General features: G+C 40.3%; 1 protein-coding gene across 7 annotated transcripts; it reads left to right on the forward strand.

The window, feature by feature from the left end:
• Nucleotides 1-75,767: 75,767 nt before the first annotated feature.
• EYA1 (EYA transcriptional coactivator and phosphatase 1) lies at nucleotides 75,768-230,841 on the forward strand (the record flags this gene model as incomplete). Of its 7 annotated transcripts, XM_082324384.1 has the most annotated exons (19): nucleotides 75,768-75,800; nucleotides 144,932-144,981; nucleotides 146,403-146,530; nucleotides 148,312-148,374; nucleotides 159,156-159,236; nucleotides 161,144-161,213; nucleotides 161,595-161,740; nucleotides 165,888-166,029; nucleotides 172,544-172,622; nucleotides 173,043-173,229; nucleotides 185,118-185,257; nucleotides 186,417-186,500; nucleotides 192,577-192,666; nucleotides 219,228-219,286; nucleotides 219,484-219,644; nucleotides 219,854-219,968; nucleotides 220,249-220,370; nucleotides 222,365-222,465; nucleotides 230,761-230,841. In XM_082324384.1, 19 exons carry the CDS (start codon nucleotides 75,768-75,770, stop codon nucleotides 230,839-230,841), a joined length of 1,932 nt encoding a protein of 643 aa, XP_082180510.1. The 7 variants fall into 7 exon arrangements, with proteins under 7 accessions (XP_082180510.1, XP_082180511.1, XP_082180512.1 ...); XM_082324385.1 differs by lacking the exon at nucleotides 148,312-148,374 and having other exon boundaries at nucleotides 185,115-185,257; XM_082324386.1 differs by lacking the exon at nucleotides 148,312-148,374.
• Between the last annotated feature and the right edge of the window lie 57,517 nt (nucleotides 230,842-288,358).

Here is a 288,358-nt window from a genome sequence, read left to right on the forward strand (position 1 = left end):
ACATTATTTTAAGAACAATTATCAGAAAAAAATGTACTCTTTCTGCATGAAACTGGCTTTGTTATTTTGGTGGAAAGCAGAGCACCGCTATGATCTTAAAACAATAACTACATATTTTCAGAAGGAAAAAAAAATGCAACAAATCAAAGGACTACAAGCTTCCGTAATTTCTTTCAGGAAGAAACATGCACAACGTTTGCCTCATCAGTCAGTCCCTGTGTGAAACAAATAGGAGTATTGTTCCACATAGAAATTCTTCAAGCACTAAATCCATCAGACTTAGAGCTTATTATTCACAGGTTCAGATTTAACATGTCATGAATCTCGTTATACTTCCTAACATTCTTGTTTCTGATCTCCTGTGATCAGTGCTGCTTATTAACATGGCCTGTGGTGCACCACAGACACCATTACAAACCTGCTGTTAAATCAATCACTGGGTGGCACCCAAGAGCCAGCTAAGAGATGTATTGAATTGCAGACACTCTCTAATACACATATTTTAACAATTTCCTCCGTCTTCAGTGAAATTATGCTAATATTTTAGTTGAGTTTCCTTAAGTCTGGAACTCAAATTAAGTCTGTCTGTTTCGTTTTTATGATAGTGCTTGAAATCACTTGCAGACAAGGGGTTGTTGGACCATGAGATTTATAGTGGCAATGCCACAAAGGTGAAACACATCCTGAGGAAGAGGAAAGCAATCTGTATAGCCAGTGTTTTCACTGCAGTAAAGTTTATAGCAGTATTAAGGGAATAGTTACAAATCAGTTTGATGGTGTTGATTTCATTGAGAATAAGTATATTTACACTTGCAACCTTTCTCTTAATAATTTTCAGTATGTTTTACACAATGGGGTTAGTGAAGGTTGAATCTGAGCATATTTCGGGAGTGACAAAATATGTTTTTCTTTATCCCACCCATCCTTCTACTTTACTTCACAAAAATGGTTTTATAACAACTCCTAAGGGGCTGAGTCAAGGTTCAGCTATTTTACTGAGGCTCACTGATGTTTCTGAAGATGCTGCAGAATCTTTTATGTTCAGATGCTTTTGGCTATGATGTAGACGTGTGTGGGAAGTAAAATACTCACAGTGTATGAGTACCAAAAGCCATCTACTTCCTCCACTGGCTCCATACCACCAATTAATTACCTGGAAGGCTGGAGTTAGAGTATATGATTTCCAAATATAAAGCTTTATAAACCATGCAGGTTATAATAATTTTTCTTCCCTGCTGGCAATTGAACTGTTCACACCTCATTGTGCCTCGGTAGTATGTGAACTTGTCACCTGCAGAATATCTCACAATTCAGTGACTTTGGGGTGGGGGGGAACCTTAAAACATAAATATGTAACAGATACACAAGTGTACTTGGGGACAATTATATTAGGTAAGGACAATAAACCAGCTGTCTTCTTCAGATAATGTTCCAGTTGAGAAATTATATTTCTTGAAGAACACTTGGGTCTGAAAACCCTTTCCGGAATGAATAGAGGGCTAGCAGCAGCAAAACCAGAGCCAGAGAGAAAAAGAAGAAAAGATAGACTCTTGGAGGGTTTTTAATGGCTATTCCCAGCAATAGCAAGAGAAGGGTATGTAATGGTGAATTATGCAACAGCAGCTGCGTCCAGCGCAAAGGGGCAGCAGAAGAGTACCCATTACAGGGGCCGGGATGCTGGTCAGCAGGCAGAGAAAAGGCAGCGGGGAAGGTCTATCAGATACCCGTTTCAAAGGTATGTTGTCTAAAAATGCAACAGAGGGTGGGAGCTTGTGTGGCCTGAACCGTGATGAACATAAGCCCATTCTTTCTCCTTCTTCCCTCTTCAAATCTATCCAGAACTGTTCTGCAGCCAAGCATTTCACACTGTCAGCCCTTCAAAAAGTTGGCTAAATGTTGTTGTTGCGTTGTCCTAACACGTTATATTCAAAGTCTGCCCTTACCGCAGCCCTGAACAGCACAGACATTACACTCAGCGCTTCCCACTAACCTGCCTACCCCCACTGGCTTTTCCCTTCGCTCTTCCTTCTACTTCCTTCACATACACCCGATTTTTGTGTCTTTCTAACTAAAACAGGCTTCCAATTAATGTTTGCCTTTAGGATGGCATATCCTCCTCAGTGTGGAGCAAGGCAGGGTCATGGACCTCACTTCCTTCCTTCAACTAAGTAAGTGCAATTGTATGGGCCACACAAAGAGGACTGTCCTTGTTCCTCCCCGCCTTTGTTCATCCGTGCAAAAGACTCCTACAATCCAGCCCTAAAGTACTAAGGCAAACCCTAGCTATACAGCTGAAATTATGACAAACTCATCTTTGACACTTGTGAGACCTCTGCTATAAGATATAGCCATCATGTGCGTAACTTCTGTCCCCAAATAATGTATAATAAAAAGTTAACATGCCTGCTTGTACATGTCCATTCTTTGGAGTATATGAAATAGAGCACCAATAGCTTGAGAAATGAGAATTCTCTAGAGATAAAAAGGTTAAGTCTTTTCATATAACAAATTAAGCTGCTATAAAATTCTTAAGCTTTTTTTTATTTCAAGGGGTAGGCAAATGGTCTAGTTTTGTCAATTAAAATACTTAAGTTAAATCCTTGCAGTGATTTTCTTTATAATGAAAAAAATATTTTACTTTTAGAGAGAGCAATGAATACATATGATAATTACTTTTTTCTCTCATTTTAAAGAACAATAGGTCTATTCAAGAAATATGTTTTTGTTCTTTTTATTGAGTACTTTAAATTTTCTAGTTTCCAGTTTCCTTAGTATAATGTTTGCTCATTCCTTGGAATAGGAAATTAATATAAATCACTTATTCCAATGCCACAATTTGGGGTATTTTTTTCCTCAGATAATCTTTTAACAGCAGTGCAATCATAATATAATGTCTTTATATTGAAGAGATCTCTTCCTGTCCCAGTTGTTACAAAAATATAATTCATAATAGTGTGAAATATAATGTCAGCCTCTACAATTTCCATGCCTCTGTGCAATGCACACCAGAGGCTGATTTTCTATTGGCAACACTGGACTGCAACAAGAAAAACCTGTGGTTGTTAGTTCATTTCTAGAAAACATGTTTATACTGCAAGGACATTGATGTCAAGGTGCATGCCTGGGTCAGGAAAAGTAACCTTGCTCTTATCCCTGTAAAACTGTGTATTCCTGGGTTTGGGTTTATTTCTGATTTATACCCTCATGAGTGAGACCAGAGCTGGTGCAAGTGAGTGACTTCAGAAGTGAACTGGAATAGGGATAGCAGAGCTTCATTATACCCCATCGGTTCTCCATCACGCATGTGCTGTGTGACAAGGTGTGGTTGTGCTGGTGTGCAGGTCACCTCTTCCCTCTCGTTCAAATCATGAATGCATCCACGTCTGCATTCCCAACTAAACACCAGCTAATGGATCTTCTTTCACCAAAATTGTTCTCAGTAGTCCACGTAGCTATACAAAACGTCCTCTTGTAGTTTTTCATGTTGGCATATTGCAAACAATTCCTTTTTAGATTAGTGATATTTCAGTGTAAAACTGTAATTTGAGATTAATCTGATGGACTACACAGTCTTGAAGGCCAATTAACATCAGAGATTCAGAAATATGAGGACTCATTGTCCTTCAAATGCTTAACTTGGGTACGTAAATGTCACTTATCAAGGTGTGATAATACCTGATTTGCTCATATGTGGACTTTCCAGATATGAGTTAAATACAAATACATTTTTGTACATCATTAACTTCAAATCCAACCCTTGTCTGAGTACAAGAGTCTGTACTTCTGGATCACAGTAGGAATGTATCCTTAATTCAAGTGTCCTAATGTAACAGTTTTCTGCAGCTGGGAAACTGGCCTATTTCCCCCAAATACACACTTGCAATATGACAGTGAGTGAGTGTTGAATAACCTGTAAATGACATAAAAGGGTGTTCTTAATATTGTATTGTTTTAATTAAACTTAAATTATCCATTGCCCAAAAGCTACCATTGTTTCTAAGTTCTTCACTTGAAATGACTGCTGTGATACCTTAAAAAGAGGGAAGTCAAATGGACAAAATGCAAGGATTATTGTCTTGAAAACTTACAAGAACATTAGAACCTGGCCTTAATGCAGTATAAAAAATACTGAAAGCAATAGCTTTTATATTTTTCTTGGACTACAAGCTTTTAAGGACCTCACTTTCTTCCTTTGCTTGCTGTTGAGGAGCCACATGACCAAGATGAGCTCTGTGTGGAGTCAGAGCACGCTGTACCTCAACGAACAGCAGAACAGGACATCTGTCTGGAGAGGGCTCCTTCCTTAACACAACAGCTGCTTCTGTCCAGTGTGTTAGTTCAAATTCAGCCAGGGCTAGTCATTTAAGAGGTTGCATCTTACTCTGGTAACTGAGGTCCAAGGACATACTCAAATTCCTCTCCGAAAACTATTTGATCTTGAGTGAAATCATTCGTTATCTCTATGTAACACATCCTCTTCGACCTAATGACTTTCAGTCTACTCATTTCTCCACTGCTCCCCCATCTTTATTCTCCTTGTCCTCTTCCCTATCTTCTACTAATATACCTGAAGAATCTTTTCATCCATCACTTTTCTCCATCAATAACTGACTCATTTCTCCAATGAAGAAATCAAACCTGACCCATCTCTAACATGTACTAATTCCCACTCTACTCTGCACTGGTGCAGCCTCATCTTGAGTACTGTGTGCCGTTTTGGGCGCCACAGTACAAAAAGCATACGAAGCTACTAGAGAGTGTCGAGAGGAGAGCCATGAGGATGATGAAGTGTTTAGAGGGGAAGCTGTATGAGGAGTGGCTGAAGTCACTTGGTCTGTTCAGCCTGGAGAAGAGGAGACTGAGGGGAGGCCTCATCGCAGTCTACAGCTTCCTCACAAGGGGAAGAGGAGGGGCAGGTGCTGATCTCTTCTCCCTGACGACCAATGATAGGACCTGAGGGAATGGCAGGAAGATATGCCAGGGGAGGTTTAGGTTGGACATTAGGAAAAGGTTGTTCACCCAGAGGGTGGTGGAGCACTGGAACAGGCTCTCCCAGGAGGTAGTCATGGCGCCAAGCCTGACAATATTCAAGAAGCATTTGGACAACGCCCTCAGGCATACGATGTGAATTTTGGGGTTGTCCTATGCAGGGACAGCAGTTGGACTCGATGATCCTTGTGGGTCCCTTCCAACTCAGGACATTCTATGATTCTGTGATTCTATGATCTACTTCTCTTATTTTTCTTACAGATGTCCTGCAGAGCAAGCAGATTTCCCAATGACAAAAACAAACTGCAACCACATCTATAGTTCCAGCTGCCTTTTCACCACATTTAACTGAACTCTCAGACCTTCTCTTCTTTCAACCTCTGCTTTCATTCTGCACTAGATATAGCATTAGCTTTGGTCTTTTTCTCTTTTAGGTAGGTGGACATTTTTCTTACCTCATTTCTGTCTATTTGAGCAGTCTGGCAGGAGCATAGGAGTCTTTTCTCCCTTAGGAAGCCTAATCCATAAACTCACCAGCTATCTCCACGCTGAGAAGTCACATATCCTACACCTTTAGTCTAAATTGAAGCTGTAGTCACTCTACCATCTGCTAGCATATACATATCTAGCTCTAGGCCAGTTATACGGAGAAGTTCCAAGGCTACCACAATAGTTCAAATATCAGATTGCAAAATAACTTTTTTCCTACTAAGCCAAAATAAGAGACCGATAGTACCCAGTTAGTAGCAATCAAAAAAAATGTTGTCCCTCTTCTAACTGAGCAGTGCAGCACACTTGTCCTGCTCTGAAAGTTCACCTTTCACCTCAGAGCTGCTTTTACCTCAGTCCCCCTGTCTAGGCTGGAAGGGTTTTAAACCTCTGCTCCCAAGCATCAGAATTCATTTTTGCTGATTTACATTACCTGCATATACCTTGGCAAGTTAGTTTTTTCTGGGACTTTAAAAAGGACCACATGCTTCATTTTATCTGCCAGTCACATTCAATAAAGTTAAGGGAAATAGTGCAATACCATTTGATTGCTGTAGAGGCTACTGCTCTTTGTTTTAAGTTGCAGTTTCTATTGGAGACTCTCTCTCAAGCTCATATTTAATCTTACTGCCTTATTTGTATGGAGGTTCTGATGGCCTTTTGAATTTAGCCAGACAGCCAAAAAATCATTCAAGCTCTCTCTTCTGTTGCTACAATTTTCCTCTCTCTAGCCTTGACAAATAACCCTTAGTACCATCATAACTTTTGGAGATACCTTGTCTTGATAATCTGCTTAGTTTATCCCTTTGAGTGCATAAGCTCCTCTATGAAGTCCCTCACTTCTGTTTTATATATCAAATAAAAAATGCTTGCCTTCACTTTCAAGGCCATCATACCCTATTTCCAGCCTACTTATACTGCTTCTTCACCACTAAATTGTGTCCCTGAGCAGTATGCAATTGCAATCATCTCATCTGTTGGGGATATTTTGAAACAAATAATTCTATGCTTTCTCACAGGAACAGCAAAGTTTGCTCTCCTGCTCCCATAAAGATATCTCAGAGTCTTTCCTCAAAGCCCTCCTTTGCTAGGAAGGCTCCAGCAGTGAGATGCGTGGCTGGACCTCAATGTTGTCTTGCAGTTGGACTGTGAGCTCCTTGGGGCACAGGCTGTACTTCAGGGGCAGGGAGAAAGGTGATGACTCTTCACATAGTGCAGTCATAGTTAGTCATTGTTCCTAATTGCTTTGATAACACAAATAATTATTCATAATAACAGCTGCAGGAGAAATAGTTACAGCTGTCTAATTTACCTAACAGATTAAAGACAAGGAGTTTTCAGTAAGGCTTTTCCAGTTGTGGAATTTATCATTAGTCATCACATCATGAGTCTTTGGCTGGTCTGATCACACAACAAAACTACTTGATCTGCTGGGTTTTAGAAAGCCAGACGTGTTGATAGGTTGGCTTTATACTCAAGTTGTTTGACAGGTTATGGAAAATCAGTCTCATTTGCATATTTTAATCTCAAATGTTTGAAACATTCATAAATGTCTCAACCTTGACTAGATCAGTCATATTGCACTTAAAAGGAAAACAGAAATTATTGAAAAGGAAATAAACCCTTTTTTTTCATTAAGATGCAATGAATGCTATATATGATACCTCAGACATTTCAGGAAAACGCAAATGGAAATCTTACAAAGTTTAAAAAATGTACACTGAAGAATAAACGGGCTAAATATAAAGCCATACCAGTTTTGGATGCTGGCATTCAATCTGTATTACTAGTTTTCCATTGCTAGTATAGACATTTCCATAATGAGTTTTACATAAGAACATGAAAAGTTTCTACAATGAAATACTAAATTATTATATAATATAGAAATTTGAAGTTCACTTTGCATCTCTTCTTACAGTGTAGATACAATTTAATGTTCTTTCCCCATCACTGGAGCTTTTCATTTTACATTAAAACAAAAATCTAAGGGGCTTTTTTTCCAATATTCTTGAAATGCAATGTGTTTGATGTGTCCTTAATGTTCATATAACCTGCTGGGAAAAAAAAATTCAGCGAAGTAGTACAACATCAGCTGGAACTTTTAGGGACCTAGTAGCTCTCTCTTTCTCTTCTCTGACTGCTCATTCTTCTTTTTCATCTTGTAAGAGAGCTCAGACCTATCGATGTAAGATCTTACCCCATGGTGGACACTGCAGATGAAGGTGGTGCTAAAGTCCCACATCTGTCTTGGAAGCCATCACCTGCCTCACCTATCTCTCCCACAGGATCCACAGATCCTCACTGACTCTGCATGTGAGAATGACTGGAAGCAGCGCTTTCCCACTATTTCATTTGTGGAAGAAATTAAGAAAAAAATCCAAGATGTGAGCTCTGATTTTTTCAATAAAGATGGACTAAAGCCACAAGCTTGGTAAGTCTATAAGCTACCACCCTGACTGCAACCCAGAATACCTTCAAACCTACCGCTCTTTCCAACTCCAAGGAAAGAGTGTTGCTCCCTAAAAATGAATTCTTCTTTGCTCAAAGCTAATATGTCACCTGCTCCCTACATCCTCCAGGGACTTGCCATGCAACAAGCTCAGGAAAGCAACTGTGACTGGTGTTCACACAGGCTAAGCAGACTGATTTAGCCTCCTTCTCACAGTTGCATCTGTTGTTGTGAACAAGAGTATCTGTCACGGTCTGTTTGGGTCTCTTAAATTTACTGGACAACGTATTCTGTGAATATGAATACTGAATATATACATTGTGAACAAATAGTTTCTTATCTTTTAGGCAGAAGACTGCTGCCTGACAGTAATTTGAGTCAGTAAGTTACATTTTACATTGCATTTCTGCTCATTTTGGCAAACTAAGCAGCACTCGGAAAAGCAACAATTAAAGCAACAACATGATGAAAAACATTATCCACTTTAGATCTACTTAAACTTGTCACATTCAGTAAACATAGTATAGAAAGAAGAGCTAGGAAATGTAAATGGCTCTGCAGTAAATTTATATTAGTCCAAACAGCTATTTCAAAAGAGGTCAGTAGGGTGCATTTTCCATTTAAGAGAGTCATCCAGACTTAACAGAAGGTATTATACACATACTGGATCCTTCAAGGAAGAACAAAACATAGCTGGCAGGCAATTTAAACAAATACTAGGTTGTCAGTTAATCCTTATAACAGCATGGTAGATATTTATTGTAAAGTAGGGATCACTCTAGTTCACATTGTTTATACCTGATTTGATATTAGTGTTTTTAATATCCAAGTAGCACTGGAACACAGACTGCAGGGTATATGTAGTACATATCTATATCAGCATCTGTGTCAATTTTTGGGCTAGGAAATATGCCACCACTTCAATTCTGCTGTGAACAGTGGGTGGTCAAACAAAAGGCTTGGTGGTATTAATGCGTTTAAAATTAAACTGTGACTAACAATCTCTAATTAATGTGCAAAGTCAAGATACTCACCCTTGCACTGGTGTAAATTTGGAATAGCTCCACTGGTTGAAGTGCATGGCTCAAACTTACACCACTAGAAAGGGAAGCTGAATGCAGTCCTGGTCTTATCGTAAGTACATGAAGAATCTGTTATGTACCTTCTCCTTACCACAAAGCATTCCCAGATTATACCTCCTGGGCTCTTAAAAAAAGAAAATTTAAGATGTCTACTCTCCTCTCATAGCTGGACTATACGCTGTCACTGCCCCCCAGTGAAAATATCTTTATTAAGCAATGCAAAGCAGAACAAAAAAATGGAGAAGCAGGCAGAGGTGATCACCTCTGATGTGGCAGAGTAGAAGAACAGGAGCCAAAGCAGGTATTCAGGAAGAAGAAACGCACTGTTTGGAAGCAGGGACGTGTGTTCTTCCTCTCTGTCTAATCCCACACGTGCCGTGTGTGTGTGGTGAGGGGAGAAGTTAGGATGAAGAGTGCTGCCAGGGCACAGGGCTGCAGGGGAGGATGGGGAACAATGAGGCCATGTCCTGGGATTGGATGCTGGAGTTTCCAGCCTCTGGACACCCAAAGAATATCTCGCAGTGCAGGAATTTAAAAGTAATGAAGTTTAGCCTGTACAGCTCAGTAGTTCAGGGAGACACTTTCACAAGTTGTCCTCTGGGGCTCTGCAGATCGTCTCTCTGTAGGGGCAGCTGCAAACCAACTGCTGCCTCTTCTCCATCTTCCTACAGCCTCCACTGAGTGCCTTTATATTTGAAGAGTTGTCTAACCGTGTTTAATCCCATCTTGCATTAAACAGAGGAGTGAAAGTGATGTGAATTGTGTTTCCACGGGAATTCCCACAGTGAAGGAGTGATCTTTGCTGCATAGCTGTCTTTTCATGTTTTGTTAACAGATATTTATATTCCATAAATACCATCTCATACTCTGCCCCTTTCCTACAATGCCAGCACTTTACTGGGAAACCTAAAGTCCCATCAGTCCTTTAACTCCCTTTTTACTCTGAATCCAAAGCAAATAGCATTGCATTGAGAAAGATCGTTTGAAAGAATAGGTTACTCAATTAGAGGGATTTATTATACCTTACCATCTTTCTTATAAACATTTTCATTTGAATTCTCAAGGACAAGAGTCCATTCTCATAACAGGTGTGGGCCAAGCTCCTCATGCCATCTGACATTTCTTTATGTGACTTGTCTTAATCACAATTGAAAGCTTCTTTTGTCAAGTCAAGTCTTAGCATTAGCATGGATGTAGGCCATCATGGAAAGCTTGGAAAACCTAGGTCTCTGTCAACATGTTTAGACATCAGCTGGGGCTCCACTAATGACATGATCTACATAAATGGAAAGAGCAGACGCTGCTACCATCCAGCAAGATAATAGATAAATATTGCTACTCAGAGGCTAAGATACAAATATTATCTGGAGAACAGTGACACAAACATCACAAGGTCACCTACTAAATTTCTTCCTGGGAGATGGCCATCATGCCCTGGAAACAACAGTGTTCAAAGCTCAAGATAGCTCTGGCCTACACAGTATTGTGCATCCAGAGCTCCCTACGCTAGTTAAGACTCCTAATGGTGTGAGGAGGGGTTCCTTTATAGGTGTCATAGATTTATAGATTTCAAGGTCAAAAGGAATCACTGTGGTGCTATCATCTGACTTCCTGTGTAACGTGGGCTACCCACCTCCCCTGAACTAATTAACTGCAGTAAGTGGCAGTAACAGAATCTCTGTTTGCATAGTTAGCACTCAATAAATAATAAAATGCAATACCTACAGTGGATAATGAGGAGCGAGAATCTCGTGGCTGACACAGGGGTGCAGGAGCCAGCAAACCTGATCTCTATCCCACTCCTCACTGCTGCAACCTTCCTACAGGGCCACTACGTGCAGTCGGGACCTTCATTTCTCTCTGCTGCAAGTTGCTAAGGTGCTTCCCCCTACCATGGGACTCTTGTGCTCTTGCAAAGTGCATTTCAGACTTCAGAAAGAAGATGCCAGGGAGGCACAGAACACTCGTTTTCAGATGCTGTGCCTTTCAGCATAAACTAACCTTGTTCAACCAGCTTCCAGTTGGAGATCTGAAACCTCAGAAAGAAACAATGTGTTCTGATTTAAACGATGACACTTTCTAGTCACTTGCATATTACTGAGATGTAAAGTATCTAGTCATAGTAAAGGGTATTTTTCCCATTCAAATAAGGATTGTGTGTTCAGATTTGCTTTTAACTTTTTTTTCCCTGATTCCTTTACTTTAACCTAATAGCACTAATCCACTGACCTTTATTTTTGACAGTGTACATCATATCGAGCGAGCTGGCCATTGGAAAAGACTGAGTAATATTTTACGGAGCAGTGCCAAAGTATTTGCGAAGGTGTCAGTGTAATTTTTTAGTGTGAAATGTGCTCTGCTTTGCCCAGAAGTTTCCACCCTCATAAGAATTAGCTACAGAAGAGGCTTTATGAAAAATACAGGTATTCTATTATTGTGTGACAAAAGGACTGAATAGATCCAAGCAGGGAAATATCTTGAATAACCACTTTTTTTCTGCAATTTGCTAACAAGAGTGGCAAGAACCAGCAGGAGTACTGTGTGTCCCAGGGTCCTGACTAATCCAGAGGTCTGAAACTGCATGGATTTGTTATGGTGCATCTGGGAAAGAAAAGACAGAGAAAGAGATCGAAGAGACAGGCAAGGAGAAATGGAAAGTAAAAGAAAATCCTTTTGCATTGCCAACCAGCCCAATAGTTAAACAAAGCTTGCCTTTGCATCCCAAAAAAGCCCCAACACTTTCTGTTTTGTCAATCAAGTAAATAACACTATTTGAGTTCACCCTTGGCTGGTGTTGATATCATACTGCTGCTCCAGTAATAACTACCCTGGAGCTGCTAATAAGAAATATTTTTGAGATTTTGGTCAGAAAGGTTTGTCATAGATTTCTTAGCCACTGAGTGTTGCATAATGGCCATCTATGTGTGAGATGCATGCACTTTACTCAACTTTGAAAGAGAAACCAGTGGACATCATATCAACGCAGCACAGAAAAAAGATGCATGGCTCCCAAGGGAGCACTCACATGCTTAAAGCATGTGTATAATGCTTGCATAGTCAGAAGCTTACAGAGGGAAAACAATTATTTTAGAGTTAAGATAGGTCACCCATTCAAGGTTAAGTTTACCTGTCACAGGGGAAAGACAATTTTGCATGCTATTTTTGGGATAGCACAGTTCTCCATGATAGCATGTCCATTTTTGCTTATTCACAAAAACTGCTTTCTAAAAATTGCAGTTGGTTTTGCATTTTCTGTTGATGACCTGTTTCATAAGTTCATTCTTGTACCCCACCTCCCACTCAGAAACAGAAGACTTTCTGTATTTTTTGTACCAAAAGTCCACTTAGCCCAGTATAGAGTCTTTAATGGTGCTGATTGCAATGGGGAAGAGTATATAATACAAGTAACAGGAAGCAATCCATCCCTTAGCACATTTTCATAGTTTACAGAAAGTAACAATTTAGGGGTTTCCTGAGTCTGTGGTTAAATATGAACAATTGTATTGATGGACCTGTCCTCTAGGAACTTGTCTGATCCCTTTGTGAGCCAGTTCAGGTCTTTGGCCTTCTCAACATCTTATCCCAATGAGTTCCATAATTTAACTATGTGCTAGGTCAAAACATTCATCCTTTGATTTGCTTTAAACCCAAATCCTAATAATATAATTGAGTGCATTGTTATTATAGAAAATAACCATTCTCTGTTTACCTTCTTAACACCATTTGTTAATCTTACAGACCTCTATCAGACTATCCTATCATATTTTATGGGAATTCAGAGACAACTGTTTTCCCAGGAGAAGAATCCTACCCTACTTTGCCTCTCACTACATGGCAGTTGGTGTATGACTCTACCCACCCTTGTCTAGTTCAATGGGGTGCGAGGATGCAGAGAGTGTTCAAAAGATGGGAGCATCAAGATTTAGCATAATTGTGTTTTCTGTTTCCAATTCTTTCTCCACAATTGCTAACGTTATATGGCATTAAGGCCAGTCCTGGGCACTAAGCTGGTCTATTCATCTAGCAAACAATGACTCCCAAACTTCGCTCTTGACTGGTCAAACCAAATTTAGAGCTTTTGTATGGACCATTCGAGTTGTCTGTTTGGATACAGACAGCCTTTGCAATGCTGTTTTTATCAGCTTTGCTACCAGGTGTAAGACCATGATTAAGGACTGAGGTCTTATCACTGTAGGAACTGGAACCACAACTCAAGGAGGGAAGACAGGAAACATCCTTTGACTCAGTCAGAGAAGCTATATGATAGTTACCTAGCTGATCCGCTGTTTCTGAGACCTAAGATGAAACATCATTTTGAAGACATTTTAAGATATCAGAATGGGTCTAAATGACATGTCTGTCCCAGTCACTCTGACATGCCATACTATTGGGACTTTTTTCCTGCAACAACTGCATTCTTGGGCCTGCATAGTCAAAATCTGTTGATCTTTGGGACACACTACAAGCCTACTTTCTTCCTTGGTCATTTGTGGCTTTCTGGGAAGCTGAGAGCAGTTTGAATGGTAGGAATGAAGAGTATTAGTGTGTTGCCTGCTGTATGTTGTTATGTGGATCTTGGTTACTTCAATCTGGATTTGTGTTATTTTTTGCTGTTCGTAGGGGGTGATAATTGAAAATGTCTAAATTACTTGGAACTTCACAGAGACAACTCTTTCAGGCTAAAAGAGTAGGAATAAATAAATAAAGAGAATCTAGCCTGCTGTTTGCCTCCCTTCTTTGACACCTGCGGTTGGAGTCAGCGGGCACTACGCCAAGTGTCTGGCCGTGCTGACCACCCTGCTGCCACCAGAGCCAGCACGCTCCTTCAGGACGTGCGCCAGCAGAACTGGCATCAGGCACCATTTACTGTCTCTGCTCTGCCGCGTCCCCGAGGGGCTCCTGACAGAGTCCAAAAGTACAGTACTTTAGAAATACATTGGCTTGGCGATGAATGTAAAGTCTTTCTTTACTTGAACACTTAATCTATTATCTAAAAGCTCCATGTTAAAAAGAAATATTTGTCTTGAAGGAAAAACATTTTACTGTTCCTCATCTGTTTTTACAAATCCGCACTTACTCTGGCAAAGATATCCACTGTCATTTTAAATGAAAACTGACTGAATGTTACATCAGTTTAAAATTAACTCATACTGCAGTTAGAATTTATTGTAAGGCAGCTGGTTTTTATTCCTATTTTTTGAAGAGAACATATGGATTATGACAGAACCTATTAAATATCTCTGGAGTGTATCTGGGAAGCTGTGTCGCTTTACTCTGAGCTCCATCATTGAATTTCTGTCTGAACATCTTAGTCTCCTGTAGGCTCCCATCAAGTTACAAGAAGATAGAAACCAGAAAAGCCTGTCTTAAGCATGCTTGAAAATATAGCTGCGTGAATGGCAGAGTTTCCTTGCTAATTCTTTGTCTTACTTGCATAAGTGACATTTGAAATTAGTCCAGGCTGTTCTTTTTCTTGCCCCGGTTAATACAGATGAAATGTGCATGCTTCAATGTGTGAACTGGGGATCATCAACTTTTCACCTCACCTCTGCGTTATCTGGTACAACGGATAACCTACTACACAGCAGTATCTTTTGTAGAGATTAACGGCCTGGTTTACAAATGCTTTTATTAGATAACTTGCTATTCCTAAAGTTTATGGCAAATATATTTCTGTCACTTTGTTCATTTTATTGTGTTATGGTAGCAGTGTTTTCATATTCAGCAAAGCGAGAGAGCATTAAGACAGAACACAGCTGTCAGCCCGCGCCTGCAATACCCTCCAGCAGTTTCAGTAAGAGGGTGAGTGAAAATAGCTTACTCGTTGGAAGCTGGATGGGTGATTTCTAGGCAGGCTGAGTGCAATTACCTGGCTGGGAATTTGTGGAGGGGACTGTGGTTAGTGCCCCTCCTCTCCTGAAAAGGGCATGGGATCTGTATAACCACATCGGTCAAGATTCCAGGGTTTAGTTTAATTACTGGGAGATGCTCTCTACCTTTTACACAGAGGGGAAAGGAGAAGTGGAGTTTGGAGCGTAAAGAGAGTGTGTATGTGTTTTAAATGCCATTTGATAGCCTTTAAAAGCTCTATGCTGGAGCAGCTCAGATGCTTTCTTGTTTAGAAAACTTATGAAGCAGAAATTCTGTTGAAAGAAACTTCACTGGAATACATTAAGATCTTTCATTTGTTGGCAGCTGACATTATGAATGTTACTGGTCTTTACAAAGAAGAAAATGTAATATTTCATTTTATTAAATTGCAGAATTAGTCTTACTTGTTGCACTGTTGCAAGCTTCTCAAGTGTTTAACTCTGTTTTGATTTATAGTATACTTTTTGTTACTACCTGGTAATTAAGGCACTGATTCTGTAAACACTGTGCCTGTGAGTTGTCACTGCACTCCTTGCCTGTGCATTTTAAATACAATATCTGCTGACACTAACTGCAAGTATTCATTGTTATGAACTGTGTCATTTTTTTACTTGTAACAGTTTATAGAATCCTTAGCATAGGAGAGAACAAAGCACAGTTTGGTTGTTATGTTCCAAGTTATTTGCAAAACTGGCAGTAAAAACGTTTTCAGACTTAACGACATGAGCACTTTTATTCTGTGTGTTTCCGACAATAAATACACCTTTTTTGAAGGAAAAAAGCAGTTTTCTATCTTTGACTTTGAGGATGCCAATAGTAGAACAAATCATCAGTTTGTCTTAAAAAAAGAGATGATTAGAGAAGTAATGATGAAGCAGTCAGAAAGAAATTAGACAATTTGAATACATGAAGCTTCTCTGAAGGTGAAGAATTAGTGAAAGATTTCATCACACTGACCTATCAACCACCACTTTAAGCACTGATTGCATGTTTGTGACTTGAACTGGAGACATGAATCAGACTACTGATGACAAACCCAATTAATTTTTTGATCACAGAAAAGCAGCATGCCTTTCTGGCACAACTTGTGCTTGCAAACAGGAAGGCAGAGAATCACCATGTCTGGAAACTTACTTTTGTAAATGTAGCAACATGCTTCTGAAGACCTACAAAGTGGAAATAATTCTTAAATTTGCATGAAGAATAGCTGTAGAGAAATCTTTCCAAGGAAAAAATAAAACCATCATAGGAATGATAGTCTAGGAAACTGGTGTGCTAAAAAGGCATAAGGGTCCAGTGTACTAACCTATAGTCAGTTAGCGGAACTTCTGCAGTGGGATGAAGTCTCTAAATTGCACTATTCAGTTTTAAGGTAATATGGTTCAGACTACTGTTCATATTGTTTCAGTATTTAACTGTGGTGAAAATAACTTTTTTTTGTTATGTCTGCATAGGAAGCTCATTTTCCGCAGAGATTCCAAAAGTTGGTTTTATATTAAAATGTTTCCTATTGTGCATCTTTTTTCTCAGATGTCAGTGATCCAGCGGTTTGAATGAAAGCCCAACAGACCAAGTTTCACCATGAATACAGCAGTTGGTGATCCCCTCCCCACATGATCAGGTGATGGAAAAGCATCAAAACATCTATAATTATAAATCTCATGGCCTCTTTGGAGAGGCAAGAGGACCACTGCATGAGATACAGAAGGATAAATGGGGTGCTCCACTTTGCATTTTGCAGTATTGCAAATACATTGTGTTGTTCAGAGTAGAACATCTGCTCTCCCACCTTCTTCAATACCAGACCACCTTCCTCTCAAATTAGTCCAGCTGTAGTGGAAAGACAACACTGTATTCAAAGAAGTAACAGGTTTCTGGAGTTTTGTTTTTAATAAATCCAGAAGAGCTAAAATATTTTAGTAGAACACCACCAAGTAATTCAGCCACCAAATACATCTCCAATCCAAGATCGCTCAGGCTTTTTGCAGTCACAGCTCGCTGTGTTCCCTCTTCCATGAGCAGAGCATTCTCCACTGAGTGAGGGTGAAGGCAACTTCATACACACAGAGGAAAAAAACCATATCACTGCTCTCTTGAGCTGCCTTCGGACCAGTGAGAAATGGGGGGTTTCAAAACCTCCTTTGCTTCATCCAGAATCACATATGACCAGTCATAGTCTTGTCCATTCTTTGCAACTTCGATCCCATAAGTCTTGTCTTTTCGTTTATAAGAATGTAAAGACAGGAATAGAACAAGATTGGATGGAGGGATCTGTTAGGATATGGATGAAGGAGCATTTTCTTTCCTCAATAAAAGTAAATTAATTCTCATTAAATTACTCTTCAAATTGCTTTAACTCATCACATTGCACTGCAGTTTTGGGGCAATTGGTATTGGTGTACAGACATATTTTAATTTTTTTTTTGTTTGACAGCTCTGAATGAGATATGATTGACACATACATGAGACTATCAATTTTTGCTTTTAATCTTCTCCCTAATAAAACATTTTCTGAGAAAGATACTGCATGAAATCCAGCCTTGGTGTGGCAACTGGAATTACCCCAATGCCAAAATGAGCAACCGAAGTTGTAGATCTTAATTCCATTCTAGCTGTTCTCTGGGTGGCTTTCCGTACCGCAATGGATGAGCGAGCAACACAGTTAAAAAGGAATAGCAAATCCTACTCCCTCCTCACTAATAGCATGAATTTCTGTTGTTCTCTTTGTGGGTCCCTACATGTCTCCTGAATTTCATGGTCCCTTCCCCACTGCAGCTTTAGGGCTATAGTTGAGTATTTTCCTAATTGAACGGTGTGATTATTAGATGCAGTCCGTCTCCCAAACTGTCTTCCCTACATGTAGGTTATTGTGGATCTCAGGAACTGCTCTGAATAGTGGCTGTGGATGGGGAAAACAGACATTTTGCTTGCAGGCTAAGTTACACAAATTCTTCTCTTTTTTAAGCACAGTGGATGTTTAAAAACTGTATCAATAGGCCTCTTAGGAGTTTTTGTCTCAATCCAATGTTAAGCCTAGCTGTTGTACTTGCTAATTCTCAGGGCAAAATCTCATTTGTTCCACAAGACTCTTTTTCTTGTTTGACATGTGTTCTCCAGTGGGAATTCCATCACCCTTTGATTTAATTCTTCCAGATGTTTCATGCATCCTATTATGAGCCTCTTCAAAGAAAGAGTAGTCACTGGTCTAGAAAGCAGTTGCATTTTCATTGTTCCAGGGAAGGTAATAATTTTATGCTAGGAAACAGGAGCAAAAAAGTGTATGGGTAGTTGAACATATATGTGTCTATATGTATATATATAAATCAGTAATAAAGAACTCCCTAAAATCTTGTCAGTTAAACCCATGGAAATATACTACATTTAAGCAGTAAATACATACATAAAAAATACATTCTATCTGAAGGTAACAGTATCCTTGCGAATGGAAGATTTAGGGCTTTTAACTTCTCCCCTTTCCACATAATGATTTGCTTTGTGTTTATAAAGGGGTGTTGTTACAAAGAGGGGTAGTTTATTGCACCTGAAAGCCATAATGCCCTCATGAAAGACTGTAACCAAATAGACATTTGCAGAACAGATTTTAGATTTCGGCATTTAAAGCATTGTTACACTTCAAATAAGAAAAGTCAAAAGCATGGCTGAATCTTTGTGCTTACTCAGAACTTAAAGGTTGCTTCTATAGTAATTATTTTGTGAATGTTTCCATATTGGCTATTTGTATCATTTCCTCTCAGCAAATTCACTGCACATATCTTTCCTCCTAGCACAATGCTTTTTCGTCATTGCCGTACAACTATTATTTAAGGATCATTACCTTTTCCTAATTCATTCATGACTTCTAGGCTTGGGAGGAAGGGTTAATTAGCTACTTTTTCAAAGAATTTTTGACATCATGTTGTGCCTTTCCTGTTCTTTCAAATAGAAATCACAGCTTAATTTCTCCTCCTAAATGTTTATAGAGTACCTCCAGTTAATACCCCCTCATAATTCACTGACCTACACAAGCTCAAATCATTGGATTATTAATTAATTATTTTTCATGAGCCTTTTCAGTTCAAGCTACTCTTCCTCTTGGGAATCCTGGAAAGGTAAAAATGTTCTCAGCAAATACCAAAATTTCTGCCCAAATTATATGTCATGACAAACAGTCTGAAAATAACCTTATTCTTGTATTTTGTCTTAAAAAAAAAAAAAAAAAAACAAGCAAGGTAGATATTTGATATCGTAAGCTCTGTTACCAAGTCCTGTACCTTTCCAGTTTCAGCACTTTATCTCAAATAACATTGTCTCCAGACTGTATTAGGGCAGATTTTGCTGTCCTGGAATTTCACCAATAAATCAGGTGAAATTGTACTGATTGCATGAATTACAATTAGGCTTTGGTTCAGCATTCCTCATGACCTGACTACTCTAAAAGCAGAAAATGCTTCCTTCACTTATACGTGGTACTGAAAGGGACCTAACTTGTAATGAATGTAGAAAAGATATGCTGCAACAGCTGTGCTCAGCCTCCATGCTGCTATCTACAGGGCACCTAGATCCTGTCCTCTGGGGTACAAGGAGGACCCACCTTTCAATTAGCAATTTAAGAAGGGCAGAAGAGCTGAGATCCCCAAATATGAATATCCCACACTGGAAAAACCACCCTCAATCCCAAAACATAGGTGGAAGCACACTGATTAGGCCCACACAAACTTTGTCACTTCAGTGCCACAAATGTTTCGAAAATTGAACTTGATAGTTTTTGCTCAAAGTGGTTTAAATTACATTTACCGGTATTTCTGTGAGCTTCATGTTATGAATATTGATCTTTCTGAAATGCAATGTATATGCCAGGCATATATTTGTCCCTGTAGAAATATAGTAGAAAGAACTATTTGAATTTAACTAACTTGAAAGAGCCTTCTAAAAACAGCAGCCGGACGCAGCATCTTCAGACAGCCACATATAAAATAATGTGCCCAGGTTCTCACAGCAACTCCAGCAGCAACTAACCCTACAAGTCTCAGCATTTTTTTCACCTGTAAAGGTCTTAGTCGCTGAAAGTAAGACTTGAAGTTTCTTTGTCTGTACAAACTATTTTGTAGCAGACAAAAGTGGAAACCTTTTAGAAAACCTGAGTGAGTCCACACTGTGCCCCAGCAATAAGTCAAGGTTTTGGTTTGACAATTATTGACTTCGGTATAGGAGGAGATGACTGAAACCTTCCATGTGTAACTGGCAGTCAGGTTGTTATGGATTATTAGGCTCACAAAAACAAGATCACAATCTGTAATTACTTACACGTGGCAATAGGGACCTCTTTGGTCTCCAAAACTAGAACATAATGCAATCCAATGGCTACAGGTGGGACTAAAATTACTTTTTAAGTGTGTAATTGCTCCCTGAAGCAAAATAATTCCTTATGGTCTTTGTCACTTGAAGCCTTTCAGCTGAACATCTTTCTTCTTCAGTCACAAGTTACTGAGTTTGATAATGTTCACTAATTTGGGTGCTGATCTGATCACTGTGAATAAGGGTGATGCAAAGGAGAGCAATTCTTTAACAGAAAAGAATGAAATCCTGTGATCTGGAGGGAGCTGCCAATTACGCTGGGTCAACATGTTAGTCCCTCCTGAATGTGAAATTTGTGGATGCAACTCATATTCCCATTGACTTATCTGAAGCAAAGTTTACCCCCCGAGTCTTTTAAAATATATCTTATGTTCACTGTATATGTGTGTTTGTATGAGTGTGTTTATATCCTCATGTTTAGAGAGGAGTAAGATACTGCATTAGAGTAAGTAATGTCACTTCTGATGTTCTGATGTTTTTATCTCTGTTCCAAAATAGGAATATTGATATATTAGTGATTAGTGGTCGTGTAATTGTGATAATGCAAGTGTATTATGGGGGTGCAATCTGTAATTAATTCTCCTCGCTAACCTTGCTTCACGTTCACCCTTCACGTCTTGCCACTAATGATGCTGTTGTTATTTAGCTCTTAGGAAATTAATGTGATACACCTTGAAGTGATGCTTCGGTTTGATATTGAGTACCACATATTTCTTTTTCTGGCAATATCCGCTTGTTTCCTTTGTCCTGATTTCCCTTTGTTTTGAAGGAATAAGCACTTTTCCCAGAACCCAAACATCTCTGAATGATTTGAAATACTATTACCTACAGCTTGGCAATACTATTACTTACAGCTTAGTAATGTCCTAAGGGCTAATGGAACCTAAGGGGTTCCATTTTACCAGAATAGAAATTTTTTTAAAGAGGGGTGGTAGGCTAAATATTGAGTGAGTGTAACACACACTGGTAGGGTAAGGGGAGAGGGAAGAACACCTAGGAGGAGAATGTTCCTAGATGGAAAAGAAGAAAATTGTATCTGTTGCATGAATGGATGGTTTCTTTCTTGAGAAGGATGAGCAGATCAGTAGCAGTGGTCCCAAGTCATCACCTGCCCCATATGTACTGAAGCCAGTGACTCCTGCTTGCTCCTTCTGTGTTAGCTGAGGTTTTACTCTGGCTCAGAAAGAAGCGGGATGACCCAGTGTGAGCTGAGTAGGGGGTAAAATGAGTGACAGAAGGATTCAGCAGTAATTCTGCATTTCCTTGATTTTGTCAGTTTAAAGTTGACCTCTTAACATTAATGTAGATTTTGTCATTTATTTTTTATGCCTGGTGTACCTACCTTAATACAGGGACAACAGTTCATGCTGAGTGTTTTATACATAATTTATATCCAATACTAAAACCCTTTGTACTGCTTTAAGGGGTTATAAATTCACTGCAGCCTAGCGGATACATTAATGCAAAACTCCTGGCCTGCACATTTTACTTGATGTGAATTGCCTATGATTTTCCACCGTAGACATTTTGCCAGCAATATATAAAAAAAGAGTTACAGAATGTATCCATGAGCAATAATAAAAGCTGCCTTCCTGGGAATATTCACATCTCTAATAATAATTATCCACCAAAGTTTGGATCAGATATTCATTGTTCACATTATTTTATTATCCACAAAGCAATGCTATTTCCAAGACTTGTACAACATCCAAAGTTGTGGTTGTAGAGAAGTGTAACAACACTATATCCAATTTTATTGCACTCCGTCATATCAAGTTAACAACATACTGAGAGTTCTGTTATATTTTGTCTTGTTTATTTACACTTTGGCTAAGATGAGATAAACCTGCTATTATGATACATAAAAGTCATCCTAAGGGTATTCCATTGTGTTCTGTGAAATTAATGCTATAAAATACATGCACTTCATCCTCACTACCCTATTTATTATTGGCCTTCCTATCTTTGCACAATGACATTAGTGGTTAAGATGCTTTCTAGATGTAACAAGCATAGTCCTTTCCCACAAGAACTTGCACTTTTGGGGCACTATTCTACAGATTGTGCCTTTTATACACTTTGGTTTTCAGCAGCTTGCATTAAACATTAAATTATGATGTGATGTAATGAAATAGAAAAAGAAAAGAAGAAAAAACCACATGCAGAGCCAAGACAGAGCAATGTGCACTACCTAATGGAGTTGTATTTGCATTTTTAGAGTTCTAGAGTGGGTGTTGGGACTCATCAACCTGCATGTATTGAAAATACCATTTCTGTCATGGGATCGATATTAAAAAGAAGAGGCTGGATGTTTGTTTGGAGCCCACTGGTATTGCACTACTTTATATGTGTGCAAACATGGTCCCTCCATCACCTAGATGGTGCTTTCTTTTCATACAGTCTCCATTCTTTGGGTCTCTAAAATGGAGCCTCTTCATGGAGAACTTTCCAGGTGGAGACAGTCATGTTGCAGACCTGGTGTGGAAGTAGAGAGGCGAAGTGACAGATCTCAACAGTAGGCTGGGGTAGGAGCAAGGAAAGGTGTGGGAAACGAAGCTGTGTTGCATGTAGCCATTTTGGTTACATTAAGACTCTCCTTTTGTAGCAGGAACTGGAGGAGACCTCCTGCTGCTCTAGCTCCTGCTGTGGCTAGACAGATGAGGATCAGAGTGCTGTTATTAAATCTCTGGGTCTACCAGTGTCCCTTTCCTCCAAGAGCTGCTCAATGCTGCATAGGATCATGGCTTCTCTGGGTCCCCAGGGGTGGCTTGCTCCCCACCAAAAACCCAGGGGCATCCATTCTGTACCACAGAGCCAGCTTTCATCTCCTGGAGAGGGAAAAATAATGAATCCAAGAAAACTGAAAGGGAAATTCAGGAAGCCAGACCATCATTATTGATGTTATAGTTTCTTATGAAAGGCTGCAAGGGATCTTTAAGGTTTAAAGTAAGCTTTCAGAGCTTCGGTTTTACGTTCAAATAAAATAAAACAAAAATGAAATGAAAAAGGGATTTCCTTATGGACACAGCTTCTCCCGAAACCACACGGGAGCTTTGATCAAACACAGAGCCTTGAGAAACTGTATTGTATTATGTACAACATTTCCAACGGGCCCCAAACTTCCCTTGGCAGCCTCTCATCCAGGTGCTTACCAAACCAAACACACCTTTATTTCATTCAGTCTCGTAGGCTCTCAGTCCATCATGTTAAGGGTACAAGCCCTTAAGAAATACATAAATCTACTCTGTAAGTGGTATGGAAACATGTCCAATGTGCTAGGTACTGTGTCTCGTAGTAATATGTACACAGAAAAGCTGTCATCCGGTGTAGGGTTAAAATAATACTGCCTTGTTTGCCAGGGAAATTGTTTGTTTGTTTTTCTGAAGGGGAGCACAATTGTTCAGGCTGCTGTAAACTGAGTCAAAATAGATTTCAGCAAAGAGTTACGTTTCATTGAATTATTTGTGATGGCTTTGATTAATCGCAGATGTGCTAATCAGATTTTTTTCAATTTCTTATTAACTACAGTACCTTTTTTTTCAGGACCTGATTTTTCTTCTTTGCTGGCGATAATGTAAACCTGACCCAAAGGCTGGCTTCGGTCCAGCCTTGGCAGCTTGCAGTCACTGTGCAAAGGAACAGGTAGCCTCTGGCTCTTTGTTTGTTTTAAAGTTTCTGTGATGATTGCGATCTGGCAGTAAGAAGACAGACCCAGGTCTTGTTTTATACAATTGTTATAACAGGGAAATTTTGTAAAATCCCTTGAAGCCAGCGATGAAACAGGATGACGTTCCTCTGTCATTACACCCCACCAAACGCCAAAGAAGATCAGAATCTGTCCTGTGTGTTTAGGAAGAACTCCTCCTGAAAATTAATTAAGACCTAGGGTTTTAAAATGTCACCAAAATATATATATTTAAGAGATAAAAGGAAAAAATGACTTTGAGGTTACAGTCAACACTTAAGTTAATTTAAGTCAATTCTGTTTATTTTACTTACAGGCAGTGAGAGGTATCAGATTTCAACACATCACACACCTGCATCTTCAGGGTTTGTTTGCTTTCCATCCCCTGACTGCATTCAGTAGACAATAGTAACAGTCAGTAAGAGCACAAATTTTCTAAGCTAAAATGAATGAAAATCCACATCTCAGTTTCTAGAGTTTAAGTAAACATTAGAGACCATGAGGGAAATTTGGGATATTGCAAACAGCCCATAGTTATGCCCTCAGGTTGCAGAGAAACCGCATTAGTTAACGCCGAGGAATGATCAGTAAGTGCTGATGTTCGTCATTGGGCTACTGCTGCTGAAACTCAAGTTGTCACCTTTAGGTTTGCGTACTCCTACTTTAACATGGAATTAATGGAAAATTCAAAATTTTTTTCAGAGCACAAAAAAATGTCAGCAAGTACCACTAGGTTTTTGTTTCTCTTTCCTCAATTTGATTATATATGAGGCTTGACCTCCTGAAGTCAGTAAAAGGACTTTGTTTTTATGAAGCTTCGAATCTGGCCGTTGAGTGCACAAGGGCTTTTAAATAAGAGGGCAGAGCACAAAGGTTCACACGTGTGGACATCTCCACAACCATGTGTGTGTGTGTGAGTGTGTACATGCAGGGGGCTGGGGGGGAGCATGCAGAAATGTTCTTGGCTTTTGTTTTGTTTTGTTTTTTCTTCAAGGAGAGGGAGCTCTGCACTTCAGTCTGAATGTAATTCCTCAGTTCAGCTTTAAGAAAAGTTACATAAAGAATAATGAATCTTGGGATAAAAACCGTAAGTTTTTCAATGCATCTTCTGACTATTTTTAAGTAATTGAGGTCTTTTGGGAGGAGACTTTCCTCTATTTGTCTTTCTTTTTTAACTTGAGGTTAAGAACCTAATAAATCTCTCCAAGTAGTCTCCTTTCACCTCATGGAGATCTTGAGCAGTACCACTGAGGTTCTGTGGCATGCAACTAGCAACTACCACCCGTTACAGCTGCTTAATAAAATTACCTGAATGCTGTCTTTCTGCTTTTACTGTTTTCCCATACATTAGTAGAAAAATTTAAAAAACAGCTAAAAATAGAAAGAGACAGTTCTGTAAAAATGCTGGCTATAAGACTGTAAGGAGCTGGCTATAAGACTGGAAAGAGTTTCCAGAAATGCATACGAAGCTTCCTCTGTTGGGATTTTTTTTTTTTTTTTAATTTCTTTAAGCTGGGGATTTTATGAGTGTCTCCTTAGGAGGGGAAGGTTTGTTTTCCTGGCAGGAAGGGCAGGAGAGCAAGTCCTCTAACACCCATGAAGTTCAGGGATCAGTAGGGCAAAGCAGCTCGAAACCTCCCCTGGCCTCCACATGAAAAGCTGCCTGACTCCCAACTCCCCTGACTGTTGGTATCATGGTTTTCCTTGGAGACATGCTGCCACCAGCAGCTAATGGCTTGGAATAGGAGCTGGTATTCCCATCAATTGTCTGAGAGATGCCGTTGGATTTTCCCGCTACTCCTGCTCTAAAATATTCCCTCCTCTCCCTACCTCAGGCTTTTTGCTTTGTGGAGCTGCTACAAGCATCTCGGAAGAGGGCGCATGTTCAAGAGCAATCTTTCCCACATCTCCTCCTGTGATGGGTGTTCAGAGCTTTCCTTTTCCTCCAACTATCATGTATTCATGAGTCCAAGACTATAAGGCCCAAAGAGAGAATACAATTATACAGAAGAGAACTTCAAAAGAAGAATTGTTAAACTATTTTTTTTCTATATGAACTTGTCATGACTTGTATGCAAGATATTTTCATTTCCCAAAATGAAGAACAAAGGAGACAAGAAGAACGGTTGCAGTGGAAACATGCAGTTCATTTTCTTACATTTTGGTTTAAAAACAGACCAGAAAGGAAATAGTTACCTCGGATACAGTAATTTCTCAGTCTTCTCACCATAGCCAAAGAGTATTGCATTGTTCTGAAATTTGGCACAGGGTTTGTTTTGTTTGTTTCCAGAGAGTAAGGATGTTTAGATTTGTAGGTTGATTAGAAAGACAGAGCTGTGACTACCTGTGTCTGGCTTTCTGTAAAACTAGAACATTTGGGAGACTGATATTCTCTGTCTCTCTTTTCCTCTCTCTCTCTTTGATTCTGTTTGTCTAAGTCTCTTTATTTTATTTTTTGCAATTTCATGGCTGGAATTCTTCTCCAGACAATCTTTCCTCTATCCAATAGCAAGCACACTTCCCCTTACCCTCTTTGTCATGATGGAACATCTTCTGCGAGCTCAGATCTGGCTCTTAATTGCTAACACCAACTGTTGTTACCAAGAAAACTAGAGACTTTCCAGGTAAGATGTGGCAGATTTCAACATTGTGTTTTAGATACTGAATCTAGTACAAGTTTTAGACCCTGATATTTTGTTGAAGATGCTCAAAATGGAAGGTTGAAGAGGACCATTTATCTAAACAAGAAATAATTGCAATATTCAAATGCAGGATTTGATTTTAGTCATTCCCACTCGAAAGCTTTGAGTTTTATGTTGGTAATGAAAAGAATCTGGTCCTTCTTTTATCCCTCTTCTTTAAGATTTTACCTATGGCAGAAAAGAAAAATAAACATTCTGAACTTTTTCTCACCTATTCCACAGTTACTTAAATTTCCCTTGTTGGAAGCTAGCTGCGTAGTCATGTGGGAAGATGTGAAAAAAAAAAAAAAAAAAAATAACCTGGATGATGCAGGATGCTAAAAATATTCAGATGTGTACAGAAAGGCAATTGTTCCTGTTGCCTCTAAAACTGCTTGATTACCACTTGATTATTAGTCTTTTATTTTTATTCCTAGATTACCTGAATGTTTTAGTACCATCAATGATGGATGATATTTTTCTGAATCTCTTTTACCTCTGCTATGCGGTGAAGTTCAGCCACTCTGTACAAAGGTTATACCCAGTTAAAACAGCCTGTTAATTATTTATGAGACAGCAAGAAGACCAATGGGACTTTCACTTGTCCTTCTGGAGAAATAATGAGACCATTACAGTCTATTTAACACCATGAAAAACAATATCCACAGGTGACCTTTCAGAATCATTGCCAAGTTGGATTTATGGCCATCATGTACTCTCATCAAGCAAGAATATCAAAGAGAGGCTTAAAGTTAAATCGGCACTTCAAATGGCAACAGTGTCCTGAGGTTTGATAATAATAAAATCTCTTCATTTTCCTTTATTTTATTTGAGTGAGTGAATGTCTCTCACAGACCAGATCTGATAGCTAGTGTTGGGTTTTTTTAAGTTCTGGGAGCCTACTGAATACTTTGGGTATGTTCTGTGATATGACATAACGATAATGGCTGAGATATTGCCGTGTCTGTTAAAATGGCCAAAACATCTGTACTTAGAGAAAACCTTCGGCACTCCATTCCTTCAGCCGCACAGTCCCTGAAACCAATGCTGGATATTGAAAGGCTGAAAGCTTTTTTTAGTAGTGCTTAGGACAATGGTATAAAAAGATTGAATACCACCATCACCTCCCAGGGATGCAAATTAACTTAAAAGTAAAAATACATAAAATTTTGGTTTTAATTAGTAACTAATTCAAAGGAGAAAATATGTTTTGCCTGTCCTTTATGGTAGCAGATTATACTGAGGTAGATACAATTTCAATCCTGATCCCTAGGTGGGTTTGAAAAGACATGTACATCTATCAGAATGGTGACTATAGGAAGAAATAATAACTTAATCTAAATGCTGTCACTGAACAAAACAGCAGCATGTAGGACACATGCAGCTGTGAAACTGCAGATGGAATAACAAGGAAACAGAAGCTAACTGCATATCTTGAAACAGATGTGAAGCAGAAGGGGCATGTTTCAAGCAGCTGATTTAGAAAAAATAAAAAAGAAAAGTTGCATTGAAATAATTATAGTTGATTGCTTACCTTTAAAAAATTACAATAATTGGTGATATACAGTTTCAAGAGGTAGACTCAGTCCTTGTCTAAATGGCTGCTCAACAGCATGCAACTTCTTCATGTGATAAAAGAGCATGACCCACAAGTACCAGTGACACAGGAACTGCCAGGGAAGCCAAACCTGGCATCCAAGGAAAGCTGAGTGCAGGCAGAAGGCAGAAAAGTAACAAGATGTTTAAACATCTTCTGTCATGAGCATCACATTCATATGCTTTTGTTGGCCAAAGGGGTAACATCTTCCACCTTCTGTCTTGTCTGTCCCTTCCTTCTCCACCAAAGCACTGATAGCAATTTTCTCCTCCCTTCAGCAGGGGAACAGCAAGGGAGAAGTTTTCTTCATTCTAAGCCTCTGGTTACAAGAATTATCTCTGCTTTGATGTCAGAAGCCATTTCTTCATGTTGTCTCAGACTTTGGATATGAGCAACACTGACTCTTGTGGACCTCGAGCCAAGCAGTCTCCTCTGCTGTGTTAAATAAGCCATCTACCCACACAGCTGCACACCTCCAGCTCTCATTGCTGCTGCTGGCCATTATGTTCCCAACTTGTCACCCTAACCCCCTCCTGCGTCACCACCTACCTCTGCCTCTGACCAGTCCCATTCAGCCCATCAGAAAGGGTTCTAAAACCTCACCATGTGTCTCCTCAATAGTGCCAGAGCCCTGACTGGCCCCACAAATTCCTGTTTGCGCTGCCTGATGCTGAAATAACAATGGATGTATTATCTATAAATGATACAAAATGTCCGAAGCTTAAGTAACTGCAGATGCAGCAGAAATTTTTGTGTCTCTTCTTCATATTGAGTAGTTTCAAGACTCTCACACCTTCTGGAAAGCAGGTGTTTATTGAACTCCTAGTCAGAAGGTGCTTCACAAGGAACACTCTGATCATAGAATTACTAGATTTTGCTTTAGGGCCACAGAACCTGTATTCCTGTTTGCCCTTCACAGTTCAGAAACTAGAACAACTGTATATCCTCCCATAACTCATTAGCAGTAAGGAAATTGTAGGATTAAGCATGGTATAATCTTCTCCTTCCTCTATTTACTTTTAAAATCCTTGAACTCTGTATTCTGGATTTCTTGTCCTTTTTTTTTTTTTTAAATCCCACAGTAAATGAACTGGAGACTATTCACAAATCGAATATTAAATGCTCTAATATCCAAGATCACCTAAATCCTGGGAACAATGTTGGCTGCTTTCCAACTCAACAGCCCATAATCTGTATATTTTTTTTCAGTTCACTTTCAGAGTACTATTAAATTCAGTGTAGTCTGGTGGTCTTCTACAATCCAGTATTTTAAGTAGTCATCAGGCATTCTTGAAAAAAACAACATGAAATAAAAAGATGCCTATTCGTTCTTTTGTCATGAGCAGTGTATTTGTGGTCTGCTCTTGAAGCCCTCCCACATTTATCCTCTCCTTTCCACCCCTCTGAAGAATTTGATACACCATGTCAAAAGCAGAGCCAATGTTTGAGGAATAGAATATCTGTCCAAATGGTTTCATCTGAGATTTCACTTTGGGTCTGTAGAGTACCTGCTGACAGGGAGCAGATTCCTCATTTCCTGCTGTTCAACATACAACTGGATCATAAATGAAGCTCTTGACATTGCCTCTGTTACTTAAATCTGGCTGCATCCTCCCATCAAGTGATCTCTTCCTCAAGTCCTCATTTATCACTTTCATATTCCACTTTGAAAGAAACCAAACTTCCAGGGAGCAAAGTACCAGAAGGGAACCATTAGGAGAGGATGTTTGGGGAGCAAATTATCCACACAGACCATCAAGTTTTGTCTATTCGTTTTTATAGGTTCAAGACAAACCTTGATCAAAGAGTGCTTCCTTCCTACCCCAACCCCCAAACTACAGCAGAAGCAATTTATAAGGAGAAACTGATTTTTGGAAGTTTCTGCTTGTTTATTTTAGAGGGACCACCACAACCTATAAGTTCTTCAGAGGCCACTCTTCTTCTTCAAGGCAAGTTTCTGCCTTGCGTATTCAAACCAATGTTCTCATCAAAATAAAACACTGTGTATTTTTGATCTGCCAGAGTTTGCATTCTAAAGAACAGGGAGCTGTTCTATCTGAGCAGGAGCAGCCACCCTTTCGTCCTGACTAGCAGATACATGCTTTTGGTAATTGAATGCAGCTGTTCTCCTTTCTGCCCCTTCTTAAGCTTTTGAAGGAAATCCTACTCAGAGAGATGCTAGTGCCTTCAACAGGGATCCAGAACGTGAGTGAAAGCTATTGGAAAGGCTACCTTTGTAAAGGACAGGTACTGCGTGACCCCATTCTCAAATCACTGCAGAGAATGTAGGTGTGATGTCACAGGAAAGTATAATTCCAACTACCTATATTTTAGAGTCTAAACAGATAGCTGGCATTTCTTTAAAAGAAGGTCTTCTACAAGTGAGATAGCCTTCTGGTGTCTTGGATAGAGATGTCAAATTCTTTTGACAGTGAGATAATGCATATGACAAAGACTTCTGTAGGCATCTATAGACACCTCATCTATTACCTGTCAGCATGGCTGCCCTCGTAGAGATGTCCAGGGAGTAGAAGTAGGGGAGTTCTCAATGACAGACCCTTAGGTCTACATGGCCTCTCCCATACTATCATGAAATTATTAATGCAGGTGAGCCACTGAATACAGCCATAAAAGGAAAGAACTAAAATGAACTTTAAAACTTACTGCTTGTTATCTTGTAATGTCACTGGTAAACATAATTTTATGTTTATACCTTCACATTTAGATGAGACTGTAATGTGGACCTTGGGCTTTCATATGTGAATATATATTTCAGCATTGCAAATTTTGGGAACATGCTTTTAGAACAAAAGATAGATTTCCTATAAATACAAATGAATATACTGTGACAGCTAATGGAAAGTGCAAAATTAATATCAGGAATTAAGTCTCAGGAGAGTTAATAATAACAAGAGCAAGACTTCAATAAATTAATAGTTGTACTCAAATTGTGCAATTCTTCAGAGATATGCCAATACAAGCATGAATGACAAGGGCAGTAGAAGTGCAGTAACTTCTTAAAATGGATCTTAAATTAAGCAGATGATAGTTTCATTCTCTCAGGCTGCAGACACAGGATCCGGTAGATAAAGCTCGAGGCATAAGCCCAGATCAAATCTCACTGCAGCAGCAGTATACAAAGGAGCAGAGAATAAGCAGTCAAAAGCATGCTGACCGTGCATTGAAGAGAAGGCACTTGAAAGCCCCTATTTACCCTTGTTTCAGCCAGGGGTACAGTTCTCAGTGTATGGGTGATGCAAAAATAACTCTTGAGGATTGTGTCAAGCATCCATCCACAGAATTTTAAATAAAGATGAGCTGATGTGCTAGAGATTAACTGCACTGTAAGCATGTCTGCAGTGCTCTGTGGAGTGAGGTGCAGTGTTTCCTGAGGCAGGAAAAAAAAAGTCATTACTCCCACAAAATGACACATCACCCAACCTAGTGAACCAGGATGCCCAGAATTTTGTAACACTGAGGTAGGTCTGGCTCAGGCACGTCTACGTCACGTCATATAGGCATTAGCTGCTGTACACATGCAACACGTGTCCATAGTCCTAAAGAAAAATTCTTCCACAGGTAGTTACTGATGGTTTTACTAGGTTAAAATCAGCCAGGGTGCCCCACATCACTGCTGGCAGAATTTTGCCCCCTGAATCTGGAAGCAAACTCTTCTGTAACTAGAAATCCAGGAAGAATTAGGGCAGCCTCTAAAGTATGAGGAGCTTTCACAGCAGCTGCCCTCACGCTTTTACGGACATCAGTAAGACTGCACAGCTCTAGGTGAGGATAGGTCACAGCTCCTGAATACTTATTTATGGGAAGAGAGGGAGAATCTGTGAATATAACAGCAGTGCTTGGCCTCCGCTAAAACAAATGTTCTCAGTGGATGAGAAGGATGCCAAATTGCAGAAGCCAGAATTTCTTGAGGGGTAATAAACATTTTTCCACTTTCTTTTTTTTTTCATTATATTTCTTAACAACCTGTGAGAATCTTTTGGCTGCAGCAGCAAAACTGTCTACAGGAAAAAAATAAGTTACTAATTCCTTCAGTTTATGATCTGGCATAAACTTTTTAAACCTTGACTGTCTTTATTACATTCTGAATTAAAGCATTTCTGCTGAATGTGGTGATTTATTTATATTTTTGTTGTTTCTGTTGGCATTTTATGTTCAGACATTTTTTTAAGTACTTAATATAAAATAAACTCACATGCAGATAACTTTGGAGCAATGCAGTACTTTAGAAACCACATGTTTACAATAAAACAGTGAGAGCTTTGAAATTGAAGTTAAGCTCAGGATGAAATTAGGAAAAAAGTTAGAAAGGTTTCTGTGCTCATGAGTTTGATTCTGCCCGAGTTGGGCCAAAAGTCTTTTCTCATCAAAAATTACTTAAATCTGGACTTTCCCCAGTAAGTCAGTGAAGATACTTCATGTGTGCTCCTCTCAAGAAAAGCAGAATCGGGGCCTCTGTTCCCACTTTTGGTTTAGGTAATGGAAAATCCCAAGAGCTGAAGAAATTGAGCCATGTGGATAAAGAGAGCCATCTAAGACTGAAGGTTTTCATCCATTGACTCAAGATGGATTTGCTACCTCCATTCTTAGTTTCTGTATGCTCCGACTTCATATTCTTTTGCAAGGGGTTTTGTAAGTGAGGGGAGACTTTAAATAAATGTATCTTACTGGCTGCATTAAAAATCTGAAAGACATGGTATCGTATCAACTCTGAGTTGATACGGAGCAGCATTTTTCCTCCTTACATTTTTGGCAGATTTGTATTGTGTTTTGGTGGTGGGAAAATGACCAATGGATGACCAATAAAGACAAAAACATTGTTCATCGGTAGCCAGATCTTTTCTGGAAAAATATAAATTAAGCTAGTGTTCTGTGAAGATTTCATCTTGCTTTAATTATACCTTAATTACATTTTAGCAACTTAGTTTGAGAAAAGTAAGAAAAAGCTAGGCAGGTATCAGCTTTAAAGAAGCCCCACATTTTTAAAACTCTAATTGAATAACTAAGAAAAGGCATATTTAGTGTGCAACTTGCCTTATTTTTAGTTACCGTTGCCTGGTTCATCCAATTCAGAGCTCAGTGACTGGAAGCTTGGCCTGTGTTTTCTGTTCTGGCCACTTGAGGGAATCAGTCTGTAGCTGTGGTCCATAATTTTTGTTTTTACACTAAGGAAGTAAGAAAAATTATATTTGTTTCAGAAAGTTTTCCAACTTTACTTCAACATGAAAGACATCACAAAGCACCGGCTCAGAAATAAATTACTCCCTACATACTAAATATCCAGGAAGGGAAAAAAAATGTTGATAAATGAGAGTCTTGGGAGTTGCTAAGTGAGGTCCCTGCACACAATTTATGATCATGCACTCTTGGACTTCAGAATGATTAATATGGCTAATTCTCAGTAGAATAAGAGCTGTTTTAGCCCAGGAGAGAACTGTACGCTATTGTTTATAGAAGCAGATAACATCAAAGTGGCCCACTGCTTGTGTTAAGCAAATAGAGAATTCTGGGTCAGTGCAAATTAATCCTAAAGGAGTAAGAAAAAGTTCCTAATGACTGTTAGATCAGTGTGTTATCACTTTTCATATGACCGAAAATGGTAGAACTGTTAATGAGAATTACAAATGGCCTCGCTCACTGCAGCATGCTGGCAGCTGTCTATTAGCATGGTCACCATTAAGTCCTCTGATGATCTGTACATATGACATTTGCTAATGAAGTGAAGAAGATTTAGGCAATTTTCAGAGATATTTGAGCCATTTCAAAATGGTCTTTTGCAACAAACATGCAGTGTGTTTTACGCTGCAATTAGCTGAGTGGACTGAGAGCCTTAAAACCATTATCTCTTATTCATATTGTAAAATCTGGTTTACAGAAATAAATGAATTGAATTTACACATGAAGTAACTGTGGGGGAAAAGAAAGTCTTGTTGGTTGTGCCTGTTAAGCTGTGTTTTCTAGTTCAAAGACAAGGAAAGCACACAGTTTAGCTTTGTTTAGAAGGAATAGGTTGCATTTCACAGGCTGACAGTACCACAAAGTTAACTACAAATTGCCTTAGAAACATTATTTGGTTCCTTTAAAGTACAACTTAACAGCTAGACCACAAGAAGGTCTAGAAAATAAACTTCCTTTATTTGTTTTTAGGAGGTGGTTCGGGTTTTATTGGTAATGATTTGTGCACCTCTGAACATACCCCAACACATTATAATTCTGTTCCAGTCCCTCTGATGTGATCTACGCACCACGTTATGGGATGGGGCAGGGCTGTTGACAGGAAAGGAGTGGGAATAGGCTGTAAGGGTACAGTGGCCTTGTAAGCTGCGGGCTCGTTAGCTGTGCTGGCGGAACGGAAGGGCAAAAGTCTCTCCAATCCCTGTTGGCAGGTCCGTGCCTGTTTACAAGTCATCATAAAATGGTATGAATGCACACTCTGTGGACAATTTAACTCTCCCAGTATAGTCACTGTACAATTATTTGCCTGCTAAATTTGTTTTAAAATAAATTGTCTTGTTTCATGCAGGATCATTACACCAAGAAACTATTTACATAATTATTAGGTCCTCTGATATATTGTTCTCTGGTACAGTTGTTGTCATTTAGCAAAGTTCATACATATATTTCAATGCTTCTCAGAATATTTGGCCATGAAAGCAAACACTTTTCAGTGTTACTTTGCAGTAACAGCAAAAATAGGTTTCCCCCCTTGACTTAAAGGGTGTTTATAAAAAAGAGGGGGAGAGACTCTTTATAAGGGCAGATAGCAATAGGACAAGGGGGAATGGTTTCATAATGAAAGAGGGGAGATTGAGATTAGACGTTGGGAAAAAATTCTTTATTCAGAGGGTGGTGAGGCACTGGAAGAGGTTGCCCAGAGAGGTTGTGGACGCCCCGGCCCTGGCAGTGTTCAAGGCCAGGTTGGACGGGGCCCTGAGCAACCTGGTCTAGTGGGTGGCATCCCTGCCCATGGCAGGGCAGCTGGAGTTAGATGATCTTTAAGGTCCCTTCCAGCCCAAGCCATTCTATGATTCTATGATTCTATGACTTCCAGCTTTCCTTTCTATCACTTCAAGTCTGGGATGCATCTTTACATATGGAGACATTTGCTGATGTAAGCCAAGGATGTGAAATACCCGTGTGTGTACACAGAGGGAAAATGTTTGTCCTGCACAGGACACCAGCTCTTTTTTTTCTTCACATTGGTACTCTTACATGGGAGAGTTCTTTGCTCAGTGGATAAAATAGGGTAAAGCTGTAGCAGTCTTGCTTTATTCTAGCATCAAACTTCCCTGAAGACCTCTGAGATCATTTTGTACCTATCTGGGTGGGGGGTAACCCAGATCCCTACATATGCTGTCTGGAGTAAATGAGCCAACTCTTTAGCAACACACAGAGGGGCTCCAGGCATTTGCAAAAAAAACTATGGTTGGTGGGAAAAGCTGCCGACTTCCGAAATCAATAGCCTCCCAAAGGAGAGTTTGTTAAGAAGGGAAAAAATCGACCCCCCAATGAAAACACATCTTCTCTTCCTCTCTTTAGCCCTTCTTGCTTAGCTTGTTTTGAGGAAGGTAAGCAGCTTTCCCTTTCACCCATGGTAAATCAGTTGCCTGACCAGGAGGGAGATTACCTGGAGTTGCAGATGTAAAAATGGCACAGCCTGTGGTCTTTGTCCTAGGGAAAATGTCCATAGGTGGCTGTCATGCCCACTGCCCCATCATTGCTTAACCAAACCATTTGTATTTAATTTTTTTTAATCTTCTCACAGGAGTCTGTCCCTCCTGCCCTTTAATCAGCCTTGATGTTTCTTTCTGAACTCCCTCCAGTATGTCTACGTTTTTTGCCGGTATGTATCTGGAACTAAACACAGTGTAATGAGTGCAGAACAGAGCTACAGTGTAATGGGCACACAGAAAAAAACCCTGTGTCTTTGGACAAACGTAACCACCGTCTAGCACACTTAATTTACAAAGTTTGTGTTTGAAAAGGCAAAATATGCTATTTTTCATTTGCAGATAAATTTCTGAAATCTTCCACCTCCACTTTAACTCCTAGAAAAGAGAGGAACAAAAGGAAACTACTGTGAGCGACTGCTTGTGTTTCAGCTCTGTCTGCCTCTCAAAAGACCATGCACAGACCCATTAAAACACTCTGCAGACTTTCTTGGTGCCTGGCTTGTCCAGTTCACCCTTTCTAGCATCATACGAGTAATATGCTGTGCAACTGGCCACTCTGACAGCTTTCATGATGCCGAAGTTTATGGCAACTGTAAATCTATTAAGCCACAATTTGCACTTAATAAAATGAAACAGCAAGTAGTTAAATGAAAGCTCAATCCTAAACTGGAGAACATTTTTCAGGAAAAGTCATTGAGCCTGCCGTTGCTACTGCTGCCTTCCTTTGAGAAATTCAATCGTGCTGATTGAGGAAACCTGGAGAGAGCCGGCTATTCCGTCCTTTGGTTCGTAATTGCCCCATAGACCATTTAATCATCTGTAGATGAAACAAAGCCTGTGCTGTGGAGTCCCGGAAGGGCAGGCATGCGCTTATCAAACGCTTCCTACCCACCGAGCGGAGCTGGGAGCTCATCCCGCTGCCTCCGAGCAGCCCTGCTGTCAAAGCAAGGAGCTGAGAGCAGACTGGCTCTTCCTGCTGTCACTACGCCGGCCTTCCTGCCTGCCTTGATTTTATTACAGTACAGTCTGAGCAAGCCAATTTTTCAGGAGCAGGGTTTGGAGCAGAGAATGAAGGTCTTTCTGCCAGAGAAGGCAGACAGGCACTGAGACACCTGCCAGGACAAGAGCTGCTTGATGCTGACCTGACCAGAAGAGATAAGCACTGAAAGTTAAATAAGAGGAGCGAGGATTTACTGGCTCCTGTAAAACACATTTCTGTGTCAGCTTTAAAATGTCATTCTTCATGCTCCTGGCTCTGTCAGTGCTCCATATTGGGGCATTTCTGGGTGACCAAGTGGATGGCCTTGTTTCACAGATGAATAGTATGGTCAGAAACCATATGCCCAGTTTCATTAAGTAGAAGAAAAAAAAGGCCTGGCCAGGGGAGGCACTGAGAGCTCGAAAACCTGATCCATCATACTAATTGGTTTGGAATATTAGCCTTTAGTTGAGATTTGAAATCCATTTCCTCCTGAATATAGGCAATTTGCGTAACAGCTCAGGCACTATACATAACCACGTAAAGCTTGACATGCTGCCCTCGACTCCTAGCTCGTATTTTCTGGAACACACTGAGAGACTGCAGCACTTACAAATAGAGCTACAAGCACTGGCTACTCCTGGGAGGGCACCTCTGGGCACGTATCTTCCCCCCTTCCGCAACTTTTGTCAGGAAGCATTCTTATGAGGATTTTTAATTCACAAGAAACGCTCAGTGCTGACTAATGCGTGCCAATTAAGTTCAGCCCATTGAATCAACAGTTTCCTGTTACCTGTCCCTTCAGGTAGAACAGCGGCTGATACCCCTGCCCTTTCCCAGGCTTCTGTGCAGGGACCTTTCCTGCCTGAAAACAGTGGGGACACCTGTTTTCCGAGCACGGAAGGCCAGCACCTGAAATCCTAGGAATGGGCCCGCTATTGAGAAAAGGGTGCTTGATAAGGCAGCCACTGTGATAGGCAGCGGAAATTTGATGATGAAAGGAGATGCCTAATAGATTAATCTGGTGTGATTTGCCAAAACACAGGGTTTTCTGGAAGATTATCCACACTCGCAATAGGAAGCCCTTTGTTTTGTAAAAGTCCCCACTTATCATGGTATTCTTTATCTCAACAAGAAACATAATGGTTTACTTGTTTACATGCATGGCAGATATATTCAGAGCTGGGCTTAGGAACTGTGAACTCCTTTTCATTTGAAATGTTTCCAGCAGGCAGGTTATTAGCTGAGGGGGAACAAGCAGTTGGACACACATAAAATTTAAATCTGCCTTGCTTAGATTGGCAAAAATGAATGTTATTTCATCCACTGGGAAAATGTTTTACTTCCTGCTCAAATACTTTTGGAAGAAAATCACAAGCTCATTCGTAGCCATCATATATGTATGTATATATTTTTTTAGAGTTAAGTGGTATGTCTACAGAAACGTATTTGTTACTGTATAGCAGTTATTTTCCACTAATATTAATTATTTTATTAGCTTGTCTTTACTTCTTCAATTTTACTTTGCTTACTATAAAATGTGACTGATGGCTTTACATTATTTATACTGAATGTGTGGCTGGAATCTAGCCCTTGATGTACCTTGGATAGAACTGCTTTGGTTTCTGGAATTGATTTTTAAATACCTTACACATCCGGGACTGCAGAACTACCAAAGCACTGTGTTCTTGAACTCTGAAAATAAATAAAAACTACCGTGTTAGAAAACAGCTTTATTAAATCCCTTTTTAGCAATCTTATATCAACAGAGTTTTTCATAGAGTGCAATATTAAGCTTGCTGGATACACAATGTACATGCTATACAAAAGCATGCGCGGCAAGAACACGCATTGTATTAAAGGAGCTGGAGCACAGGAGTTTGACGGAGTTATTTTTCTGTGCTCCTCAGTGGCAGCATACTGTGTGTACCATATAGGTTTTAAATTTACTGCAGAGGCAGCCAGTTTCCATATCATAATAAGTACAAGGTGGGGGGTCACTTCAAACAAGACTAAAAGAAAGGGAAGGCAAGTAAGCGAGCCGCTCGTCCTGATGCCACAGGATTAGTGATGTGGACCTACCTCAGCAATCCGCTGCAGCCAGCACACCAGTGAGGAAGGAACAGAAATTAGAAAGAGGGGGGAAATGGGGCTGGAAATCTGATAAATCCATCAAAAAGAATAGATCTCCAAAGATTTGTCTGTCTAGACCAGTGGACGGCTACAAATGGGAGTTAGTGGCTCATGCAAATGGATACAGTGTAATGAAAAATTACCATGGAGTAATGCTTGGCATAGACAAAGGATTTTATTTTACTTGTAGGACATATTTTATGGTTTATGAAGACATTGGAAATCTACTTTCTGTTTTCTTCTTCCATATTCATAGTTTACATTGCTTATTTTACAATGTGTTCAGGCACACATTGTACTTTTTCCTGTCTGCTCCAAACCTTCCTGTAGTTCAAACTGCACTTACAGCCAAGTCCTGCAATTCAGCATAGTCAGTGCACAGCTGAAACTGAGGAGTGTGGGGAAGTCCTTCAGAATTTGCTTGGAATCAGTGCAAAATCATCATAATCTTTGCAAAATCCCTTCTTCGGGCTTGCAGTGCCCATATGGTGTCCATAAAACCCTAAGGTAGAATCAGCAAGCAGAATCAAATATGACCCCCCCCCCAAATAAAAATAAAAATAAAAACATCATCATCATCATAATAATAATAATAATAATAATAATAATAATAATAATAATAATGCTTTCTAATGTCCTTCCCTCTTGTTAAGTTTTATACCAGTTTCACAAAAGTGTCTGAATAAAGTCACATGCTGGAAAATAACAGCATCTTCTGGCCACAATCGATGGGACTACTTTCAGAAGAAAGACCTTATCAAGGCAAGAGGGACAGCTATACTCTCTTAACTGTAGCAGTAGAGACAAAAAATAATTTCTTAATGTATTTCTTGGCACCTAGTTCTTCCTTCACATTTATTGAAACAATTGCACTTCCAGTACTTTCTATATTTTTAATTTAGGCTGGTGATTAAAACACTCTAGCAAAGATGAGATGATTAAACATTTTAGCCTTTTAAGGGACATTGCTTCCACTACAAAAATTAAAACATCTCTCATTAGGGTAAGTATGGTCAGCCTTATGTTTCATAGTACTGTTTCTCACTCCCTTATCTTGAATGTATTAGTACAGGCTTCTAAAAGGCTCCTTGATTTTTTTGGAGGGTGTGGGGGAATTTTTTTTTTTAGAATTGGTTTGTTGGTTGGTTTTGGGTAGTTTTTTTAGCAAATGCATCACACCCATTTATTTGTTATTAGAAGCTTATGGTTGCATCACCAGACACTGAAAATAAGGTATTTCCTTTTGTATAGATACTAAAATACGTCTGACTAGGACTTGTCCCTAAAAAGTACCTTCTGGGTTAGTCAAGGTTCTGCATGCACACTCATATATGACCTACGGCATTGTAACCCAGCTTCAGGGATAAAATTTGCCTGGTGGTGTTAGAATATTTTCATTAGAAGCTGACTTCTACAAATAACTTCTGGTTTTGTTATTGTTATTTTTATTGTTATTGTTATTTTAATGTCACAAGCAAAAGTGTCTATCCACATCCCAAGTCTCCTGGAGGAATATGTGCTTCCTTGAGTAAAGGAACTACAGTGCTGAACTGAAGAAGTGCTGATGCACAATGAAGGACGTGGACTTTCTGATGAGTGCACTGTGCTCCAGAGGAATGTACAGCAGTGTTTTAGATCAGACCAGAAGCACATTTCTGAACAAATCTCCTGGTTGTTCCCATTCACTATGCTTTGATTCACAGCACAGAGTGGTCTAAGAGCACATTCAACAAACATTTTTTGGATGAAACTAAGCCAGATGTGCTCCAGGACTGCACCTAATGCACTCCAACTGCTAACAGGTAGCTAACAGGTCCCAGAACCAGGCACAAACTAGCCCAAAGCAAACCCCCTCTGACACAAGCCTGGTCCTCGGCACCAACAGATTTACTCCACTGATCTGCTCATACCAGTCTGTACTACCTGCTACTGTATGCATAGCTTCTGTGACCAGCACTAATTTTGCCATATGGAAGGAAGTTTACGTGAATAAAAACACAGCGGTGGATTTCAGAGCAGATTAAGATCTCCTGGCGCAAACAGAAGCATTGCATGCTGAACGGGTGGTTTGCTGAGAGGCAGGGCTTCGGCTGAAGCAAAGCGTTGTGGTAGATGTACAGAGAAAGCCCGGACACTTCCACACAGGATTGTTTGCTGCACGCTGCTACTTTCCATCAAATCTGTCATTTATCATTACAACTGACATTTGTGAGTGTGAGCGAACAAAAGAAAAGTCTCTATTTAAAATCAGTGCCCTGTGTTCTTGTGAATGTCCATCACAGGGAAATATCTCTTACAAATGAATGGAAAGACTACTGGGAAAAAAATGACATGTGTAATGATGAAGTAGCAGGCGATGGCACACCTCTGGAGAGTGACACAGGCCTTTCAGCATTTCTGGTTTGCCATTAGAGGGGGAACGAGACAGACCTTTCTCCCTGGAAGCTCATGGGTTGCTTTTTTGCTCTGTTGCTCCAGTTAGGTCAAGTAAAAGATACCAGCTCTCCTTACAAGCCTTGACTCGGTCGTAAACTTAGATCATCCAAGCTACAACAACAACAGGACAAACTCCGCATAGTGCAAATGTAATTTGCAGGGTCAGCATGAAACTGATCCTGGCTCTTGGATGAAGAGAGAGCTATATATGTTGTGTCACATCCACGGAGCCGCCAGCACCTGCTAAGAACCTTCAACACAAACTGAAGCCAAAGTGAGCTGAGGTCACGCTTCAGGCATGCCGGGACGGGTGAAGTCATTGTGTTCAGCGACCCTAGCTAAATGCAGTGGCGATGTACACGTATTGCAAAGCCACAGTCCTCTGTCCATCCGCTGTTCCAGTTGTCCTTGGTCCTGCTTTATGGAGGATATGCAGGAAAAGTAGCCTTTTGGCTGTATGAAACAGCTACAAAATTGATTTCTCTGTTGTTAGATTAGGTACAGGCTTCATATGCATGGCCAGAATTTAGCCCATCATTTTCAAGGTTTTCCAGAAGATGTTAAATATATCTTAAATTCATATTTGAAACAAATGTGTGAAGTATATGTTATAATATGCATTCAGTTCTATTGACCTCCCTAATGGGAAGACAAACATTGCAGAAATCTTTACTGAACAGAAGGATGACTTTGGCATGTCAGCTCTCTACCACTGGATCTGAGGCAACAGAACATTTATTGTTTTCAAGTCTCTGAGATTTTTTAAACAAAAATCTTGGACTTTTGGCAGCTGAAAATAAGAGCTTTCAATTCAGACAAAAGAATTGTTGTTTCTGGTACTTGTCCAAAGGATTAATGCAATATAAAAAGTAAAATACTTCTGTCTGTACCTTAATGCCAATGAAGTGTGTACTCTAATTTTGTCCTCCTCATCTTTATTCGTGGATAGATTTGTCATCTTTCGCTTCTGTGGTCATCTTCCCTGCACCACAAGAGGACATGGTGTGTGACATCCCTTCACTCTCTCATTTGGCTGTACACACCCAGGAACTGACACTGTAGCAAAAGGTCATCAGACCTATAAATTAGTATGATCTTTGTGTAGAAACTCATACTCTTTCACATTAGAGGGACAGCTTCCATTATCTAGTTCGGTGTCCAGCATACCATAGAAGTAAAATGCAGCTGTTTCATTTTAGAGCCAGTAGACAGTTCCCAGCAGCAGCAGCAGCAAAATGACAACTGTTTGATTCATGCTATTTGCTTGTCCCCTCTGTGTGTCTCTCCTCTTTCCTATCCCTGACCTATCTATCCTGTCCATGGCTCATCACTACCCATGAAACTGGATGGAACTATTTTCAGTTATTCTCTGGAGAGGAGTCACTTTCCTAGTTTCAGCCTTGCGAGGCTCTTCACTTAAAGCCAAATCACCACTGGACAAAGAAATCCCTCCATCTCTTCTCTATCCTTCTGAGCAATGCACACGGCAGAAGGATCTCGGTTGTCTTCTGCCAGTTCAAACAAAGGCTGTTCAGGAGGAATGAGCATTCCCATTGCCATCCTTCTCTCCCACACAAATGATGATCATTTATAGCAATTTACAATAACACAGCTTTGGAAAATATATATTGGAGGAGAAAGTGTTGTTTTAAGAACTATGTGGAATTTTCAACATAAAACTAAGAAAAGCACAGGCAATTTTTAGTGGTAAAATATTTAAATCCCTGCATATTTGACAGATTATTCCACGTGAATGATAATGATTTGTTGTAAATGTCACCATAGCAGCTACATATAAATATGTACGGTCTAGTCTGACTTCAGAATAAAGCAAAGTTTATCATCTGTATTACCTGGTACGTCACCGAGAATAGAAACATCCCCTTCGTATTCTTAAGAAAGGAGACTCAAGGCTTGCCTTTCTTTTTTTTTTCTTTCATTTAAATAGTGAGAAAATTGCAATGCAAGCTAGCCAGAAAATGTTGGCAGTTGCACATTGGATAGACTTGAGGGGTGAAATCTGAGAATCCCAGAGACAAAAAAGAAGGATGTTGTCAGGAACAGAAACTTAGTCTTGGTAGCCACCCTCCTACAGATGTTAAAAAAAAGCCATGAAAATGAATTAGGTTGCCAAGGGATGAGTTGGAAAAGGAGAAAGGGAGCAACGAAAGAAGAAAGCCTTAAGACGACACTGAAAGGCAGAGGAAGAGGAGAGGCAGTGAAAGGAGCAGAGGAAGGGAAGTACCGAGCAGCTCCAGAAGCATTAGGAAATCAGAGGTGGAACCAATTCAGTTGTCCAAAGGAGCGAGTGACCACAGAAGAGCAGTGAGGGAGAAGCAGCTAGAGAAATCCCCTTGGAGAAGGTGGCAATCGCCTCGGCGAAAGCACTGCAGGAAAGCTGGTGCAGGGGAAGACGTGTGAAAGGGCAGCCCCTGAGTCAGGGAGTGAAGAGGAGGTGGAGAACGACAGAGCCCATGAGGGAACCTCTCTGTCCACTCTGCACATGGTCATCCCCACCTCTGCCCTCTGGCACGGGCTGGACAGAGAAGCGACGGCATACTGCATGTCTGTTAATGTAGCTGAGGCTCCTGATCACGTTTCTTCACAGAGAAATTACATTTCTTTAGGCCCATCCTGAGAGGGAAAGAAACCTTTTCTTATATTGTGGCTGTTGATCTCGTGCTGAGAGCAGGGTCTAAACAAGCTCCTCCTCCACTTAGGGTGTTTACGTTGTCCATCTGAAGGCATTTGAAGGTAGTGGCTAAGCCAGGAGTCTGGTCTCCCCGGCTCCCACACAGTCAGCAGAACAAGAGGTTGCTCCAGGCAGCAATTCAGGGCTCCCAGCGTAAGCTTCTTTTCTTGACTTCCCTCAGGAAGCCACTTTTTTCTCTCTCTGGCCTGTACATGGGACCTACGGAGTCCAGCCCCCAGGGGGGCAGTGCTCCACCACCAAGTCTCCCAAGCCAGCTCCAGATTTCTTACGCTGAAAGCAAAAGCTATAGGTAAAGAGAATTTAAAAGCTTAACCATGTATGTCTACCAGGATTCCTTTTTTCCCTCTTTACTTTTTTGAATGGATCATTTCCTAAACACTTTTCATTCAAATTAAAAATGGTGTGTACATCAATCGCTTGTAAATTCGAAAATGCTTAAAATAATAGGGAGAATTGTAAAGCTAACGCATGCACTCCACAGTGAAAAATATGAACAGAAGTTTAACGTGTTGTCCTCTAAAAGAAGGTAATGTTTTATGCATTGGTGTGGAAATACCATAGATCCTGTTTCAATTAAATTACTTCATTGAAAGAGCCATAGCATGAAGATCGAATGCTACTATTTATTGAAAGTGATAAATTATCCAAGGATTATAGTTCATAAACATGCGACTCAATGTCTAGGAAAAAATGTAATAACTACGTGAGGTATATTTAAAAAACAAGCTGTTCTGTGAGTAGCTAACAGAGCCTGATCCCCTGTATATTTGTGTCTTATATCCTCTATATATTACTACTGTATTAACCCTATTCATCTCTCACGTCCCTGCTTGATAATCCCTTTTGGCAAGAGAGAGCACAGCCTGGAGCCAGCCCAGAGCTATGGGTTTACTGGTGAGCTGGCCGATATGTGGCCATGAGCATTCGTCGTGCATCTGGCCGTTGCCAGGCAGAAAGCAAAGCTGGCTTTGCCGAATGGGGGCCAAATTACCTGGAAGAATAAATATGTTTTTTCTCTTCCATCCAACCACAAATTTTCATGGCAGTTATTGGAACTTAACGATGTTTGGGAGTTCTCCTCCTCTTTCAAATGTGGTTGAAATTGGACGGAATTTTTGTGGGGACAGGAGGAGGTAGGGGGGAAGAAAGAGAGAGTGAGAGAGAAAACAGGGCTAAAAATAACAACATTTGGATTTTTCCAGGCCATTTATCCTGGAATATTAGGAAATGTAACATGTAAAATAATACCTTTTTTTTTCCACTAAAGACATAGAGTAGCAGACATAAATTGATTATTTTTATTTTGATCCAGTAATACACTTTCATACATGTTGACAGCTGCATTTTCCTCATTCAGAGTATATACACTTTGAGCTCTGTATTTTTCATCTCCCAAAAGGATGGACAACACACTAGGGAGTCATTTGGCCAGTTGGGGGGGAAGAGCATTTTCCAGTGTGTGGATTATTATGGACATAAGTCCACAGCTGTGTGAGGAGCACATCGATAGAACCACATCTGTTTACATCAGCTGAGGGTCTATCACTTATCTGTAGTAGTATGTTTCCCAAGATAGCTTAACTGATTTGGACTTAATACTTGATTACATGGTTATTTTAAGAACTCTACAATGGCCCATAAGAGAAATATTACTGTCTTCAGTAGTCTTGTCTAATTTATACTCTAGGTCCCACAACTGTTACTGATACTATGTATTAACAAACTAAAAGGACTGTTTTTAATAGTCTGTGCTATTGTGTTCACACTACTCATCAATAAAGTGATTTATAATTTTGAGGAGTTAAAAACCTTTCTTTAAAGCAACCGGGCTCAGACGCTGGTCCACAGGCATAACTCACAGTACCAGGGGTTGGAATGAAATTCAAGTCCTACATGCTAATGCCAAGACCAAGATACAGTAGGTTCAGGACAGCCCCCACTGCTTTTGGCATTCTGATGCCATGGCTAAATATAAATTATTATTTTTGAGAATATTATCCTCCCTCCAGTTCATATTTTCACACTGGTTTCAGTTTGACTTACTGCATCTTAATTACTAATCTGTCCTCACTTTTCCGTGCCTATCTCCATGGCATCCGATTAAATGCCACAGAGGTGCAAGACACCAGATCAGCTTGTGGTGAATGAGATGCAGATGCATCTAGCAAAGGCTTTGCTGTTATGTATGTTGTAATTTACAGTTTTCATCAAGTGTCACTTAAAGGAAACAGGTTTACACCCATAGACATTTATCTCTGCCTTTACCCTTTATTTCTTTACTTTCTTTTTCTGTCTTAGTATATCTCTACCTTTCTGTTGTTCTTGCTTCCTTACAGAATGGCACCATTTTATATGTTTAGATGTCTACATCTACAGTGAAAAAAAGCAAAAGAAAATGGATCAGTGTAAACACTGGCTTTGCAGAGAACTGTAATGGGCAAATTGCCAAGGAAATTCTGCTCCAAAGTCAGCGAAGAAGCCAAAACTTTTAAATTTCACTGCCTCCAATGCACATCAGCCTAATGTTCATTCCATCAGGAAAAACATGGATAACGTAGAAATGCAATTACATTGACCTTCAGGGGTGATTTTTACTTGCTGTCACTCCAAAGCCAGCAATACAAACTCTCAGAATACGATCTTAGTGCCCAGAGTCCCTTGCCCTCATTTTTAGAAATTAATGACAGTGCATCTGTCCATAGTCCAGATCTCAAGATGCCAAACTTTTCTTTTCTTTTTCCTTTTTTGTTCCCACAGGAATGTTGGTGGATGCATGGATGGGGCTGAGAGTTTTGTTCAGAGCAGCTTTTTACACACTGTTTCACATTGAAAAAAAAAAAAAAAAATTAAGAATCATATGTATGGAGAATGAACAACTTTATTTATAGGGAAATAATTGTTTTTTCTGTTCCTAATGTATTACACATTCAGTTGCTTTCTGAATATATCGTATGGGTTATTGTACTCCAAATACACTTTACAGACATCTACCAACACAATAATCAGTTGTGTTTACATTACAATCAGACTTGACTCATGCCTGTAAAGTCATCCCATTTTATGTATTTACACACAGACTTTCTCCCTGCTCTTTCCCCCAACAGACCACATAAAATGCAAGGAATGGTTCATGAATTCTGAAGTCAAATCTGCAAAAGTTGCAAAATGTCAGGACAAGGCTGCTGGGATTAGGAGGTGGTCATCTGTGGACCAACTCTGGAGGAAGAGCTGGGGTACTCTCTCAGTGTATTTTAGCACTAGAAACAGGAGAGAGAATGGAATGGAGACCCTCAGGCATCCCACCTCTCATTCCAGGCTGTGGACCAGGCAAGGAAAAATGGGCTTTTAAGAAATGGCAAAAGAGAGCAAGCTTCCACTGCTGTTATGCTTTTCATAGTGGGTTAAAATCACTGCAGACAAATGTAAGGCTTGAATGTGCAGCTTCAGCAGCTGAAGCTCTGCTACCTGTATTCCAAATGTCAATCAGCTGGGTTTCAACATGTGGAAATTATGACTGCAACTCTTGCTCTGTGTGAACAGGTTTGCTCTTGCAAGTCTTTCGAAGACAGGAATTTTTGAACAGGCATTTTTCATGACATTTGGATGCAATACCATTTGGATGCAAAAGGAGATCAAAGAGGCAAAAAATGAACAAAAAATATTTACTTCAGGTACAGACAGCATCCAAAACACTTAAATTCCATATCCCTAGTGCTGCCGCAGTATTTGTGTGGCTGACGTGGAGGAATTGACATTTTTATTATACAGCTCTACAGCAGCCCTATTTGATGACTTGAAAACTGTGGAAAACACATCACCCCCTCAAACACTTCCCAGTTTATCTGGAAGGCCGAGTGACTTGACCCACAGCACAGCAGCGTACTAAAGAGCCTGTACCATTTGAAGCACAAACAGTCCCCCTGATTTGAAGTAAAGCACTAGGAAGAAAAATCAAGCAGGCAAAGACCACAGGAGTTCACAGGAGTGTGAATTCAGTGAAAATCACCCAGAGGTTGAATTTAATTGGCAATCGCAACATTGTTTTGTCAGGTCTAATAGTGACTCATCATGCTAAAAATCTAAATGCAACAGTACAGTAAAAAAAAAAAATGTGGTCAGGAAAAGCATCACCAAAACCTCACAAGGAGTTATCTGGCATGGAAGTGCTAAAATAAACACTTTGCCAAATACTTGTTGGCAAGGACAAACGCTGTTGTTTTTATTCAAGTCTATAAAATGAAAAAAGAATCACTCTAGGACCTATTATTTGTAGCTGTGCTTTCTCCGTAAACTTTTCCTGTATGAAAGAGATCATGCACGTTGTTTATTATCATTTTAAATTGATGAAGTTTAGATTTTCTTCCTCTCTGAAGTGATCCCAGAGCATACTCTGCATCAGAAAGACTTTAGACGAAAAGTAAGCATAAAGAGTTTAATAACACAAACATCACAAAGTAAATAATTTATGCAAAAAGCCATAATAAAGGCACATCATAAGACCATAGTGTTGCGGTGAATATATTTAAAAAAAAAAAAATAACACTCTTGCAGCAGATTATCTTTTTTCTGTATTCTTCGAATGTTCTGATTTCAAATTTCAAAATGCTTTCCTATGTCAATGACAATCTTAATAGAGTCCAATTAGTTCCACAAGGCACTTTCTGATGCACAAGCCCCTGGCTTGATTGCGGTGAATGGTGGGTATTTCCTGTGTTTAAGTCCACATATGGATCGAGTAAGGCAGTGGCAGAGAGACTACTGTTTTCCTTCACTACATCTTCATTTCTTTTTCACAGGCTAAGCCTTTTTTGTTTTTCCTGGCTCTGTTGTCAAAACATTGACCAGAGTTTTGGCTCACGGTATCGGAATCCGAGGCCAAAACAATCCTCTGGAAACCAGTGTGGCAAAATGTATTTTAAATCTATACATTCACCATTCAACCATGGGAGTAACCACGCCCACTGCCCCACTCTGTGGTTTAAAAACAACACGGGTTTGCCCCCAGAACGGTTTGATTTATTTGACAAGCTTTTTCAAGCTGGGTATATCAACATTTAAACTGTTCTGAGGCTTGGCTTCCTACGTCACATGTACAGCGAGTATTAAAACACACTCTAATCATTTGCTGCCTCTATTAAAGTAGACAAGGTGAATGCATTGTGCGTTCTGCAGGATTTCTTTGGAAACCTGTCAGTCTCTCCAAAGACAGACAGGCTACAGTGATTCTTTTTTCCCCACCCTCAAAAACATACCTTTTAAATATTATCTTTTTTACATCCTTTTTGGAAAATACATCATTATAATATCTATCTAGAGCTAACTCCTGTTGCTGACATACAAAGTCCAATGCAAAACAGTAAAAGATGACACATCTTAAGGGATTCTTCAGAAAATGTAGCATAATGCACATGTACCCTGTGACATTGCAAATTATTTTCCTGCGTTGTCAGGTTCCTGGGGGGATTCTCTTTCCTCAGGGGTAACTAGGAATACAAATGAAAACTCAGCTGTAAAACTGAAATCAGGACGAGACCAATTTTGCACACATAATTGGGAAAATTAAAGTATAGAGATGGTGTGTGGTAGATTAAATAATCTGTCCAAACGGAATCTAATAGTTTAAGTACTGGGATGTAATTCCCTTGAACCAGAACTCCTGTATGATTTACTTCCAGCTTTTTTCATTCCATTTTTTGCATTGGGTACCACATCACTGAGCCGGGCCTCCGTCGGTGTAAGTTGCATGGATATGATCTACATAACAGTCACCTACAGAAACATATGCATAAGCACGCAACAGCACACCTAAATTCAGGGTAAGTGATGGTTCTGCCCTGAACCACCTATAAATGATCCGTGTGACATTTGAACCAAATTTAAATATCCCACCTGGATTTACTCCCAAACTGCACAGCGGGAACCAAAGAGCAGGCCAGAAAGTGCCTTTCGGCGTTAAATAAAACATAAACTTCTCAGCCAAACCTGTGTCGTTGTGCGTGCTGCGGAAAGCTTTACGGGGGGGGTGGGGGGGAGAAATGCATGTTTGTGAACGTAGCGACACTTTTTACGGTTTCTCTTTTATCCCCCAGCCCAGGGCTCCCCTGCCCAGTTCCCACCCGGGGTGCGAGGGAGCGCGGGGAACCTCGCCGGCCCTCACGGAGAGCCAAGCACAAGCACTCCGGGCGGGGGCGGGCACCCCGCTCGGCGGCCCGGGGCGGGTGGGTGCCCGCCGCCCCCGGAGCCCCCCGCGGCCCCGGCCCCGCCCGGCCCCGCCACAGCCCGGGGCCCCGCCACAGCCCGCGGCCCCCGCCCGGGATCGCCCCCCCGGGATCGCCCCCGCGCCCCGCCCGGGGATGCTCACCTTTGCAACGCCACCTCCCGCCTCCTCGGCGGCGGTTTTTTTCCTCCTTCAACCTATTCCCGTCGGCCTTCGTCACGAAAGCTGTAAAACGCCAATGCTGGATTTCTAGTGGCTAAATACAGAGCACTAAAAAAAAAAAAAAGGGGGGGGGGGGGGGGAGGTAAGAGTAACATGAAGCAGCGTTTCAACAAACCCCATAAATCCGACATGCGAGAGCCCGCGAGAAGGGGAAGGGGGAAGGGAGGAGGAGAAGCTTGAAAGTATCAGCGCAAATAGCAAATAGCTTAGTTTTTACTCCCGGACACCATAACTTGTTTTACGATTAGTGATCTGTTTAAAGATTTGTCCTGGAAGTACTTGATATTGGGTTACAAAAGGTTACGTTAATTGCATTAAGCCATAATGACCCATGAAGGACTGCAAAGACGTAGAGAAAAACACGCTTCTTCCTTAAAGAAGTAAAAAATTAAAAGCATAAAATAAAAAAGGAATGGAATGGAATGGAATGGAATGACATGAAATGAAATGAAATGTAATGAAATAAAATAAAATGTAATAAAATAAAATAATTAAATTAAAGAAAATTAAATAATAAAATGAAATGAAATTAAATACAAAATATAAAATAAAAAATAAAATAAATAAAATAAATTAAAAAATGAAATAAAATGGAATGAAATGGAATGAAATGAAATGAAATGAAATAAAATAAAATAAAATAAAATAAAATAAAATAAAATAAAATAAAATAAAATATAAAATAAACCAAAAGTCGGGGCGCAGCACGGCGGCGGGGCGGGCGGCGCGGCCGGGGCTCCCGGAGGAGGCAGGGAGGGCGGGAGGCAGCGCCCCGGCCCCGGCGGGCCCCAGCCCCGGCCCCGGCGGCCCTGCCGGGGCCCTCCCGGGGCCCTGCCGGGGCCCTCGCCCCCTGCCCAGGCCGGCAGGGCGTGTGTCGGCCCTGGGCGCAGCCGCCTGCGTTATGGCGGGGAATTAAATGTGTCGACTAATAATCTATCGTCTCGCTCGCCGGGGCAGAGCAGACAAACAAAATTGTCATTCCAAATGAAAAGAAAACACTATTTCTTAGAAGTGTTTAGGAGGGTGCACAGCGGGGCATATTTTCTTTCTTACTGGCAAGAGTTTGTAACTGGATCCCTTAACATTACTGAGAACATGAAAACATGAAACAAAAGTATTGATCCAAGAATTCGCAGAAGAAAAGTATCCATATACGCACGGGTTTGTTTGAATTTTTTTTAAGGTTACATCAGATGTTTATGGGGGAAAGTGGAAGCTTGCGATAAAGCCCTTGCGTGCCCCATTCAAACGTACGTGGGGGAAAGCGTTATTTGTGTTGTTAAATTTACATTATGTTCACTTTAATTGCATCAGCTGCTACATAGATGTAGGAATAATGGCATTTAAGAGGGAAATAGCAATCATCTTCAGAAGACTGCAGCATAATGGAGGAACCTAATTAATTTAACCTTGCAGTCTTCCATAATGGCTGCACTTTATCATTTCCACAGATGGAGCTTGAAGGAATTACCAACGTTGTTTATCCCAGCAGACATCTCTGACTGTGGTTAGCCAATGGCAGATTTCCCACTGAAAGATGCATTTCTTCACTTGAGGAAACCAATTCGAGCCCTGGCAATAGCTCTCGAAGCTCGCTAGTGTTATGGGGGGGGGGGGGGGGGGATATTGAAAAGCTCCCAGAAAATGCACGATATGTGTCTCTTTATGGTCTCATCAAGAGACGCTGGAAGAAGATAGAGTGTTTCCTTGCTTGCCAGAGCCAAGACTTCTCCAATACCATCTCAGTTTCTCTTCCTTTATTTTCCCCTTCACTATATTTTTTCTTTAACAGTGTATCCCGCTAATCCTTTTTTCTTTTTCCTTTAAAAACGCAGTCCGTGTCTGGTCCTAGACCCGTAGAATTCAACCCAACACTTCTCCTAGATGATTTGCAGTGTTTACAGCCTTTTTATGCTTGGGAAACCTGAGTAGCCTGGAGGTAAGCACTCCTCCACACACAAAACACAGCAAAAGGCGGATTATTTGAACAAGCTGGTTGTTTATTATTTCAGGAAATAATGCGTTTTCCACGCTGTCACATTCTGGAGTGCCCACGCACGCACACGCTCAAGTCACTTGTGGGTGTCGGACCGGAGCCGGGAAGGGAGAAACCCGCCGCTTTGCGGCTTCGGGCTGGGAGAGAAGAACCCCTCTCCCCCGGGACTAACCTGGGAATAAACGACAGCGATTCCATGCTCTATGCTTTGACCTGCATGGCTGGGATATTCGAGTGTCGTTTGGCACCTTTGGGTGGGTGTTTGTCGCCCCGAGCAGCCGGGACCCGAGGAGTTCGCCGGAGACGTGCATCAGTCTGCCCGACCAGCACATTTTCGGCACGGTGCTCTCTCCCCGCTCTTGGTACGAGGAGAAACGTTTGTCGGTGGCTCGGAGACAGGGATGGTTCTGCTTTCTGTGTGCAGTAGCTGCCTCACACAGTACTGCTTTTTTTTTTTTTTTTTAAGGTTTATTGGTATCTGGGGTTTACCGTTGCGCAGGTTTGGGGGTTTTTTTGCACTCTTCCGAGTGCCTGGCAAGCAAAACTCTCATCCTTGAACTTAGACCTTGTCCCTGCCCCAACTGATAACTTGATACCGTTCTTACACCCTGATCCAGAAAGCGTCTTTTCTGTTCCTCCTTTTTACGGAGCAGCGTGCGACAGAAACCAACGCAGGCACGGAAAAACGCGGGGCTGCCGTTCCAGTTCGTACCGCTACTCGCTGCTGGGGAGCGGCAAAGGTGAATGGCAGCCCAGGAGCCACCTGGGCAGGTTTGGATCCAAACCTCGCTTTGTTAATCTGGCAGGTATCGCCCCCACCAGCCAGCGGCGTGACACGGAATATCCACGCGGTGTGAAACGCTTGGGTGTGCTGTCAGCTCCCTCCTTCGCGGGGACCTCCCTGGCTGCGGGCGGCCGCAGCTGCGCGGCGGGTCCGGTCGCACCGCTCTCGCAGGGCACCTACGGCACTGAGAATGCTGTGATTTGGGCTGATGACGTATGCCGTGACGCTAACCCACCTAATGGGCCGCTAGTGATGCCGCTTCGCCGGACAAAGGAGGCTAACCGGTTTGAAGTCCCAGTCATCGGCCACCTGGAAATAACTCTCTACGTCTATGTGTATATATTCCCGTGGAAAAAAAAAAAAAAAAATTAATATAAAGAAGAATGGGCACAGAAAGTAGCGCAGAGGAGCTCAGGCTGTGACCGGCACGTAGCTGAAGTCTGGGCGTGGGGCAAAGCGTGAGGCGCAGCACCGCTATCTGCTCTGCGTGGAAATCTGTTAAACTAGCCACAACCGGGGAAAAAACCAACCAACCAAACAAACCCCCAAACCCAAACCCAACCACCAAACCCGAAACCAACCAAACAAACAAACAAAAAAAACGACAAAAAAAGGGAATACACCCGGCCGGAGAAGCCGGCAGAGGCAGGCCGGCACGGCAGCACCTGCTCGCCCCGCCGGGCCCCGCTGCGCGGCCGGCTCCGCGCAGCCCCGCGCAGCCCCGCGCAGCCCCGCCGGGCGCTGCTCGCAGCGGAGCCCGTGGGTGCGCACAGGTTGTCTGTGGCCCTACGGCGGTGGCGAGGCGAGGGGGAGCCCCGCGGCCCCTCGGGGGAGCGGGGGAGGGGGCTGCCAGGTGTCAGCGGTGCGGTCGCTGGGGGATTTGAAGTTTTGATTCGTGATTTAGGGTAACGCCGTTGTGGGAATGCGCCCCACTGCAAAGCCCGCCGGTGCGAACACGGCTTTTCAGCGCCTTCCCCTACTCTACGGTCACATATTCCCAGTGACAGTGATTTGACTGAAAATAAAATAAATTCTAAAAACGCGCAAATTGTCGCTACTGTAAAAATAGAACACAAACCCCAGCGGGAAGCCCGCGCGCTGCGAGATCCCCCGCTCCCCTCGGAGGTGCGGGAGGGCCCCGGCCGCGGAGGGCGGTGGGCGGGAGGGAGGAGAGCGGCCATCCCCCGCTCCGTGCCGTGCTCCCGCCTCGGCCGCTCCTCCCCTCGGGTCGGGGAGATCTGCCTGGGGATCCAGCAGGACTTTCCTGTTTACCCGGCCCCGGTGGCTCCCGCCGGTGCTACTGCTGGTGCCTGCGCCCTTGGGAGGGGAAAGGAGGCGGAGGGGGGGACAGGAGGAGATGGTGGCGGCGGTGAACTAGGAGACGGGAAGGCTGCAAGAGCAGCTGCTTTGCATTAGGACCTGGGCTGTGTTTGTCCTGCTCAGCCAGGCACCGGGGGACATCCTCCCTCCGCCTTGCGCCTCTCCGGGCTGAGACCCGCGGGGGCCAAACCTCCCCGGTGCCCCTGCAGAGCAGCCAAGACACCAGGGCCCGAGCAAGGGCTCTGGTGAGACCCCCGGTCCCCCCACCCCGCGGCTAAGGTCCCCCCCGTCTCCATTCCCAGCGCAGGGCCGGGGCAGGCTCGGTCCGGCCCCAGGTAGGGAGCGGAGCGGAGGGGCTGCGGCGGGCGGGGAGGCTGCAGACGCCTCCCCCGGCGCTTCCCGCCGGGCCGGGCCGGGCCGCCGGTCTGTCCGGAGGGTGGGCTCCGCTTGCAACCGGGACATCACGTAAATCTTCAAATCTCCTATGAAAATTAATAAAAACACACGAAATCCTAGACAGTCCATAGCAACTGATTTTTATCTATCGTTTTACGCGCTGCACTATCCACCTAAATATACACCCACCCCACCACCACCCCCCCGCCGTGATTTAATGTAGTTTACGGAGACCACAGGCATTTTTGGCTTCCCTTAGCCTTTTCATTCTAGCGCTGGCAATGGGCTGACTTTAGGCTTCTCTCAACAGTTGAATATATCTGGGGGTTGGGATAAGACCAAGGAAGGAGAAAAAGGCTGCATTCAATGTACTGGTCTCAGTGCCTCTTCAAACCTACCTGGGGAGGCCCCAGCGCTGCAGACCCCGTCTGTCTGTGCACCTCCCGGGGCTCGCTCGCTGCCCCCCTCACGCCCCGACGGACGGTTTTTCTGGGAGCTGGGGACCCTGGTCGGGCTCGGGGGAAGGCGGGGGTTGGCTTTAATCAGCGATGTCAGAGAAGCAGAATCAGGTGTGGATTTGTTTCAGGCCGTGTTTACATCAATCAGTATTTTCGTTACAATCTTGTCAACAGTTTTAATTCAAAGCGTATGCTAAAGCCGGAGAAATTAAGCGGTACAAGGGAGAGCGTTATTTTTAGAAAAATACTGTTAAATGCGTTGGCATGGCTGAAATATTTTGATGGTACTAGAGGCTAATATTTTTTTTCTTAGCTTTATGGGCAACGGGATGGCTCGATACGGTGTGTGAGTACGGTCCCGTAATTTTAACGATCCACGGCCGTGGCCTGCCAACGCGGAGGAGCCCGCGGTGGGGGGATCCCGAGCGTTTCCCCGTCGGTCTGGGCCAGGAGCGGACACAACCCGCCGTGCTCCCCGGCAGCGGCAGCGGCAGCGGCGGGCGCAGGCGGTGCGAGCCCGGGGTCCGGGGCAGGGGGAACGGCGACAGCCCCTGCGCGCCTCCCCGCGCAGCGCTCCGCGCCTCCCCGCGCAGCGCCCCGCTTGCAGCTCCCGGGGGACCCCTCCGCCTCGTCGCCCCCGGCGCTGCGGGCAAAGAGGGGGCGGCAGCCCGCGGAGACTCCCCGGGCTTTGCGCGGCAGGGGGCGGCGGGCCTCTACGCGGGTTTGCAGGGGGGCAGCCGATGCCAGGCGCGGGGAGCCGCGGAGAGCACCTCCCGCGGAGCCGGGGCTGGCTCAGCCACGCTGCCCGCCCCGCTCGGGAAGTTAAATCCACCGGATTAAAGGCTAAACCGACAGAGAAGCGCTCCTACCTGCGCTGTATTTTTGGCTGAGCTATTTGCGCGGGGCTGGGGCGGTCCAGCTGCGCGGCGCGGCGCGGTGCGGAAGCCCTGCGTGCGTCTCGCCGGCTCCTTTCGCTCCCGCTCTACGGCATCCCCAGCTCACTTTTCACATCAAATAGGCCATTAACTTTTGATCCTTGCTCTTACATTCCAGGTTTCCCAGTGATGTTTCCTGCACGCTGAGCCCCCCCTCCGCCCCCAATTCTGTCCCACTTCGCATTTAAACACGACCCGGTAGATCTGAATTTCTGTCGAAAATGTAATTTTGAACATATGCACTCATTCGTCTCTTCGCGCTTGGCCTCACATCGAAATCCCTCTCGGAGGAGGGACCTAACGTTTTAGGTGCCCCAGAAGAGTGTTGAATTTTTGGCTTGCTTACATCTTTCAGCAAGCGAGCCAGAATGAGACCTATTAAAATACTGACTAATGCCTGCGAAGACAATTTCCATAACTTCAAAGCCCTTACGCGACTATTGGCAATGGCTGCGCTCAAGCCCTGCAAACAGCCAAAGGGATCAGAGAGACGCTAGCTACTCGTGTTTAGGAGGCTATTAAGCAGGAGCAGTGACTCAATCTTCAGCCGAATAGGTTTTGGGTTTTTTGCCCCCCCATTTGATCTCCTACTTTCCTCTCTTGGCCGTAGGGAACCACTCGAGTGACCGAATGTAGAGTTGAAGGAGCCACCCCCAAGATGCTACAGGGGGTCCCCTCTGCGAGACAACGGAGTCGGCCCAGGGTGGGTGGAAGGGCATGATTTCACGCATATACCCGGTTTTGCACCCCGGCCTCTGCCCACCAGCCGGCTTCCCCAAAACCTCGCTGCGGGGGGACCAGGCGGCGGAGCCCCGGGGTAGGACCCTGCCACGTCCCCCGGAGCACGGCTCCGGCCCCGTGTCCCCTGTGGGACCTCAAGCCTGGGAAGTCCCGTCAGAGCAGCCAGGGAGGGGAGTGCCCAAACCACAGGAGAGCGGTTTGGGCTCAGCACCCCCAGCCCGGCTCCGCGCAGCCCCGGGCCCGCGGAAGCGGCTGCGCGGCTGCGGAGCGGGGCGGGGCGGGCGGGCGGCGAGCGCGGCCCGGCCGGGGCTGCTGCGGCCGGCGGGCACCGCTCTTCCCGCCTCCCTGCTGTCTGCCTAGCACGTTTGCACTCGCAAATTTGGTCGTGGGATACTATTTACTTAAAATTTGCCGTTTCGTTAAGTTTCTTGACAATAAATTGGCTTTCTGGAATATTTGCAGACGTGTGCTCAGAAGAGGCCCGAACAAACTCGGAGAAGGTAATCTTAAATTCAAGCATTTTCCCCTAGGTATCTAAAGATGGGGGGGTTTTCCCATTCACCTGTCAGAAATGTGTTGCAATGCCTTCATATCCTTTTGTTCATTAAAGGAATACTATTCTTTTATTTTCTCATCATTACAACAAATATTTGCCGTGAGAGTTAGTATTCACTTCAAAGGCATTTGAACATCCTGTTACAAACACAGTTTTCTGGAACATACCAAGTAGTTTTCTTTTATGATCTTCATGAGGACATAGTAATGATGGATAAGCAAGACTTACAGTGTCAACAAAATGACTGAATTACAGACAAGCCTCTCGGACTGTTAGGAGTTAAATGGAGCCACAATGTTTTAAGGAAAACGAGGAACACTAAATACGTAGTAGTTTTCCAAGATCACAAAATAAGGCCTCTTTGATTAAACTCCTGTATCTGATAAGCTGCAGTTCCAAATTTGCAAGAGTAACTCTGTGCTTAACGACTTCCACAAGTGGTCTCCTGCAAAACTGATGCACAAGTCCATGTTTGCAGAATATGACCTTAACCAAGTGGATTGTCACTCTGAATGGTTGGGCTTCCCATTAATACCTGTGTTACGTACACAGGCTTCTGATTTCAGGCCTTTACTGTTGAAGAACCTCGTCTAGAATTGTAGAGAGATCAAAGCTTAGGATATTGTTCCATTTCACATGGACTATTCAGTTTGAAGATCTTAATGAACAAAGACACAATAAAAATTACCAGAGAGTTTAAAATATAAAATAGGATTTAATTGATAATCTACTTTAGAATCTGGTTTTAGCCAGTGATTTCATGGAGGAAACTTCTGTAAATCCATATTCATAAATAGCTCTGTGAGTAGCTTCATTAAAATTACACATACAAGTGTTTACAGTGTTAGAAAGCATTAGAGATGAATTTACAAATACTGAAAAAAGTGCTCAAAACTCATTGGAAGTCAGAGGGACTTCTACCATTGACCTGAGGAGCTGTGGGAAGTTTCCATCTGGAGTGAAACAATTACCAGATTATGAAGCTGGAAGACAATCTTTTTAGCTGCTCCACACAATGTTAAAGTTGCTGCTTTTCCCACTTCCCTCCATCTTCATCAGTTTTAGACAACTCCCTATCAAAAAGATATTGACAAACTAACAGAGTATCGGGGGGAAAGTTGAGCAGCATAGCAGAGGGAGAAATATTTAAAGTTTTATTTTCTAAATCAGCAAATCTTGTGGAAGACAACAACAAGCATTGGTGGTATTGAAAACATAAGCACTACAGATGAAAATGGTTTCTTTTGGGGAGTCAAAGAAAACATAACCAAGAGTTAGATTAAACGGATTCACTTTTGAGTGGACTATGTGTTATCTTCTCGTGGGATCTTCTAAAGGAGTAAGTGAAGCTCTGTTGTCACATGTGGCTCGCAAACATGGCATTATAGGTGTTCCATTAGAAACCATTACTGGAAATGCTCCCTTTGAATCTTGCATTTTTTCTAGTAATAAAAATACTGCTTTTAATTACATCTAGGTGTAGCTGAGGACAGCATCTGACTCTGGAACTGAAAAGCTCAGTTTTGTTTGTCCTCCTTTGCATGGGCAAGTCAGGTTTATACTCATGGCAGCATGTTTGTTCATAATGCCTGTGCCAGAGCAATATCTAGCTCGTCTGTCACAGCTGTATACACCAGGCACAGGACTAGGGGCATTAAAAAGCATTAAAAATGTCTTTTTGTTACTGAAGGAAACCAAAAAGACTCTGAGGCAGATAAGAAGACGTTTGCTGACTAAGGAGGTCCTGTTTTATACTCCCTTTCTAGTATGAAACTTCACTTCAGTAAAACAATGAATATTTTAGAAACTGAATGTATGCTTCAGTTGCTTCTAGAAAGTTAAACTGCTATATAGACTGAGCGCTGGGTTTTTTTTTTCACTCGTCAGGGCAAGGCAAGCAGCATGCTACAGTAGACCTGACACAGAAGGAAAAAACATCCAGATAGGGCACAACAACATCTCTGGTAATGAACTCAAATCCTCGAGTCTGTAAAACCACATTGTATTCCTGAGTGATGAATTTTGTATTTGGATCACTAACTTAGTTGAAAGAAGTGTAAAGACAGCTCCCTACTGGCAAAATATCTGAGGAGGTTACAGAACGCTGTTTATTCCAGCTAGTGTCTGGAATAAATTATGTTCAAGAAATTGGCTCCTGATACTCCTATTTCAGATGAGAATTTGTACAGTGTGCTAAGTCCTAACACTTCTGGCCAAATCATAGCCTTCATTAGGATTTGCCATTCATCATACCTGCCAGGAGCTCTCAGATCTGGAGAGGTGCTTGTTTTGAGGAGTGAAAGAATAACAGAAAAGAAACTGTTTACCTGGGAGCTGCTGTCAGTTCTCAAAAGGCACTGGTCTTCCAAATTTCAGGGCTCTGAGTTGTCAGTCCTAATATGTTTTCTTAGTATTCCTACTGAAATTCATTACCTATATAAGGAAGACCCAAACTGTTCTTAGATAACACTACAGGTCATGTAAGCCACTTAATATTTTGGAGGTTTCTACTGCAGATAAGGGGATAATGGCAGCAGGTGACCTGGCAGCTCTTGGGGTGGGAGGGAGCTTTCACAACTTGCTTTTACTCCAGTGGCAGCAGCAGATGCTTGACAACCCGTGAGCCTGGACTCTAGGAAGCAGAATGGCAATCTGAGTGCTATTTTAAACATTTTGACCTATAAGCCATGTTTATCAATCACCTGAATGGTAATTATGTTGATTTTTAACTCAGTGCCTAAATATTATATTGGTTTCACTCCGTTCTTCTCACAACTTCAACAGCTCAAAACACTGCAGAAGGGGAAAGCCACCAGAAACACTGCAAGGTCAAATCTAAGACAATCCAAATCACTCATCCCCATAGTGTCCAGGGCTTCCTATAGGAAAGAAGTCCACTCTTTTACTTCCATGAGTAGCTCAGGGCTCTCGTGAGAGCACAGTCCTCCTTGGGGCTGTGTTGCCAGCATTCTCACAAGTTTATGCAACATTTATCCTCATGCTGGAGCTGACGTTCGTATTTTATTCTGAGGTACCCCCCACAAAAATAAGAGCATCATTGGGGTCCTAGATGTACTCTGGCAGAAACCTTCCTAAATATCTTGGATATGTGTATGGTTTTTGAATACTACTTGCTCAAAATTGGTAAACACCTAGGAAATGCAAATCTTTGAATTTTCACCAGGCAAGATTTCTAGGTGAAAAAGGACAGAATTTGGACATATGCTTAGCCTTACACCTGACTTCGAAGAAAGGTTTCATCACAGAGTGGATATTCAACCACCTGTTAGGCAAAGATTGTGAATTTCTGAAGAAACTGCTCTGTACAGCGTAGAATTTAGGCTGCACAGGTCTATTCCGTGAGTCCAGGAGAAAGTACGTTGCAGAGATAAGTTTTCCTCTTTGCTTCCAGAGATTTTTATGGATCCACAGGCACTCTTCTCCATTTCATATTCCACTAGAAGGGAGCAAGTGGACTTGTGACATTGCCTCTCTTGAGTCTGTCTTTCTTAAAATCTGTGGACCACAATTCTTACAACCCATAGATCACGTTCTCCCCTCAGATATGTTAGGGCAATTTAATCTGCTTCCCTGCAATATAAAAATGCTCAACTGAGGTAGCATCATCCATTCTTTCCTAGCATGATCCCATCGTCATGGGTCAAGGTGAGTTTGGCTACTGAATTTAATGGGAATTGGAGTAAGCTCTGTTTAATATCTTAAAATTCTGTTGAACTATAAATAGTTTAATGAAAATTTCAAAAAAATACATACATATAAATTTTGGTAAGTCAAAATATGGCCTAATGGATTAATTTAACTTCAAAAGAATGTGGACTCCATCTCAGTTTGTCAGAACGTTTGTACATAGCCCCATGCTTGACATTTTAATTAACCCTCACCCTTTAATTTACAGGACTGTTACACTGGAGAAGGAACAAGTCGGGGAAAAAAACCCTTAAAATTGTTAACAAGTAAGAATGGATTGCAAGTGATTGGGGTCCTTCAGGACAAACATCTAGATATTCTAGTGATTTAAATGGCATTGTTTGTGAATCTACAGTTAAGGAAAATCATAAATGCTTGTGGGAGCATAATTTCACTTTCTCTAAAGGTAGAGATATGTTTTGTACTTTCTGCAGTTGGCAAACAGGCAGACTGTGAAGAGCTGGGAAAGGAAAATAGTGGAAGAGTACGTACTGAAGACAAAGCGGTGACTGAAATAAATGGAAGAGCTTGAAGGAATGGCGACTTTTTTGCTTGGCCTGTCTCGGGGAGTACACCTTCTGTTTTAAGAAAGAAGAAAGGGAGGAGGAGGCCTGGACTGCAATGTTCATCTTTATAGTACAGGTAAAAAAAAAAAAAAAATCAGCGGCCGTGCTGCTTCCATGTGGACCAGCTTGCCAAATTGAGCAGGGCATTAATTTACGTTAGACTCAGATGCCTGTGCTTCACGCATCATGCAGGGTCTAAGTTCATACCTCCAGGGTGGACAAGCAGAATGTTGTACCACTGTTCTGCACTGGCTTCGTACCTGAAGTATAAGACACAAGGAATTAGACCCGTGCTTTCTCTCTTCATAGGTAATGAGGAGGGGATGATGTGCACAAGCTCTGATTTTAGGGCTAATCCGAGGTCCGTGGGGTCAGGTGCCATATGTGCAGCACAGTTTCTTCCAGAGCAGTGGTCCCGTGCTGTCCTTGATGCCTTTCTTTGCTCTCTCTACCAAGGGCAGCGACGGGTTTCCCAGCGCGGAGAGGAGCGGTGTCAGATAACCCCCTGCGGCCCGGGGATGCTGCAGGTCCCCTCCCGGCTGCCCGCCCTGCAGCCAAGAAAGCGACGGCGCTGCCAGCCAGGTTCGGGGGTGTTCAAACCTGCAGCCGTCCCTTCCGACCCCGCAGCACCGCAGGAAGCCGGGATCCCTCAGGGCCCATCCTGCCCCTCTCTGATCATACCTTCCTTCTTAAAAATAAAAAAAAAAAGCCGGGGGGGGCGGGGGGGGTGTGTGAGGCCAGCGGCGCTCTCGGTCGAGCGCGGCCGGGCAGGCGCGGTGCTGCCGGCGGGCGAGGCGGCGGCGGCGGGAGGAGGAGGCAGGCGGGCGGGCGATCGAGCCGCTCCGGGGAAGTTTCCTCGCCGCCGCCTCTCCGAAACCCCTCCCCGCCCAGCACGGCTCCCCGCTCCTCGCAACTTACCGCCGGGCGCCGCTCCTGGGGAGCCGCCGGGCCCGCGCCGCCGCCCCGGAGGCCCCGCGGAGTAAGTGCGCGCCGCGCCGTGCCGCGCCGTGCCGAGCTGTGCCGTGCCGAGCCGTGCCGTGCCGTGCCGAGCCGTGCGGAGCCGGGGGCCGGGGGCCGGGGCCGTCGCTGTCCGCCCCCCGGAGCCGGCGGGGCGCGGGGTGCCGGACACGTGGGTGCGGCGGGGGACGGGCGGGAGGCGCCGGCTCAGCCCCGGGCGCTGCGCTGCGCCGCGCCGCCGAGGCTGGCTGCGCGGGTGCGCTGCGCCGCCGAGGCTGGCTGCGCGGGCGCGCAGCGCCGCGGGGCTTGCGGCGGGGAGGGGCGAGGCTGCGGCAGCCCCGGGGGGGCGGGAGGGGAAGGCGCGGCAGAGCTCGGCTCGCCCGGCGCCGCCGGAGCTCCCGGTGCCGGTCGGGGGCCGCCGGGCGCTGCGGCGCGGCCGCGGGGGCCTGGGCGCGTCGGCTGCGCTGAACGCGTTTTCTTTTCGTGGCGGAGGGTGAAAATCTGCGGGCGGTTCGCTGCGATGAGCGTGCCCGCCTTCGCCCCTTTCCCTGGGGCCTGCCGGCTGTGAGCACGGCAAGTGTTAGGGGAGGTGTCCAGGCCCCCAGCAAGGAGCGGGCAGCTCCTCCTCCGACGGACGGGGAAAGGCGGCCGATGCCGGGGCACCGACGGCGGGGCCGCCGCCCGCCCCACACCGCAGCCCGCGCTGACCGGTGCCCCGGGCACTGCCCCGCTGGGGTGGCCGCCTCCCCGCTGGCCGCCTGCCTCCGGGGGCACCGGGGAAGGCAGGAGGGAAGGAGGGATGCTCTCCCCTCCCATCCCCTCTCCGCACATCCCAGCACCTTGTTCGGGACGAGGAGAGTGCCGAGCATCGGCGGCAGAGCAGGGGTGCACCCACAGGTGTCCCTCTCCTCAGCTCGCCTTCTGGGGTGTTCGTTTTGCCCGCCGTCACCTAAGCCCTTCAAAAGGATTGTTGGATATGGCTACGAGATGATTTTTGTCTGTGTTGGTCTTGGAGGCAAAGCTTACTTTTTGCTGGAAATACTCTGTTCTCTAAAACTGTAATTAAATAGGCAGGTTTTTTCTATCACAAAGTCAAAGATCAGAGTTTTCTTCAATTATTAAAATATAACATTAGGCTTTTTTTTTTTTTTTTTTTTCTTTCAGGCTCTAAGGAACGTAGTGTTGCATTTAAATCGCAAAGAGAAGAGTAGTTCACGTTGACTTTTAGTAGCAAAACACTTTCATGGTTATATATGCTCTAACAAAATACAGTATGAAGAGCAGCACTGGACAGTCACTACGTTTGAAGACTCAAACTTTCCATAGTCTTTTTAAATAAAAATATGGTTATAAGAAGAGAAATCAGTCATTCAGTGCTGTGAGAAGCTCTTTAAAAAGAGAATGTGGTGTGTGGAAAGTCCCTGTGAAACAATTTCCCGATTAGAGCTGTTAGTTCTCTGCCAAAAGCTGTGTAAGCATGAACCATAATGAGGGTAGTTGTAGGATCACAGAGCAGTCATGGAGCAGGTAGTCTGTCTGCACCAGAAAATAAGAGACAGAAGGGCAATATGTATGGAAATGCCCCTAATTGAGGACTGCAGCTCATGGAGGTAGCTGGCATATCTTCTGAAGGCTAGGCTGCATATGCTCCCCCCAGATCTCTGTCCTAGCTTGCAAACATCTTATTCTGTCATAGATTTCAGTGTACGGTAAACTGAAAGTATCTGCGTCCTTGAACAAAATTTTAAAATGTATAGATTAGTCTTTATGAATGGTTCAGCAATCTTCAGAATTGCAGAATTTGTAATAGCATCGATAAAAATGTTTACAACCCATCTAAGTAGAAACTAAGTTACTGGTTCCTGACAGCTGTGTTATTTATTCCAGGCCTGATGTTTCATTCCTAATTTTCTTCATTAGCTGCATCTTCCCATGTAAACTCAATTATAAAAAGGGCAGGAAGAAAAAGGAGGAAGCAAGTCACTCTTTTTCTTGTTTATGGCTCTGTCCTCCTTGCGCTGCGAATCCTGTCACTGTGGGCAAGGTGAGGGATGGACTCCTCTGGCAGGAGGATTTTAAAATCTTCTAAGGTCATTTGAACAGTTTCTCCACGTCAGCTGGAAGCTGAGGGCCTCCTGCTTCATGTGCATTTAGAAAATTTCAGGTTATTTTCTCTGTTTCTTGCATTCAATTACTTAATTATGGAATCCATAAATATATTGCTCAAAATAACCTTTCCTTCTAGATTTAGAGAAACAGAGGGAGAGTGATACAGAATTAAGAGATTAAATCGAATTAAGTGGCTTGAGTTTTTTCCTTCCTTTCATTTTTACTCTTTTTATCTTTGAACGTTTAATCCAATATATCAAACATCATAAGATAATGATTTCTCAAATGTCTGGACACTTTTAATGCTCTTTTACCTTTTTTTTTAACCTCTTCATGACACAGCATCTCTTCTTACTCTGTCTCAGAGTGCTAATCCTGCTGCATGGCCAGAGAAAGTGAAACGTGAATTTACCATTGAGTTCTATGGTACAGGTCAAGCTACCATGGAAAGGATTTAGTGGCTGGACCAAGAAAGATTTGCCCAGATTTGGTGGTGTGACAGTGAGCTGTGGCTGCTTGGGAGAGGCACCCGCAGGGGCAATTCTTGGGGGAGCCTGGGGGGCAGCTGCTGCCCGTACTCAGGGCAAGCCCCGGGCCGCGGGTGGGTGCGTGGGCAGCGCAGGCAGCGCGGGCAGCGAAGGCAGCGAACGCCCCTGCCCATCCCGCCCAGGGCCCCCGCCGTGCCGGGCTGCCTGGAAGAATCACGGAGGTGAACTCCCACCCGGTGAGGTGGGTCTGCATTTTTGCAGCTCCCCTTATAATGAAGTGAGCTAGGAGAAAGTTCTTTTTATTTATAAGAACGGAAATTGTGTGTAAAGTCCTTAAAATCAAGGAGGCCACAGCTGGGTACTTCATGTGCTTTTAAAAGCTTTTCCAACTTGAGTTGTTTCTCTGTCCTTCCTATGCTGTTTCCACAGCGAGTCACACCTACTGCCACTTTAGGCAATTGGCCTAATTCCTGAAATTTCTGAATTTTAATTTCTCAGCTCAATAGCTCGAGCTCTTTATCATCTGAATATTGAAGGGGATTGCATGGTTTTGTGTGAATAAAATTTTCGTTTTTAGCTTTTAGGTTATACTATTCACAAAGGAAAGTGAAACATTATGTTCAGAATGTTAGTGTAGTTCATTCTTCACTTTCTCTTTATTATGAAATATTATTTCTTGTAACTTATAACATTATTTGATAAATGAAACAATAATTCATCTTTTATATCAAATTGTAAAAATAATGTTATATGGATAACAACTATTGTCTGTTATGTTTTTCACACTTAATATATTATTATAGCCAGTAATATAAAACAATAATTACAGTTTTATCTTGAGCTGTGATGGTGAAAAAGATGGCAAGAGTATTAGGATAAGCAAACTTGTAAGAAGTGTGGCTCTTGCTAGAGGACAGGTTGATTTAATGACTTCAACTGTGTTTTGCCCTTGTGTGTTTTGTTTTTTCATAAATATATAAAATTCATTCTCATTGGTGGATACAGTTTGGAGACGTGGAGAGCTGAAACAAAATACTGCTGTTTGACTGAACTTGGTGCATTTTTTGCTGACAAAGAACACATAATGCATCTTTGTGGAGTTGTGTAAGCAGAACCTATTTATCAAGGTTCCCAATCCTTAAGTTTTCAGGTTTTGTTATGTTAAAAATGATGAGTTACTGAATTCTTTTTCATGAAAATACAGTCTGGCAGAAATCAGAGGCAAAGAATGTCATCTGTAAAGAAAAAGATATTACAAAGTTGAACAAATGAGCATTTAAACATGGGTTTTAACATTGTTTTCCAAGGAACTGAGAGTCCTACAAATGCTCTTACAATCATTTCCTTCTCCTCCCCTGTAATATTCACACCAATTGTCCAAATTTGGCAAAGATTTATTGGTGAGGTTTTAGTTTCATGGGGAGTGACTGCTGGCTAGAGAAGAGAGGTCCTAGCCAGTGCCTCCTCCCTTGACCCACTCGGAGCGGGGACGGCCCCGTGGGGAGCCAGGCAGCACCGTCCCTGGGATTACCCCCTGAGAGACAAGAGCTCGAGGATGTAGCACAGAAAGGTGAAGGAAAGCTGGCATCGTTGGTAGATAAAGCCAGTATCACTCCTGTTTTAAAATTAATTTTTAGTTAGTGAATTGTTGGTATTTCTGGTCACCATGGGTCAGGCTTCCCAAGGTATTTAGGTGACTAAAGGTGCAGCTGGGTGCTTACTGTCATTCATGAAGGTGTTTGCAGTATAAACAAACAAACAAATAAATAACTGTAAATGGCTATAGATGCTTAACCTGATGAGGTGCCTTTAAATATCCTGTTGGACCTCACATTGACAGCTTCGACAGTTCAGTGATACAGCCTTCTGGTTTTCTCAGGCTTAGGACCATCATTCCTTTTCCTTTGGACTTTAACAGAGATTGAAAGAGAAGAAAGAAAAGCACTGTCTTCCCTTTTGCATTCTCATAGATGAGTCCAAAGGAAGAAAATAGACTTCTTGCACCTACTCGTGAAACTCGCACCTACTGCAAGGAGGCACCTTTACTGCATGATGAGTAGTAGAAGTATTTGTAGTTGGAAAATGTGAATTCTGGCATTTGATGTATTGTAAAGATTGAAAATAAGATGATGCTTGCAGTATGTGACACTTGTGACTTACCAATAAAAATTTTGGTTGACCTCGAGAGACAGGGAAGTTTTCTCATCATATGGTAGGTAAAAAAGAAAGGCTAAGCCCTTATTGATGAAGTTGTGAGGAAGGGCACTGGTGCACACCTTCAGTTGATCCAGTGTGGATACTGGAAGTGCCGCTGACGCAGAGGCACCGCAGCTGTGGCGCTGTCCCAAGGGCAGGGTGGGTCCGGAGGCAATCTGGTGGCTCTCGCAGAGCACGGGGCCTCAGCCCACCCTAACCCACTGCGCGGGTCCCCCTGCACTGGGAGATGCCGGGACTGTGGCCTGTGAGTTTCCCAGCTGAGTGTTAGCTTTCCATAGCCACGATGACTCACAACCATGCTTTCGCTAACCCGTTCTATTTGGGTATCTTTTTCTGCTCGCTGGGATACTGTGGCTTCCACTGCTGAAAGTACTGCTGATAGCATTTCTTACTTGAATGCTTTTACTAGCTTGGGGGAAGCCTAGGCTTTAATGTAGGTTGTTACAATTTCAGACTCAAACGTATCTGATTTATTTAAAAAAAAAGAACAAAAAAAGTTAAAAAAAAGTTTTAAAAGTTAAAAAAACTGATTAAAATAAAACATGATTTCACCTAGAGGAAAATTACTTTTTAATTGCTCTGTGTAAACCTTGTAACCTTTACATGTGACTTGTATTAATTATGATTAGCAAACCTTTACTTGTTTGCACTGAATTGTGCAGAAGCAGGACAGTTGTTTGTTGTTAGGCCACAAACTTTTATAGACTGCATATATTTTACAAACTATTTTAAAAGCCCATGTAAAATAATAAGTAATGCCTTACCTTTAATCTAAATTTATAATAGGTGTAGAAAGGCTTCCTAGAGCACGTATATAATTATTAGTCATTAGAAACGTTGTACAGAACCACACAGGTTGAAAATAAGCTTGGTTTGTAAAGCATCTTACACTTCTTTCCTGAGCTAGGTAAGTATTCCAGTTGCATGTTATGATTTGTACCTCAACATTTTTCTTGTATGTATTTCATATTCTTTATTAACCATGACACTTAGTCTAATAATCTGTGGATCCACTCGCTTTTGGTAATGTGTTTGACACATAAAAAGCAGAAAATAGATGTATTGCTCAAAAAACTCACAATGAAGGAATTGGCTGTTGCATTCTGGTTTTGTTCTCTTTGGTAATGATACCTAAATAAAACCAGGGAAAGCAGGGATTCTTGTGACTTTTTGGTAATAAAGATCCCATGGAATGCTAAGAGCAAAGCTGTTTAATCCTTGTTTGAGGCACAGAATTCACATTGTAAATGGTAATTTTATTAATTTTTAAAAGCATAAGTTTCCCTTATGTTTTCACGTTAAAAATATTCTTTATTTCCTGTCCTGAACTGTTAGCCTGTTTCTTTGCTGAACAGTTTCAACCTATATTTCAGGTACAAATAAAGTTGATCCCACAGGGTAGTTTAAACATCATATTAATTTTGTAAGAAGTCATTTAAAAAAAAATCTGGCAAGCAAGTTGCCCGTATAATTTTAACGTTGTGCTACAGTTTGACTTTCATGTGTATTTAGTATTCAATGAAAAATATGATCTTCTGCTATGTTTGGAGACCTCTGCTTTTAGAATAACATTATTGCTTTAAAATTATATATGTATATGTGTCTCCCACTTTGGGCCTTTGTGGACCTTCCTAACAGAGGCGTCGCGTTGGGTGCCTCTGCCAGGGGGATGCTCTCTGCAATCCAGCCATCGCTGGCATCATACCCGATGCACATACTCACCAGGGCCTCATTCCTGTTCGCAATTTAAACCATTCCTGACCATGGTAGATGAAGGAAGCAACACAAAGGCTTTATCAAGATCGTTTCTGACCCAGTTATATTTCAGTTTTAGAACTTGTAAAAGCAATGGCAAATTATTAACCTCATTTTTGCAGTTCTCCAGTCTTAAACATTTGCCCTTCCCAGGTGCTCTGGGAGTTTTGGTCGCTCCGTTGTCAGGTTTCTTCCTCCACCTCGGGAGAGGTTTCTTTGTATTTGACCAAGTCTCTTCCAGCATCGGGGGACCAGAGAGCTCTTCTGAGCTTGCTAAAATTAGCAGCCAGCAGATTCCCATTCCTTGATAAACATGCCAACATCTTTTGCCTTTTTTTTTATTTCTTCAGGTGGGAATTTGCTGTTATTCTCACTCCACTTTCTTCCAGTGGCTTAGTTTGAATAACTGTGCTAATCAGGCACAATCATTTCTCTAGGTTGCTTCCACTTGAATGGAAGACATTCCAGGTTAGCAATTTAAATGAGCAAATTATTCATAAACGACTTGGAGAACGAGGTGCATAGCAATGAGACTGGACTGTGAAGAACTGCACAAGGACCCTATGAGACCAGACACTAGGCAATAAAATGACAAATGAACTTCTGCAGAGCTAAATGTAAACTGCCAGACCCTGGGCAAAATAGTTGTAGCTGTATGTTGAAAGTGATGGGTGCTGAGCTGACCCGCACCATTCAGAAATGATATCCCGGCATCAAAGATAATTCCAAGAAAATTTGTTCAATGATCAGTTATGTCCTCAAAAAATGAATGTTCAGAATTGTTAGGAATCCCAAAAGTTTACATAGGTTCAAGAGGAAGATGGACAAGTACTTGAGAGAGCTGTACTGGGGGTTGCTATACAGATGAACTCCATCAGGCTCAGGAAATCCTCTAAACTGAAAAAGCAGGAAGATGGGAAAATACTGGGGCAGTGGCATGTGCTTGTGCTGTTCTTGCTCTTCTGTGTCGATTTATGGCCGTCGTTGGAGACAGCACCAGGAGGACTGTTGGTCTGAACCAGTATTGCAGTCCTTTGGTTCTCAACACCCCCTTTTTCTTGTTAGACTTAATCATATATGGGAGAAATGTGACACAAACTCTATTGTCAAATGGCTTCTTCAAGACATACTTAGGCTTACAGTGTTGGAGCAATTTTATAAATACTATAGTATTTATAAATATTGATAAATCCTGATAGTATTATCAGGATTCAAAATGTAGTACAGGTATATTACCCAGGCTGTTATTAGTATAATTTGCTTGTGGTGTGTTCTTTGTGTTTATAGTCCTTTCTTCTGCCTTTCTTTCTTCCTTCTGCTCTTGTGTCTCCTCTGTTGATCTGGTCCAGCACCCAGTGAGATTTCTGTGTAGGTAGATGAGACCACGTGTTTCCTTACCAGAAATATTAGTTTTCAATGAAATTAAAAACATTAAGGAAACACCATAATTTTAGGTCTTAACTGATTTTTAATCTTTATTTTAAAGCTAAAAGTGATAACCCAGATAGACAAAAAATCTAGATATTTAATTTATATTACTGAGTTAAAAAGAATGAGATTACTTTGGTGCTGACCTAGACATCACAGTGAGTGGTAGTGCCATGGGTTTTAAACATGCTTGTCCAGGATGCTGGAAGTGCTTGTTCTATATTTAGAAAGGAAAGCTTACCAACAAACCAATAAAACTGAAGTTTTTCAGCCCTCTTCCCTGCAAGTTTACTCCAGCCGCAAGTCCTGACACTCCATGCATTTCTGTGCAGTCATATTGGAAAAAAAGGTCTGTTGAGATGGACATGGATGTTTGTGGGGATGCAAAAGTGATGACCTACCTCCCGTGCTGTTCTGCAGAGTGTGTTACCAGCAGGCTGCGTACCCACAGAGAGGTCTGGGGCTGGCCCAGAGTCCGTGCTTAGGTCAGTGTCAGCACTGCAGTTGGTGTGGGATGTCTTCTAGCAGATGTGCATATTAGGTCCTTCACATCTGGGCACCTATCTGTTTTACTGGAGTCCCTGAGGCTCGCTGGAAGGCGGGATGCTGTATTGCATCTGCAGGCGTTCCAGGCTGAATCAGAGGTGGTCTTTAGTTGCAGCGCTGGAGTTAATTGTTTATAAAGCTGCTGAAAGGTCCCTACTAAATTTCATTTTTTAAAAATACCTTTCCCTCTTCCGTTTTATTTCCTTCCTCTTTTTTTTTTTCTTTTTGGTTTTTAGCTGTTACACTTGGCAAGTTTCTTTCCTAGCATTTGGAAATAATTGTTTTCTAAATGCTGCCCAGGTTATCTGCCAAATTTAACACCTTAAAAGGAAGCAGGGGTGGGGGACGAGAGACCTACCTGGGAACGGAGGGAATGTAGTGAGCCTTTACCGAGTGCTAAAAAGGAAACTTCCCAAATATAGCACCTAAAATCAAAACCATTTTGTTCCCTAACATGAACCATAAAATATCACATGCTATCATCTACATGGTAAAAGAAGACCATTTCGCCCAGTCTCATGACCTCTTTCTTTCTTTCTATACCAAATGATAAAGCGTGTGGCTTTTACGTTATTTTATTTTTATTCTAGAGAATGAGGGAGATACAATTTGGGGAGACAACAATTTTATCTAGGTGTCATTAGAAAATCCTACCAGTTCATGAGAAAGCATGATCAGTCTGTCAAACTGTTTGGTTTTTTTGTTTGTTTGTTTTTTGGTTTTTTTTTGTTTGTTTGTTTGTTTTTTGTTTTTTGTTTGTTTGTTTGTTTTTGTTTGATAAAAGAAGATAAGAACAAAGCAGTATCCACTGATGACACTAGAAGTGACCTCATCTTGGAGACTTTGCAATGGCATACTCAGCCGAGAGGTTCTAAGACAGGAGCGGTTTTGCTGATAGCACAGGAACAGGAAAAAAGTTAATCCCATCTCCTTGGTGATGGAAGGGGGAAGGTAGCCCAAGGTATTGCTGTGTTCCTTCTGTTTCTGATCACAGTGAGCTTTGGCAGGGGCTCGCTGCAGCTGAACGTGCATTATGGCAGCCCTGGGACGGCTCTGAGATGCGTCTATGAGTGGCAGAGTAGGGCTTGCTTGGGAAATGCAAAGCTTTTATGGAGAACAGCTCAGCAAGCATAAGAAATCAGGTTCCTTGTCCTTAAACGTCGGTCACTGTAAGTGCAGGGAGTCAGCCGTGGCCAGTTACTTTTTGGTCACACTTGTGTTTGGTGATGTCTGTGCAAGAGATCACCCTCCGCCGGTACCTTCCAGCCCTAAGAGGTTATTTCACGGTGTCCCTGACGGCGTTTAACATCTGCTTCTCGTGTAATTGGCCACTCGCTTTTGTCAGGTTTTCAGGTGGGTGCTCAGACGGGGACAGCCCTTGCACTGTAAGGAACTTAGTTACTGCAGCTCCTGGCCACCTCCGCAGCCTGGCCGGGGAGCGGTTGGCAACCGCCCTGCGCCTGGCTGCAAAGGCGCACGTTCAGGTCCATATGTGCGGGGAAAATTGCATGGTGTTGGATAACGTTTCAGAAAGAAGGGAATAAAATCCCCCGTAAACCACTTTCTGTAATTCTTTGCTCTTTGCGTTTTTTTTTTTTTTTATTCTTTTAAAAATGGTAATAACTGTTTGGAAGAGGGGGGTGCTGGTTATCATGCCTGGTACAATAGTGCTTCTTTAGCTGCTTGGACTAACTGCTACCATCATATATTTAATAATAATAATAATATTTAACCAAGCAAATGACTTCAGAAGTAGTAGAGAAAAATAAAAGGGGATATGTACTTTCATGACTTCCCTTCAATTTAGATCTTGTCTTTTTCAATAATTTGAGGTATTTTCCCTCATATTCAATGGCATATTTTGCATATAACAACTTCTCTGTAATAGATACTCTCTGTAATTTAGATGTAATTTTTGATACATTAACAACTCAAGGGAATTTAATTAGTTTCGTAAAGCTTTACTAAAAGTTAAAAATAACCTAAGATGACAATTGTAATAAGGATAACTAAGTTGCTCTTGTTTAAAAGTTGAATTTTTAAAATTAAAATTACTTAATTACATTGTAAATCAGCTGTTCTGTATTAACATCTAAGCCATCATGTTACTGCTAGCTTGATTCTGCTGCCAGAGGTCTCTGGTGTCTGCTGAGAAAGACGAGTTTTGCCCCTAATATTGTGTGTGGGGGTATATATAGGACCATTTCTTAAATCTCTTTTGCAATGCCTTGGAGGGGCAGAATAAGTCGGAGCAGAATATGCAATAGTGGGCTCTTTTGATGCTGGTGTGTTACAGGAACCTCTACCAGAGAGAAAATGTTCGCTACAGCACCTTCTGCAAGCTAGGTCATCTAATTATGGTTGAACTATGATATACACTAAAACATATATGATTTTTCCTTATGGGCTTTAATAGAAAATGCTTTTTAAATGTAGATGATTACCAGTCTTGGTAAAGTTTTCTTTCCATTAGTAAAGAGAGCGCTGCTGATCTGAAAAGCTGTCAGGTCATTCACATACCAACATTACATCAATTGACTTTTGAATATTTTTCCATTAGAAAAGGCTCCATTTTATTCCCTCGCTGAAGTGGCAGACTTTCAGCTTGTGCGGTTTTTCCATTTATTGAATTTTGCAATAAAAGAGTTTTTGAAACAGATGTCAGTCATTGCTTAGGAGTGGGGCATTGTGAGAGAACTGTTTTCTTCTGCTCTTTGCTATCATTATTTTTTTTTAAAGTTAGGAGAAATTCTTGTCCTTTCCCCTCCCTAACTTTAATTGTCACTTTCTAAAGCCTTGAATAATTTTCTAACCTATAATCTGGTGTCAGAACAAATATGAGCACCAAACCCTGATTTCATAGAAATATTTCAGATTGGCCATTGTTCTCAGCAGGAGTGGGGCTGGATTAGCTCTCTCAATTGTAAACCAGAAAGAAGGGAGTGGATGCATTACAGAAGCATGGTTCATATTAGCATCTTCCTTAGGGTGTGGAGTGGACCTGTTAACACTTTCTTAATGTTTAGATTTTATAGAAGTAGCTGAATTTGTGCAATGAGTAGTGTCCAGTATGGATTTATTGTGCACAGAACAACTAGGCTTGAAGGGATTTTTTTTTTCCTTGCAAGAGTCCCATTCAGGTAGAAAGATGCAGAATAAGATTTTGGATCCTGATCCTAAAATATACAGCTTTGTTTCATATACAGAGTGGTTTTAAAACAAATTTAGTATCTTCAGACCATCAGATCTTTGCTTGTCGTAGATAAGCAAAGTGCTATTCACATCTCTGTGTGTGTATGTACACACACACTCTCACTTAAAAAAATGAGATTTACATTTTTATTATTCTTTAGCAGACTGCATTTGCCCCATGTCTTGAAAAAAAAAAAAAGCCAATTTTTCTAATGAGGATTTTAGCTGAGTTTGTTTGAATTATTTGAATGATTAATTATAAGTTTTAAAACAGTCCCAGCATTTTATTCTAAAGAAAATTGTCTCTGTAAGGAAACCATATTTTGAACTGATGGCTGTTTGGGGGGCAAGCCTTTGTTAATTCATCTCAGCACTTCACTCTTATTTTTAACATCAAAGAACACCGTTTCCAAAGGTGAGAGAACAAAAAGCATCCCATATTTATAATTTGTAGGGGCTAGGACTGTGACCTAATGTAAACTTGAAGAGATTTAGTATAAAAATATCCTTAGCTCGAGGGCAGAGTTTTGAAAACTTCGTGGATTTTCTCTTTTATCCTGGCTCAATCTACAATCATATTTCTTTGTTATTATTTCCTCTTAGCATTAAAGTACAATTGACATTGATAGATATCAGGGAGAGGCTGAACTTCACCGAAAGATGTGTTGTTGGCACAGGAATACCATCGGTAGAAGAGTTCCTGGCTGCCTTTTATTTGTCTGCCGGCAGCGAGTGCAACGGGGCTCTCGCTGCCTGCTTTTGGCTCGTGTGGATTTGCAATAAACAGCTCAACTATATATTTGTTTTCAAGATTAATTCAATTCATCGAAGATAACTGCTCTCAACTTGTGAATACTTGTTAGTTAATGGAAAGTTGCAGATGTAAAGATCAGCTCTTAATTTCATGCCAACAAATTAATACGGCAACGTGGTACTGTCTTTTCCACAGGTGTGTGTGTGTACTAGGACTGTCTGAACCTCACTGTAACTAATAGCCCGTATATAATTTGGAAGAAGAAATCTTCGATGGAAGACCCCCAGGGAATAAATGGGAAGTCTGTAAGTAAACAACTTGTCAGTCGTGAGAAAAAAAGTTATGGCTTTTAAAGTGGTAATTATTTTTGTTGCAACCAAGTGGTTGGAAAGTTTTAGAAAGCTACATGCACTTTTAATGATTGGAAGCTGTGAATGATGAAATTCATCGAGAGGTGGAGGCTTATGCTAAAGCTACAGAAAATAAGTATAGATTTAAAAATATTTGTCTTCAATGATTCGTGTTACAAAATGATGGTGGTTGCTTTCTCTAAGAAATATTCAGCTTGCTGCATTTATATTAACATTTTGATCTGTTAGAGAGTTTTCATCCTGTTATTTGAAGTTATTTCTCTTTGCCTGTGTGAATATATGCAAATATTGCTTCTGGGGGAAGCGGGTGCAACTCCTTGCTGCAAAGTCTTATGAACAGTGGCAAAATTTGTGTTTCTTAAAAAACATGTCTTTAGTGGTATTGTTGTTTCTTGTAAATGCCTGTTTATAAAGTCACAGTAGTAAGAAATTTTGCAAACCGTCAGACATGGTTCATAATGTTTTAAAATAATATTTCATGCACAGTCAAATGATTAGTGTGTGTTATGGATTTGTTAGTTTAGTTTGTGATATCATTCTTGGCACTCAGTGAACATCAAAATGCTACATATATGTTTTTATTCTGGATTGTTCTAACAGAAACAGTGCACATTGAGGTTGCCTTATTTTTACCAGTTGTAAAATAACTCAAAAACCTGCTATTTAGTAAATTTGATTAGATTTATTTCCTGCATTTTTTTCTGGTTTATTTTCTACATTTGACAGTACTCTGCATCATCTCTCGCTCTTCCCCTTGTACCTCCAGTTTCCCCGATGCTTGTGTTAGTTTTTCACATAGCAACAGAGCAGAAAGAACTAAGCCACCTCACAAAAAGCCTGTTGTATTGCATGTTTTTGTTACACTTCTCGCCTAGTGTCATTTTTACTGTCTGAAGCAATATGGCTTTGATTATTTTCCAATGTTCATTTGTTCCACAGCCGGTCTCTATGTGTACGTTTGGGTATTTATCCATCGCTGCTACAGCAATGTGTGAAAAGGACCAATTTACTCCTCGAGAAAGGGGTGGCCATGGTTACCGACTGGCGCTAAACAGGGATGGTCCTCTTTGCAGTTGCAGTCCCAGAGCTTTCAGCACCACCCAAGCCCAGTCCTTGTTCTATTTGGGATCAGGCTTTCCTCTATGCATGAAAAGCCTTCCTCCGAAGCTGCGGGGTTTTTCTGCGGCTTCCACTGCAATACTGCCTCTCTGTATGCCCGGTGTAGCCTGGGCTTCATGTGCTGCGATGGGGTTGGGTTGGGTAATCGTACGCTGAAGCTGTATGTAATGACAAATGTAACTGTCACTTAACATAACAGGAGCATTAAGGGAAATATTTGTTCATGGTTTGGCACCACCAGCACTCCTGTTGGGGTTATTCATTCCATTCCTTCTTTTCACCACTTAGTCCAGAGGGCCTGTAAAACACTTCATCTGCTCAGAATTTCCCTTCACATTACCCAAATGGGTGGTAGTCATGGATGCTATCAGAATTATCAAAATCTAAACCAGTAACTGCTGAATAGACTTGCTGCATCGACAAGCACTCAGGCTTCTGTAACGGCGAGGACTGAACAGCCCAAAGGTGTATGGCACAGGGCAGAAGTACCACTGTGGGGTGTGACTCTTCTGATTGCCGTGTCATTGGATAGGTTTAAAATTGGGGTATTAAACTGGTGAATCAAGTCCTGTAATTAGGCATCTCTTTAATTCATTCATAATTGGATGGGCTGCTGTGTTTGCAAGTCAGTTGACCAACATGGAGATTTCTTAAAAGCAGTAATCAGAAGGCAATATAGTCTCAGTGAAAATAAAGATGATGGCATGAACACCGTTTTTCTTTATTCTGCTCTGTGTGTGTGCATACAAGAAGGAGAAAGAGAGGGTGAGGGATAGATGAAGACTGCATTTACAACAGAGAAACCAAAAGCTGTTTGGGATTTGAGATCCCAAACATATGTAGCGACTCCTAAAACCTGGTGGCAGTCCATAGGAGAAAAGGAAAACTTTTCTACAAGCACCAGTTGAAAGGTACTCTAATTTTAGAACTATGCTGTGGAAGCAATTTCAGGTACACGTGGGTAAGGGAGGAGCTTTATTCATTATTATTATTTTATTAAACTGAGAATTGAAGGTGTATAATGCTTTAGGAAAATAGAGCTAGATGGACAACGGAGGAAGTACCAGGAGAAAGAGAAAGGAAAGGAAAATGAAAAAAGTTTATCAGAGAATACTATGAGAGAGCAGAGGAGGACTTTGCCACTGTCTTTGACCAAGATTTCTCTGTTAGATGAGAAAGAGGATGACGTTTCATGTGGGAATGCAGCCCATTGGTGTTAATGTGCACAAGAGGATACCATAATAAGCCCAGTAGGCTAACTTGTGCTCTCTATTATGTTCATACAGCTAAGGGGGGATTTTAGCATCTAACCAACACTTTCATCACCTGGAGAAATGGTGCTAATGGTACCGTCGTGTGTTCGGTTCATGTTCTGTAGGAATAGACTTGCAAACTTGTGCTTGCAAACTTGAACGCTACATCTGCCCTTTCCTTTCTTTTACTAGGTGCTTGAGAAAGAAGCATAACACAGATCTGAGGCTGGCTAGACAGACGATATCAGTGTATTATCTGACCTGAAAAAGTCACTGATGTTCAGTGTCTGTCTTTCCAAGTCCAAAAAAGGCTTTGAAGCTTGTTTGCTAATGATATATCCACCTATTAAAGATGTTCCACTCGTGTTTTATCAAGCTAAAACAAGAGTTCTTGAATCTTTGTAAGCAGTGGGTTATTTTTAATTTGCATCTCTGTATTAATAAATTGGTTGTCGATTTCAGCCAAATTTCTCAGTGAAGCAGAGATCTCAATGATAAACTGGGAGGTGCTGTTGACTGTCTTGAGGGACAAGAGGCCTTGCAGAGGGATCTAAATAGATTGGAGCATTGGGCAGTGATTAATGGGATGAAATTTAACAAGTCCAAATGCCAGATTCTGCACCTGGGACGCAGTAACACCAGGCACAAGTATAAATTGGGAGAGGAGTGGCTGGAGAGCAGCCCTGCAGAAGGGGATCCGGGGGTGCTGGTCGACAGCAGCTCAATATGAGGCAGCAGTGCGCCCTGGCAGCCACGAGGGCAAACCGCATCCTGGGGTGCATCAAACACAGCATAACCAGCCGGTCAGAAGAGGTGATTATCCCGCTGTGTTCAGCGTTGGTGCGGCCTCACCTTGAGTACTGTGTGCAGTTCTGGGCCCCACAATTTAAGAAGGATGTGATGGTCCTTGAATGTGTCCAGAGAAGGGCAACAAAGCTGGTGAAAGGGCTGGAAGGCATGTCCTGTGAGGAGCGGCTAAGGACTTTGGGCTTGTCAGCTTTGGAGGAAAGGAGGCTGAGGGGCGACCTCATTGCTCTCTACAGCTTCCTGAGGAGGGGAAGTGGAGAGGGAGGTGCAGATCTCTTCTCCCTGGTATCCAGTCATGGGGCATGTGGGAATGGTTCAAAGCTGCACCAGGGGAGGTTTAGACTGGACATTAGGAAGTATTTCTTTACCAAGAGGGTGGTCAAACACTGGAACAGGCTTCCTAGAGAAGCGGTCGATGCGCCAAGCCTGTCAGTGTTTGACAGGCATTTGGACAATGCCCGTAATAACATGCTTTAACTTTTGGTCAGCCCTGAAGTGGTCAGGCAGTTGGACGAGATGATCATTGTAGGTCCCTTCCCACTGAACTATTCTGTTCTATTCTAAGTTCCTACAGCTGGGCTGCCTCAATGACTGGGCTGTTTCAACTCAAAGACTGTCCAAATGCAATGCTGCTCACCTCACTGGTCTTTCTGTGGATGTACTTCTTCACTTGATCTACTTTGGAGCAAACACCAACAAAGCAGTAGTATTTGGCTTGCTACTGAAATCTGCAAGTCAGATACATAGCCAACATGTTTACACTTTGAAGTGCCATGGATAGGGTGCCATCTCATGCCAGATTATACTTGTGCTTCAGTCTCTGTTTGAGTTTGTAAGCCCTGTTCTTCATCATCCTGAGGGGACTTTTCTGCCTGCTGGTCATTTGCAGTGAGTCCCACTGCTCACGCATACCTGAAAAGAAAAACACCACATCTTGTTTTAAATATTTTTGAGATGAAAAAGTCAGTTTGGATGTTAGAGAAATTCTGATTGTAAGGCAAATGAGAATGGGTCACAATACATCTTATACCAAATTGGTTTCAAAAAATTAATGTAAAATTTTTGTGACTTACATTCGTGGTAGGCTAAATCTCTACCAGTCCCAAAGTTGGCATTAGCATGAATGGATTGCCCTCAAAACCCTCTAGAAGCCCTAGAAACATGACGAACACGGATAATCGGAAGATTCTGGCTTGATATGCTTGAGGTAGATAAACACCTGTGTTAGAGGTACCCTGATGACAACTTTTTAAAAACCTCCAAAAGGGCACTGTAGAGGTAAGCAAGCATTTTGTTTCATTTAATTTGGCTGATTTTTAAAACAATGCATATTTTTTACTCATTTGCAAGATTCAGCAAAAGGAAGTTTTCACAAGTAAATACTAGCATGTTTTCAGCAATTACTATACCCTCTGGGAATATTTTGGAGGGTATTTCTTCTCTGTCAGTCTCTCTTTGGTTGCAATATTAGGTTATTATATAGCATTAAATATCTTTCATTCCTGCCCCACCCGGGCTCATAGTTGAAAATTCTCATTGCAAAATTGTACACCAAGAAGTATTTTCAGCATTGAGTATTTTTGATGATGGACTTCGCCCATCTGGAAAACAGAGCGAAGACTCTGAGGCCCTCAGCAGTCAAGTTAGATCCAAACAGTGTGTACCCAATGAGCCAAGAAAGGAGGTGCTCCTAGTCTGCTTCAGCAGTTAATCTTCTCCGATTCCCCCCGCAGCCCCCAAACCTCAGCTTTTGGTCGGCGCTCTGGGCAGCCTGGCTGCATACTTCCAACTTCTTGCTCCTCCCTGCTGCTTGCCGGACACCACTCTCCTGCTTACCCCATGCCATGTATCGGAGAGCGGCGCTTGCACCAAAAATTCGCTTCATACCTCCGCTAATGGAATGATGCAGGGCAAGGAGCTGGTTTCAGCAAGAAAAGGAGGGGGGAAAAAAAACCCAAACCAAAAAACATCCAGCACCTGGCTGCAGCAAAATAATGAATTTTGCAGCAAACATGCGAGATTCTGTGGAATCTTGGAAAAACGCCAGACTCCACGACCACAGAAATGCTGAGTCCATGGGGCCCAGAGAGAGATGGCTGGGGCAGTTCACATCTCTCCGTCTTTGTTTCAAGCTCTTTGCAGTCTTACTGAGGCATCAGATTACACTCTCTTCACATTTTCAAGGTTATCTTCACTACCAGGAGGGCTAGAAAGTTCATTTTGTTTTGAGGTGAGCTGGGATTCAGCAGCATGGCTCTCCAGCCCAGGAGTGGTTTCAGAGGCCACCGCCATGGTGGTGGCATGGCTGTGCCCGTGGGCATGGCTGGTGACAGCCAAGCACGACCTCCAGGTTTGAACAACGTCATCGACGGTATGTTTGTCGTGCTATCACACTACCTGTTTGTCACATTAGGGAACAAAGTCTATGAGGAAAATGGGTGAAAATACAAGTATTGTACCTTTGGTTGAAAACTCATAGCATTGTCACCTGTGAAAATCATGTATATTGGTGCTACCTCAGTTTCTCTCAAAGGCTGGCACAGCACTGTACTCCCTTCTGCGTTCCCTTGCTATTCTGAAGAAATGTGGAACACGCTTCCTTTTTGGAAACTTCTGCAAGGCAATAACCAACAAGCACCACACAATTGCAATCTGTAACTGAGCCTATAAAATGTAATCGCCTGCACCCTTCCCACTCCCCTTCCCCTCTCTATCTGCAATTCATAGGGTATTGGAAACATAAGCCACAAAACCCACTTATAACACTCAGTAAGTGTCAAAAATAATGAACAGCCGGAACTAGCTGATGTATTTAAATTCCCCAAATTGAAATGAGCTGCTGCTAGGCGGTCTATGGTAACTGTTCAATCAGTAACTATTAGTAGAATTTTTTTCTTTAAAAATATTTTAGTGAAAATACTCCTGAAAATAGGAAGCTGTTTGTGGACAGTTTGAAGAGCGTACCTTATTCTCTACAAACTATTCATTCAGCTGGCTTTGCAATAACACCACAGAGGAATTCTTGTTACTTATAATATACTTTTCCTAATCGGTGGCAGAAACCCTGCAGTGCTGTAAGCAACGATGCTTGCAGCACTGTCAGAAGTACTTCTGCCCGCAGCTCGTAGTGTTGGGCATATTCATCTTTGCAGAACCAGAGCCTAAACACAGCATTCATCATAGCTCTTATTTTTAATGAGCGTTTGTAATTTTCTGTCAACGATACTGGAAACTAATCCCACTGCCAGCGTGATTCTTAGTGCATTTTCCGCACACACACATCAGTGCTGACCTTCTGGTCCCAGCTTTAGGAGCAGGACAGAGACCTTGCAGGGATTTCATTGGGGTCTGTCAACAGATACCACCACTGATCTTAGCTACAAACTCTCTTTTCCTCGGAGAGGTGGATCTTTGTCTTAGTTATGGTGTGAGGCATTTTTAGATCACCCTACAAAAATGGGTATAAAATGGGTATATAAAAAACACACAATCCATCTGACTCTTTCCAGCCGCTATATATGTGCACTGTATGCATACTGTTCTGCGTGAAGTCTCTTCTTGAAAGTCTTGATGAAGTTGTAGCTTAGCCCTTAACAGTAAAAAGCAAACTGCCAGTGAAGTTTATTTTCTTTTTTACTAGGTTTTCTGGACCATTGTTCCGCTCGAGGAGCCATGTTTGTTAGTTTTGGCTCTCTGACTTTTCTTCCTTAAGGATAAACTCTCCTTAGGCAGTTGTACAACTATGCGCTAAATGACTGCATAGCAGTTTATTCACAGCCCAAGCTCCAGCAGAATTCAGCTGTGTGACTTCCTGGCTTAAGCGGGGGTGCATCCGTAATGTAAATACCTACTTGATTTTGTGGAAAACCAGGAGGTTTTTTGTTTGTTCTTGTAAAAGATTCCTGCTGGAAGTTTAACTTTAAAGTTGGCATCCAGCCTTCTCTGCTGTGACTCGGATACTGATCTGATTTTGTGCTTTCATGGACATTTTTATATTTTAAAATTTTTAATTCAACATTAGCTTTGCTTACAAGCTACAGAGCAGAATAAAATCACATTACAAACATTGTAGTATTAGATTTTATCACCATTTATTTCTTCTCGTCTGCCCAGGGATTTCTACATGTTCAGTAGAACTAATTTGCAGTCAGACACTAAGGTCTTCTAGAAGGCCAGCAGGCTCCACAAACTAATTTATCCAAATAACCAATCCCTCATAGGCCAACCGTAGAAGGACACCAAAATGGCCTAAGCAGGCAAAGCCCCCTTTTGAAGTCTGGAATGTTTTGACTGACTTGAAACAGGCGGCAGGAATGAAGGGATAATTTTCAGTGACCCATGGGACTTTTTTGCCATTTTCAAATATTAGGTAAAACAAAGAGAAATTGCTTGTTCTAATTTAGAAAGACTTAGCAATCCGGAAGGTAACCAGACTCAGGATTGAGTACTAAGGTATAGAGCTGAAGTTTACTCAATGCGTTGAGGGTTTGCATCTGGATATATAGTATTTACACACCCACACATACACACACTGCTTTACTTATACATGCACATACCTAAACTGTTTTTTGAATTTCACTTTTATAACAAAACTTTACTACAGAGTATATCTATGCAATATTAAGTGAACTACTGGAAACACTGTTCTTAAGTACATACTGGTTTTCTTGAAACAATCATTTTTAATTAGAAGGACGTGTTTCTGTTGCTGCTTCAAAAGCTGGAATACTCACTCAGATGCCAAGATTTCCGTGCCATACCTGTTTTCTTACACCCCCTGTCCTGCTGCCATTTGAGTAAATGTGGAAATTAATATAATTTTTAAGTGAGTTTTCTAGTCTAAAGTAGTCTTGCAGACACAAAGGGGAAGTATTTTGATGCATACATAAACCCACAATTTTCTATGAAAACTTCTAGGGGGAGAGAGAATGTGAATATTTAGGAACAAAATTAAAACATTACAGATCAGGTACTTCATGTTCTGATGCTTGAATGTGTATCTTAAAGACAGTGTGGAGCAATCTTATGGATTTCAGCAACTTCTTTAGAGACATGCTCTTGTAAATTTTGTCTCAAATTTACCATGCAGGTTTATGTGGTACGTCCAACCCTGTATTTAGCAAAACTAATGACAGACCAACTCCAGCTCTTAGCTTCATCCCCGTGACATTGACTCACAGATAAACTGGAGCTTCCTAGCAGAAAGAGTGTAAGGAGGAATCACTAAGCCAGTAGTGAAGCTTCTCTACCCATGCTTAATAGAAATATGTTTCCTTAGAACAGTATTTTGGCAAGAATTTTGGTTACCAACTCACCCTTTTTCTTCCGACATCTTTTGTGGTTCTTGGGGGCTGTACGGCTATAACACTCGGTTAAAGGAGAGGGTAAATGCCATCTCCTGCGCACTCACAGTGAGGTTGCAGGCTTAGGGGTCTGCAAAGCTTTGCTGTGGAGTTCACATGTGTGTCCCGATAACTTTATGGATAGCAATTTTAAGCTGGCGGTTTAAAGTTGGCACTTAAAGCTCTAACATTCTTGGTTGGGCTACAGCTATTGCTGGTATCACTCCTATGTACACTAGCAAACTCCTAGTTTTAGTTTGTTATTTTACAATGGGAAATTGAAATAGAAGTTCCTCCTGATTCAGATTTCTCTGAAATATTTGTGCTTAGTATTGTCCTATGGTAATAGGCAAATATGATAGAATGACAGAGGAATCCTGTTTAAGTGCAGTTTTCAATCTTATATATACTGACCTCAGATTAGTGGATTTCAGAAACATGATGTTTAAATTAATGTTATTTTGGTGTGAGTGTCTATATGTGTGTCTGTGTGCATGGAATGTATTAGATTAAATTAAGTTATGTTCCAGCTTTTACTTGAGGAATATAATTTTGTTAGTAGTTAATAATGTTAATGCCATGATTTTCTCATATTATGTTTACATATATGGCTACAGTAAAATCAAATTATATTTGCTGGGGGTAAGATTAGTCAGTCAAGGACCTGTTTACAACAGGAGAAATTAAAATTCAGAGTTTGTAAGAAAGAGATGCTTCTCTATTTCTGTCTGCCTTGCTTTAGCTGTGTTGTCTAGACTGTCCTGGAAGTCATAGACTCACTGGTCTCGCGGTCCGTGCGCAGAGCACAGCAGCAGAGTCTGGCAGCGAGCGGGGAGGCTTCGCAGGGATTTCTCATCAATCATGCAGAATTTGTCATTCTGACATTTTTGGCATTCAAAGCCTTAGATTCTGCCACCAGCATTCACATAGGGTGAACTTTCCATCATACCAACAATGCACCTATACAACTGTGTAGTGCAGCAGATGGGAGAAAATTTCGTCCCAGCTCCCATGGTGATCAGCTCATACCCCGAAGCACAAGATTTGATTATCCTGATTGTAATTTACAGAGCTATAAATGTTGTTAATGGTCATGAGTCAATGAATGAAATTGCTTGAAGATAAAAAAATGCTTATTTTTTTCTCAATCTGTTTTAAAAGGAGCAAGTAGGAGTAAGTCATTTCAAGCACACTTTCACACTATCCTTATGCAGCAGAATAATTTTTAAATATAATCTAAAAGTATTACATTTGGGCAAAATGAATGGGGATTAAAAGAGAGAGAGATTTTAGAGTAAACACTGCTTGGGTGCTTGTAGATTCAGGCATTTGCCCTTGCTGAATGTGTGTTTAGTACTGTAGGTATTTTTAGGAAAGTAAGCATGATCTATTTTTTATTTTATTTTTATTCTTAATAATTGGACATATTTTTCATGTTTGACCACCCTTTTAGGCCTGTAAATAATTGAAAAGATCTAAAAGTATCTCTGTATTCAGAATCAACTAGTTAAATGCTTATATGCCTTGCTTTCACCTTCAGTTATTTGTACATGAAAAAGGAATCTAAATTTAGGGATGACCTGTTTCACTTCTATTTTTCTACTCTAGTTCGAAGCATTAGTTTTTTTGGGAACAAGGTATATTTAGTGGTAGGCTGATAGGTACATCAGATTTGTGTCATTTGCAACAATATTTTGGAAAGGGAGAAGGTGTAAGATGTATGTTTTATTTTTCTCTGGTTTTAGTAAGGCATTGTAAAAGCTAAGTGGCACATCAAGCAGGTTTATATAGTGCAGACACTGCATAAATCCTCTGCTCAGTCCCTGGAAGGGACTGTATGCTGCCATTATGCTTTCTATAAACAGAAGACAAGCACACTGCCAGATCCTTGCAGCGCTGGACACCAGCTCTTTCTGTTCTTAGCTTGTCTTGTTTATTGTTGCTCAAAGACTGTCTTATTTGCCAGTATTGCATCCGCTTTTGAGCATCAGGAGCAAAGAGTATCTTGCACTTCTCGATAGCTGGACTCTCCATCTTCTCCATTTCTTCTCCATCTGCAATTTTAAATAAAATAATTGCCTTTGATAACTGTGATTAATTTGACAGTATTTTGGTCTGACTAAGGAGAGCTAAGGACAGTAGCTACTCAGAAGCAAACACTTCTGAGGCTGGACAGGAAAACAGGAGCCTTGTATGACAGCTTGAAGAACACTCACATTTGGACTGGCAGAGAAGAGCAAGAGGTATGTAAGTGCCACTACATTGGGTTAGACAACATAACTTAACTTGCTGTTCTGCATCTAACAGGGACCAGCAGCAGACGTTTAAAGAGAGTAGGAGAAATAGAGCAAATCCTACTTTTGACAGGATGGAAGATACATCCAAACCATTGTGTTTAATGCTGTCTTTCATTAACTTGTTTTTATTCAGACATATTTATGCTTTGAGCCTCTGTAGCGACGAGTTCTACAAGTTAATTATGCATTTTCTAAGAAAGTCTTTTTGTTATTTTACGCTTGCTGCCTAATAACTGCAACAAAAAGCTGGGGGTGTTAAGTTTTCCTAACATAACAAATAATGAATTGTCAATCTCTGTTCACTTCCTGCAGTCTCATTCCTGATTCTGTAGACTTCTGTTGTTTTCACGATGCCGAGGTGTCTCTTCCAAGCTGAAGAGCCTTGTTTTTTCCTGAGGCTGCTGATGAGCTTTGTGTGAGAGATTCAAGATGTGAGCACTTTGGCTTGATGATGTTTTCTGTTTTGCTCTGTGTTTCCTTCCTAATAATTTTTGACAGTATATCCACCCTTTTGACTGCCATTGGCCACTGAGCTGTTGTTTTCAGAAAATTATTGGAAACAACTCCAAGATCTTTTCCTTGGGAACAGTAGTTAATTTAGCACTTACCCTTGCCCATCCTCAGTTTGAGTTGTCTTTTACTTTGCATTTATCGACACAGAATTTCGCTGGCACTTGCCGTGTGTAGTCACCGTGATGGCAGTTCTCTGTAGGCAGCTTTACTTGGAGCTGGCCTGAGTAGTTTAGCAAATTTATAACTGTGTTGTTTGCCATCTTTTCCAGGGCATTTATGTTTAATAGAGCAGGTCGTTTTGGAATTCCACTAGTAACACTATGAAAACTGCCCACTTATTCTGTTCCATCCTTTACATAGTAATTCACGACAGACCTTTTATTTTACCTTGTGACAAATTAAGAGCTTTTGGCTTGTGAGAGCTTTTCAGAAATCTAAATATACTACATTAACCAAGTCATCCTTATCCAAATAATCATTAACTCCTTACAGAAATGCTAGTGATCTTGGAGTTATGACTTCTCTTTACAAAGCCATGCTTTCTTTTCCCCATTACATCATATTCCCGTGTGCCTACCAATTCTCTTGTTTATTATAGCAGCTGATTTGATCATGCTTCCATTGTTTTAGAGCTCTTGAGTGAACTCTTGGGTCTGGGTGTTTTGTGCCTCTTCATTTTGTTAATCCACCCCAAAGCTTCCTCTGCTAATACTTTGGTTTAGACTGTCAAGGTCTTCTCTTCTTGCATAGTGAATATCATGCAAATAATTAATTTAGCTTTTCTGCAATGATGCTGTCTTGACTGAGCATTCCTTTATTACCACAGGCAAATATTGGCTTTTCGTGTGTTTTCCATGAAGTTTTTACATTATTCTGAGCCAATAGCAAATGGTTCTTCAGGGTTTTTTTTTGTCCTGCATTCTCCTGGGTTGCATTTGAATCTACAGAACATAAGCCCTTCTCCAGTTTCAGGTACTTAGCTGTGATGTATGGCACTCAGCCTGTGTAATGTCTTTGGACCCTCAGTATCTGCTTCAGTGAAGCCTGAGTCTTCTCCAGCTCTGCACACGTCAGCTAGTCCTGTGCAGGTGTCTAGGACATCTAAAATAGCACTAGAGGCCTTGTCCGAGCACCAGAATTGCTTGCAGTGTCTTTTATTTTATTAGTCTTGTATTCTCTGTTTAGTAATTTTGTCTTTTTGTACTCTTGTTACCTTTGCAGAGTACAGAGTGAATGTATTGTTGCAGATCATCTCTTACAAGTGGTGTTTGCTATTTTGTATATATAAATCCTGGGCTTAGTGAGATCCATGGATCGCATGTATTACGTATAAAAATAAAAAAACAGAAAATGTGGGGGATGAATTGCATATTGCCTTCTAGGTGATACAGTTATAAAGCACAAGCTTCATAACTTCCAAGAAATTATGTATTTGAAGCATACCTACCATGCCAACTGTCAGTACTGTGAACGTGACTGGTAGCATAACTGAATGCATGCTTGCACCTTTGGAACCTCTTCTTCTTTCTTAGGAAATGAAAAAATATTCTAGGTGTTAGAATATAATAGTTGGTTAGTAACTTTTCCTGGTTTATATGCTACAGGTGTTCTGGTATTCGAAACCCTCCTAATGTGAGTATTGTTCTAATTCTTTTTTGTTGTTTAATTGTAGGTTTCAAAAAGTCATCTCCCACAGAGTCTTACAAAAAGTTTAAATAGAAGCCTAGAAACCTCTTTAGTTTGTCTAACATGCTCTTGAAAGATTTTGGAGATTTAGTCTTGCTTATGTCTAAGGCAGAGAGGGTAGTGGTGTCTCCTGCCCACGCAGATGCCCTGCTACTGCCTTCTCACTGCTGATACCACTGAATACAGCCAGCTCTTTGAAACGGAAAACGGAGCCACATTGGCAATGGGACTTCTCTTTCTGTCCAAGCTAAAACAACAACAACAAGAGGATATTTCAACATCCCTGAAGCATTTTTTAACACCCAGGATGAATAATTTTTGAATTTTATCCTCCCGCCTGTTTTGTTGAAGGTGAACTCTCCAAACTACATCAGGGAGAATTAGGTCCCAAAACTCTGGTATGTAGACAGCATTTTTGAGGCCATTTCCTTACAGCATAAATAACTACAGAAATGAAGCTGCAAAACAAGCAGAGTATACTTTTTGTTATTATTTGAAGCAACAGGTTCTCTTTATGAATCTCCTTTATCTGTGTGAGGTTTTCCAGTTTGGGTTTTTTTGGTTTGTTTGTTTCTCAGAAGCATTCCACATGAGACCAGAACGCTCTGTGACGAAGCGTGAAGCTTTTGTATGATGTGCCAGTGACTGAGAACAGAACTTACTAGCCTGTGGTAACTTTTACAGTGGGAGGTTTTATAATCTGTGCAGATGTGACAGTACAGCACTAGGGTGAGAGCTGAGTAAAGCTTTTTGTGGTTAGAAAGAGTTGTTTGAACAGTTAGGCCGAACAGACTGTCACCAAAAAGAGCTCCCTTCTCCAGCTGAGAACTGAGGTGACAAAATTTTGCTTTTCACATGGTGTGCGACACATTTGATGCATAAGCTGAATAGCAGAGCTCATTACAGTGAGTAGTAGAAGTGTCGATATAGCTGTGATGTACAAAAGAGGTAGATGAGGTAAGATTTGCAAGAAAAAATTGTGTCTTTTTATAAGATCAAAATGATGGAATAAGAGGTTGGAAAAATAAAATCAATTTTAGGTGCAAAAACATTCAGAACCTTTCTCACTGAATGTGTTCAGTTTAAAAAAATAATACCCTTGAAACTGAAACTCTTTGTGAATTTATGTTCAACTAGGGTTGTTAGTTTTGACCAAAAAAAACAGAAACTGGGGGTGCTAGCATCAATTGCAAGTTAAGAAGATGTGATTCCACCCCCTCTGCACTCTGTTCTCTGGTGACGGTGCTTTGGGATGCGTGGTCATGACTGACAGCTTGGGTCGGAGCGGAGAGGTGAATGAACACCTTGCCCTTGCCAGCAAGTGTCCTGCCCACTTGACTGCAGATATTCCAAGGGAGAGGTTTGAGAGCAACTTGTTCTAGAAGAGCAAGAGGGAAGATGCTTTTCTGGAGGAGCACTTTGAATTCCAGCTCTAATCAGGCAGAAGGGGCGTTTAAGCTCTATTTTGCATTCTTTGGGTTGTAGGATAGTCAGGGTGGTGAAAAACACCCGCTCCAGCCACCTGCCCTCCCCGCCCCCTTCTTTTGTCATCTAATCTTTTTGTTAAAAGCTCTTTCTCCAAAACTTTCTTCTCCCCTTGCTAGTGGAAAATTCTGGAAAGTTCTAATTTTTGGTCTGACTCAGAAAGGTTAGACAGACAGATAGGCTTTGGGAGAGTGGGGACATATCCTTCCAGCAAAACTCCATATTCACAGCTGTATATTTCACATTCTTTTTGGAACCTGTATCTCACTGTCCAAGAAAAGAAAATGTTTGGAAACATTCAATTATTTATGTAATCTTATTTTAAAGTCAGTTAGTAGCTCTGTGGTTTTTAAAAAATATATATTATTATCCTTTATGTCTAGGGGAAGATCAAAACCCCATTCTGGTAGGTGGCACAGAGAGACGAAAGCAAAAAGCAAGCTGTTGCTTAAAGAACTTGCAAGTTTAGTTTATAGGAGATATAATGGAAGAGTAAACGTTGGAGTTGTAAGCCCATCTGTTGTAAAAGCAGCTTCTGAGAGCTGAATTGCTTAATTTAATTTTTTGAAAAAAGATTCTATTAATGTTTTTTATAAAACATAAGTATAATCAATACCCTTAATAAGTAAGCCAGTGACTATTTTTTCTTTTCTTTTAGTTGAACAGATGCACTAATTGAAGATTGGCTCTAATACAGGGCTTTATTCCTGTTGTTAAAAATCAGTAGCCAGTGAGATCTATTGACCCTCAGGCCTCAGGTGGTTCAGCCACCCCGGCTTCAGTGCACTCTTGGAGCCAGTGCCTGCTGCAATGTTGCTGGATAAATCCTAGAGCTTGGGATAGAAAAGAGAGTCTGCATCATCACTCCTATCCACTGTGGCTAAATCCCAAGCAAGTCACTTGGAGTGCAAGATGTAGGGTTCTGCTCTTACCCTGTGCACTACTTTCCTTCCTCCACTTTGTTCCTCATCTTTCCTCTCTCTGTTGCCTTCTGCTCAAGAAAAAAGTGTTCTAAGTAATCAGCATGATTCCTTTGATCAAGTCCTCAACTGGTGAAGCTGCTAAAAGCTAAGCCTTACACTGTCTGGTACTAGCATAGTTTCGTAGAACTGAGAATGGCTGATGGCTGGTACTAGCATAGTCTCGTAGATCTGAGAATGGCTGATGATCTGAGAATGGCATGAGCTCAACTTGGTCAACAAATTACAATTAAAAGTGTGCACGAGACAGAGAAGCTGTTTTTATTTTAATTGTTCTTCCCTGTCCCTTTGTGAGTATTTTCTTTGTTTTATCTTCAAGAATGGAAGACTAGATGACTCTGAACTGTAAGAGAGGCAAATAAGCTTGGAAGAAAGAAGGAAAAGTCATTTGCTCCCTCCTTTTACCTCCAGGTGAAAGTGCTCCTCCACTCACCTGCCTTTCCTAGCCTTTGACTTCTTACCTTTGTTTTCACATTTACTGGCACAGAACGGTCATTTTTTTCAGTTGAGGTTAATATATGACCAAGGATCATAGCAGCTCATGCCTGAAAAGTTATTTGTGCTCCTGAGTGATCAAGTCTTATATGACCTGCCATAAAATTAAAAATGCATGTTAAACATTTTCCCAGAAAGACTTTGAGAGGTATCAATTATATACTTATCTTCTGCTGATGAGCATTGTGACTATTTGCTTACTTCACACTAACGCCAGATTTACACTGATGCTTTTTAGGTCATCCTGAGTCCTTTCCTAAAGCACTGGTACACCTTTGGCTTTCTTCCCATTCACTATCAGCTTGTGCTAATAATAATCTGTGGATCTCAGCTCTTTTTGTTGAAAGGCTGGTTCTCTTTTGGGGATTTTTTTTTTTTTTTCTGCACTCATCTTATTCAACCACTGATGTTTTGTGCCACTTTAGTTTCTCATTGTCAACAGCTAAGTAGGAAAACATTATTCCCTCCAAAGCGTGCACAGGGCATTCAGCATTAGAGACAGCTGCTAGAAATAGAAGTCGCGTCCTTCTTGGTTTTGCTGAGCAGTTGTGGATAGTTCCTGTCAAATGAACTGGGTGGGAGACTTTATGTAGTTGTTACTGCTGTTATCTAGAGAGGATTACAAACTTTTGCCATGCTTTTTATTACAGATGGCATTTACTATCACTGAGTTCTTGTCTTAGTATTTTTTCTTTTTATGAGGTTACTTGGCAAATGTTTCACGCTTAAGTATCTTTAATCCCAAATCCTTGTGAGATACTAGTTTAGAGGGTGTTATTATTCTGCCTGTAAGTCTTGTGCCCCGCTGTGAAATTGTGAGTTACATTTATAAGTCAAAGAGAATTGTCAGAAACAAGTGGTGCTGACAAACCAGATGTATTTTGTACTTTAACATTTGTTTTCTGCGAGTCGTTTGTAGGTATAAAAGTAACACTTGAGTGAATTAAGTGCTAAGAAGTGTTACGCAGGACCTGTGTAGGTCTGCCAACAAAAATAAACATGGCTGTGATTAAGTGTGTGACGGTGGTGTTAGCAGAGCTGTAGAGGCTCTTGGAGAGACGCTAAACAAGTACCATTGGGATCACAAACAGGCTGACCATGGGGAGTGCAGGTGCTGGGCTTCTGAACCAGAGATGATCTTCATTCAGTACAGCTTTTCATTTTAATGTTCATAAAGGAGCTTAAAAACTTTATTATTTTTAACAGTCTTGAATCTGTCAAAACTGAAGTACTAGGTTAACTGGCTGTAACATGCGATGTGTTTAATCCAAAAATCTTTGTGTTAGCACAGTGTGCCCAAACTGTCACTAGGGTTTTCATGATTGCTCTGCTGGCATTTTTTAAGGATCTAAGAGTTCAGTGAGGAAGAAATTAAATTTCTCTGCTTTGAGATGTCCTTGTCTAATTGGATGTAATGTTTAGGTGGCAAGGAGGGTTTTGTCATTACGACACTGACCTGACATTGGGATATATGAATCCACTCCATGGCTGTCCTGCAAGCTGCTTGCATGACTGTAGGGATGCCATATAGTCTGTCTCTGCCTATTCTTTGTCTGCAAAATGGGATAGTAATGGTTTCCCCTCTCATCATATTAGTCTAATTAGTTTGAGCTAGTTGTAGTAAACTTGTGTTATTTATAGAAGTTGCAGTAAGCACTGTCTTGCAGTCCTGAGTATTGCATTTGTGTTTCCTTTTGAAAATCAAGTGAGAGAGTGCCAGACATGAAAGGTGAACTACTCTAAGCTTTTACTTTCTGTAATGAAAATGATGAAGCTCAAAATATTCCTATGAACATCTCTGTAAATGCTTATAGCAACTATATTCCAGGGGACAAATGCAAAACACCCAGGGACTGACCCCTACGCTTTTGCAGTGATAAAGATCTGAAGTCTAGATTTGAAGACTGTATAATCTGTCCCTGTGGGGGGAGTGGGAGTTATGTGTGCACAGCTAAAGCTGTGAATTTGATCCAGAATTTTCTCCTATACTCTGTAAATGCAGTAATTTCTCTTAAAGCATATTCCTGTGTATGGTTTCTCCCTCTTTGTGAGAGCACACACATTTTATCATAAGACTGTTATACAGTCTATGAAAAATTATATGCTTTTGAACTATTTAAATTCTAAAGCAATTATTTTCTATAGCAGACTTTGACATTTCTAAATACTGAGCACATATGTAAATGATACTGTTCAATGCTTTCACATTTCTTTGTTCTCATCTGATCAGAACATAGCGTGAGAATATTTTGTGATAACCTAAATTGTAGAATGCGTTTAGTAGTTTTTTAGTCTACTGAGTAGTTTAATTAATTAATGTGAAGTGGTACTGAGAGGCAAACAAAGGAAATGCCAGGATAAATAAAGCAAATCTTAAACTTGTTCTTTAGCTCTTTCTAAAATAGGACAAAGTTAGCAGACTTACTTTTAGACATCTGCTGTTGCTACTGTGCACAAATGATACTACATGCACAGAGGGCTACGTGATGCAATTTTAATAGTAGCAAGAATCTATTATCTTGTAACTTGATGGGTTCTTAAACAATGCGAATTTTAGAACAAATATTTTAAAATGATAAATATAAAGGTACTTGCCACATGTATTTATTATATTTATTTTATATTTAGCTGTGGTTCCTCTATTAATCTTTGTTTCAAACACTAAATGCCTCCCTCATGGCAGCTGTCCATTCACTCGTACCATGACTACTGGCATGTTAAGTTCAAAGTGGAATGTCATGGAGAATGCAGATAATATATTTAGTTCCTGTCACCAGACAGCACAAGGCACCAGTGCGTCTCGTTCTCAGAGGGGGAAACCAGCTACTTTCACTGCAATGTTCCCCTTCAGTTAATATAATTTGGGGTTTTTTTTAGAGGAAGCGTTAGTCAAGTCTATCAGCATGATTTTTACTGTAATCTTCGGTGTTATGAGTACCTGAAAGAAATGTTTTAAAGAAAAGAATTTTAAAAGCAGTGTCAGAGAGAATATGTAGAAGAATATATGTTTGTTTTCCAATGCTTTGATATGTGCATGCCAAAAAATAAGCTGTAGCTGGAGCGGAGGCTGGGTCTGAATGATCAGAAGCAAGCCATTTTGAAACAAATTATAGAAGCTTATAGAAGAGAAAACTTTCCCAAGAGCATATTGAAAGGCTTAATCCATATTTCTAGAAAATTGCAGCTGTCAGGCTTTCTTTTATTACCCTAGCAAAATGCTGTGTCAGGTGTTACAAAGAAGTTTGGCTACGCATTTAGAAAATTAATAGCTTCCTTACATCAGATGTGTTAAATAGAAACATGTCTGGTTGTGTAGCCAGTTGTCATATGTTGATATTCCTATTGAAAGTTATTTCTTTTACTGTATAATTTATGTTCAGTAATGAAGCTATGAGGAAAGAGACATTTTGTTGGAACAGTGACCTTCATGCACATAAAAAACATTTATAGGATGAGACCAACGTTTGCTGTGCCAATGTTGCTCTATATAATGTCAGGTGCTCCTGAGAGCAGTTGCCATTCAGTCACAGCGAATTCCAGTGTGGAACAATAAAGAATTGCAAATTTGCCACAAAGGAAAAAAAATGGTATTGACAAATTCATTTGTATCCCTGATAAATTGTGTTCAGTTTGTCAAAAGAACAAAGTGACAGTCAGGAGAAGTATCTTACACTGATGGTGTGAGTTTCAGTGAGTTCTACCTTGTCCTAATAGGCTTTCCAGCTTTCCAGTGCTTTCATCTAACCATAGATTACTACTTGCATTAACAGCTTAAACCTCAGGTTTTATGGGGTTGGTTTCTTCGTTCTATGTTATGATTAGTATACTGAAAACTGGTGCTGCACTACTCTCATGGTGAAATTTTTTTTCCCCTTGTGTGTAATTTCCCATGTTGAACCTGGTATTTGTTGTCTCTTACCCTGTCACTGCATACATCCAAGAAGAATCAGGCTTCATCTTCTCCTTCCCACTAGGAAGAAGTAAAGAGCAATAAGATTTCCTATTAGCCTTCTCTTCTTCAGGCTGATCAAACCCAGTTCCCTCAGCCTTTTCCAATACGGCATGTGCCCCCTAATCTTCTTGATAGCCTTCTGTTGGGCTCATTCCAGTACAGCAAGATCTCTGTTATACTGGGAAGTCCAAAACTAGACACAGTACTCCAGATGCAGTCTCTCAAGTGCCAAATAGCGGGGAAAAATAACTTTCTCTGATCTGCTGCTTGCATTTTTGCTAATACAGCCCCATGTGCTTTGGCCTTTTTCACTTCTGCTAGCTCATGTTCAAATCCTCCACCATGTACCCCCATCCTTTACTGTAAATCTGCTTTTGACCCCGTTGGCCCCCAGCCTGCACTGTTGCATGGAGTTATTCTGTCCAGGCACGGGACTTGGCATTTCCCTTTGTTGAACTCCATAAGGTTCCTGTAGGCCCATATCTCCAGCCTATCAAGGTCCCTCTGATGAATAGCAGCCCTGCCCTACCAGCTTGAAAACTTTGCAATCTATAAACTTGTTGAGTTTACACACCATCCATTTCCCGGCTTGTTAGTAAAGATACCAAACAGTATTGGCCATATTATCAATCCTTGAGAGATGACACTGGCAACTAGCTGCCAGCTGTCCTTTATATAAAGGCTGATCACAAACCTTTGAGCCCAAAGTTTCAGCCAATTTTCCACCTGCCTTCTACTTATTTGTCTGAAAGGATACAGTGGGAGACATGTGGACTCTTGTCCACAGAGCCAGTCATTTCATCATGAAGGCAATCAGGTCAGTTAAGCACAAGTTGCCCTTGCTAAATCTGTGCTGGCTGTTCCCAATTATCTTCTTGTCCATCATGTGCCTGGAAATGGCTTCTGAGAGGATTTGTTCCATAATCTTCCTGGAGACTGAGGTTAGGCAGACTGGCCTGTATTTTCCCACAATCTCCTTGTTCTTCTTTAAGGTGGTGTGACATTTGCCCTTTTCCAGTCTTCAGGAATCTCCTCTGATCATTGTGACCTCTCAAAGATGGTCAGTGGTGCTGCTTTTCTAACTCTGTCCCTCCACACTCAGGCCACGTCTTTATATTCGTCATGAGTAGCCTGTCCCCTGTGTACTTCATTTTTATGGTTAAGCTTGATCAGGAAAGTCTCATTCATCCATGTTGGCCTTCTGCCCTTCCTGCTCAGATTCCTACATGTTGGAAAGGACAATGCTTTGGGGAGGTTGTCATTGAGGGTCAACCAGATTTCCTGGGCCCTTCTGTCCCCATGGGATCCTGCCAAGCAGGTCCCATCTGCTCTTCTGAATGATATGATTTGGACAGATGAGAGAGTGGGGCTCAGTCATAGTCTGTGGGATGAGTGTTCATGGTAATGTGGGGTTGGCTTCTCTCTGTGGGATAGGTCAGAAGAGAAGGGAGAGGATGTAGGTCTGGTCTCCCAAGCTGGCAGCTTTGTGAGGGAATGTGGAGAGGAAGAAACGGAGGTACATGACTTCCATTGAGGACTACTGTTGGTAATAACAGAGCTGCTGCTGATACTAGCTAACAGTGTTAGCAAGATAAATTTTAGAGCGGTGATTTAGACAATCCAAACATGGAGAAGAGGGTTACTGCAAAGAGCACATGGGATTTGTAATGTTTTGGAAAAGTCTTTTAGCACTGGAATCCACAAGCTTATATATCAAATCTAAAAAAGGTAATAATGAAAGATCGGCCAAAATATTTCCCCCCTTTCCTCTTCTCTTCAGAATAACTTATTTTGTAATACACTGCAAATACACAAATGTATAAGGTTATTAAACTCTATATAACTAAGAGGTAATTCATATTATATAACAGTAGCCTATGTTATCACTGTTAATTTCCTTACACAATGATGGCATGCTAGACCCCAACATCAATTAATATTTCTAATGTATCAATACTTCATTGACATTACAAAGCCCCTTAAAAAAAAACAAAACAGAAGAGTGCGTAGATACTATTATGCTTGTTCTATCAGTATTTCTGGAACAATACGTATATGGTTTTTCCTCACTTTAAATGTGATGCTGAATCCAAATGCATGTGCCTGTTTTCCGTAGAGCCAAGGTAGGATGCAAAGCCTGGATCTTCCAAAGAAACAGCACCTCACATCAGTTTTAATTTACTGCTTGAGTCAGGAGACATTCTAAGCCTTAGAAAGTAATTGATTTTTTTCTCTCAGTTTTTCATGAAAATCAGTTTCTTTATTTGAGTGCAAACTGGCTAGGAAAACATCGCACAACAGACTTGGTGACAAGAAAAGAAGAAACAAGGGAGTTTGTGTTTTAGTTACTGCTGTTGAATTATGAAATCAGAAAGAAAAAGAAAAAAGTATTTACAAGCACTATTTATGTTTTGACTATAATATTATGCATTGTGAAAAATCTCCATATTAATTTTTTTGCACACTCCCTAATTTGCTGGTTTACCACAAGCATAAGGCTTGATTCTGGCAGCACTTCTGAATGTGCAGCTGCCTCAGCAGCTCTTCATTCAGTAGCCTGAAGTCCTTGCATCACTAGCTGAGGAAGAAAAAGGCAGTCTACAAGGAATATTTGTAATAAGCAATCAAACCTTCTCAGTATTAGGATAAATGCAGATTTATTGGAATCCAAAAGATTTTATTAGAAAATAAAGTAACTGGGATGCTGTTTGAGGTGACAAAACAAATGGGAACCACTCCAGAGAGCAGCCTGCACTGATCTGCCAGAGAGGTACGGCTGGGAGGGAGCAGATGGGTGGCACTACAGTTGGGACAGGTTGGGGGTCCCTGAGGAGTCGGAAGCAGAGCAGTGAGATACAGATCATCTGGACAGTCATAGTAGCAGCGATGTGGCTTTGCTGTATTTTTGATCTCGTCCATAACTGTGCAGTACCTGTTGCTAACTCTTCGAAGGCTGCGCTGCCTTTGAATCAGAAGGATGCTCCCTATGGCAGTCTTATCCTTGCCCCACTAATGGATTTGAGACATACTCTTCTCTCGATGAGAACAATTTTTCAAGACCATTTTTATCTGTAAGCTTCAAAGGAAATAGCTTTAAATAAGTGGTCATTTGCCTAGAAATTAGCAATATTTAAAGCTGGCTGAATGCCCATTTAAATAAAAGAGAAATCAACCAGTAAAACATGAGTGCAGATTGTGGATGTAAACGATGGCTGGTTAGGTTGAAAGAGGAAATTGATTTAAGTGTGCTTTTTTTTTTTTTCCTTACAGAAGAATGCAAAGTAATTATGATATTTTGAATGACTATTGTTTCTGTGTAATGCTTATGGCATAAACAGAGCCCCTGACTTCTGAGAGCCTGATAGAATTTTATCAATTCCTGGGGGAAGTTCTCGCTTTTGAATGACCAGGAATTTTATGTCAGTTTATCTAATTGATAATGTTTATGCCCATACAGTGTACAAAACAGAAAACCGCTTTTGTGGCAACTTTTAAAAGCTGAAGCTAGGCTACAAAATTTGATAACCACGAAAACTATTTAATGCAGCTAAACTCCAGGGCCCAAATATTTTCCCATTATGTAATGTACAAAACGAATTCAATACCCGCAGCATTAAAACAATGCTTTTCCCTACTTTCTGGGATGCTTACAGTTCTCTGCCTTCTATTTTGAAGATTTTTATAAGTAGTCCATTTGTTGGCCCTGTCTGCAAAGAAGGTCAATAATCGCTAAATGAGTAAATTCACTGCTCAGTTGACAAAAAGCAGTAACTCTTCAGTCACTGTCGGTGGACATTTGTCAGCACATATCGTGGGATAAGGTATGATGAGGAATAAAATATTGAGTTCATGATTGAGAAATAAAGAGTCTGGATGTTGAAGAGATTGAGTTATATAGATGTTAAAATATTAGCAGTTCCTCTGCCTTTTCCACCTTCGCCAGTTTATGTTACTGAATGCTAAAGGCAACATAGTTAATTTTGAAATTGCTAAGGAGACTTCAAGAACAATTACCAAAACTAGTTTAAATTCTGTAGTCCCTTCTGACTTGCAGTCAGGTTTCCGGCAAGTAAACTGCTGCCCTGCTGACCTTAAGCCTGGGGATATCCTTAACACAAAATGCTATTTGTACTAAATTATGAAATCTTAGTTTTATAATGTAGCTTGCATTATCTAGGGACTAAACTGGGACTATCACAGATACTTCCCGTAAGGTCCCATATTTGTTGAATCTACATGTTAAGTATCAAAATAACTTTTTCTTATTTTCTAAAATGTATACAAAATAATAATAATTAAAAAAGGCCTGAAGTTTCATCTTTTTTCATCCTTTAGTGGTAGGAGTCAGACTTCTCCAGTGGTTTCTGGAATAGTCACAGTAGTTGAAACTCCATCAAGCAACTCCTTCCTCAACTGGGAAGATGTGTAGAAAGCTTCTCAGCAGTACTGCAAGTATAACTGTTGTGAATGGATCTCAAGTTTACATACATGAAAAATGATATTAAATTTTGTTCTAAATGCTAACTGAATTTTTGAAATGTTTATACTGAATCCTTTGCTTTCATTTCTTCTGTATTTATCTTTTAATCTTTGCAGAAGTATTACAATCACTAAAATTCTAGAAGTCTTGATTTAGTAGATCACATCTCCCAGAAGGGGACTTGTAAGAGGGAGCTTTATACGTAACTTTTCTAGGTATCTGATTGAAAGAAAATTATTGAGAAAACTCTGTTAATGCCAAGACTAATTTTTAAGGTGACTGACATTTCTGAACCGCAGCCAAGGTGATGGTTAGGCAAGCCATTTGTCACGGTTTGATTTTCCATTGTTGGTTGATTTTTGATTGTGAGCTTTCAAGCTTACAGGGAAGATCTTGAGTATGAACCAAGTGTAAGTAAGTGGAACATTACAGTGTTACTATAATTAGTCCAACCAACAAACAGTGCTTTTGCAGACCTTCTGTTTCTATATTTATGAACTATTATTAGTTTGTCATAATACAAACAACATATAAATAGTTCACTGTAGTGTCTAGGGGCCTAATCACAGACTGTATATTCCTAGGTGAATGATGAAATACGTAATTATTTTTAATGATTGGACCTAATACAAAGATCATGAGAGAAACTATGACCATGTTGAAGTCAGCAAGAGGATTGTCTGTGATTTCAGAGGGACTAGACTCCTAATTTTTTTGCAAGTGTCATTTTTTCTTACTGGAGATAATTCCATGGCCCAAATTCCTCCCTTTTTATAATGCCAGTTTCTACCAGTTGATAATTAGTCTATAGTGGATTAGTCTATTAGTCTATCATGCATTTCAAAGACTATTATTTTGAATTATATCAGATTAAAAGCAGACCTTTGGTGAAATTTATGAAGCTCAGTTTTCAGTAGCTGTCTCCTGTGTGGATTTTCTATTATCTAAAATCTGACTGAGGTTATGAGGCAGCCTTTCCCTTTATGGGGAAGAGCTAATCAGGATCTCTCTTCTAGTTAGGCTTCTCTGTCCCTTAGCACTGTAGAAGCTGCCCTCTGTCTGCAAGGTTCAAATGTTACCGAGCAAAGAATAGGAGACACATGGCCTGCACGACAGTAAGATACTTGGTGTTTTTTCTTTTGATGTGAAATTGAATTTTTATTTGCTGTGTAATTAAAAAAAAAAGCAAAATTAAAATAAAGGAGTGAGTTTTAAGCATATCTTCACCTTTCTCTCATGTAAATATTAAATATAAGTAACAGGTATGTCATTGTGCAAAGTAAATCCCTAAGCTTCATCCTGTGTTAAAGATATACTTTCTAGTAAATGAAATTAGATGCCAAGTGGCATTCCACAGGATCTTTTAAAAAGTCAGATCACGTGTTAAAATAAGATTTCAGATGTTTTACACAGTTTGATTATAAAATTGATAACCTGGGTAACACACCTCAGGGGAGCAACTGGTAGTTACTTAAGATCCTGGAAGAAGTGAGATGGGGAGTGTGGGGAAGCTTAACAGGAAAGTGTAACCTCTACTGTTTGACTTCTGTGTCCTACATGTTTTAGTAGGAACTCATGTAGTTCTCTTATGAGTACCACACCATTCCCTGGAGGTGAATTACCTATGTAATCATAGAATCATAGAATTGTAGAATGGTTTGGGTTGAAAGGAACCTTTAAAGATCATCTAGTCCAATGCCCCCAAATGAGCAGGGCCATCTTCAACTAGATCAGGTTGCTCAGAGCCCCGTCCAACCTGACCTTGAATGTTTCCAGGGATATGGCATCTACCGCCTCTCTGGGCAACCTGTTCCTGTGTTTCACCACCCTTAGCGTAAAAAATTTCTTCCTTATATCTAGTCTGAATCTACCCTCTTTTAGTTTAAAACCATTACCCCTTGTCCTGTCACTGTAGGCCCTACTAAAAATTCTGTTGACATCTTTCCTATAAGCCCCTTTTAAGTATTGAAAGGCCACAATAAGGTCTCCCTGGAGCCTTCTTTTCTCCAGGCTGAACAACCCCAGCTCTCTCAGCCTTTCCTCATAGGAGAGGTGTTCCATCCCTCTGATCATTTTTGTGGCCCTTCTCTGGACCCGCTCCAACAGGTCCGTGTCTTTCCTGTACTGAGGACTCCAGAGCTGGATGCAGTACTCCAGCTGGGGTCTCCCCAGAGCGGAGCAGAGGGGCAGAATCACCTCCCTTGGTCTGTTGACCACGCTTCTTTTGATGCAGCCCAGGATACGGTTGGCTTTCTGGACTGCAAGCGCACATTGCCGGCTTGTGTTCAGCTTTTTGTCCACCAGTACCCCCAAGTCCTTCTCCTCAGGGCTGCTCTCAATCCATTCTTCACCTAGCCTGTATTTGTGCTTGGGATTGCCCCCACCCATGTGCAGGACCTGGCACTTGGCCTTGTTGAACCTCATGAGGTTCACATGGGTCCACTTCGCGAGCTTGTCCAGGTCCCTCTGGATGGCATCCCATCCCTCAGGCGTGTCAACCACACCACACAGCTTGGTGTCTGCAAACTCGCTGAGGGTGCACTCGGTCCCGCTATGTCACTGATGAAGATATTAAACAGTACTGTTCCCTTTAGTAGCTTTAATAGTAGATGAAATTTTTTGATGTTTACTGGCTGAAAAGTGACTAAAAGCAGGATTATTCATAATTAAAAAACAAAACAAAACAAACAACAATTCCTGACCAACACAGAAGTGATAGAGAACCATAAAACTTTTGATACGTCTTTTAATATCTGTTTCCATTTTTGTTATACTAAACAGTGCTAACAGACCAACTGACTTTTAAAAGTAATCTGCAAGTATCTATAACTCTCAGATAATTAAAACAGATCACACCTTATCCAGATATTTGTGGGCCATATTCTCATTTGCCAGGTGCCATGTTTCATCATGTACATCCCTGAAAAGGAGTATACAACATGATTGATTTTATTTGATAGAATTTGATATTCCTTTATAAACATGCTGTATGTATGTAAATGACAATGCAAAGTCCAGGGAACTAAGAAGAATGTGCCTGGAAGATAGTTTTAACCATCCTATTTCAAATGAACCAGAGGGGACAGGCTGACTGTCTTGAGGACCAGAAAAAGTCTCTATGTCTAGTCAAGACATAGAAATTTAGAGGGATCAGTGACCTAATTAAAGAACATGAATTCTTCTAGTGTTGACGCCTAAAGTTCAAATGTTCTTTTTATACAGGAAACTCGCCTGCCTGGCTGCTACACAAATATTAAAACAACTCTGTGTGAGACAAGTTTTTTCAGCATCTGGTCTGCAGCACCGTGAGACAGTAGCTAAATCTTTGCTATGCAAGACCTCCTTGTCAATCTTGAGCCTAAACATAGTAGCCAGTGTAATAGGATGTTTATTAGGGGAAACAAATAATTCATGTCTTGAGATAAGCTCCTACGATAGACCATATTTGTCTTGCAGGTTACTGTAAAATGACTACTGTATTTTCTTCCTAACTATATTCCTTTCAGGAAGAGACTCTGCATGCCTGCTAAAGTCATTTGTAGCCTTGTCCTCCATATAAATGAATGTCAAGGTTGAATAAGATAACTAATGAGTTGGATGACTTCATATTTGAACACCAGAAGAGAGGTAGCTCCAAGTTTCCTTCCTTTAATCCTTGGTGGGTCGCTCTTATTCTCATAACTTTTTCTCCCGAGAAACTTGTTACTGTGTGTTTCTGGAAAAAAATACCTTATCTAGGGCTTATCCAAATCACATCTACTTTGTTACCACATTCACCTTGGGACAAAAGCCCTTAATGCAAGACAGGGGTAAAATATGAAAACAATGGTTTCCAACTGTTCTAAATCTTTACATTTTTATAACTAAATATTTTAGTGTCAGAAATGTAACTAATAAATTGAAAGCTTTCAAAATCACAACCAGGAGGTATGCTGTACCCTATAGCACATGTTTTAGAAAGGAAATGACTGAATAAATTAAAACATGGGAAGACAATCTGAGTTACATAATAGCTGTATGTATTAAATCATTCAGGAGAAGTTGCAGCTGAACTAACACTCTAAAAATGAACTCTCTGTGGTAGACTCTTCACTCACTGAACTTATTTAAAATGTAACAGAGAGGAGTGAATGGTTGTACAAAATGGAAAATTGCTGCCATGGAAGAGATATGTTCAGATTTATTCCTTCCAGAGGAGAAGATGATGATTCAGTTACATACAAAGCAGAAGCAATTAACTGTATCTCTCAGTTTAAATCTGATGCTTATTTGAAATTATGTTTAACCCCAAACCAATTCTGTCTCTCTTATCTAAATGCTCATCTATAAAAGGAAGAAAGCATGATCTATTCATAGAGAAGACATTGTGGATGTAATTACAAATTGTTTATAGTCTGCATAAACACCAGGTCTAAATGCTTTCCCCATAAATGCTCATATAAGCACCCCATTGACCGTTTTTTTTCTCAAAATGTTCAATCATGTTTTCACTTCAAGTGCGTGACATAACCACAGCCCAGCTAAAATTAAAGTCTTAATAGCCTAATATACAGTCCCTTACAGGGGGCCCCTTACAGACCAACCAGCCTTATGAATTCAGATCTTACTGTTTTATCTAAATTAGGAGCCAATGAGCTGGAACACATAATTTAATTTTATGATGCACTGAAAGTATTTCAGTAAGTAGTCATACCAGACTGCTACAATACACAATCTCAAAAGGCTATTTTACAGGTTGTCTGTATTATAGATTTTAAAGAACAGAAATTATCTGTTATCAGTAAATATAGAAACATTTCTGATCTATCAGAAGGTTACCTTTATTGGTTTTTAAAGAACTGAGTCTGAAAAATACTTCACCATGTATAAGACCAAAATACTGCAGTTAGTTCTTGGAGAACCAGCTCTTTTCCTTTCTTCTGTTCCTTTTTCAAAAAGATTACTTGCCAGAGCTACCTTCTAGTGATCTTCCTTTTGTAGCTGCTATGAGAACATTAGCTTTTACTTTGTCAGGGAAAGAAACATAAACATATAGCCAATCCCCTATATTCATATGCTAAAAGCATTAGTATTTTGTTGTTGCACGTAGAACTTACCAGTTCAAGGGATTGTCCGCTCATGCATCCTGGAAAAAGAGTGAATTCCCTCATTGAGGTGCACACAATTGATAACTGTATAATGTATAAAAATTTTGCTGCAAAAATTATTTTAACGATATTTACTTATTTAGGAGAAATGCACAGAAAACAATTATATTAATTGGAAGGACTCCATTGTATTTTCTGGCATGCTTTCTAATAAGTGATTTAAATAAAATCAGAGATAATGTGCTGAGATTTCAGGGAAGAACTTTACTATGTGAGAATGCTGTAGTGGTTGCTCTGTCTTTTCTCGGCTCTATGCCACAGCAGATGAGGCAATTTCAGTGAGGGAAGCCAGCACAAATTCAGTGTGTGCCCTGTATTTCCTGATGTCTTTGAGGAAGCAACCGAGTTGAATCCCTTGTAGTTAAGCTGGTGAGGACTTAGAAGCAGGTGAACTGTGAATACTTAAGTTCATGCCATTCCACAGGGCTGCAAATTTTAAACCAGAGGTGGACAAACCTCTTCACTGTAGGAGCCCCATCCTAAAATCCTTGTGGATAAAAAACTGCATGGGATACACTGCATACTTAGGAGAATCAAGGATAGCATGAGCGTGATTTCCCAATAAGAAGTGACAGAAGAGTCCCTTTGCTCCATAGGGCTGACCTGTCTTGCTTCTCAGTCCCAAAGCAGCTGAAGGACGTCATCTTTGGCAAGCTGAACCTTGCTAGCAATACAGATTACCTGGCAGACTGACTAAAAACTTGCTGCTGACCAGCTTCACTGTAGGGAAAACCCTTTGAATATCCACTTCTGTCTAGCACCACATTTTGACCAGCCTTATCTGATTGCTTTAAGAATCTGAATCAGTTTAAGCATTAACCTCAGGAGTAAATGGTCTCATTATAATCAGTGCAGCTACCAACAGGCTAAACTTATGGTTCATGATTTAGGACCCTCCATTAATAGATGAATGGATTCTAGTGGTTCCATATGTCCACTCATTTTTCATTTATTGAAAGGTACTGCACCAGCCACAGTCCAGACCAAGCTGCTTAACAACGTATTACTATAATCTATTGGAGGTAGGAATATACAGTATGTAGTGAGGTTAGGCACAAGCCTTGTTCGTTTGAAAAGATACAGTCCCTATAATGGTGAAGTGAAAACATGTTTATTTCATTTCAACCTCCTGTATGCTCCATTCAAGGATCACAGCTTGTGTCTTTTGCTAAATTTCTGGGAGTTTATTCTACTAAAAACAGTGCTTGAAGCTGGGAATTGCTGTTTTTAGGGATATAGAAGAGTGTTTTTCAGAGATGCTTGTCAGGAGTGGGACTACTCCATTTTGTAGAAATCCAAGGAGGATAAAGTCCATTCTCGGCTGATACAGTAGTCTAAGTGGTAATACCAAAAATGACAAGACAAGACAACTCCTACTCTTGTTATCAATAGTTGCTTTACCATTTATCTATAAAGGATATTTCTTAGGTGTATTTGAGGCCCATTTGAGACTGATTTTCATTCATCTATAAATAAGAATAAAATCAGCCTTTTTAAACTTTTAATGGATTTTTTCTTTCCTAATGATATTTTTACTACATTACACATCACCGTAATATTTTAAATATGCTGACTGTAAATTGAACAATATTAATAGAAACATAAATGAGAACTTACTTCAACAGAGCATTTCATCTATCACCATCTCTGAAGAAGGATCAAACACCTTAGTTACTGCTGTACCAGTGGATGCTCGTCTAACATGCTCTTTGAAACCTGTGGTGCTGGAGTTTGCTCCGGTTCACAGAGGGTAATTCACTGCCCTCTTTGTGAGAGACTTCTAGGAATTGGTAGGGATTTATTGTACCTCTTCTCAATTTTCTCCTTTCTAGATCCACCAACTCTAGATCCACCAAGCTCAGTTCTTTAAGTCATTAACATGAGTCATGATAACTCATGTTTCCTCAACTTGATTGTCTCTGTGGCTCCTTGCAAGGTCACCTGCTGGTTCACATTTTTATTGGGGTGTGTTACCTAAAAGAAGCTGAGGCTGTGCTGGAGTAGAGTGGGTGGGAGGATTACTTTGCGTGTCTTGCATTTGACATTGCAGTTTATCTGTCACAATAGGATGAACATTTTTTTCCACACAGATTGCTTAGACTCGATTTGTGATCTGCTCCAAAGCCATTTCTCCAGAGCTGCTACTTGCCCAGTAGTTGTTTTCTCATATCTGTGCAGCTGCTTGTTTAGATGTTGCGGTTGTTTTACATATTAAGTATAATTTTAGTTTATGATAATGAAAAGAAACTAAAAATACAGGCACAATTTTCTGACCTAATGGTGAAGGGTATTCTAGAAACTTTCAGTGAGCATCTTTAATTCCAGCTTTTGCTTTTATTTCACTGATTTTTATATTTTATCCTCACTGTTCTTAAAATAAATTTTCAGTACACATTAAGTTAGAGCTATACCACAACTAGAGTGAAATCACTCAGTATGCATTTTAAATGTTTAAAACTCTTATGTATTTTTTTATTGTCAGGGTCCTGTAACTACGATATTATCAGTCCCTTTTTCTTGAATTTTTAGTGGAAGTCTTGGAAGGACATTTATTTTTAGTGGTCACTTCTGTAAATTATTTTTTTTTGTCAGGTGCTCAGACATAAACTGTTGGTTTTGATTGTGTCTCATGCATTATAATAACAACAAGTAATATAAAGGATGGGTATATTTTCCTATACCAGCATACTACTATACACAAAGAAAACTAGGTTCTTCCAAATTTTCAAGTGCCTGCAGATTTCTTTAGCAAATACTTTTGTTGCCTGATGACCTTTCCTTCATTAGTATGAATTTCCCTTCAAGGCAGGCATTTTTCAATCAACAGTAATTTGCATATAATTTATCAAGAGAAAAGAAAAGCAAAATAATTTTATTTAAAGATTTCCCTTTGTTTTAAGTGTCATTAGCAGTTCTGACTAATCAGATTTTTACAATCTCATCAGGCGCTTTTAGAAAATCTCTATGAACTCATCTAGAGGATGCATTTATTCCTAAGTGTCCTGTATTGCATTACAGCACAGTAACGAGTCACCGACTGCTACAGATGTTTATGTGAAATGCAATTAACACTCTGCCAATTTAGTTTTTATAGGGACACAATCAATTTTTATTCATTTTAAAGCTAGAATGCTTTCTTTTATTGTGTGCTGCCTCTCTGCTGATTATATAGCTAAACAAATTATTCTGTTTGTAGTAAATGGGAGTGTTTAGGCAGACAGTACTGTGGCATATTACATGGATCACATATAAGATAGGAATTAAATATTTGGATTATGTAGAATCTGTAAGAACTAAAAGCTGATTTAAAAATATACTTAAGTTCAGTTTATTAAAAAAAAATCACATAGAAATGTGAATGATGGTATTTAGAGATGTTTGTTTAATCACAAGCTTGGTCCTGTGATGTGCTTAGTGTCCACAGCTACCGTGGCTTTCATTATTACAGGAATAAAAAACTCAGCTTGTTCAGGGTCTCTTTTAGTAATGACATTTTCTGGGATACTTGACTTAGTTAAAGTAATTGCAGTGAACAATACTAAATTATTATAGGCTAATCTTTGCTGCATAAAGAGACCCTAAGTAAGCGGTATATTCAACAAACATAGAAATATTGTTGTAGGTAACGGCTGTCAACGACTTGAAAAGAATGGAGGTTTCTGGCTGGTCCCTGTTGGGTAATATTTTTTGGATATTAAGGGTGATGTTAATTCAAATAAAGAGTAAGAAGGCAAAAAGAAGACTGGAGGTGGCATGAATGTGAACTATTAGGAAAAAATTTGCTTAGAATGAACCATCTTCTGCACTTAGCAAAGTTATTGATAAAATTGGCTTGTGCTCATGTAGGAGCCATTTTTTTCTTGGAAGTGGTTCCACCTTAAATAAATACCTGTTATCCTGACTTTAGGGATCACGTGCAGAATCTGTAAATAGGGCTTCTGCTCATTATTGTTTCTTCCTTTAGAAGCATGCCCATATCATTTCCTATCCTTTCCTCATGCATTTGTTTGTTTGCTTTTCTTCCTTGACTGTTGGGCTATGTTTATCTGCTTTAGTAAAAACCTATCATAGAGTTGCTCCCTGCCTGTCCTTAGCCTATGTAACTGCATCATCAGGCTGGCCAGGGAAGCATTTGAACATGACTGCATATAGGCCATCTGCTGGCATCTTCTGTTTGGGAAGGCTGTGGTTGACCCCCAAGCTCTTCCCCTGGGCCCTCCTTGTGTTTCGTACTCCAGCAAGCAGTCTCAGCCTTGTCCTTCCACTGATACTGATGTTTCTTCCTTGGTGGGTCCTCCTGGTCACTTCTTTCTCATGGTCAGTTCTAGTGTTCGTTTCTGGGGCGTTCCCACCTCTTGTTCTTCCCATCCTCCAATCCCAGGTCCTGCACTGCCCCTTAGGTCCCTTCATCCCCAGGTCTTGTCTCACCAGCCCTAGCTTTCTTCTTCCTCCCTCTTGCTCACCTCTCTGCCTATTCTTCATGCTTTTCTCAGCCCCAGAGATCATTTTCTCTCTCATCTGCTCTTCTTTCCCTCCATTTGCCTCAACTTCTTTCTCTGTCCTTCCTGAACACAATGCAGAGAATGAAGGGGAGGAAAAGATCATTAAAAGAAAGATAAAAACCCATATCTGCCCTAATTTTATGAGAAGCCCACTCAGAATTCCCCAAAGCATGCCAAGTGTGGACAGATTGGTCCTTGCTGTCCCTGCTGTCAAAAGTCTCTACCATGAGCTGCAGTTTTCCAAGGTTAATTATTTTTTACCAAATTCATAAGGAAGTTAATAATTGTTGCTCTGAAATAAATTTCATGTTGCCAATGTATAGTCCATCTTAAAAAAAAAAAAATCATTATTTTGAATGTGGGTCGAATTGTTTTCTTTTTTATCATTCTCAGAAACGGCTGAACAATTTTGATCAGCATTTCATATCAATCACCTTGATATTGGGGAAGCTGTAAATTTACTGTGGAACTTGTTGCCCTAGTAGTTAAAGCACGTGTACATTTAAGTTTTCTAGGCCTCTGCCAGCCAAGCTGGAAAGTAAGTTGAAAAGCCATTTGTTCTGCAACTGTCTTGCTACCCTTTCTCTGTCAGGCTGCAAGGCTTGTAAGTGTTTTTATAATCCCTGTCATTCAGAGAATGCTTAGATTACACCTACTGACTATCAGAACCGCATCTGTATAACCTATGCAACTATTAAAATACTTTTAGTTTCAGAGAAAGCAGTAAGAATGTGCATCCTATGTGTGTTTAAAGCCCACATTTACATCCTCTGAATTTTTGTTGCACATTTCAGAGAGGTTTCAGTCTAACTCCAGATGTATGAGTGCTTAAAGGCAGTCTTGTCTTTATACTTGCCTGTCAAGCGTCGTGAATGCTTATAGTTTTGTTATCTGTACCAATGTTAATTTACTCAGGATGCAGTTACAGCACACTGCTGAATTTTCTTGACCTCAAGCATTGAGACAGAAACTTAACTTAAAGCACAGAAGCAGTTTCCCGCAATTTAAACCATGACTGTAAATAATGCACACACTTTTGTGTAATGAAATAATTAAAATTTTCCCCCAAATTTAGTTATAAACTACTAAAGTTAATATTCAATTTTTTTTAAAGTTCAGGTTTCTATAAAATGCATCTAATAACTTTATAGAGCACCACAACACAAATCTGAAGAAAAAATTTACAGATTCTAATGAACCCCTCCATTTTAAATTGATCAGGTAAGGATGATCACGTATTTAGAGAAAATGTACAAAGGTTTTGTTTCCTTTTTCAGATGTTTTTTACCTGATCTGGATTTCTGTGGCAAGTAACAAAGTATTAGCACCTTTGGTGCTAATACTAATAACTCACAACCTAACGTGGAGTTTTCTGAGGCCTCCCTGCAGACAGTATGAAGGCTTCTTGTTTCACTTCTTAAAATTTATTAGTATTCGAGTTCAGTGAAGCCTAGATGAATAATTGCAGAAAATAAACACCCCTAGGAAGTATGAACAAGGTGAGGTATAGAAGCTGCTCTTACACTGAAGTCAGATGAGATCCACATTTGGTTCTCTTTCATGTTTCTCTTGTGATTTTTCAAAGGAATGGTACAATGACAATGACCATTTTTAGTAACATGCTGTAATTGCCACAGTGTTAGGACACAAACCATTGTGAAGCGGGAAAAAAAAGGCTGAAAATGACCAGCAAGGACACTTTAATGAACACTTGAATGCACCTCAAATGAAAACCAGATGTTCTTTGTTAACTTCAGCAGTAAGCCTTCTGTTCCGATTGAGGAAACTGTACCTTCATCAAGGACAGAGAACAAGGAGAGCTCTTTCCAACAACAACGCATATTTTTTGTATGTTTAATAGATAATACTGCAGAGGTACGTTTCTGTACCTTTCTGACCCTTTATGGCATATTTAACATCACTGATATAAATAGCAACCCATGGCTCCATAATTTTGTGATTTGAACAGTACAGTTCTTTATTTAAGAAAGCTCTCTAACACAATTTGCTTAGCAAATGGAAAATATTTTTGCAAAATAACTACTGAAAAACTACAAAAAAGAGCTATTTCCTTACCATTTCACTGCACCAGGAGGAATACTGCAAATAAAGTGATGCTGTTAGTAGAGTTTGATTTTCAGCATAGTTTTGATTTAATAGATCGTAAATACCATTTTTTCAGCTATCCATTCTCCAAGTTCTAGTGGGACTGCCTAGGTCTGGCAAATCAACCGCTGACAGGAAACTAAAAATTCCTGGGAGAATTAGTCGCAGTATTTATGTACATGTGTGTATCTATATCAATACATACCTAGACATCCAGAGATATATAGCATTGTATATAAACTCTAGACCTTAAAAAAATATTGGCTTGTGGAACACCTACAGCATCTAAGTCAGGTATTAAGTGCTCCAGTTACCCCTGTAGACCTGCAGTCCTACTGCAAATACAACTTCATGGACACTGCTGGACCATAACAACGGTAAATTGTCTCTTCAGACTTTAAGGAAAGGGTTTAATCCAAGATGTTCAGAACTAATTCTGGAAACCTATAACATTTTATAGGTTTAGCACTTATTTCTCCAGGTCATCAGGTTGTTCTGCAGCACATGGTGTGTGGTCAGCTGAATCCTTGGCAGCTAGTGAGAATCCTGTCTCTGCCCCAGAAAGGATACAGATAATTTTCCTGTACCATCCGTCCCCTTTCCTGTTAGCAGAAGTGGAACTGGAGGCAGAGACAGGTCATGGTGGAGCTAGCTGCTCTGTGCTTCATCACTTGTTGGACTGTGTTAGTGGAAGTATAGGTGGGCTGCTGGTTGTTTTAGCTGGAGGTGAGGAATGAGGAGGAACAGCCAGCTTCTTGTAGTTGTCCCTCTCCACTATGTCTGAACATAGTTTTAGGATTATGTATATTGTATTATTTCATGAATTACTAATGCAATATGAATCATTACAATCTGCCATGTCAAGGCGTACTGAATGGAAATGTAATGTATCATGCCAAGATCTACTTGGAGACAATTTAATTTATGGCTTATTAACTAAAATTCATGACCATTTTTTCCTGAGCTTTTAATATATGCTGCATAAGGGTTTATCAAGGCACTTGTTCTATAATAAGTGATGTAGGAGATCTGCAAGACTAGCATGCGGTGGCTAATGCTAAGCAATATACTACAGCTACAAGTTCTTTCTTTGTGTGTTAATTCTTCTGTAATTAATATTTAATTATTTAGCCATTTATCTGTTTAGATAGTTAATAATTTAGGGTGTCAGGATTATAGCAAAATTCAGTTTGGAAGGCAACCCAGGAGGTCCCTAGTCCAACCTCCTGCTCAAAGCAGGATCACCTAAAAGGTCAGACCAGGTTGCTCAGAGCTTTATCTAGTCCAGTCTTGAAAAACCTCCAAGTTTTTCACCTCAGGGTAAAAAAGGTTTTCCTATTATCCACTGTGAAACTCTTGTGTTTCAGCTTATGCCTGTTATCCCTCATCCCCCCACCATGCATCACTGTAAAGAGCCTGGCTCTTGTCTTCTTGATGACCTCCTTGCACGTACTGGAAGGCTGCTATTAGGTTCTCCTTAAGTCTGCTAAACTTGGTACAGTTTGCCTGATTTAATCCACTGGCCAAGCCACATGTTATTTTGAGAAATAAAGGCCAGGTTCCAACCTTTAGACAGCTCCCGACAGCTAACTGTTGGCACAGGTTTAGGTCTGTCAGACTTTTTGCCCTCTTCTTTTTTTGTTGGTATCGTGCCTCTCTGTGCTGTACGAGTGTTGGTCTGACATCAGTGAGCAGTTGTGAGTGTTGTGCCCAGAGGTTCAGCATGGGGAGAACTAAAATTTTGGGGGGGTGTTTAGGTTGTGGATACTCAGTGTTCTCTGTCGGCTGCAGACGGGTTTTGGTTTTGAGTGCTTCTTCCCATAATAGGAGTAATCTGCTATTTACATTAGTCATGCAAGGTTCCTCCAAAGGTCAATGGATCTCACTTCTCTTGTGTTGTTTCCACGTAATCTATTCAGGAGGACATACTCTCTTTGCATCCTTCTTGATTTCTGCCCTTTTGCAGGGATTTTGAACTCTAAAATGAAAGTCAGATCCGCAAAGCTACTGGGAGCACCAGTTCATCTTCAGAGAACTTCTGTTTAGCTCATCTTCACCAGATTACACCATGTATCCTACTATTTAGTATTTCATAAAACTCTTGGGACATCCGCTCCTTTTCTTCGATTGTTATCTGGTTTGCTCTGCATTTCTTTAGCACATTTAATTTTCAGTGTGAGATGTCTGAAAATGTTCATACTATGAAAAGTGGTTCATCTGGTTTTGTGAACAGTTTCTTTCTTACAAATGAATGAATCTCAGCTTCCTGAGAATATGTTTCAAAGTTGCCATTAGCTGTCTTCATTACTTTGCATTCAAAATTGTTTTGTTCCTGTGGCTGGATTGAGACTGGACTGGGGGGAGTAGGTGGAGACATTCCCATACATCCTCTAAGGGAATTCAAGGGTGTGTCTTACATTTGTTTCAAAGTGAAATGCCAAAATTGACCAAAAATAATCATTGTCTATATCAACCCTATTTTTTACATTTTCTATTTGAAAGAAGACATCCTGTGTATGCCTAGAGATAAAAGTGACAATCTGTTACTTACCAGCTAGTAGTTTAAGAATACAGAACTGACTTGTACAGCTGTATCAACGAGTTTTCATACAGCAGTTACAGCACACCAGAAATTACTGCGTGTAAGATGTTGGAAAGACCAGATTCATAGATATTTTCGGAGCCTTGCTCATCTGTCACAACTTTATGCTTGGCTCCAGTGTTTCTGTCCTTATAGGGGAGCTGCAGACTTGTAGCTGGGTTGTGTGAAGCTGAAGCTTTCATAAAGCCTTAGTGAAGTATATCCAACAGATCATTTTGAACACAAGCTGTTGGCAGGAAACATGAAGAATTCCTTGAGATCCTCTGATAGTTTTATACTTGGTATTTGGAGATTTTTTCCACAATATGTAGTATTTCTACTGTAAAGACTCAATTTACTTTGGCTAGAGGTAAAGGTGGAAAGCTTTTCTTTTTGATTTCTGCATTTATGGAAATGAGTGGCAGTTTAGCATTTTGTTCTCATCCTCAGAAGACTTGTAGGAGATTTAGTGCCATGTGAGACTGTGGAGAGATGTACTAGATGGATGGATAGAAAAGCATGAGGAGGGAGGGGAGTAGATCACCAGGTCCTTCTCAATATGAGAAACTGTGATCATTTAGATTTGGTGATAGCTACTGCTGAACAGTATCTATGCATGGAGAGTTGGACAGTTTGCTCTTTGAGCAGATTTACTGACTTTTATTTGATAGAATCCCTGCAGTGCCTTGGGAAGGCTTTAGTTAGTGAGATGTACCCAGTCCAAGTTCTACAGATTTTGACCAGTTCTATCAGAGCATCCCTCCTGTGCGGCAAGCAGGAAAAATATTAGTGTTTTGGTTTCTTTCTATTTTAAGTAGGCTTTTTCTCCAGTGTAACTGAAGTTTTGTTGTTCATTATGCCAACTAGTATGTCTCATGGAGAACTGAGGTCATGGAAATCAGCTGGGGAAGGACTTCACAGCAGCAGGAAGGAGTCCAGAAATGGCAGTAAAACTGTGGTTTTTCATTTGGTTATTGAGGCCTATTAAATTTATGTTTAAGTGAGCAAACTTACACGATATGAATTGGTATACTGAGAAAAAAACATTGGAGGTCATTCCTGTATTTCAAGCTTTAGCAATTAAAAGTGTAAATTCATGTGCTATTGCTTGTTGTTTTATATAAAATCCAGGCTGGGATACTGATTAATGTGATTTGTGGAAATAGTAAAATATATACTCATTTGGGAAGTCATTCACAGGTTTAATTCACATATTTTGAATAGGTCTTGCAAAGTTTATCCCAATGTCATCATAAAACAGATTCACTCCTGCTTTAAGTGATAGTAGTACAACAAAGTTATGTTTACAGAAGTAGATTTCAAATGAAATATTAGATAAACCAAATAAGCCCCAAATGCACAATAACTTTGGTACAAATGCAGTTTTACATATGAGTTTTGGGACACATTTAACAGGGCAAATATTACATGTATTTCTTTTGTTTCCTCCTAGTTCCTGTGCATTGAGATTCAGTAATGCAAGTATACAAAAAGCAGAGCGTTATGGAAGCATTAACTGGTGTACTCATTAGTGCCAGATACCGACTCTTTACTAGAGGACGTTGACATGTCGAATCGCTGGTTAGAACAAAGTGGATTTGCAAGCTGAAGTTACAATATTTCCATACTGTACTGTGGTTATTTTACTGTTTTAGAATACATGGAGCCACTATTCAGCCACATGGCCATGTTAAATTTTGCATATACTAAAGTATTGCATGAAACCTCTGACTGCCAAAGTTTGGAGTTTAAGGTGGCTGACAGCAATTTTCATAAAGAAAAGAAACCATGAAAAAGAGAATTATACTTCATAGATATACTTTCGATTTCCCACCAAAATATCTCCATGTTATTTTCTCATTTGAGTCTTTTTTCCCTTTTATGACTTATTGGAATTTTGTCTTACAGTCTGGGAAAGCATTGTAACAGGGAGTAGAAATCACAGATTATAATTTAAATCTATGGTATGATCGCTATTGCAACATTGGATATAGCTGTCTGCTGAGGTTTTGGTATAAGAATACTAGTTCCTGGGGGGGGGAAATGGAGTTTGTAACTTAATAGGAAAAATAAATAGAAGGTCCCACTCTTAAACAAACAAAATCCCTCTGCCCCTAACCCCTTAAAGTTTGGACACTATTCAAAGTAATTCAGAATTAAAGTTATACTCCAACAAGCCATTGTGGAAATGCAATCTGAAAAAGGAAGAAATAAGTGTCTTTTATATTCATCCTGTATTTTATATAAAGCAGGGAAAGTCTTCATTTTATAATGCCTTATGTATATTTTAGCTTGGTTTACTGGAGGTCTCCTTAGAGAAGCAGAGAAGTGGATGAAGAACTTCATTAGTTCTTGAAGGACGGAGCAGATTATTGAATAATCAGCAGAGATCTTACCTCCCAGCTGTTTGAATTAAATAAGCTGTAATAAAATGTACACAAATCCTCCCAGAGATTTAAGTAGATGACTGTGCCTGAGGAAGTTGAATTATAGAAAAGAACATCTTAATTTCAGTCCACTGTCTCTGAAACTCATTTCATAGGCACTGAGAATATTGAACTCTCATAGAAATCAGGCTACTGAATTCAGGGCACCCAAGTCAGAATATAGAGCCCCTTGTATTTTCCCCAAGATGTGTATTTTTGTTTGTTTTGTAGAGAAATAGATGGAAGAGGTTATCTTATAAATTACAAAAAATAATTTGTGATAATTTTTCTTAGGATCCTTTTGCTGATCCCCACTAGAATAAAAAACATCTAATTATTCATTTTGTAAAAGCCAAAACATCAATCAGTCAGGCTATTAAACTGTAAGAAACTAAATATAATATTGGAGTAGGGAAGAGGCACTATATCTCTATGATGACTCATGAATGATTCATTTATGTTGGTGTAAAATTAAACACCTACTTTTTATACAAAGTTGAGGAACTGTTTGTGTTTACAATGCTGAAGGAGGTGCTAAACCAAGTAACTGAATAGCGGTGAGAAAGCCAAATGGCATTGTATTTGTTCAGTTTAAGAAGGGGTTGGTTAAAAAAATGAGTAACAATACTGGAAAGCACTGAGACATATTTTTGTATGAGGAAACCAGTGAGTGTGGAGGTGTAAATCCCTCAGAGAACATATGTGAGACACAACGAGGCTTCTGCATTCTTCATGTGGGTCACTGAGAAGGTGAACAAAAACCAGACAGATATGGTATATTTGGATTTTCAAAAAAGCTTTAGATTCTCACAAGAAGTAATTCAAGAAACATGTTACTGCTAATCTTCTGTGTGGATTGAAAAGTGGCTGGGAGAATAAAGAACAAATAGAAATAGAAGGTAGATTGATATTCATCATGCAAAACCTTCAGCATCTATACTACAAGTACTTTGATAAATACACTTAATCAGCTAAAAATAGGACGAGTGGAGAGATGGCAAATTTAAGACAAGATAATTTAGGTGAAGAAGATTAAGAAAGGCTGAAGAACTACTGTGGGACCTGACATAACTGGCAAATATGTGGCAACCTGTTTGGAAGGACTGTGTGAGCTGCTGTAGCCAGAGCTCCTAGAGAGATTCGAGCATGCTTTGGTGTAGCACATTGCCACTTCTGCTCAGAGCATGGCACCAATCAAAGATTAAAATGGCTTCATTGATACTAGAAAATGTTTCCTTTGTGCAAGTAATAAGCCTGTGTTACCCATAGAACAAAAATGACTTTTAAAGTTCAGAGAGATTTAAAAGGGTGTTAGCAAGGATAATACAGATAAGAAGAGCAATCATAAAAAGATTTTTTTTTTAATGTTACATAATCCTTATGCTTCAGAAGGCAAAACCATGGGCAGTTGTATCCCTCTGTTGTTATTCTAGAAGAGCAATTGGCATCTCTCTGATAAAAATGTCTGGTATCATCAGATGGGTGAGACCCTCTGGAAGGGACAAACCACAAGGCTGCAGTGGTACAGCAGTCATTGTGTTCAGAGTTCACCAATAAAGAGAAAAGTTTCTAAATGAGAAAATGCTTGTGTGTGTACAGGTCATTAGAAAACAGAAGTTCAGACTGCAAACACACTCCATTTAGCTTTTGGGTCTTGCACATTTACTGTGCGCAAGATGACACTTTTGTCTTATCTGAAAAGATATAACCTTCACTATTCATATTAATTCATAACTGATCACCTGCAAATGAGCTAACTACTTAGACTTGTATGGTTTTAGTATCCTAGCCTAGCTAAGTGCTTCTGGAGACTTAAAGCTCAAAACTCAGCCCACTCAAAAAGCTTGTTAATGGGTCCCAAATGACACAGCTATCAATTTTTTAGTATCAGATATACATGCTGTATCCATTATAACTTTCACTTAGGGGCAGGCTTGCCCTAACTGTACAGAAGCTTGTAAGGCTTTGCTCTTATTTTTGGTCTGAAAGAAGGAAAAAAATTAACAGTGTTAGATGAAAGTGAAACTGTGTATTGCAAGAGATGCTGCTCACTATGTGTCTGGCAGAGAGAGGCCTGATGCATTGCAAAGAGTTGCAAGATTCTGTCTCTTTTTAACATTTCCCAGGTTGTTTAAATGTGCATTGTAAGCAATGATAAAATGACAAGTTATCATTGATCTGTCCTTTCCTCCATCTCAGAGGGATTCGTTAAATAATGCATGCACCCATGTGAATTACCCTTCTTCACTATACTATCCCCAGACCATTAGCCAAATATAGCAACAGCAGCATCTTTCAACCCCCCAGAAACCCTTTGGCTTTCATTTAATTAAATTATCCCATTATGAAAACTCTTATAATGAGATTAAATTTAATTATTTATTAGACACTTATTTGCACTAGGGAACCTATCAATTATGCATGGTTGTGCTAAACATTTTTCAATCCATCACCTTTTCTTTTCATGGAAGGTGCAATTTATTAAGTGCATCTGAAGTACTGTAACAGAGGAGCTCTAGCAGAAACGTGCATGCCATCCTAGTTCAATTAATTGCAAATGTAATAGGAAAACAGAAATATGAAAATTTATTCTCTCTCCCTTTGAAATACAGCAGGCTGACAGAATTGCACATTTTGCAATTATTTGGTGCATCTCCTTATTACATCGTACCTAGTAAAGTTCATGGACAATCATTTTACTTCTTGTTTTTTGGTTGCATTTTGTGTCTTAATGGTTCCTAATTGCACAAAAATTCAGATGTAGTGCCTAATTAGAATAGTTCAAAGACATATTTGTGGCACACTGTGGGTTGTAGCTATGTACATACAAGAATTTCTTATTCATTTAAAGAAGATACTAATATTCTCTTAATATAAATAAGTTGATCATAAAGATTAAATGTTAGGCAAATTGCATATTAATGCATATAACCATAAAACATTATCTGTCATGTATCTTCTTGATAAGAATTTGGATATGAAGGCAAAAACATATAAGCTACCAATAATTGTTTCAAGCAGAATGACATTTTCTGATGAATGTTAAGAAGATATAAATGTCAATACAGCTCTGAGCTTTTCTTTTATAAGACCTTGTCAATATGTAATTAATTATTCAACTGGAGTTCTGTGTGGCTCAGGGCAGCATTTCAAAGAGCTTTCTTTTATAAATTGCAAAGTCATCATAAGATTGCTTCTACTTTTTTCCTTTCCTTTTTTTCACATTTAGAAACAGCATGTGTATAAAAGCTCATAGACACCTGCGAGGTGGCATAAGCAGTGCAGTGATAAAGTGAGGAGCAGCAGGCTTTTTAGTAGCAGTCGGCTTTAGCAGATGCTTTTAATACATTACAAAATTCTGCCTTGCTTTAAAAGTGCTCATGTTTCATGTTCAGATGTGAATGGGGGTCCAATAGAAAGATTTATGTCCTTTTTTTCCTCACTTATGCATGTAAGAGGATGTTTGCTTCATTAACTTTGAAATTCACTGGCCAAATAGACTGCATACTTTAGAGGATTTAAGTAAATGTGTCCCAAAGTTCACACAAATTACTATAGAGCATTTCAATCCTCATCTTGAAGGAATGAGACATGATGCATCTGTTAATAAAAACAAAGGAGTACTGCCTGTATTTGGCAAAACAGTTATATCTTGTACTTAGGACTTTATCAACGTCACTGGTTGTTATTATTTGGTACCTTTTTCCTGAAAGTCAGGACTGTTAATTAAATGTCAGTGTACCCTAGTGGGCTCGATAGGATGGTTTTATTCCTGTGAGGGAGATTACATTCATTAGGACAGCTCTCCAGACAATATTCAGAACTGAAGTTTACTTTTTGGTATGCTGCTTTTGCCAGCCAAGGATCTAGCTCTCATTTTCCAGAACAGCCACCCATCTTCCACTTGGATAGATATGCTCATATGGAAGCCCCGTATGTAAGACCAGTGAGTATTCACACAGAAGTATGTTTCTTCTGTTGAAGTACCACGATCATATATGAAGTGAGTGGTGGTACCATAACTAGTAATTTTGGTCTCTGAGACTTCCTCTGCAGAATCAAACCTCTGGGTGAAGCTAAAAAATAGTATCTAGACCAAAACCTTTGCAACATTACACTGCAATGAGCTTACCATCTGCAAACTCTTGAATGATGAAAAGGTGAGTTACATTTGACATCTTCTCAGCCTAAAAGCAGCATTTTAATATATTTTTCAGTAAGTTACAGCAAAAACTTCATTTTAACTTTGGCAAAGATGTGACGATTGCTGTATTTTGCATTCTGAAACCTCGGTGCCGCAGTTGGCTCTGAAACAGCCCAACTTAGTCTGTGTTGGGGGTTGGTAAGTTGGCAACAGTTCTTCTCATTTTTCCCATTGTATAATCAGTTAGCAGCTTTGAACTCTACTTTGAAATCTCCTTTAAGGATCATGTAGGCTACACACTACAATATGTTAGCAAATGATTTTGAATGCATACTTGAGACAGGAAAAAGATGAAAATAAAAATGAACATGAGAAAGCATGCTTGAGACATGACATCTGTCAGACACCTGCTTAAATTACAGCTATCCGGTCAGGCCAGATGCATTGGTAGGTGCACTCAACTTTTACACCTATATTACATGAAGTTTGCAAATTGGCAGTGGTTGCAAGTCCCCATATACTTCTCTCTCCCTTTTGCATGTGATATTTTTTTTCAAGTGATACAAGAAAGGTGAGCCTTCTAAGAGCTTCAGATGCTGAAACAATAAAGAAACTGTACAGACAGCATATATTGTGGAGCAGGCTTTTTGAATACAGCTTTTCAATACTTTGGATAAAAGTTTTGACAGTTGCACATGGACAAAGACATGATCTGTGAGGAAAAATAGAATGACAGTGATGATTTTGTCATTGGTATCAAAAACTTGTAGGCAGGCTCTTCATTTACAGCTTGCTCACAGCTTGTTAACTTTCATTAACATCCTTTTGCTTTTGTATTTAATAAAGACAAAAATTAATAGGATACTGCATAGGTATCAATATGTTAAAAAGCAACTAATTTCAGCTGTGTACCTTTTCAAGCTTTATTTTTAACACTGGTGATGAAAACACACAACGTGGCACAATCCATCTTGTTATAACCTTTGGTCTCCTGCCTTTATTAATAAAGAACAGCATGGACTTAGTATGGTTCTGAATTAATATTATTTAGAAATGCTTTAAAAGAAAGATATCAAGTTTAGTAATAATATTACTTAGAGACATGGCTTTTCGCGCTTTGTTGCTTGTTTATTACTTTCCCCTTCCATAACTCTTCAACTAAAAACAGGTTTCTGCAGAGGGGTTAAGATAGGAGTAAAAATAATGTATCAGGGAAATTATGTTAAAAATGAAAAACTTGTTAAAAATGGAGGGAAATGTGGGTTTTCAGAAAATTACAGGATGCAGTAAAATTTTTAGGACTCTTTAAATTCAAAGACCTTTCAGCTTTTTTTATTCTTACAGCTTTTAAAATATTTTTAGACAAGTGAGACTTTGCTTAGTTTGGGTGAAAAGACTTCTGATTTGAGATTTGCTTCTTTCAGGAAAAGATTCCTTTTCAACAGAACATCAATAATTTTCCCAATACAGATAACCAGAGCTGGAAGTCGTCAAGGCATCAGGTCATTAAGCCAGGGAGAAAGACTCTTGCTTCCCTTGACCCTGATGCAAAGCTTTTTTCCCATCATTTTAGGCCCTAAGGTTGCCAACACTCTTCCCATTTTCCTTGAAACAAGCTGACAGCCTAAGGCTTTCCAGCAGGGTGTGTAACAAAGCCCTTTCAAGACCTACTTGATATAAAATCAGGTTCACCATGAGCTCATACATGGTGTCAGTTCTTGTGGCTTTTGCTTCTTTTCTAGTGGTCTCATCCCTCACTGCATTCCTATGCTGCCTTTGATTTTATTTTCTGGTATTCATCAAAGTAGACTGAACAAATGGGTAAAAAAGAAAGATCCTCTTCACTGATACCACTCTTACTCATGACCTGCTGCTACATGGTGAGGAAGAGAAAGTCAATCTGGCCCACATATGAGACAGGACAGTCCAGCTGTGTACAGCATCAAGTCTGAGATGCTGGCTGAAAAAAAAACATTCAGATGATCCGTAATATGGAAGAAGCAACTTCTTGGTCACAGCCATAGCTGGGCCCTGGTAGCAGGCAATGCACAACCAAATTGGGGAAGGTTTCTGTGCCTGTAGTACTGTTTTCCTTCCTTCAGCAACTTTATAGGATGAACCTGATTTCTTGAGGTACAGCTTTGCATGTATAGGTAGGGACTGAAAGGATTTCCTGTGACAACTGACAGATCTTACCCTCTGGGGAACTGTCTTTCTATGTAAAATGAAGTTGCTCTGTCAGCAGAATGAATGTCAGCAAAATGAAAAAGTTCATTAAAATAACTGAACAAAACTGTAAATGGAGATCAGGCAGTTTCTTGTTATAACCTGGTTTCCTAAAGAAAAAAGGCTTTTGCAACCACATTCTTTGTGCATGTCTGTCTAGCTGTATGTCTCCTAATAATAACTTTTCAATTTGTTGGGAAATCTCAGTCCAGTCTGACGGACAGCTAGCAGCCTCAAAAATATCACACTCCTCCAAGTTTTATGAAAACGGGCAGATCAGTTGTGGAAAATGTGCGTAGACATCCTTGGCTGATGAAAGGCTAAAGACAAATACATGTTCCAGTAGACATCTGTGAATCTGTAGGAGAGGGCTGCCCTGTACTGATGATGGAAAGGTTGGAGGTGCGCAGGTCTTCAAGCTAGTTCAAGCTAGCTGCCTTTTGGCACTGGGAGTGCTGCTGGTGGGTGCAGCTCATTACATGTCCTTCTCCCCAGACTGGGCTTTTGGTAAGAGGTGCATGGTAGAGTTGGTCTGTGTCAACCCTAACCCACCCTCAGTGCTCCCAAGCCCAGAGATTGCATTTCTAAGCAACTTGCATCCCAGAAGCAGGACCCTTTCCTCTTAGGAGCTACACTGTCTTCATCAGCAACACTTCCCTGCTTCCCTGTCTCTTGATTCCCTTCACTTAAGGCCCCTCCATGATCCTCTCTTCAAGTTTCCCAACACGGAGCCTTCAAACCTGTTGCAGTTGCTTCACCACCAGATTTCAGCCTGTTTTAAGGTGCTGCTTTGACCTGGCTGTGTTCCCGCTGGCTGCCTGTGTTCACTGCCCCCATGGCTGCTGAATCTCTTCAGGTTATCTGTGCAGGGAAAAAAAGTCCTCCCTTCCCCCACACTTGGTTTCCACGAGATGTAAAAAAGCTGGTTCGAAGCAGCAACTGTGAAAAGTGAAGCCTACGAGCTATAAAACAGAGGGAATCTCTGGCAAGACACTGTAAGTAACTCTAAGCCTGTAATTCTCTCTACTCACAGCCTTGCTCTAAAATACCCTGGCTGACCTTCCTGGCACATTGTGGGGAAAGTTCAAATATAGTCAAATGACAAAGATCCTTCATTTATAACTTGCTGTCATTAGCTTCTGAGGGAGGAATGTCAAAGTATGGTTTCTGGGACTGTTTGATGGGTTACCAGGTTGATTATGTCTTATTCTGGTTTTAGCAGTGCTTTTGATCCTACTTTTTGGTAATTGTACTTTTAATTATGTCAGAGGTTCCCAGGATATTAATTTTCTATGTATCTAAGTAGGCATTTCAGCAAAGGAATGAATGGAAACGTCTTTAGAGATGAGGATTAGGACCAGCATGAGGAGTTTAGTAACTCTGATTAGGCTGGGGACTTTTTCCTTTGGGTATAAAATGCCACCAGAGCATCCTGAAGTATCTATATGAAAAGACTGCATGTCTCTTGTGTATTTATAGATTGTAGAGTGGGAGATGCAGACAGTACGTACTTGGAATTAGGCAGTTATTTTAGATGGTGGAAAGCAGAAGGGAAATTTTCAAATTAGAGTGCGAGAACGTAACATGTGACTCATTAAAATTAATAGGAACCGCATAGTTTAGTCTCTGTGCACCACTTTGAAAATTTCCCTAGGTGTTTCGCTATGAATATTTATGCAATCAGAAATAAAATGCAGACAATGAAGCACAAGCCAGTGTAAATACAAAGTGATCACATAATTTACATGTTTTTAATTATTGACATAAACTCCACTCTTGTCCAGTAATAAAAAATGCATATGAATGAAGAAAGCAGTTAAACACAAAAGAAAACAGTTTCAGCAATTATTTAAAAAGGAAATACTTTCTGATTTAGTTTCTAAAGAAGACGCTAAACTTGCTTGCACTTTTAACAAAGATATTTAAAATCTATAGTCCAGAATGTGTTTAAAAAAAAAAAAAAGGCAGATGATTGCATCACTCGAGGAGAGGTTTATGTCAATCGGATCACCAGATTGATCAAACAACCTTCTGGTAGTGTACTAAGGGTCTTAATTTGATCTCAACATTGGGTTAAACTAGTTCTTTGCATTCTGAAGCCTGTACCAGCACTGAAGGATGATATGAGAAAGGTGCAGAAGGTAAAATGGAAAGGGTATGTATTTGCTTAGGAACCCACCTATCTACAGTGTCCTCTGACCAGTTACTACTGGCTTATTAAACGACACAGGGTGCTTATCTTTAGTTGTCATGAATGGTGTTAATTTTATTATCCACTGATCTTTTATTCCACGGCATAAATCCAAAGCAAGGTAACTAGCAAGGTTCATTGTTCCTGACCGTCAGTTCAGTTCAGGGAAAGAATAAAAGATGAAGCAGTTATGTCTGAAAAGCAATTATCATATGGTGTTTGCACCCCATCCCAAACTCAAGAGCCCTAGAACTAATTTCAGCTGTTAGTATTATTGTACCACCTTTGCTTTCCCAAGACAGATGCAGCAGGTCAAAGAATGGCAATGCCTGCAAAATGAGAATAATTCTGAATCCATATAACCTTTAAAAAACCTGTCAGGAAAAGTAGATATTGTGCAGATTTCTCTATGCTTCCCTGTCTGCCAAGTGAAATCTTGTCAAACTGAGCAGCAATCTTCCGCCAAATAATTCCACCACCGATTAGGCTGTCATAGGCTTTGTCAGTTTATCTTAACTTCTCTGCACTATGGACTGAATACTGGATACCAAACAAAGATCAAGAGAAAAGAAATGTTATGCTTTCTCTCTGTATAACACTGCCTTAACCCAAACATCCTCCTCTCCTGAAGTTGTGAAGCAGCGAAATTCCTCCCTAGGACCCCAGACTGAAAAAGGAAACAGTCACATCTCCAGTAGGACCAAGCTGCTCACGCCCTTCCTGGCGAGACCCAGTGTAGGAATGGTTAAAGGGGTGAGGGGAAATACATAACAAATTGATCAGTATCAGAAAGAGTGATCCTTTACGTGTCACAAGCAAAATATAAGCAACCTCTCTCTCCTATGCAAAATCTAAGGATAGGATAGGATAGGATAGGATAGGATGGAATGGAATGGAATGGAATGGAATGGAATGGAATGGAATGGAATGGAATATTTCAGTTGGAGGGGACCTGCAATGATCATCTTGTCCTGCCTGACCACTTCAGGGCTGACCAAAAGTAAACCGTGTTGTTAAGAGCATTGTCCAAATGCCTCTTAAACACTGACAGGCTTGGGACATCGACCACCTCTCTAGAAAGCCTGTTCCAAGAGAACAGATTCCCCTGGGAAATACATGTGGTTCTTCCCCAAAGGAGAGTTTAACTAGCTTGTGTAAAGAAAGACAAATTGTGTAAATTGGTTAACCAAAGGGTAAATTGAGAGGGGGCTGGAAAATTGTGCTAGGTGAACGCAGGCATCTCCAGCTGTTGACAGTGGCTCATGAACAGCTGGATAGCAGAACCTGCTACGAAAAAACGCCAGCCAGCTTGTATTGCCATGGGACCATCCCAGCTGCCAATATAATTCAGAATATCTGTGATTCGTACTTCAGTGGTTCAGATCAAGAGAGCTGAGTGAACACCAGAGATCTAATAAATACATCCACTCCCTTCTCTCATCTTCAAAGGGAAGAGCAGGGAAATAAGCTTCCGACACGCAATAAGGCAGCCACCCCTGCGTGGGAGAACGGACTCCTAGGAAAGTATTTATAACATGGTTAGGGGCGAGGCACCGGTGTGTTGGACAATGCATTGACTTCTCTGATAAACACTTTCTGAAAAGTAATTTCTGGAGCTAACAAGAAATTATGTAAATGGAGACATAATCAGATAAAGTGATCAAGACTGAAGAAATGAAACACTCTTTCAGGGTGCAGTTATGAAAAGATGATTGGGATGCATTTAGCAGATTTCAGCTAATGAAGTCAGAGTTGTGAATGCAGGCAGGTGAGGAAAAGGAACAAATTTTAAATGGTAAATCAGTATTTATGTTTTCTAGACTTGCAGGTAGTCAGGGTTTCATTTGTTTCAGCCCAAATGGTTGAAAAAAAATTATAGGAAATTTTGAAAACGCTCTTTTTAGGAATAGCTCTTTTTTGTGTTTTTTTTTTTTTTCCCCCTGAAAAAATAGTTTTATTTCACCATCATCATATCCAGTAACTCTGATAAACACTCTGACAAACATGATAAACATTCTAGTAAACACATTGATAACATTCATAGTGATAAAGTCTTGTAGAAACATTTGCGAAAATGGCAGGTGAGGAAACGATGATTTCATGAGAGATTCAGTTTCTTCAGGAAATGCTTCCTTTGTGGCAATTGATAAGCCATGTTTATTGAATCTGGATCAAAAGCAGGTTTTACTAGCTGTAGGGAAGATGTAGAAATTCTCATTGGGCCTGAATCTGTGCCTCTCCTCTCTCCCATCCCGTCCGCCCACCTGCACTGTGGAGATACTGTGCCAGTCTGTTGCAGGTTTCTCCTGCCATGTGCTTATATGAGAGCTGCACTTGCACCCCTCTGTGGGGTAGGTTTCAAGTTTGAACCTGATTCCTTCACGTAGGTGCCTGCATGCTGCTGCTGCCGCTTCTCCCAAAACGGAGTCATTCAAGTGCCACCTAAGAGGAGAGCGATATGACTTAGGTAGCGAGAGCTGCGGTGTGAAGGCTGCTGTTTGATCCTACAGGTAGGTCCTGAGTTGCAGGAGGGACCACTCATCACCATGCTGTCCAGCTCTCCATCAGGATGTCTTTTCCACCTTTCCTGGCCAAGCCGCTTTGCTGTGCTGCAAGAGATGTAGTGTCTGGCCCTAACAAATTGCATTTGCCTGAGGATGTGGGTGCTGTGATGTTTTCTGAATCCCGGCAGGCCTTAGGCAGCAGAGAACAGTAGCCTAGGCAGAGTGCTCAGCTCTGCAAGGGGAGAAATGGCACAATGTAAGCATCAGTTCCAATCTGACATCATTAGTTACTTCATTTTTCTTAGATGATGTCCAATACAGTTATTTGGGTTGCATTGTAAGTTAGGTTGAAAGCTAAGGCCAATTCATGGAGTTGGGAACAGTTTGAGGGTGTTTCGTTTTTTTCTGGTAAACAAGAAAAAACATTCCTTTCACTTTGTTGATCCAATTCATAATTATCCAGTGTAATTACTCATCATATTAATACCTTCTCATAAATTTTATTTTTCATTGTAACTGTTATCCAACAGTAATTAATAAGATGCTAACCTTTACTTGGTATTCCATCTGTGACTGGAATACCAGATTTCAGGTATTATAGATCAGTTTTAAAGGTTCAACATCAGTTTGAACATTTCAAAGCATACCTGTTTCTGTCAAGCTTTCACAAAAGGATGTTTCAAAATTCATTATTTTTTTAATTCTGTTTTGTGAATCCATTTGCACATTTCAGAAAGCAAGCAGAGTAAGGAGTGAATTCTCTGGGATATTCAAATCATGGAGCTAATCCAAGATCCATTCAAGTGAACAAAATCTATTGGATTTACTTCTTCTTTCAGTAGAATCCACCCTGCAGAGATGTTAATTTGGGCATCGTTGCATTTGGTGTCAGGCAGGGAAGGATGCTGTGGATTAATAGTTCTTCCAGGATGGGAGGAAAGAAACACATTTTCGTATGCTAAAAGAGATATTAAATGAATGAGTCATTCCGTTGAGCAAATGACACCTATGTGCTTATGGCACGTTGATATGTGGAAATCATATAAAGTCTGGGTGCCACCATTTTTATTATTTATTAGGCTATCATGTTTCTACTGATGTCTGCACATGTTCTTTCATGTTTGTTGACTGTTAAAGGACATCACTGCTTTCTAACTGCTAATAGTTCTCATTACTATTAGTTCTCAGATATTTGAGAATTTATTGGTATTATACATGGGTCTTTCTAGCAAAAGAAAAGCTATGTATGTGCTTAAACGGAGCTAAAGTTGGAAATTTGGCATGTATTTTTAAGTTGTGCAGTGCAGTTTTATTAAAACAAAGAAACTTATGTCTTGCAAAGTTACAAGCATGCTTAGGTGAGTGTAAAGATTTAGCAAATCAGTGTCTCAAACCAATCTCTTAAATCACTGTGATTTATTCTTTTTTTATTCACAGTCATGAATTTCTAAACCAAATGTAAACAGCAGTCTTCAAACCTCTTATTCAGGGTCTCTAAAGTCCACTTCTCTTACTAAATTAATAGGAAACAGTTTTTACTGCATATTAACTTTCAGCTATTTTTTCATTGCCATTTACTTCAAGTCATTTTATGGTACCCATTCAAATTTTGAGAAACTGGTGTCTTGGTGGACTTCAGTGCATCCAAACATGAAGAGATAACTAGACCTGGATCCTGCAGCCTGGGCTGTGAGGGTAGACTCCGACACGGGTACACAGCCCTTTTGAGGTCAGACGGACTGTTCATGGGTACCACAGTCCACCTTTGGATCGGACTGCAGGACGGTGGCCTGGGCTGAAGCAGACCCCAGCACTGGCTGACAGGAGCCTCGTAACGTAGGACCTGCTGAAGTGTATTTCGTCCTGCACGTTCATCAGATGGTAAAAATAATTTTAGACATCCCCATATTAGATTACTGTAAAAAATATTTGACCTACCAGTTGTTACTTTATGATGCATACTGCATAACTATTTACTATTATTTACTTACTGACCAGAAAAACAAGAGCCAAATCCTGGAATTCATCAACTAATAGAGAAAGATTTGTATAAAGCTCCTGCTGTGCTTGGTATACCACATATGTCTGAGGCCAATTCCATAAAAAGAAACTTAACATGAAGTTGATCCTAGTTTAATTCAGGCTTTAAGATGCATACACAATATTTTGTAGTATTTTGGAGGTGAAAATATTAATAGTGTTTTCTTATTTAAAAAAAAAGTTCAGAACTAAAAATAATGAGGATTTTATGAGAGGGGAGACAGGAGGGAAAGAAAAATGCCTTGTAGGGGTATCATTGCTGGTTTGTAGCAGTTCTTTTGGGTCTCACAGAGGAATGAGAGCCTTATGGTGCCCGAGCTGTACCCAGCTGAGGGGCAACCGCTCTCCATCCCTTGGATTTCCCCTTTCCCAACTGTAGGCACCATGCAGCTCCCGAGACTCTTTCTGAATTCAAAACCCTTTCTGGATTAAGGTTCAGGAGGGGGGAGCCTTCATTCTGGATGCTTGTTTTCCTTCGCAGTGAGGGGTGGGGAAGCAATTCATCAGTGGCTGCGGGGGCCGGGGATGCTTTCCCGTACGGCCACAGCCTGTTGGGGCTTGGTGGAGCAGGCGGCAGCACCGCCGGTGTCCTCAGCCAGGGCAATGGAGCCCTTGTTTGTGTCCCAGGCACCATAAGGCATCACTTGAAGCATGCAGTCTCCAGCAGTATAATTTTGACTTTATTTCAATAAGCAGTCATCTGCAGTGGAGTACATTGGTGGAGTATGTTTCAAGCTAGTGCATTTTTAGGCTACTAAATCTACTAAATTTTCCTAGGTGTCTCTAATTTAAAAATAAAGATTTGCTTCTTTGCAGAAGAGCTATTAAAAATCAGCCTTGATACACAAAGGTACCCTGCTTATGAATATAAGGAAAGTGGCACCAGATGCACCGCAAATAAATAAGCATTTTTGAGTTGCACTCAATACATTCCTTATACTTATAGCTGCCAAATTATGGTTTTTTTTAAATCAAATTGTAAGAGTTAAAAATGGTTTATCTCTGCTCATCCACCTGTGTTTCGCATTCTTCATACAGTTTTGTTCTGTTGAGTGCTTCTTCGTGTCCTCTCTCCTTAAGTTATTACATTCTTCTGGTATCACTGGATGAAAAGCGTTCTGCCTCTGCTCGGTGTGCAGTGCCCATGCCGTGTCTTTCAGCATATAAATTGGCATCCAGTGCAAGGTATTTTCATTTGTCTGTGTCTAGTTTGGCAACATTATTTAATGGAGGTTGTTGTGTATAGAGTTTCCTGTATTATAAAAGGCAAGGCATCCTTAAAAACACATTTTCAGAACTTCATCAGGTGAATCACTCGGCTGGATATGAATGCTTCAGTCTTTTGTGTATGCGAATGTGGTATAAGACAGAGGGCAAGGTATATGATTTGGTTTTTAGATATTGAAATCAAACTTTTTGCTTGTTCTTAATTCTTGTGAAACCCTCTTGAAATTCTTATTTTAACCTATTTCCCTCTAAATTAATGACAGGTTTGCAGGGACAAAAGTACTGACTGCCCTCTGTGATTTTTTTTTCCCTTGAGCCTGGGTTTGAAAGGGATCTGTCATCTTATGTTCGTGGGCTGAAAATATAGGTGTAATTATGAATAATTGGTTTAGGAATGAAATATTTCTTTGGAAAGGTAAACTGTCAAACAGGAAATATATGTAGAAAATCTGTATAATGCACTTAATTAAAAAAAAATCCGTATTAGTAGCCTGCAAGTATCCAAGCAGTAAAAAGACTTTAAGCTTTGTTTACATTTTGGCTGCAAGAGGTGCCTCTCTTTAAGTATTTAGATAAACAAACCAAAGCTGCTGTTTTCATTAGCATGTAGCACAGAGCCCTGTTTCCTTACCTTGGAGAATATTAAACTAAAATTTGGTAGCAGAAAGCAATTCGATCTCTTGCAAATATGACTCTTGATAAACCTTACAGTATAGAAAAAAAAACCCACCCAACCTTCAAATTTCGTACGTATTGACATTGCTTAATAAAAACATCTCGAGTGCTGGTGCTTCTGGGTGTGTTTCCAATAGCAATGTGATTGCAAGGCTCTGTGGATAAAATTACCAATCCTTTGAATTCTGACCTTCAGTCTAAAACAGCTTTAGAGGTTACTCTTTTTCCGATTTGTGAGATTGCAGAGAAAAAGTTAATGCTGCTGGAAGGAAGCGGGGGAGGGAGCTGGGCTTGGAGATGAGAACTGGGACTTTGAAGCCATCTGAGAAGTTTTCCTCTGGCCTTGATTTGTAACAACAAATATTGGCAGTCTGACTCTGAGTAATTATGCGAAGTTTCAAAATAGAGCATGCGGCAATTGAAATTTCTGTGAATACAATTACTATTGAGACCCAATTGATTTTAAGGGAAATTATACTGTTGGGTTCATCAAAGCCTGAGAGCTAGCTTAAGCCCGTCATCCCTCTCTGTGGGGAGGGGAAACCTCAGAACTGAGTCCCCCCTAGACACATCGACTGGAAGTGCCTGTCTTTCTCCACTGAAGATGAGGGTTGGGATCATCATCTTAAACTAAATGCTTAATTTTAGATGGTTACAGTTAGGTGGGAATCTAACCCCTGCTGAACAAATGAGGGTCACGGTATAATTACTGTAAGGTTCAAAAGAATTTATTGTGGTAAATTTCTTAAAAACAGTTTACAGGAAAAGCAATTGATGCGAGTGTAAAATAAATTGCCCTTGTAATGATTATTTTAACTTAGACTTCCACTTTTTCCTTTTCACTACAAGGCCCAAAATGTGGAATATTTATGAACTTCACTTTTAGAAGATACTTCACCCTTCCTGATCGTCGTAAGAAAAATATGTGTGACTGAATGTTTCAAGGTTAAGGACGTACATATTTACTGTATTCAACTAATGCAAGGTTTGTGATTTGAATGTGTGTTTATGAATCACTTATATTAGTCATAAATGCAGCCTTGTCTTAATAATTTATGAAAGTGAGCTTGGATTGCTGTTCTTGCAATTTTCTTCATAATTCTAAATGCTTTAATTAACAATTATTTTCTCTATATAATTTTTTTATTTGCTTGTCCAGTCTTATATGTCAGCAGCTGAAAAATTATGCAATAATTGACACAAATAACTAAAATACAGTAATGATCCACTGCTCCATCTACTGTTGAACAGTGACATGAATAATGCTTCAGGAAAAAAATACGGAACGCATTTAGGAAATAATAACAAAATGGAATTTGCAACAAATAAACCTATTGTTTCTGTGGTTAGTGAACAAACATATTTTTCTTGCGGAATTAAGAATTCTGAGTATGACTTTAATTCAGAGCTGAAAAACAAAGAGGAACTTTCCATCTCCCTTTTCACCTTACAGGAGGTGCTGACAAAACTGGTTTTGTTCATGTTAATGGAAAATAGTCGGAGAAAAGACAGTCTAGCATTACTGAGCTGACTCATGTTATACAGTGCACTGTATTTGTATCACTGGCAAAAATGTAAGTTATTGCTGTGAAAAAAATTTGCAATGGTTTGTAAATTCTAGCTTTTTTCTAGTAGCACTAAATTGAAAGATGAGGAAGGCTTAAATAGTTGTGGGAGGACGAACTACGGAAAAATGGCATGTGTGTGAAATGATGTGTTTTATAGTCTTTACAGAACAACGGGACTTGATTATTTTGTCAGCTCACTGGTAATCTCTGATTTGTACTGCGTTCTTCGTGCAACTTAGTCTTCTGAGGAACTACTGAGTACAGCTTTTATCACCCGTTAGAGTGCTAGCAAGCTGCTCCGCATCATCGCTGGTGCATTTGATTTGACTTGTTCATTTTTGTAAGCAAATTACTATTCACAGATCACAGTGAAGGATGATTATTTTCAATTTTTTAGGCAGTTATGTTTCCGTGCTGAGCTGGAGTAAAAGCTTGAATGTAAATTAGAAAAATTAGCTCTTTTTCAGGGATGTTCACAGGTTGCAATTTACTCCTTTCATTTCACTCCCTGTCTTGCAAACAGCTAATTCTCCAAATAACTTTGTTCAAAGATAATTACGTTGCCTTCAGCAGAACTACCTTTATAAACAGTTACTAACACGTTTATGTATCTTCTGAGCTGAGGTTTTTGCACAAAAGAAGTGACATTCTTACTGATTCTTAGGTACCATAAACAGTGTTAAAAATCCCCCTGTAAAACTATTGAACTTCATTTGAAAATGGAAAGTAATTTTCAGTAGTTCAATTTAATAGGTAAGACACTGCTTAAATGAGGGCTGTGGTAGTTAGAAAAGCTACAAGATTACTCTTAAATCGGGAGTAGATCTCAGAGCTCTGCCCTCAGAGTGTGACAGACCTGGTGTCTCAGTCTTTAGGGAAAAGCAACGCCATCACTTTTGGGTAGAGCATCTACTTCAGATGATCTGGCAACCAAAACTTATCAGTATTTTTTTGTGGCGATCATAAGTATAATTACCTTCATGAGATTTCTAGAAGAGAAAAATGATGTAGAAAGTTTTCAGTTGGGTGTTACAAAGTACCAAAAGAGAGATGACAGTATTAGATATATTTAAAACTTATCTTCATGTAGGAAATCCTCCTTTCACCCTGCCAAACTACTTATTTATTTTGCAGTTAGAGTACTGAGCGTATATATAGTTTACATTGTTTGTGTCTATAAATATATATATCTGCTATATATTTTTTTCCCCGTTACATAATGCTTCTAAGATCCAATGAATCTATTGAAAAAACATGAATACCTTGATTTTGGTAAGTGAAAAATTGAGAAACACTAAGGTACTTGCTATCAGACTAGTCCTTGGCTGCTTCTTCTGTGGAAAATCTCTGCATTCGTTTATGTGGTCGTTGTCAAGAACTATTTCAGAATCATATAAAGTCATGCATTCATTCAAAAAGCTATAGCAGTATCTACGTAAGATTAATAAAGACTACTATTTTGTATTTTAAATTATACAAAATGATCCTGTACTTCATACTGAAGTTGCTCATTAAAAACAAGTACAATTGCATGCAAACTAGCAAAGATGTCATTGGGGCCAGCAGTTCATACACATTTTGACTAAGGACGATGGTTAGCAGCACGCACCTTTCCTTATAAAATGCTACACGTAGAACTTAATTCATTATTAATTTTATCCAGTGTATCTTGAAAGAATATAATGAAATTGTCCTTCTCAATCACAGTGATAGGTTTTGGACAGAACAGTTAAAACGGTGGATTTCTGTCACTTTTTTTGTTTGTATTTACCAAGGTCTTCCTACTTTTGCTCACGTGAGTAGCATGAGACAATAAGGGCTCCTGTCAAACACTGCAAACTTCTCCTCCAGCCAGGGACGTCTCTAGGCAACAGCTGCTATGTGTAAGATAAAACTTGTATGGAGACATAGGAGGGCTATTGCCTGCTTCAGAGGGTTCTGACGTTGCATTGCAGTTGTTACGGGAAGAGCCAGGCGGCAGCTTTCGGGAGCAACGGGATGCATCTTCTGCTTTAGTGAAGTGTCGTCTTCCTGGGCCTATTTCTAATGTTAAATATTTCAGTAGCATTTCCTACTTAGTGACAAACATGCAAACATCCCACTGCTCCACATCCATCTTACATCTAATTTTTCTTAATTATCAGCACGTCTGTAATTGTGGCACCTAAGGGCGCAGTAAATACTGTGTTCAGGATGGACCCTCTTCACTTGTGCTAAAACAAGTGTGTGACACTGCATATGGAGTTAAAACCATATTGCATGAGTAATAGTTGTAAAAATATATCCAACAGCTTGTTGTTCCTTTGATATTATGTAATAGGCCTGGTCCTTTACTTCTTTTGACTCTTGAGATGCCAGCTGCATCAGCAGGAACACAGAATCAGGGCAAATTCAGGCATGATATAAACATGTACAAATCCCACTGAAATCTCTGTTCCAAACCCAGTGTTAGCGCAATTGTGGTTTAAAATTGTCGTTGGGTGCCAGTGATCAACAACCCAGCCTGCACTGATTTGGTATGCAGTTAACTGGAAGAACAAAACCAAAAAGCCAAGTAAACAAACTTCTTTCACATAGGTTTCAAATAGGTGCAGTGCTGAGCTGGCATAATTAGATTAGCTATTGAAATAAAAAAACTGAACTCAGTTAAACCAAATGAGGATCTGGTCCATGGTATCAGCTGTAGGATAAGTTCATAGGTTAGACCATACCATGGGGTAATGATATACACTAATCTGAAGTCCAATCTTCAGACATCAGATAAAGAACTTTAAGGCACTGTTTAATGGCTGCATAAACACAGAGGACCCTACTTTATCTTATATCCCCCATCTAGATCATTTATATGGCTTCGGTTCCCATACTGCCTACATGCCATACTACAGAAAGGATTAAAAATTCAAAGCCGTTTCTTTTCTTGCCATGCATCGTCAGCACCCTTTTTCTGATCATCTTAGCCTCTGTGTAATTTATCCCATGTTTATCATCACATCATCAAGCTTTGTATGTGTGTGGGGGATCTGTCTTAGTTTAATTAAATACAGAGACTGGGCACACTCCTGAAGTTATTACTTAGGCAAAACTCCCATTAGGGACTACAAACTCCAGCCAGCAGTAAACCTGTTTCAGTAAGCTTTATTTTCAAAACAGTAAATTTTTTTCATGTGTTTGTGCTATTTGTTTTTTTCAAATATCGCATGAAGTAGATTTGCGCAGAAATTCACATGCATCACTAGAAGTTGCAGTCATATTTTTGAAAATCATTTTTTGATTTCCGTAGCACCATTGAAATATCACTGGTTTTGAGGGAGGGTTTTGAGTTACATTTTCCAGTGTAAGATGGTACCTCACAACAAGAATATGATATTTTTTGAGGTTTTTTTCCCGAAAAAATGAGCTTCTGCTTCCTGAAAGTATGTGCCTGATCTCTTTCATGTAATAGATGGAGCTCGTAGAGACAGTGAAGCAAGACATGTGTCTTTAACTCTATATAGGATTGGGTAGGGGTTTTTTTAAACTGATCTTATTATCACTGGTAGAGACTTCAGTGGTTAAGTATTTTCCAGAGGATCACGGCTGTTACAAAAAGCACATAGTTCAGAATGACTGCATACCCTTGTATTTCAGGATTTCAGTGAATTTTACCTGACAAAACTGCATGTCTCCATAATAAGTAATTTGTATTTCTTTCACAGTTTAATATAGAACATCATAAATAGTTTTCTTGGCGCGAGATCTGGTTTGCGACTATAAAGAAGTAAAGGGATTGTGTTTGTGCTGGCTCCGCAGACGGGCCCAATCGAAAGCTGCTTATTTTGACCTGGGTTCCCATATATGGTGTGTGACTGTCCCGAGATCCCTTTTCTCCGCTAAACAAAATGAAATCCTAGGTGCCTTTTCAGCTTGAGGTTGACTTGTAGCTTTGCAAACCGATCTGCTTTCCTGAAGTATTCCCAATGTACTTGCTACGAAATAATGTCTCGCTTACTGGGATGTAGTAGCCAGAAGACATTTCTCCTCTAGAAGTATTGCTTTCATTCACAGATTAGTTAATTGAAGGTAAGGATATCTTAGCAGTGAATAACCACAGATTTTTGTAAAGAAAAAACGTGCTTTTTGAATCTATTTATACAGTATAAAGTTATTTTTTTTATTTAGTGCTGTAGACCTGGCATAGTATTAAGACTTCTTTTTTTTTGGTACTGCAAATCATTACGCTGTTTTCCTCATCATATTTGGATTATGTGTACTGAAAAAGTGCAGAAAAATAAGTGTTACATGAATTGAAAGATATTGTCTGCAAAGTGGAAATGCTCCGGAGAACCCTGGTCAAATTTAGTTATTGTGTACGTTATAATGTTTTTTAACATAATGTATATATCTTTAAATGGGGTTTTTTTGAATTATGAGCAACTAAAAGTGCTGTAATAGAAATGTATCATAAACCCATTTCAGTTTAATGGCTTACTAATTAAATTATTTAATTACTTATTGATTGGTAAAAGCTAAGCTTTAAAGAGTTACTGTTACTTAATGCACAAATTTAACTCTATGCAACCGTCACTCTCTTCTTTGGAAATATTTGTAAGGTCTATGGAAAGGGCCTTTGCACAGTTTTAAATTTTAAAACTTTAGTAGGTGAGTACTAATAATTTAAAATACAAATTCGACTGTATTTACAATTGGTTTTAGGGGTACAGGTATTTCACATATCTGCATGGTTTAAACCATTTTAAAAGTTCCAGCTACTTTATTTAATAAATACCTTTAAATTGGAGAAGGCTGGCTTAAATAGTTTTAGCAGACCTTTTCTTTACAAGGTTGCAAGAATGTCAGATATTTGAGAACAAATCTGTTACATATCCAATCAAAACGGCATGTCCGGACGTGCATGCTGGTTGTATGCTTAAGCGCCTCTGTTGAGTATCCTTATTTAGCTTCTCTCATTGATACAATGTCGGTGTAATTCCAGTTATTCTATTAGGACGGGTTTTGTTTAAACCCAGCTTACGAGAGGGGACGCATCCACACACAAACTTTTTAAACGAGGAGGGACCCGAGGGGGTTCATTACTTGTTCTGGGGTGAGGCTGAAGAAGGTGTAAAAGGGGCTCTGGCGCGGAGGGGGGCTGCGGGGCGGCCGCCGGCCAGGGGCGCGCAGCCTCCGCGCCGGTTCCGCGCCGGTTCCGCGCCGGTTCCGCGCAGCCGGACGCCGGCGGAGTTGCGGCAGCCCCGACTGCGTTTCGCCCAGGCGGGAAGGTTGACTTTAGACCGCGCAAGCCTCGTTGTAGTTGTTGGTTTTAAACCAATAAGGTTGGGACAAGAGAATAGCTGCGGTTTGCATTACAAAAACAAAAACAAAACCCAAAGGAAAAAAAAAAAAAAAGAGAGGGGGGGCGAAAAAAATAAAAAAGAAGAAGAAGAAAGAGGGGAGTGAGGAGGAGAGAGGGCGCGGGAGCGGCAGCGTGCCCCCAGGCGCTGCCTGGGCAGACCCACAAGGCTGAGCAAACAGGCGGCGGGGCTGGAGTCTGCCCGCGCCGCGGCTTTGTCTGCCCGCCGCCGCCCCGCTCCGGCCCCGGCCCCGGCCCCGGCCCCGACCCGCGCCCCTCCGCCCCGGGGCGCGCCCGCCCCGCCGCGCCATGGGAGGCGCCGCCGCCGCCGCCGCCGCGCTCTGATCGCGGCAGCGCGGAGGTTGCGCGGCGCGGAGACGGCGCGCCCCGGCACCGTGAGTACCAGGCGGGCGGCGCGGGCGCTGACAGCGGCGGCGAGGCGGGCGGAGCGGGGCAGCGGGAGAAGCGAAAGGGGGAGGAAAAGACCAGGGGAAAAAAAAAAAAAAAAAAAAAAAAAAGGAGAGCGATTGCGATCGCCTCGTTGCAAAGCAGCCCGGAGTTCGGCGGCGGCGGGGGTTAAGCGTGCGCGGAGCCGCAGGGGTACTTTCTGCCGTCCCGGGGAAGAGCACCGCTCAATTATAAATCACTAGGTGCAGCAGTTAATTTTGGCCGTGTTTCAGGCTGGGGTTTGTAGGCTTCCCACAAAGCAGATGTTAGGCGGTTCTGTTTATTGTGATCAGCCAGGTTTGGGGATTCTCCTGTTTGATTTCCTAGAGTGCTAATGGTCCGGCAGATAGGAATAACGTGATGGTGAGATGTTAAATGGGGGGAAAAATAGGCACGGAGCACAGGAAACCCGTAGACCTTTCTGAAAGAGACATGAGAGCGTGAGAAAAATAATAAAAAAATTGGAAGGAAGAATGCCTGACAGAGATTTTGACAGCGCTTTCTGAAGCAGGAAATCCTTTTGCTTAATATGTTTAAATTTTCCAAACACCAAGGGAAACACACAGATCCCCACAGGAGAACTTTTCAAGATGACAGAATAAACATCTACACAACTGAAATAGTTGACGTTTATTGACATTTTAGGTGGCTTAGTTAGAACGATGATCTTAGAACGAGGACGTTAAAGACCTTTTGAAGTCTCGTTAAATTTACATCTTGCTTTTGAGCAACCGAGACCCGCAGAACATTCCCAAGTATGTATTTCTTTCGGTGTTTCTGACAAACACCAACAAGAGGAAAGACTGCCCTTTGCAGTGAAAGGGTTGTTCTGCAAAAGTAAAGGTGTTAGTGCATTTAAAAGTGTTTCGCAGAAGGTGGTTGGGTTTTGGTGGGGGTTTTTTTGGGTAAGTAAACATTTAAAAATGAGGTAAGCAGAAGAGACAAAAACTTTCAGGGAAAAAAAAAAAAGAGGATAGCATATTTCATGTAGTTTGTTTAAATTTAAAATGATCACGGAGAGGAATTTGGGGAAAGAAGTGGAAATGTTGTGTAGTGTGTCACTGGAAGTTTTTAACGTTAGATATCACATATAAAGAATCTTTTATTTTCCATCCCATACTGAGACGGTTCGCAAAGCATCTGCCAGAACACAGACTGCTGGTTTGGTGTGTAAAATAAATGAATAACGTGTATATGTATCTGTAAATATATATATGTGTCTGCATACACGTGATATACTTTTATGTATATGAAGACGTATGCACACAGCGTTTTACATGTTGCTCGGGAGCCCCTGACACGCAGTATTTAGCCAAGGACCTCACTGCTGTCGAAGTTTTCCCGAGGCCTGGTGGGGTCTGGAAAGGAGCAGCCATCCTCTCTCAGCAGTTCTGCGCAGTGACAGACGGCTTGAGTCACGCTTCGCCTTTGGAGAGCGGAGAAAAAAAAGAATGAGTAATCATTTTGTTTGAATTGCAATAAGTATGAAATATTTCTCAGGAGCCAAAAAAATCTTGGAAAAGCAGAAAGACATTCTTAAATGGCTGGTCAGAATAGGAGCATTGTCACACTGTAGTACTTCTTTCTTAAAGGGAAGAAAGTGTTGGTGTTTCAAACCGTTTCATTCATGTCTGTGAAATGAGCACGCAGGACAGCACTTCTAGAAGAATTTAAACTAGTAATTAAAAATGAAATAACTGTAATTACCTGCTTCTGGTTTAATAAGTGCAGTTTGTCTTTGATGTATCTAGTGAAAAAGCTCTACCTCCTCACTTAGAGCCCAGCCATAGGATTATTGGAAGAGTGAAAGTATTACCAAGTTTTATGTGTTGCCAGCAAGGTGCCTTTTTGTAGCCAATTTGCATTTTAGTTTTGTAACATTTTGGCTGTTGAAGCCATTCTGCCCCTAGATCCTCATTGCATAGCACTTTTAACAAGGGAAAGAGTGCTGCTAGGGGAAAAGTCCTCCTCTCTCCCTCCCTCCACCCCCTGCTAAAAATGACAGATTTTTTTTTTTTTTTTTCCAAAGGAGGAACACTCTGATTTGAAAATTGCCATTGTCTTTGAAATTTGCTTCTTTAAAGTAGAACTGTTTTAAGAAAAAGCGCATGTGCTGGCTATAGTTTTCTGGGTTACCTTCTTATTTTCACTTAGAAAATTTCTTTTCAGCTGGAAAAATGTTTTAAATTATAGCCATTAAAAAAAAAAATTGCTCCTAGCAAGCAAAAATACTGTGGAAAACCTGTAATTTAGACAAGTACCTACATTTTATTTGCTCTGTGCTGCTGAAATTTAGAATCCCTTCCCATTTACAGTTTACTTTTCACAGAACATTATTAACTTTTTGGCTTCATACATGATATTCTGTCAGATGCTTTTGATTTGTAATTTAGCAAAGTATAATAAACAGTGCAAAAGTCATGAATTTTCCTCCGCATCCTGAGCTCTGTGGTAGGGAAAATGTGATAAAATGTGTACCTTAAGTCTTGTTTGATGATCTCTCAAAGCAAGTTTGCCTTCTGGAAATAATTTCTGGGGTTGAAGAGCATGGTATTAACAGATTTAATGTGGCTATTCAATGGATTGGTGGAGTACTATGTGAGGTTTAACAAAATGAGAGAGACAAATTGAACATCAACAAAACCTACATCTGTGAGGAATTATAAATTTAATTAGAAAAAAGGCAAACTTAAAAGACCTCATTAACTAATCAGAATTTGATGTTACTGATTTAAGATTCTTAAATGGATGAATTTCAAGTAGCTTCACTATCATTGTCCTTTTTTTCTCGCCATGTACTATATAGTGCCCTGATCCGCAATCCGTGTTAAAGAGAATGAATGTGAACGTCATTTACAACAATCAAATTATACACAGTAATATTTTTGAGGTATTGAGGAGAATGTGTATGTCATTTTCGATATAAGGCATTTTTAGTTTAAGCGGAGCGCAGAGTATGAAGGGTGAGTGACAGCTCCTTTTTCCTCTTTTTATTTTTTGTTTTTTGTTTGTTTTTTTTTTTTTTTTTTTTAATGTGCTCCTTTGGCTGGCCGGGTAATAAGGCCGTTGCATTTTTTTTTTCACTTTTTGTTTGATATGTGAGTTATGTTGCAGAACTTCAATTATCCAGAAATCTGTTGGCAAAATGAGAGAATGTATGAGAGCAAGCACACGCCACCCAGAAATGTTTTTATTCTATGAACTGGTCGTCATAAGTGTGGTTCCTTACTACGTTGTAATTTTGTACTACACATAAAAAACTGAAAGCATGTGAAGTGTAGCATTTTGTAAACTGTAACTAATTTCACTCACATCTGTGTCTAATTGTTGTCTGCATTCGCATTCTTGAGAGCAGATTTATTTTTCCTGGACCACTCTGTGGATTCAGCTGACCAGCCTAAGTGAGGATTAGTTGTTTTAAAGTTATTTTGATTAAAGAGTCATTTTTAAATATGGTAACGTGCAACACATGGTTTAAATAATCCTTGAGACACAAAGGAATATATCTAAAGTATGTCTAATGAAAATGAAGATTGTGGATATGAACTTGCACAAATCATAGAGTGTTAGAGGACATATAAGGTATATATTTAATTCACTATGAATGAGCTGGATTTTTTTTTTTTCCCTCTCCCATGAATTCTTAAATGAAATCTCTCTCACTGTGCACACACGTGCACATATACATATATATTTGTAAGTGTATGGAAGTTATTATTTTTTTAATTTGGGTAAATAAAATAGTGAGGATTAATTGTATTTTAGAGTTTAGCGAAGTATGAATAGGGCACTTTTGAAAGTATCAGTTAATTAAAGCATCTATTTGAAAAGGGAAGTTTTTTCCTATTATAAAAGATGTTTTAAAGGATACTGTGCAAGAAGGAGTGAAGATAGCTCTGTAAGCAAACTTAGTTCTCACCTATAATTTTTTCCAGGTGTTTAGAAGTAACAGCAGAAACATATCCTAAGGCACTCTGCTGCAGTTTCTGGGGTAAAGAACTGAAAAAAAAAAAAAAAAATTAAAACAAAATGCACAGTTTTGAATGTATCTGCTCGCCTGGTTTGATTTGGCGTGCGACAACGTATTGAAAAGCACATTATACAGTACTTTAAGTACCCAGTTATAAAAAGATTGATGTTTTTCAGAGTGCATCATTGCATGCTTCTTGACATCATTTGTAATGTTCTGCGTTGCCTGGCTGCCCCTAGCAGTTGTTTACTCTTGCTAGTAGTAATTCTGTCTGTGATTAAAAATAACAAAAAAACCCCCCAAACCTACAGACACACAAGTAGGATTTGCTTGGATGATTTTTATGGCACTTAAAATGCCTCATCTCTCTTGTCTTTGGTCTGTGATTATTTAAGAGATGTCAGTTCAGGTTGAATGGAAACGCACATGAAGGATTCTCAATGCAGACATTAAGAGGATATATACCTTGCCCAGAGAAGCTTTTGTGTGCTTTTAAGCTAACAGTGTCTAGCAGCGTATCTTCACCTGAATTTTATCACCTGCTGACAATTGTTACTGGCTACAGAGAAGAGTCTGTTAGCAAAGCAACAGTGTTTTTCTATTAGGATATGAAAACTCTATTACTCACCTGAGTTGTTAAAGGAGTTGTTTTATTAAACTGGAAAATTATTGCTGGGCTTCCCTGTGGAACCAGATTCCTTTTCTTGATGAGTGACCTCAGAGGTAAATGCTACAGCTTCCTCCTATTTATTTAGCCAGAAGTGTTCTTTTAAGTCATTTTATCAGAAATCTCATTAGCGACCGGAATTTTTACGAGTAAGACCTTGTGCAATAACGTGTGGGGTTTTTATTTTAATTTGCCTTAGTTGGAGATGGGCTTGTTTTGGAGATGGCTGTGTAATACTGTTGGTCATATATTGAAGATCTTTGCCATAGGTAGACCTGCCCCTTGTTGTGTCCCCCCCCCTGCAAAAATAGCGTCAGCCTCTCCGGCTTGCTTCGCCTCTCACCTTTGGGGTGAGCTGACTGGTGGGTTCCCCGCTGCCCAGGCACGGAGGAAGGATGGCGAAGAGCAGAGGACGAGGAAAGCCAATGTGATGAGGGCAAGAAGCTGTCAAAGAGTTAAGGGGATGGGAGGGAGAGATAACCCGACCGGCAACAAGAGGCGAGAGGGGTGGAGGATGCTGGGGGGCTCAGGGCTGGAGCGGCCCCGCGGCTCCCGCTGCCCTTGGCAGGGCGGCGTGGTGGGGTTACCTTCGCGGGGGTGCGCGGCCGTGCCGTGCCGTGGGAGGAGTGAGCCCCTCTGCAGCTGTCACGGGCCCCTGATGAATCACTATCCCGTCACTTGGCCGCCGTCCCCCGGCGCGGGGAGGAGGGAGAGAGACCTGCCGAGGAAACAACAGTTGAGCCTTCAATTTAAAGACAATATGCCTTTCACGGGCACCGCGCCCTCCTCTTTTCCTTTTGGGTTTAAAGGACAGAATTGTCATCCGCGGTGATCTCCTTTCTTTAAATTAAGGCCTCATAGTAAAGCGGAGTAATAGAGGCTTCTGTTTGTTTCCCTGGTTTACAGGTGCAGAAGTCCCAAACCAGTTCAGATGTTGCTGTTTCCTCAAGCTGCAGGTAAGGATTTGATTGAAAATTGCTATTTTTCTGCAAGCCTTTTATTCATTTTTTTAACTTCAGTTGATAAGTAAGTATTTATTCTTGTTTTCCGCATTAAGCAGATGAGTAAGTGCTGGAGCATTGCTTTTATGTGCGTGCAACCAAGTCTGTAAACCACGAGCACGTACACTTTTTCACTAAATTGTCTGACTTTATATTGGATACTGGCTTTTCAAACGCATTGCAGTATCATCCTTTTTTATATGTAGATTGGTTTAGATAATGAAATATAAAGTGAAGGATTTGTGTTTAGAACTTGTGACAAAATCTCAGTTAAAATGTGAAAACCTCACAGCTGAAATGACACTTATGCTTAAGGGTATTTATAGCATTACTGTGGGGGGAATTTTTTATATAATTTTAATAGTCTTTAAAAGAGCCTAAGCATTTCTTTTAAACCGAAAAATTACTGGTTCAAATGCCTTGGAGGCACAGCAACCTATGAAATTTCTGCTGGGAGCAATTGCTTAGACTGAGTACATCAAATAACATTATCAAAAGTTTTAGGTATAAAGAAACGGAAAGGTGGGGCACTTCAATCATAAGCTTCCCCAGCATCAACCAAGGAATATGTCATGGTGGTGATGGCTGTTAGCCGTTTTGTATAAGGCTATTAAAAATGCAAATCGGAAATATTCAGCTGCTTGTGTGCTGTATAAACGTTTAATTTTTGCTTTGAATCGGAATTGCTCTCTTCTTATTTTGACTAAGTGACAGCTGCTGAGATACGGCAGAGTGCTAAGGCATACTAACGCCTATATGGATTCACTGTATGTTGGTCATATCCCTTTCCAATTGGGCACGCTTTATGTAATCCACAAAGCAAACAAGTGAGCAGACATAATAATGTTTTAATGCTGCATTTGTTTCAACGGAAACAGAGGAACAATTAAGTAGTTTGCCAGAGTAAACACATACATCAGGAATATCTCATTCCCTGTCAGTAGATGATAGGTTTCCACAATTGCTTCAAGTGTTTTATTTGGTTTGGAGGCCCATTATATTGCCACTGAGTGGTAAATCTTGAAAAAGCGGAGTGTTAATTTGTTGTTAAGAGAATATATGTCTTCGTATATTGGTGATTCTGTCTTTGTATGTATCTTAAAAATACCAGGTGAAATGAATGTTTAAAGTACAGTACTTCGTATCTAAATTTTATTCTGTTAGAAGCTGCAAAAATAATTACGGTAGCTGGTCAGTCATGTGTGCGGGGCTACGAAATGAATTTAGCACTAGAAAAGATCAGGTTGAGAGAAGCTGTTCATTTTTTACTGAGTGTTTTTGGGATGTTGATTAATAGCAGGCTGCATCTCATGTAGGTAATTCCTCTGTAATCCAGGTTGAATATGTCACTAAAACTAGTTGCATCTTGTTTTCAGGTCTATGGAAATGCAGGATCTAGCCAGCCCACATAGCCGACTAAGTGGTAGTAGTGAATCCCCCAGTGGTCCAAAACTTGATAACTCTCATATAAATAATAATTCCATGACACCCAATGGCACAGAAGGTGAGCCACCATTTTTTTAGTGTTTCATAGTTTGTTTTTTCTCCTTGTTGCATTGGTGTTCTGGCAGTCTGTAAGCCATATAGAGAAAATGTTTTACTATTTTAGGTGATATGTGTTTACGTAATATGGTGTATAGAACTGATGTTCAATGTTTATCAGTAGTTACTATTATCAAGTTTCAGCAATAGCTTTCATTCCAGGTTTATATTCCTTTCATGGAGTTTGAATAGAGTGAGCAGAGCTTAAAAAAAACCTCAAAAACCCCAGAAAGGTAATTTAGCGATGAGAAAAAAGAAGGTGTTTACAGTTGTCGTACTACAAAAGGCAATCTTTCCGTCTTTTTCACTATTTCAGTATTTCTTTATGTTCTCACTTTTTGCAAGCTCCTAAGGCTATGAAAGTTTTGTCAAGTAGGCTAATAAAACTGAGTGTTGAAATTTCCTCAGGCTAGCTTGCTGCTCTGATGGAGTGGCCAAAATTCAAACAGGTGTAGTAATTCAATGGGGTAAGCTGATACCTATTTTTCAAGAAGCGGTCAGCCAGTTGATAAGTTATGTTTGTTCTCAGTCGAATACTAACAGCAGAACAAGCTAACAGCTTTGCCAGTAAGGACATATAATGAAACACAGAAGGGTTTATATAATAAGCAGTGAAAAATACTCTTTCCTGTAACATTTCTATGGCAATACTAGGAAAGATCGTATATGACGTTTGGCTAGCTATGTGGACAGAGATTTTAATACATTACTAGAAAATAGAATCACACATCTTCAAATAATACTTTTCAATAGAAATGTATAGCTTAATAACTTTTGTAGCAAAGATATGCCTTTTTTTCCCCTAAGAACTGGGTCATATTAGTGCTGTCAGACTGTTTAGGATTATGGACATGCATTGCATTCTTCCAGGAAAGGCACATGTCAATCAAACAGATGTCGTCCCCCTCAATTCCCCAAACATCTCTGTTATTCATTCTAATTGGAGTCCTCTGTAGTGGGGAGGGTTTATGGGTTATCAGATTAACAGGCGTTTGTGCCAGAGTTGTGTATAATTTACTTTTTGCTATCGCTGTAAAAGTATTGCTGCAATCAAATTTTAAGCCATTTAAAAAAAAAAAGAATTTTTAAAGAATAAATGAAGTGCTTAATGTCTTAATGTAGTTTAAGCAGAAAAAGACTTCATGTCCACAAATGAGTCTTCTTCCTTTTTAATGCCCAAGTACATTATTATATTTTTGTATCATATTATCAGGTATATACTGGTTATTGGTAGAGAATAAAATTGCTCGACCCTTTCAAATTAAAATTCCTCTTGCTCACGGAAGCCTTTGCTGTAAACTTCACCAGCTTTTGTACCTTCCATGTAACTTGAAGGTTCTTTAGTAGCACAAAAATAGGGAGTGTTCCTTGAAACACTGAAAGACACTCACCATCTGGCTTGACTTTTTGTTCTAAGCAGTTGTTGTGTGCAGGCATACACTCTGAAAAATGCGGTGCTTAATATTACTTTGTCAGGAGATTAGCTATGTATCGTATCTATTCATGCACTGACCTCAAGTGGCAAATAATTTTGGAAATAATATCCCAACTTCTAGGCAGGTATCAGAGTTTATCAGAGAAAGTAAATTAAATCATGGTAACTTATTTATCTGACATTAGAATTTTAAAGTTCAGGCATATTAATTTTGGTTGAATTCTACCCAGAAAACTATAACTTGCAATACACGTTTACCTTCTGAGATGAAGCCAAATGGTTTTCTTTTGTTTGCAATTTTCCCTCAGGTGACATGACCCTCCTCAGCACTGCAGACTGGTTGCTAAGCCCTAGCACACAGACCCCCGCAGGTTTGGGTGGCTGCGGTGGGCGCCGCAGGCGTGGGCGCTCAGCATGCATTTTCAGATGTTGTCCAGAAAGCGTCCGGAGAAATAGCTTGTGCTTGGCAATTCTCATCTAAACTTTCTAAATTGAAAATTCCTGTCTCTGATTGCTCTTAAGTGACAAATAAGGAAAAGTTTGTGAAACAAACATAATTGAATAATTTATTTCTGAATTAGATGCGTGCCAAGAGACAAAATTTGTGAGCGAAGCAGCTGCCTAAGAATCTGAAAGTGGAATTTTTGCTGTTTTATCTTGAGAAAATGTTTGGTTTGGGTTCCTTGAGCTGCTAAACAGGCTTAAGAAAAAATGGAGTGAATGAGGCAAGGGTTTCTTCTTTTTTTTAATGGAAGTTGAAGTAAAATTATTTTTTTCTGAGATTCTTGAAGCAGAATCCTGCTGAGACACAAGTGGCAGATTGTAAGGATGCAGTTGTAAGGGCTTGCCAGACACCTTTCTTAAAATGCTGCAGTGTGGTTTGCTTGCTTGTTGCACGTGGAGTGGAGGTGTGGGTTGCTGAAGCTTCACATGTTAAATATAATATGTGAAACCAACGTCTAATCTACTACATGCTCATTCTCACTAACATGAAAAAACCCTCCTTTTCTGGCATAAGGGACCTTCATGTGAATGAGAAACAGGGCCTCCAGGTATTCGCATGTCATAAATATCTTGTAAAGATATGTTAAATTTGATTTGACTATGGGTGTGATTTAGGCAAATTTCCATACCCCAAAGTGCAGGATATGTTCACTAGATGAGGGGGAGGAAAAAAAAAAGAAGAAAAAAAAAAACCTGTCCCAAAGTGAAATGGCCCCGTTTCAAACAAATGTTCATTAATTCCTCTAAGGCACATTTTCAGACTTGTCTCTTATTGATGTTGTTCTACAAGAGGATGTGGTTGGAAGATATCTCACTGTTATTAGCTAGTATTTTTAGCTTCACACTTAGTGGTAAATTTTCAAAGCACTGAATGGGGATTTAGTTGTGTGATTGAGTCTGAGTTTAATCTCTGCGTGCAGCTTTGATATAATAACTCTTTGTGTGCTTAATTTCACTTTGGTAGAGCAAAATAGCTGTAGTGCAGAACTGAGCAGGTAGTGCTGGCCGAGGACTGCAGCTGAAGAAATTCAGGGGGTTTTGGGTGACTGCTATTTATTTCCTTCTAACTAAACATTTTTAAACAAGTCAGATTTACTACTTCTTGTCTCAGATAGCAATTCCTCTACGGAATTCTTTCAGAGCATAATTATTTCTGTAGAACAAGCACGATTTTTTTAAGTTTGTTGTACATCATGAGAAAGTCTTCATAGCTCTGGATGTATGTGTGGTGAGGGGAAAAGTAGCATTTCCTTAACATCTTGTTTAAAAAAAAAGGAAATCTTAGCTAATAAGAAGTAATTACTTTGCTGGTGTTTGTTTTTTTTTTCTCTTCCCCGGGCTGGGCAGCATGGTCTTCAAACCAGTGATGGGGAAGTAACAAGGAAATTATAGACCCTGACCAGTCAGAAATTTCCCAGGAACAAATGCAGAGGAGTAACACTAAAATATCTGGCTAAAGACGCTCAGAAAAATCACTTCTGGCATGACAAGATAGTGCTGATGATATAAATACTGAAGTATTTGAATTTTCTGTGATCTCTTTAAGTGTTTTTCCACAAAATACCCTCTGTTGTAGGGAACAGCAGACACTGGACACCATTAAAAATTTGGCCCTGTATGACTTGCCTAAGAAAATGTGTTAGAAAAAAAAAAAAGAGAATTGAAGTAGGGTTCAAAATGTTCATAGTCATGCCTTATCTCTAATCTTCCTTTGTCAGCAAATTGCTGTGATGGGTTCATACTGAAGGAGTTAAAGAAACAATAACAACAGAAGCTAAGAAAATTGCCATTCGTTAAGTTTTATCAGACAGCTAGTGGCTGTTCCAACAACAGTGTCCACTTTGGTAGATATACTTTAGAGGGGAAAGGCTGTGAGTAATCAATAAATTTGAAAGGAGTAGCAAAGCTGTTTTCCATAGCAGACAACTGCATCCAGTTTCTGCCTACAGTGATTTTTACTTCTATCTAAGGAATGTAAATCAGTTCTGATGGATTATATACAGTGAGAAACAGAAGCCTGTGGCCCATCATGATGATGTTTTATGCAGCTGGAATGGAAAAGAATAGATGAAGATTGAGAGAAGAAGCTGTGGTTTTTCAAGCAACTACACTTCATTCACACTAGGAGTATGGAGCTGCTTCTGCCCTCATTTTTGAGTGTTCAGAAGGAAGAAGAGAAGGCATTTTCATATCAGGCGGGAAGGGAAAATGGATAACAAATTGAAGATCAGATTTTCAAAGATACATAGGAAGGGAGGCTTCAAAGGGAGTTGGACATCAAAATTCCTTTGGAAAGAAAAGGTTCTTGCTCTTTAAATACCTGCTGCAACATGAGAATGAGATCCCACACAAAGGCATTCAAAGCTCCCCACTACGTGACTATCTGATGGGTGGCCACTAGAAAGGTTGTTTTAAGTCTGGTGAATGTAAATTCATCTTCAAGCTTTCAAAAGACAGCACCGTGTAGTATATTTGCTGTCGAGTTGCAATATTACAGAATGGAGAAAAAATTGTTTTCGGTATTTTCTGAAGTAATGGTGGAGTAAGATGTCGAAATCCATAGAGAGAGTATGGGCTGGTCATTGCTATGGCACATGATGCAGATTTCTGTAAGTAAATGATATGTTGGGTATTCGTTGTAATCCTAACAATACTTTGTAGCACTCAAAATAGTCTTTCAGTATTGCAATCAAACCTGCACGTTGGTAGTGTATAATTTTTAATTTTGTATCTTATTATAATTTTTAATAGTTATTCATAATGTTGTGTACTTTAGGGTGCAAAGTTGTGGTAGATGATGGCAATCAGACAAAATGATCCTCCTTTGGGAGATGTTTGGGTTCTGGTATCTTTTAATTGCTCATTTCTGGAGTGTCTGCCAATTATGTATGCTGAAGTTTCTAGACTTGTGTTTGTGATGAAAAGCTTGAAGGTATGAAACTTGTAGTTGATGCAGGGATACCTCCATATTTAGACATCCTGAAATAATAGCCCGGTAAAGGTGAATCTAATCTTTGCATTTCAGTAGGGTGTTAGCATCAAGAACAATTGATGCTAACTTCTTTACTCAGCCCCAGAAGAGTGCAAAAGGACAGTTGTGTGGCCACAGGCAAAGACTGCAGTGGTCCCAGGCCCCAGACTGGCAAAAGCAACCTGGGAGTCTGTAGGGGCTAGTAATCTGGTCTTCAACCTGCTGCTGCTTCTGGAAGATAAAAACCAAATTCACATCAGTCTGCCCGTTTATGTGAAGGCAAGGTGCTGACTTGGACTATCTTTTCTTCCCTGCTTTTCACCTTTTTCTTCTTGCTGTATTATGTTGGCTTCCTTCCAGACTCTTTGTCTTATCTGTGCTTTTATTCTCCTGCTTCCCTAAAAGTCTTTCCGTCTGTTCTGAGCACATATAGCATAATGCTCTATTATTCCTCTTTCATAGGTTTTTGGCCAGTGAAATAACTTGTCTACTCCTCTGTTGGCTCAGTCTAGCAACTCCTGTTGCAAGGTCTTGAAGAGGAGACTGGCTAATAAATATTTATGTATTTATTATCTTTTCTGTATGTATGTGCATCTGTTTGGGAAAACTTCACCATTTTGTTTTCCCCCATAACATTTTCCTGAAAGAAAGGACCTCGTTTAAGTGAAAAGTCAATAGCAATACTGGTTCCCACAGACATTTGAGGGAAAGAAAATACTCCAAATGAGAAAGGACTTAAAAAAAAAGAACGGAACATCTTGAAAGCACCATTATTTTAATATCATTTATTTTTGCAAACTTCTCATAAACATTTTCACAGCACATGCCATGCCACACTGTGGATGGAGTGTGGTGGTGTGAGAGCACCCTCTGAGTGTGCCTGAGGATCCCAGAGCCCCGATGACACAGTGGCTTTGCACAGGCTGCAGGATGTCAAGAACCTGTGAAGATACTCACTACTTCACTAAAAACTGTAACTGCAACACATCGCGCTAGGTGCAGTGTCTCTCCAGCGGGACCAGCCTGTTATGCACGACCTGCATGTGTGCAATCGTGTGATTGCACAGCATAGGATAGGAATATCATACGCCTTGCCAATAACACAGAAGAGAAGGAAATTCAGCCCCTGCTGTCGATGTTCACAAGGAGAAACTCCAGGGAACAGGAGTAAGACATCTAAATCTAGACTAAGATCACACCTTAATAGACAATAGGGTGATATTTGAAGAGCCTTTGCAAATTCGGAGACTTGTGGCCCTTCAGATGATTTAGCACTTCCATTTGCATCTTGTAGTCTCCTGAGGAGTTTTTGCTTACCACAGGTAGATAAAAAAGCATGAAACTTGGTTACACTGCAATGTTAGCCATGTCATCTGACCCCTGGTCAGTGAGTGAAGTACTTGTGCCACCTGGTTTGATGAGACAAGCTGGGGAGTTTGCTGCTGCTGCTGCTAGGTGGAGGGGAACACAAGCTGGTACTATTCCTTTGTCCAGGTGAATTTGGCTTTAAGTCTGGCAGTCCTAGAGCTCAGACCCTGGATAAAAGTAGAGAATATTATTTCCCATTTATGAAAGGCCCCAACCGCTTTGTCATTCTGCTTCTGTCTTCATGTCTCCATCTTGTACATGACAAGGCATGACTTCTCCATGATGCTCTCTGTTCACGTGAAGCCCTCCATGTTCCCAGAAGGTAGCTGAAGGCAACCATTTTTTTTTTATTAATGCCTGGGGCTGGCACGCTGTGTAGTCGTGCTGTCTGGCTTTGGTTTAAAGAATACGAATATTTTACACAGACGTGGTTCAAACTGTTACACGTGTGTAGGGGAGTTGCCATGGTCAGATTCCCAATCAAGGATATTTGAAGGCAAAAAAAAAAGGGGAAATAGGCCATAACACCTTTAAAAGGATTGTTTCTGGATATATGCTGCCTCCATTTGGACAGAAGAGCTACAATCATTCGGTATAAATTGACAAGTGAGTGTGAAGCGGTAAGAACCTTAGTTTGACTTAGATAATCTCATCTCCTAACTGCAGTGAATGAGACTATTTTAACCCATGACACTTAAGTCTCAGTCAAATATCCAGGTTGAATCTTGATTAGCAGCTACAAATACTATCAAAACTTGTCTTTACCTATACGGTTTTGAACTTTCTTTCTGATTTTGCACTGTAGTGGTGACACCATTTCTCTGTAAATTTAAGGTTTTTATGGCTAGATGAGCAGGTTACAATGACATTAAGGCTCTTTCAGTTGTAACACGTAACATAAGAGGAAGATGAGGGTCATGGGGAACCGTGCATGCAGTGAAGGCTAGGTGTTAGCCACGGCCAGAATACTGCAGAAGTTTTGAAGCCTTCTCACATCAGAGGAGGGGAGAGCAGGAAAGAGTCTGGGCTTGAACTAGAATGTGCTGCTTTGAGCAGGGACTTTCTTTGAAAACTGAACATAAATTTAGGCTGGAAAATACCTTCTCATAATTACCTTCTGGTAATTTCCAGACAAATGAGATTCAGGAAGAGTCCTCTGCTTTGAGAAGCAAGAGCAAGTAAGTTTATCAGGCTTCATGGTCAGGAGCTGATGATTTGATGGTCTGTGATAAAAAGAGAGAATAATGTCCTGGATAGGAGTTAGTATAATTGAGTAACCTGTTTATAAGTAACCTGTAATCTTTAGTAACTTGTTTATAATTGCAAGATTTTTCAGCACAAAACAGTTGAGAGTTTGAATAAAATAATGGAAAATATCATCAGCTTAGAGATTCAATGTAGAATTTTTGTCCTGTTGTTAATGACAAATAATTTTCTTTGAGCTTTCAGATGAGCTTTGGGCTTCTAGTGTGTACAGAAAGAGAATGGTATCAAGTAAAATAGTGTATAAATAGCAATGGATACATAAAATACTTAAGATATAGAGGGGCAGTATCAGTCATGAAAATTTGCATGAACATAGTGTTTAGCTGCTATTATTTGAAGATGTCACCTTGAGACAGAACAAAATAGGGCTAGAGATTGTATTTATATGTATGTATATAAACAAACTGACAGCCTCACTTACTTTGTTGAGACTCTGTGCCCTGTGAACATTGAGAGCTGTCAGCCAGGAATTACTTCATTTTGCCCACTTATTTGTATAATACAAAGACTGTAACGTTATAATATTAATTCAGTCTTAAAACTGCAAAATTAAAACCGATTTAATAACTCAGCCATGTTTACAATATTTCTATTCTAGTTTAAAGTATATGGCATAACTGTTAACAAAAACTAGTTCAGTAGAACAAGTCTTCTAAGTATTTTAGATAATTTAAAAAAGATATTTAAAAACCTTACTTTTTGCATGCTTGAAGGTGCAATCTTTATGATGTATTCATAGGACTTTTGTGTGAGGAATGGCCAAATGTTAGGTCTCTAAATCCATATTTAAAACTGCTAGCATCTCATTCCTCATAGCACTGTTTACTGCTGTTATGCCAGTGACTGCATGACAAGCTGTGAACTCAGAAAGTTGTTACTTGGCCAATGAGCCATGTGAACTTGTGAATTCTGTTCTGAAGTGAGTTCTCTCTCTTCGTGGAGTTCAGAACCTGCCATGTAGCCATTTTGTAATATGGCTGACAAAACACGGCAAATTGCACTTGCTGTCTCTGAGTGTCTTAAGAAGAAATATCTTGACAATCAATATAACGTTAGATGAGCAGTTATGCTATCTCCAAATGTTTGCGCTTTTTTTCTCAGAGCTAGCATGTGTGTTATTGTCTGATACTCCTGTTTTTTTCTATTGTTCTGTTGTGTTGTTTTCTTATACAGTTTCTTTTTAAATCTTGTTTTTATAATCTCATAAATGACTAGAAAAGAAAAATAAGGAAGAAAAATGTCTCTCTGTTGACATAGGTTCTTAAGCTCCTTGGTATATAAATCAAATCTATATCACTAATTATAAATGTTGAATTTTTGCAGCAGATTAGGAATACATTAGATTGCTTCTTGAACTTCTTGTTGATAATCTGTTTTATTACATGAGTGATTTTGCTGGTACTAAAACTTAATAGCATATTGCTGGATCAGAGTCTGTCTCTATAATGCAAGTCTGATAATTCTGCACCTCTGTAAAGGTCTGTTTTGATAAAGGAACAGCAGAAATGGGAACTCTCCTGTTTTGCTTTCTGTGGTCTCTGCCACGACTGAGCGTGCTGTTGGAACTTACTGGCAAGCTTGCAACGCATTCTGTGTAAATGTGGCAATATTCCCACTGATTGCCCAGTGTCATCCTGTGAAAGCTTAGGACACGTTGCAGAAATGTTAATTGTCATGGAAAATGTGGAGGGCTGAAATCCAGAGCATGCTTAAGGAGCATGCAGCAGGGCCAGATCTGTGCCCTTCCAAAGCCTTGTTTCCTTGGACAGCTCCATATATCTCTCGTGATAGACATGGATTACTGACGTGCTACTGTGATAGAGTAGCAGACTTGTAACCTTAGGAAATCCCTTCTTTCCCCATGATTCAGGGGGGAAATATGCTCTGTGGCAGGTCAGTTTTTGTCTTGGGCAAACGAGAGACTTTCCTTTGCAGTGAGAATCCACGTAGTGAATATTGCCAACTGGTAAAACCATGGCTGTTTCTTCTCAGTTTATTTCTTTGTATAGCAAGCTTTCATCCTCTTGAAATGTTTTTAGGCTCAAATAGAAGGAAATAGTCACTTTCTGGCATTTTGATTAAAATGTTTGGGGAATGGAGGGCTTTTCAGTTCCTATCCGTCTTTATTAAATTCCCAACTAGCTGCGGCACAAGGTCAGTTAAGGTCATGGTTGTTCCTAAAGATAGCATGATAGGGCTTATTTATTATCACCCTACTAATGGGTATCCAGATCAGGAATAATGTGAACAGCCTTTCTTATCCCATAAGTAACAGTTGTTATGAAAAATTTATAAGCACTTCAGTCAGCAACTAGAATTCATTTCCATGAAGAAGGCACTGCAGTGTATTTCATGTATGTTTTCCTTTATCTTCAAAAGTCGTATGTTTAGTAAAGGGCATTCAGTTATAAACATAGTTGCACTGAAGTATTGCTCATGATTCATTGAGACAGAAATTCCATTTTGATGAGATTTTTCCCAAAATGGTGTCTTTAACAAGGATCTGAGATCCAGGTAGGTGGCAAACAGTGCATGTAAAGTAGGCTTTTAAACCAATGGCAAGAGAGGCACCTACATCCACTTAGAAAATTGTCCTAAAAATCTTTATTTAGAACAAATGATGCTATAGGTCTCGATACTGTGTGAGGTGGCTCAGTGTAGTCCTTGGGCTGCTAGTTTGCAGTGATCCAAACAATGATATTTTATTTTATAAGGAATATAGAAGAATTGTTTCTCCAGCAGAGAAGAGGGGAAGAGTTTGGAGAAAGCATATACTGAAATCTTACACCCTTTACCTCAAGTTAGGTTGATCTGTCTCATCTTCCTCTCTTCTCCTCCTCCACAGATGTCAGGTATAGAGAAAAGCATCTTTCATTGTTATTTCCAAAAGTATAATTGAATTATGGAAATTAGGTTCAGAAGACTTGCAGATTTTTGGGAAAGCTGGAGTAATCTATGAGGGGAGTATTAGTCTGACTGTAAAATGTAGCTGTGATAAACTTCTAAGATAAAGCAGAAGATAACATAGATGCTATCTAGATTAACAAACTGTGTAGGACTTGCTGTAAAAATCTAGTAGTTTCTGGAAAATTACTTGGGATAGATATTTTGCAACAAATATTTTGTTGCATCTGTGTGTTAGACTTTCAGTATTTAGTTATGAAATGGATGTTGGATATGTTATATGCTGTGTTTTTTAAGAAATACATTTGTATTAGAGTTGTAGTTAAGATCATGAGTGCACTCTTGAAGTGAACCTCTTGGCCACCCCTTCTTACCACATGTTAATTCATCTTGTGGAGTCTCTTGGACTTCACATCTTTCAAAGAAAGGTGCTCTGCAGGAGTGCAGCTAATGTTCTCCAGCTGCTGATGGGTGCTCACTCCTTGGGACAAGACTAAACCTTGCATGAATAACCCCCTCCCAAAATGCCTAAAGTGTGGATACTGGGCGCTTTGCACCAACCATTTCACTCTGTGAAACTTTTCCTACTGGGCTGCACTGCTTGCTAATGCAGACATAGCAGTTTTGCGTGGAGCTAGTATTGATCTCCCAGGTTAGAGTGTGCAGACAACACATCCTGCATGAGAACGAAAAGAAAATAGTGGGCAATTAGTAAAATCTTTAGAGATTGCATATAAATCCCTTGGATGAGGTCAGGTGAACGAAATAGTGAGGCATGCAGAAATAAGAATTTGGATTGGCAAGGAAAAGTTCAAAAGGGGAAATTGCCTCTCCTTCATCCTTTGCAAACCTGGCACCAGAAGGGTTTCTGCTAGTGATGGTTGCAATTCCTGAACATGTATGTGTAGACGAACATGCGTATGCACACACGCACACCTATGTCAAGATGACACTAAGGCTTTACATGTCAAATGGGGTGCAGTTTGCCTTGGTTTTCTTGGATTAACTTTCTGCAGTGTTACTGAACTGCCTTGCTGAAAGGTCAGGTATGCACCAGTGCTGGTGTGTGGGAAGCGGCGACTGCGTGTGTCAACAAGAGCAAAAGTGGTGGGATGTTGATAGTAAGATCAGCTCCGTTGTTTTCTGAAACGTCATCCTCAGTTGCTTTTGGTGTGCTGTATCTCCAAAAGCTAGGTATGTAAAAATGGATTTGAGGGATTGCCATGCTGATCTGGTAACTCCCTGGGAGTAGGTATTGTGCCTGTTTGCATCCGTGCCAGGTCAGCCCCATCCTTGCTCCATGGATCAGAATATTGTTACCGAGATTGCGCTGGAGTAACCGAAAGGGAAATTTGCTTATTTACTTGAGGCTTTATTAAAAGTCATTAATTAATAATTAATTATGAAGCAGCATGAGCCAGGAGAGAATCTGTCTTACTCTCATTCTTTTTCACTCTCTGACAGCCGTGTTGTGTTGCGGGTGCAGAGGGAATCATAGAATCATAGAATACCAGGTTGGATAAAATGTAAAAGCATTCTTTGAAGTACCTGGTAAGGACTGTGCCCGATTTGTTTATTCAGGATTGCTGAGTATAAAGTTGGTGTTCATTTTGAAGGGAGAAATCTACCATGAGGAAAGTGGTTCACTTCATTAGAAATTGTCATTTTTCCCCTGAAATGTTACTTGGATGGAAAAAAAAATTCAACAGCCCTCAGAGAAACCCATTTAAAAATTATTTCCTTTTTTGTCTTATTCAAATTGCTGTCTTTCAAGCCTGTAAATGTCTGTGTGACCTGATCTAAATGTGGACCCTTATTGTTGGGTCTGCAGGATTAAGAGGAATCAGGACAGGTGCAGAGAGTTGCATGGGGACTTCTGGTTTGTTACAGTGGCTCTTATTCCTTGGGGACAGAAATAACCCTCTTGATCATTTTATATGTATGTGTAAATCATAGCTGCCAGTACTTTGCATTGTTTGTATACACAAATACATAAAATGCAAAATATTGATAGCCATGATTTAAAACATTTTTGGCAGATTTCTGTTTCATTGAATTTGTGGCTGTAGTGAGTGTGTGTGCATGCGTGTGCAAGAATATTAGGTGCATATAGAATATATTTTATTTATATTTCTATAGTTAAAACAGAACCAATGAGCAGCAGTGAGATTGCTACTACTACTACTGCAGACGGGTCTTTAGACAATTTCTCAGGATCAGGTAAGGAATAAACAAAGGTTTTAAGCTCAGCATTTTTTCATTTACTATTTTCTTATGCCATGTGGTCTAAACCTGTGCACAGCTGTTAAAAAGCCTTGTGCACTTTGCAGCTTATGCCTATTTCTGTTCATCTTACTCAGACAGTGTAAGTCAATAGGAGTTTTCCCCGAGTAAGGAGCATTACAACATCGGGCTTATTAATGTCCATTGGTGTCTTCGGTGGGAGTCTCACTAGGGAGTATTCTGGCCCAGAGTAATTACTCTTTTGTTTTCTGTGAGGAACCATACCTGCCTCTGTGATTAGTGTTGTAATTGAGGGGTAGGTCTTCCTCATTTATTGTAATTTATTATTATCAAGGTATTCATTCTTTTGTCAGGCTTTTTTTCTTCCTGGAAGCCAAATACATCTTAGCTTCTAACATACAGGAGACAAACGCTGTGAGAAAATCCTAAGATGTTTGCACAGTTTTGCATACCTGTGGATTAACTGTGGTATTTCTAGCACATCGTTTTTATGGTGCAAATCAAATAAAAAAGGATCTAATACTATGTGATGGGATTATATTTCCAGAGTAGCAAAATTTGACATCTTGCAACCCGTCAGGCTCCAAGTAGCCAACCCTTTTCTGGTCTTGTCACAGCCTCCATTTTCTGCACATGCTGTTGAGTATGAAAGTATCAAACTTAAAAGCCAAAAATAGATTTCTAGAGTATTTTAAATCTCTGAAAGAAGAAAAGGTAGTGTGTTTAATAGTGGCTACATTCATCTGTGGTGATCTGACTAAAGGTCGGACCGTAACATTTGGCATATCTGCAGCCTCACAGGCCACAGAAAGAAAAACTATCAGGTGTGGAAGGCACGGAAAGAGATTCCCTGCTTCCCTCCACGCTTCGCGAGCACTCCCGGAGTGTAAAGATGATGGATTTTCCCTGTAGTTGGCCAGGAAAGGGGTAGCTGGCGAAGGGTAATTATCCGTGCCTTGTTTATTTCCAAGTACTTAGCAATAGGGCCTGTTGTTTCTCTGGCTGTCTGATTTTACAGTAGTCTCATAACCTGCCGCTGACCCCTTCCTGGCAAAGGCTTCAAAACCCACCTTGGGACCTAGATAAGAAATGGCACCCAAACGGTAACCAGAGAGGGAAAGGCTCCCAAAAATAACGCCTGGAGCAGAGCATGCCGGCACATCCGCCACGCTCTCGGCAGCACCCAAAAATACCGAAAGAAATTGGGATGGGTTGGCGTAAAGCTCTGTGTCAGCAGCGGGGGAGAAGCTCACTACTTAGCCTCTGAGGCTTAAGTGTTTCACTAAGAAAATTTGCACGTTGGTTGTGGCATCTTTATGCAATACTGAATGTTTGAAGGTCTGAAGCATTTTAGAAAGCAGATAAGATGGGGAAAAAAAGAAGGAAGTGTAATATGGTAATACATCATCTGCATTATGGAATTATTAAAAAAAAAAGAGGCACGTGCTCTGAAGCTGGCCATATGTTTTCAATCGAGGCACGCATAAAGCTCCTTCATAAAATGTAGGTCTTAAAAATTCTAAAAGTTAATAAAATGTTGCACTTGAGATATCAATAATCCTTTGAAAATATGAAGGGAAATGTTTCCATTAGGAAATAGATTGTTTGCATTGAAAATGTTGTCTGTGTGTGAGCAAAGAATAAACTATTGCTCAGGAGTTGTACAAAGGGGCAATTTAGTATTTGAAATTTGTAATCAAGATTTTAATGTTAAGCATTCTTGTATAGCTCCTGATAAAATATTATTTTCTATCTAAGGTATCAGTGATATTTGAATTTAATTAAAATCTTGTTAATACTCTGAAATTCTATTAGGAAAAATAATATTTATCTTTGGTGTGTGTATTTACACTTCTGTGTGCTTTCTTTTCTCCTTGGTGCAGCAATTGGAAGCAGTGGTTTCAGCCCAAGACAAACACATCAGTTCTCCCCACCACAGATTTACCCTTCCAAGTATGATATCTTTTAAAAATAATAATAGTAGTAGTAATAATAATAATAATTGAAATAGGCAGATTTTAACCTCATTTAAAATAATAATTGGGTCCATCTGTTAAGTCATAATTTAAACCACAGCAGCTTCTAGGCAAAAAAAAAAAAAAAATTAATGCTAAGAATGTATGTGAAAAACATTTGGAAAATTCTTATTTTATTTATTCTTTTATTATTGATTTCTTATTGTTGTTTTGTCTTTGCCTTAGAGTTTCTGTTGTCTAGCACAGCTTATGATTATGTGTTAATGAAGTAGCAGGATTATAGTAAGGCTAAAAATAAGTACACGCATGTCTGTCTAATGCAGTGTCTGTCCTATTTTCTGTCATTTGTAATCAATAGCAGACCATACCCACATATTCTTCCTACCCCCTCTTCACAAACGATGGCTGCATATGGGCAGACACAGTTTACAACGGGGATGCAACAAGCTACAGCTTATGCCACCTACCCCCAGCCCAGCCAACCTTATGGAATCCCTTCGTATGGTAAGAAACCCTGTCCATGTTACTTTATTCCAGAGGTAAATATTTTTTAGAACAAGATTACGTGACCCTTGCGTCACTGCTTAGTGGGACAGCTGTGCTCTCCAGCATTTCTTGTGGGAGACTGGTAATTTTGCCATTGGAGTGGGTGATGCTTAATTTATGTATTAAAGAGCTAAGAAGCTACTGAGAGGATGACTCTGTTTTGGGATCAAGCAGAGAGATTCATTAGATATTTATTAGTGATATAAAAAAACCAGCACTGAAATGGGAAAAGAGATCTAGGGATTTCCATTACACAGGCACAGCTCCTGGTGACTTGCTGAGGAGCTCTGCTCTCCAGCAATGGAGTGGGGTACTTCGGTACATAAACATCTGAATTTCAGCTGATCCAGATTACTGGAACCCAAGGGAATCAGTGAAGCTGTGCTGATTTTCAGCAGGTGAAAAACTGATTAAAAAAGGCCCTCACCAAAAAATTCTCACTTTCAATGTTTTAAAACTCCCTGGAGGTGAAAATTGAGGTAAATTGCCACTAAAGCTTTGTCTGCCTGATGAAGGAGATAGTACTAAGTAGCAAATATTTTTTAAAAAAATTAATTTAAAAACAGGCTGCTGTGGGTGAGACCATTTTGCTGGCAGACCACATAGCAGTTCAGCAGCAAGGATGCATTATTAGAAAATACGTCTTCTATTCCTCTGGGGGAATATATTAAAAATATACAACCCACATGCTTTTAGCAGTATATTTTGTAAAGATACATTCAGGTAATGTAAGTTCTATACCAAAAAGACAGCACTCACAGTACAAGCTGTGCCCCTTAAAATCGTTAAAACTTTTAAGTGCAAAACTGGTGAATCTTTCATCCTGAAATCTGCAAGTTGAAATGCACCGGGTCTGCAGCAGATTATTGTGAACAGTAGGTACAAGAAATAGATTACTATTTCCCCTTACTTTAAAAAATGTGTTTCATTAATATATCATCAATAATTATGATCCAAGGAAGCATTCTTCCTGTGGCTACAGCCTTGATTACTTACTGCCAAAAACACGGTTCTAAACATGAATTGGATGTTTCAGTTTCAGTTTGAATCCACATATTTTAAACTTATACAAACAAAATATTTTAAGGATATTTAAGCTACATTTTCAAGACTATGGAGATGGGGATTCTTCCCACCACCACCAGGAGCTCATGTTGGTGATGAGAGCTTGTCTGCTATTTCCAGCTGGATCGGGTGGTGTGATAACAGACAACTCCTTCCCCCGCCACGCTTTTCTTGACCTGTTTCTCCTGCGGACACCTCACGTTCGTACTTGGCTGGCTGCGGTGGCTTGGGCAGCCCAAACAGTGACTTTTTTGTTTTTTGCTTGGTTCCTCTGGATGAAATCCTGACCTCACTGAAGTCAACTATAAAACTCCCACTGACTTCAGCAAGGCCTTGATTTCACTACTTGAGTTTAGCTGTCTCGCTGTCATCGGAGCTATAATTGAGAGTTGCTTTACTTGGCAACTGCTCGCTGGGGGTTAACATGCCTGCCTGCTCTTTTGTTTTGTTTTGTTTTTTTGCCCAGTCCGTCCCCCGTGCCTAGGACTTTGGATAATTTAGCCTAACGTTTTACATTGCAGAGCTGCTTTTGACCACTGAAACCCCCAGCTCCTGAGCCAAGTGGATTTTAACGTGTTTTGTTCTTTTCAGACAGTGCCTCATGACTGGAGCTAAGGTGCTTCATGCTGATTTACTTTATAGGAGTAATATTTAAAAGCAAATAACTACTAAAAAGTTTTGGGACCTAACACCGTATATATTTTTGCGTATTTAAGGCACATCATATAATCCGTGCTCCCAAAATAAATTACATGGGGAACACTGGGACGCTCATTTGCAACAGGCAAGAACCTTGCCTGCCTTGGCCTTGTTTAGAGCCAAAAATCTCTTGGGTCTGTCCTTTCTCCTGTCCAGGCAGAGAGCTTCCAGCAGGTATAAAGAGAGGAGGCTTATGACATAGGTGAAAGGAAAAACTCTTGTTTCTTTACCCTGGGGCTTACTGGAAGAAAATGTATTTGTGAATTCCCATATCAGCCTCCCTCAAGTTTTCTCTCTAGGGCAGAGTTTGGGAAGGTGCTGTCTCGAACGCACCTCTAGCCTCTTCATTTTTCCACTCCCCCACCTCCATGGTGGTGCAGCCGTGCAGGCAGGAAGGGGGGCGGAGGGGAATGCCACCGACAGCTGCCTCCCAGGGGCTCCTGGCTCTGCTTCATCTGCAAAGCCCCTGAGGAGGCTGGAGAATTTCCTGAAGCTCCCTCCTCCTGCCTGCTCCGGTACCAGCACCTAGCAAAGGCTTCGCTTACCAACTTCTTTTCTTTCCAGACCCTGGCAGTCCCCTTACGTTTTCTCACTGTCCCTTCCCCCTTCCTTGCATACATTAGACTTGGGAGAAGGAGAAGGGAGCATCAAGGTTTGATGAGTGAAGGCCTTCTAGATGAGAGCAGGTGGGAAGAGTAAGTCCCAGGAGATGAAAGGCTCTTCATAGCATGGAGGTTTGCAAAAGGGCACGTCAGTGCCAAGTTGTCTTCACTCAAGTGGTATCCTCCTGCTGCTGCCTTTGATCGTCTCTTCCCGCTTTGTCCGAGATGGAGAGTTAAATCAGGCCATTAAAGCTGGACTAGAAATGTAATGCTTGATTTAGTTAAACTTTCTCTAAGCAATATTTAATCAGCGTTTCAGAAGTCCTTAAACAGACAGCAAATAGGGATTGCTGATACCGGAACATCCATAGCAGGAGTTTCTCCTTGGAAAGGAGGTGTCAGATTCGTCATAGTGATTGTTTAATTGTAATGTGAAACAGAAGAAGCAAGTAAGCATCAGGGAAAACCAAGCAAACAGGGTTAGTCTGGCAGTTAGCAGGTCTGGCAGAAGGAATTAAGGGTAATTAATGACAGCAGTTGAAAAATAATGATTTAAATGGCAGAAGAAAATATGCTGCCATTTGGATATAGGGAGATACTGAAGTTTTGCAAACACAGTAACTTCTCAGCCCTCTCCTACCTTCAAACGTTGTTGAATATTGTTTTAAAAAAAAATCTAACCAGGAAATGGACTTAGATTAACAGTCATTTTCAAAGGAATGTTACTAATTCACACTTAGTTAATTCAGTTCAAATAACGGTGGTTTCTGAACAATGAGGTATCACTGAATGCCACAGTGAAACCTAGGAGTATTGTATTACTTTTCCACTGCTTTGGCTATAATTATTTTTAAATGGTAGTTCATGTTGGGACAGCCTTTTAATTAAAAGTAAGAGACAGAAGCTGAATTGTGTGCGTTTCCTCAGTGTTTCACTTGCTGATATTTACGTGCTTGTTGCCTTACAAATTGGGGGAAGAATCACTGGAACTGGGAGGCAACAGTCATTCATTTAATTGGACTTTGGATTCTTTTATTACTAAATGTCGAAATCAGAGGGTAATGTGATGTGTAATGGATTTCCCTGTCAGTGCAGATTAATGACTCTCTGCTATGGTTTTCCCAGTTTGGAAGATGGCTTGAGGAATAGTTCCTGTATATTAGGTGTTTATTTGTTAAAAGACTGGATGCCTCCTATAGTGTTTAATTACCTGTAAAAATCATCATTACACTTGATGCTGCTAGTTCTCTTTATCCACTTCTAATTCCTTAGAAAGCTATTGCGCTCGGAATGTAATGTAATTTTCATGTAGGAATATTATACAATGCAAATCTCAGTTATGTCATTAATGGGTGGATGGCAGGAGAGCTTGGCTATGCTATGCTTCAGTAAAATCATATAAAGTTGCTAATCTACCTCTGTGAAATGCCATGAATATATGGAAAAGTTAGCTTCTGGCAGGAAAGGAAAAAAGGAATAATGCAACTTCCTGTTCATGTATAAATTTCTTTTGCAGTTATTGGAAACACAGTTTTGAATTTAACCTCTCCCTGGTGAACTTCATTTTAATGTGTGCTTTTAGACTACCCTTACTCTGTTCATTTGTGCATGCTCTCGATGTTCGTTCTCTCATGCATGCAATAGTAGGTATATGTTAAAAATGCTGTTAATTAAGTGATTTTATTTTCCATCCCTGTTTGAATACGAACAAATAGATTTGCTGTCACTAACTGATTTAGGTGCATTGTGGGCAGGCATCAAGACAGAAGGTGGATTGGCACAGTCACAGTCACCTGGACAGACAGGATTTCTAAGCTACGGTGCCAGCTTTAGCACACCTCAACCTGGACAGGCTCCCTATAGCTACCAGATGCAAGGTCTGTATAAACAGATATTACCATTAATTAGATATAGTTAATGCTATGGCATTTTTTTCCCCCCTTATTTCTTTACATTCCTAGGATAAAAATGAATGTTTGCTCGAGTTCTTACCTCTGATGCTATCGCAGTTGGAGCTGAAATGATGATTGCCTTTGCTGAGAGCAGCGGCAAGCCAGCTCTCAGCAGTTTGGAAGATCCCTCGCTTAGTGACTTCATTAATTTTTAAATAGTGAAGTGCTGTAGTGTTATTACAGTAAAAATGTATCTCCAAATAGCAATAGTTTAATAAATAGTGAATGTGACAAAGCGAGTCCTGGAAAACGTGTCAGGATTATGAATTTAGGAAGTGCCAAATATAATTTGACACCTGAGTGTGTGCGGGGAGGGAGAAGATAAAAATACCTACTGCAGCTGTGGAGGTAGCTAAGTAATGATTGAAGTCTGTTTCTTTGAAGTCTATTTAAAAGCTGTAAGTCTTTGTATGTGCGGGCTATTATTATCAATTATATTTTGTAGCCTTACTTGCCTGTATAGTTTACTTAATATATTTCCACCTTGTTCTCCCTATTCCCTTTTCCCCTTCTGTATCGGGAAGTCGCTGGGTGTGCCTGCTTCTGGATTTTCACCACTTTAAGGGATATTTTAAAAAAATCTTTGTTCACTAGAAATAGCTGATTTTGGATGTCTGCTGCAGGAATTTTCAGCCCTGAATTTGACAGTTGACATTACGTGTGTTGCAGATTTTAGAATTGTTGGAATCAGTATCGCTCACAGAATTGGACCGCATTTTTTAAAAGTTTAGCACCTCTCTTTATTATTACCATGCTCCATTTAAATTCTGTGCGATCATGTAAATGCTCCATGAAATGTCTTGAGGCAGGAGTGCTTTCAGAGACCAAGTGAATGAGGTTTTGCTTTTGTTCCATGGCTTTAGGGGTATATTGATCCAGTCCTTTGCTCAGACACAAGAGAGATGTTTTTTGTTGTTTTTTTTTTTTAATCCTCTTTTGAACTGTGTGTTGAGTAGCTCCATAGGGCAGAAGCCACCATCTGACATCTGAAGTATTGCTTACTTGTAGTGTGCTCTGACAAGTAAGAGGAAGATAGTATAAGAGTAGTATGCAAACTTTCATCTACATGCTGAATAGTGTTGATCTTTTGCTCATCAGAGTAAATATAACCATAACCAGGTTATTGGGTTTGCTTTCTGCAGATAAGACGCTAAAAAAATGAACACACATACCCCCCTCTGAAAAAAATCCTGCTTCTCTGTAGGAGAGAGCTCAAAATGCTTGCCAGCAGCAGCTACGAGGAACTCCTTGATCGACATTCCAGCTTTTAAGGAACTGATAATTCATGGTCGCTAGGAAATAGAGTTATTGAAAAATCATGTCTGTGTTGCCTATAATTTCTATTGCAGTAGCGCCTTTGTGCCAGTCATGTATCGGGATCCTGTTGTGCTAACTTATACAGCCAAATGAAAATATAGTCCCCGTAGAAGTTGGAGGGTAAAATAAAACACACAGGCTTATTAGGGCCTAATGTAACAATAAAGCTGACACAGTTTAGGCATAATAAACAGTCGTCACCCCATATTGGTTATCTAACAACAGCTCTAAAGGTGGTTTTTTTTGTAAGATACAGAGCAGAGGGATGTCAATAAAAAGGGATTTTAGGGAGGACAATGAAGTAGTTTTGCAGATGTCTATGGGAAACTCATTCGATGGAAGGAGGAAAGGGCGAGCAACATGGGATAATGCGAGTGAATGCTTGTTGGAAAATTTTAAGAGTAAGTAGTGAATTCTGGCATTAGTAGAGCAAAGCTGGGACTCAGTCAATGGACTACGTAGAGGTCTGTCATAAAGGGTATTGCTTTGTTTTCTGCGATATGCAAACTGTATATAAGATCAGAATTGTCAAGGCCATGAAAGGGTGGCGGTTGTCAACAGTAAGATGTTGGAAAGCACTTCAGCTGTACACGTTGAAATGCAAGGATCTAAAAATATTCTGCAAAAGAAATGTGTTAAAGATGACCCAGTTGTGAAGCTCTAATGAGCGGAGGGTCAGAGGCGTTGATTTCATGACAGTATTGTCTGCGGGGCTGAGGGAGGAGGGGGTCTGAGCCTGGGTTCTGCTCCGGCTTTGCCGTGCTTGGGCTGAGAGCTGCCTGCCCGTCGAAGGCCGCAGATCGCCAGCAGTCTGGCTTGGGTAGAAGAGCCACAGGTCAGAGTGGGAGAGTCTGGGGGTCCCCGTGGTGCGTATGTCATTTCTCTTGTGCTCATGAACAGCACAGCGTGTGGATGAGGGAAGGACTGGTCTCCTACAGAAACCTTACAGACCATAAGAGTGGAAATAAGGAGAACGTTTCAAATGAAAATATTGGTGGAGTTGGTAGAAGCTAAATAGAAAAGAATGACATTGCTGAACAGGTCTCTCTTGCAGTTAAATGTTGACTATATATTTATACTATGCATGAAAATACGTTTTTTTCATGTTTTCATTAGGCTGACTTTTGAATTTGAAACAACTTTAAATTGACTTAATTCTTCCTTTTGATTGAACAGATGTTAAAAGTAAACAGAACATTTGTTTCCCTTTCCTCATTTAATTTTGGAAGGAGAACCTATTCATAGTTTCAACTATTATTTACGGACAAAATTGATTCTCTTGACAGAAGACGGGGTAGTGCTGCTGCTGTTCAGTTGTTTGTGCAGAAACCTCCAGAGAGGGAAATGAGTTTATTCTCCCTTTCCCCTCTAGCAGTATATGGGCAGGCTGCAGCCTCAGCCTTGCCATAGCCTGCAATAGCCATTCTTCATCTTCTGTGTGCGGCTGCTGAGCTGCTAAATGGAGATAATGGATCTCACAACCTACTTCACAACCAAGCGTTACATGACAGCGTGCTCGGGGCCCTGCTGGCATTCTTGCCCACAGTAAAGGGGATTTCCTAGCGGCCTTGCAGTTGCCGTGCTCGTGCTCCCTGATTGGGGTTACCTTGTGCTCGAAAGCTTTGGAGTTATTCTGGTTCCTCTCCGTGGGGTGAATGTCTCCCTGCAATGTAAAGGCGCTGCCTTGCGGTGTGTGTGCAGCCAATTAAACCCAGTGCTTTTCCTGACCCTGCTAAAATTACAGCGTGATTAGTCACTGAACAATGGCAGAGGGACAGACTGCCAACTTTTGAAAATGATAAGGAAAATCACTGCCTATGACTCCTTGCTAAGATTATTCTGGTAATTGGATTTTTGTTTGTCACAAATTTATCATCCCTATAACGGCGGGTGCAAAGTGGAGAGTGTGGGAAGAGGACCTAGGTGGTTCTGCCATGTCTCCCCACTCTCTCCCCGCCCTTACTTTAATGAGTATGTTCCTTAAGCTGTTTTTCATATAAGTTGCTTCATAGATGTTGAAAGACCACTTACATGACTAATGGCTGTGGGAACGGGCCGTTGTTCCTATATTGGCAGAGTTATAAGGATTGCTCAGTGAGGATAAATGGAGTGGAGAAGGGCTAGGGGAAACGCCAAGGAAAGAGCTCCATTTGCAACCGTCTTCTTTAATATCCTTTGATTGTGATAAAAGCATGGCTTTTACCCTGCACACAGGTATCCTACCGCTGGAAGGGTACTAGACCTGTGATGAGCCCCAGCATTGTTTTAGTTACCAAGACTGTGATGTTTGAGAATATACTAACCGATTGGTTTGGGAATTCATCCATAAAAAAGTAAACGTTAAGGTATTCGGTTATTCTTATACAGTATAAAAATATTGTGCTGGATGGCTAAGCAGTTACTAGGACAACAAGGGGGAGTTTGCCAAGGATTTTTAAACACTGTAAGCAAACGGAAGAAACCTTGAGTTTAAATAGCCCATCTGGCCGTCTTAGGCTTTCCCAGGAGAGCTGCACTAAACTTCTGCCACATACATTGTACCCTGATGATAGACATAGCCCATGGCAAGGAGACTGAGCTAGGAAAGCAAATGGACTTCTGTGGCAAATACCCAGGGGAGGACCGCATCCTGCGCCTCGCGGCAGCACGGGGGCGAGCCCCGTGCCTGGAGCCCGCGCCCTGGTCCCAGCAGGGTCCGGCCGTCTTCCGACGCTGACTGGGATTCCCAGCTTTAATGTGGGTCCGCGCTCTTTGCAAAATAGACCTTTGACCTGCAATTCACAGCTTTTATCACATTTTAAAGCTATGAAGCGGGTGAACTTGGGGCAGTAAATCTTGGGCATTTTGTAAAGATTCTTATTTTTGTGTTTGCTCAGCTAAGGCAGGAACAGCAGCTCTATGCCGTGCTGTGGCCGATTATTTAAAAAACAAATGGCAAAATTGGAGTATTTTAAAAAACAACTTCAGGCCAGTAGTTCTGGGTGGCCCACAAAGCCGTTTTTGAGAAACCTGCTTCATGTTTGTTACGGTCTAGGAGACCCCTACCCCTCCTCCATAGGAGCCAGCGCTGACCATGAGATGAAAGAGAGAGATCTGCGTGTTAGTATGTGTGTGTCTTTGTCTGAGAGGGGGAGATGCTGGCTGGCATGTAATTACTTTTCTCATTTGCTCTTGCAAATTATTTGCCAAAGTTTCTGTGGAAAGATAACGTACTCATCAAAAAAAGTTTTGGTTTTATTTTTTTTTCTTCTTATGAGAGGCCTTTTATATCTTTTCAGAATGGTTCAAACCATGCACCTATAAAACTTGTGTTTAAATGCATTACTGTGTCACTCAGAAATAACTACAGAAATAAAAAGAGACACAGTGACTTACATTCTTCCAGCCAAAGTACTCTTAGAAATAAAATAGCATTTCAAAGTTTTGCAATTTAAAATATTTTTCAGCTGTATTTTGGCTCTGGGGTTTGTTATAATAAAAAATAACATCTGTTTTCCAATTTTAAATTAAATTTAAAACAACATGTTTTTCTCATTAGTACTGTTTATCTGTACTATCTGCTAAACTTGGATGTCAACTCTTCTGCTGAAGTAATCTGATTTTAGTTCACAGGATTAGTAGCATCTATCAACAACCACAGAGCTTTTGCACTAATAGCAAATATAAGAGAAGTGTTTACAGGCATTATCACACGTTAAGTTTAAGCTTCATCTTTTACTCCGCTGCTGTTGGACATACTTCACATCTTTGAGGCTTAACTTTTATAGCTTAACTTTTAGTAACTTTTGCAACCAAAGCACTTAAATATTTTTCCTTCTGACTTTTTATAGCTAGGATACCTATTTTTTTTGTTGTTGTTGTTTAAAAAAGTAAATAGCTCACAAATGCCCTTTAGGGGTTGTACTAAGCATGCAGCCCTGCCTACATTCCTCGCTGTTTGGAGTTGCAAGAAATGTCGCTTCTCCCAATGAGTAACCACTGCATAGGATTTGGTTGTTAATTGCGTTGTGTCGGGTACATCAGAGGACTGGTGCATCCATATGCCTGGCTCCCTGTTGATTTCCATCTCTTCTTGCCTCCTTTGCTCACCTGCAAGCTTTTTGCTCCCAAGGTCTCAGTATATCTTTGCACTAAAGCAGGTTTCGGTGGCAAGGGAGGCTGTAAACAACTGGGCGTGCTTTAATGCAAGCTCCTTGCTGGCTGGTGCTCTCCCGCTGGACGAGTTCAATAGGTTGCCTCATTACAGACTTTCTGTTGGCTTACGTAGCTTCACCCTGTGGATCCATATGTCTCAGCTGGTGGCTGTGTCACTCCCGGGTTATAACCAGCGAGGGCAAACCAGCTGAAAGGGGGTTGCTGCCCTTTTAGTGGAACAGCTTCTCAGGTTAGGTATTAAACAAGAGCCCCATCTGTCTATTTTTGGTGGCTCGTGAGGGGAGGAGGGAGGTGAAGGCAGTATTTCAGTCTCTGGGCTAAATTCAATCTTGGGTCTCCCTTCTCAGAGAGGTACTTTTTTTCCCTTGTGTCATGCCCGGTAGACTCTATTAAAAAAGAAAAAGGTTTGCGGCCCAAGGCTGTCTATGATCGATTAGCGAATCCTAATGGCTTCACAATCGGGCTGAGCTGTTCGGAGCAGGGAGTTATGGCTTTTGCTGTTCCTTCAGGCGCTGAGGCTCAGGGAGGGGAGAGGACCCGGTTCTCGAAGGCGGTAGGAGAAACGGAGACAGTGGGCTTCAGTGAGGGGAGACGGCATCTCTCGAGACAAGGCTCACAGTTATTGTTCAACAAAAACTGAAAGTGAAGAAGCCCTCATTGCTTACACAACACTGGGGATAATTCAGAGGGGTGGAATAGCCTAATATTCAGTCAGACCCGAGGTGGCTCCAAATTCCTGTCTAAATTTCAAGTTTTTCTTTTTATTGCAATAATGAAACACAGGGTGTAGGAATGATAAATTATCACTTTCCCTATATTAACATGTTATAGACCTGATGACAACCAAATCAGTCAACATATGGGAAATATTACAAATATACCATATCCTTATGATATAGTCGCATGATGGAAGTTATTTTCCGATACTGTGTTTTAGTAATTCACATAATTTTTCATTTCATTTCAGGCAGCAGTTTTACAACATCATCAGGAATATATGCAGGAAATAATTCACTCACAAATTCTACTGGATTTAATAGTTCACAGCAGGTAAATTTGTAAATATGAGTCAAGGAAACTTTGGCAAACTTAGAATTATCATCCGCTGAAAAAATGTAACCCTTAAATAGCTTTTTGAATGAAATTAGCATAATTTCGAGTTAAACTAATGTTTATAAATGTTTTTCTTCAATTCATCATCTTCTATAATAGAACTAATTGTCTGCATTTGATGTTCTTATTCATACATCTTCAGTAGTGTGCCTAATAAACTATTTGTATGGGAAGACATACTAAATTATGTGTAATTTAGATTTCGTTTTACTGCCTCACAGCTTTAGGTCCTACAGCATCCAGTCCAGGAAGCATACGTGCTGAAAGTCTGACATGTGTTTGTAGTTATATTTTGGAATCTATACTAAAAAGTAGCAAAACTTTGATGGACTATTCAGTTGCTTTTTTGTCTTGCAGGAATATCCCTCTTATCCCAGTTTTGGCCAGGGCCAATATGCACAGTATTATAATAGCTCACCATATCCTTCACATTACATGACAAACAGCAACACCAGCCCAACGACACCCTCCACAAATGCAACATACCAGCTTCAAGAACCACCATCTGGCATCACCAGTCAAGCGGTTACAGATCCTGCAGCAGGTAATTACATGGATTTTATGGTCCCTATGAAGCACGTTTTTGTAAGTTGAAAGGGGGTTGAATTGGATTTTTTTTTGTGTCTGTGTAGTCATTGATTTTTTTTTTTTTTTTTATTATTTCTTAATCCTGAGCCTGTGGCACATCTTGCACAGATTCTAACAGAAAATAGACTAAAGAAAAACTGGAATCAGTAAAAGTTTAAAGCTTGTATGAAATACAAGTTGTTTGTATTTATTTGTAGAATCCTTGTGTTAAAAATTGCAGGATATGAGAAGGTCTTTACGCTAAAACAGAACCTGGTGCTTTTAACCTCTGTCTTCATTAAGATAAACTCCTTTGATTTTTCCCTAAGTAAGACTGAAATCGAGAGGCCTTCAAACCATAGCCCAACTGTCCACTTGAAAGAGAGCTTTTGTGTTTTTCACTTTCGGAGGACATAATAATGCTTGTAATGGGGAGTTGAAATTGCACAAGTGTTTCCATTTTAAGAAAAGATTTTCAGTGGCTTGTCCTTCTTCCCAGTCATTTTACCTTTCTTGCTGGAATTTGGCAGTCCTTTACTAGTTGAGATATTTTTTGAACAGTTATGCCAAACTGCTCCAGCTGTTTTTGGAAATGAGAGGTGAAAAATACTTCTCCCATTATTAAAAGAAAAAAAATTACATTTTTTAACAGTTCAAGCACGTCAGTAGTTAGTAGATGGCAGAAGTTTGAAATCTGTCAGAGAGAAAGTCCAAGGTTGCAGATGTGTTTCTCAGTAATACGGTAAGAAGGAGCTATGATTTGGCAATGTTATCAGGAGGTTTTGTTTTGGAGTTTTGTTGGGGGATGTTGTTTTTAGTTTTCTCAAAGTACTTGATGGGACTGATCTTGCATGTGCAATGTGAGCTTTAATATAATTTGCTAGGACTCTCTTGCCTTTCTGCGTGATTGTGCACCTGAAGAAAATGTATGTAGTGTTGTCTCTTTTGATACATTTGCTGAAAGTAAGTAGGGAAGAAAATACAGCTGGAGTGTGTGTTTATATACACGAGATCACATGTGTGTGCAATGAATTTGAGAAAGGAATCTTTCTAAACAAATGCATATTGGAGGCTGCAGCTTTTAGAATATATGGGTGCATGTTGGAGTCTGCATAATTACTCTGCTTTTCACTTTGTTTTTAATTTTTTTGTTTTGTTTTCTTGTGGATTTTTTGCTTTTCTTTTTAAGTTGGAAGCAGTAAGTTCCTCTTATCCCCCCCCAAAAAATGTGATCAAGTTTTAGCTTTTATCATGGTACTAAAATTGAATCGTTTTATCATCTGGGTTTCGATCTTTCACAAAATCTTTGCATGTATTTTTTTAAAGTACTTGATACTTCCTAAAAACAACAGTAAACGCATATATGGAGAGAGGAAGTGTATTTTTCTTAGTAGCTTAAAGGTTGTCTTCTTATTTAAATAGTTTTCTATGCTGTATAAGCCTGGACAGAACTTTTCTATCAGTTCCTTTTTAAGGAGTTTTTCTTTTCTCCCTCAAATCTTCCACATTCTTGTTAAGAAAGTTTTCTCTAAAAGTTTGAAAAAAGTTGGTGTGCTTTCTCATGGATGGGTCCTGCACCTAAGCCCTCTTCTAGTTTATGTTTTCATGTATTGAAAGCTGTACATCCGTGGGTGCCCTACCACTGCTCCCTTAGACACGGTCCTTGGTCATGTGCACACCTCCTCTGGCACTGCTGGGACTGCTGTCTCTTTCCCTGAGATATTTATGTTACTGATGTAATGATTCTGAACAACTTCCTTCAAATGGTTTGCAAATAACAAGTCTTATTGTAGGTATGGGGTTATCTTGAGCTGGCTGCCTGTACCACAGGCAGGGACACATTTAGGAAAGTACCTGCTGTGGGCTACTCTCTATTAGGAGGAGCTAATGGAAGCCATCTTTCTGTTCCCCTTCACCAACATCGTCACAGTCAGCAGAAGGTATAGGGCTAGACCGAGATTTCTCCATTTGTCTTTATGCACTTCATGCATTTAAATTAGGATCGAACCCATTCATGCTCCTTCTGTATTGAGTGGAGAGAGATGAGTACCTCTGTTTAGAGTTCAGTTTAACTACGATCTTAATCCTGAGGTGCCAAAGCCTCTCCACTGGTGTGAGAGCAGTTTAAGGTGGCTGACATACCAGTGTTGGGTTCCTAGGTTAAAACTGAGAGCCTTTCACTGCCTCACAAACCTTCAACCCTGGTAGAAGGAAAGTGAGGACTAGTCAGTGAATCCAGTGCTGTGCCTGACATTTCCTCTTGGACAGTGTAAATTTTTTTGCTTTCTTCTTGCTGAAGCTTATTGCAAAGCCTTAGTTGAGCTCATACACAGTATGCTTGGAAGATAAAGCAAGGCTGGGGTCAAAGAAAAGAGAGATCAGCATGGAGGAAGGGAATGCTGGTGGAGTGAGGACAAGTGAAAGGCATATTAGAGAGAAGGAAATTTGCAGTTGGGTCAAAAACACGGAACAAAGGACCAAACTAACCAAATATTAATTACAATTAGTCAGATTTCTGTAGGATGTTTTGCCACATCTGGTCAAGTTAGGCTGCTGATTCTCTACCACAACTAGAACGCTGCATATGAGGGATGGCGAGGAGCAGTGCAAAGCCATCACATTAGGCTACTGTACCCCTTTAGTCGGATGGGCTCCAGCTGCTGAATGGCAGCTGTTCTTGCTGGATGCTGATATCCCTAGACATCTGCTATATTAAAAAAAAAACATGTAATCTGTGCGGTTCTGAACTATGCCAGGACAAGCACAGAACCGCCTTCTGACTTTACAGAGGCACCAGAATAATTTGACAGACATAGGTGGTTCCTATGAATTTGGGCCAGTAAGTGAAACAGAAGAGTCTGGTAAGAAACATGTGAAAAGAGAGAAAGTAATTATGTGCTCTCATGACATTTTTAGTAGAGTTTTGCAGACTCAGAAAGCTCAGATAATTTAACTTTAAATATGTTTAATTCCTTGTCCAAATATAAAATAATCCTTTTATGGTTTCCCACAGTTCCTAGTTAAATATGCAAGTTTTTGCCATGCAATCCAGGACATCCAGGGATTCTTGCAGAGGAACCTGAGATTTTCCATGCTCAGTGTTTCTTCTTTCTCTTTCCCTTGCGGATCTGAAAAATTTCTTGTACTTCGGTTTTTGTACCTTTTGTACAAAACCTTTTGATTGCACAGAGGTTGATAGTCCCTGTCTCCATGTATCAGACATACACATTAATGTTATTTTCTCGTGAACAGAAGGCTGTATTTTTGCTAGTGACATAATCAGAAAATTATTAAACAAAACAATAAATCTCAGTATGACATTTCAAATTTTTAATACGTGCTTTGCTTCAGATTTCACTGAAAAATTTGTTTCTGTTCAAAAGTAAGAATTTTCAAAGTTTTTCTTTTCACTTGTAGAATCCTAGCTTTTGCTTTACAGAATAAAATGTTTTTCATCAGGATAACAGCAGAATATTAGGTTTCTTCTGGTAAGAGCTTTCAATCCATACATGAGTAGATTATCCCAGGTATGAACAGCAAGTTGCTGATTTTTCATGTGAGCTGTGGTATGTAAGAGAAGTAATAATAATTAAAATGATAAAAAATAATGAAAGTAGACTAGTGAGCAAAAATTCTTTCTCCCTTCCAATACTCAAATTCTTTGAAGTAGGTTCAGAGTGAACAAAAAGAAGTATTTCTTTATGTTGCATACAGGTAAGCTGTGCAGCTTCTTGCTGCAGGATGTTGTGGATGCAAAAAGTTTATGCCGGTTCAAGCATTGCTTAGACAAACTCAAAAATTGGATTTACACAGATGCCAAATTCAATTCAAGAAATTCTTGACACAAAAAAATCACTGGAGACAGTGGATGAATTAGTGCTATGTATATGTCTGTCCTTTTTATGCTCTCTGACATAGTCACTTGCTGTTGGCCAGTGTTGAAATTTATCCTGGACGGATAGAATTTTGCCCCAATCCATTACGCCTGCCCTGATGTCCTAAAATAATTACAGGAACATTCATAGCATGTATTTCTAAGAGTTAATGTAGAAAATAACTACTTTTTCTAAAGCTTTCATCATTTTCTCTTGCAATATTTCAACTCCGTCATCACAGCTGGTAACAAAAAATTCTTGCTTTGTGCAAATTTTTGTTTAGAAATGCAGTCAACAAAGCTGAATTTATCCTTCTATTTCATATGATGCTGTATTTATGATTTATTAAACAGTGTTTCTCACAAGAGAGACTTACATTGTTCTTGAGATTTGATCTCTCTCAGTTTTCTTGGTTTCTGCAATAAGTATGTTTAAAATATTACTGGAAGGTTTTTTTCATATTGCTCACATACTTCACAATGCAGATTAAAAACCCCACAAGGGCTGTGCTAGCCAACAAATATTGTTCTCAGCCATGGGTCACCATTTTGCTCTTAAAGACTAAACTTCTTTTTCCTTGAACACTATATAACATTTAGTATTGCAAAAGGGAAAGCTACTTTTACAGTTTCTCCTTATCATATTTCATGACAATAAATTAAAGACAGGAAAGCGAAACAGAGCAAATAGACTACATAGGCAACTTTTCACTAATACCTGTATGGAAACAAATACTGCCATATTCGCAGTATAATACTGGCGTTCTCATGTTTGCTCTTTTTCATAAATATAAATGAAGAGTAAATCTAGAGTATATATTTACATAGGAAGGAAACACAATGAAAATTCTGTAAAAACAGAAATGAGATTGGATGCAATAATGAATGGCAAAGTACGGCAGTGGTTTTGCTTTTCTGATAATGGGTGTTCTCCTGTTTTTATGTTAACAATGTACAAATTTTAACTCTTGCATTGCATTCAACAACATATAGCCTGACTCACTGTCACAAGATATGTTGAGGCTAAGATCTTGATGTACTTTTCAACAGATTTTTTAGTAGATAAACAGGATGTTTGTCATTGGTTTTAGTAGGATTAAAAATAACAATAATTTCGAATTGTTTGAAACCATAAATAATGAGTAAAGAAGAAGTGCCTACAATGGAGAGAGGTACTACCTGCCCATGATGGGATTGCTTCACCTTTTTTTTCTTCAACATTGAAAGTGGCAGAAAAAATTCTGGACCACTGCAGGGCTTGTTAATACAGTTGTTGTCATACATACCTAATGTATACTGGTTTACATGATATACATAGTATTATATTTTGTAAATATTTTGAATATACAATCCTAAATCAAAAAGTCACCCAAGTCTTGAAATAAATTGGCATTCTTGCCAATGTTTTTAACAGATTATTGAGGGTTTCTGTCAGTTCATAATAGTATGCTAGTAGTCCTCAACCAACATTAGATTCGTTTTTCAGAGGGAGATTTTGACATTCTGTCAGAACAGCGCTGAAGATATCCTTCTATGATCCTGTCAGCAGGCATTATTGTATTTCTTGCAATACTTATTTAGTAGTTTTACTTACTTACTACTATAGTAGTAGTCATTTTTTTTTTTATAGAGAAGTAAAAAAAAAAAAAAAATCCTCAAATACCTATGTGATTCTACTGCATTGTTTGATCCTGGTCCAGTTTTACATAAGCAGTGAAGCAAGAAGTTTGTATAGTGAAATTTTGTGTTTAGCTTTATTTATGCAAAAGTAAGAAAGAAAATCATAGCTGAGACTGACATATTGAAACTACCTTATACTTATATAATGAAATTATCTTATACTTTTATTTTGGTAAACAGGAGTTGAAATAACACTGGCCTGAGGATTTAAGGTCTCTATTTGAAATGAAGTATAAGATTTGGGTGGAAACCATTAATCTGGGCACAATCTAAATGGAAAATATATTTACATACCTATTTGCAGAGACATTTGACTGTAGTAGCTATCCTAGACCCATCTCATCCATGTGATTTACATTGTGACATGAGATATGATTACTTTGATAATGTGTGTTTACTCCTTTTTGCATACCCTTTCAGTGTAGTGGGGAAAAAGTCTGATGAAATTTGCAATGCCTTTGGCAACAGCAAGAGCTCTACCCACACACTTGCCAGTCAGATTTACCTAGAGATAGACTTGATTTGGGGATTTCTGGGACAGCTAGTTTTCCCCAAATTTGTCATTTGATACTATTGCTGTAGTAAGAAAATACAGCAATTACTTAGCGGGATTTCCGTAACAAACAGAAAGGAATTACAAAATACAGTGTTGCAAATGGTATCTCCGTGGCTGTATTGCCTATTCATAAGTAATCAAAGTATTCTCATTTATGAAATGATGGAAAATTGTCCTGTGTGACAGAACCGTCAAAACTGCCCATGATGATGTATAACGGGGAAGTATATGCTTATGATATTTTATGTCAAGCTGCAATAATATGGTTCTTTGTAGCACAGGGGAAGGTCTGCTACAGTATGGTTCATATATTTTAGGTAAAATAGAATGAAAACATATTTTATTCCTCACAATTATGTGCAGGTTGGAAAAAGAGGTATACACTTGTAGAATCTGGGTTAAAAATGTTTTTCTTACTGACTAGAGAAGTCAAGATTGGGTCTGTTACACTTGGTCAAGGTTTGGAAGAGGGAATTCTGAGTGTGTGAAGCAGAAACAAGCCGTAACGTTTGGTGTCAGACAGCGTGGGGCAGAGTGCAGAGAGGTGCCATAGCAGAGAGATCTAAAATGATGTGTGTCTGTTAATGGATGCAGAAGAATAACTGTTACTACAATATTATTATAATTTTGTGAAGGCGTAGGCAACAGACAGAAATGGCTTTAGTGGTCCAGACCAACGGATCAACTGGCCCTGTACCCTGCCTGCTGCAGTGGCCACCAGCAGACACCCTGGGAGCAGCAAGGACAGGCTAAGCTTGTATAAGACTTGCCCTAAGCACTTTTCCAGCTTCCAGATATTTTCATCTCAGGGGATTTCCAAAGCTGCTGTTGTTTGTATGTTTAGGGTGTGCCTACATTTTAATTTGGAGCAGGAGTCTGTTTGGAAGCAAAGAAAGAGCTTTGACTCAGCAGAGCGGTCCTAGAGCACCCAGCTAGAGTCCTTCCAGACCAAACTAACCTGGACGGTGTCCTCCAGGACAGCTCCTAATTTCTCCAGCCCCTATTGAGGATGCTCAGGACACCAGATCAGGCTGGACCTACAATGAAATGACTTCCCAGAAACAGGCAGTGAAGCATGGGGTCGCCAGCACTTGTTTGGTCCCACAGACCCAACCTGCTAGTGCAGACATGGCCATAGCACCCCTGAAATCCTCTTTTCCAAGGATTTCTCCAGGCTCCTCTTGAACCCTTGTAAGCTTTTGAGAGCCTGGCTTTTTTTGAGAAAAGGTGCTACAAATCTAGCTTTTATTTCTCAGAGTAGGTACAAGGAAGAAATTTTTTACAATGAGGGTGGTGAAACACTGGAACAGGTTGCCCAGAGAGGCGGTAGATGCCCCATCCCTGGAAACATTCGAGGTCCGGTTGGGTTGGGCTCTGAGCAACCTGATCTAGTTGAAGATGTCCCTGCTTATTTCTGGGGGGTTGGACTAGATGACCTTTAAAGGTCCCTTCCAACCCAAACTATTCTATGATTCTATGATTCTTTTATCTGAATGCCTCCTTCTTGTGTTTAGCCCGGCCGCTGCCAGCTTCCTTTGGTGATCTTGCTTTATATTGGGGCAGGTAGTGGAGAGCTGATCCTCACCCACTTTTCTGCTCATGATTTTGTGGAGGGCTGGGTTTTCTCTTGTCCTTCCCTGTGTTTGTGATGCTCAGGAGCAGGATAAAATTAAATTCAATGCTTTAGAAACATAATCATTTCCCTTGGCTAATATTAAAGTATGTCTGTTACTATGAAGTTAGCTGAGGTTGAACAAATCAACCTCCTTCTATCAACGAATGTAGAATAATGGGTATAACAAGAACGTGTTTTGTGGCTATATAGCTTGACTTCAGCAAGGCTTTTGCTGCCCTGACAGTTAAATCTTTTCACTTAACAATCTTATAAGCAAACTAGGCTAAAGCAGTCTAGCAGAAACTACAGCAGAATGATATAAAGCTGTTTAGGAAACCACGTCCAAAGAGAAGTCAGTGAGAGCTTGCTGTTAAAATAGAAGGATGGCTACAGCAGCATTCCTCAGTGTCTGCCTTGGGCCCAGCATTTTCATTAATCATTTAGATGACGGAACAGAATGTGTTTGCCTATTAAATATGTAGATGACACCATGCTGAGAGGGGCTGTGAGTTCTTTGGAGACAGGATGAGAACTCAAAAAATGGAGATGTGATCTGAATAGGAGCAGGTGTGAGGTATACATTTAGGCAGGAATGATGAACTGCACAAATGTGGGATGGGGAATGTTGGCAGCTCCTTCCAGGCTCTACCTTTCCCCGCGGACCGCTCTCAGTACTCCAGATATTAGTGGCACACCGAGTACCCTCAGCCGCTGTTGTTTTTCTTGCTCCAGAATTTGTCAGGGCTTGGGCTTGTCAAGGCTCAGGGCTCAGCTGGATAGTGGATTCTTTAATTGGGTTTCCTTATGAGGACCTGAGTGCGACCATTGGACAGTGAGCTGGTAACCCAACCGTGCACATGGAGGCCGTCCTGTCGAGCAGCCTTAATCCAAAAAGTACATGCTACGGTTTCCCTTCACATACATGGAATAAGTTTCTTACACACTATGTCACGTTTCCCCCCGTTGGTTACTGCCATCTGTCACACTGATAAAACGGATTGGTCTCCTGAGTAGGCTCAGAAGCTCCAGGTATTAGCAATGTTGTGTATTCAGTTCATGTGCAATATTTGGCCAGGTCTTTGAGGAATGCCCAGTTAAGTGCCGCTTCTTCCTCGGAAGATGATCTAGGGGTCCTGAAATTAACATTTATTGAAAATATTGCAGAAAATGCAAATTGTCCCCTACCAAGTGGTGTCCAGGGGAGTGTAGCCTGCGGGACATGGGAAGTAAAGCTTTGCTCAACTTGGCTTTGGATTACTGGGTCCAGTTTGGAGAGAAAATAGAGAGCAATAATCAAAGCCTAGAAAAGAAGATCGTCAGGGAAGGGTTAACCTAACAACAAAGAGGATCTGAGAAGAGTCTTCAAATGCATGCAAATACCATGAAGGGAAGAATTTTTTCCCCACTTTCATGGATGGAACTTAAATTGCTGTAATGAATGCTGAACTTGTATGTTTTGTTTCTAATGGTATGGCTGTTGAAGCAGCAGAGCAGCTTGCCTGGAGAGATCCATAAGAGCAAGACAGACAAATCTCTCTTGGGAATGATGCAGCTACAGTGGGCCCCAGAAGAGTGGGCTATGGTGTGCCCAGCCAACCTTGGTGTCCCAAGGTAGGGTGGGCTATGGTGTGGCCAGCCAACCTTGGGGTCCCGATGTAGGGTTGAGAGTCTTTCTGTCAGGTGAGGGTCTGGCCCATTCAGACAGATGACTTGCACCTGAGAAGGGGAGATGGAAATGAGCCTCCACCCAAATTTGCAGCCCTGTGTTAGACATTTTGAATGCAGTATACCTAAATGAAGGTGTTTGCAAAAATGGAAAGCTGGATGGCTCTTACAAACAGTCTTTCTTCCCCACCCTCACCACGCTCTGCTCTGTGTGCTCCCTCTTTTAAGGTTTACTTGGTTTTATTTGTCATGAAGTTTTTTTTTATACTTTTTCCACGCTATCTGTTCCCTGTTTTATCTATTATTATTGTTACTACACCAAGTTTAATACTTAAAATTTTAGGCATAGCACATCTGTGAGAAGAATTTAAAAACTAGGACCTAAAGCCAAACTCCTAAAAATACTGTCAGAGACCAAGAGCAACCCTAATTTCAATTAGTCAATAGGAAATGCAATTTTTCATTACATCTGAATTTTAGAGCACATATTTAGAACACCATTGGCTGATATACCTGTTGGAGAAATTCTAGTCTGTGTATTTTACTGGGTTGTAATTTATTTCAAAGCTTTTGTGCATTGTTTTCTTTCTTTTCTTTTTCTTTTTTATTAAGGATTTTAATAATAAAAAAATGTATAGCAGATAGATAAACTCATTTAAGTTTAAAAGGTTGGGAAAATTTGTATTAGTTGAGTTATGATTTCTTATTTACGTTTTAGTACAGTAGGTGAAAGAGCAATCAGCATTCAAAGTATTTGTTCAGATAAACATTCTGAAGTGTACATTGTCATAGGAAAAAATGTGTATTGGAATGTACATGATCTTCGACATTTAAACCTCTGTCTTTAGTTATGTAGACTGACATGGCTGGGTGATTTTTGTTGTTTGGCACATACACAGAATCACTCTTTTAGGTATAGGTTGAGTCTTTTTTGAGGATTCTTTCTTTTACCTTGACTTACATCTTAACTTGTTATTCTGCTTTGCTTAATGTAGCCTGAGATACTTAGGTAAAAGTAACGTGAAATATATAATATATGCTAATTTCCATTATGTGTAGATTCAAAGGCTGAACATGAGAACTTCAAGACCTTCTCCTTTCATTCAGCACAAGCAACGGTTATTAGTTTGAGTAACTGTGAATATGTGGTGTTACACAGATGTCCAGAGTCTTCTCCTTAATCTAACCTTTGACCTCAACAGGATTTTTTTTAGCAGAAAGAATCACTTGTGTGAGAAGTATACCTGTCTGTTCCAACTGGAATGCCATGGTCTAGGCGGATTAAAGAGTAAATAAATATTGATGCAAATATTCACAGCTACTGAACTCTAAAGAGTAGTTAAAGTTAACTGAGAAGTGAAATTGATAAATATATTGTATGCTGAAAATTCCAGCTGCCTTCACAAAAATAGGGTTTTTTAGGGAAAAAAAACAATAACCGCCAAAATAAAAGTCTTTTCTTTGTGAACTTAAGACTGTGAAAAAGTCTTGAAAAGAGATTTAAAAATGTGTTGTTGCATTTGTGAGGAGTATGGTACTTCTAGTTAAATGAGATAGGAAGGACTGAGTGTCTGCTTTGTTAATGTTCAAGCACTTTACTGTTACTGAGTCTATGGATGTTAATAATACCAAAACATCTTCCACCTAGCATGTTTTCAGGAAAACTTGGTTGTTCTTACATATGTAAATCATCATTCTTTTTCACCTGTTCAACAACAGTAAATATTTTTGTAAATAAATTTTGCTGAAGCATAATAATTAGCATACAATACTGTTTATAAAGAATTCTGTCGTGTCTTGAAGGTACTCATTGGAAAAGTTCAGTGTTGAGTAGGCCTCTGAAGAATATTGTAAATTTCATCTTCATAGTTGATGCATATTTAAAACTTATTAATTGAACTTACCTTGGGAAAATAAGGACTCTATTTTATTCCATATTTAGAAAGAATTCTATTCATCTGGCTCAAATGTAGCGATTGAAAAGTAAAGTGTCTGCAACGGGGCAATTTGGAAAAGTTTTCAATTTCTATATGGTTTTTTTTTTCACACCTGGATGTTTTTTTTCTTACCAGTCAGCATAATGGTTATCTTAAAGCATGTTTGAAAACTTAGAATTAAATCAGTGTTCTTTAAAAAAAAAGCTGGTATCCCTTAAAATTGTTCATTTAGAGTTTAATCTTGTCTGTGAAGTGATATGATCTCTATGATTTGAAGGAATGAAGATTTTTTTTTTTACTTACTCCTTTTTTATTTGTTTACTGAAATAATTTATCTCTCTGTTTTTACATATAACTTGAACTCGATGTAATTAATTTATGTATCAGTATTGCCACTTATCATTGTAGATTTAATTATTTTAGTTAGGACTCTTTAGTGAACATCCTGGTTTTAGTGTTATATGTAAAAAGCAAGTAAAAGTTGAACATTTTGAAGTTTAAACTGAAAAGTGAAAATGTCATTTCTTTACTACAGCAGAATACAGTACAATCCACAGTCCATCAACACCCATTAAAGATTCAGATTCAGATAGATTGCGTCGTAGTTCAGATGGGAAATCACGTGGACGTGGCAGAAGAAACAATAATCCTTCACCACCACCTGACTCTGATCTAGAGGTACATTGTATTAGATGTCTTTGACCTGGTACAGACTCTAATTTTATCATTATTTTGCAGAGAGAAGTATTATTTACACATCAAAAATGAAGTGGCAGTGGAGCTCCCTTTCTTTTTTTTTTTCTAATAGTATTTTTGTAGAAGATAGATAGAATTTTTCTTGTAAAGAAACTTCTTCATGAAGAGCGCCTACTTTCTCCGAAAAATATTGAGGGTTTCTTTCTCCTTTGGATTAAAAAAAAAAAAAGCAACCTTTTCCCAAGTCAACGAAAGGTTTGCGTTTGGACAGGAGACACTTCTAGCACAATAGTGGTTTTTGTTCTCTTGTGCTATGTTCACATTCCCCTCAGTGGCCCATGCTTTGTGTTGAGAACACATCTCCAGTGACACACCACAGCTATGAGTGTCCACACTGCATTACTTTTCCTTTCCAAGAGCTTAGCCCATTTGTCATCATGGGAAATCCAATCTCACCAGGATTTAAAATACTTGTATTTGAACACTTTATTTTTCATTAAAATATCATTTTGTGTGTGGTCAGAGGACAAATATAAAACACATATTTTCCATTGGCTGTAAGCGAAAGAATTATTTACTGATGCCATAAATTCTTACACATGCATCATCTGAGTTCATAGTTTTCATTCTTCAGGTGCCTAAAATCCATTAAAAATGAACATAGATTAAGGGGTTTTAAGTGCTTAGCAGCAATTTGCTTTATTTTGTTTTTAGAGGTAATTTTCAAGAGCAGTTATATGAAGTTTGTTTTGTAAGACTTGCAGAAATACAGAATTCAAACCGAGAAGTTTTAATTTTCAGAGGCTTCTCTTCATTTATTTCAGTTTCTATCTCACATCTGGCTTTAAAATAATACAGCATACATCTTGTTTTCTGTGTGTATTTGACAATAACTATAATTTTATTCTAATAGAATAATTTGATATAATAGCAATTGTAGTAAAAAGCTAACAGATTGTATTACCCTATTCTGGAAAAAACTTGTTAGTTCTGAAAATAAATGGAAAGGAAACTATGGTTTTAATATATAACCATTTCAATACAATTTTCTCATTTGTGCACTTACTGATTCAAATTTTAACTTTCCATATCAAGTATCAGCTTCACAGAGGAACACATTGATTTGATTCTCTTTTTACAGAGAGTATTCATTTGGGATTTGGATGAGACAATCATCATTTTCCATTCCTTGCTTACAGGGTCCTATGCCAACAGATATGGAAGGGTAAGTGTCAAGAAACTGATGGAAATTTTCAGTAGTATTTGCTGGTTTATGGTTGATACACAAGGAAGACCAGAACATTAGTTGATTTTTCCAGAGGCAAAATGGTACTGGTGTTTCAAGACATAAAAAATCACGGAGTAAAGCTGTTTCACATGTCCATTCTTTGCACTTACTCAGCTCTTATATTCAGTTAATAATTAAATAGAGTTGGGAGTAATACTTTGACTGTTTGAGGTTTGGTTTGTAGGTACAGAGTGTCTGAAACCTGTTGATATCATCAAAATCTGCAAACGTTTAGCTCCCCTTAGACAGCAAAGAACTTCCAGGAGTGATTGCTAAAATAACATTTTAGTTCTGAGCGATCGGCGATGGACTGTGCTCTGTATTGAGAAGGCAAGAGGAAGAATACTTTTGGACACAGATTACTCTGAAATTTTTTACCTTAACTTTTTTTTTAATCTACATACTGATTGATGTTTTTGAAAGTCTGCTTATGAGTCAAATCTTTCTATTATGCACAGTCTATAAATCATAACTGAACTGGTGAATATGTCTACAGACTGTGGGTTTCCTTGGTAATTCTCAGAAGAGAAATGTGGTCTTAGGTGAATAAGGACAGTTTATGAATAGAATGCCCATGTGAGATCAAACTTTGTTTATCCAGGATTGTATTTGAAAGCTGATGTCTCAGCTTGTGCTAAAGTCTGTTGTGCCATTTCATGTTCACTTCATGCAAGGTGTAACTAGAATGTGATTTTTTTGGTAACCTTAAAAAATTCTTCATATAATGAACAAGCAGATAGTTTTGTCTGGCTTCATGTAATCACTCCGTCTTCTTGTAAAGCTTATATTTATCACTAAAAGCTTTTACCCTACACCCAGTTGAGTGAAGGGCAAAGCTACTACTGATTCAGTCCGTGCCTGGGTCAGGTTCTGAATTCCTCCTAACAGCTTTTTGCATTATAAAAATCTAAAGCAGTACTTCTTTGCAACCTTCCTTGCTTGTTCAGGTGCATTGTATTTTCAGAAGTGTTTGCTCTAATAGCAGCTTACCTGTTTGAGGAATATAATTAGTTTTTTTCATTATGTGTCAGAAAAGCAAGTTAATTCAGTAGCCTTGGTTTCCTATGTGTTAATAGCTTCTATTTAGGTGGTAGAAAGACACTAGAACTTTAAATGTTTCGTCAATTATTGTATGGCTACATACAGACAGTAGCATTATAGAGTATTAAACATTTACAAAAAGTTGTTTTCCATTTCTCAGCCTTTGTGAAGATATGACAAACTCCCTCCAAAACCAGCTTTTGCATGGCACTCCAAAATCGCCAAATCTGTGACAGTTTAATTCAGCTCAGAATGAGGAGAACAAATCCCAGTGATCACAAAAAACCTCGGTGCAAACAGAATCTCACCACTTGCTTTTGGGCAGCAGAGCAGGGCTGGAAAAGCCTAATTAGTCATTGCTGTAGAAGTACTTGTGCAAGCATATTTTTCCCATTTGTTACTAGTTCCCTATAGTGGTTTCATTAACTGGGGCCTGAACATAAACACCTTTCTTGCTGAATGCTTGAGGCTGAGGAAAGTGGCTAGTATTTAGCTGCTGAGATATAAATACATATGCTGCAAGGAGCTGGGTGACTCCTGATTGCAGCCCCATCACTGTTGGCACTGTTTACTTGAGATGTAGCTTTCACCCGGCCAGCTCTGGTTGCATGGCATGTGGCAGAATACTTTTGCATTGCTAAATGACAACCGACCATTGATGTAAAGAGGGATGACGGCATTAGTGCTTATGCTGTGGATAAATATCCCTTACAGGTGAGAGGTAGCAACGTGCATGTCCATGGCTCTCAGATGCAGTCATGAAAATGTGCCATTCTTGCTTTGTTTTCTTAAAGTTTCGTTCATATCACAGTTTCTCTTGGCTTATTGACAGCTTCAGAGAACAGTTAGCAATTTCCGTAGACATTGGAAAAAGATAGTGTCAAATGTTCAAAGCAAACATGCTAAAACATGTATCTGTCATATCAGAATTGTAGGGTTCATTTGCAGCAATGGGAGGTGCACATTTTTTTAAAGAGTGTTTCCTAATGATTTTTGGCCTTCAAACTTAGAAATCCAGATCATAAGTCAATCTGAAAAAAATAAAAAATTGTTGAGGGAAAGTTTTGTTCTTTTCACCTGAATTCTGCTTTTTGAGTGATCTAACCGTGTTCTCATATGTTTCTGTACTGTGGCAAGGGCTAGAAATGCCCTTTTAAAAAATTAAATCTAAGCTGCTCACATAATCATTAAAATACAAAAGCTGGATCTTCAAACAAACAAAAATATCCTAATTAAATAGTAGGGGATTTGGCAACTTGGCATTCAGCTCTTTTCATAATGCCTGAGTGAGTTTCATGGTGAATGACTATGAATGACGAGCAGCCCTGCTGCTGAAGGGATTGATTTTCTTCTCCTTATTCTCTACCTCGTTCCTCATAACTTCTTGCTTGTGCCACCCTTTTCTGTGTATTCTTACTTTCTCATCTGTTTTTATCACCTGCTCTCCTTTTACTGCTATTGTGCTCTGCTTTCTCCCTGCTTTTGTCCTTCAACTTTGGTGGAATAAAATAATACCCTTGTTTTTCAGTTTGCACAGTCATGGTATAAACTGCTATGTTTTTATTTAAGGGTGATTTGAATTTTGTGAATTTCATGGAAATGTATGAAACTAGTATAGGAATATGATTTGTACTTCCATAAAAGAAGAAAAAGAAACAAAACAAAACATTTCCATTTGCTTTTGGAATTTTTTTTAATATGTACAGAGAGAGATCTATTGATCAAATATCAAGTTATCAGTTACTTCAATTGGCACTAGGGCTTCTAACACCTCAAAACTTATGTTTTGAGCCAGATGTCAACTGATTAAGTTTTTCAATTTGGAAAAAGTTGGAGCCCTTCTTTAGTATCTTGGAGCAGGTGGAAATACATCTCAGTACTGGTACTAGAATACTGTGGTCTTTACGTACATTTCCATTCTCCATGAAAGCATTTATATTCAGAGGCTTTAAAGGAATTTTCCTTTAAATTATAAGCTATTTTAATGTGGTTTAATATATTTTAGAGATTGAGAAAAACAAAGCCTGGTTTCACTTAACCCTTCATTTGTGACCTGTAGGCTTAAGTGGAAAATAAGCCTTGTACCCAAAGTGAACTTTCCTGTTTTTCAACTTCTTGTTTCTCCACAAAACAAAGAAATCAAGTGGGTAGAATTTAGAAATGACATACAGACAATGTTTTGGCTCCAACACCAGGATTCAAAACAAGAGGCCTGATTAAGCAGTTTGACATTGGTATTTCTTTTCTTTAGCTAAACTGTACCTCCCTCAGAGATTTGTACCTGATTTTGACCATACCTGAAAAGACACTCCACCTGAACCTGCAAATCCCAATCAACAAGAACAGATTGTTAGCTTTCCTCCTCATTGTGTGACGCCTCACCATAATTAGTTAGCAATTAGTGGCTTAAAATTGCAAAAGAAGGCTTGGTATGGGATTATTTTTTTTAAAACCTTATTCTAGCCTAATCTTTTTTTAAAGTTTTCAGCCCCCACTGTAATGTGTGACATCAGAGTTTAATCTACGGCGGTGCCAAGGCTCTTGTGCTTTTTACTAGAGCAGTTGCAAGATTGTGACTACACAGATATTTAAAACCCTAATGCAGATAAGGCTTTTGCTTCTGTTAAATATGTGGGTATCCAGAGCTGCAGCTTAACACAGTTTTTATGCTAAGTGGAACTTTCTATAGAAAAAGATTGTGTTTAATCAAGGAATTAAGTTTTCTTTGAAAAGCAACCTGTTTTGTTTCTTCTCTTAGCTTTTATGGTATTTAATCTGACATTTTCAGTAGGTGCCAATGATTTTCTTATTTGTTTTTCTCCTAATTAAATTAACCTAATAAATGGCATTATTTTAATATTACTTTAGAGAAATCCCCATTCTGTTTTGTCTGCCATTTAAAAATACCTTGGAGTGAAGTCGTTCACAGAAAGATTTACTGAAAGCCATTTTTTCAGACTCAGAAGCATGATAAAAAGTTTAATAAAAATGTTTCATTTAAGTCATGCGTACATTGAAACTGAAAATATATATTCAAAGCCATTTGTTTAAAATTAACCATATGGGTTCATAACCAACATAATGTTCTGTCTGCTGATTTATTCTGCTTTTCAAAATGGTGTTCCTATTTATGGATGGAAGCTCAGAATGGGATTAGTTCTGCACTGTTAGGTTAGCACTTGATAATCAAGATGTAGCTAGTGATCTTCATCTGCATCTTAGACACAGTCCATCTAATTCCTTTTAATAACTAGAGCAGAGAGTTCTGTGGAGCGACTTCTATTAGTGTTCAGGGACAACAGAAATCCTTGTCTCGTTTAAAAAAAAAAGAAAGGCTAATGAGCTATGAAGGATGGTGGGGTGGTAACTGGGCACAAAGATAACCAGGAATGTCAGAGGGAAAAGTAGCCTCAGGCCTAGCTAGAGAGAAAACATCACCTGCTTTCCACCTCACACGCCTACAAAAGTAAAATAAAGGAAGACACAGGTCTACAAAGAGAGCAATATTAAAACAGAGAGACAGAATACTTTTGTTCATATTTTAAAGTCTTTCCATTTGAATTAAGAAGCCAAATATTCTTTTTTTGTCACTGCCAGTTTAAATAGAAGGCTTATTTTTAAGGGCAAAGTTCATCAAAATAGCATGATGCATTTTTTTTTTTCGCCATGTATTAGGGCTATTTTTTTAATACTAGAAAACTTATTTGCTCTTAATGTACATGAGTTCAAGAATAGATGTTTTGCCTGTTCTGTGCAGCTTCATTTCTAAATGCTTCTTTCCAAAATTCTTTTTCTGGTTCATTTTACTTAGGTTTTGGCATTTCCAGAAGAGAAACAAGCTGCCAAATCACCATTCTTTTCCAGCTCTTTGCTACTGACACATTTTGCCTGTTAACCAGTAGTTATAGAAAAATATTTGAAAGTTCAGAGATCATGTTGAAACACCTATTAATTTGATTGAGAGGTGGAAAAAGAAACTATAGGGACTGCATCTCTTGGTTTTTAACTTTGAGTTGTCATCAGGTTTAGAATATTAACTTATTTTAAGTAAAATACGAGTTTTCACTTCTGCAGCTCTATTTAAAATATAATTCCTAACAAACTAACATGGTTAATAGAGGGTGTCATGAGATAATATAACATGTTCTTTCAAACTCATGCTTCTGTGCGCTTGGATATACTTGGCATTATAAATTCGAAACTCTATATCAAATGTATATATTAGCCTTTCTTTTCGATTTTTCAGATTCAAAGTATATAAAACACAAAAAAAAGTCAAAACAAGACAAACATCTGTAATGCATTTGGTAACCACAATGCTGAACATGCTTTTTGAGTTTATTAGCTCAGTAAGGAATAAGTTGTTATGGTAATTTCTGCAGCGAAATTAAAGTGTGTTATGTATTAATAACAAACAATAGATTTGTTCACTCTGCATGGGTGGGCCAAGCTGAAAGCATAATTAAAGCATGGTTTTGCGGAGAATCAAGGAGTGGTTTTAAATATAATTGCCATTTGCAAATAAAACATTAACGGTGATTTGCTTTAAAGTCACTAGGTATTCCCAGGACCGAATCCTTTCGCTTGTGATCAGTGAGAGTATATTTTGAGTAACAATAGCATTATCATGTCCCAGGTTGATCGTAAAACTTGTAAAAAGTTGTAAAATCTGGAGAAGTTTTAGGAGAAATGGATTTGCCCTTTCTACACAGAAGGCAGAGAGCCCATGCCAGGGATGCAAGAGGGTGACCACAGAGGTCCCGCTGCAGAATCAGTTAAACTCATATTTTTGAGTGTTACTGGTAAGTGTTATAGTACAGGATTAGAGAGTTGCTGAAGTTAAACTGAACAAGTGGATGTTGCATTTAATACATCCAATAATCTCTCTGGAAAAGCAATTCCTCCAGTTTGTATTCTGGTATGTATGTTAGACATGGTATTGATGGTGTACTTGCTTAATTTCGTCTTTAAGGATCCACCCACCTCTGTGTCTCTTGGACTCCGAATGGAAGAGATGATTTTCAATTTGGCGGACACGCATCTATTCTTTAACGATTTAGAAGTAAGTGTTCATTCTTTGAAAACACATAGAGGTGATTTAATATTTGTCTCTTTTTATGTTATTAGATGGTTTAATAATTATTTTTTGTTTCACACTTTTAAAATGGAAATGTTTAGAAAATATCTGTATAATTTAGTCATTAGGATATATAATAATATCTACACTAAATGTCTGCAATGGCATTCAAAGGTTACAATAGTTTAAATGGTAGGGTTTTGTCTTCACAAGTCTTAGTATTTATGACAACAGTAGACAAGTTTTAGAAGCGGATACACCGAAAGTGTCTATAAACTTTAGAATTCAATAGTCTGCGCAGGCCATTAAATATTAAACTTCAGCTTCTATAAACAGTTAATGGCTGGATAGAGATTTCTCACTTACATCCCACTGTGGCCGAGTATTATCTTAAACCCGAGGGAAATCATTAATGTTGTATATGCTGTCCGTCTCAGTGGCCTGTTACTGGGGGTCCTCCGCCTTCCCCAGCGGCAGGTACGATTTGTTACGCACTAGGGTTTCTCTGCCTCTCCCCTGTGGCGTGTGGCGAGGAGCTGGTGTCGGCATGCCAAGGGCTTTTTCAGGCTACATAGGCTATGGTTTGGCGACGCTTGTGAGATCGTTCTAAAACTATCTGAACTGCTGAAAGAGGCTGTCACCGTAATGCCTGGCTGTTTCATCTTAAAAGGGAAAAACACGATTTCTGTTCATATTTTAATAACATGAAAACATGAAAACAGTCAGATTTCTTCCCCATCATAATGAAGACAGCTGTTTATTTAAAATCCAACTGTTAAGCAAGCTTTTGGTGGGGCTGCCAACATATATTAATCATCAAGTTGTTGTTTTGCTAGATTTTAGAATAGTGTGTTATTCCAGACAGGCAAAAGAATCTAAAAGATTCAAATGCAACTTTTGCTGATCAAAGTTAATTGGCAGCAATTGGCCTTTAAATATTTCCTGATGTTTCCCTTTTCAAAATCAAGGAAAATACACCTTATTTAATAGATGAGCCAAAATCATTTGAAAAATGCCAGTGTGTGATAGACCTCAAATGTGGTTTGTCCAACATCTGTCCTATATTTTGATTTCTTTTCATCTAAAAAGAAACCACTCACAGATGATCTGGCATCTTAGAATGTAATGAAATTATTTAAATGTGCTTTATTTTTTCTTCCATTCCTTAGCGGAGTATTTATTTTTTGTACTTACAATAAAACAGTTGCTTTCTTTAAATTTGAAAGTAGTGTTTTCTTTCATTAAGGTAGCTGTATGTAAAGATATGATAGTTTTAGATATAGGAAACATCATTAGTGAGTTGCCTGTATAGGACTGATTTTTCAGATTTGTAGAAAAGTATAACAATGCTAGTTATTTTCCAAATCTGTTTCTGATTTCTGGGTATATTTCATTTTATCCAGAGCAAAAAGAGAAAGTACTACTGTATCTTACCAGCATATTCAATAAAGTTCGGTGTGTTTTCATGTGCTGTGCATAGCCAGATAGTAGACTTGTAGCTACTTCTTCATACATGATTGTTAGCCTCACTGACTTCAATGGAAGCTAATCAGCTGCATCTTAGGGATAGTAGATTATCTTCTGCTAATTGGCATGTCACAGCCTTAACAGTACAGCATAGCAGTTTATTCACTGAAGAATTCTGAAGCTGTGTATGAAAAAAATACTGATCCAGGTGGTTCACGGAAGCAGATGAGCTCACTGGATGAGCTTGGTTCTTTGGACTTCCCCCATAAAAAGCCAGTTAATCTTGCATCTCCAAACTCAAGTGTAATAGTCTGGGTCTATACCCTAGTCTGTCTTCTTCATACACTGAGGCACTTAGGAGTGAGCAGTTGTGTTCATGTCCTTGTACATGAAGTCCTTATTTCTGAGGAACATGAGCTCCGATCTGAAAGATCATGGTCTGTCCAAGGGAAAGAAGAGCATGTTCAGTGGTGCAGGGGAGTGGGTTTGTGCTAGTGGATTGCCATAGAGAAGTCTTCAGGGAAGTACACAGGGAGGCGGCATAAGAGAGCCTGTACTTTGTGGGAAGCATGCAAGGACTGGACCTGGCCACAGACTGAGGCTTTCAGTTCACCAGAAATTTCAGTTTTTTTGAAACATGTTGCAGACACGTGCTGTTTTTGAAGGAATGTGTCCTCCTGGAGCCGCAGTATGTCGTTCTTGTGAGCGTCACCATTATTAGCAGGGCCTGCCTGGTTCCCAAGGCCTGCGACCTCGGGGCAGATTCCTCGCATCCATCTCAGCAACTTGAAGTCCTTGCTTGGTGGTTTGGAAGTTGAGGCTGCCCTACAGCTTGACAGGCTTCCATGAAAACTGTGGGCAATTTGGCTTGGCTGTGCCTGAGGCTCAAAGCATCTGTTCTTGCTGATGAAGGACCAAGTCTGGAAGATCTAGTGGTGACCCTGCTCGGGCCTAAGCTTTCCGATTGATGTACATAAGCATCTGGGCTGTTAGGAATTGAGAAGTTTGTAGGCAACGTTGCCAGTGAGCCGCAGAGCTTGGGCATCTTTGCCCAGAAATAGTATGAGGACAGGAAAAGCTGGATTTGGAACATGTCTAACCCGCAGTGTAGACATGTCTTTGGGTCTAGGCATAATTCAAAGCGGGAACCTGAAAGCTGATGCTCTCCGGCTCACCCAGGCTCAGAGGGAGCCCTTCCTGGCATATAGAGAGGCTGGGTTTACGGGCAGGCAATCATCTGTCATAACTTTGGCCCATGATGCACATTTTTCCAGATACCACAAGTTAATGTTTTTTAATAAAAATCTTCTTTTCATCCGAGGCGTTCCAGAACACTCTAATCAGAACAGCTCTCTTGTTATCCAAGTTAGGGGGAAAGTATTTTGTCTTCTTATAAACTGCTGAAGACTGATTTAACATTTTGAATGCAAAGGGCAGAGTTGCAGCAGTGATCTCCGAAGCACTGCTTGATTTGTGTACGGCCTAACTGGCTTTTCAAAGCTCAACCTAGAGATTTATTTAACGTTATTAGCTTAAATTCTAAACTTCAGTCACTTTTTAGTCTGTATAAAGTGAATCAATGCCAACGTGTATCAGTTACAAACTAGTTTACCCATCCTAATTTAGTAGACGATACAGCCAGGTAAATTGATCATCTAATTTCCTATATGTTGCTTTTTGTGTAATAGTAGTAATAATGATATTTGTAATTGGCATTTTTCAAACTTAGTGAAAAAATTCAGTCAGATCTCACCATCTAGCTCTGAAGTCAGTATTCTGTTTATGAATGGGTGGGCTGCACTTAGATTTACAATTAGTTACTGCACGCTCAGTTTGTACTAGTTCTTAGTTTATTGCTTTGAGAAAAAGTAAAAGAGATGGCTTATTTCCTTCACTTTGCACAGGTTTATTTGGAGTAATTAATTTTGAGTTGATATAATAGCAAATAATTTCAGATCTTAAAGGAACATTTCTTAAACAGCATGTTAAAGGGGTATGACAAGTTTTTTAACATACTGAAAGGAAAATATTAATGTTTACTAATGTATAATTAGATCTAAGTACCATCATAAACAGTATTTTCTTGCATTAATAGTAATTTCATAATGAAATTATAGAAGTATACTACGCCAAACAGTAGAAAGGCTGGATCGTTGGGCCGGAGCCAACTGTATGAGATTCAACAAGGTTAAGTGCCGGGTCCTGCACTTGGGTCACAACAACCCCATGCAATGCTACAGGCTTGGGGAGGAGTGGCTGGAGAGCTGCCTGGCAGAAAAGGACCTGGGGGTGTTGGTTGACAGCCGCCTGAACATGAGCCAGCAGTGTGCTCAGCTGGCCAAGAAGGCCAATGGCATCCTGGCTTGTATCAGGAATAGTGTGGCCAGCAGGACCAGGGAGGTGATAGTGCCCCTGTACTCGGCATTGGTGAGGCTGCAGCTCGAGTACTGTGTTCAGTTTTGGGCCCCTCACTACAAGAAGGACATCGAGGTGCTGGAGCATGTCCAAAGAAGGGCAATGAAGTTGGTGAAGGGTCTAGAGCACAAGTCTTCTGAGGAGCGGCTGAGGGAGCTGGGGTTGTTTAGCCTGGGGAAGAGGAGGCTGAGGGGAGACCTTCTTGCTCTCTACAACTACCTGAAAGGAGGTTGTCACGAGGTGGGGGTCGGTCTCTTCTCCCTAGTAACGAGTGATAGGACAAGAGGAAATGGCCTCAAGCTGCGCCAGGGGAGGTTTAGGTTGGATATCAGGAAAAACTTCTTCACCGAAAGGGTGGTCAAGCATTGGAAGAGGCTGCCCAGGGAAGTGGTTGAGTCTCCATCCCTGGAGGTATTTAAAAGACGGGTAGACGTGGTGCTTGAGGACATGGTTTAGTGGTGGACTTGGCAGTGATAGGTTAATGGTTGGACTTGATGATCTTAAGGGTCTTTTCCAACCTTAATGATTCTATGATTCTATGATTCTATGAAAATAGCGCTGTGTTCTCAAAATTTAGATTCCAAAATCTGCATTTGGGCTTCAAAATAGGAAGTTTAGGTTTTCAATATTGGAAATTTTCATTTAAATATCTCATAAATATCTATTCTATAGTAGAATTTTTATTGCGTGCAGGAGGGAATAACTACATTGATGCAGATTCAAGAGAACCAGAGTTATCTCATCAGAAGAGAATGTGTGATTTTACATGCTGATTATGTTGTGATAGGGATAATAAGGTATGATATTTTAATGGTATATATGGAGCACTTACACATATTAGGTATTTTAGGATGTATGTATGCTCCAGTGTTTTAGGGAAATTAGCAACTTGGTGATAGGACTGAAACGTGACATCTACCTATCTGCATCTTTAAATATTGTATAAATTTACATATTTATACCGAACCTCTTGAAAGATTAGTTTATTAATTTCTTTGGCATATCAGGTCCATAGTATAACTAGGTACGTTAAAGGAATAATTGCTCATAGTGAATGATTATGAACATCTTATTTAAAAAAAAAAGTTAGTTCAGTGCTTTTCAAACTCTATTCTAAAATGGTACCATCTCATTAGATCTGCTCCTTTAGAGATATTTACTGAAGGTGGAAATGTCACTTATGAAGCCTTTTTTTTTTTCCCCACTTTACCTAGCACATTTTTATGAAAAAGATACTTTTTTTTTTGGTCTGTGTTGAATTCTATTGAAGCAATTAAAATCAAATTAATTTGCAGTACTATTTCATGATTATTGTTTTTTTCTTTTAGGCTTTTTATTTCTGTTTGTTCATTTCAGGTTTTTGGTGTGGGCTTTTGTGGGGGGTTCAAAATAAGGTTGTATATATTATGATACAATAAAAAAAATAATTTTGACATCTCTGAGAAATGCAATAATGCATAAGGGCAAAGTAATGATGATTACCATTCATTTTTCTTCCATCAGTGAAGGATATATAATGCACACTCATGGCTTCAGAATTCACTTCTGTTTGTGGAGTCTCTATGTGCAAAGTGATGATATGTGTATGAGAGTCATTTATGATGAATGGCAGTATGGTCTGAGTTTTTCAGCTATGATGTTAGTTGATGTATTTCTCTTAACAATAAAAGATGAGGGAATGCTATCAGGTATTACTGTAAAGCATTAAATTTGGTTCTCTGGGAAAAAAAAAAAAAAGAAAAATAGTTATGTTCTAACAATTAGGAATGCTGACCTTGATTAATTTCTCCTCAGATTCTTACTTAAAATCCACCTGGATGTATATTAATGTGTTCCTGATGAAAATTCAGAGCATAGCCTCTTCTGTGTGTCAAAAAGAGCTGCATAAGTGCTTTATGATTACTAGTACGGTGTTACTTCAGATTAATGAACCTTTAAGGCATCGCATTAGCATATTACTATGCACGGACCCCTCTGGAAGGCTGCCTGTGTTAGAGTTGCATGCGATTTCCGTAAGATGCAGCTGCCCTGCTCTCTTCCCACCCCGGCTACCAGGCAGCACCTTTGCTCCTCTGTCCTGCCCGCCTGCTGCCGGCGGGGATGGCCGGTCCCCCCACACCGAGGAGCGGCACAAGCACAGCCGACTGTGTTGCTCTAACTCTCCTGCCTCTTCATTAAATAAAGTTAGATTAATACAGCAACATTTTATAAATCCTACACTTAACACATATGGAAACATACCCAGCTCTCGTGAAGCATCAAGGTACTGACTTAACGCAGATGCATCTTTTAATAGTTTAAAGCAAAGAATAAACAGCATTTACATCCTTGCACTCTCACGCTCTGTGTTTGCCCTGTAAACCTCCTCCCTCCACCCATATGGCAATAAATCCTTCCAGGACTCCTACTAGTCTGTAACTGCTAGTTTGGATTTACTCAGATCTAGAAGTTGATAGGGAGAAATTAACTGCCAGGTATTTTTTTATGAGAACTGCCCTTTGTGGATTGTTTCCTGCATAATTTACTATGTGGATGTGCCTGCTCTCCTTTTTTGTAGCTCCTGGTCATCGCACTATCAGTATTTATCAACACTACCTCTCCCTTGTATTCCTTTGCAAGCTCAAGGCTGTGTGGAGGGCAGCTTTTCTGCTTGAAATGTGACTGGGATGTCTGACACCCAGCAGTATGCAGAGCCCTTCTGTTCCCTAAAGAAATGTAAAGGACCTCTCAGGCTCATGTTAGAATGCAGACTCTCACGGCATTAAAGCAGATGGTGATACCTTCTGTACTAACACCGGACACTAAAGGGATTGCTCCAAGAAGAGGTGCTCCAGGGAGATCGTAGTGAGTGCTCAGGCCTAAGAAAGGGAACAAGAAAACCCCAGCACAGCAGCCATGAAGCCTGATCACAGAGCAAAACTTCTCCAACGTTAGTCCCTCTTTGGCCTTTGCCTTCAATTCTTACAGGTGAAACTAGGCTGTCTCCCTGCTGCTGGAAGCAAATGCACCATATAAATCACTTCTAGGCCTCAAGGAGACCTTTTCTTCATGACAGGGACATATATTCTTCTTTTCATCAGGCTGAGAATTTTCTCCTTTGTAGGTCTCAGCAACACCGCAGGAGACTAAGTGACTTTCCTCCCAGGTCCTTCAGTGACCGTGCACACAGCTATGTCCCCAGTGTACCACGCAGTGCCCTGTAGGAATGCCTTTGAAGCAGTACAGCCATATGTTCTGTTTCTTTAATCTGAAGGAGAAAGGGAAACTATTTCCCCTCAGACCTTGATACTTTAATATGCCACAGACTCAGGCTGGTAACTTTTAGCACAGTAGCACTCTGAAGCATGATTTGGGATCGTGGGCATTATGACAATACACATTATTGAATAATAATATTCGGCTGACTTACAGCGTGCAGGTTACTGCACATCTCAGAGAACCATGACCACTGTAGGGTAAAATGCTCCTCTTTCTGAAAGCATTTTAGCACATCTGGTCCTAGAGTCAAGTAATCTAACAAGTGAACTGCTTGGATCCAAGCCAGCCCTTAAGTGCAGGCTTTGAGCAAGCTCCAGAGCAAGCTGGGAGAGCAGGTTGGCCACTATTAGTAGTGTGGAAGTGCATCATTTATTCTCTCACACCTTGTGGAAATGTCATAGGGCCAGCTTTGGGCAGGCGTGACAGGTATGATGTTGCCTAGATTTGTATGGAGGTCCAGTCAGTGATGGGAGCTGGGCGAGCTGCAGAGGCATAGCCAGGCAGACCAAGGAAGTGGAGAAGGAGGACTGTGAAAATGCGATCACCAGAGAGAAAAGCTTGCTGAACTTCTCTGCATAGAAAAAATCAGATCAAGATCGTTTTGTGTCTGAAGCCATGCTCGAAGCTCTGAACGTTTACAGGGTAAGCCTTTGCTGGCATTATGTACTAATCAGTTGCCTGGCACATGTATTTTGCATATATATTTGTGTAGAATGAAGTGATACCAGGTCCATTTTTGTGGTTGCCACTACTTTGTAATTCCTGATCAGTGTGCTGTAGTCTTCTCATCTACAGATAAGGATGGTGATGGTGATAAGGATAGTATCTACAGATACAAGGATGATAATTCTGTCATAAAGTACTCAAGAGGGAAAAGAAACAGCCAAGTCTGGTGATTGTAGTAGTTGTTATTGTGTACAGTTGTAGTTGGCTTTCTAACAATGCTTCAGCTTGGTCTCTTTAATGTCTTAGTCCTCAGGAACATCCTGACACAAATGCTCTCTCTGCTGACACAATTAGAAAATTCATGCATTCAAACAACTTTAAAAAAAAAAAAGGACAAAAAACCATTGCAAATAGTAATCCAAGAAAACTTTCCAGTTTTGCATTGTATTTGCTAATTTGTTTTCTACTGTTTTTTTGTTTTGGATTATTTTTGTAAATTGTCATTGTTCCAGTTTGGGTTATTCATACATTTCAAGTAAAGTCCGTTTTTTAAAAGCGCAGGGAAAAAAAAAAGAAAACAACACTTAGAGGAGGAGGCTGTCGGTCATCACTAAACATAGCAGTGTTTCAGGTGTCTGTAGTTGTGAGCTAGTAACCAGTATGAACTCCATGTAGTCTACTGTTTGGTACTAGGGCTTCTTTTTGTGATGCCTATTTGTACTACAGGGTACAAATCAGCTAAAGAGCAGGCAGGCATGCTTTGTGAAGAAATACATTGGCACGCAAATTGCCCACTATAGTAAAGAGCATTTCATAGAATCATAGAATGGTTTGGGTTGGAAGAGACCTTTGAAGATCATCTAGTCCACCCCCCCTGCCATGGGCAGGGACATCTTTCACTAGATCAAGTTGCTCAAAGCCCTGTCCAACCTGGCCTTGAACACTTCCAATGATGGGGCATCCACAGCTTCTCTGGGCAACCTGTTCCAGTGTCTCACCACCCTCATCATAAAGAATTTCTTCCTTATGTCCAATCTAAACCTACCCTCTTTCAGTTTAAAACCGTTACCCCTTATCCCTTGTCCTATCGCTACAGGCCTTGGTAAAAAGTCTCCCTCCGTCATTCTTATAAGCCCCCTTTATATATTGAAAAGCCACAATAAGGTTTCACCAGAGACTTCTCTTCTCCAGGCTGAAGAACCCGAACTCTTTCAGCTTTTCTTCATAGGAGAGGTGTTCCATCCCTCTGATCATTTTTGTGGCCCTCCTCTGGACCCACTCCGACAGATCCATGTCTTTCCTGTACTGAGGACTCCAGAGCTGAACGCAGTACTCCAGGTGGGGTCTCACAAGAGCAGAGTAGAGGGGGAGAATCACCTCCGTTGACCTGCCGGTCATGGTTTTTATGCAGCCCAGGATATGACTGGCTTTCTGGGCTGCAAGCGCACATGGCTGGCTCATGTCCAATTTTTTATCCACCAGTATCCTCAAGTCCTTCTTTGCAGGGCTGCTTTAAATCACTTCATCCCCCAGCCTGTACAGATACTGGCGATTGTCCCAACCTGGGTGCAGGACCTTGCACTTGACCTTGTTGAACCTCATGAGGTTCACGTTGGCCCACTCCTCAAGCCTGTCAAGGTCCCTCTGGATGGCATCCCATTTGTCAGTGGCATTCATGCTAGTGAAAAAAAATTTGTGATAGACAGCAAGCTAACTTTTAGTAGTATTAAATCCATCTCCAAGATGGTATGCTAAATTCATTTCTATCAGATAACAAAACGTGTTTTGTCTACATACTCTCCCAAATTACACACTCAAAGGTGTTCCTTCCAGTGACAGAATTAAAGTTCTTGTCCCCTTCCCAGGAAATAAAATACCAAATGCTGACATACTTTTCATGGTCACAGTTGTACTTGCCTGTTACAGCTAGGTTCTGCAGAGGCTGAAATATCAGATTTCAGGGTCAGCCAGTACAGGAGATAATGTATTGAAGGGCAGCAGTAAGGTACCTGGAAGTCATCGTAATAACTGCATCAAAGTAGTATATAGACAGTGTCTGTTACTGGAATTACAGATCTACCCCAGGTATGGAGAGATTATCACAGATCTACATTGCATATTACATATTATATATTACATAATATATTATATATTATATTACAGATCTACAGAATTACAGATCTACCCGATGGCTGGGAGAGGTGTACTCTTCACTGGGTAAAAAACTGGCTGGATGGCCAGGCCCAAAGAGTTGTGGTGAATAGAATTAAATCCAGTTGGCGGCCGGTCACAAGTGGTGTTCCCCAGGGCTCAGTATTGGGGCCAGTTCTGTTCAATATCTTTATCAATGATCTGGATGAAGGGATTGAATGCACCCTCAGTAAGTTTGCAGATGACACTAAGCTGGGCGGGAGTGTTGATCTGCTTGAGGGCAGGAAGGCTCTACAGAGGGACCTGGACAGGCTGGATTGATGGGCCGGGGCCAATTGTATGAGGTTCAACAATGCTCAGTGCTGGGTCCTGCACTTGGGTCACAACAGCCCCATGCAATGCTACAGGCTGGGGGAGGAGTGGCTGGAGAGCTGCCTGGCAGAAAAGGACCTGGGGGTGTTTGTTGACAGCTGGCTGAACATGAGCCAGCAGTGTGCTCAGGTGGCCAAGAGGGCCAGTGGCATCCTGGCTTGTATCAGGAATACTGTGGCCAACAGGACTAGGGAAGTGATTGTCCCCCTGTACTAGGCACTGGTGAGGCTGCAGCTCGAGTCCTGTGTTCAGTTTTGGGCCCCTCACTACAAGAAGGACATCGAGGTGCTGGAGCGCATCCAGAGAAGGGCAACGAAGCTGGTGAAGGGTCTAGAGCACAAGTCTTCTGAGGAGCGGCTGAGGGAGCTGGGGTTGTTTAGCCTGGAGAAGAGGAGGCTGAGGGGAGACCTTATTGCTTTCTACAACTACCTGAAAGGAGGTTGTCACGAGGTGGGGGTCGGTCTCTTCTCCCTAGTAACGAGTGATAGGACAAGAGGAAATGGCCTCAAGCTGCGCCAGGGGAGGTTTAGGTTGGATATTAGGAAAAACTTCTTCACCGCAAGGGTAGTCAGGCACTGGAACAGGCTGCCCAGGGAAGTGGTTGAGTCCCCATCCCTGGAGGTATTTAAAAGAAGGGTAGACGTGGTGCTTGAGGACATGGTTTAGTGGTGTACTTGGCAGTGATAGGTTAATGGTTGGACTTGATGATCTTAAGGGTCTTTTCCAACCTTAATGATTCTATGATTCTATGGCAGCTTTAATTGCAACAGAAACCTTAGTGTTGTGCTGCAGTGGCAGGCTTTGAAGGGTAACATAAAAATTGGTATACAATGAATGACATGGGATAGTGGTTTGAAAATTCTCTTATAACCAATAATGAAACAATATAGTTGTTCTAAAAACCTGTCTAAGGCTTGATGGAAATTAAGAGATGCAAAACTCACTGTAAGAAATTTAACAGGCACAAGTTTGCCATCTATTTTCATGCTTTTGCTGTCAGTCCATTAGCAGATTTCAAAACACTGGCTTACGTTATATTGCTGACACATATAAACACCTGCCCTGACTGAACTTTTACTTTTGAGGGGTTGCAAAATCCCTGATATGTGCTACAGAACTCTCCTTCCAATGCTGATCGTGCCCTAAGCACAGATATGATACACTGCTTGATGGTTCAGCATTTCAGATCCAAAACTAGGTAATGATGTGGTTCATCCCGAAGGCCACTTAGTGCCAGAATTGTCATTTCAGATTTGAATAGGCTCTTTTTATTATTTAAATTATCCCAGAAGTCTGAAATAATAGAACAGTGATGCCAAATGAATGAGTAAATAGTTGATACTAATGGTAAAAGCAGTTAATGTTGCTATCAATGAATGTACTGCTTTCCATTTATTCTTGCATAGAGAGGCTTCTCTTTGACTTTTGATATTTCATGGAGCTGATGTGAACAAAATGTTTTTTACATTTTCTTTAAATATTATGAATACCACTGAACAAAAGCCTATCTACTGTCACAGATGTAAATACTGTAGTTATGACTCGTTCATAAGTTTCCAAAGTAATCCATTATTAGTTTATAACCTAAAAATCTAAAAAGTTTCACAAATTCAAATAACATTCCTGAGCAGTAGATTTTGTGTTTTGGTCTCTGATTAAGCTGACAGGTGTAAAATCTCATACAGCCAGTCATGTCCCTGGTGCAGCTGTAAATGCTGAAGAGTGCAAGTTATTCCAGCTAAGATCAACATTAATTTACACTCAAATATCTTTCCCAGCCCACCCTTTCTGTTCACGTGATGCAGTTATTTTGTGCTGATTCCACCACTTTAAGGCAAAACATTTTTTTCCTCACTGAACTCTTTCAATGCAAACCCAGAAGATAAACTGAAGAGAACATAATAATCACCTTTAAAAAAAATCTCTCCTTGTTGATTTGGGTACCATCTTAAACCACAAATCTCAGATTTGCATTATTCAGGTTGGTGTCTTAAGTGGATTAGTCTCTGAAAATGATGTACCTTTTATTTTAGGAAAGCTAGGCAAAACTAAGTGTCATCCTTACATGCCATTTTGCAGGATGAGAGCACATTAGCCAAACCTCACATAAGTAGAAAATTTTGAAACCACAGTGTAAGCATCTTAGCAGTATGCATTGTAGGTAGTCTCTAGCAACCACTTGACCCTAGGTTTAATTTGATCACAAATTTACAATGTTATCAGTGCAGTTGTCTGGTATCATGAAAGCCATCATGCAGTTTGTGCTGGTGCGGTTACGTGTGACTGCTATGATAGCAGTTTAAATTTTAAGAAAATATGTATGCACATGTCTTTTAAACAGATCTGTTTGTGCTGGGTTTTTTGTAAGAATCATATCAAAATGTTGCTACAGGGAGAAAAATTAAGAAGTGTCTTTCATTCATTTTGTTTTAAAGGCACGAAAGGAGTGCTTGAAGTTGGTTCCCAAAATGTTTGAGTTTCATGGTCTCGGGAGATTTCTACTGTTTCAGTGTGGTTACAATAAGGCCTCTATCTGAATTTCATCCAGTTCAATGGTCTAATGAAACTTTAAAGAAAGGGGGAGGGGATTATTCCCTTTACTCGTTGCAGTATCACTTTTATTTTTCTGTGTTTTAAAGTAAAATTTGACTGCTGTTAATTGTATTTTTAAAATTTGTCTTTAGATATGGTCAAGAAGCTGGGTGATTCTGTAGCGGACTAAAGCGATCTTAATGTGTGCTGTTAGAGCATGAAGATTTAATGAGGATTTTAAAAAATGTAAATGAAAAGCTTAACAAAAGAAACAATGAGGTATTGAAGGAATGGAGGTTTGTTTTTTTTTTTCCCCAAGATCCTTTTCCAGTCGGAACAGGGCAGTCCAGGCACTTTCTGAACGTTACCTGCAGTACTATATACAGTCGGGAGATGATAGTTCTTACATGTTCACTGACAGCAGAGTACAGACTGCTGTCATGAGAACTGAGCTCAGCTGAAATATTATTGGCACAAGAAAGATCAGCTATATCTAAGCATATGATCCTTTTTGAACTGTAGAAAATCACTGCAATCAGTTGAAAGATCTCCTCTTTTTCTTCTGCATATTTGTGTAACTTGCATTGCGAATGTAAAGTATGGATACACAGGGGAATAACTCCTTCCCTAACATTGGTAGGCAAGGGGGAGAGCCAATTGTAGCAGCAGTTATAACTCAAGTAAGAGGTTTTCTAAGAATTTTCTCTGACTTAAAAGTTTAAAAATACAAGTCAGATATTTCAGTTCAGTCGTTGGAACAAAATATATGTATTTTTCTTAAAGGTGTGTTTACAAGTCCAAAACTCCCATTATGGCCTTGGTCAAATGAATAAAGCATAAATCAAACCATAATTACCTACAAATAAGGGTTGATGAACAGAAAAAAAAAGACAGTGAAAACATACACTGACTTTTTTTGTTCCATCACTTTAATAAATTCAGACAGAAATTTGAATACAAGCAACCTCTGACTCCCAAACTGTCAAGAGGACTGACTAACAAAACTAATGTCTCTTTCCTGAATCTAATCTCCACTAGTTTGGTGTTTAACAAAGCAAATATAATGACTAACAGAAGTATCTTCCACAAAAAATCATAAAACAAACATTTTTTTTTTTCTAATTGTTCCATTATATTGTAAATTCATATGCCTTTCCTTACTATAGGAAGGTAGGAAACACAGAGAGGAAAAAAGTTTCGTATGACTAGATTTTTAGTTTATAATCAAAACCACACTCAAGCATCTATGCTGATGTATTATTTCATGTATTGGGAAAGAAACTGTAATTTTAAGTACGACATTGTATATTAAGAAAAAAAACAAATACTGCTTGATTGATTGCAATTCAGTCTTTTTTTTTCTTTTCTTTTTAGTTAAAAGAAGTACTGCGAAAAAATAATTTTAAAAACTTGCCAACAACAAAGCTGCTTTTACTAAAGCATTAAATCAGCAGTGTGATAATATAGCTTTTATGTATAAACTTCATGTGGTCATGCAAAGGGTTAAGCTATGTGATTTCAGGATAAAAGGTTTCCTGAGTTGACTATTATTCCTATGGTCTGCCAACAACTTTGCAATAAATGGAATGATTTTTATGGGAATGTGGTTATTCACAGCAAGACTACAGTTGGTGTCAGTATGAAAAATTCTTCTTTAGTAGATTCTCTCAGCAGGGATAACAGATCTGAAAGAAAGGCAAAAAGTAGTTACAGAGAACTCTGGCTGGTGTTGGTGACAAATTATGTTTACAAAATGATGGGGTAACCCATTGAAAAAGAAGAAATCAGAACAACAGTAAATCAGAGTCTTACTCCTCTAAGTACTGCTGTTCCAAAACAAGTTACTTGTGATCGTGTGTATCGTTTAATAGCTCCCATTTCTCATGTCCATAAAGCAAGTGAGACTTCTAGGCTTTCAGTTGCAGGGGTGTGAAATAATGCTTCAGAAATCAGTAAAATTGCTGCAAAGTTATACCATTGTCCTTGAGATAACATAAAGTATCGGTAGGCATGAATTAAAGTAATTCAGGAGAAAGGAGAAAAAATTTCTCCTTTGATTAGATCTTAATATTATTTTATAATTATTAGTTACAATATTTAGAATTTTTATTATTTCTTAGTATCACTTGTCTATTTTTTACTACTTTATGTTTTTTGAAATAATATATAGAAGGAAAGTGTGATGGAAAATGCATTAATATATTCATGAACTTGGTAATAACAGTCACTGCATTTAGGTTTGGTTTGTGATAAGCTTTCAGAATGCTTAAAAGATTAAACCATCGACTAAGTCTGCAGCACCGCCGTTAGAGCTGGTATTATCTTCCATTCGAGATGAGGAGTAAAGTTACATGGAATTTAATGATTCTCCCCAAACCATACAGCAACTTCATGGGTTTTAATTTTTCGATCACTCATAAAGTTGTTGGAGGATGGAGGGGTTTGTTACTATTTTGGCTGGGATTTTTTTTTAAAGCAATAGGTAGCAGCTGTTTAAAAGATAAACACAGCAGCTTTGAGTGCTTCCTGCTCTTTGTTTCTCTCATGCACAATTACCCCAGTTCTATTTAAAACATTTCATTTGCAAACTTGTCTCAGAGCATTGCAAGACCTCGGTGTAGCATTATGGCATGAATTTCCTTTGTTGTGCTGGGATCACCAATAATGTACCAGCAAAGAAGAAAACCAACCTAGCTGTGTCAATGCCAGGAAAAAACCAATATCCAGTACAGAGCAACAGTGTTGTTGATAGGTGGAGGTTAACTTCTCTTGAGGTAAAGGGGTGGGTTTACTGACCCAAAAGTAAATACTGACTAAGATGATGCCAAAGAAAATAAATTTCTTCAGAACATTACATTTCACATTCTCTCAAACCAGAAAAATAGTGTGTGCATTCTTTAATATTCTAAGAAATATTTATTCACTAGAAATATTTAAAAACTTTTTGTTTGAAAATAGTTTTCAAAAGTGTGTGATAGTTAACGATGCAGCTGAAAGCAGAGTCAGCTCTTGGTGGTTGTTGAATGTAATCATTCATGTTGGTCATGAGAATATTTATTGCTGCTAATACAAAAATTGAGAATGTAACAGTCCAGCTTTTCATAAAGTGATGGGTTTTGCCAGATGACCTTCATTTAGCAATGAACAATGGACAGAAGTTCACGTGCAGGCCACGAGGTCTGGTTCTACTGCTGTGAGAAATAGCTGTTTTCCTTGAGGCACCTATCTGATTTTGGCAGAGTTAGTCTGATTTGGCTGTGATTGGAGGATGGATCCTGGAAAGTCGTAGTGTACCTTTGGCCCTCTAGTTCCTAATTGGTTAGCTGGATGTTGAATAAGAAACAACTGTAGTAACTTATTACAAAAACAGGTAGAAAGAAGTATAGAACATACTGAAGATAGATTTCTGGGCCATCCAACTCAAAAAGTAAGCAATTACAGGAAAGGCTGTTGAATAAGCCTTATTCCTGGTGAGATACAAAGGATGGTTGCAGGGAGAGGAAAACTTCAGACAGATCTGGCTGAATTATCTCCCTCCCACCCCCAAATACCTAAGGATTACAGTTGAACTAATCCCTGGTCACCCAGAGTAGAGTCATCCAGGGCCCTACAGAGGACTATCTATTGAAAATTGCCTTTTCTCATTTGGCTGAAATAAGAGTGCTCCTCCTCCTCCTGATGTTTGTAATGTCTGTAACGGGAACCTCCTGACCAGACTGTGGCTAGGTATGCTTTATGACGAGCTTGTGGTTCAACTTCTGATAGTTCACCTTCAGCAACAGAGAGTTCTGGGAAAGCCAAATGTGATTATTCCAAAAGCTTCAGTAGAGCTTTTTTTTTTTTTTTTACAGCATTACATTTATTTGTAGATGTAAAGCTAATTTTTAAGGTACTTTAAGTCCTGTGAAGAGTAGGAGAGTTCACTTTCTAATGAACCCATCAATCAACAATTGTGGACTCCATTCCATCAAGCATCCCAGCAGTTACCTTAGCACATTCAGGCTGGGGCACAAAGCCCATCTATTTGCATTTAGTTTTTCACAGTAGCAATCCAGGAACAGCTCAGTTTTGCTGCAGGAAGGAAGGAAAGAAAGGAAAAGAAATACAAATCATGTTACGGAATTTTCCCTGATATGCATATGAGGGAATGACTGGCAATAGTTTCTCGTCTACATGATACTACAACCATGGGTGACTTGCAGAAAGCTCATGAAGTTCCACTTGACGAATGTGGGTCTAAATTACACCGCACATGTAGCTGTAGGTAAATGAACAGAAATGCAAAACAAAGTCTTTATTCATAGGCAGAACTGTGGCTTTGCTGGTGTGTGCAAAACCCAGCTAAAAGCTTCGACCCATCCGAAATGCATGATGCCTGGCTGTTGTGGAATGTGCTGCTGTGGTTCATGAATGTTAGAGCCACGAAGAATAACAAATACCTCCTTAGCTTACTTGAGAAGATCATTCCTATAGGCTTATGCAACTTATTAACCACTTCTTTCATGTGGCCAGTGATGAGTACCTTCATACTAGGTGCCACTGAAAATAGACCCTATATGATTTCCTTTCTCAAGAAAATCAGATGGAGTGGTCTTCGCACACGTACAGCTCAGCTGAAATATGCAGTAGCCTACCAAGCTTGCAGCATCGCGTTACCACTTTATTTACCTTCCTGTTGCTTCTCCCTTTCTCTAAAGGTAAGGCTGTAAGGTGGCACAAAAACTCTTGCTTATCCAGCTGGCAGTCCCAGAGCTCTGGTGATGCAGATAGTCATCCTCTTCTCCAGCTGGGCAAGGCAGCAGTGCCTCAGCCCACTCCCTACTTCTGCCACTGAGCAGTGGCATAGGGGTCAACATCTGCCCCACAACAATGCGGGGGGGGAAGAAAAGGAAGGAGAAAAATGCAAAGTTTTGTGCAACGGTCTTCAGTCTGCCCATAGGAGCAAAAGTTGTAGCTGTCTGTACTGGCAAGGTTAGCAGAGAGAATTTTAATCCCAGTTTTCATCCCATTAGCAGATAATTACAAGGATGGGAGACTTGCTAGCCCAAAGCATTGTAGCTTTCATTCAAACATATGCATTTAGGAGATGATCAACAGCACCAAGGCACAGTAAGTTTAAATGAATTGGTTGCACAGGACTGAAAGAGAGACCTTACCTCTTTTTGTGAAAATTTCCATGTGAACCACGAGAGGACCCTCATTTCCTGAGATATGAGACATTGTTTTCAGGCTTTTATGGAAAAATCATTCTTTTCATAAGTTTAATTTTGAAATTGCTTAAAATTTAAATATATTTGAACAACCTTTAGTATATAGTTTCAATAAAATGTATATGTTCCTAAAAGTATACTTTCAAGTTAATATGTTTGGGAATAATTCATGACATGCTGACTGGGTTCATGGCTTTTGTTACTTCTTTAAACACATTCATATTTTATTTTCACTGGCTTTCATTAGTCATAGAATTTTTTTTCTTTTTATGAAAGTATATATCCGCAGATAACATGAATCATGTTGTAAAGAAGGTATTTACAATATGTGAAGTGCTGAACTTTTAAAACAAAGTGAATTTGACATTTTGAACTTAACACTGTCCTTTCCAGGAGCGACACAGACTCTTTAAACAGGTAAAGTTGAGTCGTATTTAGCCATTTCTCTCTATGGGTAAAATTCTTTCTCTGACACCCTCCTCTTCCCTTCTCTTTACCTGCAAAATATACAGAAATAGAACAACAAATTATTTTGTCAGAGTTGTAGCAATAATTGATTGTTAGAGAGGCACTCCAAAACACTTTCCTGAGTAAGATCGTACATTACAGAAATAGAATAGTTTTATGTTTTATCTTGTCTGAACAACTGGAATGTAATGAACATATTCAGAACGATAGGGAATATCTCTGAACTGGAACCCGAACAACAAATCTACACCCTAAAGCAACGAAGAAAGCTCTGGGGTTTGGAGGACTGCACTTATGGTGATTGTCCTGAGGTCTAATGACCCTGTGCTAGAGGTATGATTTCACATTTTGGTCTTCCTTTTCAATAGAAAGATTTCAATGTACCAAGTAATATATACCGAGACACTACCAGTTCTTGAAATATCTGCTTCATGGCACTTATGAAGTAAATAGAACTAGCAAAATAGAGTTTTCTTTTGCTGTGGGAATGTAGCTGTCATTTTACTGTTGCTATATAGATACTTCTCTAGGTCGTGTTTTATTGTAAATTGGATTCTTTCGGTTACAAGGTGCAGCTGAAATGAAAATGTAAACCTTGATTTTCGTTTAGCTGCTTCAGTAAACACAAGTTGCAGAATAAGATCTGTATTTATTTTGGAACAAACACTGTTTACTTTAGGAGCATTGTATTTAGTCCAAATGCACTTGTTCATGTGAGCAAACAAAATAGGATTTTAATCAGTTTGTCTATTAGAAAAGAATGACATCCATTGTGCGTTTTAAAAGGGTTACATGTTCAGTGCAGGAGAGCACTTCTAAGTCATTGGCTATGAAAATGAGTTTGTTAAATAATTTTAGTTGTTAGTCCTCAGTGTTTATAATAGCTAATAGTTTATATAGCTAATAGCCTTAAATTTATTTTTTTGATGTGCTATTTTAACAGTAAAAGGTGGGGTTTGAATTTTTGTTATGATTTTTTTTTTTTACACTATAAGCTTCTCTTTAGAGTCTTAAGTTTAAAATGGGAGTGTTTTGAAAGCCTTCACAGCCTGATTTAATTCCTTGACTGTTCATCCACAAATTGTCAGACTGAATGAAGTGGATTTCAAGAACTCTCTTTGTTCTTCATATCCTGTGCCTGACCCACAGGTAATCTGCACCTTTTTTCTTCAGCGCCGAATAATTGTGGTGGGAAAGAAGAGAAAATGTTAGGGTCACAAAGTGCAGGCTAGACAGAGATGACAGGTCCTGCCAATTGAGTGCCAGTATTGAGAACCTGCGAACCGTAGTCTCTGCTTTTTCACATGGATTTGCGCTGTATGTTAACAGGCACTCCGTGATGATGGGTTAGGAAGTTCGGCACTTCAGCATTTATTGCCTCGGCTTGAAAGGAAGTGCAGGGGGTTTTGTATATTTAGCAAGTACAGTAGAGGAGCATTTGGCACAGGCCATACACATATGCCCCATACACATATGCCCACATACACATATACCCCATACACATGGGGTATAGGTGTGTTGTTCTATGTAATGTCAATTTTCTAACCTGTATGCATACCAGAGATTTTGCTATCCTTCTAGTCAAGTAAAAAAACAGATATTTATTTGTCAAGTTTAATGACTACTCTTAAATAATGTTGGGATCCTTGCATGTTATTTTTCTAACATTAGAATAGAGACTAGTTGGAGCAATCTGCTTTTTATTTTGCAGGGAGATAATCACAGCTATAAGTAAAAAGGTGTAGAAACCAACAGATTTCTAAAGAAAAATGGTCATTCACAAACTAGCTTTGGAATATGCAGTTGTTGCTTGGAAAAACATTCCTTGACAATCTATAGCCTATGTTTCCCAAAGAAGCACATTGTGATGGCTTATGGAAGTGATGAGTATTTGCGGAGCAGATAATAATCTGAAAGAATATATATCTTAAAGAGTATGTATTTTATTTCTGGAAAAGACATAAACAGAGATACTGCTGTCGTAAAAAGCTGCATAAACAACACAGCAGTGTACACTAGAGGATTTTTTTTTAATTAAGTTTTTTTCAGATACATCACATTTATGAAGGATTGCAGCTTTAACTTGTTTTGCCAGATCTGTTCTCACATGTACATGACCAAATTTCTCTACTGTTCAGTAGGGAAAATGAAGCAGTGGATATAATTGCGTAATGACAGATATGAGAGGAACAGAGAATCCCAGCAATCATTTCCTGTGACTTGGCCAGCTTCCAGGCTGTCTCAATGGGCACGCTGATGTAAAGGCAAAATGAAAATAGCTCGTTCTGAAGGGTGGTTGTTGATTTGGTTTTTTCCCCTCTCTCATTTGACTTTGCAGACTATGGTATTGAAACAATTCGTTGACAGCGTGGTGTTAGTTTTCTCACGGTAAATTAAGAAGATTAACCAAATGTGGAAATGTATTTTAGCTATAATCAGCAGATTTAGGGCTGTAGTACTTCGGCATTCTCTGAGGTTATGTTCATAATATTACTCAAGTTATTCCTTTTCATAACATGCAAACTTGTCCAGAGTTATCTTACACTCAGTGTTTATTCAAAGACAGCAGAATTATTAGATTTATTTTTGTTAGTTTTGTAACACAGCAATGTAGATGATCAGCATGCTAGCCGTTGCGTCACTCCACTTGGCATGTACTATTGGCACAGATAAGAGGAACTCTTGTAACAGCCTTAATCTCTTTTTTTTTATCATTATTAATTTTCCTACAGTAAATTGAGTAGTGAGGCATATTTTACATAATTATGGCAGAAGTGCACAACTTGACGGGTGGTAGTGAAGGAGCAAAGTAATATAAATATTTGCAGAACTTTTCTGCCATAACTTAATGCTTTGCATATGAATCTTTATAAAGATCCTAAGTTAGTTTAAAGGAATGATTCCAGAGGACTACATAGGTCCAGGCATTTTAAGAGCTGTGAATGATGACTGTGGAGCATCTCTGGGACTTTTTGGCTCGTCATACAAAAACAGAAAAGAGAAGGAGGAAAAGTTAGCAGGAAGGAGTTAGCAAATGCTTTGGGAATGGAGGAGGGAGAAGACACAAGCTTTCCATGTAGAAGTCTTAGGCTAGACTCATCTAGTCATTCATTTTCGATTGTTGTTTTTCTTTGGCTTACTGCATTTCACTGGAGACGTATTTTCACTTAGCAAATGATTGCAACAGTTTTATGGAACTCGTGCAAGCACGTATCTACTGCTGCTTCAAGCAGAGCTGATGGAAGGGAACACAGAAACAAGTCTCACTTACTCTGTGCAACGTCTGGTGGTTTAATTGAGCTGCTACAGGAGATTTGTTTCAAGCTAAGCTTCCAGTTGTGGCACTGAAAGGTCTGAGGGACACAATCCCATGGATCCATGCAAGCCAGCTCTGCGAGAGAACAGCAAAGGACAGCACAGACAGTAACTTCTTAAACTACTGTAGGTAGATTTGCTAAGTAAGTTGCACATGCTGACACACTCATTGTCCCTTAGGCTAATTGGGAAGTCCACAGATAACCCCCAATATCACCATTAACATTGTATCTTTGAGCATGCATTGAGCATGTTACTAATGTTTTATATCGTCTAGTGTCCTCCCTCATCCAAACTTGCACTTTAAGGGTACAGAGGAAACATCTCCTTTCTCTCCCTTGACAATAGCTTTTGCTGGGGTCTCCCTCCTACAGGCTTTTAAATCCTCCTGCATTTCACAGCTTGCTCTCTTTTCTGCTGCCATTCCTGAACTGAAAAGACTTGCTCTCTCCCTTTGCAGAAGATGAATTTTCTCTCTGCCTCGAATTCTTTCTTATAATGTAATTCTCCATGAAGCCTTTTGAACAAACCTCCCCAGCTTCCAGACAGCACTTATTTCACGTAGCTCTGGGGGTGCTGCCTTGGGCAGCTGCCAGGAGGACCAGTCCCGCTCCCACCGCCCAGCCCCACTCTCCTGCCGTTTCCCACAGCCGCCATCAAGCTAGTGTGCTGATCATACAGAAAACCAACCAAGAAAAAACAACCGCTCCAGGTTTCTGACCAACTTGCCCTATGATTGCTGGCCACAGCTGCAAGGGATCTGCAGCAGAGATCTGAATCAGAGCAGTGTCACTTCCCTAGACTAAATTACCCTTTGCAAATACCTGTCCTATCCCGTGTCTGCCCCTCATACACAGAACATGTGTGAATAAGGTCTTTTAAAATTTCTGTATGTTTTAGTAGCCCAAATCTCATTTTCAAATGTGAATTAAGCACTTTGGTAAGGGTTTCATTAAAATCAGTGCAGTTTAGAAGACCTGTGTGAGAATAGGGTTTAGATGCCTAAGATGTTTTGCCCTTCTGAAAGTATCCCTGAACTATACCAAGTGCATTTTGCTTTCCAGGGATTGATCCCAAAGTGCAGAGCTGCATCTCAGCCTGACTGAAATCCAAACCTTCATTGCAAACATGTCATCACTTGTAGTCCCTCATGAAGATTTCAAACTGGATACACTGAAGTTGCAAGGTCAACACCTTTAGGAGCAAAACACAGCTTGCTACATAATCTTTATACATAAGCCACAGGATATTTTGCTCCTTACTTGCCAATTCAGCCTATTTTAAAAGAGAATCCAACAATTTTAATGTTCTGTTTTGGAGCTGACTGCTAAACTGATTCTATCATAATAAAATACATCTGCATAAATAACATGTATTTATAGTATTTCTACAGGGACTTCCAATATTAATTTCAGATATCACTTTGCCCCAGAAATTAGGAGGAGAATACTAGTACTGTATTTCCTATGAAAATTTTACAAAAGTATCAAATATATCTGTAAATGTTTGAAATGGTAAGCCTGCAAACAAACCAGTATTTTTTTTTCTGAATGGCTGTTTAGCTCTAAGTTGGCTCCTGTCACAGAAGCTTTTTTGGGAAGTACTTGAGGATTTTATGACTCTTTGTATTTTTATTAAAATATATCTTTGCAAAAATGTACTGGTTGAAGTGCATACTTTATTTGTTGGTAAGTGTCAAAGTTCATTTTAGCATATCGCTGATTATGGTGCATATTGAGTAAACCGCAATTTTAAAATGTTGAATGTGTGGTTGCTTGCTTATAACTAATCAGGGGGCTGAACAGTGTCTGAGGTAGTCTTTGCTCACGAACAAAATGTTCCACACAAAGAAAACAAATACAAGGTGTTCTGAAGGAAGGTTGGACCAGATCAATTAATGGTGGGCAGGTAATAGGCTTCTTTGAAGAGGTATTCCTAAATAACTTTACTGCTAAAAGAGCAATTGCTAAATGAGTGTTTTCCCTTCCTGTGTTCAGGGGTTGAAAAATGCACCCATCACTCATTAGCCCAAAGTCTGAGTCAGCTAGACAGTGTGAAAAAATACCTGGCACTCAAAGCTCACGGTTAGCCTCAAAGCGGTGTCCTGCCACTCAACAGGAACAAAACAGTCGTGCACTGCTTGTGACCTTCCTTTACTTGTAATGTAGTGTCAATCACATTGGTCTTTAATCCTTTCCAAATTATAACATGTATCTCTTGTGCTTTAGTTTTGCTTCATTCCCTTCCCGACTTTACTTTTTTCTTCTTTTATCCCTGACAAAAGAGGACACTATCTCTCTCTCCATTATATTCAGTATTTCACCTGAAATTTGTGATGTTCATGACCTTTTCTTCACTTTGCTTACTTTCTTGACACTATTTCTATACCTTTACCCAACCAATTTTTAGTCTCTGATTTCTCCTCTGGGTTTTTCTCTCTAAAATCCCTCTTTCTTTCGATACCATGATTTCTATTTCTAATGTATCATTTCAGTTCTCACGTCCTACCTACCAAGCAGATGGTCTGTGATGTCCCAAGACCTTGGGACCCAAGGCTTGTGATGATCCCAAGACCTTGCCGTCTAAATTAAAATTCCAACTCCTTGTAACTGTGGGATCTAAGATGTAGTGGTGTCATCTTTCCTGCCTCTATCTTTTGCCTGAGAGAGCTGAATTTGGAAGTCTGTTGAGTTATTCCTGCTTTCAGCTGCTCCTGTGAGAAGCTGATCTTCTACTCCTTCCTTTAGTTTTGTGGTTGCTAAAAAAATTATTTCTTTTTCCCAGATTTCTATTTTGAATCCTCTTCTCCAGCAACTTGTTCCAGTTGTCATTCAAAGTTTCCAAGCTGGGGGAGGAGGCTATTGACTTGATAATTTTCACAGCTACATTGACAACTCAATCTTAAGTTTTCTATCCTTGGAGACTTTGAGAAGTCACTGAGCAGTGGACAAGTAACTACAATGGGAAGCACACGGATTCAGGAGGGTGTCCCTTCATTAGCTTACACTTGGTTCATATTTGAATCATTAATTTTGTAGGCATTTAGATGGACAGTTCCTTTCAGTCTTAAAAAAAACCCCTTAATATCTGTGAATTTGATAACTTGCTGAAGAAGCTTCCGGCTTTTTTTTAGCCAAGTTGATTTTCAAAGCCTGGTGACATATGTTCACACTTGTAGTTTCAGCTGTGTCTGTACATCTAATACATTTTATTTGCCTAAGGAGGAAATTCACTGTATGGTGGTTAAATATGAGCAAATGTAGTATTGTCTTTCCTTTACTTGTTGTCGCTCTTTCTTACCTCTCTCTCTCTAGCACAAGCTACCTACACGTAAAATACAGAAGAGTATGTAATACAGTAAGGATAAGTATATGTTGTACAAGTGCAAAAGACCACACCTTGTTCTTCAAAGCGTTTGAAAAGTTTCTGAGGTATTTTTCGTAGACCCGTGTTTTTAAAAATCTAGAATCCACAGCCATCATGTGAGGCCAAATAGACTTCTTCAGCTTTTTTCTTATCTGAGGTTGTTGACCTCAGGAGAGGAGGAGAAGGTTACAGGGTCAAAGTCTTTTCCTCCTTGGAGCTTGCTGCTTGCTGGGAGAGGGTTGGCTGGAAAATAGATGTTTTAGAAAAAGGGTTGAGGGTCATGATTTTAATTCTGTTAGGGAACAGCTGGTTTGAGTTTCTTTCCACTTCTATCTTCCCTCCCTTCCTCACAAATCCATGGAGAGAGAAAAATTTGTTCAGAGGAAAGCAGTAACACAAAAATGAAGGATTGCAGTATTTTCATGTTTAAAATAGATCATGTTTTTTATGGGACTTCACATTAAGAGAGAGAAGAGGAAATTATTAAAATAATTGAAATCCATTATTATTTCGAGCATTGAATTGAGATTGATCTAGAGTGCCAGAGATTTATTTGTTTTCCTGCCACAAGTTAAATTGTTACTAGTAATGTTCTAATGTTTTTTGGTGGATAAACAATATGCATTATGATTTTTAATTTAGTGATGGACAAAGCTAATTATGAATGTGCCATGTTAGTTTGCATGCAAGTTGCTGAAGAAAGATGGTTTGATTTGGCTATTTCTGTTCAGATTTTCATCATCTTTGCATGCTGCTTTCATGCACTAAGACCAAACAGAGAGAAGGAAACTCACAACTCTCAAATGAATGGCAAACTAGGAACAGATTTTTCGTCTGTGCTTCTCTGAAACACTGGCCTCAGGCTGTGTTGGTGTGTGGCTCAACAGCAATCAGAGGTCATAATTTCATTGGCGGTTAGCATCAGGTTTAATTTTTCTAATATGTTACATTTACCAAAATGTCTGGTTTCAGTTACACTTATGCACTGACTGAATCAGCTTTGAGCAGCATGATGTTTTAAGGTACCTGAAAGGCTACAAGAACGTTTATGGAACACATATGCTAATTGTTTTTAAGCACTTTCCTTTCTAAACACAAAAATGTGTTTTTGGAAAGCCATTTAACAGTAGTAGCTAATGATGGTGTGCATTTATTCTAAGAAATGAGCACAAGGAATAGGTAAAATAGTTGTTTTAACAAGACTGCCATCTACTGATTTCCACAATTAAAAATATCCCTGAGGAGTAGATTGTTCATAGTTTTTTATAGCTTTATTTTCGAGATTTGCAAGATCAAGAAAATTATAACGTCTTTCTGTCACCTTAGGAATGCGACCAGGTTCACATTGATGACGTGTCTTCAGACGACAACGGTCAAGATTTAAGGTACAAGAGAACTGAACAAGATAAAACGTTGCTTTGCGAGTTCCTTCCTGGGAAAGCAGTGAACTGCTGTAACGCTTACAGTAGCCCTCTGTCTTTTTAGCTGTCTTTGCCTTTGCAACCCAGCAAAGTGAGTAGCTGGTGGTTGAATGTAGCCTGTTGCCTTTTGTTAATCTGGGGGTTTTCTTATCTCTGACTAGCACCTATAACTTCGGAACAGACGGCTTTCCTGCGGCCGCCACCAGTGCGAATTTGTGCCTCGCGACGGGGGTGCGCGGAGGAGTGGACTGGATGCGAAAATTGGCTTTCCGCTACAGACGAGTAAAAGAAATATACAATACCTACAAAAATAATGTTGGAGGCAAGTGACTCTGAAGTCTATAACAAATATAGACAAGAAGTAGTATAAAGGAAGAACTTTTAGGTTCTGTTCCTTTTTTAACATGGTAGAGTTTAGCAAGCTGTTTAGTTTGCGGTGTGTGGCAAATTGTCTCTGAGCTAATGAAAGCAAAGGAAAATGACAGAACGTTACTTAATTACAGTGCAGACATGCCCTTATCTACTCCACAGGTCTTCTTGGCCCAGCAAAAAGAGAGGCTTGGTTACAACTAAGAGCAGAAATTGAAGCTTTGACGGATTCTTGGTTAACACTTGCACTGAAAGCACTCACCCTTATTCATTCGAGGTGAGTACAAAGAGTACGGGGTTAGGAAAATTGAGGATGTCTGCTGATGATCTAGAAGAGGCTGCCTGGTCTGGTGGGCAAAATGCTGAACCTGGAGGACCTTCTTATTCCTTGTTCTGGTCTGACCATGGCACTCTGTACCTTGCTCTCCTGTAAGGTGGAAAAAAAACCCTTTCTTTGTAAGTGGCAATAATAATGGTGAGGGATTCTAATGGGAAGGGTAAGGTTTTCCCCTCTCTGTTTTGTTAAAAAAACGATGTTTGTGTTTTCTCTTCCATAGGACAAATTGTGTGAACATTCTCGTAACAACTACTCAGCTAATTCCAGCTCTGGCGAAAGTCTTGTTGTATGGACTAGGGGTTGTATTTCCCATAGAGAATATTTACAGTGCAACTAAAATAGGTGAGCTATTTTTATAATGCTGTGATACATTTGAAGCTGTAATTCTAAATAAAAAGATATTGTAGCCTATATTTATTTCTCACATGCATTCGCTGTAGCAAATATAGAGATTAGTAATGCCTGATCTCATGAAACACTTTTCATGCTAAAGCATCCTAAAAGTGCTTTTCAAATGCTTGTCATGATCCAGCACAGAAAGCTTCAAATAGGTCTGTTAACACTGCTGCAGCCTCTGTTAGGAGGAAATAGAATTGCTTTTTTGTCATCGTTTTCACAACTGTGAGACTATGTAGCAGTTGAGGAGGCTTTTTAGTAGGCTGTGAGTACAGGATGCTGAAGTCTCCCCAGATTAGCAGAAGAAATTCTGTAAAGGTAAGCCCTGGCTCCATTTGTTTTCATGGGCTCTGGAGCAAATTTTGGTAAACAATTTACCAGAAGCAAGAATGTTTTGCTGCAGAATGTAATTATTTAAGTTCATTCATACTGACTGTAATAAGCTTCAGCCGGGCAAATGTTTATTTCTGTTTTCTGGTTCAATATAAAAGATGTTATTCTGAGTATGTAGAAGTACGTAGGACCAGATGGCAATGGTGCTTGTAGTTTTTAACGTGATTATGACATATCTGTTCTGTCTCAGATTCCCTCAAAATTGTGGGCTACATGAAAACATTTTTCATGTGTTCTTAAGTATCTATAATACAGGAAGCTCAAATGGCCAAGAAAAAATGGTGGGTTATTTTTGTTTGGTTTTGTTTTTTAAAAGAACCTTGGTTGAGAGTTTTATGTAGAAATTTGAAAGCATGACTATAAAAGATTTAAAACTGTTTTGGGGATAGAAATGTTATGGTACTGTCTGTCAAAACTTTAAAGTAAATTAAAACTTTGAATTATAATACCTTAAATACACGTTTTAATTAAAATATATTTTAATAAATATTCACTTGTGACTTCATGTACACAGGACACAAGGGTATTTTTGGAAAACTACTTTCAGTCACTGACTGTCACAGGAAATCATGAGATTTTTGTAACATGACACAAAACATAATTTTTGAACACCGTTTCAACCTAGTTAGTGTTGGAGTTGTCTTATGCCTGGCGCTACTGTTAAAGGGTGTCATTGAGTAGTTTGGCTTCTCCGCTGGCTAGAAATCTTTTTTTAATTTCCAACTTATTTGTTCTTACACTGGTATTGTTCTGTAGCTGAAATAACTATTTTGAAAAACACGATTTTTCCCATCAGTTGCTGTAGACACACAGGTAAGCATGTACCGTGACCAGAATGAAGTCATCTTTCAGAATGGGGACATTTGAGAAAACTCAACTGTAAGCATTCTTTCTGGCTTCCCAGTACCAGTACCTGAAGCTTCCCAGTATCGATACCTATGTGTAGGAATGGAGCACTGGGATCATGTCCCTAGGTCTGTGCAGTGAAGTAATGAGACTCATTAATGGATCCCAGTGTAGGATGGAGGACCTTGCCCATGTATTGGATTACAGGCATTTAAATCTGAATCTTTTGGGTGACCTTCTAAGTCAGGATACTACTGTTTCAGGAGCTGTGATTAATCTTGTCACAGGTTGTGGAGAAAAAGCTAGAATTTCCCCTCAGATTCAATCAATTTGCTCAGTTCAGGATACTGACTGTAAACAGCCGGTAGAGAATTCTACTGGTAGGGAAATTCCCCCTGAAACCTGTCTCAGCTTAGGGAAGGAGACAAGAAAGGTGATATTGCGGACTGCTAGTCTGCTGTGTCTACCATGGCGTATGTACTAAAGGACGTCACAGAGCAGATTTTAAGGTTGGCTGTCAGCTGCTGTGGTGGGAGTAAAGCTGCAATCGGCCTTGATACGCCATCCTGCGGGAGCGGCTCTTCTCTTCCCATACCTCTAATTATGTGTTCAAAGTGTTTGGGAGATCTGGACTAAAAAGTGATTTATTTGATGTCATCCCATCACCACCTATCCTGAATAGTCTGATCTTTTTCTTTCAGGAAAGGAAAGTTGTTTTGAGCGAATAATTCAAAGATTTGGAAGAAAAGTAGTGTATGTTGTTATAGGGGATGGTGTCGAAGAAGAACAAGGCGCAAAAAAGGTAACGGTCCTTTTTCAGTGCGGGTTGATTTCAGGAGTCTTAAAGCAAGATAGTCTTTTCTTTGACATGGTTCAGCATGCATTGACATTTGGGTTTTGTATCTTTGCTTTATGATATATGTTTTGACCATATCTAGTAGAAAGCTACATAAAACTGTAGATAATAATGTGCCCTGCTGTTCTCCAAGAGACACATTATGCTAGGTATGTATGTTTGATGTATTTCAAAAAGGAGCCAGAAAATGGACCCCGGCTTTTGTGCCAAGACCTAATAGTTCTGTTTTCATTGGCATCCCAAAATACCACATAGGATGTTATGAATATAAGCAAAAAATGGCAATTCTTGCTGATCAAAGGCAGTGTGCTATTTGACTGTATGAAATGCGTATATGTCACACCTTGAAAGGTATGTAGGACTGGAGTAAGTATACATAAATTTCAGTTTTCTTGTGCGTCCATAATTTGGATTCTGCATTCAGGTAACTACTTGTGGATTGTCCTGCGTTCATAACCTCAGTTAACTGAGCAGAGGATACTATTTTACTATATCTTTATTATGTTTTGCTTTTGTTTGGGAAGAAGGGAAAAATTCACTTTTTTTTCCCCCCAGTGTGGAGTAAGCTCCCTAAAAAGCAATACTTCCCACGGACAAATAATAGGCAGTATTCCTAGCCTAGCTATTCTAGCCAAGTACAGCAGATACAGAGTCTTTACTTGGAGGAATGAGGCATAATATTGGCTAATTGAACAATAGGAGAAAGAGCAGGAAAATGGGCATTTCTGTTCTTGCTTCCTTTTACAGGTAAATTGCTTTTACACAGCTGCTTTTTTACCACGAAACGCTCTGTAGTACTTCTGTATCTGTTTCCACTGTAACTTTCTAAATTGCAGAAGTGAAACTAATTAGTCTGCATGGCGTTTTAACAACCATTGACTGGTTTTGCTTCATGAATTCTGGGTTTTGTGCCCCCAAAGCATTGCGGGTAGGTTCCCGGCTCGTCCCGGCACTTCGCAGAGTCTCAGTTTCATATATCCCTTTGGCGGACTGATGGGAACAGTTTGCTCCTTTCTCCTTCAGAAATGCCTTTCATCTTTGCGGAGAAATGTTTTCCCGCTGTAAATGATTACATTTTAAAAGCTGCATTTAAGATCAGGGGAAAAAAAAATTCTTCTCTTTGTTCCTTTTCTGTTGCTCGGTGAAATAGTGTTGTATATGATAATGGCAGGAGTAGTCCTTTTGGTAACATTATCTAATTCAATGCTTTTTTCAACAGGAAACATGATTCAGAAAAGCATAAGAAAAAGCCTTTCCAGTCGCTAAGAGGAGTAGCAGTATAGAAAGTTCCTTTGTGCCATTACTTCTGTGTATTCTTTCTCGGTGGAAGGAATTTTCAGATTCAAAGCATGTTAGATGCTCTGGATTAAATTATCCGCTGCAGCGATGCCAGAGAAGTCAATAAGTAGACCAGCAGCCCTGTCTTTCTGCAGAAACTATTAATTTGATTAAGGAAAATGCTTCTGTGATTCTTGTCCTGCTTCTTACTCCACCGAAAAAGAAGTCACCGCTTCACACTGTGAAAGCAGGATTTGCCCCTTAAGTTTTGGCCCTCGCATCCTGCAAGAGCAAGAACCACGTGGTGCCTTGCGGTACGAGGAGCTGCTCCTGAGTCAGATGATGCCTTTCTGGTTATCTGCTCCCCAGGTTGTTTTTAGGGTTATTAGGAGGAGCGTGCATGGGAATGCACCCTAGTGTACACTGTGCTTCAGTTTAAAGACGTATGCCTTGTCTAAGGAATAAATGGTATCGCTGTATTAGAAAACAGTAAAAGCCTAGGCTTTCTCTGGAGAGTGTGCAAACAAAACAGGAGATTTACCCCCACAAAAACACCCAAAGCCCATCAATCCGGAGTGGCATAACTGTCCCATGAGGTACCCCATCGCCTTGCTTATCCCCTGAACCTTGTTAGGTGGTTCCTTCCTACCTTCCTTCCCATCAGCACGTTGGGTTTTGTGAGACTCTCAGGGCAGGGACAGCTTTTGTCTTACCCCTTTGCACAGCGCTTTGCTGAAGGGATTTGGCCTGTGGTGAAGCCCTTAATACACGTACGTTTCTTTACACTACTTAGACTGTAAACGGTACACCCTTCTTTAAATAGCACTTCATTGATTACATGTAAACTATAATGAGTATTTTTTAAGTGAGCATATAAATTCAAACCTATTTAATTTGAGAGATTTTTTTATTCTGTGTTCATTTAGTGAAAAGAGCTGAACTTCCAGCTTAGGAGGTGAGAAAGTTAGTGTTTGTTATTAAAAATAATTTATCAATAATTTATTAATGATTTATGAATTGCTTCATCATAAAACAAGATTTTCATTTTTGTCCTTCATTCACAGAAAATCCTGAGTCAATACAACAATAGGAAAAATAAAGGACACATTTAAAATCTTTTAATTATTGTCATTATTGTAAAAATTCAATAATAGAAACTTTTTAATACTGTTTAAAAGACCATTGCTCTTTTGAGAAACATTTTTAGGATAGACTGTTTTTTCATAAAATACCTCTTTTGATTGATGAAAATAAATACAATACACTGAGGAAACCGCACACTCTTACGTTTCACGTAGCACAGGACAAGCCATGGTATCAACACCTTTGTTTAGCTGTCACTTCCAGCAAAATATTTTATAAGACAATTAAAATTCTCGGGACGTTTGCGTTCCAGACCGAGGAATAATCGTACCCTTCTGGATCGGTTCAGCACACAGCCAGGGCGGTTGTAATGCCAGGGTTCACATGGAGGTTGCTACCTTCGGATCAGCTTCCCTGGGAAAGGAGGGAGAGGAGGGGAGAGAGGAACCGGTGTGAGAGCAGAGGGGTGCTCGGGACGGCTGCCGGCGTCGGGGCGGGTGCCCTGTGGGTCAGAGCTGCCGCATCCGAGTGCCGCTGCGGTGACACAGCTATTCGCAGAATTAAGTTTCTGGGGTTTTCTGCCAGAGACTCCATTGTCTCGGCATTTTGTTGTGCTTTGCTTTGTTTTGTTTTGTGTTTTGTTTTTTGTTTTGTTGTGTTTTGGTTTGTTTTGTGTTTTGGTTTGTTTTGTTTGAGCTCATCTTTTGCCTTTGCCTTTGGAGACACAGTCGGGAAATACTTGTAAGGCAGGAAAAAAAACAATTCCTGAGTTTTTCTACTTAGGAGAATCCTCCAAAGGATTTCTAATTTGCAAGAGGAGACAAAGGAGGAGGCTCTCTGCACTGAGGAGCTGGATTTTACATCAGGTGATTCGGGAGAGCCTGGGCAAATCGGCTTCTCCCTTTGTCTCCAAAATGGTCATGCTGCCTCGGAGGGAAATTGGGAGGAAAAATCATAAATCTTTGTGGAGCAATAAATAGAATATAAATGGGTATCCAATATGCCACTGCTTTTAAGCTCACAGTCACACTGTGCTGCTCAGGTTTAGGGTAGGAAGTAAAGACGACCGCTTAGCAAATCTGGCAGGAACACAACAAAAATACTGTGAAAGATGACAGAAACTGATGAGTTTTCTATTCAAATCCGTCACAAATCTCAGGAGTAAGGTTTTTGTACAAATACGTATTCATTTAAGGGAAGGAGGATAGTCTGCACTTTTCAGTGTTTTCATCAAAAAATGGCTTTGTTTTGCACGTGTATTAATAGAAACACTATTTTGTTGAATAAAATAGTTGAAGTTTTGTTCTTTTAGTAAGTACATGGTGAAAAATAATATTGCTTCTATTTCAGATATAAAATACCTTAATATTTTAGGTTATTTAATAATGTTATAATTATTAGATTTACTAAATTAATAATTTCACTTCTCATGCTTTTTACACCAAAACCAAATTCAAACTTTTGCCACCATATTTCATTTCAAAATGTCATCAAAATTAAATCATTAAAAAGTTCATAAATGTATTTATTACTAAGTATCATCTACAAAACAATTCATGTTTTTTAAAAGACAAAAGCTTCATATTTATTTGGAAGATATTGAAAGAGTACACAAAATCATTGTTTTACTACTAGTCTAGAGGCATAGTCGTCCAATATGCAATAAGAAAAGCTTTCTTATAGTTTCATTAGATACTAGCGCATCCAGTTACACCGCCTATTTATTAGCAATTAGCATTTGTCATCCCTTCTCCCACAGCAGCAAATGAGATATTAGCATTTTTCAGTGTGCTCAGAATAGAAGACATGTGTTGCTCATGACATGTGTGCTAAGTGTTGGCAGGGATGGCTTTCTAAAGGCAATATTTAGTAAATATATATACAAAGAAACTCTTGCCTGGACATTTGGTAAGAAAAAATGTACTTCTGTCTCATGGGTGTGTTGCGGTTTTTGACAAGGCTGAATAGTTGTGGGTAAATGAGACATGTTAATACAGGAATAATGTATAAGGTTTTGTATGATAATTTTGTTACTTTAAATGTTTTAGTTTTGTACAATCATTTGTTATCTTAGATAAGGTGAAAATTACTGTATATGAACACAAAGGCATATATATGGACATATAAGTGTGTGAGACTGTAGATACATACACAGACATATACATATAGATATATATAGGTCTGTATCGGGTTTGTTCCCCTTCTTTTAGATATGAAGGCTATGCTGTAGGGTCAGACTGACAGAGATCTGAATCAGCCACGTTCGGCCATGCAGAGAGCGCCAGTGCAGATTCCAGCCGTGCAGCCACCGCGTTCCTGGCGTGCTTTATTTCTTGGGAGTGTGCTGCTGATCTTTTGACCTATATGCAGGAGAACTGAAAATAACTGTAATCCTGAGGTTTACACAACCTTTTTATTCTCATGGGACTCTCCAGAATCATTCCACACCTCACTCCAGTAACTACATGGAGTAAATGGAGGTATACTCCTTTCACAGACAGACATGTATAAAACGGAGGACACTCAAGTGAATTTGAAATAGAAAGATATAGCCAAAATAATGACCACTTAAAGTTTTGGTTTAAAATCTGACCATAAACAGCTGAGGGTAATCCAAAACTTGATATTGCATATGCGCATCTAGCAAGAATCGCTGTGATTTGATTTAGCAGAAGCTAAACCTTCTGTTAAATCAATCAGAGTCTTTAACTGCCCTAGCTGCCTGGTGTGTGTACTCTCTGCGATGCTGAGGTTGTTACTAGGGAAGCAGTATAATGCTGGAGCTGCGTGAAGTGGGAGCTGGAAGCCAAGAATTTATTGCTACAACTCTCCCTATTCATTAGTTTGCTGTATGACCTTGGAAGGCACCCATGTCATTGTCTCTTGGCTTCTGCAGAGACACTATGCAAAGGCAGGTGTCCCCCAAACTTTTCGCCATGCCACATCTTAGGTATGCTATTTACACCTCCCTGACCCGGTGGCTGAGGCAGAGCTGGTGCCAAGCTGACTAAGAGAAGCAGGGAGCCGTGGCTGGCTGGCAGGGAGAGCAGGCAGGTCCTGCCTGGCAGGGGGCTTGTGAGAGAAGAGGGAAACTGCAGCTGCGCAAGAAAGGGGGGCAGCGCTGCTGAGCACCGCTGGCCAACTGCAGTCAGATGGCAAACGCTGCACGGACCTGCCACAAGCACAAACCTGTCCCCATTTGTCCTTGATGTGGTACCCCTCTCAGATGTTATAAATTCTGCCAGGAAGATCTCGCAGCCTAAGTAAGAGATAGGTGCACAGAAGCTTCTGGTGAGTCCGGAGAACAGCATGATTAGGAATTTTTATTTTGTTTTGCTCTTGCTGGTTCATTTCCTGAACATGGTGCAAGAAATGAATCTTCAGGAAAGATTTGAGTTGGAAAGCAGCAGTATCTGACCTGTCAGAGTGCAGAGGATAGACGATCTGTATAGTGTAACAGGGAAGACACTGGGACATGGAGTTGTAACTGAGTGAACTAATTGCATCCAGTTTCTGTTGTTGGTGGAGCGTAGAGAGAGTACTATGGAAGTCTAGATGGAAGATGTAGAAATAGTAGGTGTCATAGTCAGTGTTTAACACTTCCTTCTTAAGGAAAGGATTAATCTGTAAAAGTGCTTTGGAAATATCATAAGCATTTTTTCCAACAACATCTCAATTGTCTCTGAATTATTTTGTTTGCTTGTTTTGTTCTCTCCATAAAGCAGCTATCACTCATGCATTTATCTTCAGGGTGAGATTTAGTCAGCTGTTTCTCAAGGCTTTATAACAATCATCTAGAGTGAAGTGCAGCAGAACAGAAGCTCTTCCAATGGTGCTTCCTTGTGCATCGTTTTATTTTCTTCCTGAAGAAATTTCTTTGCTTTAAAAGCTCAACATACTCTGAATGTGGGCATCTGTTGATGCATCCATATTACCTTTTAACTCAGATCAGAAGTGTCATATCGAAGCAGACCTTCCACTCCTTCCCCCTCACTATGCTTTGATTAACAACCTGGACTGGTTTTAGGGGAAAAAGAAAAAAATAACAGATTTCTTTTGGATACAACTAAAGAAAAATATATTATCCAAGTGCACACCAAATGCTCTCCAACTGCTAATGGGCACTTTTTCTACGATGCCAGACTAGAGCTATTCTGAAGTGAAAACCCTGAAATATGGGCACTGGGTACTCAGTGCCACCTCCTTCGCTCTGCATTCCCTCGAATTGTGCAACTCTACTTGCGAACACTTGTCCTTCATTGGGTGTGCATTTTCCAGATTCCTTACAGTGCTCCCTTGCTGATCATGTACCACTCTCTAGTCTTGCTTATTCATATTAATTAATTCAGTATTATCTTCTCTGACTCTCACAAGAGCAACAGTTCATTGTTCCTTAACATTTGCCATTGACTTCAGAGAGACTCACCGCTACTTACATGGTTATGTTTCTTTTTAAAATCTCTGCTTTATTCTATAAATTCAACCCAATTCATCCTCACATCATTATCTGGGTTGAAGCAGCATTCTTCTAAAAATAATTATTATTTATGCACTGACAGACAGATGTTTACCTGACCTTCTAAAGGCAAATTTATGATAGGCTTTGTGCTAAGGTGTTTGCCTTCTGAGATAAGTATAAGGTAAAATTACAGGGCTTACAGTAAACTTGCAGCTGGAAACAGAGTTTCACATTGTTTTCAAAATTGTTGTCTAACTTAAAATTTGAGGAGAAGACCTGAATGAAAAAAGGTGGTCAGCGTAGAAGTGATAATCAGAAGAGATGGAGTTTTGCCACTGATTTCAGTAGACTTAGGAATTTACTCAGGAAGTGCTGAAGGACGATGAAGAAAACCTCTCTGAGAAGTTGTAGATAAAATGTTTGGGGAACTCAGAAGCTATTGTGATAATACATTGCTTGTGGTTTGCCTCCTAAAAATGCCAGGATACAAGCTGACCCAATGACAAGGTGAACACGATCATGTTGGCCTTCAAACATTGTTGAATTGAAACTTTTTTCCCACGGGATTTATAGAATATTTTCCCAACAAAAGCTGATGGTTATCTTTTTTTTTTATTTATGCAGAAGTTCTTGCTGACACTATAATCCCTGGTTTAGAGTATCAAGATAGTTCCTAATCAGATTTTTACCCTTCATGGGTGAGGTAATATGTGGTTTTTCCTGGTATTTGTGGTTTCGGTTTATTCAGGTTCTTTGCAAATGTATTTGTGCTCCAGACAGCTATTATTACAGCTAATAGGAAAAAAAAAAAAGGGTATTTATTTTAAAATTGTCCCATATGGAAAAGGTGTTTTAAGATCAGTGCTAACAATGAGCGATGTTATACAAACCACTGGGATGAAATTCCTTTCAAAGTGATGTGAGCAACACATGAGCTATTCTGAATCACCATGGCTATGTTCTTAACTCACCTGCCAGGGATAGTTCATCAAGGAACAAACACGTATTGATAGTAAATAATACTTTCACTTCATTTATTTTTTTGGTTTTTAATCAAGTTCTGTTCCCCTCCTCAAACTACCCACATCCTTCACATATAGGCTATTTTTCTTAATTTTTTTTCTAGAAATATTATTTTCTTCTACAACATGCTGAAATCTGTTTTTCTTATAAAGAGAGGAGAAACCCCTCCCTTCCTTATGATCTCCCGACATGTTTGCTGTCATTCCTGTTGGTAAATAGATTTGCTGTTAATGAGAATTTATGCGGAGGGGGTGGGTCAGAGAAACCAGAGATAAATGTGAAGGGTTCGAGGTTTTTCTCTTCTCGTGGTGTTCCCTTATCCTTGGGAAAAACAATGGGTGGGTCTAAATACCAGAATGCTTGGGGTTATTTTTACATGTTGTCTGCGCTGTTCACAGCATGCTATGCCATTTTGGAGGATCTCGAGCCACTCTGACCTTATGGCCCTTCACCATGCCTTGGAACTGGAGTACTTGTAGCAGCTCAGCAGCACTTTGAAACCCCAGAGCCTCCTTCTGCCCGTGGACTGGATGCCTGTGTCTTGTGTCAGCATTGGACTACAGAACTTTGTGATTTCAACATGTTGACGTACAGCTGCAATTGGTCTTAACCCTTGCCCTTTCAGTAAACGGAGGAGCATGTCTTTTTCTTCAGAACAGCTGTTGACTCTGGTACTGCGAGTCCAACGAAAATAAGCCATGCAAATGTTTGAACAACTCATCTTTACCGTATTCGCTACCAAAAAGAAATAGAGAAGGAAAGAAAACAAAAAAAGGGAAATAAAAGGTTCATACCTGTGAAGAAAAAAAAGGATCTGCAGATGCTTTGTAGTTTTTAGACTCTTCAATGTGACACACACCATTTCTTCAACACAGCAAACTTGATTGCACAATGAAGACTGAGATTTTTCAAAATACCAGTGGAGTAATTTTCTTGTAAAGAAGGTTTACTTTTTGGTTTCTCATACCCAGGGTACTCTGTACATCTTTACTTATTTATGAACAGACTATATTTTGACATCATATAACTGAGGATATGTATAATAGGATTAAAGGCATTTATAAGCCTTTGCCTTATGGTACAGCAACTACTTTTGATTTTAGCACATTACAGAGTAGTTTAAAATATGTCTAATTTAAACTAATAGGTACATCACTGAGACAATCATGTACAGGAAGAAATTTTTGTGTAAATTTGTAATAATGAATGATTCTTTTACATATTGTTAAGGTAAATGCTATTGAAAGATAGTAATGCCTTGTTGGTGAAGAATGAGGCCACGTGTGCACAAACTGTTGTGCAGTGCCTTATCAATGTGTTGGATATAAATATGTAGATAATGGATTTTTTTAGATAAATTTGTCAAGACCAAAAGCATGGATGTCAAGTGTCAATAAGAATTGGGTTTTGTTCTTCTCAGCTGTTTCTCTACCTTTTTCTTCTCTCACCTGCTCTGATTGTGAAAAGATTGATTTCTTTCCCCCCATGAAGGAAATATAGATAAAACACAACTGAAGAGGAGTCCTTTGCTGTTTTCTGTTTCCTCTTTTAAAGTTAACATATTAACCCTTTTTTAAAGTATTGAAAAATGAATTAGCAGATTCATTCCATAAAGAAATAGAAAGAGAACACAAATATATTTTAAGACATGACTTAAACTGGAATCTTGGTACCAAATAGTTTTTGTCTCATCCAAAAATGAAGGAAACTATCATCATCGTTATTTTTAGAAATTAGAAATGGGAATATCTTGGAGAAATTGAACAAGAATACTCATATATTTAAGTTTTTTAATCCTCTTCCACCAGGAGTCAGATTTTCCTAAGATATAACATCCATTGCCGGCAATGGAAATACCAAGGATTTAAAATTTGCTTTTGTCTATACCCATTTACAGGACAAACCTAGACTGTGTCTGTCTGTGACTTGTGACTTTTCTAATCTTGAAGGCTATGAGCTACTTGGTCAGATAAACTGTTAGTCTGACTTTTCAGCTTGAATTGTACCAATTCCCTTTACCTGATTTAAATCTCTTCATTAAAAAGAAGCCTTGGCTTTGTCGGTCCATTCTCCAGCTTTTCTTCTTGTTTTCTTTTGCTAAAAACACCAGCCTTGGAACAGCTACCTGCAAAGCTACAGAGCACCAATGTAGCTACACAACAACACCCTTCTCTATTGGAGGAATCATATTGCTGCTAGAATTCAATGTTTGTGGATCGCTTTATTACCAACAGAGAGGTTTTTATCCTACCAAGACTTGCACATGTGCTTTACTTTACCCAGTGTGAGTGCTGGAATTCATGCGGTACTCACATACGTACATAAAGCACGTTGTGGGTAGTTTTTAGAATTGAGACTATAATTAGCCTTTTTTTTCCTCAAGCAAAGTAGACAGTGATGGGGGGTTGGTTGTCTTTTTTTTTTTTTTTGGCTCTTTTCAATTTTTAGTCACTCACGGACTGGAGAAAACAAACAGTTTATCTGGGCCTTATTGTACAAAAAGTGTGTTGTGTCCACAATTGTGTACAGAATTTTTCTTCATTAATTTTGTTTTAAATTAATAAAATTGATTTCTGAACATATTAAACAATTGTCTTGTATGCAAGTCTATGATATTTCTGCCCTCTAGGTCGGGAACAAGGAGACATCTCTTATCTCTTTGCTGTCACAATGTAGAAGTTGTTCACCTGCTTGTGCTCAGCTGAGACGTTAAATAGGATAAAAAATATTTGCATCTAGTTTACAAAAGGCTCAGTTAGATGGGCAGCAGTTGTTTCGCTTATCAGCAGGAACTAGAGAAGGTCAGTGCAGAACAGGGACTTGGTGCATGGTGTCCTGGAAATGTGTGCCTAAGTGACTCATAGAAGTAAATGCCTGAACATTGGGTGCCGCAGTGCCTCTGAATGTCATCCAAAGCAATCCCTGTGCTGAATGGATGAGTCCCATTGTTCAGACACCTCACTCAGGGCTACAGCAAGTCTTCCATCCCCTGAGGATCTACAGGCCTGAAGGTCTCTGGGAATTCAGGACTGGTATTTATCTTTTGCAAGCACGGAGGAACACCGCCCTTTAAATCAGGGGAAGAGTGACAGTGCCCTCCATTTTACAGCAGACGCTTTATTGTAGACCCATGAAGTATTGGTCCAGAGGGTGGGTTTGATTTGCTCTTCTAAGGAAAGGGAGGGACATGCCCAAACCCACATCTCATCTTCCACAAGTTTATCCTAATTAACAACTTTTAGACTAGTTTGCCCAAGAAACATCCTGCACTCCTCCTGGTACTGCTGTGCCACCCTGCACAAAGGGATTAGTTGGGCCAGAGACTGCAGAATAGAAGTCACTGAACCAAAGAGTGAGTATGGCTGCACTGAAGAGAAAAGCAGGATCAGCCAGGAGGAGAAAATGTGTCCCATCAACCATGTATGGTTGTTTTGCAGTGGCTGGTGAAGAGCTCTCTTTGCTCCTCTGCCCATGAGTGAGAGCCTTGAATGGAGGCTAGTGGGCACTTGTGCTCACTTTCTGGTCTAGTGAGACCTGGGTTTTGTTACTATGTTGTGGTACAGCTTCGAAAGGAGAAATGGACAGTGCTGCAAGCTAAGAAAGGCATGGCTTAGTCAGGTATGGATTTGTGTCTTCCCAGAGAGAAAAGGGATTAAGTCAGCATAAATTCTTTTTGAACTGTCTAATTATAACAGTAGTGACCAAAAGGAGTGCATTGCACCCATTCCCTGCATGGTGTAGAATTAACTGATGTCTGCCGTGTTTCCTGAGCAACTTGATCCTACTGGTGTCTGGGGTGCTGGGAGTACCTGGCAAGTCAGGTCCTTAGGAGGTTTAGGAGAAGAAATGTCTACTTTCCAACTCTCTGATGGCCCTGAGAGTGAGCCAGGAATGAAGACTGGGCATATGTGAAGAGGTGAAACAACGAAATGCAAATAACTTAACTTGGCAGACTGCAGTATCTGAAAATTTTAGGTAAGGAACAGGAATATAGTTTCATTGTAGAGTCTGCCTAAGTCTCACTTCAGGTAACATGAATTCTTTCTGTATCTAGCCTTTAGCAACTCCCTCAGTCCCATGGAAGAGGAAAATAACCTGAATAAAAGGTTATGGGCAACAAACTAAGCTCTAGTATTATCAACCTCTGTGTGCCAAACAGCTTTCTTTTCGTGTATCTTCCGCACATTCGCCTTTCCTCCAACAAACGTTTACTTGGGTTTTGCTGCAGTGTAGCTTGTTCTTTGGCAGTGCTTGTTGCAAGATCTCCAGTCCCATTATGTGTGAAGGACTCAGTTCCACTATGCCACCAGGTGCCAGAAATTGTCTTCCCTTAGGAAGTGGCTTACCCTCATAAGGCTCAAAGTGGAGTTTTCTCTGCTGCAGAAACGTTGAACAAATTCTTCCAAACAGTAGAAGTCTGGAACAAGCATAGCGGCTGTAATTCCATGAGGTTTTGCAATTTGCTTCTGCAAATGATAAACAAAGCCTCTGAGGTTTGCTGTTTCTTGTGATTACTAGGATAGAGATCTTTTGGAGACTGAAATCCCCTTGCCAGCTGGCCACACTTTAAAAAGCCACCTCTAAAGCTATCTCTTCCCCTCGACGCACTGACTGCGTGCTCAGGTGTGCTCCTGCACTGCCCATGAAAATGCACTGACTGTTCTATTGAACTCATTTTGGAGGTTTTGTTGTTTAGGCTGGTGGATGACCACAATGTTTTAAAGATATCCTCTTTCATCATTTCTTCTGATCTCAGATTAGTCTTAAACCAAGAACATGAAATTGCAAGCGTTGCTTAGCTCTAAACATTTGCTTCCAGAACCCTGGAAGGCCTGTAGCTAAACATTATCTGACGTTACCCATGGAGGCTATGTAGCCTAAATGTTCTACAACATGAATCACCTCCTTTCATACATGAATACACATACTCGTATTAAAAAATGTTGCCTCAGGTCCCTCATTTATTTTCAACTTTTGCATGTTAAAATTATTATATGTACAGTACTGTTGCTGGTTTTGAGGCCAAAGAAGCCAGATGCAATATATTATTCTGCTGTAATCTATTAAAGCATTGAGTTTACAGTGACAAATCACAATTACAGCTTTACAAACTTTTACTCATAATGTGAAGATTAAATTAAGCTTTTTGTTTATATTTCCATCCCTTTCTTTTAAAGCTGACAACCTAATAAATGGAAGCAAAACCAAAACTAACCAAGGAACTGCTTCTATGTATTTAGCACTGCCATGGAAGTTGGGTGCTCAGAGTTAAATTATGTCTATATATTTTCAGCACAGCACCCATGGCGCTAGTCCATTGCAACAGGCACCTAAATCCCCTCTGAAGTCAGCGGCTTTCTTTTCTGAGCCTCTCAATGCTCAGAAAATTAATTATTTTTTAAGGAACTTCATACGAAGACCCTACTTAAATTGAAATCTTGTAAGAAAGCAGGGATTCCTGTAGAGTGAAGGGCACCATGTTATGATGTAGGAAGCTCCTAAACTTGGGGGCTGCTTTTTGGAACATGTCAGTACTGCTTGAAGTTTCCATTAGATGCTCACTGATAACAATGTTCAGCTGTAATAGCTTTAGTTCTAAGAATAAAATGCATCAAAATCATTAAAGCTATGTAACTTTGAGGTAGTGCCAAGAAAGTAAAATTAATAATAGTAATTATTATTATTTACATCTTTCATGACTGGAAAGCATGCTCAGTGAGTGGTATCTTTGCCTCAAAAATGCTTGCAATGCAAGCCAATAAAATACTGTTAGAAATTCTCTTTTGCTTTTTCCTTCAAATTTCTGCTTCTCTCAGTGTTGTGATTCTTGAATTCTGCCCTGCAACATGAGTAGAGGATGGGTGTCAAGAGACATGTTGCTTTGTGTCGCATGCTAAGGGAGAGGCACAGTCCTGCACCAGTCTTCCTCTGTTCTTTGTCAATGGCAAGGTTGCACAGCTGCCACTTCTGTCATTCTCCTTTTAGCCAGGGACTGGCTCTAACAAAACCGTCCAGCTCTCTTGTACTGGCAAAGGTCTAGAAGAAAAAGGAAAAAAGCAGGGGAAAACAGTCCGCTCCCAGGTTGATAAAAAAGGGAGAGGTGTGAGGATTGCAGGGCTCCAAAGAAGTCCTGTAGGTAACCAGGGAGGGTCACTGAGCAGAGCACCCAGCACTCCCAGTGGCCTCCCAGCAGCTGCCCAGTGCTCTGCCCAGGTATGTGATGGGACAAGGGACTGGTGGGAGGCCCCACAGTCTCTCGGCTACCCTATCCCACCAGCTTCATGGTGTGGAAGGCCACCTTGGCCACGGCAAGGAGGACAAGGACATGCTGTAACTCAAGATGGCCCTCAGATGAAGATGGTGTAAATCAGTCCCTCTTCTGGCTCCTCCTGAACCTCTTGTGCTGTCCCCATTACCTCTGCGCAGCTGCAGCATAGCCCCTCACCGTGTGCCAGGAAGGTCACAGCAGGACGTGGAAATCTGTGGCGTAAGTGTCCTGGAGTCCCTCCAAAGCCCTCCTTCCCCAGCCCCGAATTAAAATGATGTGTCATTGACCTTATTGACTGACTGACTTCAAAGCAAATGGTTTGCGATAGAAAACACCCCTTAGTCTCATTCTCCAGCAGAGCTATGAGAGATACATAAAGCTCTTCTTACTTTTGCCTACCCAAATCATCCTTCTTTATAGCTGTTTGTCAGCATTTCATTTTGTGTTCGTGCAAATAAACTTTCACATTCTGATACACTGGGGAAAAATACATGTTTCATTCTGTACTAATATTCTACATTGCCATTTCTGGTTTTTAAGTGGCTATTAGTTCCTGCTAATGGTGTTAGAATAACAGCGGAAGGAAAACAAAAGATTTGGGTTTATCCAAAGGAAAATACAGCTCTGCCAGCTCTCATGGAAGCCATATGATGTTGCCAACTAACACCTTGTGGAAGTCAGCCCAGGGCAGAAGCAAGTATGTTATTAGCGATCTGCCTTTTCCATTGCTTCACCGCCACTGGCAGTTATTTTGCTGGGAAGAGGTATTTGTGACTTGGGTTTGTTTCTCACCCGCTCTTTGAAATCTTTTGCGTGGACTGCTGACTACAACCCCCCAAAGGGCTGGCCTTTGACGCTGTGCTATTTCCAGTCTTATGTATAGATGCAGCACTATTTTCCAAAGTGGGAATTGAATTCCTTTGCAAAGGAAGCCCCAGTCTGCTTCATTTTCTTCATTGCCAACTGATGTCAGATTTGACACGGAAGTGAGATGAGATCTAGAGATTGCATTAAACTGAGTAGCTGGGACTGCAGAGACAGGAGATATAATGCAGAGGAGGTGGAGAGTGGTTAGAAAGAGAAAGGAAAAAAAAGTAATTTTATTTGAAAAAATGTGACATAATAAATCTGGGAAAAAATAATCCAAAGCAATGAGTGGGGAAGAATGATGAGTTGTCCGGCATGGAGTGAATTAACTTTACGTTTAGGAAAGCAAGTTTCATTTCTTGTCTCTGCCACAGAACGACCCTGGCATGTTGCTAGGGCCTCAGCCCAAAAAAGGCTCAGACTCAGCAAAGCTAAGTGTCACTGTGGCTGGCCACCAACAGGGCATCCAGAGCTTCATCTGGGCATGCGTACTCTCCATGGAGAGAGCTGGGAGCCTCGGTGAGGAGCTGCTGAAGCCAGATACCGGCACCAGAGCTGTGCACGAAATCCTGCCCTCATTGTAAGCTTGGGCGTTATGTCTCGCCCCTTGACTGATGGCTGGGAGCCCTTTCCTGTGCAGGAGCAGAGGCTCCTGTGCTGAGGCACATGGCAGGAGGTGCCCTGTGTCCTGCGTGGCTCCTGCTGCTCACCCTCTCTGCAGAACCTTAGTAATTAGTGACCACTCGCACAGGATACAGGTGACGTTAATCCAAGTTCACTTTCAGCCCTATCCAGATCTATGTGTTGTACTCCTGGGAGGATGCCTGCTGTTAATATTCTCAGAGAGTCAGAGGTTTTTTGTGGGAGTGGAAGAAGACAGGAGAGAGGGAGGGAGCGAGCATGCAGGCCCTCAGAGAAGCACACAAGGATGGTGTTTGCAGAGCAAGAACACTTTGCCTCTGTATAGCTTCTTAATGCAAAAACCAGAAGGTCCTGGGAGCTGGCACTCAGCTTGGGGCTCCTGCCTCTGAGGCGTGTGCTCACACCGCCAAATTACAGTCATGCTCTTTGCTCTCCTCAGCAAAATCCATTGGGTGGACTGAAACAGATTCAGCAGGAGGGAGTCACGATACCTGTTTTCCCTCCTCTCTGGAGTAAACTAATGCAGTTCTTGATACAAACGTGAGGAACTGAATAGAAAGAAAATCATAACATTCCCTTTTACCTCAATAAACTCTATAATTCCAGAAGGGATTATTAACCTTGCATTAAATTCATGTTCCAGCTCCCAAATCTATCTATGCAGTCATTATTTATATGTGACTCACTAAACATTCAGTAGAGCATCTCTGTCATAGATATCAGAGGTCTACTTTCATGCCATTTGGTACTTGTCATTAATTTGGGGGGTCACAGGAGGTTAGTCCAGTAATATCTCCACTACACAGCACATAAATCCTCTAGGACTGCTCCCGCTATCTTCTTATAAAATGTGAGTTTGAAATTCAATTAAAAAGGCCCAAATTTATCCCCAGTACCAGCCTTAACCCCCTAAACTATATACTTAGTTCTCTAAGACAAGGAAAGCTCAGCAATATAAAACGAAAACAGGAATAATGAAGGTTTCAATACCCCTTTTAAATGGCAATTGCGTGGAAAAACCAAAAAGTTCTTGTAAATGTTAGCAAGCCTTTTTTGTGTTCTTACAATCCAGCTGAAATCCATCCTTCTGTAATCTTTGGTCCAGCATTTCTCAAATACTTGCTCTTAAGCCACTTGATTCCTCTCCCCATTGCTCCAGTTGCTGTGTGAACCAGCAGGCCTGAGAATTTTGCTGAGGGTCTTTGGGCATTTCTCTGTAGAAGACCCAAATCAGGAGATGGGTGCACAGAGCAGGTAACAGATCCAATGTTAATATCTTCTTGGGAGTGAAGGTGCTCTTGTTACTTTTGGCTGTTCATAGAAAACAGGCTAATATATTTGTGTGTTAAATGACAGCTGAGAAGTTCAGTTTCTGAACTATTTTTTGTAACTTTCTTTCTTACAGATAAGCAGAATTGAAATTCATTTACAGTGGCTATAAATTTACTTCCATTGAAGTCAAAGACTAAATTTCCATCAAAACCTGAATTTCAACTCTCTATTACAAATCCCAGACATCGGGTCACCCATTGGTTTCTACAAAAGTTATGGACATCTGTGCAGATCTGTAACTCTAGGAGATCCTGAAAGCTTATTGGCATTTTTGCTTAATATTTGCTCTTTTTTTCCACTAGGAATAGAAACGAGACAAACCTGATGGTTGCTATGGCAACTCCAAGCCAGAGCTTTTTCTGAAGACTTTCATTTAGTTCTTGAACCTTGTTTTGCTCGGGAATGTGGTTTGATGTTATTTCCTCCTTCCTGCTGAGCAGTCCAAGTCCTGAGCTGGGCCGCTGGGGATGAGAGAAGACACTGACCTCGTGCTCCTTGGTTTTGGTTTTTTTTCCCTTGATCACCTTTTCACCCACATTTGTCTGTGAAGAAGTGATCTTCTATGATCCTGTTCTTACCATTTTAACTTCTTCTTACTGGGTGCAATGTCCTCCTCCATATTCAATGATACCCCAATGTTTTATACATTGAGATCTGAGACTGAAGCTATTTAATACTTCCATAATAGTGTATAATACATTTCCTTCTGTTCTGAGATGGAGAATACTGTACCTGAAATGTGCAGAAAAAGTTACAGTTCAGATACTAATATTTTCCACAGGCTTCTAATTACTCTTTCATCTGTACCAAATATAGAGTGATGTTCAAACCTTGTGTAGGTTTCTGGCAGGACTTTGAACAGTTATGTTGTCTCTGGTCAGGTTTCTAAAAACCATTCTAGTAATTTTGAAAACATGCTGGCAAAAGGAGTCTGTTCCACAAGACACCGGTTTAATTCTTAGACAGTGGCTTTCTGCTGAATATTTGTGGTATCGTTCTAAAGTGTGGAAGTACATGGGATTTCTAAAACCTCAGCTTCCTGGTGGGAATAGTTCTGGACAGATGGTTTTACTATCCAGATGACAAACTAATTGCCAATAATTTTGTAGAAATAAAAGTCTTATTTGAAATGATGACCTAATTGTTATGTAAAAGAAGAATAGACTATTGTAAATTCTTCATTGTGTAATATAAATCTGAAGATGAGCTATGAATGCTGCTTTCAAATCAGTCTGTTAATTATACTTGTAGGTGAGATTCAGGGGTTTGTGTTCATTCAGAGGCATAAAGCATAGGGAGATTTTGGCTCTCATAGATGGAAAAAAATAATTTAATCCACTCCTTTATAACTGGAAATGGAAAGTAGATCCCCTTCAACAATACTTTGAATCAAAAATGAGGGACAGCTGCAGTCTGAGGTTAAATCCAGTTATTCCCACAATTCAGTAGAGAGATTTGGATTTTGGCGCTTTGATTTACTAATCCACCTAAATAACCAAATGCCATTGCTTTTCATCTATGAGAGGGTAATTAAGTGAGAAAAGCTAACCAAGATGCAGTATGTTTGTGGCTGAACTGGTACATGAACATGCTAGAACACGTGTAACAAGTATGCCCTAGATCTCTAACCCTTGTGTTTCCATTCCCAGTCACTCGGATTTCACTTCCAGCATCAGTTGCACAGTTAATATCAGTGTGGGTATGAGGAGTTCCCAAATGGACCCAGGGCCACCACGTGTCCTTCCCACCCATCTTCAGGTAGATTCTGTTGTGAACCTACATTTATGCAGAAATCAGTATTTTAGCCACCAATCACCTTCATCTTCTGTTATATCAGTCATGTCACATGATAAGTCAGGAAGCAGAGGCAGCAGCATATGTGTCTGTGCTCATCCTTCTTATTAAGACCCTCAACACCATATATGCAGGGAGTGCTCTGCCATGTCTGGGTTCAAGCTATTCCATATACAGCCCTGTTTCATGTATCTGTAGAGTACATTCCTCAGCTCCATTGGTCTTGGTCTTTTGGTATTGCATAATATTAATTCCCTGCATTCACAGTCAGTGTACTAATGTTGCAAGAATGTGAACTGTGAAATGGCAGAGCTGCGGCTTGTTGTCGTGGCATATTGGCTCTTCTACGCAGGTTGGATTCCTGAATATTAAATTCAAGTCAGGTCACTGAGTCATATGTCAGGTCGTCCTGTCTGATTCATTCTATATCTTCACTTGAAAGAGAATTTTCTGTTTTATCTTCATGTTCAGTATTTTCTAAAGGTGGTCTGGGTAAAATAAACAAAATACCATATATTTATGTCTATGGCTAGAAGAAAGGCTTAGTTTCAAAGTCATTACAATACTCCTTAACAGCAGTATGCAAAATTTAAGCCTGTCTAAACAATACCAGGAGGAAACAGTTGCATTAAGTGTATAAATAAAATTAATCATTGGTTCTCCAAAACATAGATTAGGCATGCTGTTAGTGATATAGCCCATGAAAAAATAAACTACAGAGCCCTAGCGGTCAGACTATAACTAACTCTGACATCCTCATATATTCTTGTAAACCTACAGTGGTTTGTAGTTTTCAAAAAGGAAGGCAAACAAATATAAATTGAAAGGCTGATCTATGATTTGAAATTACTCAGCCAAAAGTTGAACCCATGCAACTGTGTCATTTTATTTATCCATCAGCACCAATGTTTTTTTCTGCCAGAACTCCCAAAACCCTCAGCTCTGTAGCACAGACAGTAAATCCTAAAGAACCGTGTTTTAGTAACACTAATTGGCACAGCTGCTGAAAAAGACCAAAGACCCGAAAAACCAAATAGGATAATGGCAAAAGCCTCTGCCCACAAACCTAGCTTGTGGTCTCTGCAACTTTGCCACAGCATTTCAGCTTGCCAGATGCTGACTACATCAGTCTGCAAATGTTCTACTATTCCTTCATTCAAGAATTGTTGAGGTTGCTTGGTAGATAACAACTATTCTGGATCTTTAAAAATAAAATAAAAGCGTAGGATAGGATAGGAAAGGATAGGATAGGACAGGACAGGACAGGACAGGATAGGATTAAAAGCAGCAAAATAAATAAATGGTTTTGGTTGAATAACATAACTGATGAAAAGACAGCAATCATTTCTTATCTCTCAGAAACTAAAAGATGGGCAGCAGTTTGGGAGAAAGGATCAGCCAGGCTAGAAGAAATGATTTGGCTTAGAGAGCATGTTGTGTGCCATGCCAGCACCTGTGGTTAAGTTTAGAGTCCATGTCAGCTGAAATATCTTGTACTAGTTTGGCTGGGGCTTAACCCATCTCTCCCCAGAGTCAGAAGGAGAGCAGGCAGTGCTCCATGGTGGGAGAAGCCAGGCTCATCCAACTGCAGCGCAGCCACGTATGACCCTCTCCTGAATTGGGGATCTTCGCTTGTGCCTCTGCTGCACTTGCAGGGACACCCGAGCCCCTTCAGAGCTAGAGCTAAAGTACTGGACACTGTGGAGAGTTATACAGCATGTGTTTCCTCCAGAAACTGCCCTAGGTCCCATAGAAAGGCAAAGCAGGAATATGGCCAGCAGCAAAAAGTCCCTATCCTTATCAACTAGTGCCCTCCAGCCAGCGCACATCATGGGAAAACACTTTTCAGTTCAAGATGGTATCTTTTGTGAGTCAACAGTAGTGCACTGGAAGGAGAACAAGGACTGATGAAGCTCCAGTATCCAGGATGGCTGGGTTGTATCCTCTGGTTCCCCATGTCATGCTAAGTTAGCGATTTATTGACTTTGTCTGATGTCTCTTATCTCTCAGTAAAGAAAATATCATACACAAAATAGCTGTTGGGACACTGGCATGATTACAGTTGTGAAGCATTGTGCACTTCTCAGACATCCCAAAAAGGTCAAAAGTTTTCAGTTATGTCGGTATTTCATTGTATGTACATTTCCATTTTAATTGTGTGTTATTTCTATTATTTCAATTGTTGTATTTTCTTTACTCCCCACAGATCCCAGTGGATCAACCAGATGTCCTGATGTTTGTGAGACAGTCCACCTCCTTCTTCTTATCCTCCTCTTCCTCCTCCTCCTCCTCCTCCTCCTCCTCCTCCTGCTGAATTTCTGTGTCCCTTGAGAGTGTGCCATTGCGGCCTGCCTCTGGCTTTCCGTGTGGTGTGTAAGGTGCAATAAGAGATAGAAAAAACCCATCATCCTTGGTGGCCACAGCAAAAGTATATGGAGATGACACTTTCTGCTTTCCCACCCCTCTAAATTCAAGGCTGGTGGCTCTGCAGGGAGGAATGTCATCTCTTGTTGAATTTGGTAAGATGCTCGCAGGAGAAATCCTCCTACAAGCAGAGCTTATAACACCACTTCTGCCCCAGGCCATGGCTCTCACGTTGGCTACCATCAAGGTGTGTCCCAGATAATTACAACCCAGCAGCCTTTCACATTTCATGAAATTTGAACCAGAATTGAATCCTAGAGCTACTGTGTCAGCTAAATGGTCAGGGTGTTGTGAAAGGTCTGCTTTCTTCTGAAGGGAACAATCTGAGTGTGAGAGAGGGAAGAAGAAATAGTTATACAGAAAAAACTGCTTCAATTCCAGTGTTATTAGACCAGTTCCGATGCCGCTTTTCTCTCTCCCTTACCAAATATAATCCTCTTCATAAATCTCTTCTTCTTCCTCATATTTTTCATGCCTGATTGGTTACCCAGTAATTGAGATGGCTGGGCAAGGAGTGGGGGAGTTGTTTTCTTTTCCTCAGTATTTGTTTTTTTAAAACTGTGAGGATAAATGGAAAGGAAATCTTGACAATACGAGCATTTGATTAAACAACTGTTAAAAATAATATGTAAACAGTTTTCTGTAACATTTGTTCTAAAATATAGTATCTAGCAAGTCAGCTATATCTAAAGCTGTAAGTGGGTCTTAGTGATTTATCTCAGCAAGAGCTAGTGCTTTGCAGGTTCTTCTGAAGGATGCAAAATTGTTTAATAGGGATTTATCCATTAAATAAATGTGAACCTTTAAATGCCTGTCAGGTGCTGGCAGAGGTTACAAACTCCATGAGCAAAAGAAGATGTTACCCCTTCTACCAGCTGACCTCCATGTGTTGAAGGGAACACTGCCACAGCAGCAGTGTCTAAGGAAAGATTTAGCTTAGAAATCCTGCCTTCTCTCTCTTGGCTTTATTGTCAGCACTTTGTGTGGGCACCACAGCCGGGGTCTTTCAAGGAGGTTGGGATGAGAACACCTGTCTCACTCAGGATGATGTCATTTCTGCCTTAATTCATGATAATACAACCAGCTCACATGTTATAAATTGCCAAGAAGAATATGTTCAGGCTGTGATCCAAAAAGGGTTTTGTTGGGGTTCTTTTCCCCAGCTGAAAGGTAAATAAGGAGCAGGACTGGAACATGGAAGAACCACTCTGGATTTTCTGGAATACCTGGGTTTGTCCAATTTTCTAATGCCTATTCTGCCTATCTAGTTTCTAATCTTTTTGGTTTAAATCCTACTTTACATTTGATTTTGTTAAATGTAATATTCCATCAATATTGCTGTATATTTTTTGTTTCTTATGCTTTGTGAGTCTAGGTTTTTCGGCTTGCAGTACAACTTAATTCTACTGGAATCTATACTTGTCAGCTGGGGAAAACAAAAAGTCTCTTATGCCAGGTGAAATTTTGCATTCCCATCTACCCACCTGCTCTACACACCTATGGTCACTGCTCATCACACCTGTGCTAGTCCCACTTTTCTCCAGGCAAGTTCTCACCCATCCCAGGTGCTGCTTTCATGCATCCCTCTTTCCTTCAGAGCATTCCGTTAGTCTTCTGGAGGGCAGACTTTGGCCTGTTTAGGAGCCTGGTTGGCAGAGTCCCTTGGGAGGCAGTCCTGAAGGGCATAAGAGTCCAGGAAGGCTGGACATTCTTCAGGAAGGAAATCTTAAAGGTGCAGGAGCAGGCCGTCCTCATGTGCCAAAAGATGAGCTGGCGGGGAAGACCGGCCTGGCTGAGCAGAGAGTTTATGACCTTTGGAAGAAGGAGCAGGCCACTCAGGAGGACTACAAGGATGTCGTGCAGAGAGAAAATTAGAAGGGCCAAAGCCCAACTAGAACTTAATCTGGGTACTGCCATAAAAGACAATAAAAAAGGTTTCTATAAATACATTAGCAACAAAAGGAGGGCTAAGGAGAATCTCCATCCTTTCTTGGATGTGGGGGGAAACATAGTGACAAAGGATGGGGAAAAGGCTGAGGTATTTAATGCCTTCTTTGCCTCAGTCTTTAACCAGTTGTTCTTGGGGTACCCAGCCGCCTGAGCTGGAAGACAGGGACAGGGAGCAGAATGAAGCCCCCATAATCGAAGTGGAGTTAACTCCAGTTGGCAGATGGCAAGCGGTGTTCCCCAGGGTTCGGTATTGGGGTCAGTTCTGTTTAATCTTTATCAATGATCTGGATGAAGGGATTGAGTGCACCCTCAGTAAGTTTGCAGACAACACCAAGCTGGGTGGGAGTGTTGATCTGCTGGAGGGCAGGAAGGCTCTACAGAGGGATCTGGACAGGCTGGATTGATGGGCCAGGGCCAATTGTATGAGGTTCAACGATGCTCAGTGCCGGGTCCTGCACTTGGGTCACAACAGCCCCATGCAACGCTACAGGCTTGGGGAAGAGTGGCTGGAGAGCTGCCTGGCGGAAAAGGACCTGGGGGTGTTTGTAGACAGCTGGCTGAATATGAGCCAGCAGTGTGCTCAGGTGGCCAAGAGGGCCAGTGGCATCCTGGCTTGTATCAGGAATACTGTGGCCAGCAGGACTAGGGAAGTGATTGTCCCCCTGTACTAGGCACTGGTGAGGCTGCAGCTCGAGTACTGTGTTCAGTTTTGGGCCCCTCACTACAAGAAGGACATTGAGGTGCTGGAGCGCATCCAGAGAAGGGCAGCGAAGCTGGTGAAGGGTCTAGAGCACAAGTCTTCTGAGGAGCGGCTGAGGGAGCTGGGGTTGTTTAGCCTGGAGAAGAGGAGGCTGAGGGGAGACCTTATTGCTTTCTACAACTACGTGAAAGGAGGTTGTAGCGAGGTGGGGGGTTGATCTCTTCTCCCAAGCAATAAGCGATAGGGCTAGAGGAAATGCCCTCAAGTTGTGCCAGGGCAGGTTTATGTTGGATATCAGGAAAAACTTGTTCACGGAAAGGGTAGTCAGGCACTGGAACAGGCTGCCTAGGGAAGTGGTGGTGTCCCCATCCCTGGAAATATTTAAAAGACATGTAGATGTAGCACTTCTTAGGGAGATGGTTTAGTGGTGGACTTGGCAGTGATAGGTTAATGGTTGGACTCAATGATCTTAAAGGTCTTTTCCAACCTAAATGATTCTATGATTCTATAATTCCCAGGCAGCAGCAGGGGGAGAGGCTGTTGGTCTGTTGCTTGTGCCTGTGGTAGCATACTCGGAATGCATTTTTGGTTTTGGAAAGCATCTAGTCGGGCAAAATCATTTCAGTTATTTTCACTCATACTCAAAAATTGATGATTTTTAGAAGGAAAGCACATAAATCAGGTGGAAATTGCTAGAAGTGTTTTATTCTTATCAGCATGGAGTAAGAAAATTTGTGGTCTGATATTGACAGAACATGCCTTTCCTGGGTTAAAATACACATTTACCTCTGCTACTGGTTTAGAAATGCTTTAGGAATACACAAAGGATTTTTAAAAATAAAAGCATGGTGCCTCAGGGAGTACCGCTAGTTTAAATAACACATGAAAAGTATTTATGAGCCTTTTTTTATGAGGTGGTCAAAGCAAAGACCATCCAGCATGTAACATAAGACTGGCTAAAGAAGAAAGGTTTTTCAAAACCACATTGGAGAGTTAAGCATGAATGGAATTTTATTTCAGTCTCGATTGCTTATTTAAATTAATGATGTTTTCAGGTGGAGTCTAAATGATAATACAGATCAAGGTGAGTTTTGCCAGGGAGCTGGACACTAGTCTATTATTCAAAGAATGTTACTGACTAATGTTGAAATAATCCTAAACAGATAATAGGTTTAGTGAAAGGGAATTTTTAAATAGTTTCAAACATTTTCAAATGCACTGGAATTTTGTCGACCCATTCTTTAGCAACAGAGATGAATATTCCTGAATAGTCCCATGCAACTTAATGGCAGATCTCCCAGTATTTATCCAGTGTGTCCAACCACAGCAAAGTGCAGAATAAAGGTCATTGCCTCTTGTTTGGTCAGGCAGAACCAGCTCAGTAGTTCCTGCTGTGTTGTTGTAGAGTTAATGAGGATTTTGCTACAACACAAAGAAGCTCCAGTCCATCCCCGTGTCAGGGGATCACCTTCAGGTCTAATTCCTGAGATTGCCAAACCCTGGCCTGTTTCCTGGAGCTCCTAGAGGGGTTTCAAGTGCTACCACTCCAAACTGGTCTCTCACACGCTTTTCTTCCACTTCGTCCACACTCAGTCACTCTCTGGCTCCAACTCTTCTCTTCCTGTGCCTAACTGTCTTATCTCCGCATAGGTTTCTGAGCTAGAAGACTGATTACAGAGACTTAGGATACCAGGTGTTTTCTGAGGTGCTACGAGTCCAAGGTACCTACTGACCCAACACACCAATCTCAGTAAGGTGAGCTTTATACTTCTGGAATTATACCTCACTAATGAGGGAGACTGCACTGACTTCATGTTGTTCACTGATTCTTCATTAGGCTTCACTGCAACTGTACAAGTACTTAAAGGGTTTGCAGAAGTACAAGTTGATGAGGAAAACTTGCGAATGCACATTGGTTTGTTTCTGCCTTAATTATGCCTGTACATATTTAGCTAATTAGGACATTCATTAGAAATTACTTTTGCAATTACTGTGCTAGTAAGTAGGGCAGAACTGAACAAGATTGATTACAGTGGGACTACCCTTACCTGCTTAAAGTAAAACATGGACATAAAACCTCAATGTGTCCAGAACAAACTTTATCTGAAAAAAGGAGAGCTTCTAGCATGCTATTTGTGTGACTTCATTGTGAATAAGATTGGTGAACTGATCTGGATGCAAAATCAGTTAAAAAAATTTTTTGACCATGTTTGGTTTTTTAGCTGGAGAAATTTCTCTTAAGCTGATATCACTGTTGACCATTTTGTAACATCAAACCACAGCCTCCTACAGGAGATGTAAATAAATCCTTCCAAGGGTGGCATGGAACTTCAATAACCTTAAACCATTTTACACCTAAATGAGAGCATCTGTGAAAGGGATTAGCATGCTGTAATTTATGTGCAGTGGCTTCCCACCTTGAGCTGGTTTGCCTTAACTTTCCTGTGTGTCCCTAGGCAGACAAGCAGATACGGAAAGAGCCTGGGCTGCGCTGGTTCAATCACTTCATGGAACGATTCCACGGATCTGGGTGTTTGAAACCAATCCTGGACAGAGACTACTTGATTTTGGTGGAGGAGCTTCACTGGACAGACTTGCATCACTCACAGCACCACTGCAGCTGAGTAGGTTTTTCAGCGATTTATCATTAGGGCAGTACGTTTGTCCTGGTAACTATTGTCGTTCCAGAGCATGCTGTTGGCTATGGTAATGGAGATTAAAAGCATCTTAAAATGAAACAGCTGCAGTCTCTCAGTTGTTATTCGTTAACGTTTCATTGTTCAATCTGTTTTATTGATTTTCATAGTTCATAAAATACACAAAATGTGCAGAAAATCCGATACCGAATGAAAGAGCAAATGTATAGAGCAAATCATGCAGTCTGGGGAATGGCTACAGTGGAACAGGCAGTCTGAAACGGGCTGAGCATGAATTCGCCAAAGGAAGCGGACTAAGCTGCTGCCCTTCATTTACAAAGGCTGGAAAAAACTATTAAGTGCCTCTGCGGAAGTATGTAGCTGAAATGATAGCAGCTTCCCAAGGCAGAACACAAGCCTATGCTTCCACTCAAAGGGGTGTAAGATCCTGCTCAAAAATGTAAACAATTTGGGCAAGAAGGGCTTGAGCCCCAAGATTTGAGCCCCAAGAAGGGCTTTGGCCCTACGTTAAGTGGGATATAGTTGAATGTGTGTATATGCATGTGTGTGTGTGTGTGCTTTTGCTCCTTGTAGAAGAGGCTGTGCAGAGGCAGTAGCAGGAAGCTCAAAAGCAGAAAGGAAGTTGAAGAATGGCCTGATCCAGTAGAGTCATCAATAGGAAAAAGAGCTTTTGCGAGGAAGCTGCCCTAAAAATTTCACTGCTAAAACCAAAGTTGTCTCCCATTGCTTAATACTACCTGGTTTCAAGAACACAGGACTTGTAGCCAGAGAGAACTGCATACAAGCTACCTGACTCCATCATCAATTTCTCTTCTTAAAAAGAATAACCTTCAAACCTCCAGTTTTTTGGCATAGCTAATCAAGTTGAAAAGGGTAACAATATAATCTGCATGAACAGTACAAACTGTGCCTGGTGGTCAGGGAGCCAAACTGGCATCATCCAAATCCCAGGGAGGCCAATGGGATAACTCTGATTTCACCCAAAGTATGCTTTGGGTCATGTCCAGCAGTAGCATATGTATCATCTAAGCGTATATTGCTTCCCTCGCAGGGTAACCATTGTTTTAAGTGGTTACAAAACAGCAGCACTCTAATAGCAAAGACGTTACCCTGTCACTATGCTGCTAGTTAAAGACAGAGAAGATGCTTTACGTCAGTGAAGCTCTTCGTCCTGCCAAGGACCACTCCTGCTTTACAAAGCAGCGGCTGTCTCCAGCGCTGCCTCTGCCCTGCCAGGGGTCACGGCCATGAACGTATGCAGCCGGCATATGCCCTGACAGGGATGGGAGCATCTAAGGCCTCCGGGCAAACCTCTTGAAGTTCCATAATGTGATTCCCAGGCCATTTTGGACACTCTCTTCCCTTGGACTTCATGCATAACAAAGCCATAATGGGATTCTCAGTGTGCCTGGGCTCAGTGCCATATGGACTGCAGTTGTATCCTGGCAGAGGAATAGTCCAGCCCCGGGCATTGCTTTCCTGTACTTTGGGAGTATTTCAGGTCTGGCACCTCTATGAAATTGGTCAGAGAATAACATTTGGCTATGTCACCCATGCTGAACACATTAATTAACATTCTTATTAAAGCGCCTGGCTTTTTCTGTAGCCATGCAATGTTAGTTTGTAATACAGACTATATCAGCTTTGCTCTATGAAGCCAAACACTGACCTTCTTCTCTTTCATTCTCCTAGAGCCTCTTTTCCTGTGATTTTCATTTACATTGCTAAATAGTCCAAGCATACTTAGACTACTATCTGTCTCTCTCTAGAATACAGCAGGCACTTATCTGGCACTATAAATGTAATAATGATAATAACAGAGCTGTCTCTAAGTGTTTATTTGAACACACTTGGTAAACTCAAGGGAAAGGCTGAATACAGTGACATACTTCATTAAAAGACAACTGATGTTTTATTTAACTCAATAATTAAAAGTTTTACAAAGATCACCTCAGGGTGGTTTTTTAATAGCTCAGTTTCAACTGAATGCCCAAGTCAACAGGTATGACAATTGTCCAAGAGAATTTTAATATAAGTAATAAAGGTTCTTACAGATTCAGATATGATTCCCTCAAGACACTAAGAAGTGTTTCTATAGAGATTATGATGACTGTATAAATTATCCATCACTCCTCTGTGCACAAACTATAGAAGACTCCCAAATGATTTGAGTAGTTTCCTGCAGCAGGTCAGTGATGGTATGGAGCTGTAAAACAATGGTATTCAGCTGCTTTAGCTCCCATTCAGAGAGGATTTTTGCCTATTGGAAGGGCAGTATTTTGCATAAAGTAGAACGTGGAAAGAAAAGAGATGCTGACTGCACAGTTGTCAGATTGCTCTTTTTTCCTTAAACAGGTTATTTTTTAAGAACTGAGGGGTTTTGGAGGGACGCGAGAAAAGCAGTTAGCAGGGCAATGTCTTGGGAGCAGTTAATTAGTGAGAACATGATATGAAAGGGTGATTAAACTCTTCTTTTGTCCTGATGAAATGGATGCTAGCTCCTGCATGGTCTATTCCCAGCCTGGTGCAGAACCTTGACAGCTCTTCTCGTGCATTAAGTGCTATAAAATGTATTCTCATGCTGCCACTCCAATTTCTGGCATTGACTTTACCCTTTTCATGTCCTCCCAATCTTAGCTTTTTTTCTTCTCCATGCTGCTGCTTTCTAGATGAAATAGTTTCCTATGCCTTTTGTGAAAAATCACTTCTTCTTTCTGTCTCCCTAAGGGAAGAACTAGTTGTTATGACTGGGCACATTTCTCTTATGCATGATGCATTAACCTTGCAAACCGTGTGGTGCCAGAAGATGTTACTCACCCTGACAGACGTTTGCTATGCCAATACAGCCTCAGCAGTAAGCAAGGTGAGTGTTTCCTAATCTGCTTCAGCACAGGGTTAGTGGATTAGCTCAAACCACGTTGATGAGTTTTGAAGTTTATCTGGCCACATTTATGCTGAGCAGCCTGCATAACACAGAGCTGAAGGCTGGGAGAAGGTCCAGTGAGCCGCCAATGGAGAAACAAGGACAGTTAGGTCTTCAAGTACTCCAGTTTGGTCTGGCAGAAGACATCAACCTATGCCTCAAACTTTCTTTACAAGCAAACCCTGATCCCTTAGTATTTTATGCCTTGCCTTATACATATTTAAATAGGGCTGAAAAATATTTGCAAGGCAGGGATTTCATGCAAGTATATGGGCTCCACCTGGCATCAGTAAGTTAGACCAGTATTGACCAGCTAAGAGCTTGGCCCTTTGTATTTTAGGCATGTGTATAATGCTATACATATGTGAGTGACTGCATGTGAACATTGCAGTGTAAAGGAGAACAATCATAATCTTAGTAAAGTATGAACATGAATTGTTATAGAATTACCATAATAGTGTTTATAGTAGTGGGTATAAATGGTACCATGAGGCTGATTAAAGCTAAAGAGCTACTTTTCCTGCTCGCTGATTACAATTAGCTCTTCACTGAATTGCTTGCCAAAGGACTCCATTAAACTACAGTCAATTGACCTTACAGGCTGTATTTTTAGTATGCATTAAATGCACAGCTGAAGTTTTTCACATGGAGAACTACACATACTCTGACGACCAGTATAGTGAGATAAGTGGAAAAATCTACCTGCAACAGCAGGAAAAGCTGAGGCTTTGTACATACTGTTACATTACACATTTGCAAGCTTTCATAAGCTTTTAAAAGTCCAAATCTATCAACTATTTCTCTAGCATGCGGCTAAGTCCCCATCAGCCTACTCTCGCATTTAGGTATGTCATAAGATTACATTTCAGGAGTTTGAGGGGAGGCAATAATTTCTGTATCCCTAAGGACCACCAATTGAAAATGTGATCTGGGTGTTCAGTTTCCCAAAGCCCATACACTTACTCATGGTAAATTTCAAGACACTATACTTGTATTTGATCAGTCCTTATTTTCAGTATAAGAGCAGAGCCTTTCACCTCACAAATCTCACTTTCTCCATTTCTTTCCTCCAAACAAAATCTCCCCCCTCTTTTTGGTAACAGCCGCAATCCCCGATACTGTAGTTGATATATAGCCAGCTCTGTACTTTGCTAGTGTCTGCTTTTGCTTCTGTAACTCAGAAGGGTCTATTGCTTCCTCCAAGCCCCACCTAGATTTAACATAAATTTTCACACCCTCCTCTTTGTTTTAATATTTGATACCCACCTAATCGTCTTCCCTGCTGACTTTCTTAAAGCACCATGCAGGCTGATTTTGATCTCGCTGTGAATCTGACCAAATAAGATTGGCATTTAACAAAACACCCTTTTAGAAACAAAGCCCTGAAGGCTAAATGCAATCACGCTCATTCTGAGAGTTGCAGTCATTTGTCCTTGGCTTGTTTTTCCCAGAAATGACTGGCACAGGAATATTTTTTCATAAGGGTAGTTGGCTCTGCTCTCACTTGGCTGGTCTTGGGAGATGATTTCAGTTACAGTTTCATCTGCCAAGTCCCATATTCCCTTGTGACCTAGTTTGGATTTTAGTTTTCCAGCTAGACCACCTGCCTGGTGTTAATTAGTTATGGTTTCCTTTTTATATGCAAAATTGTTTTAACTTCATGAGCTGGCACAGATTTGCCTGGGCTTCCCTCCTAGTCCTACTGTACAAGCAGCGCTGCCTGCCTAGGCCTGTCATCTGCACTATAAAATCAGCCAGCCTCAATCAGATATGACAAATTGTTCAACGGGAAGGGGTAGGAGAAGAGAAGCAGCAATTAACTTTCATGTTTCCCACTTTGAGGCTGTTCTGCTCTCTGGACTTAGAAAATCCTCATCTGACTGAGTTGCTGGTCTTTTTTTCTAAAAAGTTGCTGGTTTTTAATCCAAAGCAGAAGGAGAGGTAAAATGTCTTTAATAAGTACTAGAAGTCCATGTGCCCAGCTATTTATAATCAAACTATACAGCTCTGGCAGGGCTGTTCTTTCACACCCAGATTATTTGCTGTCTACTTGTTACTATATCAGGCTGAACTGATTATCCTGTTACTCTGATAAGTACTCCCAACAACCTCTGTGCATCCTACCCGGTCCATTCCTGTTGTAACTGGTGTTATGGGAACTGTTGCACCATGGAAGAACATCACCAGACAAGCTGCATGGCGCTGAGGCTGGCCACCAGCCTGGTCCTCACAAGGATGCCACATTAGCCCACAACATTCTGGGCTTCCTCTGGTCTGAAAAAATAGCCAGGCTCTTCTTTCCTTAGCTGCTTTTTCTTGACATAGGTATTCTGTCTGCCCTCCTTTCATAGCAGCCTTTTGCCTTTAGCCCTGACCAACAGACTTCCCCATAGGTTATACAGGTTTTATTTCCCCGGATTCTGTTTCTCCACTTCTGAGCACTCAAGATTTACAGTTCACTTTTTGGAGTTTTATCGTTGTTGATAAATGATGGTAAAGGTGTTAAAACAATTTTTTCTAATCTTCTGTCAGCTTTCTCAGATGCCCTTCTAATCCATCCTAGAAGAAGATGCCTATTTCTTGGTCAGAGCTGTGTTGCTTATTATTGTGTTGCTGTTATTGCAGTGAGTGCTTGGCTACCCCGAGTCTGCTAGAGCTGTCAACACATCCAGAGTTTCATGTGAACAATGATCACCAAAGCTCAGTTATCTACCTGGGAATCCCTTTGTATTATGGCAAAGTTTCTGCTAACACTTCTTACAAGCAGCAGTGAAGGCAACCAAGACCCACAATCAAAGCAATGTTGTCGTTTTAGCTGTTTGGCACAAGGGCTGTCCAATACCAAATGGTGTAAGTGGTGGTAAATGGAGTCAAATCCAGTTGGCGGCCGGTCACGAGTGGTGTTCCCCAGGGCTCAGTACTGGGGCCGGTCCTGTTCAACATCTTCATTGATGATCTGGATGAGGGGATTGAGTGCACCCTCAGTAAGTTTGCAGATGACACCAAGTTGGGTGGAAGTGTTGATCTGCTGGAGGGTAGGAAGGCCCTACAGAGGGATCTGGACAGGCTGGATTGATGGGCCGGGGCCAATTGTATAAGATTCAACAAGGCTCAGTGCCGGGTCCTGCACTTCAGTCACAACAACCCCATGCAATGCTACAGGCTGGGGGAGGAGTGGCTGGAGAGCTGTCTGGTGGAAAAGGACCTGGGGGTGTTTGTTGACAGCTGGCTGAACATGGGCCAGCAGTGTGCTCAGGTGGCCAAGAGGACCAATGGCATCCTGGCCTGTATCAAGAATACTGTGGCTAGCAGGACCAGGGAGGTGACAGTGCCCCTGTACTCAGCACTGGTGAGGCCGCATCTTGAGTACTGTGTTCAGTTTTGGGCCCCTCACTACAAGAAGGACATCGAGGTGCTGGAGCGTGTCCAAAGAAGGGCAACGAAGTTGGTGAAGGGTCTAGAGCACAAGTCTTCTGAGGAGAGGCTGAGGGAGCTGGGGTTGTTTAGTTTGGAGAAGAGGAGGCTGAGGGGAGACCTTATTGCTCTCTACAGCTACCTGAAAGGAGGTTGTAGCGAGGTGGGGGTCGGTCTCTTCTCCCAAGTAACAAGCGATAGGATGAGAGGAAACGGCCTCAAGCTGCACCAGGGGAGGTTTAAGTTAGATATTAGGAAAAACTTGTTCACCAAAAGGGTGGTCAAGCATTGGAAGAGGCTGCCCAGGGAAGTGGTTGAGTCTCCATCCCTGGAGGTATTTAAAGAACGGATAGATGTGGTGCTTAGGGACATGGTTTAGTGGTGGACTTGGCAGTGTTAGGTTAATGGTTGGACTCGATGGTCTTAAGGGTCTTTTCCAACCGTAACAATTCTATGATTCTATGATTCTATGAAATGATGCCATGTCAAATACTGATGCTGAGTCTATGGCTTTGGATTCTGGTAGACACAAACGTGCAAAGCTATCTGTGTGCATAGTACACCTACTTATATGTCTTGCTTGTTTCATTCAGTGCATGTCATCTCTTTGCAAAATTTCATTGACCAGTAGCTTTTAAACCCAGAGGTACTGTTAAGTCCCTCTAATATGAACACACCACACAATTTCACTGAATAACTCCAGACCCATTATATCTAACTGAAACAGCATCTATTTTTCAGAAAGTTATCCATATCCTCACGTAAGGATTTAAAGTAGGATTCACTTCTAGCTATGTAAAAGTCAGGTCCTTAGTGTACAACAACTTAAAGATACGTTCAGAAGCCTTTAATTTTAAGACCACTCTTTGAGCTACTAAAACTTCCGTTTAGTGTAGTTTCTTTCTCACAGGAAACCTAAGCTAGGTTAGATCAGAGATCTAGCTTTCAGATGGTTAAAATTAAGTGAAACAAACTTTCTCTCTTTTCATTGGTGACAAATGTACTAACTTTTCTGTTTTATCATTTAAGATGTGAATGACACCTTCCAGTTTTGAGTCAGCCATGTTAGCTTTCATCTTTATGGGCCTTGTCCCTAACTGTGCAATTTTGAAGATGCTAATTTGGATGATAACATGGATGCTGTCATCAGTCTGCTGAGACAGGTGACACGAGGCATCACTTCATGCCTTTTTCTGTTTCTACACTATGCAAGTTAGATCTACAGTAACTGTACAAATGGCCAGAAGATGAATATTTCAGTACAGATAAAGAGAGCAGTTGTACTGAAAAAGGCCTCCTTTCTGAATTCGGGCTGAATTTTTCTTCTTTCTCCTCAGATACTTTTCACGATGTAACAAGAGACCATCCTGCGTAGATCCAAATTCAGTGAGGCCAGGCACCTCAAAGCTCACATACTTTAGGGTCCAACCCAGAGATGTGACGAGGATGGAGCTGACCTCAAGCGTATGAGTTACGCTGCTGACTGTCACAGAACTACTTACTTGGTTAAGTGTCTTGGTACATCAAAGTTTTTGTGGGTCCATTAACAGTTCCTTTGAAATGAGAGGGGTATTTTATAGGTCCTTCAAATATCAAAGAGGTAGAGGTCCCTTAATACCACTCAAATTGTGTCTGAAATAATAAACTAAGTGTGCTTGGAACCACTCTCTGGCAGTAAGCGCAACTGGCACTTGGGTTCACATTTTCACACTCTTGCCCTCCAAAGCAGAGTCCTTGCATTCAGGTTGCCCACTGGGAAGACTTTCTGTCCCTTGCTAGCCCTCAGATCATGCCTGGGTATTGTCCAGGAGAGTGCTATTCAGCGTGAGCCAAAACTATCCCTGGGACCTTTTTAAACATTTAGGAGTACAGGCAATTGAAGCTCAGTGCCTGGGAACATTCCTTGCCACTTTTTAATTTACTGGAAAAGTTGTAGCCTCAGAGACTGAACACTCATCTCAGGTTACTTACACAAGCATGCACAGAGGCAGAAGAAAACTGAGAGTCAGATAGTTAGGAAAACAATCACTTTCTGCTTTCTGCAAAAGCCGTATATACTTAACTGCGATAATCTGAACAAAAGAAAATGGACTTTCACCAGGCTGCTGAAATGCTGGAGCATTTCAGATTATGGAACTATTTGTGTGTCAAATTCAAATCTTTATCCAAGAAATACTTAGAAGCTACGGCTATTAAAAAAAAAAAAAAAGGTTAATATTGGTTTTAAAATCAAATATTATGTTGTGCACTTAAAAATGTTTTGTAAACTAACGGAAAAAGGACAAATGAACAACTGCATAACAAAACAAAACACTCCTTTAGGAGTTTAATCCAGCTTGAAAGGTGAAATTTTAAGAACAATAGTAATGATGTGAAAGGAGAATATTCCTCGGCAACTGCAAGCTCCTGTTAAATCAATAGCATTACTGTTCTTATCATATAGCATTGGCAAGCCACCCACTTCCATTGGGTTAATATTGTATAATCATGAAGGAAGACTATCTGCACTGAAGAGCCTCTGTTCTAAATAGGTCAAGTACAACATCCTTATCCAAAGTTAGCTAATATCTGCAAACAACTTACTGTAGGATGTATAGCAAACCTTATTGAACTGTGTGAATCTTGTACAATTTGTAATCTTTGCAGAGCATCTCAGAGAGCAGAATGTGGCCAATTTCAGCATATGCCCTCATTTTTGAATTTTCACAGAACTTGCGTCCATGTTTCAGAATTACAGCAGTCCATTCCCTTCTCTGTCAATGCTCTCACTGCACTTTCAGACCATGTAAATAGTTTGCTGATGTGCAAGCTACAAATGCAGCCCTGCTACCTACTGGCCCTGAGGCCATTGCCTGAATTTTCCCTTTTTCCAATCAATTTATGTATACTTTTGTGAAACTGGATACATTCATCCGTGCATGCTTTAAGAGTACCGGTTCTTTTGAAAACTGTTCAGAAAAGACACCGGAGCTGATGTACCTTACAGTATATGACTCTATTGAGAATAAATAAGGGGGGGAGTGAACTGAAGGAAGGGAAGGAGGATAGCTGAGAGTCCCAGCAACAGCACAGAGCCGCAGGAAGTGGCCAGTGAAACTGGATCCAACAGCAGCTGTGCTGTGTTGCATACGGTGTCTAGCAGAGATTTCACTGGACTGTCCAGAGGATAACAGGAGGATGTACAGCCTGGCAGGTACATTACAGTTTGCAATTAAGAAATAGTTAGGCAACTTTTTTTTAAAGGGACTATTTCACTGGAAAAAAAACCCAAAATTAACAAGGTGTGTTGGAAAAATTAAGCATCTACTTGCAATTTGTGCAAGTTCCTGTAGGGCATTTTCAATAAAGATTTTGTCAGAAGGATTTTCCCTTTGCAGCATTCATGCTAGCATAGAAGACGTGCAGCTCGCCCAGTTGAATTATTAGAAATGTTGTTACATTTTTTTCCCAGCTAAGATCAAATGAGTTATCTCTGAAATTCCAGAAGTGGTACAAAATGGAAACAACCTGAGTGGCTTCAGGAATTGAAAGTGGGTAAAACAGTGTCACTTTTTAAATTCACCAGTTCTTGAGGAGTTACCAAACTATCACATGAACAGGACAGGCTTTGAAATGCTTTCCAGGTCTGTAGGTTGAAAGGCAGGAATTTCTCACAAAGAAGAGTAAAATGAAACCTGTAGTGTGAGGAGGAACCATCCCACTTTCTAATTCATCATACATAAAAGCCAAGCACCGGCCACAAATTGAGCTGGGATTACTGTGGGTCTTTTAATAAAGGACAGCCTTTCTAGGGCAGAGTCTTTGCCAAAGACTATCTGGAGTCTCATTTGGGGCTGACGGAGTAAGATCATGCACATTTCATTACTACATAGGTAACTTGTGTGATACAGCCTTAGGTTTTGAGTAGCTACTGGTTACTGCTGTGGATGCAGCCCTGCTTGAATGGAGTGCTGGCTTGAGTATTTGACAAAAGTCTTTATAAAGGCAGGTTTTGCAGCCTGAGTTGAACTCCCTGCTGCTGTAGCTACTTGCTGACATTCTCCGAGCTAACTAGTTTAAAGCCAGTGTGCCCATATTTATCCTTTAAAAATGCAACTAATTTTCCTAGATTTTAACCATCTGAGGTGAGAAAGATAGTCTAATTTAGCCATCTGGGATAGGGCAGCTTGACTCTAAACATGGGATTAATGGTTATAATGGGAATGGCAAACATGTCAGGGAGCATGATAGACAGAAATTCTCCTGCTGTCCCACTGCAGGTTTGAAATGAATAAGGGGGTCTAAGACTCATATCAAGGAGCAATACACATCCTAGATGAATCCCTTGCAGGGTATTCACTGGTGTTACTAAAATATGGACAAGATAATGGCTTGAAAGCTTTCTTGGATCACCTGGATGTCTCAGACCAATCCATATAGCCGGGTTGCCCTAATATGTGCTTTCACCATCACCCAGGGAGACAGTGGCAGATGAGTTGCTCTGGAAGAACCTGAGACGGATGAACTTCTTTCTGGGGGTTCTTGTCTCTTTTCTAGACACCAAAGGGACTTTAGCTTATGAGCTAGGACAAGATCGTAACTTTTAGCTAGGTAGACATATGTGAAATGACTCCAGTGTAGTTAAGCCTCTCCAGTTCATTGTTGCAACAAGCCAAAGACAGCTGCAGTAAGCAAATTAAGTCAACTGCCAATGATGCCCAGCTGCTGTTCCTACCCTCCTCCCCGAGGCTATTGCCTCCTCAGTTCCGCTGGTGTAACTAGTTGTCAGTGAACTTTACTTTGGGTTTGTGAATGAACCAGGGGGAAAAAATGGCTGGACAGAGAGATCTGGGGTGGAAACCACCAAATGTGAATCAGCAGCAGCTGGGCTACATCATCTGACCATGACTGAAGCTTTAATTCTGTGGGCTTGAGCCTCGGTCCTGCGCAGTGGAGTATTCTGTATATTATGAAGGTCTTCTTTCCTAAGGAAAGGGATGGGAGCATTTCTCCCCTGTACGTTAGCACAGGAGAGAAGCAGAGAAAGCCCATGGTAGCTTCTCAGGCAGGCAGCATGAAGCAACGATCCCATGAGGGTTCTTCAATGGCAAATCTGAGAAATCAGCTGTGCGGCCACACTGACGACTCAGCGCCACACGGTAATAAAAGGGTGGGTTAAACAATTTTAGCTACAAGATCCTTCCAGTTAGTTATACTGTGATAGACTTCCAGAAATATCTTCCTGTCATCTGCAGAGAAAATGCTCAGTGGTAGGTCATGAAAGAAAAGCAATATGTATGCGTACTCGGTTCCAGCTGAACAGCTCATATTTTTTCACTAGGTTTTTCTATACACAAGATGCTACAAATAGTATTCAGATGATATTATGTCGCTCCTGGTCCCCTGAATCCCTAGTGGGTTAAAAGCGGCAAGCTCTGTGTGCACTCACATCCCCTGGAAGAACTACAGTAATATGCAAATGGCACATGTCATCACTAATTCCTGGGAACGGTAGAGAAAATATACAAAAAGTTTAATGAACGGAAGAAGAAAGAGAAGTGGTAACTGACATTTCTAGCTAGGGAATATGACAATCAACAGCAGGGCTACCAGCCAAATCCTCTTATAGGCCCGAAAATGCTAAAAGCTTTAGCTGAGTGTAAACAAATGCCATGTTCGGCGAAAAGCAGTCTTGAGGGACAGATCTGTTAACCATCAGTGGGCATGTTTCATCTCACCGCTCCTTTTGAGCCAGTTAAAGGGAGCTTTGTGTACCTGCTTACAGACAGGAGCTGCGGCTCTGTGACGCAGGAAACCAGTGCCTTCCCCTCAGGCCTAAAAGTGGAGACTATAGCTGCTGCCTACATACATAAAATATAATATAGACCATTTATAAACACAGAAGTCTTCAAACGCCTTCCCTTAGGCTACTACTTTGCAATTTATACACAAAGAGAGCAAGGGAAATGTCAGCTTCAGGTGAAAACTGAGGACAGATTTATTTTTTCATTTAGCGTATAAAGTGAACCCGTCTTTTTACATTAGCCTGCAATAGCATGAAGTATTGTTTAATACCTAAAAAAATGAACCCTATCTCTGAAATCATGCCTTAAAAACCTGTGCAAGGTAAAGCACAAACCAAGGAAAGCATTTAACTGTTGGTTTCACCCTCAGCTCGGGAGAAGTCCCACTGAAGTCAATGGTGTGTACTTGATGTCCTGCCCATGCTTTGACATACCTTTGCCTCAGGCCTCAATGACCTTCTTCCATGAGAGAAGCCAGTCTTCCCCCTTTTGAGTAAATATGTTCTTCATGCCTGCACAAGCCAAAAGTCAAGTCATTCAGATCACCCCAAGTTCCCAAAATGTTTATTGAATTGTCACTTGTTTACAGTTGGTGAGCTGTTCAGCTGCTGAATCAAAGCATCTCAAAAGAGATATTTAACAACATTGGTTGATTTTAACAGCTTTTGTAGATTTCTTCTGTGTGATTTAATTCAAAGCATCTCAAAGCAGATATTTACAGAACAGGACAGCAAAGTCTAAGTACATCATTTGTAGGGGGAGGTTGGACTTGGCGATCTGCAGAGAGCTCCCTTCCAACCTCAGCTGTTCTGTAAACCTTTGAAAAAAATCTGCAAGAAGCTAAAGCAATGCTAAGAAACTCTCCCAAGGAATTGCTCAGACTGTGCTTGCTGTACTAGGATGTCTCTTTCTTGCAGCAGTAATTCACTGGGATTGACCCACCATCACAGAGCCTTCCTACGTCAGTGGGGACCTACGTAGCCACAGAGGCTGAGCAATGGGATGTGCTGGTGAAAGGCTGCCCCAGCATTACTCCACTGCAGTGAAGGGAGCATCCCAGCTGCAAACTGGTTCCAGGCATAGCAGAACCCACTGGAAGCTGGTACACTTGCTTTATTTGCCTATCACAGTAATATATCTGTGGTTAACCTAGTGATGGCTTGTGGTTTATAACGTTAAAAGAATTGCAATTTGATGAACAAGCTCCTGAAGAAATGTTCTCAGCAAGAAAAAGATGCGTTTGAAAAATAACACAAATCATACAGTCAGGTCAAATCAATTTAATTTTCTGGGGCTCTTTGGCAATGCTAAAAGGGTGCAGCCAGTCACACAGACTCATTCTTTATTTTTTACACTGTAATTTGAGTGGAGCTCTGTCATAGCTCTGCTTTTTTCATCCAACAGGTGGTTTTGGGATATCTCACCTGCAGACTAGGAGTGCTTACAGGTATTTGCTGATTTATTTTTTTTCTAGATAATTTTCCAGCACTAATAAGTTAACCTTGCTAATTCTTCTCTACAGTGGAAAATTTTCTTGCAATACCTGAAGGTAACACGTTAATGATTACTGACTTAATCTGTGCCCCGAAACACAAGTTCTGTAGATATTCACATGGCTTCAGGCTTTTATTTTCCAGCCTGAAGAAATCATTCTGTAGTTTTTAATCTCAGCCCCCTGGGTTATAGGGATATATCTGTGGATTACCCACAAGGCATAGCTAACTGCCTAAGAAGTCGCCCAGATGGATGAATTTAAATCAAACCGTCGGTGATGGTCTGTGTCTCCAGGATCTTTGACTTTGCTGCCAGCCAGAGCCGCATACTCGGTGGTCCTTGGGTGGGATTCCCAGGCTGCATCCCGGTCCTGAGCCCATGCTGCCTCCCGCCTTCCCACGGCACGACCTGTGTCTCTTACCCTTCCTGGGGCAGCAGATGTGGCAAGCCATCACCTCTTCTCACCAGGAAAACAAAATGCAGCGCCTGCCTGGCTCAGCCCAGCTGGAACAGATACACTTCTTCCTGCTGAGCATCCTTCAGGAGAATTATCCTGGGCCTCTGTTTGTTACAAAAATAAAAGTAAAACCCCAGCCCTGCCCCCCTCACCTCTACCCAAACCCTGAGTAGCACTACTACAGGCATTTTCTTATGTGAAAGCCATGAGTTTGCCTTCCCTTTCTGCTTGTCAGGACTTTGGAATCAGGCCAAATGTATTCACTTTAAGAGTCATGTCTACATGCAGAAGAAGTGATTCAGTTTTAAGGTGTTATCACCTGTAAACAGACACTTGCTTTGATAAGTCGTAGACCTACCTCAGGGATAAAGTACAGTCTGGATCAGTTATTACCTTGGTTATATCCACTAATCCATCTTTCCTAAAACTCCTTCTAACAACTGCAACCACTCCGAGAAATTTCAAACAACATTTTTCATGTACAAGAATGATTAAGTGGCCAAAAGAGGCATCTCTCCTTTCCCCTTCAGAGCTGAACTTTCCTGTGTAGCCGGATAGGCAAAAGCCCTCCTGCCCCACTGAACACCTGGCATAACGCTGTGCATGAGATGTCACGCAATTGTATGGGACAGCTTCTGGAATGGCAGGGGGAGTAGCAGGATGTAAGTGCCTTCCAAAATAGGTGAAACTTTGACTAGTCCATAAAACTACACAAAAAGCCTTCTAACTTCTGTTTCTTACTGCAAACTATTATGAATGCAGTCCCGTGGCTGTAGACATTCCAGTGACATTCAAGAAAAGTTCATTAAATTAGGTAAAATACAGGTTTGGAAAAGACTTTTACTACAACCTGTTGCACACTGATTTTTTTTTTCCTTGTCACTGGTAATCTCACTTCAGTTTTTTTAGGAGTTTCATCTGTATCAAAGAGAAAACAGGTCAGATCATAGTAAAATATCTTTCTAAACGGATTGTAGAAATAATTACCTACCATAGGCTTTTTCCCTCCCTCTGCTCAGGAAGGGGAATTTTTTCACTGGCTTCTGTTGATGTTCTATTCCTGTCACCATTCTGAGGCATATCAGTAGTGTGAATAATGTTGCCATTTTTCTGACCTATATAAAAGCTTGAGAACTATAGAGCCTTAATAAAAATTGTATTGCATTAAAATAATTGCTAGGGAATGTAGGACAGTATCGACACAAACGCTTCCTACTCACTCAGTGAATAGAAAATCAGCAAGATGTGAGCCCCAAAGAGTCTGGGAGACAGTCATGACCTCTGATACTTGACTGGACTCAGGTTCTGATTGTAGGTGCAGAACTCGAATAAGACAGAGCCAATATCTGTAGTCTGAGTGATTACATTCCAAATTATGAGGTGACCCTAAAAAGAAACATTTGTTTCAGGAAAGCTCTGCTTTAAGCTGTAAAAGCAAGGAATGGGTCAAGGAAAATACAGTATATGTTGGCAAATGGTCATGAAATGTGTACAAGTATGCACTGGCTTTGCTCTGCAAACTTTCCAAGTACCTGATGCTTTAAGCGATCATTCTTGGAATGTATTATTAAATTATAAATATGTATTTAACAAACAGAATAAGTATTTGAGGATGTCAGTCAAGTGTAAGGAAATATTTAAGAGAGCATAGCCAAAAGGAAAGTGCTTGCCCATTGTACAGTAATGGATGTGTGTGGGATTCAAAATATATCATTGAGGTAACACAATACCGTACAGCATATGACTAGCAAAACCATAGACTTACACTGCTACTGATCTGGCTGAAAAATGTTTAGCAGAGCTCTAGAGCATTAAATAAAGGAAATTTCAGATCTTAAGTCAATGGACCAATTCAACATTTTCCATTCCAAGAATGTACTAAATAGGAAAATAAAATCTCTGTCTAAACAATAATTAATTTTATTGAGGTTTTTTTTTCTCTTGTGGAATATTGCAATTGGAAAAAAAATATTTTTTACTGTTCCATTTTCATGCCTGAAAACTGACATCTTTCCATGCATAAGATTTTTGTGCTCAACTCATGGGATTTCAAGGGAAAAATTTCAAATTAATGGTAGAGAGAATGAGCACAATAAATACAACTCTCCATCACTAAAGATTAACTTTTGTCTTGGGTGAATTTTGAAAAGGGTAAGAAAAGAGTTAGAAACAGAGGAAGGAAAGGTGCCTTCTGCACAAATTAATCTAATCTCCCCCCAAGTGCACAAACACGTTTCTTAAGTGCTTGGAATTGCAAGGTAACATTTTGTTTAGTTAGCGGAAAAAAGCTGTTAAGGAGTCCTGGGGTCTGGGTACAGCATTGTGACTTTTACCAAGGAAGGAGCATGAGGCTTAAAATTTTAGTGAAATAATTGGGAATTTCATATTACAGGACTTAAGGTGCATCCCATGAATTGGGAAGAATTTAATAAAGCAGTGTGTAAAAGTAGAGAGGAATATTTTTCACATCTTGAACTGAAAAGAAAACATGCTGGCAAGAGACAAGTTTTGAGAAGAGGTACCACTAATTTGGCAGAAAAAGGTAATTTTTAAGAAACTTCTCAGAACAATGTCAACGCAGTCCAGCTGTAGGATTTTTTGTCATAGAAATCATCAAGCAAAGGCAGCTTTTTGTTATCGTACTATGGGGTGTCCTTGCAGTTGCTGGGAGAGGTGGTGAGCATTCTGACTTCTGAGAAACATGGCAGCTGCTGCTTCTAGCTATTCTATCCCATTACCTCCAACTTTTTTTTCCTAAAAGATTCTCCAGGGTTCAGCCAGCCAAAAGGTAGAAACAGTGAAAAGGCTTTCTCGTGCTGAGGAAGCCATGGTGGACGTGCTCCAGCCACTGTCCCCATCCTGTGCATGTGCCTTTCCTCACTGCAGGAAGGGCAATTTTTATGCCCCTACTAAACACCTTCCTCGTGGCCAGGACCTCTCTTCAGTGGCAGGAGAGGAGGGAAAGCTCCGGCAGCAGCTCACTGACGAGAGGCCGTGTCTGGTCCTCACCTCTTCCCTTGTGGAAAAGGCCATAGACAGGATGCCTTAACGCTGCCGGGAAGCTAAAGGAAAGCAGTTCTATAGCAAAAGATTGCCTGGGTCAGACATGGTGATGCTCCTGCTTGCTCCCTTATCCTTTCTTTCCTGGCCACTTGGAAACAACAATTCTCCTGTACTGTCTGTTCTTTCCCATCCCAGTGAGATGAGGGAACAGGAACTGCAAAGTTAAAATTGTTGTGGAATTTAGGATTTCTAAAGGCAATACTGAAGACATAAGTTTTATTAGCAATTGACACATGTACAATTTATTCCCTCTGTGTTACAGTAATTAAGTGCCTTAGCAGCCAGAGCAATAACGGATACCAAAACCTCAGTACTTTCCTGTGGTTGTCCTGTGAACTGATGACTCCTGAGCCACTGACAAGTAGGAGATTTCAATCAGATTACCTGAAAGGGTGCCTGGAAGCATGATAAATGAAGGTAATTAGTCACTGTCCTTGCAGGTCTGCCTGGTCTGTAAAGTACGAGACAGTCTGCTGCTCCTGCAGATGGGAAATCACAGGGAATCCCAGCCCCACACAAATGGGGCTCTTAACGCATCACCTCCAAAATTAAACATCATCAGCACAGCACTGAGAAAAGAAGAGGAAGAAATGAAGAGAACCTTTTTAATGTCTTGATCTTTTCCTTATTTATAAAAGCAGCCACAAAAGTACTTTCAGCACAGGCAATTTAGATTTTTTTTTCTAAATAATACCTACCTATGCCTTCGATTTTTCAGTACAGCATGCACAGAGGCAGTCAAAGCTGGAAATAGGACTGACCCACTGGCTCAGATTGAGGACTGGATCCAGCCTCTTTCAGAGTTCAGGGGTGTTCAGACTGAGCCCGTTGCTAATAGCTGTATTATTACAAAGGGACTTACAAAGCTAATGCTGATATAAGACATGTATCTCCACAGTAATAAGCTTATACATAAAGAAACATTTCCCGTAGATCAGGTTACAAGTGAGAATTGTACGTGCATTTCTATATATTTAAATTCCTACTAACTAGGAGGTGAAGTAAGTAGTAACCACTCTGCTGAGCCAGCTGTCCCTTTATGGTTATCAAGCCATAAAGTTCTCACATGAGAAAAGGTGTCAGTATACCTAGAGACAGCAAATCATGTGGAGGTGTTGAAGAAGGTGAAGATTTACTGCAGACATATGCAACCGGGCATTAAGTTGGCTGGAAGTCATTGATGCTGTTGAAGGAGAAAGAATTTGCTTGTCTCACGGGCTGTGGTATTTTACACATTTTCCAAGGTACTTTTTCACAGCAGAAAACCATATGTAAATCTCCTTAAAAACATGATAAACATAGTTGCAGCTAAATCCATTCTAGCCTAAAAAGGGGAAGTTAGAGGCTATCCCCTCACCTGTGATTTTAATTTGGATCAAGATAGCAGAATGGGAGCAAATCCTGCACACTGGTGCTTTCCCCTCTCTCGCTGGGAGGGAAGCTACTCTGGAAAGGGAGGACGTGTGTTTGGCCAGGGAGGGCAGAAGTCCGTGAATGGGCTGGCAGCTCTTCTCTATCTCCATGAAGTTGTGCTGGAGTTTCGGTGTCACTGTGGCCTGTTCCTTACAAGGTCCCCTGCACTGCTCTGTGCAGGGGAGGTGCAGGGAAGAAAAGCAGTTCCTTATCTGCAGTTAATAATTTAGCACTGAAAATGGCTGGAAAATAAACAAATTAGGACAACAAAGTGCCTTGCGATCCACATGCAACTGCCTTCCCATTGTCCTGTGCACGTCTTGGAGGTGCAGGAGAGCTGCTGAGCGGGCTGCTGGCTGCTTGCACCATCACCCCAATGGGATGGCACGGGGGTGAAGAGGAGGTGAAGGTTCTGTCCAGGGACAGCGATGGTTACACAAAGAGCCTGCAGAGTGGAGCAGATGCCAGTTTTCTGGCCCGTCGCAGGTGAACTGTGGCTGCGAAGCAGTGGCAACGCTCCTCCTGACCTCTGAAGGGTGCAGGTATAAGCACAACCCAGTGGGGTTTTGAACCTTTAGCATCAGAAATCCCCCTGTGCCCTAAGTGAGGAAGTTTAGACACTGTTATGTGATCAGATAAAGAAATTAATGTGTGGAGAGTCTGGGAGAGTCCGTATTTGAGATTTATAAATTATATATATAGATATAGCAAAGATGTGACGTTACTCTCTGTTAGTAATAGTGTAAATCCTTATGAACTCCCTGGAAGTCTGTGAATCTTGTTGCAGTTTTGTGCAGGCTTGTCCCACTATGTTTGTTAATGTATGTAATTAAATATTGTTCTACTTTGACTAACATACTGTGCAGGAGAACTGTAAGGAAAGCTAGCCACAAAGTTTTAGAAATGCAGTTACTAGGCACAGAATAAGCCCAAACTGACATTTCACTTTGTGGGAAATGTGCTAAATGCAAAGATTTTGGCCAATACATTTGCTCCAGAGAATATGGTGTTTTGCTGAAATGAAAAATATTTGCTAGGCAATATTGAATCTCATTATGTTTAAATGGTATTTTTGTTGAGCAAATTGGAGAAAATATGTTTTGTTTTGAACTAAAGGTTTGAATTGCAACATTTTCAATTGATGTTACCTAAAATGAGATTTTGATATAAATTTGAGATGTGTTATTTGTATTTAGGAAACATATCAGCCTTGTGATAAAAATGCCCACTTTCTTGGTGGACAAAACAGTCAGGAGCCTAAATTGCCCAGCACTTTTCATATCATTATATACTTCAGCTGCTGTTACTTTTGGTCCCGTACCAAATAATGAGATACCACTTAATGAACCTGTTGTAAAAACAAAATTCTCTTTCTGCCATGAATCAGAGAAATATATTGTAATTCACACACAAATAAAATTACTAACAAAGCTGTAAGAAAAAACCCCAGGTATTTATTCCTGGAGAGATCCCTGTGGGAGATGTATTTTCTACTGCTGATAAAATTTCTGCTTTACAGAATCAAGGTCTCTGGAAACCCTCATAGTATGGTCATGGTGTGCTCAGGCTCAGAGCGCGCTGCATATGTACTATAGGAAAAGTAGAATATTAAAGTACAATTTATGTTACTTATTTCTGTAAGCAATTGAGCGTTTATCACTGAGCATTTATCACTGTAGCTCTCGGTTTCCTCTCACAAGAGATGGTACAGAGTGTATTTGATTCAAAAAAATCCATGGTGCCTATTGCTTTTTCCTCTCAATATTGTTAGGTGAAAATAACATCCCTGACACATTCTTTTGCATTTCACTAATGCTACCTATTTTATTAAACCTTGTATGTAAAACCACATCAGTCATACTTAGGGAAAATAATAGCCCCCACTAATTTAGGTATAGTCAAATCAAAACCATTTTCACAAATGACTGGCAGATTTTTGCATTTGGTTTACATGGTCGGGTATGTTTTTATTACTCAGTTGTTTTTAATGAGTAAATTTGTTTAGACTACGGGGAACTTAAAATAATTGTAAATATTTTCTGGCTGGTTATTGAAAGGAGAAATGAAATACTTTTCAGAATGCATTGATATAAAACAAGCATAGCAGTCTTTTTAAAATTTTTTTTCTATAGCCTCCAGCATATACGAATATCATAGTTTTTTCCTAAACCCACCCCCCCCAGGGTTTTTCTGCAGAAGCCCCAGCTGAAGACAAGGGACATAGAGTTGGAAAATCTGGGAGCAACTCTGATTCACCATTCCAGCTTCCAGCTCAGCCTGGGCACAGGCACTCAGAGGTTATTTCAAAATATTCCCGAGACTACTAAGTTTCACAAGGAGTTTCCAGCTGTTGTGAAGATGAAGTTGTCTTGGCCTGGTCCTGTTTTCCCGTCTTGCAATGAATGTAGCTTCATAAGACTGAATCTAATTTATTTGCCACAATAAAATTATCACACACACAAAATCTGTCAGACCCAAGTTTTGAAATCCTTACTCAGATGTAATTAGGCAAAAGCCTGGCTTTAATTAGAAAAAATATCGCATACTCCCAATTCACCTACAGTACTCCACAGTGAACACAATTATGTTCTTCAGTGGAAACAAATTTTAGTCTTCTACCACAAATAAGAAAACCCACCATGTGAAAGGTGATCTGTTGAAATGAAGAGCTCTTCAAATTATTTGAGTTCTAAACTAACACAAATATTCTTAATATTAGATTTTATGTAAGAAGTAAAATTTCTAAACTGTTTAACTAAGAGCATATGCCTGAGAATTCTTGTGGTTATACACCATATTTCTGATGCTTGTCCTATACATCAGGTTTCCCATTAATTTCATTGGAACCAGGATTTCCCTGGTAGTACCCTTTATGGTACTTAACAGTTTCACTAGGTTCCCTTCCCAGTTTTGCAGCTATGTCACATTCATTCATAACAAATGTAACAAAAAACTCAAGCCTCAATTTTTGCTAATATTTATCCACTATGCCCATAAAAATGAGCTCATTTAAATTAATTGAACTGCTCATATAAGTAAAAATTTGGCCTCCTGATTTGTATCAGATGTGCAGAAGATGGTGTCAACATTTCATTGCTCTTGTAATTTAATAAAAATTTCTATATGCTGAAGAGGAAAGGCTGAATACAAGAGATTCCTCTGCCAGACTGGTGAAAGCTTAGAGCAAGTGTGCGGATTTAGACTGAAGAAACACACAGGCACTTGTGCCATGCTTCAGTTCATCTGGTATGTGCAAGGAACCATAATTACAAACACAGGAATGTCTGCCATGTACTTGCCCACATAGCGCTGCTGTATCTCTGCCAGAACAGACAGTAAATATATCACTGTAGAGTTACAGTAGAGATAATATGAAAACAATTATCATGGGTAATTTCAGGCACTTCTGCAGGGCAGCCGTGTTTGCTGGCCTGTACGAACTCATTTTCCCCAAATTCAAACCAGTTTGAACATGATGGGTTTGAGAGTTTAGCTTAAACACAAATATTATCCCATTTTTCAGTTGCTGAGGAGTGATTAAAAGAGAGGGACAAAGAAGAACAGAGGCAACATTAAATAAATAAAATAAAATAAAGTAAATAAAACAAAAATAAATTAGGCTGTAAGTCAGCCTCATTTGACTGAAAAGTGTGCTTTCAATGGAGCTAAGCTATACCACAAGAAAAATGAGCTGGAGAGCCATTGAATTATTAAACGGCCACTACAGAAGAAGAGCTCACCAATTTGAGTGAGCTCACCTGTGTTTTTTTGAAGACTGGAAGAACGTTATTCTGCCGCAAAACCATGGCGTAGGCTTCCTCTTAGTTAGAAATCCATCTTCTTCACTGGAAGTGAATTACCATGAGTAATGAACAGCACAAGATGTTGGAACATCTGGGGGGCAGTGAGAGGATGGAAGGCTCGTAAAACTTTCTAGCTTTTTGAAGTTATGAAGAAATACATAAAAGTTCTCAAATATAAAACTCCAAGACACTTGATTTACCTTAATATTCACCTTTCACACGCACGTAAATTAAGAATATTCACCAATGCAAATCTAAATGAGAAAGCTACTGAATAATTGCAGCTGTCCCTCTAAATATATGAGCATATTCATATACATACACAGAATTTTATATTATCACCGTCACAGTAACTAGATACAAAAGACCCCCCAAAAATGGGGGAAGGGGAGAAGTTTTTCTCTTTTCACAAGATTATTAAGTACGAATTTACGGTATCCTCAGTACAGACACTGGTTTCTGTAGTATGTGAGATATTCAGAGAATGATTGAACAATATACATGTCTGCGATTTGTACAGGTGTTGTGGGTAGTAAACTGTCTCCTGTAGGAAACCATATAGGACTATTTATGGCTGCAGCCAAACTCTGCTGTCAGTAGCCTGGCCCACCTTTCAGCACGTGATTACAAAACCCAAAGAATTTTGTGCAGAAGTGTGAACCTTTATGTGCCTTGTACTGAAACGCAACGTGGTGAGCGCAGCTCTGAAATCACCCTGTAGTCAATTCTTTTCCAAATTTATTGAACTGAGATCTAAGGTTTGTCACATTTGTCAGTTTGGTGGATATTTCTCAGGTTCTCTACATAGTTACTGAACAGAGTGAGTAATATATATACAAATTATTTAAATGCATAGTTTTTTGAGGCATTACAGATAAATTGCCAGAGATAAGCAGGTCTACAAAGATGAGTCAAGCGCTATTGTAGGGCTTTCCATGAAGCCGCTGACGCCATGTGACAGGCATTTGCTGTGGCAGGGTGGCAGCGTGGGGACGTGGTAGGGCAGGGTGAGCCGGAGGATCTCCAGTTATGCAGCATCACCTGCCCAGGGCCAGCAGGCGGGCACGCAGCCCCCGCCAAGCTCTGCTGGCCCCCGAGCAGCTGCGGCAGAGCGGGGTGGGGGCAGAAGGGAATCGCCTCCCCAAGGAGGGAGACCCTGGCCAAGCCAGCCGCCCGCTCAGCTGGTGCAACTGAAGACCTGAAATCAATCTTCTTTCCAATATTGTTATTTAATTTTCTGCTCAAAGCATATTGCTGAGCAGATGGAAGAACACAGACTGTGATCCAGATTTTCAAATATTTCAGGATCTGCTGTTGGGCCCAGATTTTTCTGAAGCTCATGTTCAGACACCCAAGTTTTTATAAAAGCTCAAAATAGCCTACAGCCCTGCCATACCATGTTTGCAGCCAGGCTGTCAGAGCAACTCAGCATACAACACACGGTCCTCCATGGGGGTCCAGAATGGAAACAGCTTTTATGAAAATTGTCCCCCTGTGGATAGCAGGATGGGAGAAGGAGGAAGGCATACTGTAGTCAAGAACTGGTCATGAAGAAGTACGTGTGCATGGGCTAAGTGCTGCATGCAGGAGCATACTGTTTTAAATAAACATCAGACCCTCTGCATGTCTACTACACACATAGTACGTGCACACGTGCAGTAAGTCTAATGTGACACAAGTATTGGGTTTACTGTGCACATGCTGTAAAGCTCATCTGTGTGCATGCAGTGGAAATATTTGGCATTTGGGGAGCACAACTTGGATAAACAAGAACTGAGACTAGGAAGGCAAGAAGTCTGGAAGAAAAACAAAGGCAAAATTGGGGACACACAGCCCACGTGTCAAACCTTCCCATGACCCAAGTGGCATAAAATACGCACTGAAGATCTGAATACTGGATGGTAAGCACTCTGCTTGCTCCTAACTACTGACTATATAACACCAGGGCAGTCATTCTAAGAAAGGAGATTGTTCGAAGCTTTTAGAAGGAAATACAACACCTTAATAGCACCTCCCATACTGAAGGATATATCACTACCACAATGATTAAACACTCCCAGGGCTGACAGTGACAGTTGACAACTCTGTTGAAACTAACCCCAATTGTCTTTATGGCATAGACATGTCTGTTCACACTGGAAATGGCTTTTCCATTTCCTTCTCCTCTATTTGGCAAAAACCATTTTTTTAGCATACTTTTCAAGTTCGGGATAATTAGAGCATTGATCCTGAAATCTGAGCCATCGTGGGGTGGATACAGGGCTGTAGTTTGTTCAGAGCCTTGTTGGGTTTCAGGCTCCATACACCCATATCTGATCAGAGATTTGGGACTTTTTATTGCATGTTCACACAGGAATAGTCTGCTGGGAAAAAATCATAGCAAGTGCTAGCAAATACTCATATGGTTTATAAGGAGAGGAAGACTCCCATTTTTATCAACCGCAGTCCAGATTGTAATGCTCTGCCTGATGTACAGCATGCCAGAAAAAAATGAAAGTCTGGCTTCCAGGAGAATTATTGTACCCTCTGTGGCTGCCTTTTGACCTGGGAATCACTTGCAGTCTCCTCTAAGATATTGTAATTCAAGAAAGAAAGAGAACGCAGGAGAGCATGCACAGAAATCATCCAGCTTACAAGTAATGCTTGCTTCCTAAAGTCTATTTATTTTCCTTTACAAATTCATATACTGTGCTAAACTAATACATAATCTATGAAAAACAATGCGCCACATATTCACTTATGGTTCCACTTTTATTCAGAGGATAGTCTTTCTACAAGTTGTTGTTTTACTCGTAAGCAAATGATCTCTACAAGAGGAACGGTTTTAGCTCATAAATCATAAACATTATGTGATTTTTGGGTCCACTGTGTTTAAAAACCTGACTCTTTTGTCAAAATAGTTCTATACAATCTGGTACATCAAGGGTTAGTGGATTCCTATGGCTCACATGACTAATCTGGATTAAGAAAGAAGAGAAAAACTGATGCAAAAGGCTATACAGGGTGCAGGGTGTGAGCTGAAAAGGCCAAGCAAGTCTGAGTACCTTTATTTTGGGTTCGGTTCTGCAGACTAACAAAGCGAGTTCAGAGGTGAAGGTCAAGGTCATGAAACACCCTGACCAGTTTGTCCTTCTGGGCGGTGAGTTTGCAGCGGAGACACAATCCTGCTCACACAAATCAGATCCATACTTAGGAATTCAGAACAAAATGTGACTGTAAACTCATGAAATGTTTACCCCCAAACAAATGCAATTTGGTTTTCAACTGGTGAATCTCAGGGGAAAAAACAATGCAGAAATTGAAACATAAGAGTAAATTTTGCCTTCATGACAGAGTTGTTGGCTTTTCAGCTGGAAATTTAGCAAAAGACGTGGGGCTATGTAAAACAAAAGCTGCTACAAGTCATCTTGCTCAGAGCTGTTTATTTTGTGCCTGGGGCATCCCCATCAAAGGGAGATTTTCCATTAATCAAGTAGCTGTTAGAGACAGCTCTTCTTTTTAAGATGGTATTTATACAATTTCTATTCATCTGACATCCTACATGCGACCTATTCACAGGAAACTTTGTCTTAAGTACTGTGGAAGTACCTAGGAGAATGGAACTGGGAAATGCAGGAGAGATTTTGGGGCTGGTTTGAAAATGCAAAATCACCGCAGGAGGTTGCACTGTGGTCACATGGGGAGAGTCTCTGTGGTGCTTGTTCAGTGACCCGGGCTCTGAACTGATAAAGTAACTTTGAATACAGCAAAATTTAGAGAAATGATACTTTTTTAATTGAAATTTTTAATTCAAGTTTTAATTGAAAACTTTATTTCCTACAAGGTAGACATGTTTTTCAAAAAGATGTTCCTTTTTGCATGGGAAAATGTTGATATCAGCAAAGCTTCAGTCAATTAGCAAGGGCATAACAGGGCGTGATCCAGGGCTTGCAAAATCTCATCAGCTGAATTGCTTCAAAACCAGAAGCTGACTCAGCTTGTCACAAGACCCCACATCTCTGCATCCTACTGCTCAGATTCCAAACAGGTTGTAAAATATTTTGGTTTGGGTGAGGGTCCAGCTTGTGTGTCCAATACAAAGCTTGTTATCCATCCAGTTTTGATGCACCTGGAGCCCTTGATTTATTTCACTAAATAGCAGCTGTCCCAGGATGTAGCAGCAAGTCCTGAGAGAGGCCTGAAACACAGATCGCTCCCCGAATCCAGCTATGCAGGTCTATCTGGTCTCTGGTGAGCAGTGAAACATCAGGTTATGATGGATCGGGTTTGTTGGCGGTGCTGGTGCCCTCCTGAGAAAAGCCGGAGCTATTTTGTCTGCCCAGCACCAGCTGCCACGGTGAAGGCTTCCAGCCCTCCCTGAGCTCTGCCTTAAAAAACAGAGCTGCCCTGAAGCCATCAGTTTGCCAGGTAAGGGATTGTTATTAACCCTCTGGTGCCAGAAGCCACAGCTGAAGTTTAATGGACTTGCACAAGGCTTGGACAAAACCTGAGCCCTTCCTTACACCCCAAGTCATGCAGCACACCTGCGGAGTGTCCCTGCTCAAAGTCCCGGTTCCCACAAGTGCAGCTGTTTGAGTAGATTCAATTTTTAGGATGAGAGCCTTAGTGAGGCTTGGGATACAGCCCATGCAGCAAGGCAGACCCCTGCAGCCATTTTATTTCATACTTCCACACCTCTGCGGCTGTCTTTGTACCTTCGCAAATCCCTTCTGAAAATGTCTCCTTCTCCTCTGACTCTTTAAATGCTCTTCTTCCAGCATATCCTCTGCTAGGTCTGCTTATTGATGATTTGTTTCCTACTCACAGTTATTTCTAGATTTCTGTGCCCTCTGCCCACCTTCCCTGGCACTTAACTGGAAGTGTGGTGCAAAAAAAATATAGCGAAGGTATTCAAGACATTCCCATTACCTTTGACACCCAATTTCCTTCAAAACTCAACTCATATTCTTTCCTTTTGTTCACAGACCTAATTCAGAATAGCTGATCAAAAAGGTCAGAAGTGAAGCAAACAACTGGCCCACAAAATCCAACAGTTTCAATGAACTTTCCACCTTTCCACAATAAAGCATTCATAAGCACGGTAGCTAGATACTCCCATTATTAATGATTCACTAGCAGTGTATTCATTAGTAATAAGCACTAGTGTCATGTCAATAGTGCATCTAAATTGAGCTAATTACATTACTTGATGCCTCATATTTTATGCGTATAATTTACTCCCCATGGGATAAATCCTTGGCTTTTCTCCAAAGGCAGGCAAACAGACCTGGTAGTTTATTCTCCACTGGAACAAGAACAGAGCAAAGCCCTGTATATCCCATCCCTGTCGGCACCCTCAGATCTGTCCCATGGCTTGCAGTTTGCAGGAACGATGTGCACAGAACTGTGAATGGTGCCTCATGTTTGCTCTGCACCCTCGCTCCTCAGCCTGAACCTCCGTGGCAGCTGCAAGCCAAGGCATCTCACCCTCTGTGGGAGAGGGGCCACCAGAGACCACACAGACATCACATACACCACAAACGCCTCTGGGAAGGAGCTGGTGTTGTTCTTGCTCAGTATTTCTGTGTTGCTTTAATATTACCCTAACTCTCTGCAAGTTGGTGTGCCCTTTGAAAGGTTTCCAGACATTCAGAAAAACACGAACACTTCTGAGGTGTCATCCTTCCTTGGGTTAATCCCAAGCCACTTTCATGTCCTCAGCAAGTTGAAATAGGTACAATTTCCGGAAGCAATGTCCTTCTCTAGGGAGTGTGAAGAAATTGTTCCCAGTAGGGCAAATCTTCAAAACATTTTCAAAAGAATTTTTATTAAAAATAGGGACATGTCCCTTTGTAAATCTTTTGGCTTACTTTTTTCACTCTTTGACCAGGTGTGGTTGCATATATTTTTACATCCCCAGCTGCTGGCTGCCCACCTTTTGTAGTCCAACGAAGGTAAAAGACGGGCAATAGAGACACTCATACTGTCTAAGTTCAGGAACCTAACTTTAGTGAATAATTTATTCCAGACAATTACCCTGGACTTTTTCTGTAGTCAGTGGAAAAAGATACTCCCAGGCATGTATTCAAATCACTTAAATTAGGTTCCTAATTTGGCACATCAGATGAAACCTTCTTATTTGTATTTGGGGGAGTGATTTGCTTTCACAGGAAAATTCAGAGAGCTTATGTAGACAAATATACTTGTGCATAGTTTATCATCTCTCTTTTTACAGTGTCTTGATAAATATAGGTCTAAACACAGTACCCTTTTCAAGGTCTGTTAAAAATGGTGTATTGAAAATAAAATGATGGACTTGTATTTCTGAAAACATAGAATCATGGAATCATAGAATCGTTAAGGTTGGAAAAGACCCTTAAGATCATCGAGTCCAACCATTAACCTAGCACTGCCAAGTCCATCACTAAACCATGTCCCTAAGCACCACATCTATCCGTTCTTTAAATACCTCCAGGGATGGAGACTCAACCACTTCCCTGGGCAGCCTGTTCCAATGCTTGACCACCCTTTTGGTGAACAAGTTTTTCCTAATATCCAACCTAAACTTCCCCTGGTGCAGCTTGAGGCCGTTTCATCTCATCCTATTGCTTGTTACTTGGGAGAAGAGACCGACCCCCACCTCACTACAACCTCCTTTCAGGTAGTTGTAGAGAGCAATAGGGTCTCCCCTCAGCCTCCTCTTCTCCAAACTAAACAACCCCAGCTCCCTCGGCCACTCTTCAGAAGACTTGTGCTCTATACCCTTCACCAGCTTTGCTGCCCTTCTCTGGATGCGCTCCAGCACCTCGATGTCCTTCTTGTAGTGAGGGGCCCAAAACTGAACACAGTACTCAAGATGCGGCCTCACCAGTGCCAAATACAGGGGCACTATCACCTCCCTGGTCCTGCTGGCCACACTATTCCTGATACAAGTCAGGATGCCATTAGTCCTCTTGGCCACCTGAGCACACTGCTGGCTCATGTTCAGCCAGCTGTCAACAAATATCCGCAGGTCCTTTTCTGCCAAGCAGCTCTCCAGCCACTCCTCCCCCAGCCTGTAGCATCGCATGGGGTTGTTGTGACCCAAGTGCAGGACCCGGCACTGAGCCTTGTTGAATCTCATACAATTGGCCCCGGCCCATCAATCCAGCCTGTCCAGGTCCCTCTGTAGGGCCTTCCTACCCTCCAGCAGATCAACACTTCCACCCAACTTGGTGTCATCTGCAAACTTACTGAGGGTGCACTCAATCCCCTCATCCAGATCATCAATGAAGATGTTGAACAGGACCGGCCCCAGTACTGAGCCCTGGGGAACACCACTCGTGACCGGCCGCCAACTGGATTTGACTCCATTCACCAATAACATGCTACATCACATCCCTCAAACAGAAATACATACCCCAGAGAGGGTAATATGACACAGCTGTGAGGATTTCAGGTCTAGTCATGTAGCTGGGACATGGCCTAGAGCTTATGCATCTTCTGCTAGCACAGCTTTTAAAAAGAGCTCCTGTGAAACAGTATGTCCACCTAGACAGAGGACTATGTTTGCCTAAAGGCTCCATTTTCCCCACCTGTCTCCTCGGACCAGCTCTGATTTATCAATCACACACATATTGAACTTTCACTGGTGAAATTCTCCTGGGGCTCTGAGTAGGACTTTATGCTCTCCTGAATTAGCAGAAACTCTCTGAGGGACAAATTGCACATCCAGGCAAGGGGATGAGTCTTAAGACACTTGGAAATTCAGCTATGCTAGGAAGAATGAGCCTGAGGACTCTGATACATATTGTGTGCTACAGATACCTGAGTATCTTGTGAGCGTTCAAGAAACGCCCTCCTTAGTAGCATGGTTTGTGGTACAAACCTCTGCTTCAGTGGTGGGAAGAACACCAAAGGGCAGGTTTCCAGAGTGCTGCTAGCTGCCTGCTGCACATTGCTGAGGGTCATGTTCTGGAGCCCCAAAAACCAAGGGGGTTTCGGCGTTGTCTGCAGTGGGGCTGGGATTTTTCTGTGAGTGTCCTCTCCTCTCGGGTTCTGCTTCTCCAAGCACCAGAAACAAAGGAAACACAGGAGTGGTTCAGGACAGGTTAACAAGAAAAAACACTCAGCAGGGAGTCTATGGAAAAATCTGAAGGAAGCCTTGACATAAAACAAATCCAATACCTATCCCTACCAGAGTCTCATATTACGGTTGTACTGACTGACATATTATAGCTGTCAAAGACTAATGCTACTGTAAAAAAACCCGTCATGTTAATTTGATTGTTCAAATACTCATGAAAATAATTTTTAAAAAGCTTTCTATGCAAATTTGACTACAAACACAACATAATTAAATTAATACTTATATTTACTTTAGTATACTGGCACCATGATAGAAGTTTCACTTTAATTAAAAATAATTTAAATTATTGTTTTGCTTTAATTGAAATAATAGAAAAAAAATTGTAAACTAGGGTATAAAAGCATATTGTTCTAGAGAAACATATTTCAATATAATTTTATTGTGTCTATTTTGCTGTCAACTTAGCAACTTTTGAGACCTCATAATAAAAATATTTTATTTGATTTATCCATTCAACTGAGACCATGAATCTTGAGTTAATGCTGCAAGGTCAGGAAAGTTTAGGCATCCAGTGGTCTCAAATGAATGTCAGTTAGCTAAGAGGTGCTCAAGGAGAGTCTATTAATAATGAAAGCTCCAGGCAAATGTATAATGCAAGCCCTTCAGATCACAACACCGAGTTCACGTTCTCTTGAGAGTCATCTGAGGACGAGATGTTTTGTTATAATGAAGAGAATATAATATACAGTAACAGAAAGTAAAATCTATATTGTGCATTCTATATGTGTTATTTTATGTGACAGTATAGCTATTGCTACATAAATAATAGTAAGAGAGACCTATGACAACAGAAAGGAAAGACTATTTTCTAACCTGCATATTTTAATATTTAAAAATAGTAAAATGTGTAAAAACTCCAAATAGACACTATTGTATGTCTGGTGATAATCTACATACAGAAAATACAGTTTCCTTACGGCCTAATCCTTCATCTGAGTTAACAACAAAACTGACTTCAAAAAGGGGCATAAATGTTAAGTGCTTAATCACCAGTACGTATTATGCTCAAATCAATTTATAAATGTTAGAAAATAGTCCTTGTGATTTTACTAGTTAGGAAAATAAAAAGTGTATTTTCTGTATTTTATGAATGGAGTGTATCATAGTCACATAAGAATTGCATAGGATAGTAGGATTAAAGTACAGGATTTGCTGGTTCCTAAGCCAGTTCCTCAGACAACTGTTAGAATGCTATTTTTGTTTAGGATGAATATCAAGAGATGTAGATGGGCAGAAGTTATGCTCATGTTTTTTGTTTCAGTACATGCAATTCCACACCCTCCTCAAGAGATGGATAGGTGATCCCTGTTTTCCAAGACCATGGATGTGTCCTCTAACTGCTTGACTGGCCTGAGCCAGCTATGGCCACAGGTACACAACAAATTCAACCAGGGCTGCATAGAGAGGCAGCTCCTTGGTCCAAGGATGTGGTGACTACATTCTTCCGCTTCCCTTCCCCAGGAGCTGCTCCTGTTTTACATGCAGGGAGGACGATGCAGGTGTGCAGTGTGGTCAGCGCTCAAAGGCTTGCCCGTGCTGCCAGGACAGCCGAGCTCAGCAGCAATCAACACTGATGGAAACAGGTTTGGGCTGCCATGGTTGGGGTGGATTTACTGAGGGATTTACATAGTGTAGATTAACGGGGGTGGGACTTTGGCAGACATGTCAGCTCACACATTTTATGCATCCAGCTCACACATTTTATGCATCCAGCTCACACATCTGGCCCTTATTTCCACCAGCTGCATCTGGTGTGTGGGCTTCAGGAGCAGGAGGCTGGCTGCGGTGCTCAGCTGTAGCCCAGGACCATGCACGTCTTTTTGGCCGTGGCCCAGCACCTGAGCTGACGTGGGGCAGCATGCCTGTTTCTTGTGACCCAGCGTGGCAGGGACAATTGCACCAGTGCTGTGTGAGTAAACTGTGCCCATCCTGCTGTACAGTGCAGCCATCCCAGTTCTGCCTTCTCCCATCATCTCCCCAGGTCACTTTGGGCTGTGGGTCATGTCAGGGTTACATCGTCTTTGCCCGTAACAAACTGAGCCAACATGAATTTTTTTCTGGGGCCCCACTAACAGTTTTGTTGTTTTTGTGGTATCAAGGAGGGGTGTAAAGAGCACTTTTGAGAATGACTGTTGAGTTCAGCCATTTGCATCCCGAAGTAAGAATGCATTTTTGGTTCTCTGTACTGACTTTCTAGAAGGCAGAGAGGTATGTCAGGTGAAGATCTGAGTATGTTCAAACACTGAGGACATATTGGGCTCATCCATTTGGGCATTTTTCCAAAAGACTGTTGTTGTGTGTGAACACTTATAATTCCATTCTCCAAAGAAAACAAACAGTAAAAACATTTCTTATTTTAAGTATTAAGCAACAAATATTTGCTATTATTATTTCCTATTACTCTTTTTAATAGCAGTTCACAAGAAAAAAGAATGCAAGTTACTAGGGATGCTGTTCATCAGAGCGAGTCATCTTAAGTCAGTCAGAATTACTTAAGTCTCACTGCAATTCTTGTCCTGGGCTTCTGAACACACATGGCATTTTCTTGCACAACTGTTAAAACTTTCTATTGGTTTAGTTACACCAGTCTCCTATCTTATCAGCTTAGTATTGTTAAGACAGAGAAAATCACAGATATATCTTTTCAGATCATTAACTACCCTAAGAGCTTTTAGCCCTGTATGGGAAATGATGCTGGGAAGTTGTATTTGCCAAAGCCCACGGAAGGTCACCTTCTGAAGTCCCATGTGGTTTGTCTGCTGGCTGCTCTTTAAAGAAAGGCTCCTATCCTGGTTTTGGGAAATGGGAAGAGTTTCTCTCCTGGGATCTAGTAAGAGGCTCATGATACATTTATGTCATAGGGATCAGAACAAAGCAAAGAACAAATGTTTTTAGCCTGGATCAAATGCTTGGGGAATGTCCAGACTGGCGAGATATCCAAGAAAGACTGCTTAGAAAGCTATAACTTTCCCTTTACCAGCTTGTGGAAGAAGGCCAAGCATTTGTCATCTAGCTTTGTATGATATTTTAAGATTTTTATGCTGTTAGCTATTAGAGCTGGTCTGTCCTGGTTTCAGATGGGACAGAGTTAATTTTCTTCTTGGTGGCTGGTATAGTGCTGTGTTTTGGATTTAGTATGAGAACAATGTTGATTGATAACACGCTGATGTTTTAGTTGTTGCTAAGTAGTGTTTACACCAGTCAAGGAGTTTTCAGCTTCCCCTGCTCTGCCAGGTGCACAAGAAGCTGGGAAAGAGCACAGCCAGGACGGCTGACCCAGACTGGCCAAAGGGATATTCCATACCGTATGACATCATGCTCAGCATACAAAGCTGGGGGAAGAAGAAGGAAGGGGGGGACGTTCAGAGTGATGGTGTTTGTCTTCCCAAGTAACCATTACGCATGATGGATCCCTGCTTTCCTGGAGATGCCTGAACACCTGCCTGACGATGGGAAGTAGTGAGTGAATTCCTTGTTTTGCTCTGCTTGTGCACGCAGCTTTTGCTTTACCTATTAAACTCTTTATCTCTTCTGATTCTCTCCCCCGTCCCATTGAGGGGGAGTGAACAAGCAGCTGTGTGGTGCTTAGTTGCTGGCTGGGATTAAACCACAACAAGGTCCTAACATGAACTTGTGAGATGGAACTTGACACATCTAGGCATGCCAGTTGGGGAACATACCTGTCAGGTTATCTCTGCTGTTATGGAAACCATGGTTTCTATAAAAGCAACAATACAGTATAACCATAATCCTAGTTAAGGGCCTATGTAAGTGCACAAAATCTAACATAGACTGACTACCTGGGCAAGACGTCCATGTAAATATGCAGAATGATGAGGTTCTCACAGCACACGGTAATCTATTTACTTCATTAAGAGTAGGGACCATGTCAGCCAGACCCCTGCACCTAATAAGTCCTGACAATCAAGTGGGTTACAGCTGTCAAAATCCTGATAGTACTGATAAACAACTGATTTGGCTGTAGCATTTCATCTTGCAATGTTCTAAGGAAACTGATTAAATTGGCATCTCATAGCATTTGGGAATTTAATTTACCCCTTCCCTACTTCATTTCAAAATTCTTGAGTCTGTCACCTACTAATCCCTAGTGTACACTTTGCATCTGATCGCATGCACACAAGACAAAAGTACTAAAGGTTTAGTCATTTGCCAGTAGGGCTGTGGAGAAGCAGTTCTTTGTTTTGAATGCAACATTTTTTGGAGATGTTTGACGTTCCTACTTGCAGCCGTTAAAACTTTTAAATGCTATGCTTCAATTATGACTGCTTTAGGGGACCCCAGGAGCACTTCCATGGTCTGAATGTTTTGGACTGCATGTTTCGAATCCATTTCAGGGTAAGACCTGAGCAGATATTAGCCGCCTTCCCGTGCTCTACTTTTCACAGGTCCTGAGCCCAGAAGGGACCTCCATCAATTTCCAACATGTGCTCTGCTGTGAACGCAGCCATCACTGGGGCCCAGATTAAGGAACGTCCCACAGAGTGCCTCTTCCTCAGAGACTAGATCAGCCTTTAAGACATCCTAAAACACAGGATTGTAAAGACAATTGACTTTTTCCCCTTGAGGCAGAGATAAGACAATTCAGAACTCACTGAAGCACGGTGACAGGATGTTTACAAAGAAAAATGCATTGTGGGGAGACAATCTTTCACATACCACCATGGACATGTCATTTAAATTGTATAAGGAAGTTCTTAATCACTTTTAATGGGGAAAAAAGCAATTTGCCTACTTTTTTCCCCACTCGTATCTTGACCCCTAGTTCAGAGAGAGAGATTGGATCTGGGAACCAAAACTCCATGTTTACAAATAACACTATAAAACCCACATAGCCATTGGTACTAGATATGTTTTTGTTGTCCATATTCCTCTAGCTGGTCTAAAAAAATAAAGTCATTAATAATTAAATAGTTAGCATCAAGCTAAAGAAAATTCCAAATGTAAAAGCTTCCCTAAAGATGCTTACTGAAGCTCCCTTGCTGTGATTGCCTTTGGCTATATTACAGCCATTGCTTGTTTTGCCGAGCTTGAATGTCTGTAGTCTGAAAAATGGTGCTGACAGGAAAACTTAAGTGTAACAAATGTCATATAAAAAAGGGCTAACTCTGTAATGACCATTGTCTTGTTTCCACTGTGACTTGAAACGAGAAACAAGAAGGAAGTTTAAGTTGGGGTTTAGTGAGAGATTTTTCACTTAAAAACATAATTAGGATATTGAAAAGTCTAACAAAGGATGAAGATTCAAACAGCATGGAGTTGGACAGCAGTGAGTGGAGAGCACTTTGGGGCATGGCTAATGAATAGCAATCCAAAGAAAAAGGATGGATTAGAAAGACCAATAGTTCTCTTCATACTAATTTCCCAAATTTCTGTATACTCTTTGGAATGAGGATTATTATTAATTAGGCTCTTGCAGCTCCTTTTGAAATCTTATGTCACTGCCTTGGCTAAGAAACACCTTAATTAAACATAATATGAGAAACGTGGCATTATTGAGATTACTTTTCAGGCTACAGCTGCATGTGTGTACCTATGCCGAAGTCCTTAAGAAATGTTAAAAATGCAAAGTAATTGAACATTTATTGTAACCCTTCCCCTAAATCATTAGAACTCCATTTTTTCTGCTTAAATTCCTCACATCCTGGAGACAAGGAGAGAGAACGGCAAGTAGCTGACACTGTGGACCAAATGCTCTCAAACTGAAGTTGTAAGGGTAAGAGCACAGTGGAGTTTTAAGGGGAGTAAGATCCACTCTGCAGTGGAATGGTGCCACGAGTCAGTAGGTCTCAATCTGTATTAATCTGCTAGTAACTCACGGTGTCAGTCTGTGCCATGCCTCTGGCCTCTGGTAAGTGGCCATGGTCTTCACTTCTCCGTCCTCCATTCTTAAACAAAACAAAAAATAATAAAGGAAAGAAAGAGCTAAATCTGTATGGAAAAGAGCCAAACTCCCAAATAGGTTTGGAGTCTGGCCACCTTTCTTGGCACCCTGATTTGGAGTAACTTTTTTAGGCCTTTGCTTCCATACCATGACCAGGCTTGGATGGGTCCAACGCCCTAGGAGACTGCAGTAGCCTTGTTCTGGAGTATGTCTATGTTGGCAGTAATCTGATTCAGACTGTCACGGGGGTTTCTTCAAACAGTATCTGATTCTTAACTGAAGATACAGCCTCATTTTAACCTCAAATACCAGCAATGGAACTTCTAAAAATCAATGGAATTATTAAAAAAATTCTTTATTACATTGGCATAAAGGAAAGAAAGATCAGACTAGAATATATATCATTGAAAAAGTACTGTTGCTTTTTGCTCCTGTAAACCACTCAAAGGGTGGAATAAAAGCCTTCCCGGGACTGGAATGCAGCACTTTGAACTTTACTGGTATGAAGCATTTATTTCTAGACAAGATTGCTGGTTCACTTACAGAAGATTGTAGCCACCATAAATGTTTAAATTCTGCAGTTAAGAACATTTTATAAGGGAATGTTTAAATGCAACACCTAACACTTCAGCTGCAGATATTCAAAATCATTGAATAACCACTTTTATTTAGATGCCAAAATACAGATGTAGGAGCCAAAATTCATTCACTCAGGTTTTAGTATCTGTACTTCAGGCTCCAATTCCTATCTAAGCTTTATTTAGAAGAGAAAAAAGAAATCCTAAAACCTGAGCCAAATCTGATTCGTTTGGAATTGTCTTGCACCAAGTGTTATTAACAGATGGAGGATAATTGGAATGGGAAACCAAAGTGGAGATTGAGAAAATGACTCGGGGAGGAGCATGAGAAATTAAGTATGAAGAAGAGAGTGAAAGGATAAAGACAAAGGAAAGAAGATTAAATGGGATATGGTCTGGGAGAAAAATCCTTTCTGGCCAGACCTATGGAAATTGAAGGCATAATGATTATAATTTTGTTTGTAGATTGTCTCTGAACCACTGCCAACATCAGATAATTTAGCCATGGTTGGAATTTAGGAATGTCTTACCTTTTTCCTCTGTGGAAGGAAAATCACTTTGTGATACATTTTGTAGAGCCTTTCATTGGATTCAAACTGTAGCTGAAGGTGACACCTGACAATAGCAGAAATTAATTCTTGGGCTCTGGCCACAACACAAAGAAATCAAAAGAATTAGCAGAAAGATATACGTCTTCAGAAAGTCTGATTTTCAACACACACTCATGTAAATATAAAGATACTGCTCATGTAATCAGGATTCAGAAAAAAAAAAAGGGACATGTGTAAGAGTTTACATGTAGTTTTTGGAGCATACCAAGAAGATTTGAACAAGCAGAAGCAACCATAATGAGTGAAACAAGGAAATGAAAAGCTCCATTATGCAAAATGAATAGGAGTGCAGGACTATTTTGACAGCCCTTTTGGAAAGAAATGGTGAACCACTGTAAACTGAAGAGTAAAACATGAGTTGTTTAAGTAGGTGTTTAGTGTAGGGGTCGTTAGGTTGGTTGTGTTAGCAGTCATTGTCTTCCATCACAAACAAAAAATCTGACTCTGTCTGAGAGTGGGAAAAGCATCACGCCTCAGGGTACGGATGAGAGCCGATTGGGATAACCATTTCAGGTTGTTTATGACAACTCGGTGATGGGGTGCAGGTGAAAGGAATCGCAAGCCTCACAAGCTCAGCCATAAAGAGTCACAGGGCTGGAAAAGCTCTCTTGGGTCATGTGGAATTTTGGATAGTGGTCTTGGAGAACACGGGTAGAAACATACTCGGTGAGATGAGAACTAAACCCATGCGTACTTCAGCCTGTATGTTTTAGGGCACTATATTTCTGCAGCTGTAGGGGAGCTGCTGTCTCTGATTGCGAGAGACGTCTCTTCCTTTAGAAATCAAGCCCCAGAGGCCTTTGTCTCACTTGCAGCTCTGTAAATTATTTCCTTCTAAAATAATAATGAACTTTAAATGGCAGGTGACTTTTTTTTAATGGTGATGCAATTTGTTCCAATTTGACTCATGCTATAGTACTTCTCCCTGTGCCCTGCCTCTTATGTCCAAATTGAGCACAATGTCTCAGCATTGGGAAGCTGAAGTAGACAGTGCAAGTAAAGAAAATGTGAAACTATTACTGTTTCAAACACGTCACTAAAACCATCTTGGAAAACAGCACAGGCCGTTCCAAACTCTGCCTTTTCAGTCAGTGGTAATGGAGGCCAGCAAAGAAAAAAAAAAAGAAAAAGGGCCTGCACTCCTGGGCTCTGCATGACGGCCATCTCCACCATCACCCTGTGCCCTCTTCACTCACACTTAATGCCAGATGGAGGGCTCTCTGAGACTATCACCTGCTTTGACCCTTGCCTTCAGCTCCCTCTGAACACAATATTACAGCAGCCTGGCACAAAGTGCTTTGTATAGATGCAGCAGTTTCACAGATGTATACAGCACCTTAATTTTCTAAAAATAACCAAGGACAGGAAATGCTGAGCTTAACTTCTTCCCCTCTGTACAGCACAACGTCCAGTGGCCTAAGTGAAAATGAGAGTCTTAAAGCAATATCTTTGATACAGATGCTCAGGGGAGTGGTTTAGTAATACATACCATATTTTTTATTTGGTAAGAAGTCCAGATTTCTTAATGTCCTGTTACATATCTGAAGCGTTATGCGCACATGCCTGAACAATTTGTTTAAGTCTATACATCATGCTGTTTCATCACTTACTTAAACTCAGTGAATTATTTCCCAGCCAGATTTTATTTTCAGATGTACCCAGCCATCCATGTGAGGGGCAAAGCAAAGGAAACCTGTCTATTCCCCTTCCTCCTTTCTCCTATAGAAAAAAGTAGTTTCATAACTATGAAACGAAAATATCTTTGTTCTTGGTGCTGTTGTTATGAAATATATTCCCATGAAGTTTATTTAACT

This window comes from Platalea leucorodia, assembly GCF_965183815.1.
Source record: "Platalea leucorodia genome assembly, chromosome: 1".
NCBI classification, from domain to species: domain Eukaryota; kingdom Metazoa; phylum Chordata; class Aves; order Pelecaniformes; family Threskiornithidae; genus Platalea; species Platalea leucorodia.